Source organism: Microtus oregoni, unplaced genomic scaffold (assembly GCF_018167655.1).
Source record: "Microtus oregoni isolate MIOR12 unplaced genomic scaffold, Mior012 000115F_ref0000277, whole genome shotgun sequence".
NCBI classification, from domain to species: Eukaryota; Metazoa; Chordata; class Mammalia; order Rodentia; family Cricetidae; genus Microtus; species Microtus oregoni.
Window position 1 is genome coordinate 51,749 of NW_024544744.1, and position 288,358 is coordinate 340,106.

The window sequence follows — 288,358 nt, forward strand, 5'->3', positions numbered from 1 at the left end:
GGCTCAAGAGCTGCCAGGCCCATGGTTCAAATGTGATAGAGCTGTCACTGGGCCTGTGCATGCCCTAATCCTCATCTTGGTCTCATGAGACCTTGTCCAAGATGCCATAGGAAAGGACATTAGGCAGCCGATTGTCCTCATGCACATTGTGCCATGGAGATATCAAACCCAAAATATTCCCAAGTTGACCTTCTAGATCTGGTTATGGATGAGTGAGGCTGCCCAGGCTCCTTTGCTATGACCACAGGCATCATCTGTAACAGGTAGCCACAGGTAAACATCACGGTATCAGAAAGGCCCATCTTCTTTCTCTTGGACATTGGAACCACATACTCAGTACTGAGGGAATTCTGGGGGCTTACCTCTCCTAGTTCCCCTATTGTCGGGGTAGGGGGACAGCCTTATCTCCCTCAGCAGACCCCACCACTTAACTGTGATGTTAAAATGGTATTTACCTCACTCATTTATTTTTAGTCATGCTGACCTGCCTGGTACCTCTTATGTGACGAGATTCTTTTAGCAAAAGTAGGAGCTTCCATTTCGTTTGCTCCTTCCATTCACCTTACCTCAGACTTGTCAACAGTTCCTCTCCTTCTCCTTCTAGTCTCCCAACCTCCCAGCTCCAATGTGTCTTTTCCTCTACCCGCCTCTCAGGTGGACCCCCAAGTCTGGAACACCCAAAAACCTTCTGTTGCTAAACACCATTCCCCCATCATTATCCAATTACAAGATCCCAAGACCAAATATCATAGCTTCCCTTTCCCACTCACCAGGCCAGGGGCTCCCTTCTAGGAACTGACTAGCAGCTTGATTTTACTCATATGTCCACAGCCAAAAGAGTTAAATATTTCCTGGTTTTGGTGAACACCATGTCTGGATGGATTGAAGCATTTCCCACCACTAACAAGAAGGCCCAGACAGTTTCCCATGTTCTTCTCTGAGAAATTATCTCCTGGTTTGGAATCCCAACCTTCAGTAGGATAATGGCCCAGAGTTTACTTTTCAGATCTTGCAAACTTTATCTAAGGCTCTTAACATTCCCTAGAATTTTCATTTCTCATACCATCTTCAGTCTTCAGGGAAGGTAGAACAAACTAACCATTCCTTAAAAAATATTCTTGTTAAGATATCACAGGAGCTTCATCTTGACTAGGTAAAACTTTTACCTCTGACACTTCTTAGGTTTAGGACTCTCCTCCAAAGCCCCTTTTCATCTCACCTTTGAACTCATGTATGGGCAGCCAGTTTTTACCCCCAGCCTTTCACCCAAAGCCTCTTCCCTTCCTGATCACCTGCTTACTCCACTGATATCCCATCTTCACTCCCTATTATGGGATTTTTACCAACTACTTATTACTTCAACTATGTGCCAATTCATGCCCACCACTGATTAAAATAGGAGATAAGGTACTGTATTCTCCCCTAGACCAATGCCCCTCACCCCTTTCTCCTAAATGGCAGGGTCCCTTTAAAGTAATTCTTGTAACTCCCACAGCTGCCAAGCTTGAGAGACTCTTATTGGGTCCACCTGTTTCACCTTAAACCTTTTACTCTTCTAGCTCAAGATACCCCCTCGTATATGGTAACTCAAACAGGGGGGGCCCTGTTCTTTTAAGTTCCAGAGGACACAAAGATCAGTCACTTTTCCTCCAGTTCCAGAAAACAAGTTTTATTACCATATTGAACCCTCCTGTGCCAAAAATTCCATATACTCTCCCTCTTCCTCTGTCTCCTATCTGCTTTGCCAACTTCTCTATATCTCCAATGACATACTTAAACTTCCAGCTAACCACTCAGCTGTTATTACAGGGACCGTCATTAAACATAGAGCCAGAGGTACAAGGACAGTCAAAAGCCCAGGTGGTAAGAAACAATAATGAGCTTGGGAACATTCACAGCCCCAGACTCCTAAAACTCACAAAACAGACTTTAACATAACAGGTTTATCACTGACTGTAACAGTCTCTCCTGGATGTTAAGGTAATACCATGATGCTAAAAAGAACAAGTACCTTAATATTTGCTTTAGGTAAAACATTGAGGGGTCTAATAATTCCCCTTCCTTATAATCCCCCCTTCTTTTCCTTCTTCCTCCTCACCGTCTTCCATTCCAACACTATATCATCATAATCATAAGCTTTTAATATGTCTAAAATTTATTTATTTTCAAACTTTTTTTTCATAAGCTCCAAGGAGCCAATTGGATCTATCTAAATGGACTAGACTTGCCCAGAATTAGTATCATTTAATTCTTACCTTATTAGTCCTGGTCTCAGGAATCCCTGAGAAGTTCCCTCCTCCACCACCACCCCCCCCCAAAAAAAAAACCCTCTATCAACCATCTTGGGACTCTCCTTTAATCATCAGAATCTAAATTTTTTTTCAGACATAATTTTCTGCCTTTCCAGCATCTTTCGATGTCCAAGCTGCCAGCCAGCCAGTTCCACAGAGCCCCCCCCAAAAAAACCACAAAAGTAATCAGCCACCCCAGGACGTGGCCAAGCATCTTAGCTCTCTGACAAAAAGCAATCTCGAGAGACCTGATGACTCCCACAAAATCAGCAGGAAGAAGTCACGAGAGACCTTACGATGCCACATTTCCACCCATTTAAAACCCCCAAATCACCAAATTTTTGCCCCATTCCCACCATTAAAGAACCCAAACTCCCCATTTTTTTTTATTGAAAAAAAAATTTCCGCCTCCTCCTAGCCTCCCATTTCCCTCCCCCTCCTCCCACTCCTCTCCCCCTCCCTCTCCAGTCCAAAGAGCAGTAAGGGTTCCCTGCCCTGTGGAAAGTCCAAGGTCCTCTCCCCTCCATCCAGGTCTAGGAAGGTGAGCATCCAAACTGGCTAGGCTCCCACAAAGCCAGAACATGAAGTAGGATCAAAACCCAGTGCCATTGTCCTTGGCTTCTCATCAGCCCTCGCTGTGTGCCACGTTCAGAGAGTCTGGTTTGATCACATGTTCCATCAGTCCCAGTCCAGCTGGCTTTGATCTTCACCAACCCCGCAACAGACAAAGGTCTGATCTCCAAAATATATAAAGAACTCAAGAAACTAGACTGTAAAATGCTAATTAATCCAATTAAAAAATGGGGCACTGAACTGAACAGAGAATTCTCAACAGAAGAAATTCAAATGGCCAAAAGACACTTAAGGTCATGCTCAACCTCCTTAGCGATCAGGGAAATGCAAATCAAAACAACTTTGAGATATCATCTTATACCTGCCAGAATGGCTAAAATCAAAAACACCAAGGATAGCCTTTGCTGGAGAGGTTGTGGAGAAAGGGGTACACTCATCCATTGCTGGTGTAATTGCAAACTTGTGCAACCACTTTGGAAAGCAGTGTGGCGGTTTCTCAGGAAATTCAGGATCAACCTACCCCAGGACCCAGCAATATCACTCTTGGGAATATACCCAAGAGATGCCCTATCATATGACAAAAGCATTTGTTCAACTATGTTCATAGCAGCATTATTTATAATAGCCAGAACCTGGAAACAACCTAGATATCCTTCAATGGAAGAATGGATGAAGAAAGTGTGGAATATATACATATTAGAGTACTACTCAGCGGTAAAAAACAATGACATCTTGAATTTTTCATGCAAATGGATGGAAATAGAAAACACTATCCTGAGTGAGGTAAGCCAATTTTTTATAATAAACAAAAGGGTGGGATATAATGATTCAGCCACACAACATGGCTGGCTGACTCTTCTGGGTTCCAGGGCCATACATGTGTGAACAAACCATCAGGTAGAAGTTCCCACTGGCCCTGGGAATCTTAAAGGACCCCACCTGACCAAGTGCAGCATGGTTGCATCATCCACATATGAAGCAGCTTCATGACCCCTTGGGCACATATGTGAGCTTTGTCATCTGCATACGATGTAACCACGCCACCCCCGTGTGTGTATGTGCTAGGCAGCCCTTAAAAGCTGGAGGCACTATCTTCAGCTCTCTCTCTGCACACTGACTGACTTCCCCAGGCCGTACACGCCCCCTCTAGTAAACTCCTAAGCTGGTTCATTGCATGTTCCGTGCTTCCTCCTCACTCGCACCAGGTAATTTCAACAATGTTCTGGTGTTGATCTATGACATGTGCCAGGTGTGGGTACACACTGAGAGAATGGTGGCAGGACATGGAGGGAAGGAAAAAAAAATACTGATCTTTCAACCAGGAAGTAAGGAACTTTGTTTATAGATCCAAAGAACAGTGCTTTTTGCACTATGAGCCTGGTAATGGAGAACTTAAGTCGAGGAACTCACCACACTTAAAATTTCCATTTTCAAGAACTTTGGGTTCTGGGTTTATAATGCATGGATTTTCCCCATCCTTTTCTAAGCCCCCCTCATTTCCTTTTGAAGAACTTTCACATTTCTATGGCACAGCATATCCTAGTTTACAAAGTATCTGCACATGTGGGCTGTGTGCGTTTTCATCTTTCTGTCCCTCAGGTTGTTAAGTAAAGGGTTCGCCATGTTTTTTAATATTTATGAGACACTACGATGACAAGAAACATGAAGGATAGACAAGAGATATTGTGAAGACAGTGGTAACTGTCAGATGGCTTTTGATTGACCACGTTCAAGGCTCATGTTCATAAAGCTGGGGTGCTCCATTAGAGATATTTCCATCTTCTGTGCTGTCTCCTGTGACAGTCATCATGACCTTCAAAGATTAGTTCTAGTACTGTCATTTAGCAAAGACATAAGATTCAAAGAAGTAAAATGGCTTGTCAGCAGTCGGGAGTCCTAAGCACTCACATTGTGGAGGCCCAAAAATGTGAGTCTGTTTCCGCGTTGACCAAAAGTCAGAGAGTTGAAACTTTCTTCTAGTTTCTTCAAGGTTATTGTGCTTCTTCCTCACACAAAGGTCCCACCTACCTGCGGCTCAGAGAAAGCTCTGCTCTCTCACGGTTATCGTCAACAGGTGTGGCTAATAGCCAGCCCTTGTACTCTAGGAATAGAGAAGTAGGATGTCCCTACCTCAAACAAAAGTCTGATGATCCAACTAAGTTCCAGTTCCCTTAAGGAGATAATGCTGGATTCCACCCAGGGAGTGGATTGCCTACAAAATGTTTTGGTCTAAGATGTGAGTGTGATTTGTTGTCTTCTAGCAGCAGAATGTTTAACTGTCTGTGAAGCCTGTGACCTTCAATTGGTCTGTTCATTTCCTTGTATCCTGTTATTGCAGTCTTTTGTCTTACTCCTACCTTTTGGGTCAGGAGTATTTTAAGCAGTTGGAAATTAAATGGGAGCAAATTTTCAGTGCTCACTGGAATTCCCTCCTGATACTGTCCTATATGTTTCTCCATTTTATTATTTTCATTCATGTTTTCATGGTCTTTACTATATTTCTAAATCCCCATGCCTTTACCCTGGTGAGAGGCATTTTTGGTGAGGCTGGTCCCTGACAAATGGCAGCCCAATGTGGTGTGGTCAGCTGACATCACATCAGTGTGGCTTTTACTCCTTCATGTCCTATATGTGCAGACTACATTTTACTTCCGCTGCATTGAAATTCTGTCCCATCACAGGATGAAAATGTTGAATAAAAGCTGAGGGCGGTTAGGGCAGCAGCCTCTGACCAAGTTCTTTGCACACAGTGGGCTCCTGATATTTATTTATTTAAGGCACTGACCTAATTTTTCCAATGACTGGCCCTTTTCTAGCTCTCCAACTTTGCTCACCAAAATGAAAATGGAGCCAGAAAATAGAAGACTCAGTGCCATATCCATCCATAAAGTGCTCACAGCAGTGGCCATCTTTCAAAGGTTGTCATTTTGTTTGATGTACAGAATAGAATATCCACAAAGGTTCTAAAGAATTGCTTGATTTTTGGCTTCATTTCTTTCTTACCCCTCAGTAGTGCTTTGGTCCTATCTGAAATATCTTCGATTCTCTGCTATATAGCCTTTAGATGACCCTATATTCAAGGTTGCACCCTCAATACATAGTTAGGGTACTCCTTCAAGACCACTGAGGGCATATAAGATTTGTAGTTTTCATCCTGAAGTACCTACAATTTCTTATATTCATTTAATATAAAAAATGACTTTAATAACCCCAGCAGCCTACTCACTGGCAGTATCCATGGCCAGGATTTTATGAATATAATTTGTCTTTGTGGTCACAAAAATAATGGAAACCTTTTCAGTAACAAATATTGGAGCTCTTGAATGAAAAGAAATATTGGTCCCAAGACACTTAAGCAAACACTTTTCCTAGAAACTCATTTACAGCCCATCTGAGGCAGAGTTCAGAGGGACAGAAGCCCCTTCCCTATAATGTCAGAAATTTTCTCTCATCAACCATTGAGTGGCCCAGGTTGCTTCATATGTATATATGTAGAGTCTGTGGTTGAGAACTAGTCCCTTCCAAACCACAGAGACAGAGAGCTAGGGGGCTGGACTAGGGGAGGGAGTTAAGGTGAATGTATTTTTAGTGCTTTTAAATCCACTTAGACCTATTTGCTAAAACAAAACACCAAAAGCTTCCCAGGAAGTTTGTTCCATAACTCCTCATCCTCACATCTCCATCACTGCTGTGTTTCATGTACTACACTGTGCAGTCAGATTAAGAGAAGAAAAAAGGCTGTTCAGATCTCAAGGAAATGAAATATTTTCTCTCAGATGGGAACTGCCCCATGCCATACTTCAAACAGAGGAAGCACTATACAGAAGTCATGTTAAAAGTTCTCTTGGGGCTAAAGGGGCAAAGGAAAAGTGAAGGATATATCTCTGGTCCTTGTGCCTTCCTCGTGTTATCAAAACAGAGATGCAAGGAGTGTGAGACCCAAGTGTGAGAAACAGCCAGCGCAGCTGTGGTAGGGTCCTTGAGTTAGATAAAATACTGTAAGGTGCCAGAAGTCCTGATAGGCTGGTGCCCCTGGTTCTGCTCCTTCAGCCTGATCTCCTGTAACCTCACAGGAAGCCTCCTCCCCCTTGCAAAGAACAGCAGCTGTCTACAATTTCCGCAATGTTTAGAGAGGAACATTAAAAGACTTTTCTCCTCTGGATGTCTTCTGATCTCCCAAGAATATTTTCATTGGCAAGATGTAAAAAGAACCTGGCTGCCAAGGGATTCTGGAAAAAATATAGTTTGCAGACCCCTGCTCCAATAGAATGAAGCCCAGGACAGCAGATGGGGAGCTGAGTTGTGATGTGTAAAAAAGGAGCACCATGGTGCAAACAGATCATTGTAAAAAACAGTATAATGTGAGAGGATCATAGAAGCAGCTCATCTGACCCAGATGTGGCTAAGGAAAGAGCTTCCTAAGTCATTTCAGAAGAGACACATGCCAATCAGTTATTCATTCCTTACTTGTGTTTAGCAAGTATTCCATCAGACAAAGGGAGACGGCTAGGTGAAAAGAAGGACAAGAGGCAACTTGAGTGAGAGGTGGCGTTAATCACGTTACGGAAGTGCAAGATAAGATGTGGGACAGGTAAGAAGGGTTAAGTCATGTGTAGCCAGGAACGGTGGCTCACAACTATAATCTTCAAGCTCAAGAGGCTGAAACAAGTGCAAAGAGCAACTTGTGCTGCCATGGAGAATGTATTTTAGAGTGACCAACCCAAGCAGACTTCCTGTCCATGAAGAGACTACTAACCACATAGGTGTGATACAGACCTTTAAGACTTTGATTTTCCTGTATGAAGATACTGTTAGTTGGGGGATGACCATCATACCCATGAGTTGAACTTTACTTGGAGGGAGCTATTGATGTTGGGATTCCCCTCTGTGTGCTGTGAATATTATTGGTGAATAAAGAACTGCCTTGGCCTGTTGATAGGGCAGAACTTAGGTAAGCAGGGAAAACTACACTGAATGCTAGGAGAAAGGAGGCAGAGTCAGAGAGAAGCCATGTAGCCCCACCAGAGACAGATGCTAGACGGAACTTTACCAGGTAAGCCACAGCCATGTGGTGATACACAGATTAATGGAGATGGGTTAAATTAATATGTAAGAGCTAGCCAATAATAAGCTAGAGCTAATAGGCCAAGCAGTGATTTAATTAATACAGTTTCTGTGTGGTTATTTTGGGTCTGAGCTGCCAAGCAACTGGAACAACAAAGCGGTCTCCTTACAAGAAGCTCTGGCTCTTAAAAATTAAGGATGGACATCTCTGAGGAAGAAGAAAAAGGCAAACAATATAGTACAGGGGGAAAGTGACTGCAGCATGGGAAAGGCTAATGCAACAGATAGTGTATTACAGCAGTCTCCAAGTAACCAGGCAGTAAGAAAAAAGACCTTCAAAAATGCCTGGATCCAACACTGCCAGATGAAACAATAGGTATTGTGCATCTACTTCATTATAATGACATCCCTACGGATTAACCATGCAGAATTGAACATCCCTACATGCTTTGATGCCATGACACATCAAAACCCCATGGAATGAACAGAAAGAGGGCAAATTCCCCACCTTAGCTCTATATCACTCTGAGAATGCCTGCACTTATTCACTCACCACTTGATGGGGTATTTTGCTTTGTACTAAAAGCTCTATCTATCTTTGGGGGTGGGGTGTCCATAATGGTGGGGACAGCATCTAAGAGTTGAGAGCTCACATCTTGAAGTACAAGCATGAAATGAAAAGAGCAAGCTGGGAATGGTGTGTGGCTTTAAAACCTCGAAACCTGTTTCCAGTTACTTGCATACTCTGGCAAAGCCACACCTCCTAAACCTTTCCAAACAGTACTAGCAACTGTGAAACCAAGTACTCAAATACCTGAACCTATGGGGGTGTATTTTCACCATATCCACCAGAAGTACCTTATAGAGAGATCTCCATCATCCCACGCCACCCACTTTTCCTATATTAGCTTTTGAAGGTAGAGCTTTATAGTGTTATATCCTTACTACACCTTCTCAGCTAAAATGATATGTTCATTTTAAGAGTTTTAAAATATGTTGCCAAATCTTACCCTAGAGAACCTCCGAACCTGTAACCTAAATGAACTTCTTCACAAAGTACACAGGACTAAAGAGAGAAGGGAATCTTTCAGAACTGTTTTTGAATGTACACATCCAGAGATGAAGAAAGGTATTAGTAAAGATAATGGACAGAGAATTTCTTCAGTGCAGCTGGAGTCTGGGGAGCAGTGGATTGTTCTCTGGAGTAGAATCTGGTCCTTGCTTCGATTCAGACACCAATGGTCTATTGAGTAAAGAGGCATTAACAGTAAAACAGGAACCATTGCAAGCACCAGTGTAGGACTATTGGACACCTCTGCTGCTGTAGCCTGTTGGAACACAACTATTTGGCCACTGATAATGAGAGCATTTATCCAAGAGCTTTCTTGATGGCATGCTCATCCCTGAACATAGTTTTAATATCAGGGAGGTTCTCCCTATTCTGATGAGAATTTCTAACTTAAAAAAAAATAAGTGTACCAGTTTCCTAATACCACAGTTTACAACTCTCCTTCCTTAGCTCTGTATTTTCACTTATTGCTCCTTCTTGGCAGAACATCAATTTTTCACCTCATCATGATGTTATGTCTACTCTATGTGTCTGTGTGTCAGTTTGCCATCTCACTTGTAGCTAAGACTTAACCAAATGTGGCCTTTAATTTTTGGAAATGTCACAGAAATGTTAACAGCGTATAGTCCAAAAGGACATGAACAAAGGTTAAGACATGGTACCTGCTTCCCGTAAGTCCAGACATTTCTCTAAATAAATAGAACATATAGACAACGAAGGTCGGTCTTAGAAAAAAGAAAAGGGGGTGGGGAAGTTTGACTTCCTAGATGACAAATGATGGAAAATAGAAAAAGGTAATACATATGGAAACAGTCACAAACAACAAACGGGGGAAAAGCCCTATCTCAATAATACTTAGGGAAAAGTGATAGATTTACAAAAGCTGTTGGCAGGAGACGGCGAAGTAGATCTATGTCTTTACTGCAGGTTGGAGGTATAAGTTAGCCCAATTTTGGGAAGATAATTTAGCAATATTCATTAAATTTTAAATGTATACATGACCGCATCCCAGTAGTCCTCCTTGTAGATGTCTAGAGATTGACTTACACTATCTTGTGCATAAAGGTCTAACCAGAGGTGTTCATGATAGATGCTAACTAACAAAATCCTTAAAAGTCAGAGTTCATGGCCGGGCGGTGGTGGTGCACACCTTTAATCCCAGCACTCGGGAGGCAGAGGCAGGCGGATCTCTGGGAGTTCGAGACCAGCCTGGTCTAGAAGAGCTAGTTCCGGGACGGGCACCAAAGCAACACAGAGAAACCCTGTCTCGAAAAACAAAAAATAACAAAAAACAAAAAACAAACAAAAAAAAAGTCAGAGTTCATGCCACATAATTCTAAACAACTCAAGTGCTGAAATTATACATTATACAATGTAAATAAAACAAGTTATAAACCAGTGCACAGAATTAACATACAATAAAGCAAAGCAACACGTTCCTGAAACATACAAAAAGAGGAAAACTCACAGGTGTCTATGCAATTCTTGCAAACAAGATCCTTCATGGGAAGAGTCAACGGAAGGAGAACTGTACCCTGTCAAGATAATATTACTTTATAAGATCATATCCATAGGAGGACGATTTTAGAAAATACTATGACATTTTGAAAAACAGTATCAGCTGTAGAAACATTTCTTAGAATTATCAGTATCCTTCTCGAGGTTTTGTATCTTCTAATAAATAAATACTTATCTAATTCTTTCCTTAACTAAAAAATAAAACTGTCCTACACTTCTTGCAACCACTCAGTTCCAAGTTCATCCTGTTCTGGACACTATGTTCAGTGTCATTGGTCGGTGCTTTTCATAAAGACATCAAAGGCTCACATTCACACCAGCTCCGATGTTGATGTGTTTAGAGGCAACTTGACATTATAGTCTTAAGACAGTCAAGAACACCTTCAGAATGAAACCTCTAGAAATTCCCTCAGAGGATGTCATGTGGACACATTTGCTAGAACCCTGGGCTTGGGTTTGATGCACTGCTTTGTTATTTTTTGTTTGTCATTGTTTTGATTTTGTTTGTTTCTTAAGAAAGCAGCAAAGCCTGGATTGCTTTCTTTTGAAAGGAGTGGTTGGATTTTCTTGTGCTTGCTTTGGCAGTACATATACTGAAGTTGGAAAGAGACAGAGAGGACTAGCATGGTCCCAACACAAGGATGGCACACAAATTTTGGTCTTAGCATGTGGGAGGACTGGGACAACTTGTGATTGCTCTCTACCTTCCAACGCTTCATGGAAAGAACTTAAGGATGAGAGAGGAGGAATTCTCAGTCAGTTGCCATCATAACATGTCACATGCTTTTCTTACATTAAAACTGCTTCAAAGCTGAAAGCACGAGGTGATTACCATGTTCTCCAGTCGTATTCTAGCTCATTTTTAGAACCCATATACCATGCTCTACTGAATGCCAGGCATGCTTCTGCAGAAGCTGAGTTGTCCAGACAACAGCTCATCTTAAGTTCTAACAGCCAGCTGACATCAGCTATCAGATACGTGAGTGACCTGGGGATGGGCATGTCTGGGGTTCAAATTCAGGAGTTGAGGTTGATGTTCTCCCCCTGGAAGGAAAAAAATGAGCTCTGGGTGGAGCTGAGATGCCTGGAAAGGAGCAGTGACGCTGGGGTGGAAATGCTGATCACCTGGCCCAAACAAGGCAGACCTGGACACGATCATGGTTATCCCAGGACCTGAATTTCTCCCTACTGCTCCAAGCAAATGCTATGAGGGGGATAGAAGCAACATCACTAAACCTCTGTATATGACAGAGGCAAACACATGTCTTGATACAGGACTACTTTAATCATTGTTAGGTCTGACTGTCTCATGTTCAGTATATTTACACTGCTGTGCAACTGTCACCATCATCTAATTCCAGAACCTGTGCTCACACCAAACTCTGTCAATCGGCACTCCATGCTCCTCCTCAGCCACTGCTCCACCTCTGCTTTCTGTCTCTGTGAATTTGACTCCTTAAGATACATGTGGAAATGGAATCATACATGCTTTGTCCTTCAGTCTGTTGGACCTTCCTTATTTTACTTAGCATATACATAATGGAAAGTTCAACCATGTTGTGTCATGTTTCACAATTTTCTTCTTTTTAAAGCAAACTAATACACATGCATGTGTGTGCACACATACGCAATATATTTTGTTTAACCATTTATACCTTGATGGATATTAATTCGCTTTTGTGTTTGGGCTATTATGAACAATACTGCTGAGAACACCAGTGCACAAATATTTACTCAAGACTCTGCTTTAATCTGTTTGGAGTGCATACCCAGAAGTGGAATAGTTAGATCAGGAATAATCCTATTTTTTTATCAAATGCCATATTAATAGCATTATTTTATAGTTCCATGCCAATAAGTAAGCATTCCGTTTTTTTTCACATCTTTATCAATACTTATTATTTTTGAGAGGTTTTACCTGTATATTTTGTTTTATAATAGATTTCTATTGGTTATAATGTGTTATCTCTCTATGGCTTTAATTTTGATTTTAATAAGAAAGCATTCTAGTTTGGGATGATTAGAAGCACAGCAATAGATAACCTGAATACCAATTAATCATACTTCTCATGATTGCAGTCTGGAATAGATAGCTATATCTGAATAGGCATGATTGTTTCTCTGTGGCTATTCTGAAAGTCTATCTCTTTTAACTTTTCACATCACTAGAAGTTACTAGGTGCTCTTGACTCTGCTTCCAAAGGAATGCTCAAATACATTTTCTGTCTAAACTGTCTTATTTCCATTTCATCATGGATTTTAAATTCTTATTTATGTATTATCCCCATGTAGTAATACTTTTAAGATTTGATTGCAAAATTATGCTTATGAACCATCCCCATAAAAATATCAAAAAATGGGGGGAAGTACCACTATATTGTGATGCTGGGTGGATATTTTAAAAAAAATATAGAGATATTACTTTATTGAGGAAATCCCTTGGCATAAAGAGCAGGAAATCCTGTCATGGAATTGAAGGCAGAGGTCCACATCATCAGGAATGGAGCCTTGAGTGTGAAGAAGAAAATCACCATCTGGTCACAGATCTCTTGTGTCTAGTTACCTTTTGTTCATATGGTCTTGTCTGCTGCCAAGAATGCCAAATAAAACTGTAGCCACTAAGATAAATATAAAGTAACTCACAAACCTGGTTTATGGTAAGTGTTCCCCAATGACTCATGAGTTAAATGATGGCAAACCTTCTGTGCTATTGAAAGATGGGAGAACCTTCAGTAGGTGGGGATTACTGAAAGGAAGTGAGGTCCTTGTTGGTGAACTTTTAAAGGGGGTTTTGAGAACCTGACACCTCTTCTCTTTCTCTTTCCTTTCCTGTTGTAGCATAGCCTGAGGTCCTTGTGCCAGGATCTCCTGAGAAATCAGGAATGTTAACTGTACAGGGTTGCCTTTGCAATGTGAAAAACGAAAAAAAAATCTTTCATAGAGAAAACTGAGAATTGGAAGTGATTGATAGCCTGGTGATCTGAGCCATCTGTTGGACCAGGCCATATGAAGCTCCTACAATGAGGACTGGAGGTGGCTAATAATCTAAATGAACACTATAGCCATAGGCTGTCCCAAGCTCTCACAACCAGGACCACAGGTGGCTAATAGCCCAAATGACCTCTACACAATTTGTATGATGGAGTCCAGGTCAGACCCTTAGGCCCTTAAACTAGTACAGGCAGGACATCTCTAGAATTCATCTTCTTAGAAGAAATCACATTTATCCTGAATTGAATTTCAATATAATTATACTTCCTTGTGCACTGGGGGTTATATTATACAAGGAAACTTTTTTTCCCAAATTGTACTGGGCTTAAATACATTGGGAATAAACAACCTGTTACTAGACTCACCAAATCTGATCTAGTTAACAAAGTCAATTGGGTTTTCACTCTTTTCTTTTAAAACTATCTATTTTATTTTACATACCAATTACAGTTCCTTCTCCCTCCCTTCCTCCCGGTCCCCCCACCTTCCACCCACCCCACTCCTCATCCATTCCAAAGAGATGAGGAGGCCTCACATGGGAAGTCAATGGTTTCTGTCACATCATTTAAAGCAGTATCAAGGCCTTCCACCTTGTATCTAGGCTGAGCACGGTATTTCTCCATAGGGTAAGGACTCCAAAAAGCCAGTTTATATACTAGGGATAAATACCGGTTCCACAGTCAGTGGTCCCACAGACTGCCCAAGCCACACAGCTGTCACCCACTATGCAGGTTCCCCATCTGTCAGTCCAGAGTCAGTGAGCTTCCACTAGCTCAGGTCAGCTGTTTCTGTGGGTATCCACATCATGATCTCGACCCCTTTGCTCCTCACTATCTACACCTAGAATCCAGGAGCTCGGCCCAATGTTTAGCTGTGGATCTCTGCATCTGCTTCCATCACTTATGGGATGAAGGTTCTATGATGTCAATTAAGGTAGTCATCAGTCTCCTACAAGGGAAGGACAGTTAAAGCACCCTCTCCACTATTGCTTAGATTCTTAGCGGGAGTTATCCTTGTGGATTCCTGGGAATTTCCCTAGTGGCAGGTTTCTCACTAGTCCCATAATGGCTCCCTCTATCAAGGTATCTCTTTCCTTGCCCTCCCTCTCCTTTCTTCCCCTAACTTGACCTTCACAATCCCTCCTCTTCTCCTACCCCCTTCCCTTCTCCCCTTCCTACTCTCCTTCCACCCTGGCCTCCACATTCTCACTGCACTCAGGAGATCTTGTCATTTCCCCTCCCAGGGGATCCATGTATGTCTCTCTTAGGATCCTCCTTGTTTCCAGGCTTCTCTGGAGTGGTTGTCCTTTTCTTTATGTTCACCTTCCTGGTCCTGGATAGAAGTGGGAGGACCTTAGACTTCCCGCAGGGCAGGGAATCTGGACTGCTCTCCGTTCTCGAGAGGGAGGGGGAATGGAGTGGGGGAGAGGGGGGGAGGGGGAGGGGGCGATGTGTGCGAGGAGGGGGAGGGAAATGGGAAATGTTTTTTTGCAACAACTAAAATAAAATAAAAATAAAAAAAAGGAAGGGAAACAAGAGATAATGATGCTTTTCAAGTTGGGAGGATTTCAAAGACTGCCTCTTTCATTCATATGTGAGGCAGGCGTGTGTCAGTCTCTACAGGGCTCATTGGCTGAAGCCTGGGAACCTTTCAGTGGAGACGTGAGCTGTTATTAGATCCAGTGTTAAGTAAGTGGCTGTGTCTGCAGCTCTGCTGACCAGCGAAAAGACCAAACATGTAGACACAATGGAGCCAGAGAAAAGGGGCAACGTGAAGGGGAGCACTTTTCTAAGGTGCAAATTCCAGATAACCATGGCGTTTATAATGTAATTTTGACTATGAACAGCTGAAGGGAGGGGTTTTAACAGGGCCATGTGAGAAACCGGGAATGTGTATGGCTTTGGCCATTTGTCCGGGCTTCAGAAGGGCATGGAGGAAGCCGGTGGTGTTAAAAACTAGACATAGTAAAGTAGATTTGCACAGACTAGACAATGGATGGATTACCAGAATTCATATGATAACATTCATTACATGTATTGTTAACGTATAAAGTAAAAGCAGGCAAGGAAGGATTGTTCCAGATCACAGTCCATCATAGGGGAGACCTCCCAGGAAGGAGCTGCAGGCAGCTAGCTGTTCATCCTGCTTCCACAATCGGACTTAGTTTACTCCAGCTTTATAATAATTTATTACTATTATTATAGTTTTATAATACTGGGGGAAAGTTCACACACATTTTAAACACTGTTTTAATCTTATAGTTTATTCATTATTTTCTCTCACAAGTTTATTCTTACATATTAATTTTTCTTGCAAACTTTTTCTTTTATTGAAAACATTCTTAATTAATTTTTAGATTCACTTTAATTCATTTTCATCAGTAGTTCTTTGTGATTTCAAATGGAATTATATATGTAGATCATGTATGAAGGATGTGTACCATTAATTCACCAGAAACCAGCAATGATTCTCTGTTTCATCAATTATTCATGTATTTTTGTAAGTTGGTTTTTTCATTCACATTTACCGTTTTTTAACTTTTTTTATTTCCAGATTTTATTTTATTTTTTTCTACTATAAATTCTTTTTTTATGGTTTCTTATCACTTTTTTTAGTTGTTGAAAAAAATTTTCCGCCTCCTCCCCATTTCCCTCCCCCTCCTCCCACACATTGTCCCCTCCCCTCACTCCCCTCCCCTTCTCCCCCTCTCCCCCACTCCATTGCCCCTCCCTCTCGAGAATGAAGAACAGTCCAGATTCCCTGCTCTGCGGGAAGTCCAAGGTCCTCCCACTTCTATCCAGGGGTCCAGGAGGGGGAGCATCCAAACAGGCTAGGCTCCCACAAAGCCAGTTCATGTATTAGGATCGAAACTTAGTGCCATTGTCCTTGGCTTCTCATCAGCCTTCATCGTCCACCATGTTCAGAAAGTTCAGTTTCATCCCATGCTTATTCAGTCCCAGTCCCGCTATCCTTGGTGAGCTCCCAATAGATCAGTTCCACCGTCACAGTGGGTGGGTGCACCCCTCGTGGTCCTGACTTCCTTGCTCATGTTCTCCCTCCTTCTTCTCCTCATTTGGATCTTAAGAGCTCAGTCCGGTGCTCCTATTTGGGTCTCTGTTTGTATCTCGATCCACCGCCAGATGAAGGTTCTAAGGTGATATGCAAGATATGCATCAGTATGGCTATAGGATAGGGCCATTTCAGGTTCCCTCTCCTCAGTTGCCCAAGGTACTAGCTGGGGACATCTCCCTGGACACCTGCGAGCCCCTTTAGAGTCAAGTCTCTTGCCAACCCTAAGGTGGCTCCCTTAATTAGGATATATATTTCTTTTTTTTTATTTTAAATTTATTTATTTATTAAGGATTTCTGCCTTGTCCCCACAACCGCTTCCCATTTCCCTCCCCCTCCCCCGATCAAGTCCCCCCCCCTCATCTGCTCGAAGAGCAATCAGGGTTCCCTGACCTGTGGGAAGCCCAAGGACTGCCCACCTCTATCCAGGTCTCGTAAGGTGAGCATTCAAACTGCCTAGGCTCCCACAAAGCCAGTACGTGCAGTAGGATCAAAAACCCACTGCAATTGTTCTTGAATTCTCAGTATTCCTCATTGTCCGCTATGTTCAGCTAGTCCGGATTTATCCCATGCTTTTTCAGACCTAGGCCAGCTGGCCTTGGTGAGATCCCAATAGAACATCCCCATTGTCTTAGTGTGTGGGTGCACCCCTCGTGGTCCTGAGTTCCTTGCTCGTGCTCCGTCTCCTTCTGCTCCTGATTTGGACCTTGAGATTTCTGTCCGGTGCTCCCGTGTGGGTCTCTGTCTCTGTCTCCTTTCATCGCCTGATGAAGGTTAATATTCCTGAGGATGCCTATGTGTTTGTCTTTGGATTCACCTTATTTAGCTTCTCTAGGAACATGAATTATAAGCTCAATGTCCTTTATTTATGGCTAGAAACCAAATATGAGTGAGTACATCCCATGTTCCTCTTTTTGGGTCTGGCTTACCTCACTCAGGATAGTGTTTTCTATTTCCATCCATTTGTATGCAAAATTCAAGAAGTCCTTGTTTTTTACTGCTGAGTAATACTCTAATATGTATATATTCCATACTTTCTTCATCCATTCTTCCGTTGAAGGGCATCTAGGTTGTTTCCAGGTTCTGGCTATTACAAACAATGCTGCCATGAACATAGTTGAGCATATACTTTTGTTGTATGATAGGGCCTCTCTTGGGTATATTCCCAAGAGTGGTATTGCTGGATCCAGGGGTAGGTTGATCCCGAATTTCCTGAGAAACCGAAACACTGCTTTCCAGAGTGGTTGCACAAGTTTGCATTCCCACCAGCAATGGGTGAGTGTACCCCTTTCTCCACAACCTCTCCAGCAAAGGCTATCATTGGTGTTTTTTATTTTAGCCATTCTGACAGGTGTAAGGTGGTATCTTAAAGTTGTCTTGATTTGCATTTCCCTGATCGCTAAGGAAGTTGAGCATGACCTTAAGTGTCTTTTGGCCATTTGAAGTTCTTCTGTTGAGAATTCTCTGTTCAGATCAGTGCCCCATTTTATAATTGGGTTGATTAGCCTTTTACGGTCTATTTTCTTGAGTTCTTTATATATTTTGGAGATCAAACCTTTGTCAGTTGCAGGGTTGGTGAAGATCTTCTCCCAGTCAGTGGGTTATCTTTTTGTCTTAGTGACAGTGTCCTTTGCTTTACAGAAGCTTCTCAGCCTCAGGAAGTCCCATTTATTCAATGATGCCCTTAGTGTCTGTGCTGCTGGGGTTATACATAGGAAGTGGTCTCCTGTGCCCATGTGCTGTAGAGTACTTCCCACTTTCTCTTCTATCAGGTTCAGTGTGTTCGGACTGATATTGAGGTCTTTAATCCATTTGGATTTGAGTTTTGTGCATGGTGATAGATATGGATCTATTTTCATTCTTCTACAGATTGACATCCAGTTTTGCCAGCACCATTTGTTGAAGATGCTCTCTTTTTTCCATTGTATACTTTAAGCTCCTTTATCGAAGATCAGGTGTTCATAGGTTTGTGGGTTAATGTCAGGGTCTTCTATTCGATTCCATTGGTCGACTTCTCTGTTTTTATGCCAATACCAAGCTGTTTTCAATACTGTAGCTCTGTAATAGAGTTTGAAGTCAGGGATGGTAATGCCTCCAGAAGTTCCTTTATTGTATAAGACTGTTTTGGCTATCCTGGGTTTTTTGTTTTTCCATATAAAGTTGATTATTGTCTTCTCCAGATCTGTGAAGAATTTTGATGGGATTTTGATGGGGATTGCATTGAATCTATAGATTGCTTTTGGTAGAATTGCCATTTTTACTATGTTGATCCTCCCAATCCAAGAGCAAGGGAGGTCTTTCCATTTTCTGGTGTCTTCTTCAATTTCTTTCTTCAAAGACTTATAGTTCTTGTCAAGTATATCTTTCACTTCCTTGGTCAGGGTTGCCCCAAGGTATTTTATGCTATTTGTGGCTATCGTGAAAGGTGATGCTTCTCTGATTTCCCTCTCTGCTTCCTTATCCTTGGTGTATAGGAAGGCAACTGATTTTTTGGAGTTGATCTTGTATCCTGCCACGTTACTAAAGCTGTTTATCAGCTGTAGGAGTTCTTTGGTAGAATTTTTGGGGTCGCTTATGTACACTATCATATCATCTGCAAATAACGAAAGCTTAACTTCTTCCTTTCCAATACGAATCCCCTTGATCTCCTTATGTTGTCTTATTGCTATTGCTAGAATTTCAAGCACTATATTGAAGAGGTATGGAGAGAGTGGACATCCTTGTCGTGTTCCTGATTTTAGTGGGATGGCTTTGAGTTTTTCTCCGTTTAATTTAATGTTAGCTGTTGGCTTGCTGTAAATAGCTTTTATTATATTTAGGTAGGACCCTTGTATCCCTATTCTCTCCAAGACCTTTATCATAAAGGGGTGTTGAATTTTGTCGAATGCTTTTTCCGCATCTAGTGAAATGATCATATGGTTTTTTTCTTTCAGTTTATTTATATGGTGGATTACATTGATAGATTTGCGTATGTTGAACCAGCCCTGCATCTCTGGGATGAAGCCTACTTGATCATAATGGATAATTTTTCTTATGTGTTCTTGGATTCGGTTGGCCAGTATTTTATTGAAAATTTTTGCGTCGATGTTCATGAGTGAGATCGGTCTGTAATTCTCTTTCTTGGTTTGGTCTTTGTGTGGTTTTGGTATCAGGGTAACTGTAGCTTCATAAAAGGAATTTGGCAATGACTCTTCTGATTCTATATTGTGAAATACATTAAGGAGTATAGGTATTAGTTCTTCTTGGAAGTTCTGGTAGAATTCTGCATTGAAACCATCTGGTCCTGGGCTTTTTTTCGAAGGGAGATTTTTGATAACCATTTCTAATTCTTCGCGAGAAATCGGTCTATTTAGATCATTCACCTGGTCTTGGTTTAGCTTTGGTATATGATACTTATTTAAAAAATGTCCATTTCTTTTGTATTTTCCAGTTTTGTGGCATACAGGCTTTTGTAGTAAGATCTAATGATTCTCTGCATTTCCTCTGTGTCTGTGGTTATGTCCCCCTTTTCATTTCTGATCTTATTTATTTGCGTGTTCTCTCTCTGTCGTTTAATTAGTTTGGATAGGGGTTTGTCGATCTTGTTGATTTTCTCCAAGAACCAGCTTTTTGTTTCATTGATTCTTTGGACTGTTTTCTGTGTTTCTATTTTGTTGATTTCAGCCCTCAGTTTTATTATTTCCAGTCTTCTACTTCTCCTGGGCGCGTCTGCTTCTTTTTTTTCTAGAGCTTTCAGGTGTGTTTTTAAGTCCCCAATGTATGCATTCTCCGTTTTCTTTAAGTGGGCACTTAGTGCTATGAACTTTCCTCTTAGCACTGCTTTCATTGTGTCCCATAGGTTTGAGTATGTTGTCCCTTTATTTTCATTAAATTCAAGGAAGACTTTAATTTCTTTCTTGATTTCTTCCTTGACCCAGGTGTGGTTCAGTAGTTGACTGTTCAGTTTCCATGAGTTTGTCGGTTTTTTGGGGGCAGCGTGGTTGTTGCCTTCTAACTTTAATCCGTGATGATCTGATAAGACACAGGTGGACACTGATATATTTTTGTATCTGTGGAGGTTTCCTTTGTTTCCGAGTATGTGGTCAATTTTTGAGAAGGTTCCATGAGCTGCAGAGAAGAAGGTATATTCTTTCCTATTTGGGTGGAATGTTCTATAGATGTCTGTTAAGTCCATTTGCTTCATTACCTCCAATAATTCTCTTAATTCTCTATTAGGTTTCTGTCTGATTGGCCTGTCCCTTGGAGAGAGAGGTGTGTTGAAGTCTCCTACTACTAGTGTGTGTGGTTTGATGTCTGCCTTGAGTTCTAGTAATATTTCTTTTACATAAGTAGGTGCTTTTATATTGGGGGCGTATATATTCAGGATTGAGACGTCCTCCTGATGAATTGTTCCTGTTATGAGTATAAAGTGACCATCTCGGTCTCTTCTGATTGATTTTAGTTTGAAGTCAGTTTTGTTAGAAATTAGTATGGCCACACCTGCTTTTTTCTTAGGAACATTTGCTTGAAACACCTTTTCCCAACCCTTTACTCTGAGTAGGTGCCTGTCCTTGTGGTTGAGATGTGTTTCTTGCAAACAGCAGAATGTTGGATCCTGTTTTCGTATCCAATCTTTTAGCCTGTGCCTTTTTATAGGTGAATTGAGCCCATTAATATTAAGTGATATTAATGACCACTGGTTGTTTACTCCGGTTATTCTTATTGCTTTTGGTAGTAGAGATTGTGTGTCTCCTTTCTTTGAGATGTGCTCGTGAAGGGTCATTAGATGCCTGGGTTATTGTAGGCAGTGTTGGCAGTGTTGGATTCCTTGGGTTGTGATTTTCCTTCTATTACTTTCTGTAGGGCTGGATTTGTGGCTACGTATTGTTTAAATTTGTTCTTATCCTGGAATGTCTTGTTTTCTCCGTTGATAGTGAACGATAGCTTGGCTGGGTATAGTAGTTTGGGTTTGCATCCATGGTCTCTTAGCTTCTCCAGAACCTCTATCCAGGACCTTCTGGCTTTCATAGTTTCCATCGAGAAGTCAGGTGTAAGTCTGATCGGTTTACCTTTATAAGTTACTTGCCCTTTTTCTTTTGCAGCTCTTAATATTCTTTCTTTAACCTGTATATTTTGTGTTTTGATTATTATATGGCGAGGAGATGTTTTTCTTTGATCCAGTCTGTTTGGTGTTCTGTATGCTTCTTGAATATTTAAATGAATATCTTTCTTTAAGTTGGGAAAGTTTTCTTCCATAATTTTGTTGAAAATATTTTCTGGGCCTTTGAGCTGTGACTCTTCTCCTTCTTCTATTCCTATTATTCTTAGGTTTGGTTTTTTTATTGTGTCCCATAGTTCCTGAATGTTTTGTGTTGAGAATTTGTTGGCTTTGCTGTTTTCTTTGATCTGTTCATTTATTTTCTCTATGGTGTCCTCAGCATCTGAGAGTCTTTCTTCTAGCTCTTGTATTCTATTGATTATGCTTATTTCTGTAGACTCTGCTCGTTGGCCTAGATTTTCCATATCCAGCTGGTCTTCAGTTTGTATTTTCTTCTTTGCCTTCATTTCAGTTTTCAATTCTTGAACTGTTTCCATTACCTGTTTGATGTTTTTTTCTTGGTTTCCCAGGGTATCATGTACGTATTTACTCATTTCTTCAAACTTTTTGTTATACTTCTCATCCATTTCTATAAGGGCATTTTTTACATGTTGTTTAAGGGACTCTATTATCTTCATAAAGTCGATTTTTTCCACTTCTTCTGTGTTAGGTTGTTCAAATACTTCTGTTGTAAGATCATTGGGTTCTGATGTTTTCATGTTGTTTTTCGGATTATTGGGTGAGTTCTTGCCTTGGCGCCTGCCCATCTCCTCCTATTGATCCTATCCAATGGGTCCTTTAGAAACCGGATCAGGTTTCCCTGCTGGCCAAGGGCTCCACTTACAAAATGCCCTCACTCTCTTTCGTGGTTCCTGCTGCAGGCCAAGAACCCTCTCACCCCTCCGAAGGATCTTCAGGACAGGACCAGGCTCCCCTTGTGCCAGTGACCTGGCCAACCAAAGGCCTACCTCTTTGATTCAATTGTAGTAGGGCGATCTGCTCTCCTTATTGCACGCCTGTCCCTGCCTCTTGGGTTTGGCCGCCGCTCCACCTCTGTGCGTCTGGCGCCGCCGCCGCTCCGCCTCTGTGCCGGATATATATTTCTCTGCTCCCATGTCCACCCTTCCTTTATCTCAACCATCCCATTCCCCCAAGCTCCCCCAATCCTCCCCTTCTCATGTTTCCCACCCCAATTCCCCTTAGCCCCATGCCACCTCACCCCCAAGTTCCCAGTTTTTGCCTGGCAATCTTGTCTACTTCCCATATCCAGGCGTGTGACTATATGTTTTTCTTTGGGTTCACCTTCTTATTTAGCTTCTCTAGGATCACAAATTATATGCTCAATGTCCTTTATTTATGGCTAGAAACCAATTATGAGTGAGTACATCCCATGTTCATCTTTTTGGGTCTGGGATACCTCACTCAGGATAGTGTTTTCTATTTCCATCCATTTGCATGCAAAATTCGCGAAGTCATTTTTTTCTTTTTTGCCACTGAGTAGTACTCTAATAGTCTTATAATTTATATGTCTGAGTACTTCCTGTCTTCCTTGGAGCTGGTTGTGGAGGTTCGTGTTAACCATGTCCCTCAGCTATGTGGAGGTCTTTCTTCTTTCCTTTCTCTTCTTCAGGATCTTTTAAACAAAATCTCCATCTTCTTCTATAGCCTGTAATAGTCCAGTGAATCTGGTCCCTCTCCAGTCCTGACAGACTCTAGTCTACACCAGCCCTAACTCCTTGCGCTGCTCTCTGCTACCTCCAAACAGTTTTGTTGGTTGGTAGTGAGGTGTAGGGTGTTGTTGTTTTCCAGATTTAGTGATGAGCTAATCCGGTGACAGTGCATTTGTCACAGCAAGCATCATATTTTGGATGGTTGTTATTTCATTCAACTATTTGTGCTTTTTTGGATATGAATAGATGATATAATAAAGACTATGAAAACACAAAAGTTGAATTAAACAATGACAATCATTCAAAATATGGAAATACATCTTAATAAAGAGATAGAATCTCTGAAGAAGAGAAAAATGAAATAAAACTTAAAATTAAAAAGTTGCAGAATTCAAACAAAAAATTTCAGAGGAAAGCCTTGCCAATAGATTAAATGAAGGAGAAGAGAGAATATAAGGTCTTGAAGATGAGGTGGAGGAATTGGATCACTCAGTCAAAGAAAATATAAAATCTAAAAAGCCCCCTGAATGGAATGTGCAGAAACTCTGGGACTCTATAAAGGCCAAAACCAATGAATATAGGTATACAAAAAGAGACCCAGATCAAAGGCACATAAAATATTTTCAACAACATTATAGAAAAAAAAACCTTCTCTACTCTTAGGAAAGGAGAGTCCTATCAAGGTCCAAGAAGAATATAGAACACCAAATAGACATGGCTAGAAAATTAACTCCCATGTCATATAATAGTCAAATATAACAGTAAATATGCAGCGCAAAGAAAGGATAAAATGAAAAAATGGTCAAGTCAGAGACAAAGGGACAGTCATCAGAATGCCAGCATTATTCATTGGAGACCATGAACATATGAATAGATTCAACCAGTGTTCTAGAAGCTGTGAAAAATCTCAACACAGACTACTACAGCCAGTAAAACTGCCAATCATAATGAAGGGGAAAAGAAAACTTTCCATGATTAAAACAAACTAATGAGTACCAAGTCCATTTTATAGAAGATACTGGAAGGAATGCTTAGATCTGAAGAGACAACTCAACATGCCCAAGAAATTATAGAGACGAATGAGGAGTTCCAGAGCACTGAGTCAGAGGAGGCACTATTAGGACGCCACAACGTAACAATTGACAGGACCTGGCAATAAGAACTCTTCATAGTTTTTGTCTCAACTCCCCAATAAACAAAAATTAACAGATTAGATTGGAAAATAGGATCCATCTTGCTGCCTCCAAAAAATGAACCTGTGACAGATGATGAACACCACGTTGGTGAACGGATGAACAAATGATGGATAGAACAAATGAGACTAAGAAACAGGAGAGAGGACCTGACAAATCCACTTCAAACCAAACAGATCACACACATTAAAGGAAAGTACAACAGCAGAATATTAAAATCTAGAACACATGTGAACCAAACACAATTTTAGAAAAGAAAGGGAAAGAATACTATTTACAACCTCCTCAAAAGAAAAAAAATCTTGGATAAATCTAACCGAGAGAGTGAAGCTCATACAATGAAACCTTTAAGACAGTGAAAAAAGAAATGAAAGAAGAAGCTAGAAAATGGAATGACCTCTGAATTCCTGGATTGGTAAGACTAATATTGTAAAAATGTCTAGTCCACCTAAAGTTATCTATAGAGTTAATGCAATTACCACCAAAATTCTAATGCTATGCTAAGCAGATTTTTTAAAAAAAATCTTTAATTTAATATGGAATTACAGAAGACTCCTGATAGAATAAATAATCCTAAAGAACAAGAATCCTGCTGAAGTGTCATGTGCCCAGATCTCGTTTTATACTGCAACATAAAAGTATTATCATGTTGTGAACTCCAGCTAAGGACCCATTCCAAACCCTGCCCAGATGTTCATCTGGGAACTTGGTCCCATTTCTCCCACTCCAAACCCCTCCCTCAGAAAACCTGCTAGACGTGACTCCTCACCCACAACTGTTCAAGAGTACTTAAGCTCTGGTCCTTAGTGCTGCCTTGTGATTTCTTCCCCTCCAGTTTCCTGAGATCATCCGGGAATACTTTACTCATTAAACCTGGACTTTTAATTTGGCCTGATCTGACTTATTGCATTGGCAGAGAAATTCACTACTGGGGATTCCAAAATACTTATCATATAGTATTTATACTATAGTAATAAAGCCAGCATGGTACTGGCATAAAAAGGGACTCACTGGTCAATGGAATAGAATTCAGGACCCAAATGTGAGCTGACACTCCAGCAGCCACCTGATCAACAAAGAAGCCAATTATGCACATGAAAGGAAATACAGCATCTTCCGCAAATTGTGCTAGTCAAATTGCATAGCTACCTGATTTATTTACTAAAAGGCTAAAGACAAAACTCTTGCTTTCTAATTCAGTTTCTGCATTACTAAGAGTAAATCAATATTTATAAACCTTCATATTGACAGAAAATCAGGCATTGATTTTATTTTAGGGTATTGGATTTTGACCTTAGTAATTTTAATAATAACTAATTATAGTTAAACTTAGTTTAGATATCATGTGTTATCTTTCTTCACACTTTATTTGCCCAGAAGCTTATTACAATACTTGAACCTTCTAGCTTTGTTTGACTTTTTCCATTTTGCAAGAATCATTTACTCTGGACCAATTCTTCATACAACACCATTCATATTTCAAAGTATTTCTTTCTTAGCCAATTTTATTCAAAAAGCATTTTATATCTGCAACCTTTATTTCTGTTTTCCACTTTAATGCTGTCTCTTTGTTTTCTTATAAAAATTTGAACACTCTCTTTTTCAAGCAGCTATATTTTAAATGAAAACACATGAAAATGTATCAGAAACAGACACACACTACATATCTTGAAGAGCTGACAATCATAAACTTCTGAAAATATACTCAATTATTTGATGTAAGCATGCCCCCCAAATGTATCATCTTTCCTTCTTGAACTTTATGCTATGTAGTGTACATTTTAAACTGAGCATGCTCACAAATATGCCCATCCCGAATGTGCAAATGAATTTGCATGGATTCTTTGAATCAAATAATATCCATGTATCCTTTATTTGAGGACACTGTGTATGGAATAACCCAGTGGGTATTTGATATTTACCCGTTGCAAGTAATAAATCCTTTTCCATTATATTACATGCTTGCTTTTCTTACTGGCTTTGTATTGACCGTGAAAAGAGAACACATTGTATTTTGTTATAACTGTTTTTCACTCTACTGCATGTTTCCCTTAAAGGTTCATTGTAGGGAGCGGGTAAAGCATGGAGCAAGGGAAGTTCAGAGTACATGTGTATTGTTTGACATGAGCCATTCATGTTGAAGAATTAGACACATAGAATATTGGCAAAGTTTCCTCCTGAGTCAGACTCAGACAGATGGAAAACTCTTCCCCAGGGACATAGTGAGAATGTGGCAGTGTATGCAAAAACTAGCAACTGCAGCTCCTTTCTCCCAGATTTTACAGTCTTAGACAGATCAACTACAGAAACCTGCCAAGACTGGCTAGTGCTGTACATGCTAAACATGCAGAGAGGTTCCTGACTGTTGCATCAGCGATGCTGCTCTAGCAGAGTACATACAACCCATTGGACCTTTGCTTTTCTTCATGTGTGTCTGTCCTTTTCTCTCCCTGCCCCGTAAACTTTCTAGGACTAAGCCATATGAGACATGGTAGCTCCTGGACCTTTATCTGCTGCTGTTAGGAGAGGCGCAAACAAAAGATGAACTTCAGAACTGAACCTCCTGTACTTCCAGAAATGAATACTGAGCTGGAAGTTGTTGCTCTTTCTCAGGCCTCAACTCATAGCCTTACATGGTCTTGTGTTAATAGGGATTCACGGTGCTCAATTCAAGCCTTTGTTTTTAGCATTTCTTCAGACTGGTCAGTGATGCTGGTCCCTAGTGCTGGCTGAGAAAGTTCTGGTAACAGTGGAGAAGGACTAGATGAGTTAGGAAAGCATACAAGAGTCAGCCATAGGCTGGGCACTGGATCTCCATCCCCAAGGTCTTGGGATTTAAGAGATACCCTCTGTCCAGGCTGATGTCAGAGTTCTAGGAGATGAAAGAGTCTACCTGGATATAAAAAGTAATTCTCAAGTATTGAAAGAAATTGCTATCAAGTTACCCTGTTGAATGGTTCTTTCAGCTACTTCTTCCTATTGTTGGGCATTTCTGAGGTTGAGAACTAGACTTTAATCTATACATAGGCCATAGAACCTCTGCCAAAGCTACTGCACAATAGCAAATGATGTGGGAGTCCCCTCCATGTGCTGTGATTGCCATTAATGAATAAAGAAACTGCCCTGGCCTGTTGTAGGACAGAACTTAGGTAGGTGGGGAGGACTGGACTGAATGCTGGGAGAAAGAAGGGTGGAGTCGAAGAGACACCATAAAGCTGCCAGAGATAGCCACTGGGAACCTTAGCTGGTAAGCCACTGCCATGTGGTGATACACAGATTAATGAAGATGGGTTATATTAAGATTTAAGAGTTAGCAAATAAGAAGCTAGAGCTAATGGGCTAAGCAGAGATTTAATTAATATAGTTTCTGTGTAATTATTTCAGTTCTGCGTGGCCAGGATGAACAAGCGGTTCCTTGCAACAAGCCAACATCTCCAAATGAAGATCTGACAGAACATGCCATGCTCGCCACTTGCTGATTTTCTTCTTCCGAATTTTTTTGCCCTAACTGTATGGGAAAATTAGTTCACATACAGGTTTTCAATGGCAAGAGTCTAGGAAATACAGGGTGATTTTGTTGTTGTTTTATTTGTTTGTTTGTCTTTTAGGTCTCACGTTTCCATAGAACAAAAAGGAAATAGAAACTGCTAGAATCTGTGTTGTGTGGGCCAATCTGCAGTGCTTGCTATAATCTACCAGCCTAAATAACACCTGTTGACAGGGTTCTAAACAGTAATTAAACACATGTACAAAAAAAACCCTTAAAAATCCATATGGTATAGAAGATGTAAAAAATTAAAGCCTGCTAGACAACCCTCTTTCACTATCTCTTCTTGTATTAGTTACCTATTGCTGTGTAACAAATACCCCCACCCCCAAACAGGGATTTAACATGATAAGCATTTATGCTGTCACAGTTTCTGTGGAGCAGAAGTTCGGGCAACTGCTTGAGCTGATTGTCTCCGACTCTCTGTCTCCTTCAGACAAGCTGTTCTCTAACTTCAATCTCCCCTGAACACCCATCTGTGGGAGGATGTTCTCTCTTGTTAACACGATTTAGCTTCTCACAGACTCCCTGGATTCCTGGCCACATGGGCCTCTACAAAAGGCAACATACAATAAAGCAAATAACTTCCTTCTGTGTGAGCAGATGGAAGAGAAGGCGAGAGAAAACATCCAAGTAGGAAGCAGTAGTCCTCCAGAGCTGAGTCTTGGAGGGGGTACCCTTCACTTGTAGCGAGGCAGTCAGTGAGTCCAGCTGATGTAGCATGGGATTACATAAGGTGAGGATACCAGGATGTATGGTCACATCTTAGAGGCTGCAGGTCCCACCTCGTTGCCCTCCATACCCCTATCAATAGAAGCTACCATTGTTGTTACTTATTATTCTTTTCAAAGAGTAAAAAGGAAAGAATTATATTTAAATCAATTTCCTAAGATGTGGAGGCATTCCAACAGTTACTGTCAAAATATAAATGTCAACCATTCCTAAGTGGCAAAAATGTCCTCTTCTTAGCCAACTAGACCAGATGAGCATTGAAGCTCACAGCTTGTGTTCAAGTTAAAGAAAAAAAAAAAGGTAAACTGTAGAGCAATGGTAACACAGTGGCAGGCCCAAATGTGTGTTTACATTTCCACAAGTGAAAAAAAATTATACCATAGAACACATGGGCAGTTTCTCAGAAGGAGTTTCTGAACAAAATTGCTCAGAAAAACAAGAGCTGAGAGAGAATTGTGGTTGCTGTTGCATGATAGCAGTGTGCTGTCAGCCTGATGTGTAGTTGAAGCAGGCTCTCATTGTCCTGGGATGCATTGATTAGGCAAGGCTGATTTGGCAGAATGCTCTGAATATGTTCATCTCCACTATTTCTTTCCAGGCCCAGAATTAGATTGTACAGCACCATTTCCATCTTTTTACATAGGTTCTGGGGATAAAATGTATGTCCTCATGATTCTCTGATAAGCATTTTACTGACTAAATAATCACCCAAATCCCATGTCTTTATCAGTAAAATGAGTTTCCTATAAGTAAAATATATGTGAACATATTTTGTCTATCCAGTTAATTGTGTCATTTTTCCTTAATTCATTTGTTTGCTTTTTGACTAATAAATAAAAAGGCCAAGAAATAATTTGGAGTCTTACTTTTTAAAATGATTTACATTTTATACAGAAAACACAAACCATCAGAAGCACAAACTAAGACAATGAATTCAAGACATCAACATGACAGTCTCCTCAATGAGCAAAACAGTAAAGTGGAAATGAAAGGCTAAAGTAGGAAATAGCAGGATAACTTATACATTGAAAAATAACCAAACAGAAATACCAGAAATGATAAATCAAATAAAACCTACATCAGAAAACTCCAGAAGAAAAGCAGAATATGCCTAAGACAATGCAGGAAAATAAATTTCAGGTATGGGTGGGATGAGACAAGTACATACTCAGGCATATATAATGAAAAAATAATGAACATGCATAGTATTTCCAAGTTGTCCTTGTTGGCTTCTTTTATCAACTTGATAGAGCCCAGAGTTATCTGAAGGAGTCTCAAATGTGAGATGGATCTAAGCTGTATAGAAAGCTATCTAAGCAGGGAGATAGTGAGAACGCTAGTAAGCAATGTTCCTCCATGGGTTTTTGCTCAGGACCTGGCCTTGAGTTTCTGCTTCAATTTCCTTCAGATATGGTCTTTTATTCAGGAGTATAAGCCAATTAAACACTTTACTCCTCATGATGTTTGGGACATGGTATTTATTAGAGCAACAGAGAAGAACAGTAGAACACAAGAAATCTAGGGTGTATTCAAGAGGTCAAACCTTAGAAGTCACGCATTAGAATAAGCTAGGATAAAGTTGAAAGGAATAGACAGATAATTTATTTAAATAATACTAGAAAACTTCTAATACCTAGAGAAAGAAGCATGCATACAAACACAAGAAGGACTTAGAATTTCAAACAGGCATGGCTGGAGAAGAACCTTTCAATGACACTTCATTGACTAGATATCAAACATATAAAGCAAAGAAACACACACACAAAAACACAGACACACACACTAAAAGTGTTATGAGAAAAAGGCCAACTCACAAAGGCATGAATAGACGAATAACTTCACAGCATTCACAAACAAGACTGAAAGCCAGCAAAGCATGGCAGTACATGTCAAGCTCTGAAAGTATGCAACCGTCAACCAAGAATACTATAGCCAGCAGTGTTACCTTTCAAAATTGATTGAGATATAAGGATGTCGTAAGAGGGACACAAAGCAATTCATGGCAACCAAGTCGAAACTGCAGAAAAAAATTAACGCAATATTGTGTCACAAATCTTGTCGACAAATGCAGAAAAGGCATTTGACAAAGTTCCACATGCCTTCATGTAACTGCTCGAGATGTGGTGGGACATGGGAGAATGGAGCCGATAAATGAAGTGGACTCAAGTCTCACGCAATAGCCAACTTTATTCAGAGCCTCAGACAAGTTGTACTCTGAGGGTTAAGAAAAGTTACACGAGTCATGATCTCATGAATTCAAGCTGTATACAATCACAAGGACAAGCGGCACATGGAAAAATCATGTATTTTGGAGACGCGTACAAAGGGTAGTTTAAACTTTTAATTTAATAACAGCGGCAAGCAATAATGAGTTACCTGAAGTAAAATCATTCCTATCTGCCACACCTGGGAAGAACGCAAAACATTCCAAGAACAACTCCGCATTTTGACAAACCCAAGGTCACAAGACTAGTCTTTTCTTACAGTGTTCTCACGAGCACTCAGAACTCTGTTCCTGGACTATGTTCTGACACCTATGCTTTCTCCAGGATGAAAGTCCCTGAGACATTTGTAGTATATGGAACACGTTTCAAAATAATAAAGACCACATACAACAAACCTATAGTAAATGCTAAGCTAAAGGAGGGACAGATAATCTTCCCAAAATTAGGAATAAGGTTAAGTTGCCCCCTCCCACCTTATATTCAATATAGTACTCAAAGTCTTAGAGCAAAAAGACAATGGAAAGATATAAAAGGTATAAAAATGTAAGTCACACTTCCTAGTTGTAGATGACAATTTTATAGTTAAAAAGTCATGTAGACTCCACCAGAATACTCTAATAAGCACTTAAAATAATGTTACATAATATGAAAGCAATATACAAAATAAGTAGCTTTCAAATATGAAAACAATAAACTCACAGAGGAAGAAGTTAAGAATAATATCCTATCCATAACGCATCCCAAATAATGATATCTATAGGAATAAACCTAAGAAGAAAGTGAGAGACCTCCACAATAAAAACTTCAAGGACATGAAAAGGGAAATCAAAGAAAAAAAAACTGGACTATAGGAAGATATTCCACTAGCAGAATTAATATGAAAAGTGCTCCATTATCAAAAGTAGTTTACAGATTCAATGCAGCTGCCATCAAAGTTAAAATGTTACCTTTTACAGAACTAAAAAAAAAAAAACCTCAAAAATTCATATGGAAGCATAAAAGACCATAAATAGCCAACGAAATCCTAAGGAGAAATAACACAGCTGGAGATACCACAGTGTCTGACCTCAAAAGCCACTTGTCACTAGCATAGTGACAAAGACAGCCTGATACTATCATAAAAATAGACAGGTACACCAATGGAGCAACGCAAAAGATCCAAAAGAAAGCCGTAGCTATAGCTACCTGATTTTCAACAAAGGTGTCAGAAGCATGAAATGAAAGAAAACCTATTCAACTAATTGTACTGGCTAAACTATATATCAACTTGAAGAAGACTGAAACTAAATCATATCTTTCAGTCTTTTTTTTAAAAGATTTATTTATTTATTATGTATACAGTGTTCTGTCTTCATGTATTCCTAAGGGTCAGAAGAGGCCACCAGACCTCACTACTGGTGGTTGTGAGCCACCATATGGTTGCTGGCAATTGAACCCAGGACCTCTGGAAGAGCAGCCCGTGCTCTTAATTATATCTTTCACTCTTACGAAAACAATCCATAGTGGATTAATCTTAATTTAAAACCTGAAATAGGGGATTGAGAGATGTGTCAGCCGTTAATAGTGCGTGTTGGTTTTTGGGAGTTTCGCTGTCCAAATTCATGTTAGGCAGCACACAATCACTTAGAACTCCAGCTCTGGGGGTAGACACCCTCTTCTTTTGGCTTCCTCTAATAAACACCTGAATGAATACATGTGGCACAGAAACACACAAATGTGCATAACGAAACTACCAGTTACCAAAAGGATGGATGGAATTAATAAACTTTCTCAAAATAAGGAGTACAAATAGCCAATACATATTTTAACAAGTTTTCAACATCCCTGTTTTTTGGGGAAATGTAAATTAAAACTACTTTGGGATACCACCTCATCCCAGTCAAAATGGCTATCACTAAGAAATCTAAAAATAAATGCTGATAAAGATGTGTGAATTAGTGCCAACTATTACAACTATTGTGGAAATCAGTATGGAGGTCTGTAAATTAATTAAAAATAAGTGTTACCACATGACCCAGCTCTGCAATTCCTGGGCATTTACCCAAAAACTCTATTTCCTTCCGTAGAGATACCTGTGCATCCAGCCTCATTGTTGCTCTGTTACGGTTTCAAGGATTTGGAAATAGCGCATGTATACATTTTCATTATCCATATATATATATATATATGGATATATATATGGATAATGAAATATATATGGATATATATATGGATATATATATATGGATAATGAAAATGTATACAGCCATAATTAAATTTTATTAAGTCATAAAGAAAAAAATGAAATAAGCAGGAAAATGGATACATCTGGATAGGAAAATATCAAGTAAGGTATCCCAAACTCTAAAAAACAAAAACCATGTTTTCTTATGTTTCCCCTCATAAGTGTATCTTAGTTTGTAATGTATGCACATATTTGTATAATGCAATATAATGGAACCAATGACTAAGCACCTATAAGAGAGGCCAAGAGAGAACAAAAAGGGAGAAGTTGAGGCAGCGGAGACACCTTTGATATGAAAACAAAAAGAAGTGGAAACAGTGACTGGGGAGGAATCAGCTAAAACAAACCTTGCTCAGTAATGCTTGGTAATTACTCTTTTGTATGATGACAATGATGACAGAAACAAAAGTAAAAGGGCAAAGCAGCAAGAAAAAAGATGTCCGAGGAAAAGAAAGCAACTTCATTCCCAGAAGTTATAAAAATAAAGCATCTAGGAATAAATTTAAGGAAGCAATTGGGTAGGTTTTACAATTGGTGCTATAAAATATTGCTAAAGAAAGAGAGAGAGTCTGGAATGATAGATACCCTGTGCTTATGAACTGAAAGAATTACTATTGATAATATGATCATGCTACTCAAAGAGACATATAGACTCAATATCAGTTCCCATCACAGTCACTGGCAAACGACTGTTTTCAGAGAAACAGAAAAATTCCCCAAATCCCTATGGATCAATATTTTCCAATCTGTCTTTCACCTATTTCTGGCTGGCTGGCTGGCTGGCTGGCTTGGCTTGGCACTCAGTAGTCACTCCTCTGAACCACACTGGATCATGTATGTGCACAGTCATCTCCCTGTTCTCACATATGCTTTATTTTACCACTCAAATCACCAGTGATATTGAACTCGGTGTGCGCTTCCAACTTCCTTCCCCTACTATGGTTGATGAATATATCTTAGACCTATTGTATTCAGTAGAGTTCACTTGAACAAAGCAATATCAAAACAAATTAACAAGTAAAGCTATCCCCCAAACTCCAGGCAGCACTATATTTAAGCAGTATTCATACATACGTGTAAGTGAGACATAGATAACGATTTAATTGACTACTACTTAGTCAGCTGCTGCTTAGTTAACTGACTACATCTTAGTCACTTGTAACCTGTTAATTGGCTATATGTCCAGTCATTGGAATAGAATCGTATATAGGTTTCATCCACTGGGCTCAGTGCAGGAGTCTACTCCAAATAAGCAGTCTCTCACAACCATCTTAATGTTTGCACCTTCTGATCAGAGTGTCACCTGCATGTGTCTAGTAAACACTTGAGGGATCAGCACCACCTGTAGTTGCTATAATCCTCAGTTTTTGGTCCTAGCCTGCTAGCCATGAGGTAGAGTTCTCATGTTCTTGAACTTGGAGAAGAACTATTTAACCTTCAGCAGATGGCTGCACACTGCAGACACTGCCTTATGACTACGGGAAGGATAACACCAAGTGTTTGGAGCAAACTCCTCAGCCAGGCTCCCCATAATCAAACCAATTAGGAGTGAAGAATGAGGATGGGCCAGATGAGAGTCTGTCAACTTCGGTCAAATAGCTTGTTTATTAAGTCTTTGCAGCTGAGTCTACAATAACCTATGTACTTGTCCTTACGCAAAAGAGAAGTGTGAATAATCCTGTAGCCATCTTTTCCATCCCCTCATAAGCAATCTCACATTCTGAAGGAAGCAAACAGTTTGAAGACACTGTTGTGCTAAGACTGCTACTTAGCACACTGTGGACCAGCAATGCTTCCAGTTATATAGCTCAGCAGGAAGGACCTGACACCTCCAAATGTCACCTTTTAAAGTTTAAAACTTAATTTAAAATTTCTTTTTCTTTTTGAGATTATTCTATAATTACACAGGTACTCTTCCTAGTTCTATTTAAAATTCATTCCTTTTTTTCACTAATTGTTGTTACATGTGTGTGTATGTGTGTGGGGGGAGGGGTTAAACACATAAACTCGATGTGCTGTGCCTGTATAATTTTACTTACATGCATATATTCCAAGGGCAGACCGATAAGCATTGGATAACCAATAGATGTGCTTTTCTCTGGGGAATAAGGCAGTTGAACCTGTGTTTTTGAGACTATCACTGCTTGCTTTCTTGCTGCTTCAGGTCCTGGTGACTATTTCACAACAGTTAAAAGAAAAATTCCTTATGCTAAATACAGTCAGCATATTAATTAGAACAAAGAAAGCTGATTTGAGAATAAGGCATTCCCAGGACCAAAGCAGGCTCTACAGACTGCTCAGAAAGCCATACAAAAGAAAGGCATGGAAAAGCCACTGAACTGGCCACAGCCCAGTGAACCAACAGTCAATGGGTTACAGCCTGGTTCACTAACTGGCTTCAGGTCCTCCCTCCTGTTGAAACCAAAGCTCAGATATTGTGACTGAATTCCACATTTGATTGCTCACTGGTCCAAGTGCGGGAACTGAGTCGAAATTGTGGACTCTTCCAATTCTCAGTGCACACCATGCATTTGGCAATCCTTCTACCTCTCTGCTGCCCTTTCATAATTACTTTATGGATTTGGCTCCCACTAAGCTATTACACTCAGCTTGTCAAAGCCTGGATCTTTTTAGGCAACTGCATCCAAGATGGTTATTTTTAACTGCTAGCTAGAAGCTATATATGGCTATAGTTATAGCATTGACTCAGACATTTCCTTTGACCCCCAGATGCAGATATCCACATACCACTTTGTCCCAGAGGCATGCCAGATAACTCATGCCCCAGACCAAGGCTCAACACCTTCTACAAAACTCTGCCTTCTGTGCCTAGATGCTTCATCCATCTTACTGACCTTTTCCTCCTCCACCATGGGGTTTTTTATGTCCTGACTTAGCTTCAGGGGGTGTTCTTTCATTACTTTCCTCAGATAAACTCCAGACATTTTTACACATTAAGTGTTGTTCTCAGAGAGAGCACCTATGGCCTACAAACCTAGGTCAGTGTTCTATGTTACATTACTTTACGTTGAAGCAGCCACCTAAGTATGAATGTTGCATTTATTAACTAGTGTAATTATTTAACAAACCTAGGGGGCTTCTATTGTCCAGTCTATCTCAGATGATGTTTTCCCCACAAAAACTCATCTGTTGCTGATCTCATGGTTCTCCTGTGCTCAGATAGAACAGGCTATCACTTATACTTGTTAACTCATGAAACAGTCATAAACTAATTTAAGATTAGCATGTAGTGAAATACTGCTTACTCTCTCTACAAAATTTAAGTATTTCTAGGCCTCCTAGAAATACTTTGGATTTTGGATGCCAAAATCCATTGGTACTGACGTCCCTTATATACATTCATGCAGTATTTTACAGACCACCTGTGCATCCTACCCCTCTCTCATCTGTGATTTACTTTCTTATTTAGTTATTTGTTTGTTTATTCATGTCAACTTGTCATAGGTTGAGGTCATTTGAGAAGAAATAACCTCAAATTAGAGAATTCCTCTATCAGGTAGGTTTGTAAGCAAGTCTATGGGAGCATTTTCTTATTATTTAATGGGAGAACCCATTCAACGGAAAGGCAATGCGACCCCTGGGCACGTGGTCCTGAGTTATTTAACGAAGGCTGGATGAGCAAGTCATGGGGATCAAGTCAGGAAGCAATGTTCTTCTGTGGACTTTGCATCTAGGTCCCTGCCTTGGTTTCCTGGACTGAATTCTTCTGATGATGGACTGAAACCTGTAAGCTAAATAAACCCTTTCTTCTCCAAATTGCTTTTATGACAGTGACAGAAAGTGAGGTAGAACATTCCTTTATACTTCAAGCCATCTCTACATTATTTATAACACAGCAATCAATGTTAAGAGTTGTTAGAGAGTATTCTTTAGAGCATAAAATATGCATATGTTTAGTACAGGTTCATTCTGTGAGTATTTTCAATATTTTCTTGTTTGAATCTGTAGATTCTTTAGCTAGAGAGGGCAGATTGTAGGGTTAACTGTATTTTAGACATCTTTCTAATTGGAAGTGAAAATTGGTTTATCTTGATGTATGTAATGTGAGTCTTCAATTTCAGTGGCTTATAATATAGACAGACCCACCTGGGATCATCATAGCAGTTGAAAACAGGCACTGAAGGACAAATACTAGTAGATCACATTGAGAAGATTAAAAAAATCCTTAACAGGCGCTCTAGAGACCACCGTTGCCTTCCATCCTTGTCAATGTCCAGAGAGCAGAAAGCTGAGACTGAATAATTCCAGAATATGAAGGCAGGGAGGTTATTTGTAAAGATGCCAGTCTGTGTGAACTTGAGACTGCAGTGTTCCTGCCAGATAACCTTCCCACACTGCAGTGCTGGCTTTTCTAATGAGGAAGGCCTCCTGGGGTCCAGTAGAATGTTCTGAGTTTCAAAAATTAAACTGATTTTTTCCCCCAAAAAGTTCCTAGAGAATTCAGAAAGACTACAAAACAAGGACCCTTGCAATGGAAACCAGGGTTAAGAGACTGAAAAAGTGAAAATTCCACCCTGAAAAGAAAGAATAGCCAACCCGAATGACAAACAGGCCTGCAGTAAGTATTTCTGCAGTGCAGCACTAAGACCCAAGTTCTAACCTAAGCGAACGTCTACAAAGTCTTCTTGTTTTTAAAGATGAGGAAAGGAACAAAAAGGAGCTAAATAACAGCTCTGAGATCATCAGACATGTTGTGTACCTTGGACAGTTCCAACAGAGCAGTCAAATATGGAAAAAAAGCATGCTTTTCACAAGACAAATAAGTGATAGATTGTCAGAGGGTACCTGACAATAATGACAAAATTAAGGACGGGTCGTTGACTTAAAACTGGTGGATCCCCAGCTCAATGCTTACAAATCTGCCTTCTCTTAAGGTTTGCTTGCATCTTGTGTGCTTATTTTCCCCATTTATCCATCCATCCATCCACCCATCCATCCACTCATCCATCCACTCATCATCCATCCATTCATCCATCCATTCATTATGTCTTACCATTTTGCAGAATCTTTCTAATAGATATCTGCCTGTTAAATGCATAAAGAAAATATTCAAAAATTAGATTGATTAGAAGGATTGTTGTGGAACTGAAAAATTTTAGTAACATCACTATTATTATTAGTGTGAGTAAGCTCACACTAATCTATTATCCCATCCAATGTCCCCTATTTTCCTCTGTATGAGTTATTTTGTTGTTGAGCTGTAAGAATTTTCTTTGTATTATTATTTTATTAGATATACAATAAGCAAATACATCTCAGATTCACTACCTTTTAACTACACTGATAAAATTCTTTGCTGCACCAAGAATTTCAAATTTAATAAAACTAATTACTTTTCTTTGCTAAACCCAGCACCATGAAGCTCTCCACTTATATTTTCTTCCAAGTGCTTAACAGTTTTAGGTCTTATATCTTAAAATCTCTCATTCATTTTCATTTAACTTTTGTATGACTTATAGAGTAAGAGTCCAACCTACTTTACTTCCATGGGAGTCGCTAGTTTTGCCAGCACTATTTTTCTTTTCATGTTGAATGGCCCTTGGCTTTTTTTTTTTTGGTTAAAGATCAGTTGATCACACTGTCGAGTGTTTATTTTGGGACTCTTATTCTGTTCCATTGCTTTATACATATGTCTTTATTCAAGAACTCTAAGTAAGGTTTGAAAGTAGTCCTTTGATTTCAGAATAAAATAAAAGTGCAGCCAAATCAAGAGCTCTTCTTGGTAGTCTTTTGGGTTGTAGTGATATAAATATTCTGAAATTATTTTGTGGTTATTGTGGAGCTGAGAAAATGAGTAAAGTTAGTGAGATTATTTCACTCATGGATAATAGCTGACAGGATATTTAAATATTGAATAGGAAGGGCAGCAAGAAAATTATGTGGATTAGACCTAGAAATCTCAGTATAAATTTATTATTGAACACACTGACATATATATTTCATCGGCTTGGCAACCTCTAGGCAATAGCATTCAATAACAATAAACAGACTTAGAGCCCAGTTCTTAGATAAAAACATTATTCTACATCAGAAGAAATCAGGAACCTGTGAAGAATTCCGGGGTATGGGTAGGGGAAATGTAAGATGAGACTGAAGTATCTTGTTTTTCTAGAAAAAAAGGAAAAACTAAAAAGAAAAATGAGGATATGCATTTTTAAAATTTAAAAGTTATTTTCACTGTCAGATTTGGAATAATTTGAGCATCAAAGTAAACAAAAGTAATAGATTAAAAAATAAAAATCCAAAACTAAATGTGGATAATAAAGAAATACTATGTTAAATAAATGAAAAGGGGAAGCATTTTGTGGAGTAGGGCACTGCCTATCGATCTCACAGCATTAAAGAGCTTAGAAAATCACCCTAATGGTAAAAAGCGGGTATTGTGAGTACATTTTTCTTGCTTGAGTTGAGCAGGGAATTATAAGACAAGAAACAGGGTATTTTTATACTCTCAAAGAATATTTCTAAAGATTTCCTATAAGTGGGTAATCCTACATAGTAGAAAAGCTTTGGGGGTTTATTCTCTAATAATTCACACAGGGCAGGGACAAATAAACGGTCCATGTTCAAATGTGAAATGCCTGTGCTTTCCGAGTCCACCCAAGTCAGGTGCCTTCGGACACACCTCCATGTGGGTAGAAAGCATCAGAACATGGCATGGGAAAGAGACCGCAGATAGTATTTAGGAGAGGACTGTAAAGCACAGGCCTCTTAGTTGCTATGAGCACTACATCTTAGCTACACAGAGAAGGGGGAGTCCACGACTGCACTAGCCAGCAGCAGCTGCCACTAGTCAGCACTTTCAGCGGGGTCTGCAGCATATAGTTACCTGACGCGGACCTCAGAGCAACCATTACTACGTGACAAAGCTCCAGCATTTCGACTTTGTGGATCACAATTCTCTAGAACGTTTTTTACTTGCATTTTTAAAAAATGATTCTCACTGTTCTGCCTTTCCCTTTGGGAAATTTTGTGAGGGCTTTGAAGGATGAAAATGTATAAAATGACAGCCTTGTAACACAAAATAATTCTTCGGAAAAAATCCCCACTACCATGGAACCAAATAGCGTGATAACTCTGCCTACTCCCACACAAGTTAACATCAAGCTGCTAGAGAATTTAGATAAGTAACATATGCTTGATAAATAAGGCCTATTTGATAATCTAAAGTCTACTCAGTTTCCCGGTAGTATTTGTCTAGCTTCATCTTTGCTCATTTTTAAGATTTAGCAATTTGGATAAATTAAGCCATACAAGAAACTGCAATATTCTATAATGGAATGTTTGCTCCCCCACAAAATGTCCTTTTCCCGAAACCAGGTGTTTAGACAAAAGTCTCCATTCCCTCAGGAGCTTGAAGAAAGTTCCTACTTGCTGAAAAGGGAGTCATTGTGGCCCTTTCATTAACACAGGACTAGTGTCTATTAACTTGCTTCTGGATCCCATTGTTCCATTGTGGGCAGGGCTAGGTAAGGCTCCCTTTGGCACACCGCCCTATCCCTTCCCCTGCCTCTGCTCAGCACTCTCCTCCCCTCTCACTGGCTCACTGCTCTCTCGTGGACCTATTCTGAAATTCTATCTCAGACTCTTCTTGGGAGAACTTACCTGGCAACTGTCTCTTTCCAGAGCTGCTGGGTTTTTCCATTTAATTAAGAAGGACACTAAGGTCAAATGACACACTTCAAAAAAATATACTGTTTCAAAAGAAAACAACAGAGGAACACGGATTCTCCCCACTACTGGAAATTTTATTCTAGAAATCTCATACCAGTTTTTTGAATTGTGGGTAAATTTTCAGATCTGCTGTTTTGAGGAAAATACTTGGATGCTGTATATGGTTTTTTTGAGGTTGCCATATCAAAAGGCCGCGTACTGGGTGGGTTTGAAAAGAAAAGTTGGTTTTCTTACAGTTCTGTAGGGCAGGCCCACAACACTGACTTGCCAACAAGGATGGTGACATGCAGCCTCTGTGGTGACTGACGAGCCATAGAGTTCTTCAGGGAGCAGCCCCACACAAGTACTGACTTCTGTCATTATGCCTCCTTCTCCCCTTTGCCTATGCCCTCAGTGTGTGTCTGTCTACATGGCTTTTCTTATAGGAACATCAATCACACTGGTTGGAAGGCTATTTTCCTCTACCATGAACTCATTTAAATTTATATGTTATGTGTGTAAGGATGCTACTTGCAAATGATTTTGCCCTCCTAAGTAGTATGAGTAAAGACTTAATCATTCCTATTTAGGAAACATGAGTCTATCTAAGATAGTCCTCTAAAGGCCTTGGAAGTCTGAACTTAAAGGCTGAACATCAACAAAAGTGAGGAATATAAACAGGATGGATTCCTCTCTTGCCCACCCAATTCCACTGACTGCCTAGGTGCTAACACTAAGTGACAACAGGTCCTGGGTCTTCGAGAGAAGGGAGTGAAATAAGTGAACAATTGGGAGAAGCTGGTATGTAATATGGCCTGTGGAGCAGGAAGGGGTCTTCTAGAAGAAAAGAAAGCTTGTCCGTCTGATAGTAGTGATTAGATCTGGATCAGTAGAGACAAGGCCTCTTGATCTTTGCCTGAAGTGAGAGCTCAGAATGAGGGACATTGTGTTGAGGGATCCCATGATGGAAGGCAAGGCCTCTGCTATGCTACTGGCCACAGCTTCAAGAGCATCATGGGTGTCTTTGGAAGGGTCCTAGTGTTTGAAAAAAGGCATGGTTTGCAAAAGTCAGCAGGTTAGAGGGCAGCCATGAAGTCAAAGGTGGGTACATATCTGACTATATTTTTCTAAAAATACAGATATGGGTAAATTTAATCAAAAATAGTTTCCCAAATCAAAATCTTTGGCAACATGGATAGAGCTTGATTTACAAAGTTTTCACTTAATGAGTGAGTTTTGACTTAAAAATGGTGTGAAATATGCATTCGGTTCAGATTTAGAATTTGGATCTTTTCCCAGACTAATGATACATGGTATGCATCTCTCTGGAGATATGGGTATTGGCAGTGAGCTGGTTCCCCTTCAGCCTTTCTGAGGGGAAAGAACCGATCTTCTACCATTACTGTGGTACTAAGCTGTGGTGTTGGTAGGTTAGCTGTAGGAAATGCATTCTGACTAATGATGTACTTAAGATGGGTTTAGTAGGGTGTAATTCCAGCCTAAGTGGAGGAGCATCAGTGTATGGAAAAGTAAGTATTTTATTTTATTTTTATTTTTTTTTGTTTTTTTGTTTTTCGAGGCAGGGTTTCTCTGTGGTTTTGGAGCCTGTCCTGGAACTATCTCTTGTAGACCAGGCTGGCCTCGAACTCACAGAGATCCACCTGCCTCTGCCTCCCGAGTGCTGGGATTAAAGGTGTGTGCCACCACCGCCCGGCAAAAGTAAATATTTTAAAGATGTTTGAATGGATCACTGTTAAAAAGCCAAGACTTGCTCAAGCTGGAAAATGATTCCCTATAAAATAGTCAGCTATTAAAACAAGTAAGAAGGGGCTCTCTGTAGCACAAAAAAGCTGATTCCCACATTGTACATGGGATTTTGATAGCTTTTTTGTGGATAGAAAGTAGCAGAAAGTACTCCTAAGAGCTTATTTTCCCTCAGAAAGAGTTGCGGGTAATTAGCATTTTGACTTCATTTTACTCCCTGACCTCTCATTTGGCTTATAAGATATTAAGTGATGTTCAAGCAATTTGTCTGAGGTAAAGGAGTTTTTTTTGCATCTGCTTTGCATAAATACATCAAACACAGTATTGAGGTACATTAAAGTTATTAGGCAGTTTAATAGAGTGTTTCCTTTTGTGGCTAATGTCTATCTGTAAAATGCAAAGCTTGGCTCTTGTTTTGAACTTGTTCATAAGTGGTGAATTATCAATGTAGTTAAGAAGTGATTTTTGAGAGTTAGTAAAATTAGAAAAGGAAAAGTGATGCAGGCAAAATTTAGTTTGAGTACTAAGTGGGACTAAATTATATGCAGTTGGCCTAATTTGAAGACTAATATGACTCTTTGCTTGATCATTTATACCTGGAATGTGCAGAATAATCAACAAAAATATTTCTTGAGGACAACTTAAATTTATGTCATTATCATTTATTTATTTATTTATTTATTTTGATTTTTCGAGACAGGGTTTCTCCGTAGCTTTTGGTTCTTGTCCTGGAACTAGCTCTTGTAGACCAGGCTGGCCTCGAACTCACAGAGATCCGCCTGCCTCTGCCTCCCAAGTGCTGGGATTAAAGGCGTGCGCCACCACAGCCCGGCTGTCATTATCATTTAATATTTGTAACAGAGATTCGGTTTTATTTAATCTTTAAAACAAGGAGATAGTACAAGAGATCAGCATAACTTGAATGAGATCAGAACTCCTGTTATGGTTGTCTGGATAGAAAACCATTATAACTACTTACGAAAGGACACCAGGAACTCAGTAAACAGAAGTCACTAATCAAGTCACAGTTATATACAGCATTAGAACACCTATGTGTATTAACAAACAGCCAGATATATGTAAAGCACGTCTAGGTTTTCCCTTCGCTAAGGGCCTTGGTTATTGATGAAACACAAAAACAGGAGCAGACAAATGTCCATGCTATTAAAACATACGTGAAATGAGTTGTGGTAACTGTAATTCTGGGCCTATTTCAGAGTTATCAAAACCTATTGTAATCTACATTTTGAGTCATCAACTGTAGTAATAAGGGCAGCGGGGCTGCGTCCCCAGCACCCCAGCCGCCTGCTCGGCTAGCTTATGCCCCAAAATAATTACACAGACACTGTATTCTTTTAAGCACTGCTTGGCCCTTTATCTCTAGCACTTACAGGCTAATTCTCACATCCCGATCAACCCATCTCTAATAATCTGTGAGAACCGGTCTTACCGGAAAGAGTTCAGCATGTCTAACCTGGCGGCTTGCTTCATGGTGTGTGTCTGCCCGGGAGCGGGGCATGGCGTCTCTCCCAGGCGTCTGCTCCAGAGGAGAGCTGTCGAGACTCTGACCTCACTTCCTCTTCCTCCCAGCGTTCTGATCTGTTTACTCCACCTACCTATGTCCTAACCAATAAAATGGGCCAGGGCAGTTCCTTTATTAGCCAATGACCTTCCTCCATCATTTCCCCTTTTTCGGTTTAAACAAAAAAAAAGGCTTTAACATAGCAAAATTACATATAACAGTTATCAAGTAAAAGTTACAATAATCTTTATCATAACTACGGAAAACTATAACTATAACTAACTATTCTTAACTCCATCAAAGACTCCAGAAAGATATAATATTACCTAAGTAAACAAGAAGTCCAAAATTCTAGAAATGACAGAGACATCTCGCTGCCTGTACAGTCACCCAAAGTTCTTTTGTACCGTTGGGGCATCCATCTTCAGCCTTCAGGCCCATGGTATCCAGCAGACATTTCCATAAAGCAGGAAAATTCAAAGTCAGTTCAGTCACTATCTGTTGTGTCCTGCAGAATGTCTCGCAGACTCTTTCATGAATCAGGAACCCCGAAAGATCATCTCACCTTAGGCAAGTTCAGTAGTCCTCTCGCTGCGGGTTCTCTGTGTCCAGTTTATGCAATAGTCCACGCAAGAGCAGTTTCTTGCCCAAATGGCTGTCAAACCACATAAGGTGCCTCTTCGATGCCCATCTTCCTCTTGAAGTACATTGGTGCTGCCAGGAGCAGAGTGTTTCATTGTCATGAAAAGTCCTCAGCTATTAAAACATTTAAAATGCCATATTCTATAATCTTTGAAAAATATGAAGAATGCCTATCTAAAATATATCTACGCACATCTAGAAAATATTAACTAACATGACTACAAACTTGACTATTATTTATGATTATCCATCAACAACCTATATTTCCTAATTATACATTCCATTTTAATAATGAACTACACAATCACAATACCTTAATAAAGATCAGAAATACATATACATATAACAAAATTGACCTTAAATCTCTATCAATAAAGCAAAATCTATACTAATGAAAATTATTCATATCTATAATCAACCAATTTAGAAGGGAGATACATAAATCAAAAATAAAGATTGGTTATAGAATTTGTCTTCTATGGAGTTGAAGTTCTTATGTCTTTTGAAAACTTTGTATAAATATTAAAATCAACTGTGTAAGAAAATATATCCTGGCAAACATCAGAGATAGAGTCACACATGTCACTCTGGGGTAGAGTTTGTCCTGGGCTGGGGGTGGTGGAGGAAGCTCAGGCCTTGTTGCCTCTTGAACCTAGCAGGAGAGATGGACTCATACATGCTGCCCAGCGTAGTTTGCCATGGGCAGGTAAGAAGAAGCCACAAGATATGAAGAGTCAGGTGCCATTTTGGTGAACAAATTATGGAGGGAGTGTGAAAGAGAGGGAGGCAGGGAGGTTGGTATCCTGTGGAGAGAGGAGGATCTGAAGAGGCAAAGGTGGTGAGGAACAGGCTGGTATGTGAGGCTTGCTCGCTCTCTGGGGCCATAGTGACATTCAGTTCCGGGCTGCTGCCAAGGGCCATTATTGGGTCTGTGGCCCTGCTGCAGCCTTGATCTGTGTTGATTTATGTCCATGGTTCCAGTTACCACTGAAGGCGGTGAGGATGCCTGGGATTTGGGCCACCATATGTGGCCACATTGGTGCTTAAGGGTTATGCCAGTGCAGGACAATCCCAATGGGAGTGTCCTGGGCTGTTACCCAGGGCTATGGAGATGTCTGGGCTTGAGCTGCAGCCAAAGCCATGTCTGGGTCTATGGCCCTACCTCATCCTGGGTCTTTATTGATATCCAAGGCACTTGTTGCCCTTGAGGATTGGGTGGGTACCCAGGGTCTAGGTCCCCACCTAGGACTGTGTTGCTGTCTGAGGGCCATCCTGTAGCCAGGGTGATGCCTAACTGAGTGGCATGTGCTCCACCTGGGTCCATGGTGGCATCCAGACCAAGGTTGCTGCTGAGTGCCATGTCTAGGTCAGTGGTCCTACTGCAGCCAGGGTCTGTGTTGATGCACATGGTCCATTGATGGGAAATCTTTGCCAACCAATTATCTTTAAGAGGCGGGACAAAGTTAGGGTGGATTTCTGGGACCCGGAGAAAATGGTGCATGGCCCACCCGGAGAAAATGGTGCATGGCCCAGGTTCTCTCTCTCTCTCTCTCTCTCTCTCTCTCTCTCTCTCTCTCTCTGTGTGTGTGTGTGTGTGTGTGTGCGTGTGTGTGTCCCTCATAGCACAGCCGAGCTTGGACTTCTCGTTCCTATTTTGCGAGTTTTCCCCTTATAATAAATAATAATATAATTGTTTTATTTTTTAGCTAGCCTGGTTATTTCCTGAATTGAGCTAACTTTTACAGTTGGAGCCTGGAATCGTGGGGCTCCCGTCTCCAGCTGCTCTAGCCAGCCACCATCAGGCACTGATCATTTGGGTATAGAATTCCTGTGCAGTGGCCCTGAGTAGCTGCTAGCTGGGTTCTTCATATTTTCTCATTAAATGCCTCAGAGCCACTCCACGTCCTCAGGCACCTTGGCCACTTGTGACTTCATGGCTGGCTTCTGGGTCCAGTTTTTCCAGTGCTCACATATAAAGTTGGAGCAGGGTTCTGCTCCTGTCTTTACAGGAAAATACATATCTTCAAAAATTCAAGAGACCCTGGATGTTTGGATGCTGACAGAAGGAAAAGTAACTATCCAATAAGGATCTTCAAGAGAAAGGATTGTGACTTATGAGGACAGGTGATTAAAACATATACATATATATGTACACACACACACACAACACACACACAGATAGATGATACATAGATAAGATACATAGATACATAGATAGATGATAGATAGATAGATAGATAGATAGATAGATAGATAGATGATAGATAGATAGAAAGACCACTGAGGAGCAAGAAATCTATCAAAGCTCTGGTCCCACCGACAGGTACCTCCTGAAACAAGGGATGTCCAGAACATTCCCGAATTGTCCTGCCACAGACAGGACCATTAAGTCATCAGGGAGTGACAGAGGGGCAGGATCAGAGGCAAAGGTTTTTAGAGAGAATCTGGGAACAATTCAGGAATCTCAGGCTCAGGCTTCTTAAAGAGTGCCTCTGATCCCTGCCACCATGCCTGGCATAATAGATACTTGTGATCCAGTCTAGTGGGATTTCCAACACACCTGTGAAGTGCTAGCTAACATGCTTGATGAACATTCCAGAGTGCCTAGCATGAGCCCTGTGGCAACTTGCAAATAGGAACCCATTTACCTCTTCACTGGTAAACTGTGATAACTTTGCCCCTAACAACTACTTAACACGCCCAGCTGGAATTTCAGATGGAATTACCGAGGAAAGGCATGGCTCCTGTTACAGAACTAAAATTGGACACCTGAATAATAAGAAATGATAATCACTTGCAATGTTGTTTCAGGAGATGTATGCCGACTTCCAGTAATACGGTAGGACATAACTGCAAGAGAGACAAGGTGATTCTGTTGCAGATTGATAGCTTGGGGAAGAGGAAGTCTCCCAGTTAGAATGCTTCTTCCGTGTTTATATGGAGAGAACGTTGGTCATCTACATGAGGGAGTTGAAATTTACTTATTGCCAGAGCAGAGGGGGCCAGCCAGGCACCGCAAGAGTGACCAGGAGATGATAAACTTCAGTACATTCTGCTCTCCTCTGGCCTTTTTAAACTTGCATTCCCACAGTCAAAAGTTCAGGGCAGAGCTGAGGTTCCGAATCCCTCTCCCTCCACCAGAGAGAACTGACTGAAATTTCTAACTTCTGAGTTTTCTTCTTCACTGAGAGTTGACTGCTGAGGGCCACGGCTCAGCTTTCTTCTCGTTTCTGTAAGGTAAACTTCAGTGCATATGGGATGCTTGGAAGAGGTTGGCCAACCCATCTTGCTTTCCCCAACACCTCTCAGACTTAGCAATGAGAGTCTTGTGTCCTGGGAATTGATTTTTTTTTAAACCAGGAAAAGTGGACAGACAATCCAAGGGAAGATCTGTGGGAACAGATTAGTGATCCAAAGTGCCTACTATTTATGAAACAATGGTGTTTATTTGCCATTCTGTATCCCGGACTAGGATCCAGTGGGCAGATCTTCTGTAGAATTTGATAATGTGTCTGTGTGACCATATTCAGCCAAGAAGTTGATTGGATAATTGGGATATTTGTGGTTTCCTTTTCCAGTGCACTCAACCCCCTAGCCCTTCCCATGTGGTCCCTCCATAGTCATTGTTTTCATTTCATTTTAATAATGGGTTAGTTGAGTTCCCTCTTTGTCTGTAGTGAGTTCTGCAGTGTAGACCCTGTCTAGCTTTTCAAAACCAAGTCCTTCAACTGGCACACTGTCCTTATGCCACGTCTTATGCATTAAAGTGACAAAAGCATTGTTTCAAAATCAAGGCACTGGAACTATAACTCCCAGAAGAGTAACATTGGAGATTGGTTTGGGGGAGGGGACACCCATAGCTCCAGAGGAGGAGCAGGATACTCATGTGTTTGGTGCCTGCTCAGTCTCTGACTTGCAATTGTTTGATGCCATCTTTCTCTACTCAAACTCTAAACGAAGCCTGAAAATGAACAATTTGTCCTTTGTCAGAGTCTTCTGGAACTCCCTTTCTGCCTAGCTGTTGCTAAGCTCAATGAGGACTATATCTTCCTGTTAAGACTGTCAAAAATGACCATCTTAAATCCCACCACTCAGGAGAGAGAGGCAGGCAGATCTCTGTGAGTTCGAATCCAGCCTGGTCTATATAGCAAGTTCCAGGACAGTCAGTGTAATAAGCATAGTAAAAAAAAAATGCCTTTTAGGCATGTAAAAACAACTTAGACAGGAACCCCACTACACCCAAGGCACCTGCTAGCCAGAACCCAGTGACATCACTCACTCAGACACAGGCTTAGAAACCCATAATGTCCACAACCCCATGATGCCCACTGAACAATGTGGACAAAGACCAAGAGTATTGCTCTGCTTCGCATGTCTGGAGAGACACTGCCTTAATTTGCACTGGAGATTCTCCTCCAGGATCCTGACCCTCATATCAGAGACTTCTGTTAGAGACTGGACCTGACCTCCAGCAAAGATACCAAAGTCTATAGGTGAGCAGCCTTGGGGAGATAGGCTTAGGACCGCAGTTAGAAATTTGTAGAAATGTGAACCTTGTGTGATGGCCATCAGCATAATAAAATATAACTTTTGTTATACCAACTACGCATATCTACATTCTTGATCGTGCACACAGTTGGCATAGTAGGTACGATCACTGAGAGACCTTGTCTCAATAACAACACAACTGTCAGAAGGTTTTTAAGGAGGCCTCGACTGACCAGGAGATCCGGGAGATCCAACAGTCCTGTCTGCTCTCCTCACGGCACTATTTCTCGCGGAAACTGCTGTGCCAGTGTGTCTGCAGTGCAGAAATTTGAGAACTGGCAAGGCGCAGCACCTGTGTGTAGGTGCTTCTCCCCTGGGTTTCCCCACTCCCATATTCAAATTTAAGGAAATGTCACAGTGATCCCTCTATCCCTTCTGTCTTGCAAACTGTTCTGCAGCGACCTTCCAGTTAGTACCTTTGCAGATCACCCTTCCTACTTCCTCCTGTTCTTTAATTCGGAGACAGAATCAAGGTCATTTGACTATCCTTGATGCACACCTCTTATTAGTCGCCCCCCACCCCCAGCTATCCCCAGGCCCTGGGCCTACGGGAAGTCTTTCATTTTTCATCGCCTGTAGACCTCCTCCTCCATCACGGTGTTCGCTTGGCATTTTGGCTTCTTCCGTCTCTTTAAATGCACCTCACTCCTGGCTGTACCACCCCTAGTGGCCGCGCCTTCTCTCTCTTTAAGCCGGTCCCGCCGCCGCGCCCCTCCCTCACCCGTAGCCTCGGCTCTACACGCCTCTGCTCCTCCTCCTCCTGCTCCTCCTCCTTTTCCTGGGCTCCTCCGAGCCGCTGCCGGCCCGCTGCGCGCTCTGCTCCTCGAGCTTTGAGGACCGCAGCAGCCATGGCCGACATCAAGACCGGCATCTTCGCCAAGAACGTGCAGAAGCGGCTCAACCGCGCGCAGGAAAAGGTCAGCCGAGGGTGGCGGGCGGTGGGGCAGGTGGCGCGAGGCGGTGCTGGCGCCGATGGCGGTGCTGGCTTCTGGCAGGCTGCGCGCTGCAGGGCCGCTGGTCCAGGTGCGGCGAGCTGCGGAGCCCGGAAGGGAGTAGATGGAGGAGTCCCCTGTCTCTGCGCCCAGTGATTGCAGCCAGGCAGGATCCATTCAGGCAGCGTGGGCACGGCACGGCGGAGGGTACGCCAGGGACCCGCAGACTCCCGGTCTCCCGGTCACGGACTGCGCCAGACCACCGGAGCTCACTTAGGGTGGCCGCTCTCTTAGTCACGCCTCCGGGGACCAGAGGTGGCAGGTGCAGCTGCTCTCTGGCTGCACCCTGAGCTGCGTTCCCTGGCTCCTCATCTCTAGGCGCCTGGCGGCCGCACCTCCAGACCTCGGGCTCTCCCGCACGCAGCTCAGGCGTCCGTGGCCGCAGATCCTGGAGGGAGATTGTCGCATCCAGTTTTCCTGGGTGGGGGTGTTGTGCCTGTTTGAGTGAGGTCGAAACGAACGACTTAAGCAGAGAAGACACCCAGACGTGCATAGACCAATGGGACGGATAATAAACAATCAACACCTTCGTTCAGTGCTTAACTGGAGTTCGAGAGAATGCACACTTTCTCCCTCTGAATCCGTGTCCTTTTTGAATCCAGTGCCCTCTGGAAGGTCAAAAATAAATAACCCAAATCTTAGAGTTATTTTTTGCACATCTCTGCACAAAATGTTGGTTTCTCTGCTTAAGAAGAAGCAAAACAAACCCCACTCCTATCAGAGGGGCTAGGGTCGCAGTTGTTTCGCAAGCTCCGGAGTAAATTAGCCATTGTAAATTATGTCTCTTCCTTAGGGCTGTGCACAAACTCAACCCAGATCCATAGTAAGTCCATCTCTGGGCGCGCGAGGGGGGTATTTTACAAGGCACTGGGTCCCCAGCTTTCTGGATTGCTATATCTGACCCCTCTAATTATAGGTCTTCATTTGTCCTGAGCGAAGGGCGTTTTATATGGGAGCTTGAACATTGTATTTGAGCATGAACCTGGGCTAGTGATCCTGGGGTAAACCGAACTGCACTTATTTCATATGAGATTAATTTCTGTCCCTGGAATGAGGGTCTCTGGTGTTTTCCTGTCTTTCTGGAAATCAGATTTTCCTTGTTTCTCACTTATTCAGCACTTACCCAAGTTCAAGCTGCCCCCACTTTGGGTTGCTCCTAGAGCTTGGAAGCACTGACTGATCTCTGTCCTTCCCCCTGCCAAGGCTCAGTGGCTGCTTGTAGCCCCTCCCTCCCTGCACACATCCTGCACAAATGCATCCTCCCAGTGCTGTAAGAGGATTGCATTGCTTTTAATATCTACCCAAGCTCATCCTGAACTCCACGATCCTCCACTCCCCAAGAAGCTGAATTAGGCAGACTACTTGTCCCCTTCCATTCCCTGGGTGCTTGGCCAGGAAATAGCCAGATACCAGATGTTTGCCCACCTTGAGACTCGGACAGGACTTTGTCGTCATTTTTCCACATTTTATTTCGCCCACTTGTAGCTACCCCTCCCACTAAAATAATCACGTGAATCTTTCGTCTGAGGTTTTTCACTGAGTCGGCTTTCCATCTGTGAAGTAATTTTGTGATATGGTCTGCTTTTTTACATATTAATCTAGGTCACCAGCTGTTAATATGTTCCACATAAATGAAGGAGCCTGCAATGTTTTATGGCAGAGCATCCTAACCTGTACGAACTGTTGACAACTCTTTTCTTCATCTGCTTAAGGTTAAATGTCTGTTATTTTGGCAGTTGGTGGTGGTGCCCACTCTTTTATAACAGGGAGTTCAAGGGTCCTCCTACTTCACAGGGTTTCAGTTCTCTTGTTTTCTTCCCTGGGACTGTTGCTTATGTATTGTACTTGTTGTGCTAGTGTAGGGAATTCGGACATCCGGAGGCTGAGAGAAGGGGTTCTGTCCTGACTTTGAAATTGGGCAGGATTGGAGTATGGTTGGTGCAAGGGACTACAGCTGCTCAGAAAAGCCCAACTGGCAGCTGTGCTCGCTGGAATTTCCCAATTGGTCCCCTCTTTCTGCTTCTTTGGTCTCTTCCTCCCCAGTGTAGACTCTCTATTTCACCAAACGAATGCCACACATGTCCATCAGACCCTTTGCTCCTTGGTTGGTTAAAGCAGATTTTATTAATGAAGGTTGAATTTCTTTTCAGCTCCTCTTCTAATGGCTTGAGCACAGTTTGACTGCAAATGTCCTACTGAAATGACCCTTAGAGATGACTTACAACTTTCTAAAATTAAAAAAATAATGTTTCTTCCCTGAATGTCAGTTAAAGTCATTGAAGGAAAAATTAAATATACGTGTAAGTAGGAACTAAATCCAACAGAATCTTATAGTTCTGCCTCCTAGAGATTTTACTGTCTTCACTTCTCAGCCTTTTGGCTAAGATGGTATGCAGAGATTATACTATCACCTGATGTATAATCTACTAGACTTTCTACATACATGTACATACATTTATACAACTCAACAGGCCTTCACTGAACAATTGAGGAACCTATTTATCTCATTTAATAATGGTGAAATACCTCCTATTCATGTACATATTTTATATCAGCACATAAAATGACTAAATATAATATTGGGGCATACAGACTAATGAATTCTGCTTTTGGTTATTCATTTCTCAGTGTTTCTTTATATAAATACAAGCCAGTAATACTAGGAAGAATATTTACCCACAATCTTAATTATGACCTTAGGCCAATTTCTAAAAATAATTATGCATATTTTTATTATGGCTGAATTGCTTCCTGAGTATTTATATATACTTATTTTTCTTTCCAGCAGTCCATCAGACACTAGCCAAATCTGAGTAATAACATTTAGCTGTATCAAGGGGAAAAGTAGTTTATTATTAATGTCATTTGTTCATTCTTTGAAAACAGAACTGTTACATTCTCATTTATTTTCAATTTGTGAAACTTCCTGCTTTAGCTACAGAGTCTCCATCTTGTTATATTTAAGGGCAACAATGCCACTAATTTTAAAGCTTTTTTATTTACTTTAAAAGTACTGTTTTTATGGTAATGACAGTGTTTATGTTTATGAGAAGATGCATAAATCTATCAGTTGGGCAGGTAAGCTAGGATTCTGTTAACTATCAAAAAACTCAAACCAACTTAAAGAAAAGAGAAATTTAATAATGCATAATAAAACTAGATAATAACTTACCTTGCACATAGTGAAATGATTTTTACTATATTACATATATGTATTAAGTTACACACCTATGCATACTTGAATTGATATAAATGAATGCATATATATGTATTTTATACATACTAAATCACTTAATCAATTCAGGGGCCTTTACTAGTCCAATTTTGTAGATGAGGAACAAGTTGATGACACAATTAACTCATAGAAAATCAGATTTGCACCTGAGCAGTCCAGTGCTTGCCCATTGTGCTCCATGGTAATGCCTGTTTAAATTAGGACAAGACACACTTGAGGCCTACATGGAATCAGAGCTCAGCTGTCTTTCTACTTACTTCTCTTGGGGGCTCCAGGAAAGCACATGCTTTTTCTATATAATTCCCATATATATACATTTTATGGGAATTATATACATAAATATATAAATTTATTTAAATAAAAAGTTATATATAAATATATATATACATTTATGGGGATCATATACACAAATATTTATATATACATATATATTTATATACATATATTTATGTATATAATTTTTTTATTGAGAAAAGGAAAAAAAAACAAGTTTCCGCCTCCTCCCAGCCTCCCATTTCCCTCCCCCTCCTCCCACCCTTCTCCCCCTCCTCCCACCCTTCTCCCCCTCCTCCCACCCTTCTCCCCCTCCTCCCACCCTTCTCCCCCTCCCCCTACTCCTCTCCCCCTCCCTCTCCAGTCCAAAGAGCAGTCAGGGTTCCCTGCCCTGTGGTTATGTATATAATTTTATACATAAATAAATACACATATATATTTAGGGGCTGTAGTACTCACTGGCTTCAGTGGATCTTGTATCCATTTCTAAAAGTGAAAACTTCCTATTAACTTAAGGATCAAATCATAGTTGTATTGGGCCTGAATCATAAACCATCGCTAAAATAACTGGGGATTGAGAGGACCCTTGAACAAGGTGGATTCACAGTGAAAGGAGAACGAAGTTCAGAGCAGAAGAAAGTAGATACTGGTCTAGAGGAATAAAAGTTGGCACCAAGGGATCCTTAAGAGGCATTTTCCTTCCCAGGGTTATGTAAATAACCACAAATTTAATTATTCACCATTTAATATTTAAACATTCTTTTCTAATTAATGATTCTATTGCTTTAAAAAACAAATATTGCTGAGTTGTGGTGCATGCCTTTAATCCCAGCCCTGGGGAGGCATAAGCAGGCGGATTTCTGTGAGTTCGAGGCCTGCTTGGTCTACAGAGTGAGTTCCAGTAGAGGCTCTAAAACTACAGAGAAATCCTGTCTTGAAAAACATAATGAAACAAGATGAAACAAACCAACAAAAAAACCTCAAAAATATTAGTAAGAAGTACTTACCAGTGTCTGTCCTGCCTCCCTCAATCTCTAGCTTTGCTTCTTAGAGACAATTCATACTAACCACAAGATTTCTTAAAATTGTGTTTCCACAGCTCGGAAGGGGCTTAACCATCCATGCTTAGTGACAGATAAGGACTCAGGTCATTTGCACTCATCTCTTTATTTCCCCTTCCCCATCACGTGCTACAACAAAAACGGTGACAAATTCAGCTAGTGAGTGTCTCTGTATGGATATCTGCATGGTGCCTCTAGATCAAGTGACTGGGTTGTTTATGTCATTCTAACACTGATCTGTCCTCTTCTTTTTCTAGTCCTTTGTCTTTTTGTGTTCAAGCTTTTTAATTCCCTCGGTGTTGATTCTGTTAAGAGAGTTTATTCCTCAGTTGCCAATTACTTATTGGGTAATTTTGTTTATTTCCTTTAGGGACTTGTTTCTTGAAGTCTATTGCATGTCTTTCCTTTGCATGGTTTGTATTTTTCTTGTTTTATGGAAAATATTTGTATGTTGTCGTATTTTGTGATTATTTCTTCCCCATATATGCCACCATGCTAAGCAGTAAATACATCACTCTAAAGGAGACTCAGATATTAAGCTTGTTCTAATTTTTGTGAAATTATACTAAGGATTTTCCTGGTTGTTTTCTTTTCTCCCCGTGAAGCTATCATATAATCTATAATTTTTTTGTTTGTTTGTTTTTTGAGACAGGGTTTCTCTGTGGTTTTGGAGCCTGTCCTGGAACTAGCTCTGTAGACCAGGCTGGTCTCGAACTCCCAGAGATCCGCCTGCCTCTGCCTCCCGAGTGCTGGGATTAAAGGCGTGCGCCACCATCGCCCGGCTATAATCTATAATTTTTTGTGTCCCTTCCATGATTTAAATTTTATAATTACTAGGTTGAACTGTGTGGACTTTCCATGTTTATAAGTCGATCAGATATTGACAGACTTGTGTGGCTCTTCCCAATGCCAGTTGAATGAAATGAGAAGAAAAGGAATGTTGTCTCCTAGCATATGCCTAGACATGGGGCATGGGAGTTTCCTGGGAATTCTTCCTTTGCTGGTTGTGACATTTAGGTTTATTATTAGACATAGGATGGCTTTTACATGCATGTGTGCACATGTATGTGTGTATATGCTTGCCTAGAATATTCTTTCTGTGAGTCTTGCCTACAGAAGAATAGCTGGTATGGCTGGGACATACCATGGTTTCCCTTTAAAATTTTCCCCGAGGCTTTGTTGTTGCTTATTCCATGTGTTACAATTTTTTTTTTTACCTCCTTCTGAGAAGTGACTGCCCACCAAAAAGCATATATTGGAACTTAATCCTCAGATAACAGAATTGTAAAGAGGAGCCTGGGGAGGGGCTTAGGTCATGAGAAAGACGTGAGCCTTCGGGATGGATGAATGCTGACTCACTAGGGCTTGTGGCTGCTGTGTGATCGCTTGTTCTTTCTCGTACATCAGTCTCCTGCCATGAGATTATAGGGGATGAAGGCTCTGGTCATATGCTGGTTCCTGTGCCTTAGATATCCTAATATCTGGAACTGTGACAGATAAATCTCTGTTCATTATACATTATATATTTTCGGGTATTCTGTTATCAGACCAGGACATCTTCTCTTCAGACAACTTTCCCCACTCTGTTAGAATTAGGAATTGTGAAAATGAGAAATAATCGTTCATAGGATATTCTTGTTTGAGTGAGGTTTTCTTTGATTTTTTCCCCCACAAAGCCATATGCCCATGCATCTTCCTTTCTCCAGTATAAGAAGAGCTGAGAATTAGGATTACAGGAAGTTAGGTTTAAACAATAAGGAATGTGACTATTATGTTTGTAACATAACCTATTTGGGGAGCTGTGTATGTTTATATGAAAACAAGCATATATATGATTTTATATATCAATATATACATGCCATTAAGTTTTACATAAAATAATATTTTAAGGTACCTTGAAAAGGAGGAAATAGGTATGGGAACATATAATTTTAAATTTATGTATTTTTCTCACTTCTTAAAGTGGAAATTTCTATGCAATTATTCAGATGCAATTTAAAAATTTCTAGGCACTTATAACAGGAATCATTTGAGTAGAACTCTGAAGAAAGTAAGTGGGCTGAAAGGTTTCTGTGCAGGGAATGAAGATATAAAACTTCCTATGTCATAAGTACAGTTTTCTCAACATTCTTCATAATGTTTAACATCACAGGATGAAAATGCAGACATCACAAGGCTCAAGAAATCTACTTGTAAAAGATTATAATGGCTGTACATATAAAATATACCTATATGTGGTACCACGCAGAATTAGAGTGCTAATAATCACAACTTCTGGGAACACATTGGTGGGCTGCCTTTCAACAAGAAAATGCTTAACCTGCACTCTTATTGATTCACAGTCTAAATTTAAGTCTTCTCCTTAGCTGGAATTGTACTTCTTGAACACATTTGAGAAAAAGCTCTGATTTGGAAAGCCGTATGAAGCCATAGATAAGGCCTTAGTTTTGTGATAAAGCCGTATGAAGCCATAGATAAGGCCTTAGTTTTGTGATAATTAAAATGTTACTCCATAAGCATCTACCAGTCTTGGTTATCTCCACAGTACTTAGAATAGATGCGCAAATATCAGAAACCCACAATTTCAATCGTTTTCATCTTATTCTGATACAGTTATTTAGTTGAAAGCCTTTTTAATCAGTGAAGAAGCTTGAATATAAGAAAATGAGACATATGAATAAACATATATGTGTTTTTCCTATCTTAAAGTGTCTTTAATTTAATGAAATGCTCATAGTCCTTGCCTAAATGCACGTTGTGATGGCATCTAACCCCTGTCCTTACAGGATGCTAAGTTTATGCAATCAAATAGTTATTCTATTGTCAAGTCAATCAGGCGAAATTCTTTACCCAAGTCAAAGACATTTCTTAAGAATCTAATATGTGAAAGGCCCTTGCTGGAAGCAGACATATCTTATAATAATAACAATAATAATATTTATTGGTATTACATTAAATATTTGTGGTAACTAACAACTTCAAATGATTTTGTTGCCTTTTAATCAATAAATTTTGTTATGTATAGATATTAATTTTTATACATAATTATATACTGTGTGAACATAATTTTTGTATGCAGTAAGAAATGAAAATTTCATATCACTTGCCTTATTGTGACAATCATTTTGTTGTATAGTCTGCATCTGGACCTGAACTTTCTCTGAGTTATGTCTGTACTTGAAACAAAGCAGTCAACCAAATTGTCCTCCTCATCCATACAGAAGAGCAGGAGTTGGAAGAAAGCTAAATCTTTGTACATACAAGAAACTCCATAATTATTTTTAAAAATCTTACTAAAATTTCTGCATGGAAAAATAGGCTTTGTTTGCAGGGAAATAACTCTAGGAAAAGTGTTGGGAATCCTTGTATGAAGAAGGTTGATATTAAGCTAAGATCTTCTGAATGGACTGAAGGCTTTGGTCATGTAGAGTGTGGGTAGGAATGAGCTAAACATAGGATTCAGGAAATACTCCACGCCTGTCTTAGGATTTCTATTGCTATGAAGAGATACCATGACTATAGCAACTCCTATAAAGGAAAAATGTTTAGTTGAGCTGACGGCTTCCAGATGAGGGTTATGTCCATTACCATCATGCTGGGGAACATGACGGCATGCAGGCAGAAATGGTGTTGGAGAAGGAGCTGAGGGTCCTACATCTTACCTTGCAGGCAGCAGGGAGTGGGCTGAGACACTGGATTGTAGCTTGAGTATATATGAGACCTCAAAGTCTACCTCCACAGCAACACACTTCTCCCAACAAGGCCACACATGTGACAACAGAGCCACACCTGTTAATAGTGCCATTTCCTTTGGGGATCATTTTTCAAACCACCACAATGCTTCTTCCTCTTTGCATATATTCATTGAGCATAAATAAAAATCATAACATAGAACATAAAATCAACTGTAAATATTGGCCTTGTAATGACATCTCCCACCATTTAGATATTTAACTATGCAGAGGAGTTCCCAATTAACACGTTCCAATCTTAGTGACAGTTCCTCTTTAGTGAAACCAGATTTCAGCTCATATATTGAAGGGCTCTTCAGGAGTATACTAGGCCTTTTGGCACAAGTCAAGATACTGGATCAGAGCTGACTCATCCTCTGAATTAGTAGTCGTACAAAACTCCTTTGTACCAAGCAGTACATTCCAACTCAGCTAGCTTTCATGGATGTTTTTAGACTATGGGTTCTTATCTTAAACTATCAGAAGTACAAAATAAAAGTGAATCATAAATTTTCAAATGTCACACATATAAAGGATTATTTTGTCTCTAAAAGGTTTAACCACATTTGAAATCCTCACATTTAATTAGTTGCTTAGGTATGTATATATATGCATTTTTTGGGCACATTAATGTAAAAGAGAAAAAGAAGGAGGAGGGAGAGAGAAACATATCAAGGCTGGTGCCATCTTGTTTCTGGTGGGCATTTCCTTGCTTGTTTTGTAGGCAGTGGTCCTGGATCTATGAATAATCAGTATGAGATGATTTACTGGAGTGGGTTTTTTTGGACTGCCAGCCCCAGATAATGACATGGAGACTTATTAGTTTTGAATGCTTGGCCTTAGTTTAGGCTTGTTCCACTAGGTCTTATAATTTAATTTAACCTCTTTCTCTTCATCTACATTTTGCTGTGGGGATTTTTTTAAACCTTTCTTTCATTCTGTTAGCCTTCTTTCCTGCCTCTGTCTGTCTGGTGACTGCCTGGCTGGCTGGTCCCAGGACTCTCCCTCTCTTTCTCCCTTACCTTCTTCTCAGCTTAGATTCCTTCTCCTACTTATTCTTTCTGCCCACTAGGCACACCTATCCCTCTACTGCCTAGCTGTTGGCCATTCAGTTTTTTTTTATTAGACCAATCAGGTTCCTTAGGCAGGCAAGATGGAACAGAAACACATCTTTACATAGTTAAACAAATGCAGTGTAAACAAATGCCATACATCTTTACACAGTTAAACTATTATTCTGCAAAGCAAACAAACGCAACACAGCTTTACATAGTTAAGCAAAAATTCTACTTCACAACAATTTACAGCGAGAGAGGACAATCTCTAGATTCAGGTAGTCTTCTCTTCTTTACTGAATCATGGTAGCAAACTCGTAAGTAGCACAGATAGACCAAGCCTTAAATGCTCTCCAAACTCATGGTAGCATGGCCTAGAAGGCTGCAGAATATGGTTATGCCTTTACTCTAAAGCTCCTCAATATCTTAGTCATTTCTATAGACTGTGTTGGTTCTCTAACCTACAGATTTTATAGTACATGTTCTACTTCCTTCCTATTGTCTCTGTTCAATGAGCCCTTTTCTAAGTATCTCTAGGGAAAACTTTCTAGATTTACCCTTCATCCTTTTTTTTTTAACTTTCTTTTTGTTTTATTGAGAAAAAACAATTTCCGCCTCCTCCCAGCCTCCCACTCCTCCCCCCCACTCCTCTCCCCGTTTCCCCACTCCTCTCCCTCTCCCCCCACTCCTCTCCCCCTCCCTCTCAAGTCTGAAGAGCAGTCAGGGTTCCTTGCCCTGTGGAAAGTCCAAAGTCCTCCCCCGCCCATCCTGGTCTAGGAAGGTGAACATCCAAACTGGCTAGGCTCCCACACAGGCAGAACATGAAGTAGGATCAAAACCCAGTGCCATTGTCCTTGGCTTCTCAGCATCCCTCATTGTCCGCCATATTCAGAGAGTCCGGTTTTATCCCCTGCGTTTTCAGTCACAGTCCAGCTGGCCTTGGTGAGCTCCCAATAGATCAGCCCCACTGTCTCCGTGGGTGGGTGCACCCCTCTTGGTCCTGACTTCCTTGCTCGTCTTCTCCCTCCTTCTGTTCCTCATTGGGACTTTGGGAGCTCAGTCCAGTACTCCAGTGTGGGTCTCTGTCTCTATCTCCATCCATCGCCAGATGAAGGTTCTATGGTGATATGCAAAATATTCATCAGTATGGCTATAGGATAGGATCATTTCAGGTTCCCTATCTTCAGCTGCCCCAGGAACTAACTAGGGACCTCGCCTTGGGCACCTGGAGGCCCCTCTAGGCCCAAGTCTATTCCCAACCCTAAGATGGCTCCCTTAATTAAGATATGTGCTTCCCTGCTCCCCTATCCAACCTTCCTTTATCCCAATCATCCCGTTTCCTCAAGTTCTCCCCATCCTACCCTTCTTACTTTTCTCTCCCCATCTCCCCTTACCCCCTACCCCCCCCCCCCCTTAAGATCCCGATTTTTGTCTGGCAATCTTGTCTACTTCCCATACCCAAGAGGATAGCTATATGTTTTTCTTTGGGTTCACCTTCTTTTTTAGCTTCTTTAGGATATCCAATTATAGACTCACTGACCTTTATTTAAGGCTAGAAACCAATTATGAGTGAGAACATCCCATGTTCATCTTTTTGGGTCTGGGTTACCTCACTCAGGATAGTATTTTCTATTTCCATCCATTTGCATGCAGAATTTGAGAAGTCATTGTTTTTTTATCGCTGAGTAGTACTCTAATGTGTATATATTCCACACTTTCTTTATCCATTCTTCCATTGAAGGACATCTAGGTTGTTTTCAGGTTCTGGCTATTACAAATAATGCTGCTATGAACATAGTTGAACAAATGCCATTGTCAGATGATCGGGCATCTCTTGGGTATATTCCCAAGAGTGGTATTGCTGGGTCCAGGGGTAGGTTGATCCCGAATTTCCTGAGAAACAGAAACACTGCTTTCCAAAGTGGTTGCACAAGTTTGCATTCCCACCAGCAATGGATGAGGGAACCCCTTCCTCCACAACCTCTCCAGCATAGACTATCATTGGTGTTTTTGATTTTAGCCATTCTGACAGGTGTAAGATGATATCTCAAAGTTGTTTTGATTTGCATTTCCCTGATCGCTAAGGAGGTTGAGCATGACCTTAAGTGTCTTTTGGCCATTTGAACTTCTTTTGAGAATCCTCTGTTCAGATCAGTGCCCCATTTTTTAATTGGGTTAATTAGCATTTTAAAGTCTAGTTTCTTGAGTTCTTTATATATTTTGGAGATCAGACCTTTGTCTGTTGCGGGGTTGATGAAGATCTTCTCTCAGTCAGTGGGTTGCCTTTTTGTCCTAGTGACAGTGTCCTTTGCTTTACAGAAGCTTCTCAGTTTCAGTAGGTCCCATTTATTCAATGTTGCTCTTAATGTCTGTGCTTCTGGCGTTATACATAGGAAGCGATCGCCTGTGCCCATCTGTTGTAGGGTACCTCCCAATTTCTCTTCTATCAGGTTCAGTGTGCTTGGACTGATATTGAGGTCTTTGATCCATTTGGACTTGAGTTTTGTGCATGGAGATAGATATGGGTCAATTTTCATTCTTCTACAGGTTGACATCCAGTTGTGCCAGCACCATTTGTTGAAGATGCTTTCATTCTTCCATTGTATACTTTTAGCTCCTTTATCGAAAATGAGGTGTTCATAGGTTTGTGGGTTAAAATCTGGGTCTTCTATACGATTCCATTGGTCGACTTCTCTGTTTTTATACCAATACCAAGCTGTTTTCAATACTGTAGCTCTGTAGTAGAGTTTGAAGTCAGGGATGGTAATGCCTCCAGAAGTTCCTTTATTGTATAAGACTGTTTTGGCTATCCTGGGTTTTTTGTTTTTCCATATAAAGTTGATTATTGTCCTCTCAAGATCTGTGAAGAATTTTGATGGGATCTTGATGGGGATTGCATTGAATCTATAAATTGCCTTTGGTAGAATTGCCATTTTTACTATGTTGGTCCTCCCAATCCAAGAGCAAGGGAGGTCCTTCCATTTTCTGGTATACTCCTCAATTTCTTTCTTCAATGCCTTAAAGTTCTTGTCAAATAGATCTTTCATGATAGCCACAAATAGCATAAAATATCTTGGGGTAACTCTAACCCTTCATCCTTTACAAAATGTTTGTGTTCATTGAAATAGTGTTCTTGAACTGAGAGACGAAACCTATGACCTACATCTCAGGGCCTCTTGGGGATCCACATGGCCCATCATTACTCCTTAAAAATAAAAAAGAACCTGGAAATCAACTACTTCCAGGTGGTGTGGCCAGGTGTACTCACTGGGGAGTGTTAAAATGCAGCTTCCTAGACCCAGATACCAGTTTCCCAAATCAGAATCTCTTAAATAAGACTTGAGCATGTATATTTAAATAAGTTCCTTTGGTAGTTTTAGGGCATGATGAATATTGTAAAGTATAGTGCTTTTGGGTTGAGTTTTTTTGTTTTGTTTTTGAGGTAGGGTTTCTCTATAGCTTTGGAGCCTGTCCTGAAACTAGCTCTTGTAGACCAGGCTGGCCTTGAACTCACAGAGGTCTGTCTGCCTGCCTCTGCCTCCAAATTGCTGGACTTAAAGGTGTGCACTACCACTACCTGGATGAGTTTTTGTTTTTAACTTCTTGTTTGTGAGCATGTAGTGTTCTAATAGGGATAGTGAAAAAGCTTGCCTCCAATGTAGTACAGAGAAGTGGGGTAAACAGTGCCTTATAGGATGCTTTAGAACAACCTTATCTTCAAAAAGCCTACCTAAATGTCAAAGACATCATTCAGTTTTTTGGAAGCCAAATTGGAAGTGTGTCAAAGACCAAATGACTTTCTTGTTGAGAATGGAGTACATGGCATGGCTGCTTGTATAGCATTATGTATTATGTGTAATCTGATTCTACAAAGAACAGTATTTATAGCAGTGCTGGCTGATGCAGCAATCTCAGAAGACACAGGAAGAGGAAATATAAGCTAACAAACTGTTGCTTGTTTTTTTTTTTTTTGTAGGTAAGAGATAATGAGTGGATTTGAGGAATATTTAGACTTACTCTGCCCATGTCTGTTTTATTATGGTCTGAGAAGTAACTAAATTGCTTAAAATGATAGTAGGGAATGATCAAAACTCAGAGGAAGATTTGGGTCTACTAAGAAAGAGCTCCATTTTCCAGGAAACCTTTTTATTATTTTCTCGACGGCACATGTTACACTACTCATAACAGATACTGCTTTGTAGTTTCTTATGATGTCTTTGTTTGACTTTGGATCTAGGTAGTAAAGGCTGGAGAGAGTAGGGATGCATTCTCTCATCTTTCACATTTTTACAAGTGTTCAAAGGATTCGTGTTGATTTTATTTTACATATATTGGAAGAATTCACTAGTGATGCAATGTAGACCTGATATTTTTATTTGTAGGAAACTTTGATTACTATTAAAATTGTTTTACATGGATAAAGTCTATTCAGAATGTGTGTGACCTCTACTTTTTGTCTTTGTGAATTTTGTTTATTCTAGTTATTTTTAATATATGGAATCATATAGTACTATTTTTCTGACTAATAACTGACATCTCTCAGTGTAAGAATAATGCATAAGCCAGGCCTGGCAGTGTCTGCTGGTGATGCTAGAACAGAGAGAAAGAGGCAAAAGGCCAAGAAGTCAGACTCATTTTCATCTACAGAGCTTGTTAGATTCTGGGTTCCTAGTATCAAAAAATATTGATAAATTTTTTCATACAATTCCTTTAAAAGGTACTTGACTTACAAATACTGTCTTTCCATTTTCTTAGTGTCATTTGAAGCACCAATTTTTATATGTTAATATAGTGATTTTCTTTCATTTGTAGCTTGTGCCATTAGTGTCTTGTCTGAAAAGTCTTTGCCTAGTCTAAACGTCACAAAGCTATTCTTCATTATGACTTGTAGTTTTAGTCTTCATATTAGGTGTATGATAGACTATGGATTAAGTTTGGATCCTAGTAGGAAGGGTCTGATTATTTTTTGTGTGTGTGTGTTGCTTGTTGGTTAGATTTTGAGGCACATGTTTCCAATTTCCCCAGCATCATTTGTTGTAGAAATAATCAGTTCTCCCACATATTATATAAGCACCTTTATCAAAATTCAATGTATATATGTATATAGTCAGTTGAATTTTGCTAAAAGTGCTTGTACAGATACATACATACATATATATATATAATATTCATATGGTATGACATATATCTAGTAGTATAAATGACTAAACATTAGTCCAGTTCTGGTGTCCATCCTTTTCTTAAAGCAGTATCATGCTACCTAATGATGTAACAGTGAACTTTGAAACTACATAATTAGCTCCTTCAACCCTGTTGTTTTTCAACTGTATTGACTTTCTTAGGTGCTTTGCCTAGCTGACAGTTTTGGGAAAAAGTTGACAATTGCTTCAAAAAATCAGATGAGATTTTAAAATAAAGATTACTTTGAATATAAGAAATGACGATGAATTACTGCATTAACAGTATTTGGGCTTTCAATCTGTGAACAAACTCTTTCTTCATTTATTTACTTCTTTTATATTTCTCATGCCACTGCCATGACAACTGGAGCCATCTTCATATGTGTCAAGTTTCCCAGCCTGACTTCCAAGTGTTTCTGTCTTCCCCACACGTGTCTCATGAACAGCTTAGGGAAAATAAACTTCAGGTCTTCTTCGTCTGGTTACCTTAGGCAGCCACTGTTACATAGTTGTATCCTAGGTTGTTATTGGGACAATCCAAAAAGTTATCTTTCTGTAGGATTCAGTAGGACATAAGGGTATAACTCCCATCTAATCCTAGTGTTGTCCTCACTTCAAAGGGAGGAGAGGGAATAATTAGGACTTTCCCTCATCTCTGGTTTTTTTTTTTTTTTTTTTTTTTTTTTGTGCTTGGAGAGAAAGGCTCTCTTCTTCACTCCCCTATACTCTCCTCCAGCAGAGCTTGTCAGACTGTCATGGATGGGAGGAAAACTGCACAACACTCAAAGTGAAATAACTTTCTAGAAGGTAGGAGTTTAAGGTTTTGTTTTTCTTTATGGTCTTTGGTATACTCAAAAGGATGTGGAGAATTACAGAAATTGGCCTGTGAAGTATCTAAAATTGTGTTCCCTGGTTTGTTTACAAAAAAATTGGATGCTACTATCTTTTAGGCAGTACAATGAGTGATTTACATAATTCTCATAGACACCCTCTTATAGATGAAGTGTTGGGCACACAGATAGGAAAAAGTTAGGCAATTAGCTTGAGATTGTTTCCCTAGTTAACTATATAGTTGGAATTTGATCTTGAGGTCTTATTTCAGAGAAGTCAGGTTTTCTGAAATACTGTAGATTGAAATACAGGGTTGGCCTCATCATTTCTCATGATATTTTACTGAAGCAATTAAAGGCATTATGCCTTGGATTCTTATGGTCTCAAATGATAATTTAGAGGCAACAAAGGAATGTCTGAGGTAATTTCTTTGAGTGTCTTAGTTAGGGTTTCTAGTGTGATAAAACACCACAAACAAAAGCATCTTGCGGAGGAAAGGGTTTACTTTACCTTTCAACTCTCCAGTAGCAAGCACCCTCTCACTGAGGAAAGTCAGGACAGGAACTCAGCACAGTGACCCGGAAGCAGGAACTGAAGCAGAAGCCATGGAAGAAGAAAGGGCGCTTAGTGAACTGCTTTTCATGTCTTGCTCAGCCTGCTTTCTTATATAACTCAGGACCACCAAAACAAGAATGGTATCAACACCTGTGTGTTGATCTGTCCCCCAATAATCATTAATTAAAAGAATATACTTCAGACTTTCCTACAGAGCAATAGAAGCATTTTCTCAATATGGGTTCCTCTTCCCAGATAAATCTAACTTGTGTCAAGTTGAAAAACAAAATAATGAAAAACCAAATCATCAAACCAAACCAAACACTGAAAAATTCCAAGTGCTGAAAATGTTTCAGTTATTTCAGAATATCCCTTGTGGTGATATATTTTTTTCCTTGAATGCTGTGATTGCACTCAGGACCTTCACCATACTAGACTGATGATAAACTACACTTCTAACCTTCTAGGATGGGAATTTTGTCACAAGATTGTTGTTATTTAGTTCTGGGGTGGAACATGGCTAAAATCCTCTTGCGTCTACTCTGCATTTTGACAAAGTCATTCTCAGCTCAATTCCTTTATATGGCGATCGCTGGTCAGTGTGTACTCACATATATAAATGCTTGGGGCCTCACAGCCACATTTCTTTCACTTCAAAGAAGTTTTTTTTTTCCAATCCCCTGGATTTTTGTAAAGCAAGACAAACTGTTAGGACAATTTTGTTTGGTTTTGGTTGGATGAAAGGAGGTAGAGATGCTGTTCTACGCTGCATGATGGACACATACCATCTCATGCATTAATTATAACAAGACAGTGACATCACAGGAGTCTAGGTCTCCTGGCAACCTGGGCTGCTCAGCTGGCACAGTGATGTGAGAGAGGAAGAGACCTCTCTATAGAAGCTATTGGGCTCTTTTTAGTTTTTCTTTCTGAAGCTAAATATTTATCCCAAAGATTTAGTTTAAAGTATTCAAAATTGATAGATTTTAGTGTCCACAACATTTAAAACATCATCAATTTCATATAGCTCAAAATAAATATTCATATTTGTAATATTTGTATTCATAAATATTCTTATTTATTTATTTTTCATTGACTTTTACAACCTCCTGTCCAGTACTGTACTGTGGAAGTGGAGCGAGTGTTTCGAGAATGGAGCAAAAATGAATCAGGCACAGTGGAGAAATCCATATTTCTGAATAGGAGACAGAGGGAGACGATTAACCACTTAGAGTGGCTCCGTTGCTACAGAAAGAGCAGCCTTGGGAAAAGATAAGCTAAAGCTGTGGTGATGGCCTGAGAGAAAACTGCTACTGTCTGTAAGCAGTTTAGAGCCTTAGGAGAAGCTTCAGAACGTGAATCCCAACTTTCGCACTTTTCCTAGGGTGGTGATGGTCAAGATTTTCTAAACTTACATGTCTCCTATAAAATACAAAACATGATGATAATGCTAATGGTTTGATCCTGCAATTGGAACTAGAGCTAATCTTCCAAAAATTGACACCATTAGTAGTACCTCTACAGGATTAAATACTAGCTATTTTAATTTGTTTGGATGTCAGTGTCTTTATCAAGGTGATAACTTTATGCTATATTTATATACTTTCATCCTTTCTTTAGAAGAGATGGCAAGAGGAAGCTCTAAGTATATTCTGTACACATCTATTTGGGCCAAATGGGGAGGCACCTTGTTTGAACTGAGAATGCCTGACACACAAGACATATTTTACTTCAGTCACACTCCGGTGTGCTATGAGCTGCCCCAGACCTCCTGCGAAGGCAGCCACTTGACAGCATTTATAGCAGTGCTCTGCACCTTTATAGACAGGCATGTGGGCCTCTGTCTCTGCCATTGGGAAGAAAGCCTCTAAAAACTATGTATTTTTTGTCCTGGAACGATCCAGCCATAGGGAAGGCTAAAGTAGAAAGCCACCACCCTGTCGCCTTTCCCTGGAAGTTCTGTATATACGAGCACTTATGAGAAAAAACGTTGAGACTACATGGAAGAACTTGGGCCTGTGGATACACTTATAACATGTCAGCCCTCCCTTGTATTCAAGCTCTGAAGCCTCCCAGCAACTCTAGTGGCCTGTCTCACAGTGATGGTGTTAAATAAAACAAGAAGCAATCTTACTCGAGGATCATTGAGCTGCAGGTATTTGTATTCTGCAACTCTATTGATTGGAAAGTCACTTAGATTCCTGGAATGAGTGCTCACTTATAAATTTTAGAAAACACAACTTCAGAGAATGTTGGAAATGTTAGCATACAATGTAAGTCAAATGTCTAGTACATGCCAATAAGTTATAATAAGTACTCAGTATATTGAATCACATAATTCTAGCATATTATAATTTTCTTAGAATAGTATTTCAACGGAATTGTCCTGGTGTCTGTGTCTTTCCATGCCCTTGTCCTTCTGTGAGTCTCCAGATTTCTTTTCTATGATGTTCATTATTCTTTTCACTACAGTTGAATAGAGTAAGTTTTAGGAAATGCTTGTGGAATGGATGAATTGATGATTGTTGAGCTATTTTTGATGTGAACTAAAACTAAATTGTTATTTTTAGAAATGGATTTTTAAGAATATGAATGTAACCCACAATCATGATAAAAAGCGTCTGTGTTCTAACCCTGAAATGTGTGTGTATCCTAATTTTCTTAAAATAGATTTTTACATATTTTTTTTAAAGTTGAGATTAGCTTTAGACTCACAGCTTTTGTCTGGTGTCCTTTTTTGGTTCGGTATGCCAAGAGAACATAGGTTTGAGGGGTGTTTGAGGGTGGATCATTGTTGGAAGCAGATCCTTCATGCACTGTTCTCATAGAATTCTAGGGTTGCATCAGGTACCTCAGAGTGCTGCATGGACAACTGTCCAGTTTCCTAAGCTAGTTGCCACTGTGGCTGTTAGACCGACGGCTTTCTAGGTCAAGTAGAACGTCAAAGGAGGCCCAACACATGGCCCTATTCCAAGGAGCCTCAAGGGGCTTTTCCGGAAGTCTAGTAAAACAGAAATAAAGAATAGCACCATGGATGACAGAGGCCTTTTCCATGCCACATCAGCTGTGTGTGAATCCCTGTGTGTGCTTGTGTGCTGTATACATGTGTCTGCCTTTGATACTATTGACTAGTATTCAGAACCTTGAGATCAGAGAGTTGAGCTGATTTTAGCAACCTGTCCCTCTCTCAGCTTAGCAATGTAATGATGTCTTCTCATCAACATCTTTCCTAGCCAACAGGAGAGGGTCCACGAGCTCATTTGTCTTAAGCCTTAAGTCCTTCCTTTGTCTTTAAGTAACATACTTTGCTGCTATTGCCCAAGTAAAGCAGTTAATATAGTAATGAAACAAAACAAAAAAGCCCATCGTTCATCGAAATTGCTGGTTTGATGTCCTTTGTCACCTCTGTAGGAACATATAATTTTAAGTATCGATTTCACAGGGGGAAATGGACAAGTTGAAAGTTCCTCTTGTGGTTGTGGCCTGTATCCAATTGCTGATGCAGCCTGGTCATGTGGTTTAAAGGGATGAGCTGCCCAGTCATTTGTACTGTGTATGGGATGTTCTGTGTTACACGCAGGCAGTGACCAGACCCCTTTCCTCCTCCCTCTTTTTTATTGGAGCCCTCACTTCTGTTTCTTCTGTGGGCTGTCAGGATTGCTAAGTGGTCTCAGTAGTGGCAGTGAGAGTGATATCAGTCTGCTGGAGGATGGGAAGCACAGATGATGTCGTGGTTTGAATGAGAATGGTCCCTAAGGGCTCATATGGTTGAATGCTTGATCAACAGCTGGTAGAATTATTTGGGAATGATTGGGAGGCGTGGCCTTGTTGGAGGAGATGTGTCACTGGGGACAGGCTTTGAGATTTCAAAACACTTGTGTCATTTCCCGTGTGCTCTAATCTCCCTACTTATGGATCAATATGTAATTCCTCAGCTCCTGCTCTGGTTTCCTGCTTCCGTGCCCTCACCCTCTACCATCAAAGATGCTAACCTAACCCTGGGACTGTAAAGCCAATTAAACTCTTTCTTTTCTAAGTTTCCTTGGTTATGGTGTTCAACAATCACATCAGTAGAAAACTAATACATGCAGACAACCAAAATAATCATCCTGCCTTCTTTCAAAGTCTGGGAGATGAAGAAGGCAAGGGAGGAGGCTTTGCCAGGCAGTTGGTTATTTTCTCTTTATAACAGACAGGTGATATTGTTCTTGCTGCTGCTTCTTTTAGAGGACAACAGGCACAGGTAAAAAGAATGATGGGTAGTGAGAACAGCTGGGGTGATGGTGAGGCCATTGCTGGGACAGCTGTCCATCTAGACTCATACCGTACATGTGGGCACCCTCAGTAACTCCCACAAAGCACTTCAGAAGAGCTGCAAAACAGTCACATACAAACTTAGGTCACCTAAGTGGTCCCTGAGATCCACCAAGTAAGGAGAGAAAAATGTTCTATCTTATAACTACTTTTTTTTGAAAGCTTGATACATGGGAATTTGCAAATAGGTTTATAATACCAAAATTCACCTGGCAAAACCTGGGTGTTAGAAATCTTAGAATCTATTTTTATTGCCTTCAGTGATCTATGCAATTCTAAGAAAATCAATTACTAGGAAGGCTGTACAAAGTTCCTGATGTTCATTTCAACACTGTCTAGACTCTCTTTACTTTCATTTTATCATGTGCTCAGACAACAGAGTAGCTAGCAGATAGGAGGCTCCTCTCCAATAACAGAAACTCTCTCTGGTTTCTCTCCATCACCCACACCCTTCACCTTTCTGTAGCTCCACTGTGTTTCTGGAGGACTTCTCATTCTCCTCTAGCCATGGTAGCCTCTGTCATGGGAGCTGGACACCCCACATTTAAAAATTTTGTGCTCAAAATTTAGAATGTATCATTAGCATTTGCATATTCTGTTTTGGAAATTTAGTTAAAAGGTATTTAACAATGAAGAAATTGAGATACCCTTACCTGCTGGTGAAATGACTTAATATCGGGTACAGTATAAGTTTGGAGGATGGTATTGGCTACATTTCTGTTGCTGTGATAAAAAATACCTGACAAAAAGCTATGTAAAGAAAATAGGGCTTATTTGGCTTATGGTTTCAGAGGGCATAAAAGCCTTCATGATGTGGAAAGCTTGGCACAGGCAGGGAAGGTGTGGCAGCAGGAACAGAAAGTTGGCTGGTCACATTTTTATCTATACACAGAAAACAAGGAGAGAGAACAAAAAATAAAGCTAAGCTTCAAAGCGCAAGTTCAAATCCCTCCCTATCCCAACCCAGTGACAAAGCAAAGCTCCACATCCTAAAGGTCCCATAATCTTCCCTAACAGTGCCACCAACTAGAGACTAAGTGATTAAATACATGAGCCTGTGGGGACATTTCTCATTTAAACAACCATAGGGACTGTCAGAAATTGATTATGAAGTTGAAAAAGCATCATTTCTCTAATTTTGACCACATCCCAATTACTATCTCCATAAACATATGCTTTCTGGGCCTTTTTGGAATCCGGGAAAATTGATGGTTGTCACGGAAATCAGTTCCTTTGAAGAATTGGGAGTGCGTTGATTACTAGTGTGAGTAATTTTGAAGAAATCGAAAATAGGTATGTAACAAAAATTGTGCCCTTTCTACAGGTTCCACATCTGTAGGTCCAGCTAAGACTTCCACAGGCATGTCATTGCTTTCTAGACAGAAGCTTGTACATCAGTTACATTGCACAATTATAACTAATATAGACATGGCTTGAAGTACACAGGAGGGACATGTGTGTAGCTAGTATGTAGACACTGTGTTATTTTACAGAGGAGACTGTATTTCTACAGATTCTGATACTGATATTTTGGGATCCTGTTAGTATGCTCCATGTGTGTCAGGTTATAACTTTATTATAATGTTCACAAGAGTGTTGCTTATGATCCTTAAAAGTGGAAGTAGCCCAATGTCTAGACATTGGGAAAAGGGTAATTAGTGTGGTTATCATAAAATGAAATATGATAATTTGACCTTAAAAATAAGTGATACTGTGACAGTAACATGGATACACTGAGAATATTAGTGCTTAATGAAACCAGGAAGATCACGGTAAGGAAAGGCTCCAACATCAAGGCCATGCACTGTGTCATTCTACTTCTGGGAAATACAATAAATGGAAACGTCACAGAGAGAGATGGCAGATTAAGGGTTATTAAGGACTTGTGGGAGGCAAGGATGGAGATTTGCTTTCTGATGAATACAAGGCTCTTCTTGGGTAAGAAATGCCCTGCGTAGAAAGTGATAACGGTCACACAAGGGGAATGCACTGAGTGTCGTTAGGTTGTGCCTCAGAAGGGTAAATTTTATACTGAATTTCATTGCCATTCTAAGAAAAAGCAAAGTGAGACAATAAAACTAGAACCAAAACTTCTCCGAAGGCTGAGGCTGTAGCTTAGCTGATAAAGTGCTTGCCTTACATTTCTGAGGCCCTAGATTTCATAGAACTGCATAAGCTAGACCTGGTGGTGTGCCCCTGTAATGCCAGTAGTTAGAAATCAGAAACAGAAGAATCAGAAGTTCACAGTATACTTGGCCTTCTAGAGAGTTCAAGGCCAGCCTAGACTACATAAAACCCTGCCTAAAAAACAAAAACAGAAAGAAAAACCTCACCCATAAAGAAACCAAAACAATTTCTTTCAGACTCAAGATACAGAGGATATACAAAAAGAATTGTTGTCACTTTAAGGAATGCTGAGAAGGAAGAATAATCTTCCCCAGGGAAGAGAGAGAGCATGAAAGGGTATGGGAGGACCTAGTGGGAGTAAAGAAAATGGGAAAATGGTGCAATTTTATTATAATCTCAAAAATAAAGGAAATAATTTAAAAAAAAATAGAGGCTAGAGGAGAGTGACCCAGACTATAGTCTGCTTTCTTGTTTATTTGCTGTGCAAGCCTACACAAGTTACTTGATCTCCCTGAATTTTTCTTTTGTTGTTGTTGTTTTGTGAGTGTGTGTGTGAGGTTTGACACACTACCAACTTGTGAGGATTGAGATTGTGCCGTTACGGAATGGTGCTATACTTGTTTGATGACATTGGTCTTCTCTCAGTTTAGGCTGCGGGTACTTGGAATATTCTGAGCTTCTAAATGATCATCAGGGTAAGATTCCAAAAGGAGAAGAAATATTAAGCAGACTCTCTTTAAGTTCTCCTGGAGAGCCAAATGTGATCCACTATCGTAAACTTACAAAGTGGAGATAAATGAGATCAAAGGGGAAGTACTTTTGGATGATACAGAGAAGAATGTGCTATAGATGCTGTTTTTTTTTTTCTCTCATTCTTTATCCATTAGGCAGCTGGACCCCTCAGAAACGTTTCCTACCCAGACTTTACTCTGTGTTCCTCTTTGGTTTCTTCCACCAGCTTTTCTGCACTGAGCAGATCCCTGCTTTGCTCCGCACATCAGCTGGACCGTGGTTTAGAGTTCTATCTGAAGTAGTGCCAATTAGCCAGAGAGGTGTCCTCACCCCACCACACACCGGGAAGGGCAAGCTATCAGCTTTTCTCTGCCCCAGCAAATTTGTGTGTATGTAGTAAATATCCTTTAACAGCTTCAGGTGAAGCTTGCTGCTCCTTTGTCAGTTTTCAGAAAGATGGGAAATGCATAGCCAAGCTGGTTTGACTAATGATCTTTCTGCTTCACAAAGAAAAAGAAAGAGAAGACAGAGGCAGTGCTATTTCTATGGGCAGTGTGAGAAGAAGATGGAGAGGGAAAACTTTGAAGGGATCTCAGTGTCTTGAGTTAATGAAGTCTTTCTCCAAGACGTGCTGAGGGCAGGGTGAGGAGCGGTATTCAAGGGTCACTCACCACGGGCAGGATTCCCAGGGTTGAAAAGTCACATTCTTTTTTTTTTTTCAAGGGATTTTATTTTATTTTATTATTTTTTTTATTTTTATTTTTTAAATTTATTTATTTATTAAGGATTTCTGCCTCGTCCCCGCAACCGCTTCCCATTTCCCTCCCCCTCCCCCGATCAAGTCCCCCTCCCTCATCTGCTCGAAGAGCAATCAGGGTTCCCTGACCTGTGGGAAGCCCAAGGACTGCCCACCTCTATCCAGGTCTCGTAAGGTGAGCATCCAAACTGCCTAGGCTCCCACAAAGCCAGTACGTGCAGTAGGATCAAAAACCCACTGCAATTGTTCTTGAATTCTCAGTATTCCTCATTGTCCGCTATGTTCAGCTAGTCCGGATTTATCCCATGCTTTTTCAGACCTAGGCCAGCTGGCCTTGGTGAGTTCCCAATAGAACATCCCCATTGTCTTAGTGTGTGGGTGCACCCCTCGTGGTCCTGAGCTCCTTGCTCGTGCTCCATCTCCTTCTGCTCCTGATTTGGACCTTGAGATTTCTGTCTGGTGCTCCCATGTGGGTCTCTGTCTCTGTCTCCTTTACCCCTGGATCCAGCAATACCACTCTTGGGAATATACCCAAGAGAGGCCCTATCATACAACAAAAGTATATGCTCAATTATGTTCATGGCAGCATTGTTTGTAATAGCCAGAACCTGGAAACAACCTAGATGCCCTTCAACGGAAGAATGGATGAAGAAAGTATGGAATATATACATATTAGAGTATTACTTAGCAGTAAAAAACAAGGACTTCTTGAATTTTGCATACAAATGGATGGAAATAGAAAACACTATCCTGAGTGAGGTAAGCCAGACCCAAAAAGAGGAACATGGGATGTACTCACTCATATTTGGTTTCTAGCCATAAATAAAGGACATTGAGCTTATAATTCATGTTCCTAGAGAAGCTAAATAAGAAGGTGAATCCAAAGACAAACACATAGGCATCCTCATGAATATTAACCTTCATCAGGTGATGAAAGGAGACAGAGACAGAAAAGTCACATTCTATAGGTAGGATTCTCAAGAGCGATCCTTAGAAGGGAGGTCCTGAGGGAATTGGCTCTCCAGGAGGTGAGATTATTTGCTCAAATTCCAATGAGCCAGATTTGGCTGAGCTGGGATTCTAGGAACGTCCACTGGCTCGGAGCACGTGCTCAGTAGCTCTGCTCCAGGCAAGGGGAAGGGATAATCACTGTCTCTTCTGTCTCCTCCATACCTCCTTTCTCCACAAAAGAGATCACAAGCCCAACTCAGCCCACTGTCTCACTGAGGGTGTAGAATTTACACGAGGTTCATGGCTGCAGGACCAGAACTCACACTACCCTTTCCTTTATTCTTATTTTTGTCATAATATCTTTGTAAAAGATTGTACTTCTGTGTGTGAAGGAATGCTTGCTTACATATATATGTATTTATCGCATGTGTGCCTGGTGCCTGTGGGGGACAGAAGAGGTAGCTGGAGATTCTGCAACTCAAATTACAGATGGTTGTGACCGTGCATGTGGATGCTACAACTGGAAGAGTATTCTACGAAAGAGTAGCATGTGCTTTTACTCAACAAAGCATATCTCAAACCATGTCATAATTTCTGACTCATCATTTGATAGCTAAACTTTGTCCGCCTCCAAATCTGAGACTGTTCTTAGTCTTGTATATTGTATACATTTATTTATTTACTTACTTAGTTTATTTTAGGTGTGTTTGGAGGCATGTAAAATATCTCCTTTTTTATTCAGCAGGATTTTGTGCACAAGAGATGATTCCCAGTTATCCTCACTAGTAGTGCTCCCTGCATACGGCCATGTTGGGCCATCTCTGAATGACAGTCACACTTATTTGACCATTTTTTTGAAGCTTTCTGGTGACCTGAACCAGCAAGTCATTCTTTAGTGACACGATCCTGAGAGAGAAGACCAGGAGATAAGAAAATAAAGAGGATTGAAGATAAGAAAATTTGAGGCTGGAAGGTCTTTCACAAGCTATATCTTATGCCAAGCAAGCTTATTAAAAAATACAACACTTTATACATAATTTCCATGGAAGAAATGGGACAAAGTCTGTAGAAACTATCATGCAATGGGATTAAGTTAGCAGAAACCTAATCAAACAGTGTTGTACAAGGGGAACACAGGGTATCTTAAAAGCATTGCAGACCAAGTACACAGCAGCTTTGGGACTGATAACCACAACTCCTTCGCATGGGAATAGTTGGGTTTTCAGGATCTGAAGCCACAGCTGCCAAGGCCCTGGCCTCAGGCCTTTACCAGCTGTGCCAAGCCTATTCCTGTTTTATTTTATTTTATTTATTTTTAACCAAGAATTCATGTTTCTCTTCCATACATCAGGTACTCAGGAAGAGCCCCAGTTGATCGTCCAGCCCTCATGATTTTAGAAATTCCTTCAACATCTTTGTCAATACAGAAACAATTCTCCCACTTTTTCTTGCCAGATGATCAGAATCCTTTCTGCTCTGTCCTATCCCACTGAAGAAAGATGTTACTAGTTACACATGCCCGAATTTTGTTAGGTTGTCAAACCTGTATTTCTCCAGGTGTCATGTAAGTGTGAGGAGCATGGCTAGGGAGAGATGATGCTATGTAATGCCTAGCATCAATGGTGGTTTGACAAACCTTGTGGCATTCTGACTTCAGAACCTTGGTGGAAGTCTTGGCTTTCTGGTGATTACAGGCCACCCACGAGCACTGTATAGGACAGTATTAAAGTGTGTATTGCCCTTATAAAGCTGTAATTCATGTCTAGTTGACTATGTGTTCAGGCAGCAAGAATAAGCTATTCCAAATAAGGTTAGAAAAATAGAAAAGAATCTCAGAACTGCTTACAAGTACCTTTATTCTTTGCTTCAGAATTCTGTCTTTTAGTGTGATTTTTATGATGTATTTTCTGCCTTATGTTGTATGTACTTTTTGTTTTGTACTAATTTGGGGATTATTTAAAACGTCAAAAACTTTACATGATGTCATTATTTGTCTGTACAGTCAATTTAGGAACCACTATATCCTGTTAGCTTCTTTTTTTAATCAGGCAACTTCAGCCTTTTGGCTTAGGGTAGCAACATTCTTGAAAGCCAGTAATTTTCCTTAGCATCCCTCAGTTTGGCACACCTGTTTCCTTATGGTTCCATGGTTCAGAAGATGACTTGGGCAGGACCATGCCCTCAATGCATCCTGTCAAGGACTTGGAGACTGTGGGAAGCAGAAGCTGTCTCCTCAGCAGGGACATTATGGGTGCACACCATTGAGTTTAGCTTTATATGGGAAATGTGGGTTGAACTAGGGTTCTCAGCTTCTGAGGCAGGCATTTTACTGGATGAGTTGTCTTCTCAGCCATCACAAAGTTACAGATTTTTATATCGCTAATATTAAGAAGATGATGAAAATATGGCACCTATAATAATAATAATGAACTATAGACTTTAGTCAATTATGGTTATCATAAAATATTACATACGAGGGAACCATCACGTTAAGCAAGCAATACAATAAGAATATTGAGAGATGTAGAGAGATGTACTGTCCTCTCAGAGAAAACTGCCTGAATATTTTAAAGCACTTCCTAGTTCAATCTCAATTTTAAAAACCCTAGCAGAAGACTGATAATAATAAAAGGACATGCATTTCAGATACTTTGTGCTATCGGATAGCTTTTGTCCTTTTGTTGAATGAAGTAGAGGCACATAATTAAAACAATGGTGGGGTAGTCTAGGAATCCACTGTCAGTTTATATTTGAATATTAAATATGAGAAAAGAATAGATTCATTGCAAATTTATTTCTATGACAAAGGGAAACATAAAAAATTCTATCAACTGTCAGTCACAAGAAAAGCCTTTAATTGGGAGAAATAAGGAATTGTTTTAAGTCTATTTCATAAACAAGAATACCTTCCACTAGATTGAGCATTCAAGTGATATCAGGGGGACTTGAGGTCACAGTATTGGCTCCTCAGATAACCCATAGATAGCCCTGGATTCAGTCCCTAGTACTACATCGATGCACAAAGTCATTAGGTAAAACCCCCAAATGAAAAAGAAATCTATTGTTATGTTTATAACAGTGACCTCAATTAGCATAAAGACAGCAAAATAATGATCTAGTCTGTATCACCTAAAGCATTATATCAAGATTGTAGAGAGCTATTAAAAAATTAGCACTGTACATGTTTTGCCAGTATAAATGGCCAATTTCCCCATTACATTAAAAGGTCCTTATCTGACTAAAAAGTCAATGATGTCTTGGTGTTTTGGCAGGGAAGTGGATCAATGATAGTTCCTAAATGGCTTATATGTCTCTTAATAGAATACAAATTATTTATAAGACATGAAAATATTCGGATTGATTTGTATTGGAAGAAGTTAATTTAAATTGGGAGGTGTTTTTTGTTCATTAAAATATTGAAAAAAGGAGCACAAAGTAGCTTGTTACCTCTTGGGGAAGATATTGCCCTTCAAAATACTTGTAACTTTTAGCTCAATAATTTCATCCTTAATGAGATAATACAAGGAAATAAGGTCATTTTTAGATCACAAGGCTTTGGTTTCTCCATGGCCAGATGAAATTTGCATCAAGGCTCTTAGAATGCCAGACAAGCGCTCCACGACTGCACTCGGGGTTCAGCCTCCTGTTGCTTTTACTTTGAGACAGGATCTCACCAAGTCTGCAAGTCTGACCTTGAATCTGTAGGATAGGCATGCTGTGCAGTGGTGGTCCTCCTCTGCCTCAGCCTCCAGAGTAGCTGGTTCAATTTTATGATGCTTTTTTTTCCATGAAAGAAATTTATATTAATAGAATGTTGGAATAAATGCTGGTAAAATTAGGAATTCTTAATTTATTTATGTCGAATCTATTAATGATGCTACTATTAAGTATTAGTTACAAATTTAAAAGTTAAACCAATATTTAAAATATTTCAAATTCTTTTGATGCTAATACTAAGTATTATACAAGTACTTACTCTATAATTTTACACACATAAACATATCAATCATCAGATATAATACATAGATATATTCATATATTAACTAGATGATATGACTGGTTTATTTTGATATAAATTATAAGCCATGAGTGATTTATTTTATTCTATAAACTCAGAATATGTGCCTTTCCCAGTGTTTCAAGAATATTCACATGGATAATACTACATTAAGCTACAGTATTATATCACTACGTCTGTAAAAGCAGAAATCACACAGGTTGTATTCTCTCTACAGTTCACAGAATTAGAAACAGCTTACAAAGTGTACTACAACTCAACTCCTTAAAAACTTAGAAGGAATGCTATTAACGACTTTATTTAAAAAATAATAAATTCCAAAGCATGTAGCCATGGCATGGGAATGAACTCCAGCCACATCAAACAATGAACACTATGGAATCTGAATATACTATGTACAGAAGGGCAGCTGTCACTGTAAATGATTTTGTGCTTCTGGTGGATGGGCTAGGAAGCTAGGAAAGTATAACAGAATGACAAAGGAGAAAGGAATAATCAAGTTAAAAAGCACAAATCAAGGGATAAGACCAAATAGTACAATGAAGTTGAAGGAGTTCTTTGGAAAGACTCATTGAATAAATGTCATTGTGGTATGACAAGCAGAGAGCCATCTCTGGACCCCTCACCAAGGAAATAAGCAATGCGATGAGGATGATCAAAATATAAATTAAAACACAGACTTAATTTAACTGGATAATTTTGGTTAAAGAAAGTAAAGGCTGCCTTACCGTATGTCAAAACACTCCCAGCACCAAATCACAGCACACGAAATCTCAGGATAGGGATGGTGCTCTCATCTTGTCAGGTGTCAAAACATTACATACTTATAGACTCAGATCAGTGGAAAATTGTGGAAGAGGGAAGCGTAAAGTCAAAAGTGTGTTTGTTTAACAACCTATCATTTGGGAAAAATGGCAGCTTTGTGTTATGTACCATCAGCATCTAGAATGAAGATTAACATGTGGACAGCTGTGGGAACTGAGGGTCTGGGGATCTTTTGGAGCTACCTGCTAACGATGTTTAGCTCAAAAGATGGACAGTCGTCACTCCATAAATCCTAAAGGAGAATACATTTGCTGTAGACAAGGCTAAGGACAAGGATGCTTCCACATTGGGAGATGACTCAATCTGTGGCAGCCCTGGGTTCTATAGGGACTTGCTGGAGCAGCAGCCTGCCTCTGCCACCGAGGCAGTGAAGTTATCACCTGTCTGTCACCAGGTGCCGTTCCCCATCAGCTATGGGACGTATGTACCCCTTGAAAGTGCCTGCTAGGCACAGCTCGCTCTTTTGCTTCCCTTGTCTCTGTCTCTCTTGTTTCTTGCCTTTCTTGTCTCTGTTCTTTTCTGTCTTTCTGTTCTCTCTGTCTGTCTGCCTGCTTCTCTCATGTCCCCACTCGACATAGCCTTTTACTCCTCCACTCTCCCCACTCCCCTTCCCCAATAAACCTCTTGCATTAACTTTTGTGCACTCTTGTTTGTTCAGTAGCATACCTTGGCAGGGCCTGCCAAATGTATCCACTTTGCCTTTTTTTGTTTTTAATCCCTTCAGGGTGGGCATTTTTTTTTTTGTTTTGATTTTGGTCTTTTTGAGACAGGGTTTTGCTGTAGCTATCAAGTCTGTCCTGGACCTAGCTCTTGTAGATCAGGCTGGCCTCGAACTCAAAGTGTGTGTCACCACTACCCGGCTAGGTTGGGCTTTTTAAGGCTGCTTCATCTCATTGGAAATAATGTTCCTTTCTGTGCATATTCTTAGTATTTGGTAGGAGCAGTTTCTACATCTTCTCATGGTATGATAGAAATTGACTTTCATTGTGGAAAACAATTAAGAGAATTCACCTAAACATGACAAATATATCTAGTTCTGTTTAAGAAATCACAGCTAATGAGTTACAACAAAACATCTTTTGAATCAAAATATTCGTAGCTGCTTACATAAAAGCACTTGTGCTTTACCTTGCTTGTCTCGTGTTGAGCTGAGTCAGAGCCTCCTGGAGTGCACAACCTCCTGAAGCTAGGGATTCGGAAGAGCTTCGTTCCTTTTGTCTTCTGGGAGAAATATTTGATAGATGTTAATTATTTATGCTGAAACACTATTAAACGGAAATGTGATGACATAGCTACATGGATTTCTGTGGTGTGTGTGTGTGTGTTTGTGTGTGTGTGTATGTGTGCCATGATTATTTGTAATTCCACAAGGAAGCACTAAGATGACAGAAATGGAGGTTCTTTATTTTGGTGGTGGTGGTGTGATGTGTGTGTGTGTTCACCTATGTGTAGGGGCTAGAGGTCACCCTTGGGGTGTTTTCTCAGGAGCTCTCCACTTTGTTTTTTGAGACAGGGTCACACACTATGACCTGGGGCTCACTGCTTAGTCTTTATACTGGCTGGCAAGGGCAGCCCCATTGTCTGTCTCTCAGAACTGGGATTAAAACTCCATATCACCTCCTAGGTTTTTAAAAAATAAGCGCTAAGGATCAAATTCAAGTCTTCATGTTAATGTGTAGATATTTTACTGACTAAGCTATTTGCCTGGTCCCAGGGTCTGCAGCTCGTAGGGCATATTGTACTAAACTGGAGAGTAACGTCTTTTCCTTTGGAGCACCACTAATGGTCCTCTTATTCCTATTGGCTACCATTCCACCTGGTGTTTCTGATATTATAAGGACAAGCCAAAGTTTCAGCGTCTGCCAAGATGTCCCTGATACCAAGCTCCACGTCTTTGACTAGGAAGAGAAGGCAAGTTGATGGCCTGCCAGACAAGCATGAGGGATTCCCTTCTGAAACCCCAGCTTCTACCTGTATTCATGCCAGCAACTATATGGTAAAGACTTGTGGTAGAAATGGCTTTCATAGTCAAGTGAAGTCCAGGTCATGCGAATCCACAAGCTGTTGTCCTGGGCTAGCTTCAGAACAGGTACTGCCAGGTACTTTCGGGAATCCCCAGGGCACAGTAACTAGAGTTCACATGACCAAGCCATCATGCCCATCCACACCAAGCTGCATAATAAGGAACATGAGACTGAAGACCTATAAAGAGCCAAGTTTATGTTCCCTGACTGTTAGCAGAGTCACATCTCAAAGAAATGAAGCATCAAGTTTAATGTTCATGAATCTGCAGAGATGGTTTCTGAGGAGTGGTAGGCGTCCCTGATGGCTGTGGAGTCAAATATACCCTTAATCATGGCCCTGCGGATAAGTGCTTCCTATGCTGAGTTCTACACCCCTCCAAACCATGCTGAGAAATCATCCTTATATCCAGTCTGCTTAAAATAACAGCAGATGGCAAGGTGAACTGAATGCAGCTTTGCCCTCTTTTTCCATGGTTGGCAAGCGTTCTGCTTGGGCTCAGCTCAGACTTGATACTTTAAAAATCAAAGTAGAGTAAAATGAATAGAAATGAGCTAAATGATCTCTTGCGATTTTTGTTGTTGTTGTTGTTGCTGTTGTGGGCTGGGAAGCTCAGGGCTTTGGCCTGCAGTCAATGGAAACTGCTGAAGCCACACATTTGTGAGAAGCCCTGGGTGTCTGGGAACTGCTTTGTCTCTGGCCTAGGGAGTAAACTGGAGGCAGGAGCGGGACTCAGTCAGAGACGAATGTGTGCGTGGGTTGATTGGAGGGAGGTGGTATAGAGAGGAGGTGAGAATGCTGGCTGGGGGCAATGTTGAGTTTCAGGTTTGAAAACTGAATAAAAGAGGAGCCTGGGATCCAGGCTGCTTTTGGCCTCAGCAAGCAGTTTCAGGTGTCTTTGTTCATGCTCGATTGCATCACACGAATATGGCGTTCGAAGGCTGTAGCAGGAATAAACAATTCCAAGCCAGTGTGTGATGTTGGGTTCAAATATAAGATGTGACGCTTCTTATGGTTTGGATATAAAGGTCTCCTAAGAAGCCTCAGGTATTGAAAAATTGGTCCTTGCTGGAATCACTGTTGAGAGGTGACTGGATCATGAGGGGCTACTTTCAACAGTGGATAAACCCCACAGATGAGTCTGTAGTTGAATAGGCTGTTAGGAAGTGGGGAATAGTATCTGGAAATGCCACTGGGGAAGTCAACTTGCTAGTTTGTGACCAGCCTGGGATACATAGTAGGGTTTCATCTCAAAACCAGACCAATAGAGAAAGGGTGTTAAGGAGCTGGACCTATGGGGAAGCAGTGCCTCTGAAGACACACCTTAGGGTGTGTCTCTGAAGGATGTACTCAGCGCCAGATGCTTCTGGGTCAGTCCTTCCCTGCTTCCCGGTCACCAAGTGCTTAAGATTTGCCAACACCATGATGTTTCTGTGTTGTCCATAATCTAAAAGGAATGGAGCTCCCAGCATATAAATCTGTTAACAAATTTCCTTCCCCTCTTTAAATGATTTCTCAGTTATTTTGTAACATCAATAAAAGGCACTGCACTGCACTCGCATGGGCAATACCCTTTTCCCTCCTGTCGTGCCCTACCATCTCCAGGTAAGAGGGAGAATTCTTACCTCCTCCTGCCAGGCATCTCAACTGTGGCCCCTTTTCCTAAATGGCTTCGAGGCTTCTCTGAGTTCTTCAGTCCTAGTTAAAGGCTAGGTACCATATGACCCACTTGGACTTGGAACCTACCTATTGGGAAGGCTGAAGGGTTCTCCCGGATGCCTCCTGGAACCTGATTCTGTCCGTCTGTGGACTCATCTGTTCTCTCCCAAAAGGCGGTAAATCCCTCCTCCTCACTAGCTGATTTCAAGTCTTACACTGATTGATGTAGCTGCACTCACTCATGTACAAGCTAAAGTCGGTTTTCCTGGACACCCTGGTTATATCTGACCTAAATTCCTATATGGGAATTCTTGTTCTTATTTATTTTCTTAAGGCTTCCATTTTGTGTTTGAACTTCAGTGGTCCTCTTAAATTCCCTTCTGACCACAGGGAACTTTGTGTCTACAAGGACCAGGCTTGCCAGGGACTGTTGTATTGGCTGGAGTATCCTCCAGTGCAGGGAGACAAATAAGTGGTCTCTCTACTACCATCACCTAAGGTGATCATTTGAAAAAAAATTGCTCATAATAAAAAAACGATTAGAAAGAATCAAGAGAGTATCTGTCTTGCTACGATGGACTGCCCTTAAGGAACGTGTGAATGCAGTTGTGTTTGTTTGGCTCATACTCTATTTGCTTTTTTCCCCCTAATTATATGTTTAAATACTAGGAAGTTCATAGTCAGGATTTCTGATTTCTCTAGATCAATGTGTTGTGTGACTATAGTGGCCTGGCTTTCTCTCGGTGTATTATCAACCTCTACTGAGTCCCAAGCCACTTCTCTATAAAAAAACAGGATAATATTCAGTATTCCAAACGCTTCTAATGTGAGTGATGAGCCTTCAAAGTATCAAATACACTGATATGAGATGGACAGACAGTAATGGCGGGATGCTGTGCCCAAATGGCTGGTGTATAGAAAGAGAAGAGCTGGTGTGCTTGGGGAAAGTGATTTGGGGCTCTCAGATGGTGTTTGTCAGAACATTGGGATACACTGGGATCATGTACATTTTATTTCATCCTGGCAGAAACCTAGATATCTTAGATCCCTCTCTTTCTTACCCTGTATTTAGTCATCAATAAACCATCGAAGTTCTGCTTTCCACAGGCTGTCTGGAATTTACCGATCCTCACATGGCTATGTCAACACCATTACTACCTCTCTCTCTTGCTTACAGAAATAGTCCCCCAGTGTGCCCTCCTGCATCTGCCTTTGACCTCCTCCACACAACTACCACCATGAAAGATCCCAGCATGCCATGCCTCCTCTCAGATCACCCCAGTGGCTCTTCATATTTCTGGTGTAAGGCCACTGTTCTCACTATGTCCCATGCCCTTATCATCTTGACCCTCCTGCCCTCTCTGGCCTCATTTCTCACTACGATCTCATGTTCTTGGTGCTCTACTTGTGCTATCTCAGGTTCTCCTGCTCTACTTCTATCCTGTCTGGCTTCCCTGTGATGTTTCCAGGTTTACTACCAAACATTACACATTTACTTACTTGTCTTATTATTATATTCCTCCATAGCTGAATAATGCTCTTGGAAAGGATTCTTTTTATAACATAGTACTTTTAATTCTTTGCAAATCTAACACATAAATGTAATGTATTTTGGTTATGTTCACCTTCACTTAGCTATTCCCAGTTCTAAGCCCTCCCATCCTCTTCCAACTTCGTGTCCTTTTTTTTTTTTTTCATAACCCGCTGAGTCAATTTGTACTGCTTAAATAAACACGAGAATGAGACTAGCCACTGGCAGCATGATTGACCTTGTATGGAGCACATCTCTAAAGGAAGCCTAATAGCTGTTCTAGCAACCTGTCAGTAGCACCCGAGGTTGGGGATGGGATTTGGTTCTCTCCTTTATCTATGTTAAAAGGTTACTTGGTTTAGACTCATGTGAGTTGTATGGAAGCTGCTTTGAGTTCCTCAGAGACTTTGTCCTGTCATATGCAGAAGACACTACTTTGTCCCAGTCCTTCTTGACATCTGGCTTTCACTGTCTTTCTGTCTCCTCCTCTGGGATGTTCCCTGAGCCTTTAGGGAAGAGGTGTAGTATAGATGACTCACATGTGGGTGAGCATCCCACAGACACGTTTTCTCTGCATTTGACCAGTTCTGAGTATTCACAGTAGCCACCACCCATAACACAGAGAAATTTCTCTGAGAAGGACTAAGAACCGCACTCATGTAGTAGCATAGAGACATCAGAGGTCAGTTTGAGGCCGTGTCCATTGAGTAAAATAGAGTAGTATGTTCACCCCTAGGACCCAGGAGCTTCCCAACCATGAGTTCATAGTCAGATTTACAATACGAGGCATGCATTTCCTCTGTGGAGCAAGGCTGAAATCTAATTGAAAGAAATTGGTTAGCCTAAAACATTCATACTATAATTGCACCCGTGGGTGTATCTTGCCAGGCTGATCATTCTTATTAGAGGGTTTACAGCCAGATGAGACTATTGGTGACCTTTCTTCCCCAGCAGCCTGCATAATAGTACCTCTCAGCACTACAAAACAGTCAGGACTAGCTTGGATTCTCCATGTCCTGTGACAAAATGTGTCTGTCTGTCAGTCTGTCTGTCTCTGTATGTGTCTGCGTGTCAGCATTATCCTCAAAGGACTTCTCCTCCCAGAAGCCATAAACTACCAAATAAATTCAGTGCCAGGTGTTGAATACCTCGCTCAGAATGTGGGTCAAGGGTGTCCTGAAGACCCTGAAGAAAATACAGGAATTGCCATGGTTCAGAAGCAGAGAACGAGATCCTGTTGCTTCAATCACTGGACAAGGACTTTTGACTCTGTGCATCCTCAGAGCTCAGAGCAGCTTGCAGTTCTTCTGTGGGTGACCAGCCAGTGTTTGTAGATGCAGGAGTGGAAGCTAATTAAAGCATGCCACCAAGCAGGACTTCAGGTAGCCTTTTAGCCAAGTCAGAGCTGCGGAGTAAGGCAGCAAATTAACAGTTGCTATTTTTATAAGAGGCAGTTAGCTCCCATGCTGGAACTGAGAGCAGTCATGGGGAGTTACAGACTCTTTCATATTTTTATTTGATTAAATGTAAGAGCCATTCAGGACATGGCTTGTTATCCCTTGTTTCTCCGGGTGAAACTGTTCATTTAAATAGTGTTTATTTCCTTAAAACACATATTTGTTAGGGTGCACTGGGAGATCCTCCATATTTTGCTTCTCCTCCCTACCTCCTCTTTCCTTTGCTCCTTCTTTCTTTCTTTGGAAGAATGTAAAAACAAGAAGTGGAAATGTTCTTTTATTGAAATAATAATTTCCATTTTCTAGAATGAAGAAGATTTGCTTATATGTTTGCTTGTTTTGCTTTTGGAGAGTAGATCCCCAATGCAATCTTGCTGGTCTCAACTTTCATCCAGTTCCCTCAAATTCCCTCACTGTGGGATTATAGGGTACCACCACACCTGGCTAGACTTTTTTTTGAATAGGCACACGATTATTAATGTTTTTCTTTTTGCAGAGATAATTGACGATTTTATGGCTTGAGATGCTCTTCATTCGTGTCATTTACCCAATATATTTATTTTGTCCCCACTATCTGACAAATAATTTTAAAGACCCACATTGAAGCACTAAAATGAATTCCATGATTGGTCAAGCTCATAAGACCTGCAAGAGAAGATTTTTTTTCAGCACAATTATAAACAAATTAACAACAACAACTAAACAAAGCACAAGCATCAACTGCCACTAGTGTCTTAGGATGTGCCCGACGCTGTCCCCAGCTTGTCAGAGCTCTTGCCCTCACTTAGTGAGCTGTGAGGGAGGGAACACTGTCACTTCTTCATTGACCAGGGAATTGAAGTGTGGAGTCTCGGGTCAAGATCACGTAGGTGGGATGATACAGCCAAAATTAGATTTTTAATTGCAGTTATTAGGCTCCCAAGGTCATTATGTTCCAGATCATTTGATTCTACAGTCATTTCAAAGTCATTTCTCTTGCTACTCCAATGTGGGCACAGCAGTGCCATGGTAGCCACACCGAGGGCAAGATTCTACCTGTAGTGAGAGACTTCAGAGAAGGTCAATGGAAGTACAGGTTTGTCACTAGTTTGTGAATTTGGCTTTGCTATTAGTGAGGGCATGGTGAGATTTTGGGGGAAGATTCCAAGATCTCCCCACTTTGAGGTAGTTTTTCAACTTAGGTGAGCCAACTTTATAGAGTGGTGGTGGCATGGATTGCTGAGCGTGTTTATAAAAAGGACACACTGGCTCCTGAGCAGGTTTGCAAAAGAAGGCGCCAGATTTGTCAACTTTGGGAATTACTCTCTCTTTGTTGAGATAATTTTTACTTGAAAATTGCCTTAACTTTAGGAACTGACAAGCTTGGGGTGGGAACCAGAAGAAGTATAATGACATAGCCCAAGGCTAAGAAGTCCTGGACTTAGACCCCTATGAAATATGAATTCCAAGGCTAAGAAGTCCTGGGCTTAGACCCCTATGAAATATGAATTCCAAGGCTAAGAAGTCCTGGGCTTAGACCCCTATGAAATATGAATTACTATTGAAAGTGTCTTGGCATTTTTAAAGTGTTGAAATAGCTGGATGTCAACTTGCAATTTTAATGTATTAATTTATTAACATATATGTTAAATTTTTTCTATAGATCATATAGTACTTATCCTTCTACTTTATGAAACTAATAAAAAAACCCTTTTCGCATTGATCTTTGATCTTGATGTCATTCATTTTAGTAGAGTTCCCTTTGACGTTATCCAACCTGTTTCCCAGGGCATGTTAATACTCTCACCATTCCCAAAGTCCCTTCAGGCCTTGGATTCAGATCCCCAGAAACAAGAAGCTTCTAGTACAATTTGCAATTTCCTCTCTTGTTGATTGTGTGGGTTTATGATTTCCCCAGCAGAGTGGTTTGATGTGTTCTCCAAAATCTCTGCTGAGGAAATGTCCCACCTTTGTGATCATGTGTTCTAGTGCCTCTCTCAACACCAACACTGACTTTAGCTAACATTATGTGTGGTTTTGTGTCTACCAGAAAGTGACTTCTCCATTTTTAATTAATAATTGTCATATACTATATAGTATGAAGTATTATGTAAACAATCAAGTGCAGATCTGTGGTCTCCCACCCCACTTTTTTTTTTTAATGAGACAGGGTTTCTGTGTTAGCCTCAGTTGTCCTGGAACTCACTCTGTAGACCAGGCTGGTCTTGAACTCAGAGATCCACCTGCCTCTGCCTCCTGTGTGCTGGCATTATAAAGGTGTGCGTCACCACTGCCCAGCCAGATCTGTAGTCTTAAAGGAATGCTTTTATTTAAGCAAAATTTATCTTCAAGATGGTTCCAAGTAAGATCTTCAGTGATGAGGAGAATACATGACATTTGACAGGGCCACGCTGATTTGGAGAGAGCAATGATTATGGTGTAAGATGTCGACTTAGGCATATTCTGAAGACAAGCCACTGACATTCTGTTATTGAAAAATTTACTAAGTCCTGTGCGTAGCTGTGCAGCAGTCATTTCCAGTCACGTTATTTTAGGAACTTGGATGGACCTCGGTGTCTAGATAGGTAGCAGGTGTGGTCCTGTGTTTATGGCTCACATGTAAAATAAGTACAGGCTCCGGGCGGTGGTGGCGCTCACCTTTAATCCCAGCACTTGAGACAGCAGTGATTACACGTGAATCTTGTATGACTTGAATCTCATTTACCTTTAATGTTTTGTAGGAAAACTGTGCTGCTAATTAATATATTTATTCATTGAAATTAGAATTTTAATAATAGCAAATATTAAAATGCTTTCTATTCTAAAGAATGAGTATACTTATGGTCATTCTTATAATTGGTTATTAGGTTATTTCTTATTAATCTTATTTAATTGACTATTAAGCAGTAGGAGGGGTTGCAGAAAGGGATGTTTGAACTCCCAGTGCTCAAAACGAACAATTAGATTTGAACTATTTACTGCCACAATCCTTGCAAGGTATCTGTTAGTGTTAGTGTGCTAAAACACTTAATGAAAACACCACTTGCCTTCAAAGACCATGAACTTTTCCAGGCACTGCTACCAAACGGACAATATGCCTTGAGATAATGTAAGACTGTGTACTCTTCCTGCTGCCCTACTGTGCACTTAATTTAAGGTTAGTTTGCCTTTAAGAGAACAATGTAACCAACCTTACTGGCCCTGGATTTTTTCATGTACTCAGCATTTACAATCTAAACTAATGTGTGACTGTAATCCAAAATTAGGTACTCTTCCATGTCCCCTGAGACAGAGTTATGTTCGTGTATATGTATGTATATTGTAGGAATCATATGTTGGACCTCCCAACAGACTGAAAGCAACCTGAAGTAAGACAGATATCGACCATCAGCGTTGGGAGCAACATGTGGATATAGACTGGTAACATCTGTTTGAAGTTCTGAGTGCTATTTGGGGTCAATAAAGTAACTTCATCCCTGTAAAATTCCACTAAAGATCTTGACAAAGGATTCTCCATTTCTTTACCATCCTGTTTTCTGTATTGTTCAATAAATACAGAGCAAAGCCCTTTTTAGGGACTCGCACAGATACAGGACGGACACAGGCAAGAAGGACAGATAGATCAGAAGCACACAATAGACAGACAACCAATAGGCCAGTAGTCATAGACTACTGGTGGATGGAAGACATAGGGAGAAAAGTGGAAAATTCAAGGCTGACCTTGTTCTTGCTTAAACTAATCCAAGAGGAAGTTTCTGTCCTCATTGTTTAATGAAGTATTGACACATCTTGTTGCCCCATCGAGGTTTATCCCTAATGTGTTAACTCGTGTATGTTAGTATCACTGGAATCTTACAGTTATGATGGGAAGCAGGTTTTCTGAAGTCTCTTTTTTCCCATAATTATTTGGGGGCTCTCCTTGAAGCTATGTGTAAAAAAAATTACTCAGTCATCCTCCCTGTACACGAGGTCTGGGACACAGAACACAATCAAGGATCTGAGTGGGACACACTGTAAGGACAAAGTTTGCATCTTGACAAGTTGGCTTTGATGCATTGCTGCTAACATGTCTCTCAGAGTTGGCACTAAGAAAAATCATGGTCCCTTTTATTGACTTAGATCAGTTCATTCAGAGAGAAAATACCGAGGAATGAAAATGGGGTACATACATCTGGACCTCTTCAACTTTTTTATATATTAAATACATGTTTAAAAGATTCAAATTGATGAGCAAGCTCATAATTAAAGCTAGGGGTAGGAGAGGACTGTTTATTTTGTGGTTCATAGATTTAAATATGAGACTCTTAGATCATTATCTACCTATGGAGACCTAATTATTAAATGAGAGTTGTCGGACTGGGAGGAGGAGCCCCAGTGGCTGTCACAGTGACTGCAAAGGTTTTCCTTAAAAAGCTGTTCATACACATGGCAGATGCTTGGTTCACCAAAGCTGGGTCATCCGTAGAGGACTGTTTTGCACTATTTGAAGGTCTGTTTCATCATTTCAGGCATCTGCTAATTAAATATTTTCTTCTAAGAATCAAGTTCAGAGGACCCCGTTTTGCACTTCTCAGCCTCCAGAAGATATTTAAGGTTATAATGTAGGGCTTGCTTTCTCAGCTGTACGCTTTCATTAGTTAACTGTCAAAATCTCTCCAAATCCCCTGTCAGCTGATTTTAGCACAGTGTTATTTAAATATTAGAAGGTCTTTTCTTACCCAGACTTAAACACCACTGAAAATTCAGGAAATTTAGGCTGACAGTCTCCGAAGTACTTCTAGTTAGATGTCAAAAATTGTCGCTCTTGGTATTAGATGTGTCAGTGACTGAAGCTTCTGTCTCACCTGCCTTGGGAAACAGTGGAGCTCAAGGTTGGCTGGACCTGAAGTACAGGGTGTGGAGCTGGACATACAGACTGGCATGACATTAGCTATTTGCTCTGCCTGGAAAACCAGGATTTAGCCAGATAGCACACATCCATTTCATTACGTAAGAGAGTCAGTAGATGTGTGTGTGTGTGTGTGTGTGTGTGTGTGTGTGTGTGTGTATGTATGTGTGTGTGTGCTCTTTAGTCTGCATTACTTGGGGACCAAAGCTTGTCAAGGCGAGAATTTGGATTTTTCAGGCTGAGGACTTGGCTTCTCCCGTAGGTTCTTAGAAAGCCACTTAATCTTTCCAAGTCTCCCTTCTTCAGTTGACCTGAGAAGAACAAAAGGATTTGTCTTATTGACGATTATAGAGAAGATGTACAAATGCTAAGCACAGAATCTGACAGTGGGTCAGTGGAAAATAGGAAAAAATCCCAAACCAGGGCCTGTTATCTCTAGTCTCTGGTGTAGTAGGATTGGACTGTGTGCATCTATTTCTGTTCCTGGCTGGAGCCTACTGCTTCCCTTTTGTTCACTGCCTTAGCTTCAGATGCGTCCCCTCAGCTCCACTTTGTATTATCACAAAAACGTGGTTTCCGTAAGAGCGATGATTAGGGCTTGGTGCTTAGAGCCGCTTCCCTAGCAATTAGCATGTCCACATCCCAGTTTGTGGCGAGCACGAGCACTGTCTAGAGTAGCTTTGAAATGAAGCAGATGCTCGTGACGTGAGATTCTTTATGATGCAAGCATCCGAAAAATCATTGCCATTTCATATTCTGCTCTTAAAATACGAAATTTCAGACACCACTGAAATTCTAATGTGGCTCAGCTCAGAAAACGTCCTTCAAAGAGGCCAAGTCTGTGCTCTATTCCTGGCCTCCTGGAAGATGAGATATGTAATTTGCATGTTCAGGGTCAGCCTAGCCTACTTTGTCTAAAAAAATGAATATAGGTAGAAAAGTAATGATGCTGATGAGAATAAAATGAATGTGTGGCAGGAATGGTGAAAGGTTGGGAATCTGGGAGTCAGGAGTGAGTGTGTGTGGATGTACCACTGCTGTTTCTATTTATGTGAGCGCTGGAAAATTCCACATTTAAACAATTTGAACACGCTAACCACCTTTTAAAATATTTAGAAGTACCAAGCATGTTTTAACTCCAGCATAATTTCATGCAGCTATTGTTTGTGTGCCATTTAATGCATCATGTCATTATAGGTGATGTAATATTTTATGTAATCTATAATTTATATTATATATTATATGAAATAGTAAAAGAGATGAAACATGCATTCATGAGTCATGCAAGGAAACCGTCTCGTTGCAAGGACAAGATATGTGGGGAAAAATTCTCAGTAGAGCTGTAACTCACTGTCCTCTGGTCTAAGGATTATGTAAGTTGAATCATCTTGTCACCAAAGCTATGTGTACATTTATATTTAATGCTCCCACCAGGAGAAGTAATCAGGGCTGAAACATTACTGAGGGTTAGAAACCCCACAATATACCACACTTGAATGATGAAAGATGTTTCAAAAATAGACCTTGCTGCATTTAAATAGCCTATGAGGCAAGAAGATTCCACGGGCACAGAAGACTGTGGGGCTATCTAATAAACCCGTGCATTAAAAGCTTAGGCTAACTTTGGATCTGTGATGCGTAAAATAATTGCAGAACCCAGCATTAAAGAACTTTTGCTGCATTGTTTCCCGAAAGATCCATGTGTATGATATACTGAAGCTAGGAGCACGTCACCAGTGTCCTCTATACAGGTGACCTTGACATCACTGCACCTGAATCCTCCCACTTTGCAAGTGTCCGTCCATAGGAGGGTCTGGCTAGAGTTAACAAAACTGATGCATAAGCCCTCCTACCGACACTGAGAGCTAGTGGCCAGGTTAGATGCCCTTCCCTGTCTTATTCCACCTGCACAAAGGATTTGTGCTTGCTGTTTACTTGAAGTGAATGTTTTCTACCTGGGAGTCAGGTGGGCCTATGCATAAATTGTCTATTAATGTGATATGGAGCGCAGCTTTATGAACTCTCAGAATCCTCAGCATAAGAATAAGATTGTTGTCTTCCCCTAGAGTAGTTGTAAGGAGAGATGAAGCATGATTATCCATTGAACTGACACAGATAGATTAATAATTACTGTGGATTTTTATTCTTGTGGTTGCATATCATTGACCTTGAAGCCTGGGAATTTGGATGCTATCCCTTCAAGTTGGAAACTGCTGTTTTTCTTGGTTATTGTGGAGAATTCAGAAAAGGGCATTTTGTAATTCTCACTTTCAAGGGACCAGAAAACTCAGTCTAAAACCTGAAGGGCTTCGAGAAAACAGATCTGGTGGCTATTTGGCCACAACGTACAGATGCCCTTGCACATTGGAGTCACACCCGCATCTTTACATAATGGCTGCTTTATTTAGGTAGAAGTCGTGAGAAAGCAGCTCCATCTGCTCAGGCTTCTACTGAAGCAGTGATGGAATTGGGACGTATGCCCAAGAGAGTAGCACAGAGGGAGAGTGTCCAGAAAGACTGAGTGTTGATTTCTCAGTTCCCTCCCCAGAAACCAGCCTTCCAGACTAAAAGAGGACCTTTTCCTTTGTGGCCACATTCCCTGACTCAGGGTTACCTACAAGAATTATCCGCCAGAGAAGGAACAGTGTATCAGGATGGGAACTGAAGCTTCCCTGAGTAACTGACTCTGGAGACATTCTCATAGGGACAGTGTTGTTAAATGGAAGATTCCAGGAAATATGCTAAGTAGAAACGAATCACTAAGGGGTGGACAGAGAAACCCCATGACTATGGCCACATATAGAACGACTCCAGTCTATTAGAGACTCCAGAAGCAGTGATAACTGTACAGCAGTTCATTCCCTTCGAAAAGGAACCATTTCCTGCTAAAAATGTTTTAATATCTGAACTCCTCAGAGAAATAGCTTACTTCATGTGTAGGAGGAAAAGTGTAAGATAAGATTGACTGTCATGTTTTTCTTAAACAGGAAAGCTATCAAGACTACCTGGGGTCATCTAAAAAAGACACAGTTGTCAACTTAAAGGGACTACAGTCCTCTGAGAAGACAGTGACTTCAATGGATTCAAACCTACCAAATATGTAAAAACTAATGCTCTCTCAGTGACCTTATATTTTTAAAATGCAATACACTTATGAATAAACTTGTTGCAGTCTAGTATTTTCCATGAGTTGAGGCAGATGGGGTTGAAATTCTACATACCCAAACACATCATCTGTCTTCCCTCTTCTTGTTGTTACAGAGCAGGACTCAGCCTGAGAACACAAGAGCAAGGATGGTGGGCTGGAGGTCTTTAAGGGCAGCTCTCCTAGGTTGTTTCTCAGAAGACAACCAGACTTAATGGATGTTCCCATCTCTTCTACCTCCATGGTGCCCAGGAAGGACCCTTTAATTCCTCTGCACTGCAGCTTGATTTGGGGTGCTTGGCACTGCAGGGCAGAAGGGGACTCTCTTTTGTTCTTTCAGTATTCCTCTTGTCTGCTAATGCACCCAGCACATTGTAGCACTCAATAAAGGAGAACTGGATACGTGTCCAACCGTGTAGGAAAGGTTCCTGAGACGTGAAAGCATGAAGTCACTATGTGCATAGGGCCCCATAATTCCTTCATTGTGTCTCCTGCTTAATACGGGACTTTGTTGTTATCTTTAGTCAGAGTTTGTTTTATAATTCGGGCAACCCTAGTCCAAACTGACATTGAACTTGTAGCAATCCTCCAGCTCTAGTCTGATGTCCAGATGTCAGAACCACAGGTTTTTTTTTTTTTGGGGGGGGGGGAGGTAACTCTGTACAACTATGAATGTCTTAATATTAGAGTTTAACTTTTTAAATTTGTAAAATACTGAGAAAGTTAAAGTCTACCCTTTATGCAATATCTACCATTTTTCCTAAGCTTTATGTTTGTTTTTTGGAGGATATAACTTATTTTATTTCACGTGCATATCTTTGAAATCCTCATTTAAGAAACTAGAAAATTAATTCTCTAAAGTTTATTCAGCTAGAAAATGGTCAGGTCTAGGTCTTGCAAATTCCAAGGCTGTTGTTCTCTTCACTTTATTGGGATATAGAAATGCAATCTGGGGTTTACTAAATGTTTTGGGTAGAAGAACATTTGATGGATTATCATTCTTGACAATGAATAAATAAGACAATGTGATTCTTTTAGTTGGGACTTTTTTTTTAATTATAAAAATTCTCTATTCCCACCAGCAATAAAGCATGTAATTTTCAATACATTGTTTGCCTCTGTGTTTAGAGAATCCTTCTAGGCTAAATTTCCCTTTAGACAAAATTCTAGTGATAATAATAAGAATTTGAATCTGTCGATCCAATTGTGCTTGAGCATTAAGGTACATCTTAAAACCCAGCCCTGTGTCCATGGGAGCACAGCCTTTCAAACTCACAAGGTCACTGCAGGGAGCCTGCTTTTGCCTCAGCCCTTGTGTAATATCTATATATCCCTGCAAGAACGTGCTAACTCTTGGGTATACTGTGTCGTCTAAGTTCATAGTTGATATTGCTGTGATAAAACACCATGGCCAAAAGCAACTTGGAGAGGAAAGAGTTTATTTGACCTACAAAATATAGTCCATCATCAGGAAATTAGGGCAAAAATACATTGCAGGAACTGATGCAGAGACCATGAAGGAAATCTGCTTATTGGCTTTCTTGTATGGCTTGCTTGGCATGCTTTCTTACATGACCCAGGACCACCTGCTCAGAGCTGACACCGCCCATTGTGAGCTGCACACTCCCAACATAAATAACTAACCGAGAGAGAGAAAAATATGAATTAGGAAGGTGGGATGATCTGGGAGGAGTTGGAGTAGGGGCAAACATGCTTAAAAAAAACCATTGTATGCAAAGTTTAAACAAAAGAAATTAAGAAACAAATCAAGGAAAGAGGAAGAAAATGTTCCCATAGACTTGCTGACAGGCAATCTAACAGAGATGTCTTCTCACTAGAAGGTCCTCCTTTCAAATAGATGACCCTAACATATGTCAATTAGACAAAAACTAAATATCACAAGGTTTTCAAATATTTATTTATTTATTTTTTATTTTTTTTTTACCATTATATTTTTAAAAACAATGAATGTCTTAAAGAATTTTGGTCAATATTCATTATCTCCTAAGTTAGCTATCAAAACAGAAACATTTCACATATAAGAACCTGCAGACACATGTGCCTGTAGATGTAAGTACGGGTACCATCACATACCGTGGAATCCTGGAAAAGTGTACTGTACGCACCCCCAAGAAGAGGGTCGATAGCTTTGAAACTGTGAAATTATGCAAAGATGTTGTCTGTTCTTCAAGGGAACCTGAACCACACTTTGATAATTACACATGCTTATATGTTCACACACACACATGCTTGTGGATACAAATACACACATTTTTAGTTTTCCTTATTGTCTATTGATTTTGCCTACTTAGTTTTCTACCTGGCCATGTAGAATTACGTGAATGGCAGAATTTCACAGTATTAGTAGATGTCAGGGAAACATGAATGAAGTTGAAGAGAAAAATTACTCAGGGAGTTACCCAGTTTCTTCTTTCCCCGTGGTCTTTCGTTGTTCTTGTACGTTGGAATCTTCTAAGAAGGAGAGACAGAATATAGGATTTCCTAGACTTACAGAAATACAGAAGATTTTAGTCTTGTAGTATCTCACTATGGTAATTTGAGAATAGGAACCTTTACTATTTATATGTGCCAAATGTTGTAATCTTTTTTCCTAGCCTTCTACTCTAGAAAGGAGAGAGAGAGAAAAGAAGAGAAAGAGAGAGAGAGAGAGAGAGAGAGAGAGAGAGAGGAGTAGTAAAGTAGAACACCTTATATTACTAATCACTTTTTCTTTTTTTAAATTTATTTATTTATTAAGGATTTCTGCCTCGTTCCCACAACCGCTTCCCATTTCCCTCCCCCTCCCCCGATCAAGTCCCCCTCCCTCATCTGCTCGAAGAGCAATCAGGGTTCCCTGACCTGTGGGAAGCCCAAGGACTGCCCACCTCTATCCAGGTCTCGTAAGGTGAGCATTCAAACTGCCTAGGCTCCCACAAAGCCAGTACGTGCAGTAGGATCAAAAACCCACTGCAATTGTTCTTGAATTCTCAGTATTCCTCATTGTCCGCTATGTTCAGCTAGTCCGGATTTATCCCATGCTTTTTCAGACCTAGGCCAGCTGGCCTTGGTGAGATCCCAATAGAACATCCCCATTGTCTTAGTGTGTGGGTGCACCTCTCGTGGTCCTGAGTTCCTTGCTCGTGCTCCGTCTCCTTCTGCTCCTGATTTGGACCTTGAGATTTCTGTCCGGTGCTCCCGTGTGGGTCTCTGTCTCTGTCTCCTTTCATCGCCTGATGAAGGTTAATATTCCTGAGGATGCCTATGTGTTTGTCTTTGGATTCACCTTATTTAGCTTCTCTAGGAACATGAATTATAGGCTCAATGTCCTTTATTTATGGCTAGAAACCAAATATGAGTGAGTACATCCCATGTTCCTCTTTTTGTGTCTGGCTTACCTCACTCAGGATAGTGTTTTCTATTTCCATCCATTTGTATGCAAAGTTCAAGAAGTCCTTGTTTTTTACTGCTGAGTAATACTCTAATATGTATATATTCCATACTTTCTTCATCCATTCTTCCGTTGAAGGGCATCTAGGTTGTCTCTACTGGGAGAAGATCTTCACCAACCCTGCAACTGACAAAGGTTTGATCTCCAAAATATATAAAGAACTCAAGAAACTAGACCGTAAAAGGCTAATCAACCCAATTATAAAATGGGGCACTGATCTGAACAGAGAATTCTCAACAGAAGAACTTCAAATGGCCAAAAGACACTTAAGGTCATGCTCAACTTCCTTAGCGATCAGGGAAATGCAAATCAAGACAACTTTAAGATACCACCTTACACCTGTCAGAATGGCTAAAATAAAAAACACCAATGATAGCCTTTGCTGGAGAGGTTGTGGAGAAAGGGGTACACTCACCCATTGCTGGTGGGAATGCAAACTTGTGCAACCACTCTGGAAAGCAGTGTTTCGGTTTCTCAGGAAATTCGGGATCAACCTACCCCTGGATCCAGCAATACCACTCTTGGGAATATACCCAAGAGAGGCCCTATCATACAACAAAAGTATATGCTCAACTATGTTCATGGCAGCATTGTTTGTAATAGCCAGAACCTGGAAATAATCACTTTTTCTAAACATGGAAGAATGGGTCTTTCTGTGCTTGGAGTTGGAGCAATGCTGCCACGAGGCTCTAAAGGCACCAGAGCAACAGGAGTCAACCTGGCATTGTGGAGATTTTTACATAATTGTTTCTTCATAAGTGAGGGACTGATCTCACATTGCATCTGTTCTCTCCAAAAAAAGATTTGATGAGAGAGGAGCTCAGCTAGCAGGTCTAGAGCATGAGTCACTGCTTTGTTGGCCTCAGGTGAAAAGACTTCTTGTCCATTTTGATTATCCCCTTTTCACCTGGAGAACTGTGATGACTTACAATTAGTATTGTTTTTGTTAGCACCGTTCTTAACCATGCACTTCTCTTTAAGACATTTATCCTTTAGTCTCTTACATCTCAAGACAATCATCATCCTTTAAAAATTACTAATACCAACAAATTATTACCCAGAAGCCAGCATCGTACAGCCTGGTAATTTCAGTAGGAGACAATCTGCACGTCACAGAGCTCAAATTAGGATGCAACATAGGAACTGTGGAGTTAGTTGTATTTAAATTGAGAGACAAGCCATGTTTGTTGGGTCAGTCTCCGCCTCCTTTTTTTTTTTTTTTAAGATTTTTCAAGACATAGTTTCTCTGTGTAGCTTTGGGCCTAAATCGTACTCTGTAGGCCAGGCTAGCCTTGAACTCAGAGATCTGCCTGCCACTGCCTCCCTAGTGCTAGGATTAAATCTGTGTATCACCCAGAATCCATCTTCTAAGAGAAAGATATCGTGATGCAGCCCTGAGCTGTCTCTAAGTGTGGGTGCTTCTGTATTCCCACTGCTGTGTGTATTGCACCCTGTGATACATCACTACGATGGGTGATGCTGAATTGAAATGGTGGAAACTGTTAATAAGAATATATCTTTTCCATTGGTTAGGATGGGTGATGCTGGATTGAAATGATGGAAACTGTTAATAAGAATATATCTTTCCCATTGGTTAGGATGGGTGATGCTGGATTGAAATGGTGGAAACTGTTAATAAGAATATATCTTTTCCATTGGTTAGGATGGGTGATGCTGGATTGAAATGGTGGAAACTGATAATAAGAATATATCTTTCCCATTGGTTAGGATGGGTGATGCTGGATTGAAATGGTGGAAATTGTTAATAAGAATATATCTTTTCCATTGGTTAGGATGGGTGATGCTGGATTGAAATGGTGGAAACTGATAATAAGAATATATCTTTCCCATTGGTTAGGAGTTTTCTGATCATTTTCCTTGTCCGTAGATGTAGACTTACTGTTCTCCAATATGCTCCAGGAACTCATATTCTCCTTCACAGGCTTTGAGAGGGCAGTAAATGACAGTAGAATGTTAGTGAGCCCAAGACCCTTTCATAGGCTTTGAGAAGGAAACATACTGACGGTAGGATGTTAATCACTTTATCACACTCATCCTCCTTCTACAAGTGTACAGTGTGACTTTCCGTGGTCTGCACACAGATGTCTCAGCAGACTGAACACAGAAAGTAGACATTGCATCTGTCTTCTAAGAATCCAGGCAGCAAGGAGGTTTTAAACGTAAAAGCTCAAAGCCACAAAATTTGTATTATTTCTGTTGACATGTAGATGTTTTAATTTTAAAATTCTTTAATAAATATTTAAATGCATTCTCACCTAGAATCTAATAAATCTAGTAAATATTGAACTTACTTGAACTAAAATTCTTTGGAAGTTTTTTTCACATAAGTGCCCTACATATTGCATGAATTCATACTTGGTAAGCCTGACGGTCCTATCTGCTTATCCTCACATATACTTGAGTGCCTCTTTTAGGGAGAGGGTGGAGACATAAGCTCTCCTTGCTTTTTTGGCAGCCAGCTCAGCATGCTTTAATGACTAAGGGCAGCTTGGGTTATTCCTGCTCTTCTTCTGTCTTTGTGCCTGTTCTGTATGTTTCTCTCCTTGAAGGACTTAAGAACTACTTGAAACGCATCACCCGAGAGGGTGTAGGGCCTCTATACTTCAATGCAGCAGTGTCTGCAACTGGTCTTCATCCATCTATGCCATTAATTACCAAACACAGTGTAGTTGTGTCTGCTGTTACTCATAGAATAGTTGTGTTTCTCTTAAAAGTTATGAACTTGGCGTTTGTCAAGCAAAGATTAGAGGGCTGGTTCTCAAGAGGGTGCACTGTCATTATCTTTCATCCACCCACCCACCCATCCATCCATCCATCCTCCCTTCCCTCAGTTTCCCTTCCTTTCTTTTCTTGCTTTCCTTTTGTTACCCCACCTTTTCCATCCTCTTGCCCCCTTCCCTCATTTGTCCCACAATATTCATTGTGCTGCATAATATGTGAGCAATTGTGTTAAGCATGGGCTTTCAAATTTAGAAAGTGATGTTCTTGCCACAAGGGAGCTTAATATCCCAGAATTCTTTGTGGTTGAGTTATTCTAATTAAGTTTACAATAGAATGAAGCATAAAATTGGGAGGTAAATGTGTTACTTTGCCCATAGGGGATTATTATTTCCTGTGTATTTAATTTCTCAGCATCTCACATGGAGAAGAGTAGAGTGGTATGAAATCCTGGACCTGGCAAAGCAAAACCTGGGCAGGAGAGGGAAGCCTCAGAGAAAGATGATGTACTTACTATGTATATAGATTGCAAGTCTACAGACCAAGAGTTATGACATGCATGGCTTATTCTCCTTAGTTCTTTTGAGTTTGCAAAATTAGTTTTGGATGTTAGTTCATTAACAACATTTTATAAGACTTAATGTTGAAAGTAGAAACTTCCACCCATTTATTATACTACATATGTTATAAGTTTTCTTCCATTCTGTAGAATTGATCTGTAGTATACAGAAGAAGAGCTGTTCTGAGTTATACGAAATAAGGATGATGTAGGTGAACATGCTAAAGTAGTCCCACACTAGCTCAGAATTGAGTGTAATAAAGGGTTCTTTATTTAGAGGTAGATTCACAGATCAACAGTCCTCTGCATGAACAGAGAACAGAAACCAGATCCAGCAGCCGAAAGAGAGAGAGAGAGAGAGAGAGAGCAAGTGACTGTACAGCTTTATGTCTACATTTATAGTACAAGAAACCATGTCCAAATGGGCTGGTATCTTAAAAGCTATTGACGAAAGTAGGTCTCACAGCAGGATGAGATATAAGACTGGATTCCATATAAGTGCTCTTTTTTATTTTTAATTTTGGGGTATGTTCAGGAATTTCCTGGGAAAGGTTAGAAGCAACATTCCTGGGAGAAGGCATAAATTATTCATAAGAAATTTTCCATTAAACAAATATCCCTAAATTGTACAAATATTAAAAGTCACCAAAATATGCAACAGGTAGTGATGAAAAGTAAAGGTGGCATGGTGGCTATCATGTGACTCAGCTTCACTGGATCTTTGTCAAGAAGCTGTACCGGCTTTATGACTTTTGCTGTTCTCATCAGATATGGATGTGGCACAAAGGCATACAACAATTTCAGGGCAGAATCTAGATTTGTAACCCTATGTTCAGTACATATTCTTGTGTTAGATAAGGTAAAGAATAATGGGCCTGAGGGTCCTATTTTCTTAGGCTTTGTTTTAAAGAATTAAAATTGAAAAGAACAATTCACAACCCTCCTCATTCTCTTCTTTTGTTTTTATTACCCTGACTTCATCAACTTGATAAATTTGACAGATACAGTGGCTGTCTGACTGGGCATCTGATTTGCACTTCAGATGATTTCCTGGAAGGCCTCAGATGGTTTGTTCTAGCTATTCTCACGTGGATAAGTATGAAAACAGGAAAAAGTTACAAAGGCAGACGAACAAAACATTATAAGGAAAATTGCCATAATTCAATATCTGAGGATATTAAATCGAACATTTGAAGGGCTGTCATGTGAAGAAGGAATTAGTTCTTCTCTGGGGAGATGAATTAAAGGATCCAATAAAGAGAAATTACAGATATGAGTTACAGAGCTCAATATTAGGGAGTTTTATTGTTTGATGGTTGCTTGTTAATGATTTTTGTTAGGTTTTTCCTTCAGAATATTGGGTTTCTCTGGCACTAGATGGCCAATTGAAAGACTTGTTGTGAAGGCAGGTTTATAACTCTTAATTTGGTTCCCTAGCATCGCCATTCTTATACAACACCACCACTCTACAGTCCAGAAACTTGGGTAACAGTCTAGCTTAGACACTACATTACACGTTAAAAGGGAAAGTTAATTAGGAGGGGTAACCAAAGCCACAGCATTGGGTTGGAAGGGACCAAGGGATGTTCTTGACATGTAATTTGTGGAAATTGGCAGATCAACAACCTCCTCTGGTTATATTTCATGCAATGTGATTGCCTTTTGAAAACAGAGAAGTGGTGCAAATAGAGAACAGGCAAGATGAGCAGCGTTTGGTTGGCCTTAAGAAGACTGCCCTTCAAATCCTAACATTGGCATTGTATGTCCAGTCTCCATTTTGAACAATTGTATTCGTATTAAAACTCAATGTTTGGGCTACACAATTACCCAAGGCTATTTCTTTTCCATTTAAATAAAAAGTCAGACTTTACAGCTGAGACTAAACACCTCTCACTCCTTCAGTCTCAGTGGCCAATGGAGATTCTACCAGGAATGGAACTGAATGTGTTCACAGATAAAGGATGTGAGCAGGAAACTGGAATTTAAGATTTTAATCATGATTCTTACTTGTGTAATAACAAGTATCACATTTAGAAAGCACAGAAAAAGTAGAATAAAGAAGTTCACCCTGAGTCCTACAACATGAAAGTAGTCGTGGCACCCACTTGTATTAATTTCTTTTATCCTATGCATGCTTCTCAGTGGGGTTAGGTCATTGCTGTCGGTCTAGCTGATTTCGAATCCTAAGTGGCAAAGAATAAGTGAGCATCAGCTGCCATTGTGAATCACAGCTCATCTTCCTCAAGCTTGTAATGTGAGAAATCTTAATGAGAGCAGTTATATCGTGCTCTTGTGAATGTTCATTTGTGTTTGAGGGTCCTGTGCTTTAGCGGGGCCCAGGAGAGCCTAATTCTTGGGCTTCCATTCAGATGGCTCAGGCCCAAAGCCTCCTGATTCTGATTCACCGTCTCAGTTTTTGTGGTTGCTGTATCTGCAGTGTGTGATGGAGATATCACAGCTCTGCTTCATCTCTGTCATCTCACACCCATGAGACGCCAGCGAAAATAAGATGTGTAAGCAATAAAGGCCAAATCATTGACTCTAAGAAATAAAGCTGTTTCAGTAAGGTTGCTAAATAGTTTGTTCATGATTCATGAAAGAACACTTTGGCCTTTTGCATCAATTTACCATCAAAATCCAATCAGGTAAGGTTTGGGCTGTTTGAACACAAAGAATCTAAACACCAGATTAAAATGTCTGTTCTTGCACTTGCTGGTCCTGGGGTTTTGGTTGAGTTTATCAATCTTTGTCAGCTTTATTTTCTTTTGTATAAAATGGAGATGACTTTAGTGGCTGCTACCTTAGGATCCTTGTGACAGGTGAATGAGTTATTGTATTAGTCAACAGTAATTTCAGAGAGTACTGGTACAAAGCAAGTTCCTTATGGTTATTTGCTGTTAGTATTGTTCTTCCCTGAAGTATTTATTTTTTTAATTTATCTAAGCTATAAAATATTATGAATAAATATAAATGAATAAATAAATATAAATATTATGAACAAATATATTTATTTGATCTTCACAGTGGCAAACTTACCCTGTGTATGTAATCAGTGCAAGAATTCATAAAGGACTTACCAATTTGATTACATAAACATTAAAAGTCTATTTCATGTAAGTTCAAAAAGCAAAGTATAAGTATAATATTACAAACTAAATTAAAAACAATAAATAGCTGCACCCTATCTGACACGTGTAGAGTTATTAGACATTGAAGTAACTTTATATGATAGTAAAGCTCATGCATTGGATTTATGTTATTTTAGAGATGTTATTAGCCTCTGCTCCGAACGACACGTGTACACTACTACTTGTAGTGAATAAGTGTGTGTATCTATGTGTGAATTTCTTCTCTACATATTCCATGAACTAGTTAAGTCAGTTTGTGGTGATGCCAAGTACATACCAGCAAATATGAAAAGCAAAACAAAAGGAGGACATAGCTGAGATGTAGTCCAGCTGCGTCTGAGCATGGAATGTGGCAAGCCAGAGTGACTGCAGAATCCACTGACCAAAGCACCAATATTCCTCTATATAAGGAATGGCAAGTAGTTTCAGTGCTTGGAACAGAAGAAACTTTCTCTTCCAAGTCTCCAAAGAAACATATAATCTGGTAAACCTAATAGTATATCCTGTAAATCTAGCTGATCGGGAGACCAAAGCATGAGGATTGTAAAATCAAGACTAGCCGGAGCTACAGAGCAAGTTCACAGCTAGCTAAGGTGATGCAGTGAGACCTTGTCTGAAAATAAAAAGTGAAAAGGAGGAGATCTGAAAATATGCGGCTTCATGGTAGAGCAGTTCCCTAGTGCATGCAAGACCCTGGGTTCAGTGCCTACCACCATTCTCCACCAATGAGAGAGGAGTCCTTCTAATGGGGGACATTTTGATGCCACTTTGTATATGAAGCTAAGCATGATGCATTTCATTCTCTTGGTCTGGGTTGTTAGCATCCCACCAAAGCAGGTTACCAGGCAGTGAGTGAGTCCTAGAATAATGATAGGTGTTTGGTATTCACCCAGTGCCTACGTATCCTTAGTTACTGTCTTTTTCCTTCTCTGCACTGTATGTTGGATGGTGACCTAGGCTTTGCAGTTTTATATCTGAGATTATTTCAGTTGTCTTCAGCTGAGATTGGGAGCCTGAGGGGTGGGTGAAAGGGAGAAGAAACCAAGGTGCTTCTCTTTGGGTGGTTGCTTGCAGAGCTGTTTCCGATGTACTTCTTTCTTTTGGGTACCAACTTCTGCCAAGTGACCAGGGATCCCGACTTCCACTCCATTTAGTTATAGAGCAGCTTCCCCCTGCCCCATTTGTGAATCTTTGATACACCTCACTATTTTTTGTAGCTTCTATATCTCTCCAATACCTATGCCATGCACATTCAAAATGGTTCTGTTCCCCTCCCCTGATCCATCTGGATTTTGGTTGGCAATGTATCATCTTATAACTTAACAAAATGAGATGAAGCTGCCACATGAAAGCTGGCATGCCTTCAGATGGTAATGCAGGAGCCAGTACTTCAAAGTTGCAGTTTCTGTTGTATTCTTCACCAGAATATTGCATTGCAACTAAAAATGCACCTGGCTAAGGGCTTGGAGTCTCTGGCCTCCTATTTCCAGCATTCGCGATGAAAATTTCCAGGCTGTTTGCTTGAATGTCCCCTTGGGTTGAGCAGCAGATATAAATCTGTGCTGTCATGGAGAATTACCATTTAGATTGAAGAAACCTCATTCATTTGTTTCAGTAATTTATTTCCAAGAAACTTAGGACCTGACAAATTTGACATAATTGGAACATTTTGGGTTTCTTGTTCATGAAAATTGCTTCCCTCTCTGAATTAATAAACAGACAACATATAAATAATACGTTAAGAGGTCTAGCCATGTCGCTTCCCTGTTCCCACCCGTGCCTGATCAGCCTCCCTCAGAGTACTGCCCATAATCTCTCACCATGATTCCTCTGTCCTTCCCCATCTGACTGAGCCTTGAACTCAGGCTTTTGTTTTGTTTTGTTTATTGTTTGTATGTTTTTGTCTTTTCTTCTGATTTTAAACCTTTCACAAATACAGATTCTCAAATTTTCCATGTTTTTATAAGCTGTACCGCTTTGTTGACAAATGGAAGCAGCCACATTTGTCTGTATGCTACTGATTATTTTTTCCTGGACTGATGGCGAGAGATCTAGTATTAAGTGGTTTCATGCTTTATATAATGTGAAATGGCTTTTGATTTTCTTTAGTTATAAATGTATGATTGCATGGATATAGTGTGTATGGTACAGATAGATACAAGTACATAGCACTTTCATGGAGCATTAGCCACCACTGCTAGTTCCTGAAGAGTATGCAACTTAAATAGCTACATTATCTGTGTATGAATGAGGAGATATTCTTTATGCTTTAATTACCAGTTCATCCACTGTTACTTTGTTTTTTAGATTATTATCTTAGGTAGTATAATTATTTTCTAATGTTAATATTATGCAGGTTAAGTTGAAGGCAAAATAGATAAACCTTCAGTTTTTAAATGATGTTGAATGTTAAAAGTTGTATCTCTAAGTAGACTGGAGAGATGGCCCAGTGGTGAGGAGCACTTGCTGCTCTTACAGAGGAAGTTCCGTTCCCAGCATCCACATGAAGGTCCACAAATATCTGTTACAGGTACTCTGATGCCATCTTCTGGCCTCTTTTGCATAAGTGGTTCACACAAATTTGTGCAAGCTCGTATATACAATACAATTAACTAATTTATCAAAAAGAATGCTTAAACTTTGTATATCTGAATTTGAGGTTCATTATCTCTCTGCAGTGTAACCTTGGGACCCCCTAAGTAGGCATTTTGCATCGCTGCATGACAGCATCTTCAGCACCTACTGTCTAGAGCTGCATTTTCAGAATGGCAGCCACTAGCACAATGTGTCTGTTGAACACATGGAGTGTGGTTAGTTGAATCAAGATGTGCTGTAAATGCTAATAAACACTGGGCTTGGAAAACCGAGTATCTAAAAGTACGTTAATGTTTGATCAATCATAATTGTTCCTGTATTGAATATACATTAAATGATAGTATTTTAGAAATACAGCATTACTAATTTTAACTCAATGTAATATACCTACCAGAACACTTAAAAATACATATTTTAATCACATTCTTATTTAACAGTTAGTTTAGACAGTAAGATGAGATAACACCGTAAAGCACAGAGTGCACTGCCAAGCAAACACAAAAGCTTCATTTCCCCTACGGTTTGCAGCATGAATATTGACAGAAGGTAAGAAGGGTAGTGGTGGCAGTAACCTCAGAAGTCTGATAAAGACTCCAAGCACAGAAGGGAAGTAGGGGAGAAAGAACAGACTCCAGAGAGAAGAAGGGTGAATTAAAGACTTGCTTACAGAAGAAAGTAGATCCCAGCTTTGGGGTCCTGAAATCTGGGCTGAAGGGACAGTGTGAACTCAAGACTGCATTTCTTTCTTTATAAAGCACTCCAATTATTGCTAATTTTAGATATCAGTATAGTACAATGCACAGAGTATGTACAGATTTCCGGCAGTTGGCGTCTCTGTTAAGGTCACGTGTCTGAGAACCACTGTTTCTGTGGGAAAAGGTGCCCTTGGTGAACTTGAAGGCTTATGAATAACAATGCATTGCTATGATAATGCTATTTTTATATATTTTTAAAAAGTAATGAGCTTCAAGAAGGTTTGAGCCCCTTTCTAGCTGGAAAGCGTTTTTGTTTGTTTGTGCTTTTCACAACAGCATCAGAGTTTTTGTTTTGTTTGGATTAAATTTTTAAATGTAGTAAATGTAAAATTTTATTTTAGAACAAGAACATTCTACAAAAATCAGCAAGATCCAGAATCAAGTAAATAATCGAATAAGCAAGGAGTCTTCAGAGCTTAGGCAAGTAGTGACAACAGCAATATTCACAAAGCAAACAAGCTGACAGAAATGGGGAAAGTAGGAAGAGAGCTTAGAGAAATATGTTTTCTGTGAAAGGAGAGGGATCTCTGCTTATACTGATGAGCTCATTCGAAGCCTGGGACTCAAATGCCTCCATATAAGACTTTAAAATAGAAAGTGGTAGTTTCATGAATGTTGCTTTGACCTTTAGTTTCAGTGTTTTGGGCCTATTACCATTTTGTTTTGTAAATAAAACCTTTAAAAAAAACCCGGTAGAGATAGGTAAAGGAACACAGATAGTGGATTATTAGAAAGAAGAGATGTATTGTAGGAAAGAAGGACCCCAAACTCTCCACTCGCAGCTTCCTTTGGTTCTATCCTTATTTACACTACAGGCTAAATTTTGTCTCCAAAATTCATATACTGAATCCCTAGTCCCCAGTGCCTCAGAATGTAGCAAGATTTGTTACAAAAGTGGGGGAGTTAAAATATGGCTACTAGGATGAGTGTGGGTATAGATGCTGAAACTGGAAAGGAGACTGTTTTAGGGGAAAATATGTGAAGAGGACAAAGAGAGAGGAAGTTATAGGAAGAAAGTGGGAGGGGACAGAGTGGGTAGGGATCTGGGGAATCAGGGAGAAGGTGAGGAAGATCATCAACACAACCACATTTTATCTGAAAACAGTGCAGTTTGAAGGGGGTGACTTGGCATGCAGGCAACATGTAGTATTGGAAAGGAGACAATTTCCATGGAGAGGGAGGCTCAGGGTCAGCTTCTATTAGGAAACCCAGTGAGTGGAGTATCCAAATCCCCATTCTCACAGGGTCTATAAGGAGCTGCCAGCTTCGTGCTGTTCTCACTTCTTAGTGCTGGCACTGAGGTATGGCCAACCCCTCATCATTTTCAGCTCGGAAGCCCTGCAGTCGGTTTACCTACCCTTCTCACCTGGGGTCTCTTCCCATCAGTCCTCTGAGTTCATGTGACTTTACTTTTAGACACTCCAGGGCTTTATAGTTGCTGTTCTGTTGTAGCTTTGCGTTTCCTATTCTACAGATTGGAGCTCCCATACTCCAAAACTCTTAAATATTAAATGTTACATTCAAACATTTTTGAACTAATATGATACCAGAAGTGGAAAATTCTACAATATGTTTTGTTTTATGCACAAAATTATTAAAAATATTATACAAATCTCCTTTGTAGTGTGTACATCTATTACATATATAACATAAGTAAGTTTTATTGTCAAATTTGGTATTGGCCTTAAGACACCAGATTATGCCTATGCAAATACTTCATAATGGAAAAAGCAATTGAAATCAATTGCTGCCAAGAGTACTGGATGGTAGATACAGCAGCTCTTCTCCCGAGTGTTAGTCCACAGTCTGCATGGTTCCCCCAGGGATTATAGTGGTTCTGTATCTTAATCCCCAGTGACCTCCCAGTGATGTAGATGGTAGAGTAGGCCAAAGTCATGGTCTAGAAAACTTTTGAGCTCTGCTCAATGCTCCTGATTTCACACTTAATACTTGGGGAGATATTTTGCCTTCATTGTACACTGACTTTTAAATGCTGGGAATTTATTACAATACACAAAAGCTACAAAACAAATTGCTATAAGGAATATTCCTGGAGCATTCTTTTATCATGGTTAAAGTATTGGCAGCCACACCTAAGAATTTGTCAGCAGGGGAGTAGTAACATCACCTCGTTCTGGTGGGCAAGCAAGAACAATGGTAATAGTCTGTGTTGTTTTGGGATCTCTGGGGGCATCTGAGACAATATATAGAGGTATTAAATATTTTTCAAATAGTGAGCCAATTTAAAATATGTATGTCATTCAAATACTACATGAGAAAAAATGATTGAAATAAATGAATGAAAGTATTGATTTAGAAAGATAATATCCCTAAGCAGAGATTGGTTGGTTCATTTAGAGTATTGATGTGTGTTCCTGGTGACCCATGTACTCTAGTCATTGTTTCATCATCCACCGATCCATCCACCCATCCATCCATCCATCCACCCACCCACCCACCCACCCATCCATCCATCCACCCACCCATCCATCCATCCATCCATCCATCCACCCACCCGCCCATCCGCCCATCCGCCCATCCGCCCATCCGCCCATCCATCCATCCATCCATCCATCCACCCACCCACCCACCCACCCATCCATCCATCCACCCACCCATCCATCCACCCACCCACCCATCCATCCATCCATCTACCCTCCCACCCACCCACCCATCCATCCACCCACCCACCCATCCATCCATCTACCCATCCATCCATCCATCCATCCATCCATCCATCCATCCATCATTTTATTTTCAATGAGCACTTGTATATTGCTAGGTCTGCAAAACACCTTTTTAAAATTTCCTTCCTCAGAAAACATATTTAAATTTAGATGGGTAAACACAATGCATTTAACAGTTGTGTTCCCCATGGGTGTAAATGTAGTTTAATGTACACCTACTGAAATCAGGCTCATAGTTGTGCTTAGTTAAGGAAGTTCTGTTAAGGTGGAACTGAGACTAATGCTCCTAAATTCTGTTTCAGTCTAAGCTGTCTCCTTTAGAAGTTACGCAGACATGCTCCATTGCATTGATGGCTTCTTAGTTTATCCTTTAGCTGTAGCATCCTTGTAATTGGGCTTCATTACCACTGTCTGGGGGACCAGCCTCCTGCAGCACATGGCTTTGACAGGAAGCTGTGAGTCGGTGAGGCTAGACTTTTCTATCTGAGGGGGGTTAGGGAAAAAGGCACTCACAAACTCTCTTGATGGTTTTCGTCTTTATTTTTATCCTTCTTTTTCCTCTCTTTATTCTCTGTCCTCTATCTCATGTTGTTTTACAGCTTTTATACCCCAACAGAATCTTTCAGGCAGTACAAGAGTCGAAAGAGTTGCATTCCATTTTTCAAGTGAATGATTACAGGTAAAACATGTTTCTCATTTCCCTCACATGATCAAACATTTTATGCATCACAGGTGAAAAATAAGTTATCCCAAGCACCCACATACATTGAAACCTAAGCAACTTGTTATAGATTTACCATGTGGCAAGCAAGCAAGGAGTTCTTGTCTTTAACTGGCAGGCTTCATTTTGCAGTTACAAAGAAAGGGCCTATTTCTTTATTACTTATCTTGAAAGGTAATTTTATAAGGAATCTTAAAGAAATCACAAACATGAACTTTTATATATGCAAAAGAGTCGCTCAACTCTACTTTAAATCTTTAGGATACATATACATTCATTAATAAATTTTTATATCAGGAGATTGAGAACATAAATGGGTATAAAGAATTAATCATCACCTTCGGTCATCAACCAAATCTAGCAAGGCAAGTCCATCGGCCAGTAATAATTGGGCTGCTTTGTTCTTGTTGTCTGACCACAAAGAGTTCCACATTCAACTATGTCCCTTTCTAAAACGTTAGATTGTCTTCTTGGATTTTTCACCTCAGTTATTTAACAAAAACATCTTAGTCTAACTTGGTCTTTTTTATTTTCAAAGCTTCGTTTCAGCTGTGATGCACTCTGACACCTGTATACATCTCCTAACATTAAGGTTAAAAGAATTTAAACTAGCTGGGCTATTGGGGCACAATTGTTAGTCATTAACTTGAGCTACAATCCATGCAGCTCCTTATATGAGACTCACAGACCCTGGCTGTGAAACATATCCTTGTATTTATTTTTATTCATCAAGACTCTGTATAAGCTATCATTATTATTATCAAATTAGACAGTACAGCTTTGGAATAATTCACAGGTAAAAATGCCCAGTAGAATGGGATGTTTGCAAGAGATAAACACATATTACAGGCAGTTGCTCAACTCTACTTTAAATCTTTAGAATACATATACATTCATTAATAAATTTTTATATCAGGAGATCGAGAACATAAATGGGTATAAAGAATTAATCATCACCTTCGGTCATCAACCAAATCTAGCAAGGCGAGTCCATCGGCCAGTAATAATTGGGCTGCTTTGTTCTTGTTGCCTGACCACATCCCACCATATCCACTCACACCATGCTAGATTCCAGAGAAAGAGAGCCGCAGCAAACACGTAAAAGCACAGTAGAAGCAAAAGACATTCTGAGGTCTGTAGTTCCGTGGCCTCGCCTAAATGAGATTGACCCATCAGAGATTTCCCTTCTGGTGGGCTGACACCAGGAACTTCAATTGCAACTCGCTGCTCCTCTGGCATGGCCTATGGCACATTGTAGATGAGAGATGCTACTCCCTTTTCCCCCATCCACTTTCCTCTTCTTCTTCCTGTCTTCTAGTTACTCCAACATTGTCTCTGCAGTTCAGACTGAGTTTTAATCTCACCTCACTGTTTAGGAGTGCTTGCCTGTTGCCTTGCATCTACTAGTTTCATAGTGTTAGAGAAGCGTATGTCCTTCTCCCTGTCTATGCCCTGCCAGTAGATGATAAAGTTTATGGATGAACTCAGGGTTCCATCTTGCTGCTATTATATTATTATAAATGATGTCACCCCACTTTAAGGTCTGCTTTAAAATTAATTGCTTTAATAAGGAAGAGAAAGGAAACCACAGATCAATTAGTACAACCTCACTCATCAAGCAGTTGACTACACAGCCTGACAATCTGTAATGACTTTCTCTTTGAACACCAGGGCTTCTTGGAAAGGATGAAAATATCCCCCACATTTTCCTGTTTAAGAGGATTAAACAGGCGAACTGTTCTCTCTTGCTCAGAGGGATTGCTCCATACTTGTCTTTATGATTTCTTTCACTTTCCTACTCTACATCCACCTTTCTAGCCATGAGATGACCCTCCCTCCTTTCTTTTCCCACCCCAGCATCCACCTACCTCACTCACCTCTCTTATTTTCTACTGGCTTCTCAGCACAAGGCCTACCTCTTTGGGGAAACTTTCTGTCTTAGCTTGAACAGCTAGAAGGTGTGGATTGGACAACAAGTATATGTATCTCATGTATACAGGATAAGGCCAGGGTCTAGATCTGGTGTGGAGGTTTTTCCGGGTTTTCATTCAGCTGCCTCCTTGCTCCATCCTTACATGGCATAGGGTAAAAGCGCTACTGTTCTCCTATAGGGAGACAATTCTGTTGTAGAGTCTCCACCAGCAGGACTTCATCTAAACCTAGTTTCCTCTCCCTATCTCCTAACGCCATAGAACTGAGGATTTGGGTTCACCTTGGAATTTTGGAGGGACATAAACACCCAACGCTTAGTGCCCCCCTTCATCTGAGTCAGAAGGAAACATAGACTTCCTTTTTGTGACCCACATGGCAGTCACACAACTCTGTGGATTTGTCTTTCTATTTCTCTAAGCATGATGGAGTTTAAAAATCATAATCTCTCTCTTTCTAACTGCCCTGCTGCCGCCACCCATTTCTGATACTGGGGATTGACCATATAGCATGATGTGTGCTATGCAGGTGTTCAACCTCTGAGATACATTTCTATTTCTCTTTGCTTTTTATATAAAGCAGGAGCTCACTAAGTTGTCCAGGTTAGCCTTGAACTCACTGTGTAGCCCATGAATGCCTTGAATCTGTGATCCTCTTTTCCTAGGCACAAGAAGAGCTGTAATTTTGGACTTCTGCCTCCAGGCATGGCAGATTCTCATAAAGAGGACATACTAAGGAGGTGTGTGACTTGGGTTGAGGTGGACACATAGTCACTTCACACTACTGATAGCATTCAAGGGTGTCAGATAATACTCTCCTAAGTTCTGTGCCTAAATTAACATGTGGCACTGGAGTGACTTTGCTTCAAATGTCACATCATCCAGCAGACCCAGTGCAGGGGGTGGGGTTGGATTCTCAAGTTAAAAAAAACAACAACATATTTTTAAGTAAGGGCTTCTCAAATCTCTTTTTTCATGTCACTTCTTACGTGTTTCAAATGCAGCAAACCACAGGGTAAAAATTCAAACAAAAAGGATGTAGAAATAGTCTTCACTTCTAGGGAGGAACTGCACAGGCTCATGGACATAGAGAAAAGCAGTGTGTAGAATACTTAACTCAGGATATAGTTACTGGATGTTTCAAGTAGTGAAGAAGTAATTGCTCTGTTTTTTTTTTTGTATCATGATAAAGTAGTCTTTTGTCTTTTCTTTTTTTGGATTTGGGTATATAAAGCATATGGAAAATAAACATGGGTGAATTCAGTATTTACTGGGTTGCCCTCCTAAGAGAAAGAAAGAATGAAAGAAAGAAGAAAGAAAGGAAGAAAAGAAAGAAAGAAACAAAGAAAGAGAACGGTGTGTATACCCGACAAGAAAGATTTTTGTAGTCGTTTTTATTTTGTATTCACAAGATTCTAGCTAATGGAATTCTAGATGAATCAAAGCTGTCTCTGGTTGTACCCTTTGTCTTATTGTCCTTGTGTATCAAACAGACTCACAGTCACTTAGGCAGGACTGTTACCTTCCCCTAGCCAACATCCTGTGTTGCACGTGCCTTGGGTGTACCAGTAGTGACCTGGGTAATCTCAGCACCACAAAGAAGGAAGCTGCCAAGAGCATGGACATGGGTTTCTAGATATAGCTCTAATTTCTATTTACCAGCACCCATAAGCCTTTGCCTTCCTCATCTGTGAACTGGGTGTGGTGGTACCCAGCTTCCTAGTTGTCCACGTGACTTAAACAAATAATATTTTAAATTTCAAACTGGAGACCTTCCTTTGTTAGCAAAACATAGTGGGCTCCATGAGTTTTTATATGACACAATCCAGAACCTAGCTGGGCGTGTGTGCCTTTTGTCAGTGAGAGCCGACTGAGATCATTGCCTAGATCCCAGGTTCAACATTCTATTGGGGACAGAGTGTATCTGAAAGCCAAAGGCTGACTTTCTTTCAGAACATTCTGTAGAAGCCAGTATCTTGTTCTCTAACCTTAACATTAGATTTATTAGACTTACATCTTGGTTCTTTATCAATATTCACCTCATGTAAGTCGGTGGCAAGCCAGGCAGGAGCTGTTGTGTGCTCATCCCAATCAAGACATGAGCTGGAGAACTGTGATGGTATACCTCACTGTGATTTCATTAGGATGGATGTTTACTGAATCTGCCCACAGGGTGAATGGCAAAATGCTGACAGCTGGCCAAGTTCAACTATTGTGCCTGCAGAAATTCAAGAAGGAAGACACATGAATTTAACAACTTGAGCCCAGAAAGGACATGCCCTCTGTGACTTTAGTTCTTCACTAGATAGCTTTTCTTAAATTCAGAATTCTTCTGTCTCTGCTCCTTCTCAGGATAGAGGAAGGGAAAACAGGGCAGCAAGTGAGTGCAGGGCTGAGTCCAGAAACAGTGAGCACTTGCTTGCTTTCCAGCTGGCCCTTGGCTAGTGGTGACCTCCCTCAATCACCAAGTTCTCTTGACCTGTGGAATGTCACAAGACTGACTTTAGAAAACACAGTTTCTTTCATGATGAGAAAATAGTTACATATCTGATGATTGTATGACTCCCAGCCTACAGACCCTCACTTAAGAAAATCTCCATGTGTTCCTCAGTCAGGTGCCTGGTCATCACCCTCCTTTCCCCCACTGCTCTTCTCTCTCTGTTGCCCAGTAGATTGAAAGCAGCATTAACCTGAGAACTTTCACTGGTCCTTCATACTCAGCATGAGGAGAGTTTGGCTTTAGAGGAAACCCATTTGGTACAGAAAAGTTCCAGTCCGCTGCACAAGCCAAGTCACAAACATAAAACCAGGACCCTCGATGCAGAACTAAATTGTTAAAGGCCAGCCTCTCTCCTCAGAGTACCAGTCAACCCTTTCTGCCAGGTGTACCCCACCAGCATCTCTCATGTCTGGATCAGGCACAAGCAAGCATCGTATGGCATCCCCACACCCTCTCCTGTCATCACTCCCTGCCTGAGCTGTGCACTATGGAAGCCTCTCCAGGCCAGCACCATCTGTTGTGGGCCCTTGCTACATATGATTTTTCTGTGCGTGCCACAGATGCACTCTTTATCCCATCAGTGAGGTTAACTGTGAGGGTGCTGGAAATTACCAAGGAACTCTGTGGTCTCCTGCAGTTTCTCCTCCTAAACAGTATGTAGATGTTTCTATTTTCTCCTCTTATTTATTCATCTTCATAGCGCTTAACAGTACTTGAAATTACTTTCACTGTATCTCACAACACATCACTTCCACAAGGAAAAAGCCTTGGGAATATTCACAGATATGTTCCAGGATCTTAAAGCAGAGCTGAGCATACAAGTACAGCTACAGTCATGCCTGCTACAGCTGTATTTCTTTGCAGTATTGCAGGTGAGTTAAGCAGCTGTGGCATAAATGGATGCGCCTGTTTGTGCGTCTCCATTCAGCCCATCTTTCTCTCCCTCGCCTGCTGTGACCACAGCTATCTCAGCTTCCCTATCCTTCCTGTATCTCACTCCTCTTATACTGCTTTTCTGTGCTGTCCCCTCTCCTCAAGCGGTGTTCATTGTTTGAGTATTCTATTCTTAATCTATATCTTCTTGCCATCTCATCTGGTGACCTGCTGTGACGTGCACTCTGAAAATAGAAGTCTTCTGAGCTAATGCTTTTATCTCTTGTCTCTTTGTCTTTCATCCCTTTACAAAGTAAATATGTGAGCACTGATGGTTCCATAAGACAAGCTTGTCTAGTTCACTAAACTTCTAACGGAGTGAAGACAGTACTGGAGGAAACCACTGCTTCCATAATATTGTATCGACACAGAAGGGAATAGAGAATGAATATGGAGGTGGGGACAAGGTGCTTCTCCTTTACATAAAGCACTCATTTTCATCCCCTCTTCCTCTGAGTCACTCCTGTGCTTTCACCTAAAGTCTCTGACTCCTTCCTCAACTGCTAGCCAAGGCTGGGTGAGGTACTGCCCTATGCCTGGTGTGAGTCCATCAGTCAGAGGTGGGCTTTACACTCGCTGTGTTTGGAGATCCTTGTCCAAGCTGTGCATTCCTGAGACCAGGACTGGTTTGTATTCATCTGTAATTCTACCTTGGGGATTCTGGTGTCCAGCAGGTGTCTAACAACACTAAAAGTAAAAGCTATGCAAAGCTCACATCTGTGCTTCTGTTAGTGTTTACATTAGGGGAGCCAAACCATGCCAGGAATTACAGAATTACAGCAAATGTTTCCTTATAGTTCAGTATATTTTTTAAAGGTTAAGTTTTGTCTGATAACTTTTTTGCATAATTTCTAAAACATATGCACATTTTAGAGCATTTGGAAAACACTAAAATTATGAGAACAATGGGAAATCCTTTAATTCAATCCTGCTGCATAAAGTTTCTAGTAATATATTTCCTTTACAGCCCTCAGATCCAAAGATCAATTTATCAATTTATCTATCTATCTATCTATCTATCTATCTATCTATCTATCTATCCATCCATCTATCCTATCTATCTCATCATCTATATATACCTATCATCTATCCCAACCTTTTCTATAACTTTCTTACAATCATAACTTTTTCCTACGATGAAATACAAATAAATGCCTCCCCGTTTTAGATTACTGATATGTGTTTGCTAAGTCCAGGACCTGAGGCACCATCACTCAGCATTGCGTAAAATGAAGTGCTTGGCTTGAGTCCTGCCTGTTAACCACACAGATGGTAGGACTGTGCAATCACTTTACACACAGGGAAGTCAGGCTGTGTTTTCTACTTCTAGGAATGGGTTTCATTCTGTTTCCCCAGGAGCAAGGTCAAAAGAGACAATTATTTTTGTGCTTGTCTCCTACAAACAGATACTTCTTTTTTTTTTTACTATGGAAATACATTTACAACTTCATGAACATTAATGAATAATATTATAAACATTTTGATTAATAACACATCATATTAAATATAAATTGAAGTGTTTATATTGACAGAGTTTCATGCGTTTACCATGCTCTTGTTGCTCTTTTTTTTTTATTGAGAAAAGGAGAAAAAAAAACGTTTCCACCTCCTCCCAGCCTCCCATTTCCCTCCCCCTCCTCCCCCCCTACGCCCCCTCCTCCCACCCTTCTCCCCCTCCCCCCACTCCTTTCCCCCTCCCTCTCCAGTCCAAAGAGCAGTCAGGGTTTTCTGCCCTGTGGTAAGACCTAGGACCTCCCACCTCCGTCCATATCTAGGAAGGTGAACATCCAAACTGGCTGGGCTCCCACAAAGCCATCACATTACGTAGGATCAAACCCCCGTGCCATTGTCCTTTGCGTCTCATCAGCCCTCATAGTTCGCCATGTTCAGAGAGTCCAGTTTTATCCCATGCTTTTTCAGTCACAGTCCAGCTGGTCTTGGTGAGCTCCCAATAGATCAGCTCCACTGTCTCAGTGGGTGGGTTCACCCCTCATGGTCCCGACTTCTTTGCTCATGTTCTCCCTCCTTCTGCTCCTCATTGGGACTTTGGGAGCTCAGTCCAGTGCTCCAGTGTGGGTCTCTGTCTCTATCTCCATCCATCACCAGATGAAGGTTCTATGATGATATGCAAGATATTCGTCAGTATTGCTCAAGGATAGGGTCATTTCAGGTTCCCTATTCTCAACTGCCCAAGGAACTAACTGGGGACCTCAGCTTGGGCACCTGGGAGCCCCTCTACGGTCAGGTCTCTTGCCAACCCTAAAGTGGTTCCCTTAACTAAGAATTGTGGTTCCGTGCTCCCCTGTCCAACCTTCCTTTATCCCAATCCTCCTGCTTTCCCAAGGCCCGACCTCCTTCCCTTCTAACTTTTCTCTCCCCATCTCCCCTTACCCCCAACCCACCCCACCCCAAGATCCCAATTTTCTCCCCGGCAATTTTGTCTACTTCCCTTAGCCAAGAGGATAACTATATGTTTTTCCTTGGGTTCCCCTTCTTACTTAGCTTCTTTAGATTCACCTATTGTAGACTCCGTGACCCTTATTCTTATTGGCTAGAAACCAATTATGAGTGAGTACAACCCATGCTCATATTTTTGGGTCTGGGATACCTCACTCAGGATAGTGTTTTCTATTTCCATCCATTTGCATGCAAAATTCGAGAAGTCATTGTTTTTTACCGCTGAGTAGTACTCTAATGTGTAGATATTCCATACTTTCTTCATCCATTCTTCCATTGAAGGGCATCTAGGTTGTTTCCAGGTTCTGGCTATTACAAATAATACTGCTATGAACATAGTTGAACAAATGCTTTTGTCATATGATAGGGCATCTCTTGGGTATATTCCCAAGAGTGGTATTGCTGGGTCCAGGGGTAGGTTGATCCCGAATTTCCTAAGAAACCGAAACACTGACTTCCATAGTGGTCGCACAAGATTGCATTCCCACCAGCAATGGATGAGGGTACCGCTTCCTCCACAACCTCTCTAGCAAAGGTTATCGTTGGTGTTTTTGACTTTAGCCATTCTCACAGGTGTAAGATGATATCTCATAGTTGTTTTGATTTGCATTTCCCTGATTGCTAAGGAAGTTGAGCATGACCTTAAGTATCTTTTGGCCATTTGAACTTCTTCTGTTGAGAATTCTCTGTTCAGATCAGTGCCCCATTTTTTAATTGGGTTAATTAGCATTTTAAAGTCTAGTTTCTTGAGTTCTCTATATATTTTGGAGATCAGACCTTTGTCTGTTGCGGGGTTGGTGAAGATCTTCTCCCAGTCAGTAGGTTGCCTTTGTGTCTTAGTGACAGTGTCCTTTGCTTTGCAGAAGCTTCTCAGTTTTAGTAGGTCCCATTTATTCAATGTTGCTCTTAATGTCTGTGCTTCTGGGGTTATACATAGGAAGCGATCTCCTGTGCCCATCTGTTGTAGGGTACTTCCCACTTTCTCTTCTATCCTTTTCAGTGTGTTCGGGCTGATATTGAGGTCTTTAATCCATTTGGACTTGAGTTTTGTGCACGGTGAAAGATGTGGGTCTATTTTCATTCTTCTACAGGTTGACATCCAGTTGTGCCAGCACCATTTGTTGAAGATGCTTTCTTTCTTCCATTGTATACTTTTAGCTCCTTTATCGAAAATGAGGTGTTCATAGGTTTGTGGGTTAAAATCCGGGTCTTCTATACGATTCCATTGGTCGACTTCTCTGTTTTTATGCCGGTACCACATTGTTTTCATTACTGTAGCTCTGTAATAGAGTTTGAAGTCAGGGATGGTAATGCCTCCAGAAGATCCTTTATTGTATAGGATTGTTTTGGCTATCCTGGGTTTTTTGTTTTTCCATATAAAGTTGATTATTGTCCTCTCCAGATCTGTGAAGAATTTTGATGGTATCTTGATGGGGATTGCATTGAATCTATAAATTGCCTTAGGTAGAATTGCCATTTTTACTATGTTGATCCTCCCAATCCAAGAGCAAGGTAGATCCATCCATTTTTTGGTATCCTCTACAATTTCTTTCTTCAATGCCTTAAAGTTCTTGTCAAATAGATCTTTCACTTCCTTGGTTAGATTTACCCCAGGATATTTAATGCTGTTTGTGGCTATCGTGAATGGTGAAGCTTCTCTGATTTCCCTCTCTGCTTCCCTATCCTTTGTGTATAAGAGGGCGACTGATTTTTTGGAGTTGATCTTGTATCCTGCCACATTACTAAAGCTGTTTATCAGCTGTAAAAGTTCTTTGGTGGAGTTTTGGGGGTCGCTTAAGTACACTATCATATCATCTGCGAATAACGAAAGTTTAACTTCTTCCTTTCCAATTCGAATCCCCTTGATCCCATTATGTTGTCTTATTGCTATTGCTAGAACTTCAAGTACTATATTGAAGAGGTATGGAGAGAGTGGACATCCTTGTCGTGTTCCTGAGTTAAGCGGGATGGCTTTGAGTTTCTCTCCGTTTAATTTGATGTTAGCTGTCGGCTTGCTGTATATAGCTTTTATTATATTTAGGTATGACCCTTGTATCCCTAATCTCTCCAAGACTTTTAACATAAATGGATGTTGAATTTTGTCGAATGCTTTTTCAGCATCTAATGAGATGATCATATCGTTATTTTCCTTCAGTTTATTTATATGCTGGATTACATTGATAGATTTTCGTATGTTGAACCAGCCCTGCATCTCAGGAATGAAGCCTACTTGATCATAATGGATAATTTTCCTAATGTGTTCTTGGATTCGGTTTGCCAGTATTTTGTTGAGGATTTTTGCGTCAATGTTCATGAGTGAGATTGGCCTGTAATTCTCTTTCCTGGTTGAGTCTTTGTGTGGTTTTGGTATCAGAGTAACTGTAGCTTCATAAAAGGAATTAGGTAATGACCCTTCTGTTTCTATATTGTGGAATACATTAAGGAGTATGGGTATTAGCTCTTCTTGGAAGTTCTGGTAGAATTCCGCATTGAAACCATCTGGTCCTGGGCTTTTTTTGGTAGGGAGGTTTTTGATAACAGCTTCTAATTCTTCGCGACCAACAGGTCTGTTTAGATTGTTCACCTGGTCCTGGTGTAACTTTGGTATATGGTATTTATCTAAAAAAGTGTCCATTTCTTTTACATTTTCCAGTTTTGTGTTATATAGGCTTTTGTAATATGATCTGATGATTCTCTGAATTTCCTCTGTGTCTGTGGTTATGTCCCCCTTTTCATTTCTGATCTTATTAATTTGCGTATTCTCTCTCTGCCGTTTGATTAGTTTGGCTAGGGGTTTATCAATCTTGTTGATTTTCTCCAGGAACCAGCTTTTTGTTTCATTGATTCTTTGGATTGTTTTCTGTGTTTCTATTTTGTTGATTTCAGCCCTCAGTTTGATTATTTCCAATCTTCTACTCCTCCTAGGTGAGTCTGCTTCTTTTTTTTCTAGAGCTTTCAGGTGGGCTGTTAAGTCTTCAATATGTGCTTTCTCTGTTTTCTTTAAGTGGGCACTTAGTGCGATGAACTTTCCTCTTAGCACTGCTTTCATAGTGTCCCATAAGTTTGAGTATGTTGTTTCTTTATTTTCATTGAATTCAAGGAAGACTTTAATTTCTTTCTTTATTTCTTCCTTAATCCAGGTATGGTTCAGAAGTTGACTGTTCAGTTTCCATGAGTTTGTAGGCTTTCTGGGGGTAGCATTGTTGTTGAATTCTAACTTTAATCCATGGTGATCTGATAAGACACAGGTGGTTACTAATATTTTTTTGTAACTGTGTAAGTTAGCTTTGTTACCGAGTATGTGGTCAATTTTCGAGAAGGTTCCATGAGCTGCAGAGAAGAAGGTATATTCTTTCCTCTTCGGGTGGAATAATCTATAGATGTCTGTTAAGTCCATTTGCTTCATTACCTCCATTAATTCTCTAATTTCTCTGTTAGGTTTCTGTTTGATTGACCTGTCCATTGGTGAGAGAGGAGTGTTGAAGTCTCCTACTATTAGTGTGTGTGGTTTGATGGCTGCCTTGAGTTTTAGTAATGTTTCTTTTACATACGTGGGCGCTTTTATATTCGGGGCATAGATATTCAGGATTGAGACTTCATCCTGATGAATTGTTCCTGTTATGAGTATAAAATGTCCCTCTCCATCTCTTCTGATTGATTTAAGTTTGAAGTCAACTTTGTTAGAAATTAGTATGGCCACACCTGCTTGTTTCTTAGGACCATTTGCTTGATAAGCCTTTTCCCAGCCCTTTACTCTGAGTAGGTGCCTGTCTTTGTGGTTGAGGTGTGTTTCTTGTAGACAGCAGAACGTTGGATCCTGTTTTCGTATCCTATCCCTTAGCCTGTGCCTTTTTATAGGTGAGTTGAGCCCATTGACATTAAGTGATATTAATGACCAGTGGTTGTTAACTCCGGTCACTTTTTTAGTAGTAGGGTTTGTGTGTTTCCCTTCTTTGAGTTGCGCTGGTGAAAGGTCTCTAGATGACTGAGTTATTGTGGGCATTGTTGGACTGCATGGTTAGTGATTTTCCTTCTATAATTTTCTGTAAGGCTGGATTTGTGGCTACGTATTGTTTGAATTTGTTTTTGTCCTGGAAAATTTTGTTTTCTCCATTTATAGTGAACGAAAGCTTGGCTGGATATAGTAGTCTGGGCTTGCATCCATGATCTCTTAGTTTTTGCAGTACATCTATCCAGGACCTTCTGGCTTTCATGGTTTCCATAGAGAAGTCAGGTGTAAGTCTGATAGGTTTACCTTTATAAGTAACTTGGCCTTTTTCCTTTGCGGCTCTTAATATTCTTTCTTTATTCTGTGTATTTTGTGTTTTGATTATTATATGGCGAGGGGATTTTTTTTTTTTTGATCCAGCCTATTTGGTGTTCTGTATGCTTCTTGAACCTTCATAGGTACCTCTTTCTTCAGGTTGGGAAAGTTTTCTTCTATAATTTTATTAAGTATATTTTCTGTACCGTTGAGCTGCACTTCTTCTCCTTCTTCTACTCCAATTATTCTTAGGTTTGGTCTTTTTATTGTGTCCCAAATTTCCTGAATGTTTTGTGATGAGAATTTGTTGGTTTTGCTGTTTTCTTTGATCAGTGTGTTTATTTTTTCTATGGTATCTTCAGTGTCTGATATTCTCTCTTCTATCTCTTGTAATCTGTTGTTAGTACTTGTTTCTGTCATTCCTGTTCGTTTACCCAGATTTTCCATCTCCATTCTTCCCTCGGTTTGTGCTTTCTTCATTGCTTCCATTTCATTCTTCATGTCTTGAACCGCTTCCCTAACCTGTTTGATTTCTTTTTCTTGTTTCTCTTGGTTTTCTTGCGTGTCTTTGAGCGATTTATTCATTTCCTCTACCTTTTTGTTTGTAATCTCTAATTGTTTATGGCAGTTTTTCACCTCCTGTTTAAGGTCCTCTATTATTTTCATATACTTCACTTTTGTGTCGATTTCTTCTATTTCTTCAGGAGTAGGGTGTACAATTCTTCTTATTTCGGGATCCCTGGTTTCTGGTGGTGTCATGTTGCCTTTCAGATTGTTGGAGGAATTCTTGTATTGGCGCCTTCCCATCTCTTCCTTCAAATGGAGCCAGGAGAGGCCTGGTCTCTTGGTCCAGACTTTGCTGTGATTGACTCTCAGGGTATATCTCTTCAGTGTAGAAGCAGGAACCGTTCCCGTCCAGATGGGATTCCTCCGCAACCGTCCTGATGGGATTCCTCAGCAACTAAACAGGGCCGCTGGTAGCCCAATGATCCAGGGCCAACAGGATGAATGGAGCAAGTGTGTGTGTGGGGGGGGTGGTATCCAGGAGCGCGCAGGAAGCCTGGCGCCGGAGCTGGAGGTGCCCGGCTCCCTTACAGGGGACCCTGAGGCCTGCCCGGCTGGCAGGCACTCACCGCTCTGGGTGGGTCGCCTTAGTTTAGGAGCTTAAGACTGTAGTTGAGCACTGGTCCTAGCATACAGCGGGGCAGGGTTGGGCAAACAGATACTTCTTAATTCATCACGACTCTGAAAATGTAATTTTCTAGAGTGCCAGCCTTAGGTTAAGGTGGAGAAAAGAGGGTACAGGTGTACTGGGATGATCCCCAGCCTGGGTTAGCCTTATCTATGGTCAGCTCTTTCAAAACAGATTTCCAAACAGAGAAAGCTGTCCTCAGCTTAGAGATTCCCATACCATTCTCCTTGGCCTGTAATTCCCAACTTTCTTGCCAGCTCACTATAGATTGAAAGTAATGCTAAGTATATTTCTTTGAGATGTTGGGTGGAGGTGGTTTTTGATTTCTCCCTTACCATGAGTTAAATAGAAATATTAGCAATCCCCATTTGAGAATATTTAGTATCTAGGGTTTTGTTACCATAGATAAATTTTGAAAAGCATTCTTGTAAAGATGTCTTTGTTTAATTTCTGAGTGTGTTCAAAGGAATAAAACTGATGGGACAAAGAATGTAAACATTTTTAAAGCATTTTGAGAGCTGTTTCCAAATGTTAACCCCGACAGAATGACTCAAATTATGCACTCACATCAATGTCCACTTAATTTTTAATTTTCTATACACAGTGACTGTGAATTCTCCTGACCCTTGTACACAGAGACACAGGAAAGCCTAGGATGCCCTTGGAGCTACTGGAGTCTCAGGTTTATTCTGATATTTACGAACATTGGAGGACAGCAGAAGCCATTGTTGACACAAGTCCGAGGCTAAATGTGGTGAAAATGCTTGTCATGTGGTTTGTGCATCTCCTTCTCTTAGGAAGCCATTCCTATCCAGGTGTGTGAATTAAAGAGATAGATAACAGATTGTGAGGCATCAAACAAAGGGCTGAGGTTATATCTGAAGATTATTGAAGCCTCCAGCATGTTATAGAAACAGTTCTTTTGGAGGCCGAGGTCAGTGGTGCTTGATGAACAAAAGGGATCTGATTATCATCTTTTTGTAAGGCTCAATACTCTGAACAACTATGGTGCAGCTTCTAGATGCTGTTCAGTGTGTGGTACTGGAAGAAAAGTCTCCTGAGCATGTAGCTCACATTCCTCCCAGAGTGTCTTTCTGTAAACAGTCTCATATTTAAATCAGCTCAGGTTTGGGAATCCTATAGAAATCAAAGCCTGGAAGCACCAAAGACCTTCTGTAAGGCCAAGAGGACAGTTTGAGGAGCTTTAGTCTGAGCTGATATTTGTTGCCTTCCTGTGGCAAGCTTGCATTTCAACTGGAGCTTCAGAATTTGAAGTTATTAAAATATACACTCATAATGCCCATTATTCAGTGTGTGTTTGAGTGGCATGCTAGAACCCCTTTAACCTTCTCTGAAAAACCATATTCTTCAAATATATACAGATGTATTTTTTATACATTTTGAAATTGATAACACGTGTTCTACATTATAGTGTAGAACACATATTTGGGCTCACAATGGGGCACAGAAATGGGGACTGGGATAGTATAGTACTTTATCAGAGTAAAGGAGGATTCTCTAGACCGTTGTGAAGGGTTGAAGATGGCTGGATCATTCAGTTCCCTCCTGGCTCCACTGGCTTACCAGGAGCTAAAGCTAGGTCTCAGAAGGAAACACTGCATTGAATTGGACTCCAAGACATCCTGACAGGACAGAGGGGATTGGAGTCTGATAGAAGGGTAGGTTTTTTCCTTCCAAGCTCTCAGTGCACCCATTCTACTTATTGAGTTGTTTGGTTATCACCTTCATGGTAAAAAGATCAATGGAAGAGGTGAGGCAGAACTGGGCTCTGAAGCTTCTCTAAAGTTCTCACCCCCTTATTTGAATCTGGTTTAGCTGAATTATTCACATACAGAAGTTAGCGACGTGGATGTGTGCATCCTAGTTGTTTGACCTTCACCTTGAAGGGATTATAATTTAGGGAATAAAACGTAGGGCTTGGGAGCAGGTGAATATCAAGACCCTGTGTGAGATATGGATTGGTGAACAGATAAGGATAGCTTACTCACTGGACCTTCATGACCTACCCTGAGAGAGAAAAATAGTATCTGACCAAAGCAAGACATTCAGTTATTAGCTCACCTTTCTGGATATTGTTCAAACTTTTCATTTTAATTGAGACAGTGACTACTCGGGAATATATTCATGCCCATGTCCAACAAATGGGAGCAATCTTTGGCCTCATTGAGATGATCTGTAAGTATCTACTTACATCAAGGCTGCCTGCTGATCTTGGTAGGAGCCTGTCTGGAAGTTAGGGTTCAGAATTAAAAGATTCTCTGGGCCCAGGACTGAGTCTGTGGTACAGCAAGTCCTTCAAATGCGTTTACTAGTCATAAGTCTTCCAAGATGCTCTACAATAAGCCAAAACAACACATTCTGCATCTCATTGTTGAAGCTTCAAACCATGTTTACATATTAGGACTGTGTGAAGTCACCCAGTGACATAATTTAGATTCATGCTGAACTTTGTATTTTGTCTTTCCAACTAGTGATGTAGTTCTGTAGTTTGGTTCATAATACTAAGAAGAAGCTCATCCAGTCAATATTCACATACAAAACATATTTCACTTGCAGGCATGCACACACACAGCTACATACATAGTATGAAGCCATTTTACTCTTTTTCTTTCACATATTTGTTTCTCTGGTGGCTGATCTTGATTTCCAAACTGACACGATTTAGGATCACCATGGGAACAAACCTCTGGGCATTCCTGTGTTGGATCTCTAGATGATGTTTACTGAGGTAGGAGGACACAGTCTGGATGGGGATAGCATCCTTGACGTGGGGATCCTCCACTAAAGAAAAAGGAGAAAAGTAGCTGAGCAGCAGCATCCATTTCTCTTTGCTTCCTTACTGCAAATGCAATACAATCAGCTACTTTCCTACCATGATGCAATGTACCCTTGAATCATGAGCCAAAGTCAACCATTTCTTTTCTATGTTGACTTCATCAGGCATTTTCTCTTCATAATGAGAAGACTAATAGATACTTAACATTCTATTAGGTGCCTATTTCTCATATGTAGTCCTTTCTCTCTTTCATTTCATACCCACCAACTTCCCTAACCCCCATTCTCTCAGGACCACTTGGAGTTTTGTTTTTATGGGCAGAATGTAGAGATATTCCAGATTCTAGGCATTTCTAGAGGATGCTTCTGCCCTTTGTTTTTCCAAAGAGAGATTTCTACGAAATGAAACTGTTCCCTGCTCATTCTGGATATCTCTTAAAGCATAATACAACATCATTATTGTCTGTTTTAATGAAACTACATCTTATATGAAAATCCTAATAAAAAGTAAAGAAGGGAGGGAAAAAAGATGTGATGAAAATGCTACACTTCTTACAATTGTAGGTCAGAAGGAGCAATGATCACTCAATTTTTCACTCTCTCTGAACAGAGCAAACACAGCACCTTCTTCACGACTAAGATTTGTGTAGGTATTAGGCTGTTGACTGTTCCTTAATTTTCCAGTGTAGAAGAAAGGGTTGGTATCATGCTATTGGAAGAAAGCCCTAAGTTTTATTTTTGTGTAAAAATGCCTTCATTTAACATGCAGATTCTCCCTAATTTACAGCCGTGACTACCCAGTGCTGCAGTTGTCTTGTTTGCGCTCTGAGTTGCTTGAAACATTTGTTCTGACATCTAAGGCCAGGTGCAGCTCATCTGGTTTCCGTTGTTATTTCCACATGAAGGAGCCGAGTCTGTCAGCAAGGGATTTGAGCAAGCCAGAGATTATTTATCATTTTGGCTCCTGGCTAGGAACAACTTCATGGATGTTGCTGTTTCATTTATATGAATGCCACTAAACCTGAAATTTGAGGTTAGTTCATATATTCTGGATCAAAATGTAACTAACAGAATGATTCTCTTTCTCTTGAGAGGTTTGCAGAAACATCTTTCTCTAGAAATCTAAATTTAATGGTTTCATTAAAATGCAAATTAAACTACAAAAAAAAAAAAAGTAGAGCTGAGTCAACCATGCAGAACACTTAGCCATTTGGGAGCTGTCGGCCTTCTGCTTTAAGGGTACGAGGGAACAGAGAGCATGTGCTAATTTACGTATCCAACGCTCAGGGTACATTCTATGCCACTACAGCTTTGAGACCATCAGCTCATGATCCAGTTTTGCTTCTGCACTAAATGTCCAGAGTAATGACTTCAATTCTTTGATTTATTTAACGCTCCATATCACATTGAGTTTGTAATCAAGAGCAGACATCCCTAACTTCTGTGCCCATGCAATTTGCCTATGGATTTTCAGTTAAACTAAAATCCACTTGGGATGTAGGGTACTAGATTATTTATTTACAGTAAGCTGTCAAGAGAGGTAGATGCTGTGTGTTTGTGTGAGTGACTTTAGAGGAGTAAAGATAAAAAAGGATGAAGGGATTTGTCAAATAAAGAATGCAGTAACACATTCAGAAAGAAGACTAATTCATTCATGGAGAAACTGTATGTTGACAGAGGTTTCTGTCCCACCAGGTTCCACAGCCGTTTAGTCCCAAATAAACACACATGTATGTGATTTTCTTTGGGGCTTGCTGGCTATGGGGACCTGGGCAGGACATAAACCCCAACAAGCTGGCCCTCATGTTACATAGAATTCTACATTAACTATAAACTGGTTGGCCTATTAGCTCAGGCTTCTTATTAATTAATTTTTACATCTTAGCCCATAATTCTGTCTGTGTTAGCCACATAGCTTGGTACCTTTCATTAGCGAGGTATTCTCATCTGCGTCCTCTGCATCTGGGTGATGACTGCAGACTGAGCTTTTCTCTTCCCATAATTCTCTTGTTCTCATTGCCCTGCTTCTACTTCCTGTATGTCTACTGGCCAATCAGCATTTTATTTAAAATAATACAAGTGACAGGATAAAAGACCATTGTCCCACAGCAACTGTGTGTTAGTTTCTTTTCCTACCTCATGATAAAATGCATGCCAAAAGCAAGCTAAGGGGGAAAAGTTTGTGCTGGTTCACAGTTCAAGGGTACTCTCAGTCAAAGTGGAGAAGTCAGGTTGCAGGAACTTGAAGCATTTGAGCACATATGCCATGCACAATCAGAAGCAGAATGAATGCATGCCACACTGCTGTTTACCCCCTTCCCTCACTCAGTCTGGGATCCAGGCCAGACAAAGGTTCCACTTCAGTTAAGATGGATCTTCCCACATCAATGAACTTAATTGAGAGCTTCCCCCACAGGCAAATCCAGAGCTATTTACAAAGTGATTATGGATTTTGTCAGACTGACAGTAAAGCATCCTGTTAGGTGATAAATAAGATTTGAAAAGTTTGCTTCTTTGACTTCTCCTGGATGTTACATGAATTTCTGAAACTTCAATATTCTCAGTTTTCTGACTAATCATATTGTAAGTTATGTTTTTAACAGAAATACATGAATTGGGAGTAAAAGAACCAATACTTTATTTAACTAACAAGTTTATCTAAAGAAGTATTACTTTGTTATTTCATACCGTGAGGTGCAGAGTCAGTGTATTTGGTAACTCTGAGTCACCATCTCTTGAGAATACAGTCTGGAGAGGGGCTTTGTTCCAGAAATATGATCAAACCCTTAAGTTTTCTCTTTTGATTTCTATCATCTATCCTCTGTTCATAGCAATGATTCATATGTGCACTTTGATTTCCCCATGGACATAGAATAAGAGCAACAGAAATTTGTTCTTTGTTGTGATTTACTGTGCTTGGAACTTACAATGTGTTAAAAGTCAAAGGTTCTGAATAATGTCACTTTTCTGATAGGAGTAAGTCATCAATCACCTTTTATGATTTTTATTCTGTAAGCTTGACTTCAAGTGGCTTGGGAATAGGATGTAGCCAAAAAAAAAAAAATAGTTTTGAGTAGTCTGTATTTTTTAACCTTTCAACATCTATTTTTGAGTGTACTAACTTATTAGTTTTTTTACAAGAATGAGGTAGGATTATTGTTTTGATTGCCCTGAATTCCCAAGGAAGGGAAATGAACATCTGAACAATGTTGAGACTGTTGTGTAAACTGTGATGTAAGTTTTGAAAGCATCACAAGGGGGAAGCATCATCTGACCGAGAACATCACATCAAATTCTCTTTAATGAGAAGCATCTATTATCAACTTCAGAGTTTATAGTTCTGAAAAGTGTCTCAGCTGGCAGGGTTCATCGTGGGATTAGACTGCTCAGACTTGCTTACTGTGCACAATGTTTTCTGGCTTGATGGATTGTGCTGCCCTATTTTTAGATCTCATTTCTATGCTGTGACATAACAATGGTGCCTTTATTCTTAACTGAAGTATAATGTTTCTATATATTAGTGGAGTAATTCCATATGTGCTTATATTATATAATGATTAAATTTAGGGTAATTAATGTTTCCATCTCCTTAAGCCTTTTTCATGTATATGTGTTGGGAATGTTCGGACATTTCTAATTATTTAGAAATATGTAATTACTTGTTCATATATTCACAGTGCTGCAGAACACTATAACTACTTCTTCCTAGCTAATGTATTTGGGGCACCTTATCTGGCCGCTCCTTGACCCCTCTGCTCCTTTCTAGTCAGTGTGATTACTGTCCTACTCTCTAACATTTAGAAGTGTACTGAGCTCTTTTGACTCCTTTTCCTCAGAGTTGTCAGGTATAGTGTATACTCCTAGCTAGGACCATGAAGCTCAATTTCTATTCCAGAGTTTGCTGTGGATTCAGTGATTAAGGAAAATTAGTGAAGCATGCTGAAATTATCAACAATGCTGTATTCTTGGTCATGTATGTGGGGCAGAAATGTTCACAAAATAGGGAGGAAAAGAGATAGTTGGGGATGCTTGAAAAAAAAAAAACCTCGAGTCTTCAGGTGTAGTGTGAATTCTACTTGGTCTTAATAATAATAATAATAATAATAATAATAATAATAATAATAATGATAATAATAAACCCCAAGTTCAATATAGCAGTAAATGCTGAAAGATCAGGGAAGCAGAGCAGCCAGCCACTAGTGCTCTTACCTCTACCAAATCCTCAGACCAAAAGGACAATGCTGACTCTACAAATCCTGGGTTTCAGGGCTGGATATGTTCTCACTACCAGCAGCTTTGCCACAGAGAACATTGCTACAAGTTCAGCGGACATGAACCATCTCTGGGAATCAGCTAATGGTCCGTGGGAGAACTTCTTCCCTTAACTCCATAGCATGAAGACTAATTTAGGACCGCTGTGCTATGCTGTATAGGCTTGGCACATGGCAGTGCTGTGACTTTCAAGAGGGCTGCTAATCACGGAAGATGTGGTCCATCTCTCAGCCTCAGGAGGTGATTAGCAAACTTTCTCTGTAGACTGGTATACATTCCACACTGCCATTGATACTTGGACATATCAATAGTTTCATAGAAAAATGGTTCTAAAGGAAAAAAAAAATCAACCAAGCTGCAGTAGTTGGAATGGGATATGCCTCCATGGGCTTAGGTGTCTGAATTCCTGGTCCTGTCCATGGTTATTTTGGGGGGTTTAGGAGGTGAAAGGCTCTGGTGTCACTCTTGAAGCACAGAGACTCATTCCACTTCTAGTTTGTTTTCTGTGCTTCAAGCTTGTGGTTGAGGGTGTGACCTTTCAGCTTCCTGCTCCAGCCCCTGCTCCTGCCTGTGCCATGCCTCCCCACCAGGATGAACTCTTATCTGCCTGGCCCTGGAAGCTAAGACAAGTTCTTCCTTCTGAGTCAGTTTTGGTCATGGTGTTTTATTACAGCGACAGAAAAGGAGCTGAGACACAGGGAGAGGATAGGCTTAAAATTTTCAAGATCGATATCAAGCTATCCTTTTCCACTAACATATTTTCCTTTCCTCTGTTATGTCAGGGGACTAAGTGTTCCAACTGTAAAGGACTCAAGATAAAAGAGAGCAGAATTCTGAACTTGATACCTGTTTAGAAAGTCACGGTTAAGCCACACTGGCCAGTGCTTCCTCTGGCTGTATCTGATGTCTATGACTCCCAGTCATTTTCCTCTGTTTCCCTTTTAGGCCTCTGAGTTTCTCTCTTTTATATCTTCAATTTTCTTTTCCTTTGCCCTGTGAGTATTAGCCTACTCACATTAGACTTGTAAGTTCTATTACATTTTTTTTTTCCTCAGACATCCAAATCTGAGAGCTGCTAAAGTGAGACAGGAGGCTGAGAACATTCGTTGTCTTAACTGTCCCCAAAAGTGTCTCCTAGAATTATCAGGAAGGGTCATACCAGGTGGAGGAGTTTTGATGATGTGATGGCTAACACAGCATTGAACTCCACCAGAGAAAAGAAGGGATGCTGTAACTGTACAAAAATATTTTAGGACATATGGGGACATTCAAGGGCACATGAACCTACTAAAGATGTGTTTTAATGATCTTTTTTTTTAAAAAAAATCTTCTCTGGGTAAAGATCACAAGCATTGATTAAAATAATTGAAAGAAGTTGGAGGAATCATTGTTCTAAGGCTCCTGTCTAGATCCTAAAACACATCTAGACAGCGGTAAAAGGAACAGCACCCTCAACTTGGAAAACCATCACAGTATGTACCTAGTAGAAAGAGGTGGGAGAAGCAGTGAGGGTGCGCTTACCTTATTGACACTGTAGTATTTGAGTGAACACTTCCATGTTTTATAAGAGAGAGCAGAGTAATTAGTGAATCGTCTTCCTGTAGGGCAATGCAGGAAGACCAGTACTCCATGGCCTGTACTGAACAGTCTTTGGTCTTCTTATTAGTAGATAATGTTCACATAATACTGTGCTTTTTTTTGGCTAAGATATAAAGTGCAAAGAGAAGGTACCTCATTACTCACAGAAGACTAATTTAATTGTGCAGGTCTCCCATTGCCATGCAGAGTCTGATGAAAAGGAAGCGTGAATCACCATGTCTAGTCTTCACCTTCATCCACTGTGCCCATTTCTCTAAGATGCTCCAGGGGTCAATTCTTCCAGGTTCTTTGTAAGAACACATAGTTCTGGTCATCACATTAAGCCAGGCACAAACACATGTACTTGACATCCCCATGTGGCCTTCCTTTTGAACTTCTTTGCAATCCGCATCATTTGCCCTTATCAGCTTCTCTACTTGTGACTCACAAGACTGGTGTTGCTGCTTGGGGGTCAGACATCAGCATAGCTGAACTTTGCTTTGATCTTTTCCCTTAATTAACAGAAGCCATTTCCGTGGTATAAGGATTTTTTTTTTCTCTCTGGCTTCAAATGTCAAGTTTTTTTTCCTCTGAATGCTGCCAACTTACTGCCCTATTTCTAATTTAAAATATTAAACAGAGCTGCAATTCCCCAACCACAGCTGCAGTCAGTAGTGAATTTGTATTCCTCTTTGGGATCATAAAACTTGATTAGAATTTTGCTTTCACACCATGGAGAAAGTAATCTAACCAGAGCTCCAAATCCTTGGGTAATGTGCTTGGCCACTTTAGTCAGAAATAATTTTTCTAGGAAAGAATACAGGAACCCTGCCATTGGACTAGAGCTTGCAACTCAGTCCCTGGAGATCACTGCCAAAGAGCTCATGGAAAGCGAGCTCACCACAAAACACTCTAACTTGTCCTGTTCTTGCTCTCTCTCTCCATTTGACTTTTTATTTAGTCTTTTAAAATTGGAACTTCTGGGTTCAGGGAACATGGGAGAATGAGTGCAGACCTGGGAGAATGATGCAGAATCTCACTGAAAGAAAGTACATGCTGAATTTTGCATCTACAATTTGCCAAATGAAAAAAAAAAGCAAATTTAACAATTAAAACTCTATGTTCTCAAATAGTAAAGTGTCAATCTGGATGAAATTAAAGTCTAAATCCAAATGTTCTTATATAACAGGGACCAGCAGCTCAAGGAAGTATCAACCACAATGTGCTGGGCCCTTCTACATAAATCACTCATTAAGAAAATCCCTATAACAGACTTACTATAGACCAATGTTATGGGTACGTTTTCTCAATTAAAATTCTCTCTTCCCAAATATGTCTGGGTTTGTGTGAGGTTGACAAAAAACAATCAGAACAGACATAGGACTAACTGTAACTCAAACAGTATAATGAAAATTGTTTATTAATCCCTGTATTTTTTTGATTGTCTTAGTGACTCACTATCACTGAGTTGGTTGTGGAGAAGGTGGGCTATTAAGAAGGCCTGATCTTTGGAAGATAAGCCAGGCACACTATGAGAGTAAAATCCAATGGACAGACATGTGCAGAGCAAGGGTCAATAGGATGGGAGTTCTCTCTTAAATAAGAATGTACTCCTGCAATGACTGACTTTGTGTTTTCCCATTCATTAGTTCTCCTCACCTATAAATGTGGCAACACATGCTATAAAGTCATTATGAATAAATGAATTAACGTATTTAAATCTTTGGAAAGGAACCTGAAACACAGTAAAACTCACGCAAATGACTAGTTATTATGGAAATAACCAAAAGCCCATAAGTGCACTTTCGTTCCTATAGTAAATGGGAAGAAGTTAATGGTGGTAATCCCACTTGAACTGCGGAGGCTTCATGGAGGATTTAGGAAGCTTCATGATCATAAGATAGAAGAGAGAATTTTATAGGGTTAAGGAGGTACAAAGTGTCAATGTGGGAATGAAGTGTTGATTAAAGAAACTTTGGAGATATAAAATTACAGCTAGATCGTAAATTATAGATGGCACATGTTCTATCCCTAACCCAGACATTATCTTCAGTTGATAACTTACCTGCAGATGAAACTTTTGTTTCCTCCAATGGAGTCTCATGGAGGATAAAAACACCTACTTGTAAGGGTGGACAGTGTACCCAGCAGTAGATGGCCAACAGAAGATGAACTTAACAACATCTTTGAAGGCTCCTTGTCTCACAATGTTGTACCAGGGCTTTTAAATATATATATATATATATATATATATATATATATATATATATATATGCAATTTGTTTAGATATTAGGGCTTCCAGCTTTGTGTTTTCATGAGATTTCTGAGTGTGCAAATGAGTGGGGTCTCTGCACCTGTATCTGTTTCTCGTGCCTTTTCTGGGACTCTTACACTTCTGTATGTTTGTACTGTCCTATTCTGATGTATTAGTTATTTTATTTTATTAATTAGAAGACTGTTTTTTAATGACAAACAGAAAGGGGTTAGATCTGGATGGGAGGAGTAGACCCAGAAGAAACCTTCCTCTAGATATTTGAGAAAAAAAAATCATTTTCAGTAAATGGAAAAAATATAGATGGTCAATGTGTTTTGTTCATGCCTAAATAATAAATTTACTAACTGTTCTAAGGTTACAGGTGGATTGATCAGGTCTCAATGTTGTTAAAAGTCAGGATTTCTGAGGCACTACCACATGGCAGCTTGTAGAACAAACATTTCTTCTTCTGTACATAATGTCAGGGGCATTGCAACTTTGTCACCAATCATAAAAAACTCAGACTTGGTTCATGATGAATTAGGGAACCCATAGTGGGGTTCTACTGAGGGACTTTGATAGAAAGGCAAACTATTCAAGACCTGTCATGGAGACCACTTCTTTGGAGCACGTTAAGTCTGAAATCTAAACAAGTTTGGCACTGATATTCCAGGATTGGTATTCTAAGTCTCCATTTTACAGTGTCAGTGCCTTGGGGTGATACTATCTTTATGGTAAAGGCGTCTTAGGGAATGGGATATGGTACTTACAAAGGAAGTGATTTTGCACAGGTGTTCTTTTCTGTAAGTCTCAGCTTATTCATCAGCTCAAGGATGCGTAGGCTGTTTTCAGGGTCAGCGCACAGGGTTCCAGTGTGGCCACTAGAGTGAACATGTTCCTGGAAAAGGTTAGTTTCCCTGTCCCTCCTCCCGTTTTCGCTCTCTTCTGTGGATAATGCTACCTCATGTGGCCAGAACCAAGATCCGGGACCATTGCAACTGAGAGTTCTGTGTGTGTTGTCATTTGCAATGACGCTGTTAAGCTGAAAATGCTTTTTACATGGAGGAGCTGTTTCGTGGTTGTTTTCTAGCCTCGTCTCATTTATATCACATTATTCTTAAAACACGAGATATGAGGATCCACGATTTGAAATATCAGTGAAGAGCTTCAAGCAGGAGTCTGTCCATGATCTTCCCACTATTACAGTCATGTAGCTGGTAAGACACATGCTTCTCCCCTCTTCCCTCTGGGGATACTTTATTTTTTTATTTTATTACTTTAAAAATATCAATCAAAATTATAACTTCCTCCCCTCCTCCCACTCCCTCCACACACCCTCTCCCCGCTCCAATCTTAAGAGAGGACAAGGCATCCTGCCCTGTGGAAAGTCCAAGGCCCTCCTCACTATATCCAGGTTGAGCAAGGTATACATCCAAAGAGAATAGGATCCCCAAAAGCCAGTACATGCAGTAGAGACAAATCCCAGTGCCATTGTCATTGGCCCCTCAGTCTGCCCCAACTGTCAAACACATTCAGAGGGACTGGTTTAATCCCATGCTCATTTATTACCAGTCCAGTTGGAGTTGCTGAGCTCCCACTAGCTCAGGCACATTGTCTCAGTGGGTGAACCGCTCATGGTTTTGACTTCTAAGACCTTAAGCAATAGAGAGGGTGACTGAACTGGCTCTGCCCTGTAGTCAGAGTGATTTTTCTTAAATATTATAGAACCTTCGTCCACCAACAGATGGAAACAGAGACAGAGACCCACCTTGGAGCTCCCAAGGTCCAGTTGAAGAGTGGAAGGAGGGAGAGTATGAGCAAGACATGTGCTTCTTAAAGCCCAGTGGCCTTAATATATTTTATTCACAAAAGTAGGAATATTAGATTTGATATGTAGGTCTTTCCTGCTTTCCTTGAGAAGGAAAAGACCATACTGATGATGACAGAGACATTGCCCTGTAGAAAGGTGAGTTTCCTGAAAGTTTCCAAGAGGTAAGTTACTTATCTATGTGGTCCTAATCTTTCAGATGTCAAATGGGTAAAATAGGTGCCACACAAAATTGTCTTGAGGATGAGAGTAATGGTCAATTACCTCCGCAATTTCAGGTTCATAGAGGGTGTGCAATACATATTTAAGTGAGTGCCTGCTCACTGCTCTAGCAGGTTGTAGAGCTGATCATTTGGCAGCTCCTCTTGCTCAGAAGAGACCGGTAACATCCCTTGCCTGAATGCTGCTGTCAACAGATGAGGGGTTGACCCAACCAGTCCTGTGATACAGAGTGTCTGAAGAGGGTTGGGTTTGTGGACTTTGAGAACTAGGGGAACACTTCCCTCATCACCTTTAGGCTCGTGTGTGCCTGTACACATGTCTATGTGTGTGTCTATATTTGAGTAGCCATAGGTAATTTGGTAGATTTCTCTCTAAAACATTTTTTTTAAATGACGAGACAAAAGTTCAAACAACTGTAAAGTCAAAAATCATCTTAAAACATTGAGGTTTAGAAAACACAGAAGATGAGAACCCGAGACTCCCTTGGTTGTTCAAGTTTGCTTCTGTTGCAAGTGTGACTTCCATTGCTTTTCTTGATCTCTGAATCAATAATAATAACAAAAATATAAGACTCTGAATTCAAGCTAAGCTCCCTCCAGTCATCAATCCCACGTGTTTTGATGAATGTGGATCTTTGTATGGAGGTTTTAGTGAAGTTTGATGATACCATAGGATGTCACGAGGTAAATTTCTAGAGGACAGTGCTTATAGAGTTTCCATATTCTTGAAGAAGTCAGTGTTTAAAAATGAGATATAAGGACAATGATGACAAATAGTGAAGGCTACTGTGGCACTCATGCTCTCTCTGCTTCATCCTCATGGGACTTCCTGTGTCTTCAAGAAATCTTACCCTTGGCATGTTGTCCTTGTGTTCTAGACACAATCATTCTTCCTGTGAATTTGCTTAGACCCCTTTCATTGCCTGGAATGAATTCTGCCACATTCCTGTCAGTTGGAATTCCTCACAACAGACTAAAAACAATCTTCACAGAGTATTTTCTGAAGCCTTTGGCTCTACAGATATTGTTACAACACTCTATAACTTCCTTGTATTGCTTATAGTACATTAACTCTGCTTTGATTTTGTGAACATACCTTATATTCTACTAGACTGTCAGATGTTCCTGGGATAAATGCTGCAACCTGATTTATTTGTTTTATATTTCTGTGTATCCAATGATTAGCGTGGGGTTATAAAATAATTGTATACACATGGCCACTTTGACTGTTCATTGAATTAAGACTATATCAGAACAGGGGCAGGAAAATTGAATGCCATCACTAGAAGGCACACCAGTCATATAGCTTTGCTTCATTAATACATAGCTGGGCACCCACTGTACATCATGCATTTTGCTAGCTTCTGGGGACAAAATGACACATCGAGCTTAGCTTCAGTTTTACAGTTATGTATAGACTCCTAGAGGAATTCATATGTAAGCAAACAATTGCAATGCCACCTTGGTGCTTGCTCAAAATCACACAGTTCAAGTCTATTCAGCTCCAAAGCCACCAAGTACAACACCTCCACAGAAGAACAACTAGAGCGTTGAGGGTGGCTTCTGCTCAGACCCCTTAGAGAACAGCAGTAGTCTCTACTAAACAAGCTGCTTTAGAAACACTGTTAAATCAAATTATTTTGTTTGGGTCCCAAACTAGGTCCTCCAGAAGCTGGGAAAAGCGGATGAAACGAAAGACGAACAGTTCGAAGAATATGTTCAGAACTTCAAACGGCAAGAGGTGAGTCCAGCTCCTAAGTTTCTGCAGGAGGAAGAATCGTTTGTGTTTTCATGTTTGGTGTGCTTTGGATCATTCCCAAAGCTCCTGTGTTGGAAGTTAATCCCCACTGTGAAGTCTTAAGGTCTCAATTTAATCTACTATGGTGTTTAGAGGCAAGGCCTTTCAGAAGTGGTTAGGATTAGGAAAAGTCATTCCGGTGGATTTATAAGAAGATGGATAGAGACCAGAGATACATGCTTTCTGACTCTTGTCATGTGACTCTGAGCTGCCTCAGGTCTCTGCCAGTAAGCTTGTCATTACCCCATGTACCCAAGAAGTACAAGCTAAAGTAAATCTCAGGTCTTTATACTGTACTTAGTCTGTGATCCTGTGTTGCTGGCAATAGAAAGTGGACTAACATACCGTGAAGGTGTACTCGAGAGTTCTGTATTCTGTGGAAGACAAGAGGGAAGGCAGCAGTTATCGACAGCAAGTTTGGAGTATAGTTTCAGGATATTATATTTCGCTACTCTCAACCTTTTCAATAAGATGGCTAAGATAATGGAAAGATCGTGTTTTGGTCACTCCATTTTCCTCAGAGTCCTAGAAAGGCATTACACAGTCTATCAAACGATTTCAGTTAGTGTGTTCTTAAGACTATGCATTTTGGGGTTGGGGAAATGACTCCATCAGCAAAGTGCTTACCTAACAAGCAAGAGGAGGTGAGTTTAAATTTTATCACACATAGGAAAATGCAGGACATGATGGTGCACACATATAATCCCAGGGTGAGGGAGACAGAGACATGGGAATCCCTGGGTTTGTTTTTTTTTTTTTTTTTTTTTTTTTTTTTGTCTGCCAAGTCTACCCTAATAGGTGAGATTCAGGCCAAAGAGAGACCTGTCACAGAGAGAGGACTTGATAGTATTTCTGAGTATTTCTGAGTATTTAGGTTGTCCTTCTGCCTCCACACATACACATATGCAACCCCCCATGTGTATGTACATGTAGATATGGTAGATATGGGCCCATGGCATAAATTGTACCTATTGTCCCCCAGGACAGTAGATTCTATGTGTCAATATCTGTTTTTCCTCTGCACCATTCTCCCACATTTCCTGAACTTGAATAGCACTTCACAAGGAAACTTGTAGATCACTGTCCTCTTCCTTTTCCAGACAACTCTCAATGTTTGCCTTTGGAAACTAGATTTAAATTGAGGAAGTGACTCAGTCTTAGAGCTGTTTTCCCTTCTTGAGGATTTATGATCTAGTCTTCAAAACTCAATCTACTTGTCTAGTGAATCATTGTGGTTCCAATTAGCTTTTTGCATTGGATTTTCAGCCTATCACTTTTCTGGCATTTTTAAGTTTCCTAGAATTTTAGCTGAAAAACTGTCCTGGTCTATAATGTATTTATTTCTAGGTGGCATTGTGCATTTTCCAACTATAATTATAATTGTCCATTTCATGGACTTTTTTAAAAAAATTCTAAACCATGTCAGAACTTTTTTCTTGTCTAAGATACTAGAGAAAAGTATAGTTTGTTATATCATCAATTACATTAGATAAATGGTTTGTGCCTCTTGGAGAAAAATCTGGGGTAGCTTCACTTTGCTGTTCCACCTCCATTTTTTTTCAAGGCAGGGTTTCTCTGTGTAGCCCTGGCTGTCCTGGAACTCACACTGTAAGCCAGGCTAGCCTTGAACTCAGGGATCTGCCTGCGTCTACCTCCTGAGTGCTGGATTGAAGTTGTGTATCACCACTGCCCTGTTTCCCCTCAATTCTTGTTACTGCATAGACTTCTCAAATGTGATGAGGCAATGGGCTGATAATCATTCTTGAAAGCTTGTACATTGGCTCACTTGAGAATAATAACTGATTGAGGATCTGGGTATAACTCAGAAAGTTGGTAAAATGTAAAGAAGAATTTTACTTTATAATAATGATGTAGACTGGACAGGGGGCACGCAGTTTCCTGAGTCTTTGAGAATCACATTGGTTTCATTTTGAAAATATTTTTATGTTAAAGCGTCACATTTCTACGTGTTTTTCTTGATGTTTCCTATTGGATTCAGAAAGAGTTGGTTTACAGTCTTTTTCATGGAGTGGAGACAGATGATGCCTTGTTCTTCTCTGTGTATTAGAGGCAGAGAAGGAAGTAGAAGGAGAAGAGAGGGGAGTAAGGAGAGGGATTATTTTTTTTAATTTATTTTTATTTTATGTGCATCGGTGTTTTGCCTGCATGTTTATCTGTCTGAGAGTGTCAAATCTTGGAGTTACATTCAGTTGTGAGCTGACATGTGGGTGCTGGAATTGAACCCAGGTCCTTTGGAAAAGCAGCCAGTGCTCTCAACTGCTGAGCCATCTCTTCAGCCCGATAGTTATGTTCTTTTTTTTTTTCTTTTTTTTCCCGATAGTTATTTTCAATGGAAAAAAAAAAAAAACCCTCCACTTTGAGAACCATAGTTAGGCCCAAGGAATTTTTACTTTAACGAAAGCAAGATTTTACAGAGAACATGATCTTTTTTACTTTTAAAATATGTTGGTAATTGCAATGGTCATTCTTACTTGTCTACTTGATTGGATTGGTAAACACCTGGTTAGTAGAACAAACCTCTGTTTATGAGGCTATTTCTTAAGAGGAAGGAAGCCTTCTGAATGGAGTGAGGTCAGCAAATAGGAGGCCTAGAGGGACTAAAGGGAGAAGTAAGCCTTTATTTAATGTTTAGGCATTCTTCTTCATTTTCTGGTTTCCATGAAGTGAGCAACTTTGTTTCTCTGCCTGCTTCTGCATTGCCATTCTGCCTCACCATAACCTAGAAACATTAGAACCAGCTACCATGTTCTGAAACAGTTGGAACAATTAGCCTAAATCCTTACTTAATTTCTTTTCCCTCTCAAGTATTTGATCAGGGTGATTAAAGCCTGGTCTACAAGAGCTAGTTCCAGGACAGAAACCAAAAGCTATGGAGAAACCCTGTCTCGAAAAATCAAAAAAAAAAAAAAAAAAAAGAAAGAAAGAAAGAAAAAAAAGAAAAGAAAATCTGGCCAGGCCATGGTGTGGCACGTTTTTCATTCCGGCACACGGGACGCAGAGGCAGGCAGATCTCAGTGAGTTCGAGGCCAGCCTGATCTACAAGAGATAATGTCAGGACAGGCACCAAAGCTGTACAGGGAAATCTAGTCTTAAACATACAAACAGAAGGAAAATATGATTAACAGAATTTCTAATTCACATCTGTTGTGTGTGCTGGAAAAGGGTTGTTTGGTGTTCAGGAGCGAATGACCTACCAAGACTGCAGTCATCTCTACAAAGCCTAGTATTCTTAATGTTGTATCCTGGTGACTTAGTACACAAAGACAGACTCCCAGAGGCATTGTCTAACCTAGACAGCCTAGAGTTCATGTTCTTCCAACAAATATGTAGTTTTTAATCACCAATGGTGGATTGACAGTAGATTATGAATTGAATTTTTATTTATACACTGTGGTCATGTGACAATAAATGTTTTAAAATTCTTTTTTGTAACATAGACATCCTCACAATTGGTATGTCTCTACTAGTCTGTGTTGGAATAAACATAGTTGCTGGTGTGTCTCTATTGGTCTGTGTTGAAATAAAGGTTACACGAGATCTGTCCTGAGTCTCTGGTTTGGAGCTTAGATTTAATTTATTTCAGCCCCATTTTTTTTTAAATCTTGTCTCTTTTTCTAAAATATGGTTTGTTTGAGATGGACTGTATTGTATGAAAGGTGTGGTCCTACTGATCTGTTGGACTCCACTTGTAATTTTTGTGGCCCAGATTTCAAATTGCTTAATTAGGATTAAGAGGAAAAAGAAAGGAGGGTAGAACAGCAAACATAATCAGTGAACTTTCCTATGAAGTTTGGAATTTTCCATGATGAGAGCTAATCCAACAGGAAGCAACACAATCTGATGTTAATCCTCCCTCTCCAGAGGTCTTTTTTCCCTTTCCTGACGTTTTGCTTTTTTTAAGAGTTTCTAACAAGTAAAATTAATTGGTGTGGGCACCAATTATTTTCAGTGCACCTGGCTGCCTGCTGATAGACCCTTTACTAAGTGGAGGAGGGACCTTGACATTTCTTTTTCCTGCCTAATAAACTCATCCTTCCTGCTAATAAGCTCACCTCTGGGAAATCTGCTAGGATAACAAAAGAGCCAGAGGGTTGGTGGGACCCACGTTGGCAGCTGTCAGATCACATCATCTAGGTGATAGCAGGTGTGAACACAGTCCTCCAGGTCAGATTCAACAGCAGGGTTCCAAATGCTGGAAGAGAGAACCAGGTCTCATGTGTCTCCATTTTCTCTGTGAAGGGCCACGGTGGTGCAGGTGGTTCCTGCTTCCTTCGCAGCCACGCTCCAGGGTGTCTGCTTTGGTGCAATGCTTAGGACCAGGTGTGTTTCAGATCTTGGGGACTCATAAATTCAAAAATATTTGTATAGATTTTACTTGTTGAACATCATTTATCTGAAAATCCAAAATCTTTTAAATATTTTTGAATTCAGAACTTTAAAAAAGTTTCCATTTCATAGTCTTTCAGATTTTAGATGTTCTGAGTAAAGATGCTCAACCTGTACAATAAGAAGAATAAAAAATCCTGGGACCATGACATCATTTCAGCTGCAATTGCAGACTCTAGCTACTAGGCTCCCCTGGTAACTGCTGGCTTCCCTGAGCCACAGATCATGTTTTACCTTTTTAACCTCCACAGGGCTCTGAAGTTGAACACATTTGCTGATTCTTGACTATATTCCTTAGAGCTTATTTCCAGTTCTAAGATGAAAAAGATGTTTATTATATGTATCTATGAAGATACACTTATGACATATTTGAAGAAAAAATGTCATCATATGTAGTCAGGCAGTGGAGGTGAAAATCTTTAATTGCAGCACTTGGGAGGCAGAGGCAGCCAGATCTCTATGAGTTTGAGGCCAGCCTTGTCTACAGTTTTGGAACAGCCAGAGCTGTTTCACAGAGAAACCCTGTGTCAACCCCCTCCCCCTCCCCCCAAAAAAATTAGAAAATACATTTTTTAAAATTTATTTATTTATTAAAGATTTCTGTCTCTTCCCCGCCACCGCCTCCCATTTCCCTCCCCCTCCCCCAATAAAGTCCCCCTCCCTCGTCAGCCCAAAGAGCAATCAGGGTTCCCTGCCCTGTGGGAAGACCAAGGACCACCCACCTCCATCCAGGTCTAGTAGGGTGAGCATCCAAACTGCCTAGGCTCCCCCAAAGCCAGTATGTGCAGTAGGATCAAAAACCCGTTGCCATTGTTCTTGAGTTCTCAGTAGTCTTCATTGTTCGCTATGTTCAGAGAGTCCGGTTTTATCCCAGGCTTTTTCAGACTCAGGCCAGCTGGCCTTGGTGAGTTCCCGATAGAACATCCCCATTGTCTCAGTGTGTGGGTGTACCCCTCGCGGTCCTGAGTTCCTTGCTCGTGCTCTCTCTCCTTCTGCTCCTGATTTGGACCTTGAGATTTCTGTCCGATGCTCCAATGTGGGTCTCTGTCTCTGTCTCCTTTCATTGCCTGATGAAGGTTAATATTCAGGAGGATGCCTATATGTTTTTCTTTGGGTTCTCCTTCTTATTTAGCTTCTCTAGGATCACGAATTATAGGCTCGATGTCCTTTATTTATGGCTAGAAACCAAATATGAGTGAGTACATCCCATGTTCTTCTTTTTTGGTCTGGCTTACCTCACTCAGGATAGTGTTTTCTATTTCCATCCATTTGCATGCAAAATTCAAGAAGTCCTTGTTTTTTACTGCTGAGTAGTACTCTAATATGTATATATTCCATACTTTCTTCATCCATTCTTCCATTGAAGGGCATCTAGGTTGTTTCCAGGTTCTGGCTATTACAAACAATGCTGCTATGAACATAGTAGAGCATATACTTTTGTTGTATGATAAGGCCTCTCTTGGGTATATTCCCAAGAGTGGTATTGCTGGGTCCAGGGGTAGGTTGATCCCGAATTTCCTGAGAAACCACCACACTGCTTTCCAAAGTGGTTGCACAAGTTTGCATTCCCACCAGCAATGGAGGAGTGTACCCCTTTCTCCACAACCTTTTCAGCAAAGGCTATCATTGGTGTTTTTGATTTTAGCCATTCTGACAGGTGTAAGATGGTATCTTAAAGTTGTCTTGATTTGCATTTCCCTGATCGCTAAGGAAGTTGAGCATAACCTTAAGTGTCTTTTGGCCATTTGAACTTCTTCTGTTGAGAGTTCTCTGTTCAGCTCAGTGCCCCATTTTATAATTGGGTTGATTAGCCTTTTACGGTCTAGTTTCTTGAGTTCTTTATATATTTTGGAGATCAGACCTTTGTCAGTTGTGGGGTTGGTGAAGATCTTCTCCCAGTCAGTGGGTTGCTTTTCTGTCTTAGTGACAGTGTCCTTTGCTTTACAGAAGCTTCTCAGTCTCAGGAGGTCCCATTTATTCAATGAGGCCCTTAATGTCTGTGCTACTGGGGTTATATGTAGGAAGTGGTCTCCTGTGCCCATGTGTTGTAGAGTACTTCCCACTTTCTCTTCTATCAGTTTCAGTGTGTTGAAAATACATTTTTTAAAGGCACATAAATAGAAAGTATATTGCCCTGTGTGCTGACATACAAATTAAAACTTACCATTTTATTATGGTAAATTACATTTCTGTTCTGAAATGCTGGCAATTTGGTTAAATAGCTAGGCCTAGCGTATGTCTTTGGAGCATTTTTCTAAAAATAAGCCTTAATGTATACATGTTTCTGCATTCATTCACCTTTCATTAAATATGAACAATGACTTTTTTTCCTGAGCTAGCCTCTCCCATGATTAAACATGAGCCCATCTGGTCTGTATGGCATAACGATCTGGTTCTAAATCACAGCCTAGTGAATCTCATCAGACAACCAATCTTCCTTTCTGGTCATGAAACCTTCTAGAGTTGGATAAAGAACCTCATTTGTTGAGTTGAGAGCAATGTCGGTCAGAACTTGGCTCTTTTAGAATCTCCCGAAAGTCCTTAGCACAGCATAGTTCCCTGGGCTGAATCCCAGAGTCTGGATTTTCATAGGTCTGGGGACAGCCTTAAGAATGCATTTCTGACACACCCCTAAGTAATGTCAATGATCCTGGTCCAGGACGGTATATGGAGACCCTGTACATTGGCACAATCGATACATCGCTCATACAGAGTTTTCTGCTGCTTTCTCTGGTTAGTTCTCCGGCCTTCTAATACTATGGGCAGCCACTAGTTTTAGCACCTTGACATATGGAAGGGTTTTGTTGGTCATACTGTGGCTAATCTGGCACATACATGGGATCTAGCCAGTGGAAAGGACTTGTCTGTGATGCACATGGCACCAAGTGCTGAAATAGAGTGCCCAAGGCCTTCAGGTTGCCATGACAACAGAAGCTGCACATCCTGCTAAAGTAGGTTGCACATGTGCTTGCATTTTAGGAAGAAGAAATTGAATGAAGGTCTTTCTAGGTCCTATGGTTTACACAGGAAATTTTTAGTCAGCATTAGCACTCCAGAGTGAGGCTGTTGGAGTAGAATGAAGACGGTTTGTTCAGGAAATCTGATCCACTATAAGCCTTAAAAATGAAAGCATTTTCTCTGCAAGGAGACTTAGAAGATTAAATGCCTACTCTAGGAGCAAGAAACAATCTCAAATCATTAATCTCGTTCTTACCTCCAGAAATTAGAAGTACAAAATAAACCTGAACAAGCAAGACTAAGAACGTAAATCAATGATCCTGAAAATAAGAAAGCGGTGCAAGATATATGAAACAAAAAGTTGGCTCTTTGGAACAATCAATAGAATCGATAAATCTTTAGGCAAGAGGAACAACAACAACGAAAACAAATCACCAATCTGAGAAACAAAAAATTCTCATTTTAGACTCTGTAGTCAGTTAAAATATAGTAAGAGGATACTGCAGTCAACTTTGTATTTAAACATTTAACAACCAAAATGGGTCCATTCCTCCATAGCCACAAACTACTAAGATGGGATAAGCAATCGATAAAAAGCATTAGAAAAAGTAAATTTGCGATTTAAAGTTTGATTTAAAAAAATGTTCTAAGCCCATGTTGTCTGCTGGAGACCCAAGGTCCTTAAAGTAGAATTAATATCAATTTCATAAACTCCTGTAGAAAACATGAGGAAGCGCTGCAATTCAATCTGCAACTGTTAAACAAGCCAATACCTCTTGATAAATTTGAACCTTCTTCCCTCCCGTATTTGTACCTCCTTTGAGAGCAAGACACTTGTTACTCAGTAATCTCTATTCAAATATTTATTTATACAACTTTCTTTTTATATCAAATCTTCTAACACGAGTTGCATCCCTCCTTCCCCTGTGTGGCACTGGTGGAGAGTGGTATAGCATGACCTAACTGTAGCTGAATTATACCACTGTCCCTTCTCCTTCCTTCCACTCTGGAGGATTGCTGATTATGAACCCTACCTACTCAGCTCACCAGGTGAGAGTCCCTCTTGCCAGGTACGGTGTCTTCAGAGAGCTGGTTCTTTTCACTTCTGCTAATGTTGTCTTTTCAACAGGAAAATACCTTGGTTATTAATATCAACTAATTAAATTTTATAATGAAGATTGTTTAAAAGTGCCTATGGTACAGAGTTGACACATGGCTGCACTATATTAAACTTAAAAGCCCATATATATATATATATATATTAAATTGTAATTATTATTGTCTTAGAAAGTTAGTTAATCTAGTATGAACTGAGCATGAAGTCACTTCTTCACACATGTGTGGTATACTCTTAGGTGAACATCATGGATTTGGTAACATGACCTTTAACCACTGTGGTTGGAGTATTCTGCTTTTGTACTTTAAGAGTTAGATAATTAGCGAAAATACATGGTTTGTTTGTATTGATCCTGCAGTAGTTCTCACTCTTTCTAATGCTGTGACCCTTTAATATAGTTCCTCATGTTGTGGCAAGCCCCAACCATAACACTATTTTCATTGCTACTTCATAACTGTAGTTTTGCTACTATTATGAATTGTATTATAATTATTTTCTGGAGATAGAGGTTTTGCCAGAGAAGATCATGACCCACATGTTGAGAAGCAATGTCTAGCAAGATGAAATTTCTTGGTTTTTTTAGGAGTGAGATCCCTGCTTAAGATCACTTTTGTGCTACCTCATACTCTGTCTCTAAAGATCCCAGACCATTTTATTTGTAAGTAGTCATATTCTTTTATTTTGCATTGTTTTAGAAAATTCTCAAGAGAAGAGAAGCAGTAAATCCCACCGCATGCTGGAGTTGACTCTAATTACCCCTGTTCCATCTTGGCCAGTAGGAGAAGTCAGGGTAGCATCCTCAGTGCTGGGATGAGGGCCCACTCAAGTCAGGCAAGCTCTGGCACAAATTACAGGTTTTTTATTTATAGAACATACTTTTTTTTTCCTGTTGTCTACTTGGAGTACATTACCTCAGTAAGTATTATTCCAGGTCATGTTGAGAAAAAGAAATCGTTTGCTTATGTCCATGGAATGTAGAAAATAAATTAGCCAAGTTGTATGATTACTGTATAGCAGAACTTTGTCCAGTCAGCGCAGTCAATGTATTTGAAAGGTCATGCCACCAAATCCATGGTGTTTACTTAGCAGGAGGCTACGGGCATATGACAAAGGGACTGATGTCCAGGTTTCAACCTGTAGGTTGACAACCTTTAGCAACTCACAGGTTTACACTGGATTGGGCTGTGCCTATGATGCACCCTAGAAGGCTGTTTTAAGCAGAGGGAAAGGATGGCTGATTGCAAGATGAAGATCTACCATGGTTTCCAACGGTACCACTCACTGTGGTGACATTTCAGCAAAAAGCTTTTTCAGAATCGTATGGCCATGGGGCGTCTCCCACAGAGAACAAGTGGTCCATGATTCCAGAAAACAGTATGAAACTGTGTGGGGTGCGTGGCATTTCCTCTCACCTCAGGGCTAGTAGTAAAGGGTGACATGGAGTGTGGAGGGATGCGTTCTACTCTGCACTTTTCCAGAAACCTCTCCACCATAAATTTCTCTGTGTTCAGAAGTGTACCTCACTACATGTATGTATTTTTAAAATAGAAAATAGAGAACTTCTTGCATGTGCTGCTCCCCTGAGTTTTCCCCTGGCTGTCTATCTATGTAACTTAGAAGTTTTGAGGGAAAAGTGTTGAAGGTCATGGGGGAAGTTAGAAAGAAGGAATAAATGGCAGGTAGATATAATCATATTTCATTATATATTCATATATATATAATCCTCAAGATAAAATTATTAATGAAAGTATACTTGGTGTTTCAAAGAAAGCTCATTTGTTTCTGAAAGAAAAACACATTCTTACAAAGCATTTGTATGCTATTAATATCAGCAAATTACTTCTGAGAAAACTGTGAGAATCCTGTTGCCTGAATTTATACTTGATATCTATTAATATAAAAACTCAATTGTTGTGAGTTATTCTATAGCAGATTTGCATTTCTGAAAGGTTCCTGCAGGATCCTTCACTCTAGTTTTATCAGGAGCACTATAATATTGAGCATCACCTTAGTCCACAAAAGGTTACAACATTCAAGCCAATTCACTCTAGTGCCAAATGCCAAGGTCATTTGTCGGGTTTTGATGGGTGGTATTATGTGGAAGCATATTTAGAACAGAAATGAACAAATACTGAAGCCTTTATATGCCAGGAGCTGAGCTAGGCCATTAGGAAACTTCAAGAAAAGAACAGATAAAGTCACTGCTATTAAAGATCCTTACATTCCACACCAAATCAGAATGCAATCCATAGGTAAATTATATTGTCTTCTCAAAAAATTCAAGAGCGATGGAAATGCAGGTAACTGAGGAGCAAATCCGTCAATGTGTATGCACACGAGGACACTTGAAGAGCTCAGTTCTCAAGTTCTGCTCCTTAGCAGAGCTATAATCTGTAAGATAAGACTACAGTAGAGAAAGAAAGTAGAGCAAAGGAAACATTGTTTAAGACAACAAACATAGATGATAATGGAATCCTTTTATTTCCAAAGGAAAATGTGTTGATCTATCATAAGGCTGATCATCAGGTCTACATCCAGATAGGAGAAAGAGGGCTGGCATACACAAGTTGGATGATTGACTTGAGGAGGAGCTGGACAGCTCGTCTCAGGTAGTAGGTAGAGATTAAGTTCCCTATAGGTAAATGCCCATCAAAGGAATTCATATCTGAGAGCACATAAGCATTAAATCTTTAGGGCACTGGAGAAAAGGGGATGGGCCATCTGACATTACTCTTGCTTTGGGTAAGCTTTACTTTAGTTTACAGAAGTATTTCTTTTGACAGTTCAATCAATAATCAGAAGAAACAGTCTTTAAACAATGCTACTGCTTTCCAGCCTCATGATACAATTTTCTCTTATAGTTTCTTCAGTTTTGTGTATGAGTATACACTAACCACAATTAATATATTTAGAAAAGTAAGTGATTTCTGTGCCTCCTCTTGACAGCAGTAATTTCCAACTGGTCTCTCCAAGCTCAGTGAGAATATAGGAGATATTACTGAAAAGGACAAATAATATACTAAGTGCCATGAAATGTGCTGTAACTTTCTCTGAGTCTTTAATTGCTTGAGGTATATTCATTTCACAATAGTCATAGCAAAATAAGTTGCTCACTAAGTTCTGAGTGAAGACTGTCTCTGCAGGAGTGGATGGGTTTATTGGCTTGAGTTGGGCTCCTGGTCTTGAGGCTATGTGTTGGAAAGAGCCTGGAGAGGCAGATGGGGTGTGAGATTCCTAGGTAGGTCACAGTGGTCTGTTTTATAATGTGTATGTATGTATGTGTGTGTTATGTAATCTTGACAAAGTTCTTAAAAATTATAACCCATTAAGGTTGTCAACAACATTGGCTCCTATGAGAGGGAGCATAGAATGAATGTGTATGGGTATGGGTGGTGTCCATGCTGTCTATGGTGCCAGATCCAAAGAAGCTTGTCATATTTGTTAGATAACCTGACCATCTTACCTCCTTACTCATATGTGTCTACTCTATGACCTGCCCCCACCATTCTATCCTTTATAAATCAAAAGCTTGAAAATGAACTGAAATTTCAGTCAGTGAGACTAAAGACATTTCTAGCATCATTGCTGGTGCTGTTTCCTGTGGTGCCTGTTCCCAGGTGAAGAGACTGTTCCTGGAGGAGGACCTTCATGTTATTCTCTAAAGACTTCTTGTGATATATCATTGTCTGTTGCTTGTCTTTGATTATCTGTTACCCACGCATATCAATCATGACAACTGAAGAGGGTTTGGTTTTTCGTTCTTCAAAATCTACTGAGAGATTGACTATACATATCTCCACTTCCACCTGTTGTGGAAAATTATTTTAAAATGTGTTACTTTTGTTTATGCTGCATTTGTTTAACTTTGTGAATCTGTGATTACTTGCCTGTCTAAAACACCTGATGGTCTAATAAAGAGCTGATTGGCCAATAGTGAGGTAGGAGAAAGGATAGATTGGGCTGGAAGGCAGAGAGAATAATAGGAGAAATCTGGAAAGAAGAAGGAGCAAGCAAAGGAGGAGAGGAGGACACTAGGGGCCCAGTCACCCAGCCACCCAGCCACCCAGCCACCCAGCCACCCAGCCACCCAACCAGCCAGAAGTATGAGTGAAAGCAAGATATACAGAGAAAGTAAGAAGAGGGAAAGGTCCAGAAGCAAAGCAGGTGGGATAATTTAAGATAAGAAAAACTGGCTAGAAACAAGCCAAGTTAAGGTCTGGCATAAGTAAGTAAGACTAAGCCTCCATATGTAACTTATTTGGGAGCTGAGTGGTGGGTTCCTAAAGAGCAAAAGAGTTAAGAGTACAATAAACAAACACCACCACCCACTTGTGAGAAAAGTTAGGCAGCTTCTCTCTAAATGCCCCCAAGCATAGGACTGTGTCATGTTGGTACCACAGGCTGAGAATTAGGCTTCTGCAGGATGACCATCAGAGATGGTTGTATATCTGAGTAAATAAGCTGCGGTCGGTTTCAGGTTTGCAGCTATTCTATTGTTTCATCTGGATGGGAGTCACCCTGCAATCCCATTGTTGACCCTACCATTGGAGTGACAATCTAAACAAAAGATGCCTTATCAGAAATCTCTGTGGCAATTGTCTGAAACCTGGAGCCAGGATGCTAGTCAATGGATGTTCCCATAGCATAATGGATGCAATGGAGAGAGGACAAAGTTTCTGACAAGCATCGGGTGGGGATCTTTTAAAACTGCTGATCCCCTGCATTCTACTTTGGCTTCTGAACTGAGTCACACATTTGACTTGTGCCCCTGAAGAGTCATCCTGTGATGGAATCCTGGTCTGATTTTCCACAGAGACAGGAGATATGATAACTCCTTAATTGACTATGAATTTGACCATGAACGCATAGCTGATTACAAGTCTTTTAAGGCAGCTTGTGATTTTTAAGTTTCCAAGCCCTACTGGACTACCACAGACAAAAGATGAAGGTGTTTGTTTTTGAAATGGTCTTCAAGAAGAGCTTTGCCAATTATAGACAGTAAGTACAATATCAACTTGATTTACAGAGTGACCTATAATTATCATTTTGCTGTATATATGAGAAAATGAAAGATATGCTATGAAACTTTCATTTTGGGAATTAGGATAATTACTTTTCTGCTGTTAATATTCATACTTTCTAGTTCCCTCAGCCAGTAAATTTTCAGATCAGTTTAATGTCTCCCTTATCTATTGTTATATGTTTCCTGTACAACTGAATCAATTGCCCCTCTGTGCCCCTGGACTCTTTATTACTGCAATATTTAAAACCATAAAAAACTTTCTGAATAGCATGTCTGTGCATTTGATACTTAGAAGTACAAATGAAAAACAAAGATGCATTATAAATGCCAACGAAGGTCATTTGGGAACTTTGGTATGTTCCTTATGAAAAGATTCTGCATTATGGCATGGACCAGAATTTAGTTCATTTACTTATTAATTACGAAAGAGAGGTCCATGACTATAACATGGGTATGGCAGTCAGAGGACAACTTTTAAAATTTGGTTCTTGCCTTCCCCTTGTTGAGGCTGGGTCTCTTGCTAAGCTTTGAATGCAAGTTGCTAAGTTTTGGCCAGCAAGCTTCCAGGTGATTCTCTCGTCCCTCCCTTCATCTCAACATAAGAGTGCTGGGATTATAGATGTGTGCCACTCTGTTTTCTTAGATTCCAGAGGTCAAACTTAGCTTGGCAGGCTTGCTGGATCGGTACTTCTACCCACTGAGCCATCTTAATTCCATTAAGCATTGAGGAGACATTCACTCTTGGCGTAGTGATAGTGACATAGAGCACATACTGAACTCATGAAACATGCCAGGCACACTCTGCTAGGACTTCCATGAACCTCACTGCTTAGCCTTTGTTATTGCTCAAGGAAGTCCTGCAATCACCTTCATTTTGCAGAACAGAATTAAACAGGTTAAGTGAAATGCTCAAGGTTGTATGGCTAGAAGAAATTATATTTTATTTATTCATTTTACTTTAAAATGTTTGAGATTATAATATAATTACAGTATTTCTCCCTTCCCTTTCCTCCCTCGAAGCCCTCCAGTATACCCCTTTAATCTTTTTCAAGTTTGTGACCTTTTTTCAATTGTTATTGCATACATATATGTATATACACATGTATTCCTAGATATAGCCTGCTCAGTCTATATAATGTTACTTGTATGTTTGCTTTCAGGCCTGACCATTTGCTATTGGATAACCTATGGGAGTTCTCTTCCCTGGAGGGGATTATTTCTCCCACTCTCAGTGTTCCTTGGTTGCTATAATTCTTTGTGTAAAGTCAAGGCTTCATGAGCTTTTTCCCATCTACTTTGCATTTCCATTGTTATTGTGCTTGTTCAGCTCGCATTTAGGCAGTCATATTGGTGAGACTATATATGAAGCTTCTGACATTACTAGAAGGCACAATCTTACAGCAAACTCCCCAATCTTTTGTCTCTTATAATCTCACCTATCCCCCCACCTCCACACACTAATAATGTTCCCTTAGGTGTGAGATTGTTTTGTAGATATATCTATTGGGACAGAGCTCCATAATTTTGTGTTTTGATTAGTTGTGCCTTACTGTAGTTGTCTCTGTCTGTTGAGAAGTCTTGTTTTTGAGGGGTGTGGCCAGAGGAACAAATGTATAGATTGTTGTTGATCAGGATGCTGAGTTACCACTGAACTGAAACTGACCTCAATGTCTCCTCTGTGAGGACTAGCATTCCCAAAGACCCCATACAAACTTCCAAAGTAGGAGGCAGCCAACAGTCCCACCCAGCTAAGAAGCTATGAACCAGAGCTCACATGTCAAAGCCATGCAATGTGATCAAAGCACCTTGCCATGATGCTATACAAATGCATCATTTAAACTCCATGGACTCGTGAGCTTCTGAGCAAAGCAAATAATCAAGTGATAAACAAGTAATTTGGCATCTTCAGTTATAATTGAGGGCTGTATGAGAACACAAGGACCGCTGCCCTCAGTTCTGTTTTCCCCTTTGTCAACAACTGACTCTGCAGACATCCTTCATTGCCGTCTCCCCTTTCTTCACAGCCTGTAGCACAGAACTGAAGCAGAGCTATAGCTCAGTACTTGGGCACACATAGGGCTTAAATAGCCCAGACCCCCTAAAGTCAAACAATAAATTTCTGTCTACTAGATAGATGTTATTTGGGGCAAGTGTTCTGCTTCTATGTCCAGTTTCTCATTTCTAAAAGGGAAAAACTCCACTTCTAAGACTCTAAAATGCCATGGAGTTGTTGAGAAATAGCAGAGCCATGCCATTGGGTGAAGTTCCTGTAATAAAGGAACCATCCAGTAGTGTCAGACTTTGTAATTATATTCCCATATTAACGGCCTCTATTGAGGACACTGTTCAATCATGAACTTTGTTTTTGCCAAATCTATATGTGGGGTGCTAATCTTCAGGACCTAGGAATGTGCCTGTGTTTTGGGATAATATCGTTATAGTTGTAGATTAGATTAAATGATGTCATGTGGGTGAGTCCTAACCCAATATGGCAATGCAATTATGAGAGGAGGCCAGGAATGTAGGAATACATGTACACTGTGAGGATGCACTGAGCATGGCTCCTTCCTTCTAAGCCTAAGAGAAACAAAACTTGTAAAAGCTTGGGCTCCCTGCATCCATATCTGGAGATTCCATGCTATGTTTTTGGGGTTTTTTGTTGTTGTTGTTGTTGTTTTTGTTTTTTTGTTTTGTTTTGTTTTTTAAATAGGAACCTTGGGAAGATAGCTTACAGTTCGACTGTAACTGGCAGCTTTAGGAGCATTTTAGATGCTATGTTGTGACTGGAGGAATGACAGACAAGGCACATTCTTTTTCCTCGTTAATGCATTTCCTTACCTTGACACAACAGTTGTTTTGATAGAGCTTTCAAGACTATTCAGTTTAGGCATGAAAGAATGAGCTGTCATCCACATGAGCAGTAAAGGACATGGAACAAGAAGATTTGAGGAGAGCTATTTCCGGGGGGAGGCTCCTGTTGAGTTTCCTTGGATTTCACCTGCCCTCCCTTTATCTACTCAGTGTGCTCTAGGTATTAAAGAAGTGTTGAAAAGATATCTAAATCATTTCCTTACATCTTACAACTCAAGTCTCTCTTTTCTCCCCCAACAAATGTGTGTGCATACTAAATAAAGGGTCAGAAACTCATGAGATCATCTCTTCCAGCTGTTTCTCACTGGCAACTGTGATGACTTCATTGGTTAGCTTTTATGCAAGCTTTTAATGCACATGTTTATGAACTCAAGGTAATTTATCTAAGGGAAATTAATAGAGAAATCATACAAATGACTCTAAATTAGCTTTTTATGTTTTGCAATAGGTACAAAATATGTTTAATTTCATTTCTGATTTTATGTATTCTTTAAGTTAATGATGAAAATTGGGCCACAGATACTAGAGACAGTTGCAAAAACAAGTTATTATTATTATTATTATTATTTTGGTCTCTCTCTGTTCCACGTTCATCTGGCATCTCCGTAAATCCGGAACTATGATTTCAAATATTACTCACTCCTGATTCTTGGCAGTCTTAGATCTTCTGCATTAGTATTAGTGTTTGCCAAAAAAATCACCAAACAGTTAGAGAAACTAAGTTATGAAAATTGGGTTCATATTTTCAATATCTTATGTGAACTTTACACATGAGCATGGCATGTACATCGCTCCTGCCCCTCTCCTCACTCCTTGTGTGTCCTGGACCTTCCTCACAAATTCATCTCTTCCCTAATCATTGTTGTTTTCTGTAGAAGCATATGAGAATATATACCCAACACTGAGTCATTTTAACATTGCTCATGTGTATGTTGTATACAGGGATGACCACTGGAATTCAACAACATATCTGAGAGCATTTCCCTGAAGGACATTTATTCTCCCTCTGCAACAGTCATGACCACATGTAGGGTATAATTGTTACTATTTTATATTTAGTTTTGCCTTATGTGCATGAATGTTTTGCTTGTGTGAAAGGCACTGCCCCGGCCCATTTTATTGGTTAGAGGATAGGTGGGAGGAGTAAACAGAACAGAACGCTGGGAGGAAGAGGAAGTGAGCTCAGAGACTCCACAGCTCTCTTGGGAGCAGACGCCTGAGAGAGACGCCATGTCCCGCTCCCAGCATGAAGCTCCAACCCAGGATGGACATAGGCTAGAATCTCCCCGGTAAGCGCACCTTGGGGTGCTACATACAGATGATTAGAAATGGGCTAAATTAATATGTGAGAATTAGCCTAGAAGAGAATGGGCCAAGCAGTGATTAAAAGAATACAGTGTCTGTGTAATTATTTTGGGTAAAGCTAGCTGTAGGGGCGGCCGGGTGCTGGGGATGCAGCCCCGCTGTCCCTATTACTACATGTGGCGTTGTGTGCCTGATGTCTGCAGTGTCCAGAAGAGGGTGCCAGATCTCAGAGAATTGTGAACTGCAATTTAGGTGCTGGCAATTGAACCTGGCTCCTCTGAAAGAGCAGCTAGTACTCTTAACCACTGCATCATCGCTACACTCCCAGACTATGGATCTTAATGATGGCTTCTGTTGCCATATAGTGCTCAACGTGAGATAAGAGCAATCATCAGAGATGCACCACCTCTTTAGCCTTTGAAATACTGTTTCACAATTTAGCAGCACCCAAACTTGTCTTAGGGAGCACTCAATTTCTAGCTCCCTGTGAGTGCTTGTAGCATGCATTACTCTAAAGTACTTTATCATAAAGGGATCCAGATATCATTACTTGTTAACTTCCTAATGGTCACAGTACTGATTAAGCCCTCATTAAGTCTCAATTCTTTGATAATATAATTTCATGTAAATCTCAAAAGGGATAAGCACGTTTTATTAACATTGCCTTTATGATTGAGTTAACCTTCATGAACTCTTATAAATCATAACCAATTCTAATTTTGATGTATGACTTTAACCATTTTCAAGTGAGAAATGTCAGTAAAGGGCAAAAATAATGAGGTTAATGATGGGAGTTCATGTAGGCCTTTCCTCATGGATGGCCTGTATAATCTGAAATCACACTGAGAAGTTCTGTCTTCTGAGGTTCAGGTTTCATGTACCCATTATTACTGTAGGGTTCCCACAAAAGCCCTTTTCTAGATGCCAGGTCACAACTTCTTAATTAGAGAGGTGGTTTAATGTAAACTATTTTCAATGGGTGCAATATATACATATATATGTATACAGTACTATGGAGGACGCTTTATTTGTCTTTTCTTTACAACTGAAACTGGGAATTTGAAATGAACACACCTGCAATGAGCTTCTTGAACATGCCACAGGCCATTTTGACTTTGTGCTCCACAGTGTTCTGAGCCCTCTGTCTAAATGAAACTTTAGAGCTGGCTGGCTTCCAATTTCACACAGATACTCTTATTCATAATTTTGCTTACAATGACCAAGTCCTCAAGGATGGAAATGAGCATTGTAATCAAGCAGCTGCTTCAGGATGCTTTTGTTTTGATGTTTTCGTGGCTTTCTTGACTTGGATTATGTCGCTGCCAGCCTCGACCCGCAAGGATGACGCGCGACACAACGGAGCTCTTCTCACTGCAGTTTATTCCAGGACCTTTTACCATTCTCTCTCTTCCCCTCTTTCCTTCCCCCCTCTCTCTCTCCTTCTCTCTTTCCATCTCTCTCTGGGCAACCCTCTCCCAGCCCTTAAGTAGGCTTGGGCTGCCAATCCTGGATTGCCAGGTGGGCATTGTCCATAGGCCCACGCATATGCAAGCAGCTGATGATCATTGTGTGATAATAGCATAAGTCAGACTTTAGCCATAGGAGTTGATTATACATCTCCATCAGGTGTGGCTCTATGTTGCTCGCTACAGGTTTAGGCAGAAACCTCCTCTGAGTGATGAAGACTCCATGCTTCCCAATTCACACACTAGCTGACCTTGAACTTTCTCAAGTGATTTCTGCTGAAGGACTGGTACAAAAATTATGATAACTTTTCAACCACCACCAACTTCAGTTTCCTCAGTGAAGATGAGATTGAGTTTTTACAGCTGCACCTTGAGATCTGAGTCCATCTCTACCCTGAGCAGAGCCTGAGAGAGCCCCAACTCACACTTACTTATGCAGCTTCCTGAACTTCACAATCCTTATGCTTCAGCTGAACATGCCCTTGTTCTTATGTAGTATCTGCTTAGAAAGAGGGTTTTTTTTGTAGCAAAAGTTACCTGAAAAGATAAATCAGTTATTATATTGGTCATATTTACTAAGATAATTCAATAATTACTGTTTTTAAATAGATATTAAGCTCCTGTCACCTTAAGGTAATTTTCAGACCTGCATAACCTTATTAATAACATCTTTTGGATCTTATTTTCTAAGGTCAGTGAGGGATAAATGATTCATATCCCCAGACCTGGGTGTCATGCATAAGGTAGTCTATAAAAACATTTCCCAAATGATCTAGGACTAGCGGGTGCCCTATGCAGTCATTAAGTCTGCATACTTTTGTTCATAGCCACGTCAACTTAATACCTAAACTATGGCTTCTTTTTTTCTGAAAAGAAATAACTGAGATAAAACCAAGTTAATAAAGTCGTTCTTTATTCACTCTTGCAGCCTGGGGTATAAGTATTTACTATGCTTAATTCCACATATATTTTTAATTTTTCAATGTTACTTTTCAAATGATTTTTATTATACTTTAGTGGATACTTGGTTCTGAAGTCAAAGACCTAGAAGTTTGCCAAAGGGCGTGGCAGCTCCTACCGTCCTCTCACTTCATAGAAAGCCCACCTGTCACTACCAGAGTATATAATGATATTTAATTAGTAGCATTTTTTCTTAGATATTTTTCTTAGGTATTTCCTGGACAGTGGCAGCTGTCCAAGGTCCTGAAAACTCTTGTGAATGGAATTGTTTTGAAGCTTTATTTGTCTGGGTACCAGTCACTCCACACAATGCTGCACTCCCTGACAGATATGCAAATGATTAATTAGCTTTTGTTACTCTGGGCCAACATGGTGAAAATCAACTTGAAACACATTGGTTTAAGCATGAAAGGTGTCTTCCTTATACTAACGAAGATATTTGAAATAACCACTACTGACCTGCTTACTGCGGTGTTTCTCTCTTAGTATTGATGATATCTGCACACAGGAGAAAGAATCAGGATGTCACAGGACTCATCAAGACTTATTGAGTGAGGCATAGATTCTCAGACCTGTGCAGAAGTCTTTTAATCCATATGTACCTTATGTGTCTGCTAATTTTTGAAACCCCTGTGATGAAAACTTTGCATGTTGTCGATGAGATTTTCTGTCTTGTGAGAAGCAGGTTACTTGAGAGGGTGCCTTCTTCTTCCCCATGGGAAGAAGGAATGAGAGAACTTAATTTGGAAGAAAAAGTGGTAAAACTCCTTTAGGCTGTGTGTGGGAAAGTGCAACCTGGTAGGCCAGCTGGGCTTGAGAAATATTAGGCAGCTCCTGCCAAACTGAAAATGATTCAATTGAAAAACAAAACTTCTGATTCACATTGGAGCTATATGGAATACTACCATGTTTGGCAGGACAGGAGACTTTGTAGGTGGCAGATCCTTCCTGGGTCTTGTCCAAAGAAGAACATTGCTAAGAAATTCAGATGCCTTCATTGTAATAGATTCCTTTTCTCTACTGTTTATATGAGATCTGAAAGACTGTGATCGAGGTGAAAAAATAAGCTTAATACAATTTGTTAGAGAATTACATAAAAAATAGTCAAGAAAAGTAAAGTCATATAATACCACAGATGTGGGGATTTAAATGTAGTTTCTATACACAGAATAAATTCAAAATTCATGGTTGAGTTATTAAAGTAACAATTCTCAGGAATTTTGAATAGCTTCAGATTTAATGAAATCTGAGCAGTGGGGTGAGAGTTTTTTCAACTTAAATCAAAGAGAGCATGTGTTTGAGGTTTGGGATCTGTGAGGATGCAGGGGGAGCATGGGAGAAAGTGAAGGGATCATTAGAAATGAATGGAGAAAGCAAAGACATGAAAAACACAGTACATTGGAAGCAAACCAAAGGAAAGCATTTTCCAGAAGAGCAGCATGCCACCGCTGCGCTGCAAGGGTGTCCTTGTGTTACAGGGAAACCAGTATGCGGGAAAGGAGAGTGGTGAAGGACAGCCACTAGCTGGACTATTATAGAACGGGACTGAATTACAGGAGAGGGATATGGCTCTATGCTTTTCCACTTAAAAGCTGCCAAAAGCCAAGTCTTAGAAACATTAAACAATTCTGCTAGACCACACACCCTCAGAGATCCTGGCATATGTTATAGATAAATACAAAATGAGGGTGGATATATCTAGATGAAGAATCTAACAATTATAGTTATCTACTATTCACCCACAGTAATGAGGTAGAGAAATTTTAGCATGTACAAGAACCTACCCTATGAGATGCTGTAGGTGAAGAATCTTTCTACAAAGCCTTTTGCATTTTGGGATCTGGCAGAATTTTAGATGGAGCTCCATGTGGTTGTTACCAAAAGATTTACATGACCTTATAGGGAAAATTAAAGCTGTTAATAACTGAGAAAGAAGAAAGTCATTTAAATTACTCTGGGATTCTGCTTAAATTGAACTCATCTATTTAAGCTAGTATTGTACAGCCTGAACTTTTCCTCACTGTTACATTAAAAAATAATCTCTTCTGAGAATCTCACTTCATTAAAAAAAAAACATTGTTTCCTGTTGGCAAGATCAATGCAGTGTATGGAGAGGAGCATGAATCACTTAAATTTCTTTCTTGTTTTGAAAGAAAAGGCAGTGGCTTAATTGTGGTCCTCATCTGACATACTCTGTTCCATGAGTGTTTGGGAGATGAATGCTCTTTCCTGCTACTCATTTGCTATTTCCAGATACTCTGAACAATCCTGGTGACTCATAGCCACCATTTTCACAGGGGGTTCTGCATGCTGTTTGCATGAGAGGCTGAGAGTAAAGCATCTTTTATGGTTAGTAAGGCTTCCTTCATCTCTGTGGCCCTGGAGAACCACAAACAGTAGAGAGAGCATCTGAGATCCAGAGACGTCTGTGAAGTTCTGGCCTAATGACTGTGTGTGTCATTCTTCTCTATGAGTCCTGGAGAAGCCGCTGATGCAGCCCAGATTTTCCACTCACCTGGTTTGAGAAGCATGACATTGAGGAACTGAAATTCTCCTAACTGTACCTTTTAGAACTTTCAGCTTCACATTGCTTTGGATTCAAATCAGTTCAAGAAAATCAAATGTCTCAGTTCAGACTTGATTCCCTCTAACCTCCTAACCTCTGATGTGAAACCTGGCTTCTCTCAACCCTGTGCCGTCTCTTTCCATTGTTCAAGCTTCCGTTATCTTTTAACTATTTGCTTTGTCCTTAACATTTCCAGTTTGTTTTCTTTTCTGAATGTTTCTGCAAATTCCAGTAATGTTTCTCCACTCAGGAGCTCCATTGGATCTTTTGTTGCTGTATTTCTGCCTTCACTGCAGGTCAGCATTCTCAGTGCTCACTGACTCATTTAATTGGGCAGTTTGGTCTACATTCCAGCGAGGTCACGCCATCTCCCCGGCTCTCTGCCGAAAGGGTTCTCACTTTTGGAAATGTAAAAATGAGCTGTACCGTGAGTTTCTGCCACCCTGGGACCCAGGTCAAACAAACAGCCCCATCTGGAACACTGTGGGACACAAGGTGAAAGAAAGACGTGTCAAGGCTGTATGATGACTTCCAGCCTAGCAGTGCATGGCGCTTCTACTCACATTCCGTGGCCCAAGAGAAGTGCCATCGCCAATTCTGATGTTATTAAAGCTGAAATTACTACTGTTATTAAAAGAATTATGATATATCAGAAATAATAAAATCTCTCAAGTCTATATTTTGAATCTTTCAGTACTTTCTCCTCTTTTGAGAGGAATATAGACTAAATTTTCTGAAGCCATGAGTTATATCAAACCTGTATATATCATCTTTTCTCATTTATACACATTTGTAGTCTATATGCCTATAGATGAGGCTCAGAAGAAGATGAACAATGACTTATTATATCTCCTAAGATCATGTAACTTCTGCAAGCTGTTTTTCTTCTTTCTTGTCTTTAGAACCTTCATTTTCTTCGGCATATCTAATTCACCACAGTGAGTGCTCCCACACTTTGGAATTATATAAGATAAAGTTTATTGGAACGCAAGGGTGGTGATAAAATGGTGTGAAGCGTACACAGCATGGGTACCTTCATTTATATTTTTGTGAGGGAGAGATCTGGCCACAAATTAAAATGTGGGATTGTTTACGGAATTTTCCATTATGTGCTTTTGGACCAGGGTTGGCTATGGGTTATGGATTCTTTAAAAGTGAAGTTGTAATGGTCTCCTGTATGCAGATTTAGATTTTAGGGAGGAAAGTCCCTTTCTCAAGGTTTTGTCTTGGCATTCCTTCTGCTTCTCTGTCCTGTGGCTTCTTTGGGAGCTCATTACTCTCCACCTCATCTCCCATGTTTATCCTTATAGCTTCTCTGTGGAATGCTACTGCACTGTCTTGTTTTAGAATTTCACCCATTTTCCTCCCAGGTTTCTGCAGTTTGCCTTCACATTCTGGTTCTATTAGACTCATCCAGTCAAGGAACCCCGAGGATGTTTATTTGAACCATGTCAATACACTGAAACGGAGGTCCCTTATGTAGAACCTGACTAATTCCTTCTTCCATTCTGAATGGAACCACTCTGATTAAAATTCATTCACTCCAAGAAATGAGTAACTTTTTTTCTCTGATATTGACAGTATGCAGAGTTGCAAAAACTAGCCCGAAATTAACTCAAATACACACTTTCCCTGCACCTTACATAGATCAGCAAGAAACAATGCCACTCTTTACGTATTCCGTTGTTAGGCAGTAGGGTGCACCTTGAATCAAACATGGTCTTCAGGGAAATCTTTTTTTTTTCAGAGTGTGTTTGAATTAATTGCTGTCTATATTTAAAGATGATGGACATTTCATATCTCCAAGTACTTTGAATGCGTATTTAGTGCTAAATGCCATTTATGTGTGATATACATATTTTGCTTAGATATTTTAGGTTTGTATTAGATGATAATTTATAATCATATGCCTAATCATTTGATTGATTTGTTGAGAGAATATGACTGCCATAATTATTCCCATAAAACTTAAAGTGGAAAGGTTCTTTTTGCAAGTTTGTGACATGATCCTGACAAAAATGTGTATAGTGTGTACGTTCTCAGAAATTTTTGGTTGCTCAGTCACATGCCTCAGCATTCACCTTTTCACAGGATACTGGACTGACTTAACAACAGCCAGCTACCATTCTGAACAGAGGTGATAAAAATGGTTTTGCTATTTCCAGGTGTGAAAATTAAAAAAAGCAGATGTATATAGGAGTCTTTCTACTGGTGGTTCTTAAGAATGAAGGGTCTGTCTGCTATACCCCACTTTCTACTTAGCAAAATCTTCTTTGTCTTTTTTTTTTCTCTGAATAACACCTGTATAAATACTGAGACTAATGGGCATATTATCTTGTTCAGTCTGTGCTTACAAACATACATTTTTTTTTCAGTAACAAGGTTCTAGCAATGATAACCAAATCTTAACACTTCTTCATATTTGCATGAAAAATAGAGACAAGACGTTTAGCATCTCTGCACTTGTGTGTTTTTCAGGCAGAGGGTACCAGACTTCAGCGAGAACTCCGAGGATATTTAGCAGCAATCAAAGGTAATGTGTATGTGTGTTGTTTACCGCCTGTTTCCAAGCACAAGTTGTTCTTGGAATTTGTAAGAGACAGGAGTGAGTTTTAATGAGTTGAAAGCTCCACTTGGCTTCCTGGCAAGTAGCATATTAGAACACAGGTGTTTCATTCCACCCCCCTTCCAGTTTCCATTGAAATGATAATCAGAATAGTCAAGGACAAATCTACTTCTGCCCTTCTGCCACAAACTAAAAATAAATGCCACCCACATGCCAGGGGTTTCTAGGAAGGCTTGTTAGACAGAGTGAACAGAAGACTTTACTAAAGCAAATCTGCAGCTGGCATCCCTTCTGAGGGAGCTAGGTCCCAAGATACAATACTCACAGACTTAAGTAAGAGCTCTCTCACTATGAGGAGCAAAACGTTGCAGGAGAAGCAGGTGGTGGCTGGGTACCCGGGAACACAAGTCTGTGACTTGCAAAAAGAAAAAGGAAAACAAAGCCCAACTGTTTATAAAGTTGTGCCAGTGTGCAGTTTAGGGAACAGAGTGGTTTCTGACCTTTGCTGTGCAATCCAGGAGGCTAGTAGAAGGGGTAAGAGGAGTGAATGGGGGCTGCCAGGCTATTCTCCACTCATCACCAGGTGTCCCTCTCTGGGTCCAAGCCAAGAGCACCAACAGACTTGATGCTCCATAGAGCAGACCTCACGATGAGTGGAGAGACGATGAAGCATCTTACATAGAGTTATGGGAAAGCTCTCCAAACACTGAGAAAACATGGAATGCCCAATTCACACTTCATTACTTCCCAATTCAGATAAAGATTTAACATGCACATACAAAATGTTTCAATATGAGACTAAAACACAAAGTATTTAGTCCCCATTTTTGGGTGAATGGGATCTTTTCAAGATACCCCAAAAGACATAAACTAAGAACCAGAGATTTTTCCATGTAAACCTGTGTTTAAAATTACCAGAAATGATGACATTTTATTTAACGCAGTTGAACTAAGATATAAAGAACTAAGTAAGTAAACTAAGTGGCGAATGGTTTATTTTTAGAAATGAACAAAATGTTTGGAGAGAAATTTAGCTAGAGAAGAATTAAACGGGGGAGGTGAGGCAGGAAGATCAAAAGAGCATAAGAAATATCAAACCTACCCTAATGAACACTGAGCAACTTAGTGAAACTGTCTCAAAATAAACTTGTAAAAGGGGTTAAGGACAGATGACATAGTTTGGTGGTGGAATACTTACTTGCTTAGTTAAGGTGAAACCTTAGGTTCAGGCTCCAGCACTGCAAAACTAAAACAAACAAAAAAAAATCAAAAACCAAAACAAAAGAAAAAAGAACTTCTGATGGACATGACATGAAAAATCTTCATCTTCAGGACTCATCAAAGAATGATTAAGAAAATGACACAGGAGATGCCATCCCTGCAATTCTGGTTATTCAAGGACACAAGAAAATTTTTTTTCTGTTAAGATTGCTTTCTTGGAAAGCAATTTGGCAGAGGCTTTTAAATGAGTGTTCCTTCAGTTTTTACACGTACCTTTTGACACAGTCCTTCACTTCTAAGAAGGTATTCTTGTAGTTCATAGTGAGTGTGTAAAACTGATTATAAAGATTTTGATAAATGATAAAGTACTGAGAATGTTATTAATAAAAAACTAGCCATAATGATAATGATCAATAAAATTTATTTTTAAGTAGAAAGATATATAAGCTTTTTACTTGCCAGGAATGCACTTTCAATCTTCATGACATCACTGTGTGGCAGATACCTCTATTGTCTGTATCTTAAAAATACTTTCTTCATCTTTTAATTATGTGTTTGCCTACATATCTATATGGGGGTATATGCATGAGTGTGGGTGCTTGAGGTGAGGGCCATTATTTACATTCAATTGTCAGGGAGATGGGGAACACATAGGCTTATATGTCAAATTGTATCTGTGTGGATTTCACGCATTCTTCTGCAATACAGACTATCAACTCAGACCTCTTTAATTTTGTCCTTTTGTACTCCTTGGCGAACCCCAGACTGATTACTATCTGTCCGGATATCCTGTGGCTTTTATCAATTTACACATGGTTCCAATCCTTGCTTCACAGCATTAAGTTTTCTCTGCTTCCCTTTTTAACTCCTGACTGATAATAGCTTAGACACCAACTTGGCCATGCAGGGTCTTCCAGCAACTGCTTGCCTAATGTTCTGGTGTCATTCATGGGTCGCCTTCATGTGAACCCAGCCTTTGCACTTTATCCTCTGTGCTTTGCTGGTTCCGGGAATGTCAGGAGGACATAAAGGGGTGGTGACTGCAAAGCCCTGGAGCTGCTTTATACCCCTGCTGTCATACTCACTTCCTATTGTTACTATTATTAATAAGTGAGTGTTTGCAGCCTCCTGATGTGTAAAGAAAGCTTAGACCTCATTAAGTCAAAGCTTTCTGAAAGGTTTTATTATTGATATTGAGAAAATACATTTTTACTTGTCTTTTGAAAACCTAAGCTCCACTTGAATCATAGCCACTTTCAATAGTTTTACTGTTTACATCAAGTAACCACTTTCAACTTATACATACTGAAGTCCTATTTATACTGTTTCTACTTGCTTTGAATGTACTTTTTTTTATACAGTGATTCAGGATTAATTTTGCTCTTAGAATTTTGCAGCATTGTTTATTATCTCGGTGTTCTAGATATTTGTTGTTAGATTCCCTTTATTAAGTGACTAGAGCACATTGTTGTTGTAGTTCTTAGACTATGATAGTGTTGACTTCCAAGATCCAGGGTTTTGCTACCACCGTGTAAGTAACTGAAAATGTGTACTGTAAGAAAGGACAAAGCCTCGGAGCCTCTCAAGGAAGGATGTAGGTGTGCTCTCACAGTTGGTTCTGTCAGTTATCAAAGCAAGGGAGAAGAGAGCCATTCCATGTAACAAGAACTGTTTTTCTCTGATGCTAGGCATGCAGGAGGCCTCAATGAAGCTCACCGAGTCACTTCATGAAGTCTACGAGCCCGATTGGTACGGAAGGGAAGATGTGAAGATGGTTGGTGAGGTGAGAGCCAGGTTGTGACTCATAGAATGGCTTCCAGAAGACTTCCACTGATCAGCCTACTTACCCCCTTCCCAATTCAGGGCAAAGTAAGACTAGATACTCAGAAGGCAGCCTGAGGTCTACTGCCTAAGTCATCCTGCACTTGCAGTGTGAGGGGAACTCGATTCCAAAAGCAGTTCCAGAACATTTGAGAAGGGTTGGGTTCAAGGTTGCTTTTCTTCAAAATAACAATAGCTCTTTTCTGCTAGATGACATAGGTGGTGACAGATATTTTTGGCATAGCCTTTTTTGGTGTTGTTTTTATGCAGGAGTTCTCCCTTTTATTCTCACTTCCCTTTTAGTCAACCCTGTAGCACAGTTAGCCCATTCACTAAAATCAACTGAACTCCATGGCATCTTGGGACTTAGAAATACCCTCACACCTGAGCTGAAGACTGGAGCTGGGGGTCAGCTGACCTGCAGGAAGTAAGACAATGGCTGTCACTGCTTTGTGGAAAGCAGCATGGAACAGACAGCAAGAATGACTGTGTGACCTCAGGCAGTTCCTTTATTTTCTGGGGACTCATTCCCATGTACAAGATGGGAATAACTATTGTACTGACTGGAAACACGTTTGAAGCCTTTGTGTTCAGGTCCCCTAGTCAGTTTTCAGAGCATGTTGTGGTCAACGAGGGGAGCTTCTAGGAGAGCAACTGTTTGTCATGTCATTCCTTCAGGTGAGTCAATGCAGTGCATCTAGGAAGAGAAGGTCTGAGTTAGATGACACAGCTGAAGCCCAGGGCAAGGCTAATTCGATAAGCTGCACTTGTCTACAGCCTTGGAAAGTCTCTGACTGCTGCCTGACAGTGCCGACACCCTGATGCTGATCTTTGTGATCCCATTAGAACTGAAACAAGAATGAATTTATGTATGAGAAAAGCTCTTGTTGGATATAATCCATTTCTAAAATCTTTTAGGATGTGGATTTGGCTAAAATGTTCCACACACCATTTTCTAATGCACTAATTGAGTGTTTTTATCATCTTACTTTTTTCAGTATAAAAACACCATATTTCAGTTGCATGTTGTTAAATGCTTATCTCATTTTGTACATTCCTGACTAATAATGCATTCTCAAAACCCATGACAAATAATGAAAATTTAAAGAATAATGGAAAGGTGTATTATTATCCTTAGAACATGTCATGATTCCATTTTTTCCACGGCAATATCACTATTGACACTGTTTCTTTAATGAAATGGCTGTTGTACTACAGTGGTCCCTGTGGATTCCCAAACATTTGGACCCTGAGTTTCAGGTGCAAACATCATCCTTCAGATAACAGAACTACAGATCATTACATGTTCAGAGTCTACTCACCATGAGTGATGAACCATTTTCATTAAGTAGGTTTAAGTTACTTTATTTGCATAATATTCTTAAATTGGGCATTATAATAACTAGGACTAGTTTTTGAAGTACTAAAAAGGAAAAAATACAAATCAAACTTGGATTTGTTTTGGAAATGATCTTATGTTGCCTAAACTGGACTCAAACTTGTGTAGCTAAGGCTGGCCTTGATCTTCTCACCTTTATTTTCCTCGTTTGGAGATTTTAAGTGTGGGGCATTATATCCAGTTTTAAACTTGTTTTTTGTTTGTTTGTTTGTTTTTGTTTTTTAAACAAGATTAAGAATTACCACTCACTGAGAGCAAGAGAAAGATGCTCTCCTCCTCTCCACTTGCCCCTGAGACTGTGGTGGGTGAGGGAGCTGACCCTTCCCCTTACCAGCTGCAGCACTCAGGAAAGTGGGTACTGCACCTTGCCTGGGCAGCACAGCAGAGCTGACCCTGTTGACAGGGATATAGATGAACTGCCCTGAAAACATGAGCATGGGAGATCTGGCCCTGGCCCTCATCTGCCATGATGTCATAAAAGTTGGAGAGCTTTTCCTGCCCCTCACACGCTCTAGCACTTGGCCCCTGCACCTCACCTGGGCAGTACAGTTGAGCTGGTCCTGATGGTCCAGGTGTGTGAGAGCTTACCCTGAAGGTGAGAAAGCAGGAGAACTGTCCTTGTCCCTTGCTCGTGGCTATAAGGGGTGAACTAGCCATAGCAATGCTAGAGAGGGCACCCTGGTGGTGAGGACAGGGGAGAGCTGATGGGCTGACCAACCCTGCAACTGCCTAGTCCCAGAACCAGGGTTATGAGTTGGCCCACCCCAACATCCATCCCATTTATGTTCTACAGAAGCATATGAAGAGGCCGATTTGGTCCTGTAGAAGCTTCAGGATCTCCATGACACAGGGCAACAATAGGATACCTAAGAAGAGGAGTCCCAGCGAGGGTCTGGCATTGTTAGTGTAGCAGACACTGGAAGCCTTGAACCAGTGACTCTTTGCAATGAATGCTTTCAAGTAAAGATATATGGATTAAAGGGTTTACTGCATGACTCACTGATGAGATTTCTTTTTTAAATTTTATTTTATTTGGGGAGGTTGCAAGGGCAGAGTGCAGATGTGAAGGGACAAAGAAATGAATGGGATTGAGGTGGATGATGTGAAAGACACAAAGAATAAATAAAGTTTTTTTTTTAAAAGAACAATGAGGGCTGATGAGAAGCCAAGGACAATGGCACGGGGTTTTGATCCTACTTAATGTGCTGGCTTTGTGGGAGCCTAGCCAGTTTGGATGTTCACCTTCCTAGATATGGACGAAGTGGGGAGGACCTTGGACTTACCACAGGGCAGGGAACCCTGACTGCTCTTTGGACTGGAGAGGGAGGAGGAGAGGAGTAGGGGGAGGGGGAGAAGGGTGGGAGGAGGGGGAGGGAAATGGGAGGCTGGGAGGAGGCGGAAACTTGTTTTTTTCATTTTCTCAATAAAAAAAAAGAAAGAAAGAAAGATTTACTACTCACATAAATTTGGAAGTGACAGCCCAGACATGGCATGGTAGACGGACAATACCAGATACCTTTTCCCCCCAATCCTCTGGATACCTCATAACTGGTAATATGACAGACTTTCATTCTACAAATGAGGTTTCAGCCACATTTTGTTTCTGTTTCTGTCTGGCTTGGCTCAGTTCCTTCAATTGCGGCAGAGAAATTAACTGTCTCGCGGGAGTTCTTTTCAATCTTTTAGCTCCAGTGTCTGTCTGTCTACTGGGACTTGGGAACCTGTTAAGACATCCACATTCCTTAGTAATTCAGAATCAGAGATGAACTTTAAGCAAGCCACCCTCTTAGCTTGGTTGTCAGCTACAACAGACTGCCTTACTGTTTGCTTTCTAATTAGTCATTATTCTATCTTCTCATATCTTGGGGAGTATTGCTTGCCAAGTTGTATTGTTTTGTATATGTTAGAAATTTAGTGAGATGTGTCTGAGATTATGGAGTCATTGTCTCTTATTTTCCCCCTAGAAATGTGATGTTCTATGGGAAGACTTCCATCAAAAACTAGTGGACGGGTCCTTGCTGACACTGGACACCTACTTGGGCCAATTTCCTGACATAAAGGTATTTCACTCTCTGTGTGTGAGGGAAATAATTGAATGGTCCCATGTGGTTACTGAAACCAGGGCAACAGAAAAGAATTGAAAGTTCTCAAGCTTAAATGAAAGACATTTGTAACTTTTCATTTGTTAAGCATGGGTTTCATTCTATTCCTATTGTCGTGAAATAAAATCCAGCTACAGAAATCAAAGCGTCTCTCTTAGTGAACACTTCAATGTTTCTTTCTTTGCCAGAGTCTTTTCAAGCCTATAGATACAAAATCAGAAATCAAATCTTCATTGTATTCAAACCTCGTGGGGATGATTTTCATTAGAATAAATGGTCACAGAGAATGGAGGAAGCTAACTGTAAACGAGAGGAGAAGTCTGATATGTTTGCTATTTTCTCTTATTTTTACATGTGGTCACAGCATATCTGGGCATCTTTTCTGTCCTTGAAATTTTCAGATTAAAATCGAAATATAAGCCCTTAAGGTGTATTTGTATTAGGATATAACTGCATTGTGTTTAAAACAGTTGGTTTAGTTCTTAATTCCTCTGTTAGGGTAAACAAAGAAGTGAATGGTTGAATGTTGTAGATTTGGAACTGACTTTGAGGGTAATGACGGGTTGAAACAAACATCTGTATGCAACAGATAGGTAGCATTAGACCGTGTGCTCCTGTGTTCAAGATGGACTCAGGGTACGTTGACCCTCTAGCAGGGTAAGGAGGCTATGAATCAGCACCTGTGGGCATCTGAAGCATTTCTTTGTAAAATCCACTGTGACCTGGATTTCTCGGAAGTTGTGACAAATACCAGGAAATTTCCTGCAGGAAATGCTCTGGCAGTGGCTGCACAGTGACATGAAGCATCTTCACTAAAACAGCACACAGGGCGAGGACTAGCTTTTCTGCTCCCACAGGGTATGAATAAGGAGCACTGGCCAATACGGAAGGAACAGCTGTGGCTTCCTGGAGTACTGGGCAGCATATTCCTCTTGGTGGCTACATGTCAAGGAAATAAACCTGAATGATGGATTCCCAATGTTAACACATCCAGCAGCTATTTCTTCCCCGAGCTTTCATTTGTTTTGAGTGTCTGTGCTGGAGTCTGCGCACTAGACAAAATAGTCACCTGTCAGCAGATACTGGAATCTAGAAGGCAGCGACTAGAGTTTACTAGGTTCTTAGGTTTTAGAACAAGGAATTTGATGAGGGACACATGGATAGTGATAGAAACAGAATGCTTATTGGTAAACAGGTTCTCCAGGTTCAAAAGTGGCCAGAGATCTGGGAAAGATTAGAAGCTCAGTGGTGTTGCTCGCGGGCATGCTAAGAATGGTACTGTGCACACTAGTGTGGTTCCGGAAGGTTTCTTATCTCCACTCCATCTTTGGTTTCCGATGTGCTCATCTGGTTGTCTCCTCTTGGCCAGACCCACAGAGGCATCCTGATCAGATATTGAGAAACCTGTCTGTCTTTCTGTAGTACAGCCCACTTCCTGTTCTTTTTAAAATAAACATTACAAAACCCAATGCAAATAAATAAAAATACTAGATACCAAAACTAGCCAGAGTCAGAGTCTATACAACTTAATAAACTTACGTGCATTTAAAGCTGGCATTTGAAATGGAAGCTGTGAAGCTTCACTTTAGATTTCACAATTTCAATATTGAATATATTTTATGGACTTATACACCACCAAATCCATCTGCTCTTCAAAATCTCCAATTATCCAGAGAGAGTTGGGCCCATCAGTGCTGAGATCAAAGCCAGTTCCATAGGTCGTCTCTCTAAAAGTGGGACCATTACACACTTGTCAAGCTTTTTCTTTCTGAAGGAGTCTGAACCTTTAAAAAGCTTTGTTTGCTCAACTCAGAAAAACAGCGATGATGACTAATTCTGTAGTAGATTCAAGTGTCATCCAAGATTGAACTGACTCGGTCCAGTCTAGCAATACCATGCCAAGGCTCATGTTGTCGCATAAAGGGTCTGAGAGTCTCTACTCAGGTAAGAGATGGGAGTCAAGCATAGCAGCCACATATCCTGGGCTGTGTCAAGCAATGGAACTCTTGCAAGTGGCCACACACTGTTGAGTGTCTTTCAATCAAAGCTTTTCTTTGCACTTGCTGCGCAGCTAGTAGCCTTTCAACTCATTTCTGTTTTCCACGTGAGAATTGATTTGTTGTTTGAATCAGTGTCTCCAGGGGAGAAACAGAAACCAGGTTTTATTCCTCTATATTCTGATATTACCTCTATGGCCTGATAAAATCAGGATCTGAAAGTTAGAAGAGGACAAAGAAAACAGTATTCACCTTCCTGAAAACTTAAATCAGCTTGCAGCTTGTCTGATTCTGTTGTGTTTTCATAGTGTGACTTAATTAAGTAAGTTAGGGTTTACCAGATAAGTACACAACCTAAAGGCGCCTGAATTTCAGAAGGAAAACATTACTGCCTCAGTATTACCCAGAGGCAGTTATTTTATTGCCTGTGTTTCCTAAAAGTATATAATCACAAAGCAAACATGCACAGAATCACAGGGTTGAAACAGAATCATAATCAATCATACTGGTTGCTCATTTTAGTTTATTTGAAATCCACACGATATAACACTCACTGAAACTTTTACCTAAGCAGCCTCTTTCTTATCGAGGCACATCAGTGAATTCACACACCCAAGTGTGATCGAGGCACATCAGTGAATTCACACACCCAAGTGTGATCGAGGCACATCAGTGAATTCACACACCCAAGTGTGATATGTCAGTGGCAGCACATCTAGGGATGAGGGAATGACACAATCAAGGGCTTCGTCGTGCTACTCCGAAGGCAAACGCATGGCTTTACGCATGTCATGTAAAGAGGCCAGATCAGACTCTTCTCCTCCGTTAACTTTAACCTTCATGCTCCATTGGCAAAATCATCAGCCGAGAGAGAGGATTGGAACACTGTGTAGCATGGCAGATAATTAAGGGATTTTGTGGATATCTCAGGAAAGAGACAATTTGGACAGTGGACAATAGCTGTATTTAATTATTGTGTGTGTGTGTGTGTGTGTGTGTGTGTGTATGTGTGTGTGTGTGTAAACAGATTTAAATTTTACATGTGCTCCACGGGTGCACTTTAGAAATAGGAGTGGTCTTCCTAAGGTCGTAAAATGATGGTTGGTGAGCGTGTACCGAAGGGGTTGTTGATGGAAAGGAGCTCTGTGAATAAGATAACTAAAGCATAGAACAAAAGTGACTTCCCCAACTCCTATTAACATCACAGGCCACATGCATTTCAAACCACACACAAATTCTCAAGCATTGACTGTAGCCTATCACAGAGGGCTGTGAAGTACCATTCATGAGGATGATGTTTGACTGGCAGGGCACCCTGTGTTATGGTTCTCAGTGTGTACCTCTGACATCTAAAACTCAATATTATAATAAAAACCCACATGTCACCAACCCAAACAGCCTTGCAGCTGCAAGCAGTTATTATTAAATGCAGTTTAGATTCTAAGTTGGCAGCCCACGCATGAGCAACTAAGCATGTATTTACTTCAATGTGCCAAAACGAATTCGAAATTGGGGCTGTTAGAAAATTTTTAAAAGTGTAACAATTGTTTTCTAGACTACAGAAATCTAGGGCAGTAAGGGAGTTCAAGAAATTTTAATTAAATTTATTATTGCTTAACATTTATTACTATTACTTAAATTGACCTATTTAATTAAGTTTACTATTGGGTACTTAATTAAATTGTGTTATATGAAAAAGTTAATCTGAGTTAATTCTGTTCTTATGAAGCTTCTATCTATCATCTATCTATCTATCTATCTATCTATCTATCTATCTATCTATCATCTATTCAAACTCCCGAAAGTGTCACACAGGAAAAAAAATAAGGTTGATTTTTTGTTCCAGCACACAACTATACGTGCCTAGTGAATGACATGTCTTCAAATATTCACCTCTGCCCTTGTGAGAACCCCGTCAGTTACACAGGGAAATGTCTCACTTGATTCTCTTCACTTATCTTTTGGACAAAACCAAATTACCAGTGCACTCTTCCCCCTCATTCTGAAGCATGGGAGTAACTGAATTTCAGCTCTTTTCAAAGACCAATTCAATCTTCAATAGCTCAAGATTTGCGATTTGGAGAATATTAAAGATGTCCCTAGGCAGAGGCACATCTGTATAGAACTCTGGGGACACTGAGCGATGCGCAAGCTTCTGCCCCATAGAAGTACACAGTCAGGTGCTTGTTAAAAACAATGAGCTTTATCACCTTGTTGGCACAAGAGGTTCACCAGCCTTGTTGAAGGGATTCACTCTCCCCGCACCCAGACTAGCTCAGTGCCTACCATAAGGCCACTCTGGCTGTGTCTTAAAGCATTTCATTGCTATTTGGAAGTAGTAGTAACAGAAAAATATCATTGAAATGCAAATTAAGATCCGAAGCTGCTCAGTTTGAATAACCTTCTGAACCTACCTGTCACCATGTCTGCGGGCTGTGGAGAAGTTGTGCTGAGTGGCAAGAAATTAGCAGAGTCTGTGGAGGCACTGGGAGGGGCATTAGCAGAGTCCCAGGAATGGGATAGGGCTGACAGAAGGCAGGCTGGAGAGAGCTCAGAAGATGCTAATTGGAAGAAGGCCCTGCTCACCTTGTAGTCACACACCCATGAGTCAGCTGCTCTCTTGAGTACCCTTTTCTCTGGCTTCATCTACTCCTGGTGTCGATCTGTGGAGCGGATTTCTGATTTAATTCCTGCCAAGATCAGGCATGGTGGATAGTTCTAGGTAAATTACAGGTTAATCTCATGCAACTCAATTCCCCGTGAGTTAAATAGGAGTAATCCTTACCGTATCCATACGGTACACTGCTGTGCAGACTCTTCGGTGGTTACTGTGTTATGGAAAACCATAAATATATTATTAATATTGTTTTTCCTTGTGTTAGTATATCCAATTGAAAAGGTTTTCAAATGTCATCTCACAAAATGGTGTCTATTTTTAGACCAACTGGGCACAACTAGACGGCTGTCAAATCTTCTCTCAAGCTATTTGAGTAATCTAAGCCTGGATCTCAGAATTTAGTGTGTCTTGCCCTATTTGTTTATTGGTTCCACTTCTCTAAACATTTTAGTGATCACTATGCATTTATAAATATGCATTTCAACTGTCATATTTAACTTCACACAGTTATAGCATTTGATACATCATCTGCGAAGCCATGTACTCTAGTCCTCCTCCCATTTGTGCTATGATTTATTCATATTTCCCTCTACATGTGTTATGAGCTCCATGATACATTCCTTCTGTTTTGCTGTTGTTGTTTCAGCTAGGTAATAATGTTTACATGGAATTAAAAATGAAGGCAGTTGTTTTTGTTTGCCTTGGTTTTTGTCATTTATATTACTGCATCATGGAGTTCCATTTATGATATTAAAAACAATATGCTCAGAATGAATTCCCTATTTTGTTTGTCTGAAATTAATTTTCTTTCACCTTCATTTCTGGAAGTTATTTTTACTGGCTATAGTCTGCCTTGATAGATTTTTTTAAATCTTATTTTTTAAATATTTTACAGCAAGTCCATTGCTTTATGACTTGTATGTTATCTAAAGCTTAGTTTGCTGTAGTTCTTATGGTTGTACTATACTTTCAGTTTTAAATTACTTTTTATCTTAGCTTACAGAAGGATGAGTTCTATTCTCATTGTCATCCATACATATTATTGTGTCTTGTTCAGTCACTTTCCTTCTCTTCTGTTTTTCATTGTCATTGGTTTTGAAGAGTGACTAGGACAGGCCTGGGTGTCCACAGGTCAGCATTTGTCCCTTCTAGTTTTCTCAGGTGTATACTTCTGTTACTGAGCACTTAAGTTCACAAACCGGATGCCGCCTTTCCCTGGATTTTAAAACAAACAATGGAGCCAGAACTGATAAAATAAAATGGATTCACATACAGTTTGGCCATCACTGTAAATCGAAGGCAATTTTGGTCTTTCCTGAGGCGATGGTAAAAAAAAAAAAAAAAAAAAAACTTGTGATGTGAAAAACCAGAAAGTATTGCATAAGTTAATTTAACTTTGGGGGAAGATGCTGGAACTGTGAAATCTCCTCCCATAAAGCCAGTTCCTCTTTTGGCTGGTGCTAGCTATAGGTGTGTCTCCCCATGCATGGCATTTGGGAGGAATATAATTAATATTAATTATATTCTTTGGAGTTCATTATCTCAATAGTTTGACTACTGAAAGGGAGGGGCACAGATTCTGTTTTAGGGTATCACTTTCCCTGCCAGAGCTTCAGCATAGAATCATAGTTACAGTTCAGTTCTCTCTCTCTCTCTCTCTCTCTCTCTCTCTCTCTCTCTCTCTCTCTTTCTCTTTGTCTCTGCCTTCCTCTCTGTCTCTCTGTCTGTCTGTGTCTCCCCCTTCTCTCTCTGTCACTCTCTCATTCTGCCCCACATTCATTCTGGAAAGAAAGACATAGGTGGAATGAATACAAATTAAGAGCTAAAGTTAGAGCCAGGTGCAGGTGGCATACACCTCTAATCTCAGCTTTCAGGAGGCAGAGGCAAAGGCAGAAAGATCTCTGAGGCCAACCTAGTCTACAAAGAGAGTTGTCGGACAGCCGAGGCTACACGGAGAAACCATGTCTTGAAAAACCAAAACAAAGAAACAAACAAAAAAGGAGCCAAAGTTAGAGGACATTCAGTTAATGTAATATTAATGTAAATTTAATTCATAGGAGCCATTAATTTGCCATAACCGGATTCACTAGCTTTTAGAAGGGCTGGAAAGACTCCATTCTATTACTGGGTTTCAGACAGGACATCCCTAGCAAGCTAGACCTCCCTCACACTTGTGAGCCTCCTGCTCCACCTTCTAACAGCTTTAATGCAGTCATGCACCACTGTGCCCAGTGTGACCATGTAAACTGTGACAAGTTCCTCCTGTGTCTCTAAATGACATTCTCTGCAGGTGTCCCTGACAAGCCATCTTGAAGCTCAGTTTTTAATTGCCTCTATTGCTGGAATGTAGCTTTTTCTTCACGATCTGATCTCATGATGGAGAAGTAGCAGGCAGGACATAGCACCAAATTTAAGTAATAAGAGGTCTAGGAAGAAAATTCTCAGGCTAGATCTACTGTTGCATCTCAGGAGGACAGAGTGCCTATTGGTTTTGCTCTTGATGGGAGCTTGTTTTTCCAGGATATGTATGCTTTTGCTCTCGGGTTTTGGGTGGAATGCTTTTCTGTATCCTTCTTTCTTAGAAGTTCATGTTTATGATAGCCATCCTGTGGTTCCTGTTAAGTGCACAGACTTCCTAAATGAAAGAAGTGAGATTGTTTGCTTCCCTCCTGCAGGAGAATATCAACAGAGGGTTTCTGAAGAGAGGAATCTGAAGCCCATGTAGCAGAAGTAGGAGTCTCTTCTTAAACATCTCTGAGGATGGGTGTGGCTTCCCAAATTAAGCTATGGGTGCTAGAAATGCCTAGCTCTTTTTCAATTTTCCTCTTTATTTTCCACATGGATAACTTATTATAGTGGGCTATCTATTATAATAGCAAGCAATGACTAAATTCATTCATTAGTCTAGAATAGGGAGAATAGTTCATAGAGCACACAGTGAGAGGGTGATGGACTAGGTACTCGGCAGAGCATCACTTGAAGTCCAGGGGCCTTGAGCTGTGGGGGACTCCATCTTGGAGAAGCTCTTTTTCTGGTTAAGGTGAGTTTCCTTATGGGCATCCTCATACAAAGTAACTTGTTCCATATGAGGGAGAACAGGCCATCTTGGCTACTATACAGCTCTAGGAGTTTAATGTGAGTAACTGTGCATATAATTTATAACTATATGATTCCTAAGCAAGGAGGAGTCATACAGATGACAAATGAAGATGGTCCTGGTGGAGCAATGTTCATGGTCATGGGACTGGAGTTGTGTTTTCTAGGTACAGCACTCCATAGCTAGTGGTTCAGGATTTCTGGATTAAAGTTGTGAAATTTTCTTAATGGGGTGGCTACAGGAATGAGCTAGCACATGAGTAGTGTCCCTGTGTACTGGACACCAGCATTTCCAAAGCGATATATTAGCTCTAGTTTCTAAAACTTCAAGGACAATGACATACTGAAAAAAGATTTCTTAGAGAGTAAAGCTGTCTTAGGGAACTGCAGTTAGTATGCTATTATAATCATCAAACAAAACCTTATGTAGCTTTCTCCTATCTTCAGACTGGAGACATATTAAGAGTGAGCATAGACGCTAATAGAGAGTCCAGGTTTGTCTGATACTCCAAACATTCTGGGATTTCCTGCTCTTTGATGGCAACGTGTAACTTTAACTGCTCATGATCAGCCTCATTATCTTCAGAAGGGACATTGTTTACAGCACAAAGGTCTAGAAGCTTTGTTCTGATTTCTAGCTGTCTTTTTTCCTATTCATATTGCTGCTCACCTCTATCTTCTGTTAAAATCCTCACCTTCCATGCCAGTGAGATGGCTCAGCAGGTGGGGGTGCTTGCCACCATGCCTGATGACCCACCTGAGTTCAATCCCAGAAAGTCACGTGGTAGAAGGAGAGCCCAGACGCCTGTAGATTGTTCTTTAACTATACTCACACAGGCAGAAACACATGTAAATGCAATGACTCTTGTAAAGTCTTCAGCTGCTTTTGACTCAGAAAGCATTTGACCTTTGACTTTTGGCAGTCAGAGACTCTGACCACCTCCCCTTCAGGTCATGTGTTGTCTATGTTTGCAGAATCGCATCGCTAAGCGTAGCAGGAAGCTCGTGGACTATGACAGCGCTCGCCATCACTTGGAGGCTCTGCAGAGTTCCAAAAGGAAGGATGAGAGTCGGATCTCCAAGGTAAGGGTGCACCCAGTGAGTGACTTCACTCTCCAAATCTTGAGACTTGTAGCAGCCTTGTTTTTAAAAATTGGACATTTCCCCGTTTTAACGGAAGACTGCAATCAGGATAGAATTCAAACTAAATCACAGTTTTCTAAGCCATTTTAATTAAAATAAGGTTTTTTTTCATGTTATTATAAGTGAGATCCATGACTGACACATTTTGATCAGAATAAATTTGAGCCCTTTGCAGTGCTTCAAGCTCAAAGAAACCCAAGAGAGTTTCTGCACTTCTTTATGGTCCATGAACATTGCCAAAATATAGATTCAGGTGGGAGGCCAACCTTGACATTCTTAGACAAAACTCCCCACTGAAAATAAGGCAGAAGCTACATTTGCATAACATCAGTTTCTTGGAGAAGATTCATTTCTGCAGCTCTTATCGTTGTAATAGTTTACTTTTTTAATGCTGTGATAAAACACCATGCCTAGGCAACTTGTAGAAGAAAGGCTTATTTAGGGCTTTGGGTATTGGACAGGTATGTATCCATCACCACCACAGTGGGGAAATATGACAACAGGCAGGCATAGCAATTGGAGCAGAAATCAGGGAGGTCACACTTTATATCACAAGCAGGAAACAGAGAGATCAAAGTCAAACTCTGCAAGTCTTTAAATTTCCAAAACCACCCCCCCACACACACCAGTGGCATATTTCCTCCATCAAGGTTAAACCTCCCAAGCCTCTTAAACCTCATTACTGATTGAGGACCAGTTATTCAAATGCTGGAGGCTATGGGGATCATCTCATTCACGACATCACAATCTTGTCCACATTGCAGGTGCCGGCTAAATGATCAGCTGTCCACTCTTCCCTTGGATTCCAGTCTTGGTTTGTCTTCTCTACCATACACCATTGCAAAATCATCTTCCAACATGGCATCTCTAGATCAGGTTCCCGACTGCCTACCTCTCTTAATGCTCCCTATTAGGAAAAAAAAAAATCTCAATCTCTTAGTATGACAAGCAAGATCTTCAGTTTGGATACAAATTACGTGTCCACCTTTAACTTCCAAGTTTTTCCTTCTCTCCTTTCCTTCTTCTGTACACCCACCCTGAGCAGATCCTGCACGAAATACCCATCACTTCCCAAGCACATGTGATAGCAGCTGCCCTTCATGCAAAGCCTCAGAGAGGCCAGGCTCTGTAGAGCACTTCATCTATGTTGCCTTTCTTTCCCCTGTATCCAAGTCAAGGCAGTACAAAAGGTAAATCTGTCGAGGTTGTACCATGGAATTCCAGCCTGTAGGTCATTGCTTTTTTTAGATGGTGAAGGGATGTTTTTCTCTGTAGTGTGTTCTACAGGAAATTATAAGTCTATCTTGAAAATATACCTGGTAATGACTTAGACGTTCCATGGGGCTTTGCCTTTTCTGCAAGAGCATTTATGAGTAGTATCCACAGCAGAGATTGGTAGAAGCAGTATAGCATTTTGTAGAGTTAACAAATCAGAACAAGCCTGGAAGAATAGTCACTGGCTTTCCTGTGAATCTTACCATTTCATATTTAATAGCAAGATGGAATGGTTTTCAACAAATATTTCCTCTCAAAGCCTTCTCAGAGTACCATAAGACAATTCTTGTTTAATACAAAATGATCTTTTCTGCATAGGAATGACCCCTCTGTGTGCCAACATGCTGTGTGTCTTTTCTAGGCAGAAGAGGAGTTCCAGAAAGCTCAGAAAGTGTTTGAAGAGTTCAACGTTGACTTACAAGAAGAATTACCATCGTTATGGTCAAGGTAAATATGCTTCTGCTCCAATTTTCACATCCCACCTTTAGCAGTCCAAAAGAAGTGACTTCCCCCGTTGTCACCTTCCTTGTCTATAATCCCTCTGTGCTGGCTGGGAGAAGTTCTGCACCTGTGATTTCCAATATGGAAACCACTAGTCACGTATACCTAATGAATACTCAAGATGTGGTTGGGGAGACTGAGGAATAAAATTTTATATTTATTTTGTTGTATCTCATTTTAATTAAATAGCCATATGTGCTGGGTGAATATTTAGACCCTGATAGATTTCTCAGTGAATACTCAAATTCTAACTAGGAAAATTTTACGTAATCTTAGACTTACAGTAAGATCACTCCAGCTCTTGGTTGGATTTCCCTTATCCTTAGACCTCATCTGGTCTCTGACCTTGTTCTTTGGACTATTAACCTGGGCTCTAATCCTGTACCAAATGCTGTTCTTATTCACAGGCACTCCACAGTTCTCATGGTATCAAGAGAGATTTATGTGACTTAATCCATTTTAATCACTCAGTGGTAAGACCAGGAAGTTGCTGGAAGTAGTGATGCCTTAAGTTCCTTAGTTCTCATCAACAGTTCCATGCCACCAGCCCTTCAAACAACTCTGCCCGCCATTCTGTATTACTGTTAATCTCTTCCCCTACCTTCTAAATTGCTGGTGGCCCTGAAGAAAGTAACCACATATGCGAGCTTAATTTCCCTCTGCTTTTATCTGCAGCGCTCTTTAACTGAAATTGCACACAGTCCTGATTTTTCACAAGCACATAGTTCTTTTGCTATTGACATTGCTCAAGCCTGAAAATGAAGTCAGCAGTTTTAATCTTCAATGTCTCCTATGAGGAAATGCACAGGATAGGCCATATAGCAGTGAACATGTACTTAGTGATAAATGCTTGAATTTCTGCATCAAACGCATGTTTGACATTCAGAAATTATTCACTGTGTCTCGTGCTGTGGTGTTCATTGGGTCCTCAATTCTCTGTTTTCTGCCTAATTATTCTATTTATTACTGAAGCTGAGTTATCGACATTAACTATTTTCAGGCCCAGTTTTTCTCTTCTGTTCTGTCAGCTTTTACTTTACTCCTTTTTCAGATATACATATTACTAAGGATATTATCCTTATAAAATGTTTTATGTTTTTGTTTGCTTGCTTTGAGACCAGGTCTCATGTAGCCCAGGCTGGCTTTTAACTTGATTTATAGCAAAGGATACCTTAAATTCCTGATCTTCTTGTATTATTTGGCCCTCACCCAAATAATCACACAGAAACTATATTAATTACAACATTTTTATTTTATTTTATTTATTTATTTATTTTTAAATACTTATTTATTTATTATGCATACAATATTTTTTCTGTGTGTACATCTGCAGTCCAGAAGAGGGCACCAGACCTCATTACAGATGGTTGTGAGCCACCATGTGGTTGCCGGGAATTGAACTCAGGACCTCTGGAAGAGCAGACACTGCTCTTAACCACTGAGCCATCTCTCCAGCCCCTAATTACAACATTTTTGACCAATGGTTCAGGCATATTCCTAACTAGCTCTTACATCTTTAATTAACCCATGTCTATTAGTCTGTGTATTGCCTTGAGGCTGTGGCTTACCAGTAAGGTACTGGCGTCTTTCTCCTTTCACAGCTAAATGACTTCTCCCTGACTTCACCTTCTTTCCTCACCTATCTCTGCTTGGATTTCCTGCCTTTCTATATTCTGCCCTGCCATAGGCTAAAGTAGCTTCTTAACGGTGATAAAAAAATATTCACAAGATACAGTAAGGAATCCTACGTCACTCTTGGCTTTACCTCCAAATGCTGGGATTACAGGTGTACACCACCGCATGGAACTATATAGTATCATCTTTTATCTTTCTTAATAAATGTTTGTCTGATACCTACTCCAAGTCTCTGTTGCTCACTCCTTACATGGTACCTTTCTCATCTCCCTTTTCTATTCTTTTTCTTTCACTCTGTTTGCATCTTTGAATCTAAAAGGTGGATGGTATTAAGCTTGATGCTTGTCTTTAGTTTGCTCTTTGTTTCTTTTGTTCTTTTAATTTCCATTGCTTCACTGCAAAGAAAATTGTTTCAAAAGTTTGGATATATAAAGAAGAGAAGTAAGGTCCAGGAAGATGGCTCAGTCTATGAAGTGCTCCCCATGCAAGCATGAGAACTTGATGTCAGATTCCTATTGCCAAATAGAGCTGGGTGTAGTGGCATGCATTTGTACCAGCCTGAGGGCCAGAGGTATGGCTTGCTGAAGTTTATCAACCATCAATCGGTCAATTGGTGAGCTACAGTTTCAGTGAGAGACCTTAGTATTGTTTCAAAATATGAGGTGAACGGTCTACTTCCAGTCACCATATGCACACGCACAAATGTACACACACATATACGTTGAAAGAAATAATCTACTACGTAGAGGAAGATATAGATTGCAAAAGATTGTATTATTTATTTTAAATAAAAGTTTCTGTCACATCTGGTCCTGAAACTGTTTAGTCCCAAATACATACACAAAGGCTTATATTAATTACAAACTATTTGGCTTGTTAGCTCAGCCTTATTATTAGCTAGCTCTTATAAATTAAATTAGCCCACAATTCTTGTCTATGTTTAGCCACATTGCTTGATACCTTTTCTCATTCAAGGCATTCTTATCTTGCTCCCTCTGCATCTGGCTGGTGACTGTCTCTGCCTTTCCTTTTCCCAGAATTCTCTTAGTCTGGTTATTCCACCTGTACTTCCTTCCTAGCTACTGACCAATCAGTGTTTTATTAAACTGATACGAGTGACAAATCTTTTCATGGGGGAATTGTTGGAGGTTGAGCTTAGAGTCTCACTCACACTACACAGCTATTCTCCCTCCTACCTATATTTATATTTCCACAAACTTGTGGTTCAAAGGACATGGCTATAAAGCATTGCTATAAGGAAGGAGGATGCTGTACGGGATGCTTTATCTGAAGTTTTTGAAGTCAGTATTTGGTGAACAAATATTCCAAGCTGAAGAGGGCACACTTAAAGGCATAGATTTTAGATTCTTAGAACTGCTTTTAATTTTAAGGGCTTTTTATGTGTATGGATACACATGTATTTCTAAGTACAATATGTGTCTGGTAGCCATGAAAGTCAGACAAAGGTGTCAGGTCCCCTAGAACTGGGAAGTTAAGGATGGTTGTGAGCTACCATGCAAGTGCTGGGAACTAAACTCAGGTCCTCCGGAAGAGCAGTCAGTGCTCTTAACTGCTAAGGCATCTCTCCAGCTCCAGTTTTTTGAAGTTTAACGTAAAGTATCATGAGGTTGATTGCAAAGCAAATGCTAAGGAGGGAATTATGGGGAGAGAGCAGAACTAAGATAAGGTGAGATTCACTTATTTATCAGAGTTATTAACCACCACTGTGTATCTCTCTTCTTTAAGGTGTTATAGATCTTACACTGAAAGTTTTTTTTTTCTTACAGCCTACTGTGAAGGGTAAATAGAAACAAAAAGTAAAATATCAGACAAACTAGCATAATGGTGACTGACATTGCTGATTGGCCAGTGTAACTTCAGAGATGAGGAAAGCTTCCCTCAAAGATTTAGTACATGCTGACAATGAAGGTTTAGGGATGCACTGAGCCCCATCTTATGTGTGCTGTGTTTGAAGAATCTTTAGGAAGTCTGTTAAGGAAAGAGCAGCTGGATCTCAGAAAGGAAGATAGGAAACACTAAGTATGAGTGAAGTAGATGCCCGGATGCCTGAGTGGCTGTGTGAAACTGTGTGCAGTATCAGGAATCCCTGAAGGAAACCATAAGAGGAAATAATCAGAGCTCTAGCAGGGCCCTGAAGGGAAGTAGGACCTCAAGAAGCTGTGAACGGAGAACAGACTAGTGATGAACATGTTCCATGAGTGCCAGTTACAATAGGAAGATCAAGTGCAGGAGAAATAATGACATTTCACCTTTACTAAACTTCCAAAGAAGGTTCAGTGACTGGAGGGATCAGAGGCTCCATGGCAAGCACTGATAACTCCGTCAGACGTGAGGAAACAGCACAGTGGATATCTGGTTTGAAAGTCTTGATTTTAGGATGGGCATGAGGAATCATGTAGCAAATATAGAGACTTGATAGAACAAGTTAATCTTTGAAAATCAACTTTTGTCACTTTGAGAAGATGGCAGTGCCAGTGGCATTAGAGGGATAGTGTCCTGAGAATGTGTGGGATAAGTAGTGGATTGGAACTGTATGAGGGTGTTGATAGACTAGTCAGACAGGGCTGGGGGGTATTTTACATGATTCTGGCTTGAAAAGGACCAGACCCCCATGGACTCTGTTGCCTGAAATAAATAGTGGCCTCATTCTCAGGGTGAGAGACTCTGGTGCATCCAGTCATAAATAAGATGTCTTCATCAAGGTCTTCCTCCCCTTAAGGCTCATTGATATATGTAGAAGCGGCATACAGACTGTAAAAGTCAGAGGTGATGGATGGTTCCTAGGAAGCAGCATCTTCTAGACACAATAGGATTGATGCACATATGAACTCACACAGACTGTGGCAGCGTGTACAGGGCCTACACAGGCTCAAGTCAGACCCAAGCCCCAGCACTGAGAAGGGGAAGTGATCACAGGCTCCCACCCCTAACCAAGAAGCTATCTGCAACTGGTACCTGCTGACAAAAAATGAAAAGCTAGTTTTCTCCAATGGAGTTTTATTGGGTACACCTTACACTTAAAGGTTGGCCTTGGGCCCAGAAGCAGTTGGGAAACAAAACAAACCCGATGGTATTTTTGTAGACTTTTATTTGTCTTGTTTGGACATTTTTTTTTTGTCTTTTTGGGTTTTTGCTTGTTTCATTTTGTTTTCTGTTTTTATGGTTTTGTGGAGGTTTTAAATTTGTGTGTTTTGCTTTTATTTGTTTTAGAGAGAGTGAGAAATAACCTAAGGGAGAAAACATGATCAAAATATGTTGTTTGAAAAAATTTTGAATAAAAAGGTTTACAAAAAGCCAGAAAGAGGTAGTAATTATACACAAGTTTTAAAAATAGAGTCACAGATACTTGCAAATGCAATAAAAGATTTTTGCCTGGGAATGATTAGATGTGAGACCCTGGGTTGCCCCAATTCACAGATGGAGCAATGAGAATGATGTGGCATAGATCTGGCATAGATGTGGAAGAACAAGCATAATTAAGATGTCTGGGCCATTCTATGTGTACCTGCTCTTATGGTAGATAGTAGCCTGGGTGTAGAGTTCTGTTGGGTTAGTGTCATGAATGAGTGAAAAAGAGTGAACCCATGAGACTTGGCCTATGCAGAGTGGTTGGGATGGGTTTGCAGCTTAGATGTGAAAAGGTTAAATATTTAGCAGCCGAAGTGTGATTGGGTTCAGCATCTGGAGAAAAGTTGCGAGAAGACTCCCCTTTCTGTACCCATCTCCATGGCAGGAAATGTGGTAGAAACATAGGGGAAGCCACGTCCTCCTCCACCTGATGTGCAGAATTCGCTTGGTGCATCCTGGAGGGAATGGTGTATAGGTTTGCATATGCCATCTGCTCTGTTTCCAAATATTTCCTTCATTTATGAGAACAAAATACTTCTTTGGTGCCAACATGGTGATGGTGATTTAAAAACAATATTTTGACAACTAATCAGAAACATCATGGTGATGCCATAAACCAGACCTTTTGGGAGAACTGGTAAAGACTCAAGATCCATTATTATGTAGAACTTGTGAAATGAGCCTTCCAAGAAAATATAGGCACTCAGAGCATGACATCCTGTAAATGTGTACTTCACTGCTGTTCTCGCTAGCATTTCATAAGTCAAGGCAGTCAGAATGCACCCCTCCAATGGCTTTTTCATTTGTCTGTTCATTCGTTCATTTATTTGTTCATTCATTCATTGCTGACTCACTCAAAATATTTACTACGTGCATTCTGGGCCCTAGGTGCCATGTCAGGGGCCAAGACTGCAATTGTGAACAAGTCCATGGCCCCTGTTGAAAACAGTCTCTGTTTTCGTACATTGGAGAAAGCTTATATATGTTAAGTTGTATCATCACCACTATGACCATATTTTCTAAATTAACACATGCTACTTAATTTCTAAATTCTAAAATCAAACACAATATTATAAAAGTTTACATGCTTGTTTAATTATTTAAAATACAGTATTTCTTTCTGGTACTATACCAATTGTTTCTCTCAGAGAAATAAAAATTCAACATGAAAATGTAGTGTCTTCGTTCCTGTTACTGTAATAAAATACTGGGACAGCAACAACTTAAGGGTAAATGGTTTGTCTCCAGACCCAAGTTATGGTCCATTGTGGCAGTGCTGGAGGGAGGAGGTCACATTATATCCACAGCCTAGAGAAGACAACAATAACTGAATACATGTCAGTATTCAGCTAATTCTGGCCACTCTTAAACAGTTCACAATTCCCTACTTAGGGAATAGTGTCACTCACAATGGGCAGATCTTCTCACATCATTTAACAGAATCAAGATAATACCCACAGTAATATCCAGAGGCTTGTCTCCCAACTGCTTCTAAAGTCTGTCAAGTTGAAAATTTCAGACCAAGTATCACAAGTACATATTAGTTTTTCTTTTTGGATAACTTTATTAGTGATTTAATACAGTAAATGTAACAGCCTTTATCAATGGATAGTAAAAGTACACGAAAATATGTCCAAAATATGCATAGGTGATAACAACGAGGGAGAAAATACTTGAACAAAAATGTTGTGTTTAACTAATCAAAAATTCATACTTGAAATATGCAGGTTTTCAGTAGCAAACTTATGGACATTACATCAAACAATATTCAAAGGTAAGAAGGAAAATGGCTCAGCCGATAGAAACTGTTTGACAAGGACATCAAAGCTTCCTTATCCAAACTTCTCACTAGAATTTGCAAATGTGAAACATATTATAAGGAAATATTGAGCCAGGCATAAAATTTCATTCATTGCTCTTCTCTGTAATTTTATCATAAAAGAAACTCTATACAATATTCACCATCATGGTTTGAATGAAAATTATCCCCTGTGGTGTTCAGCATTTGAGCACTTGGTCCCTGCTGGTGGTGCTGTTTGTGGAGGTTTAAGTGGTGAGGCCTTGCTAGAGGAAGTGTGTCACCAGGGATGGTGTACGTGAGGTTAAGTCCTCACCTTACAGTCGGTGTGTCTGCTTCATGATAGCTGTTAAAGATGTGGTCTCAGATCCCTGCTACTGCTGTCAATGCTCTTCCCACCCTATGGATTCTCACTGCTCTGGGACTATAAGCCCAAATGAACTGATATTGTCCTGGCCATGGTGTTTTATCAAAGCAGAAGACTCTTTAGCTGTTTGTGCCCACATCCGTCATTATTTTATGTTTATTCACATATAAACTACTGTGGCATCTTGCCATTCCCATGTGGTTTTATATTTTGTTTTTATAATTTAAATATAATTGGTATAAATGCTCAATAGTTAAGCTGCTTGGTACCACTTGAGCCCGCCATGATGGGTGTACCCAGAGGTAGGTTGGTTTTGGTGAGTAATTAGACAAAGAAAAGATTGATTAGAGTCTAAGAAAGGGATTATACATTTCAGTTTGCTCCTCCAGAAACATTTCTCTAAAAACACCACAGCAAGTGGTTTCCTCTGTATGGCATTATCAGAGAGTCCACACTGTCTCTCCTTTCCCATATAGCTATGTCTGACCTTGTCTCTTCGAATTCAAGCTCAAAATATGTCCTCTCTCCTATCTCAAAGCATGGCTACATACTTCCTCTGATCTGTAAATAAATGTGACTTACAGGCCACCATTGAGAACCATCTGCTTCCCAGCTCTTGGTCTCTGATCTGAGTCTTAACTGTTTCCCAAACACACTATGCCAGGGTTTTCATTACTATAGTCTATATGCCTAAGTATGTGTATGTGTGCAAATATATATATATTTGTCTTCTGTATCTGTGGAGAATTGGTTCCCAGAATCCCCAGGGGAAGCAAAACTCCATGGCTGCTGAAGCCTGTTACATAAAAAACGATGTGGTATTGGTGCGTGACCTTCTCTCACATCCTCCTGTGCACTTGCAATCAGCTCTAGATTGCTTAGAAGACTTAATACCATGACAACATGGTGCAAAGAGCTGTTGTGAATGGTTCAGAAAATAAGATGGAGAAAATAGTCTCTGTTCAGTTCAGATGCCATCTGTTTTCTGATGGTTTTGATCCATGCATGGTTGAACCATAATAGAAAGAATACAGATATGGATATATATCCGTGTGTGTGTGTGTGTGTGTGTGTGTGTGTGTGTGTGATTTAGAGGTCCATCAGCATGTGTGTATATGTGAAATATGGGATTTAAAGTCAGTTACAATAAAAATATGTGAAATCAGGGTCACGTGGTGACTGTGGGTATAGGAAATGAAGGTAGTGTGGCAGGGATTTAAGGTACAAGATAAAGCACAGGAAAATAATGCCTTATTGATGGGGCAGACTTACCACTTAATTACTGCTTCATTTCAGAGTTTTTAATTTTTAAATCTGGCTCCAAAGTTTTTGTTTTAGTTAAAATTCAAAAGCACCTAATTTAAGCAGAATTTGCTGATACTGAAATAACAAAAGTCGTTGTTTTAAAAATTTCTTGTAAAGTATTCTATGATTTTCTATTACCTTTTCCTCTTTGGGGGTTTTGATACTGGTTTTCTCTTCCCATGAATTGCCTGACACTGGACAGTTAATCCCCATTTACTTTTTCTAGTAAATGAGGCTAGCAGTCCCAGGGGATTGGCATGAGAAGCAAGGGAAGGAACAAATAAAAGCACCTTGATCAACCCTCATGGTTTCTCCATTTCTTCTCCCTGGAATCCTATGCACTTTAAGGGCTCTGCTTAAGCAAGAGAAGATCACTGAGTGTCCTTTTGTCTGAGTCTTTACTTAGTTTTTTTTTTTTAATTGAGAGTTCAGATCTAATTTAAAAATCAGGACACTAGTTATTTTTGAGAATGTCATTGAAACAATAAAATGAATTAAAGTTGTCACTCAGATAAGTTAAAAAAAAAGAATTAAGTAAAATAGAGTCCAGATACTTTTTATTTGGAATTTATTTAGGAACCACAGATGAAGACAGATGGGATTTGCCTCATGTCCCAGCACCATTCCCATAACTTTCCCTTTACAAATGTGTCTGAGATGTTGCCAATCGGAAGCTTGTGTGCTCGACAGCTAAGAAAAGTTAGGCTTGCTCTAAGATGTTATTAAATCCAATGTTGTTCAAAATCACATATAGAAAACAGTCTTAATATGTTTAATTGCCATTAAAATCCATTTTTTGCTAACTAATCTCTCTTATATTTGTGTTTCCCCATGGTAGACGAGTTGGCTTTTATGTCAATACTTTCAAAAATGTCTCCAGCCTTGAGGCCAAATTTCACAAGGAAATTGCGGTGGTGAGTGATGGTAGCTGTTTACCTTACCAAGGGCAGTGCAAAGGGAGCAGAGGGCATGGCTTACTGACTAATGCACCCTCTTACAAGGCTCCTGGAGCTGCAGTTTGTTAATACTCTCTGCACATGCTTTCTGTTAGTTGTCAACACACAGCTCCCTACACCCTCCAAGGGTCTTGTCAAAGCCTCACTTTCTTGTTTTTCTCTTCTGTGGGTTAAAGTCAGAATGTCAAGTGATGTTCTAAACTAATGAAAAATTGATCTCAAGATATTCAGAAAAGCATCAGCCATGTTGCTAACTATTGCTTTTGTCGTTCCTCAGGGCAGCCTGAGGATTACTTCTAATAGAGTTAAAATGAACAATCTGTTTTTCTCTTCTGCTTGATATTAGAGTGAATACATAATTGATTGACTCAGCATTTGGTTTATTTCAGCTTGGCTGTAGACTTTAAATTTGGTATATGGGATTTCAAGTGCCCTGAGACCAATCTACTTCTTAGAACAATTATAGCTTCTCATTAAACAGTTTCTTTCTAAGGGAGAATGGCATGGGTGGGCACTAGAATGTCCTGTGGCTAATAGGCCTCTGTCCCCTTAGCTTTGCCACAAGCTCTATGAAGTGATGACAAAACTGGGTGATCAGCATGCTGACAAGGCCTTCAGTATCCAAGGAGCTCCCAGGTAGGCCACTGCTCCTCAGAGCTCACCCTGTTCCGTGTGCCAGTGATGTGCTGTGTGCTGAGTTATCTGGAGTCTGGAGACCACATCTTTCTGTTTTATTCACCTTGAAAAGGTCCAAAAGGAGCCTTCCTACCTGGGGAGTCATCCTAACCACAGATTTAGGGCTTTTACATTTCCTTTTGGCCTTCAGTTGCCTCAATATGCTACTGGTCACAGTAGACCTAAGTAACTGCCTCTGATTTACATGGGGCCCCAGAGCCATAGTATGGGATAGGGATCATTTCTACCTCTTACTTTATCTGAATAGGAAAAAAAAATCAAAACTCCAAAGTTTTGTGCTGATTATTATCTGCTGAAGGAAGGAAAGAAGTGGAAGAGAACTCTCCACCCTCTGCCTCTGCTTTGGCATTTATTGCACAACATGGCTCTGTTATGACTCTACTGTAGGATGCTGTTACTGTGCCAATCACGGGCGAAGGGCCCAGTGGCACATCTTAGCTGTTTTCCTTGGTTTGATTGCCCACTTTCTCTTATGATTTTGAAGTCTCTTTTACCCACCGATGCTTAGCAAACCTTGAACTAGCAGTCAGAAGCCCTTTAGGTTCTAGTCATATGCCTCTGTGGTTAATTTGTTTTGTTTTTCTTGTTGAAGCCCAACAACCTCTGCAGTTAAAAAAGCATATTTAAAAAAATATCTATAGAAAAAGTGGGCTGCTGTGGAATGAAATGGTTTCTAAGGTGATGTTCAGTTCTAAGATTCTATACTTGTTGTTTTTTTTAATTGAATTTATTGAGCTCTACATTTTTCATTTATATTTTTATGCCAGTCATTGTAAACACTCATAGGAATATATTTATAGAATCATTCATAGCCACATGCAGTCCCAACCTCTGCATATGTCAGTGTGCGACGGCTGCTGTTTTGACCACTTATTACTTCTTAGGGTGGCCATAAATGTACCCCTGCTATGGCTGCCAAAGGAGCAAGTGTGTCTTCTCTCTCCAAAGGAAGGACATGATCTAAAAGAAGCCAAGAAGGGGCTCTAACATTTTTTTTTTATTATTAAGCTAGAAACAAGAGAAGAGTAAGAATATCAAAATGACTTTTTGGATCTTATAAAAGTAAAGTATGTTAAGAAACTGAGTGGCTTCCTCACATGGAAATAAAAGCCAGCGATGCTTTTGAAAATACCAATTTCAAAATTGTCTAAAGCAAGAAGTAGGGTCATGGCCACTTAACAAATGTCTCTTCCTCTTTTTGTCCTTCTTTTTTCTTATTCTTACTCTTTCTTTTTATTTATTTATTTTTTTTATTCCTCTGCAGAGCAAGGTGGTGAGTGAGCTCTGTGGGCAATTTCTAGACTAGAGCCTAGACTGGGGCTGTTCCAGTTATGTAGAGCAGCGGTTCTCAACCTGTGAGTTGTGATCTCTTTGGGCGGTCACATAACAGATATCTTGCATCTGAGCTATTTACATTATGATTCACGACAGCAGCAAAATGACAGTTTATAAAGTAGCAATGAAACAAAATTTATGTGGAGTCACCACAACATGAGTATTGATGGGTGACAGACTTAGGAAGGTTGAGAACCACTGGTATAGTGTCTCCTCTCTGAAGAACCCGGCTCCCTTAGCTCTTGAATGTGTAGACCATGCTGCTCTGTTTGTACTCTTATGTAGGTCACAGACTCTGTTCCCTCTGGCTGCTGTCGTTAGACATTCTTAGAGAGTAGGCTGTGTCCCGGTTGCCATCTGAGTCATCGTGTAAAGCTGTTCCCAAGCACCTGGCAAGGTGCCTAGAACATGGTGGCTTCTCGGCAAGTTGTGGAATCTCACCTGTCATGTGGTCTGCTGGCACATTGCAAGGTGTCCGAGTTAGTCATTGTTTCATAAAGCATCAAAACAAGTAATTGGTGCCTCCTCAAATGGAATCAGAAAGCACTCCCATGCAAGATTTATTAACACTCTCCTCAGATGCCTTGGAAAATGAAAGTGACAGTTTGCTGCGTAATTGTCTATAGATTGCAGCATGATTCGATTCTTCTGTGTATCAAAGGTGAAGCTGGTTTTACTACTACTGCCTATGTCAGGAAATGTTTGAAGCTTGTTTGGCATGTGGAGAGAACAAGACATTTGTACTACGCTCTAAATGCAAATATAGTAAAACTCTAAGTATCTTTCTTTTTTTTTAACACTCTGCCTTTTGCATATCTAAAGTGGGATCAATATTGCAAGGCTGCTCCGAAGAAAGAGACAATGCCTGGCTGGGTTCTGGTTCATAGGGAACAACAAGTGGGGCCAGTTATCAGTATCCATTACTATTGCTAATAATTAGAATTAGTCTGGAAGTGGGGAATATGAAAACTGATGTTAAGCTTCAGGGTTTCTCTGGGATAAAGCATCTTGGGTTGCAGAAGTCCTGCTTCTCAGAAGGCCTCTTGCTCAATTCTCTGTGTTTATCAAGTGATTCAGGTCCTCTTCGCATTGCAAAGACACCATCACCCCCAGAGGAGCCTTCGCCTTTGCCCAGTCCAACAGCCAGTCCCAACCACACACTAGCGCCTGCCTCTCCTGCCCCAGTGCGACCCAGGTCACCTTCACAGGTAGGACATGTGTACCGGTGTCATGGTAGAACTCATGGGGAAGTGATTTTCTCTGGGATCATCCTGTGGTGACCAGGCATTAGAAAATGCTTCTGTGGGAAGACTAAAGTGTGAAACAGTAGACATTACTAGCACTATGGAATGAGTCTGGTTTTCTATTTGATTTTTACCTTTTCTTCTATACTCAGTGTTTGAGTCCTTTGGACTTTCTTGCCCATCCCCAGCTTCTTGGACCAGAATGTATTCATCTCTACATTCTCTTAGAATCCCACCTTTCAGAGACTGGGGATCTGTTCAGTGATGGAGAACTCGCCTGGCTTGCCCCATGCTCTGAGTTCAGTTACCAGGCTTAAAAACAAAAATCGCCCTGGGGTCAAGGCCGGCCCAGGACTGCAGTAAGGTTTAGTATTCCATCACCCATATTGTGTTACATGTGAGTTGTGGTCCCTCAGCAAAAACCTGGCACAAGTTAAAAGAAACTGTGAGGACCAGGCAAGGGGAACTGGAGAGAGGGAAAAAAAATACTTTTGATTTCCCTACATTGAGCAAAAATAATATTTCTGTAGGGACATTTAACATTCAAGGTCCAGTATAAGCTTTCATAAACATCGTTGGAGCTAGAAAGTTGGAAGAAGGTATGTGTAATAGAGTCTAAAGTTCTCATTTCAAAATCCTGGAGTACAAAGTGAAGTGGAAGCTGCTTCTGGTTTGTCTCATTGATTCAACTGGAGAAAACAAACAAACAAAAAACCAACTGGCTTAATTTTTGTTTTAAAATTCCTGTTTTCTGCTGACAAGAGAAATCATTTGTAGTTGAACTGAGAATGTATGGCTTCCATGTGGGATCAGAGTTCCTGCAGCCCTGGGCAGTGCTCAAACTGAGGTGTATGGACTCTTCTCTCATGACATGACTTCTCCTGATTAGACCATTGCTTGTCAGTGTTCAGAAGCCACCCACATGAATCAAGTAGGCTTACACCTATGTACACCTCAGTTCATTCAGAAGTCGGTCTTCTCACTTCGCTGTGCTCATGTGACCCTTTCTCAAAGATGTTACAAACAACGCCTTTGGCTACCATGTTTATGTTTGATGCTTCCTAGACAAGGAAAGGGCCTCCTGTCCCACCTCTGCCTAAAGTGACCCCAACGAAAGAACTGAAGCAAGAGAACATCATCAACTTCTTTGAGGACAACTTTGTTCCAGAAATCAATGTGACGACACCTTCGCAGGTGAGTGCCCAGGGAAGCTGGGACGTCTATGAAAGGACCGTGGTGGGAGGGATTTTTAAGTCAGCTTCAGTGAAAGTAGCAGCTATTTGTGCTGCTAGTAAAAATTTGTCACTTGGGCTTGCTTTATTACTTTGTGTAAACAAAGGATTATTATATACACAATGTATAGAATTTGAATATTCTAACATTTATTGAGTAGAATATTACTTATTACAGTATATATTGAAAAGTATAAAATGAAGAAAAGTTGCTGTCATCTTACCGTTGCGACATAACCACACTTACACTCTGGCATGTTTTCTTTCTATCTGACTTCCCTCCCTTGAGGATTTATCAGTTTCACATTTGAAAAATTAGGCTGTGTTGTTAGGAAGTCCTGACATTGCAACTTCAGTTTACTGGGCATTTTATGTCATACAGTATTGTCTTTACAGAAGCATTGAACCTTACTATCCTATCAGCTGGAAGTTCCAACTTCTGACTCTTAGTTACACATTAATTTCTAGGTTACATCAGCCCACCCATTTGCAACTAGCTAGAGACACGTTCTTTCTTTTTTTCTACACTAACAATTGCACTGAACATATTTTAGGGTGGTTTGTCCTTGCTCAGTTGAGTTTACCACCCATAGCATCCTCTCAATTCCATCACAAGTAGGGACGTTAGTCTGCTAGAAGCCTGTGTACTTAGCCAAGGACATCCTGTCTAGGAGATGAGGCTACTTAAATGGCAAGAAGGTGTCACACAGAGTAGGTCGGAAGTAAAGACGAGGCTCAGAAGTGTTCTTTCCTTTTAAGTGTTTTTATTTGAAGATTTTTCTGGCTCCCTTACAAGGACCCTCATGGCGGGGAGAGGAGGAATCAAGGTACTTTTGAAAATTGCAGATGCCAGGAGAGTCCTTAAGTACTTCTGGAAGCATCAACTCTTGCTAGTATTGTTGAGTGAAGGAGATGGGAAACAGGGTTAGTTAGGGGATGGAAGCGTTAGATGATTTTGAAATTACTACCCACCAGAGACATATAGAAGTTTGTTGGGGGTGAGGGACATCATTTGACCTGTTTTCTTTTAATTTAAGAAAAAGAGAGAAAAGGGATTCTGGTTTTTGCTTTTGTTTTGTTTGATCTGAGAAGCACCCTAGCTCCAGTTGCTGGATCAGAGAGTGTGATATCCAATGTTTCCATCCACCAAATGACCCCTGGTTCCACATTAAGATGTGCAGAGATGGGAAATGGGATTTATATTTTGGTTTGTAATCATGGGTTATTAAGTGAAAAAAAATCTAGCCTTATTTCAAATGGAAACCGCCTTTTCTGCAGTGTTTTAACAGTTTCCTCGGTTGCTTGTCCTTCTGTGCCTGAAAGCAGTACTGTGTCATTTTATCACATCCAGCAGCCACTAGTCTTGAGACCTCGCTCTGAGAGATGCTGTTTTGATCAGTTGTAAGTCTACATGGTCTAAATCAGCGATGCTGAGCCGATGGTCCAAGCTGGTGTTGCTGAGCTGACTATTACATTCAATTAACAGATTCTGTTCACGGAACTGTTCAGCCAAGCCAAGACATGATAACTGCCCCCACTTAAAGCCATCTGACTGTTTTAATGTTTCTTGTAGGATTTTTGAACACATACATGTTATGTGCTTGTAATATTAGATGCATTGAAAGGTCTGTATATCAGGGAATATATTATAAACCAATATATTGTATAATCTGGGTAATAATGTTTTGGGCAGTTCACAGACAAATGAACAATAGATGAAAGATATCAATTCTTGTTGAAAAATGAAGTACTGAAAACTAGAAAACTGAAAGTTATCTGAGATTATTTCCCCCTATATTAATGTAAAATGAGTCTTCTCTGTGTTGTCTGTATTTTTTTTTCCCTAAATGAGTCATCCTGCATTTAGAAGATCATTTATGGCTGCAGATGGCTATTTTTATCATGCACTTAATGGGAAAGAAAAACACTTGTGTTCATCCTGGCCAGATGCTGCGAATGTAAGAAGCAAATCTATCCTGTCTGATAGAAAAAAAAAAAAAATTCGGCTCAGCAGCAACACTTTCCCAACTGTGTCCTTGGGACTGAGAACAGAAATCCACCGAGCCTGCAGAGCCCTCTAATGGCCCAAACCTTAAGTATGGCTCAGAATTTCCCATGGGAAATGCTTTCTTCCTACTCAGAGGACACTATGGAGTCGTAGACCAAATTGCTTTTCTGATTTTCTAATTTTTTTGTCCTCAAAAATAAACTGTTGTAGGACAGTTTGTCCTTTCCTCATCTTCCCTCCCAAGAACTTAAACAGTAAAAAGCAATCCTGTACATGAATCCTTATTATGTTTTAGATTTTATTAATTATTTGAGAATTTAATATTGTATATTTTGGTAATAATTCACCCCTTCTATAATTCCTCCAGAAGATCCACTGGAGAGGTGAGTGTCTTCCTGACCGGCTGGCGGATGCCCCGGAAAGGGAGCACATTCCCACAGAGTTCTGGGTTTAATAGACAGTGGCAGGCATTTCCCTGCTTTACTGATCCATCATAACAATTCAGAGCTGCTTTCCACATGCTGTCTAGCTCTCCCATTATCCTGGTTTCAAGATTTGATAAAGAAATTATTTTTAGTGGAAGCACAGAGCTTGTTTTTGTGTTACCTCTTTCTTCTAGTAATCTGTTTGCTATGTGGGAAACATGATACTTTTGTAGGCAAATACTTGGCAAAATTCTGTATTGGACATTATTAGATATAAATATATATTATTTATTCCTCTTCACATATTTATATAATCTATTTTGATGACAGCCGTCTCCAACAGTCCTTCTTCCACTCCTTCCAGACCCCTCCTACCATTTCTCCCTTCCAACTACATGTTCCATCTTTCCGAAAAACATGGGAATCACTTTTAATATTTAAATTACTGACAAATAAAATGTTTTTGAAAGAACAATGTCTATGAAATTTTAAAAGTATATAAGGAATAATCATGCTGGAAAAATGGAAAGCTAAAAACTAATATTGGAGCGTATATATGATATATATGAGAGAGTTTTGGGCATAAATATTTATATAATATGAAAAGAAGCAATAGGGGCATATATAATATATTATGTAAATATATATTATATGACATAAAAGAAGAAGCAAAATTGTCTAGGAAAAGAAAGAGGCATGTAGCACAAATAATAAAAACCCAGAGACAGATATTGGGGTTCAACCTGAAGATCAGAAAAACGAAGCAGTCAGCCACTGACTCTGACCTCTACCTCAAACTGAAATGGTGATCCTGCCTCCGCAAATCCTTAGTATGACACTGAGCTTGAGAGCTGTCTCTTCCCGTTATATTCCTCTCTAGTGCTGGGATTAAAGGCGTGCACCACCAGCGCCCAGTCTATGGCTAGCTAGTGTGGCTGCTGCGAATAAAGGTGTGTGCCACCACTGCGGGGCCTGCATGGCTGACGAGTGTGGCTGTTTTTCATTGACATTCAGGCAAGCTTTGTTTATTAAAACCCTGATAATATACTATTTGGAGACTAGGAGGGGTGGGAGAAAGAGTAAGGCATATGGGGTGAAAAAGATCAAACTACACTTAATTCAAAAGATGTTTATGAAAGCCTTCACTCCATACAATGAATAGACATCACTAGAAACATAACAGAAGGGACACATAACTGAAGTAAAAAAAAATGTTTTGAGTTTGATTAAACTGAAAATTCCTACATTTTAAAATAATGTACAAGAATGATAAAAATCTATCCCTAAGTACTAAAAATAACTTAGTAAATGTAGTTTTTTTTAAATTTATTTATTTATTAAAGATTTCTGTCTCTTCCCCGGTAAATGTAGTTTTAACCTAGATAATAAGAATGCATTATTAATTTAAAAGGGAGCCCACACAGTAACACACAAGCAGCTTTTCTAAACAACAAATGTAGGATGTTAAAGTATTACCGTTACACCCTCCCAGCTGTTCGTGTATTTCTGTATTCGGAAGTTTGTTTCTTTGATCAGTAATGAAAACAATTCCCATCTTCAAAACCTTTCTGCAGCCACTTCAACTTTATGTTGCATGTTCCTCCACTGATGTGATCTTTCAATTTCTATACAACAAAATGTTCAAAAATGAAACATACCAAATATCAAAAACATGTTACTTGACTCTGTGAAAGTGCCCCCAATTCCTCCCACTGTGGTATAGTATATGGAGACCTGGTCTCAGTTTTGCTCTTTTCTATGTAGCTTGAGCCCAGGTTTACCTAACTTCAAGTCCATGCTGTTTTCCTGTGTACCACTGCCACAGGTGAATAGATACTAATGCTTAATATAGTCTTACAATTCTTACCACACACACACACACACACACACACACACACACACGAACACATACAATGATAGGATAGATCATATGATAACTAAATCAGGAAATGGAGTATTAATTCCTGATGAGAAGCAACTGAAGTCAAGGGTACATTTCAACTCACTGTTTGAGAGACAATGTATCATGATATAGAGGGGATAGTAGCAAGAATACAAGATGGATGGTCACATTGAGTCCACAGTTATGAAGGAAAGGGAGGATAGGAAGGGGGCAGGCTATAAAACCTAGAACCTCCTTCTAACACTTCCATATAAAGTTTCCATATTCCCAAAAATGTGCCATCAGGTGGAGACCAAGGGTTCATACACTGAACATCTAGGGCACATTTCATATTTAGCACACAAATGAGAATCACCAGGAGGATGGGAAAGGTGAATTCAGTAGAATTCATTGGTTCCTTCCTATCTGTGTTTTAGAATCATAGAGGTATACCACAGCAGTGGGTTGTGCTAATGGGCTCAATGCTCACTACATCTTATTATTTTTATATTCATCTGTGTTTTTTATCTGTGCATTTTCTGATATCCATTGTTTGAGATAACCAAAAAAGATATTTCTTTTACCTGTGTGGCATTCCGATTCCTCCCCTTGATGGAAAATCTGACCTGGAATGTGATCTGGGGAGTGGGTTATGTGTGGTTAGACTTTATCACTGCATTGGATGAAGCCCTGACGTGACTAGGGGCATATCGGTGAGACATCCTGCCTAGCTCATTCCATTAGTTCCTATCCATCTGTCTTAACAGAATGAAGTCCTAGAGGTGAAGAAGGAGGAGACTTTGCTGGATCTGGACTTTGACCCTTTCAAGCCTGATTTGACTCCTGCAGGTTCTGCTACAGCAGCCCACTCCCCCATGTCTCAGGTATAAAGTGAGTGTGGGAAGTTTAGGGATGAGAAGCCTTCATTATGCCTGGCGCTCACTGTGCCTTCCAATTGAGGGTTATCTATTTTTTCGTTTTGGTTGAAAATTATTTCCTACTCATAAGGTATAGAAATAACACTTTATTAGTACCAAATATTTTCTATTTCTCCATGCCATTAGCCTTCTCCTGCCAGCCCAGATGTTTGCCTCGGAATTGGGTCTCACAGGGTCGTTCTCTCAAAGGCGTGTGGGCTCTAATACTATGCCTCGTGCCTTCCCTAAACGAAGCTCTTTTGGTGTCCTTTTTGCACTACTTCCTTTCTCATACTTTGCAAGGCACGGTTTATTTGAATAACCATCAGACCCTCCTCCATCGAAATGTGTTTGCAGCCTAGATAGTTGCGAACTTGAAGTTGCCCTTGTGTTCATTGTGAAGAACCCTGCTCTGGTTCCTGACCATGGATGTGGAGTACCTTGGCTCTTGTGCTTGCTCTTGCTCATCACTTCCTTACTCTGTAGTTCCAACTACTTCCTGTAGCCTTTGTAATAAGATTCTCTGTCAGAGGGATCCTTGCATTGGGTGCTTTATAATGAAATCATCAGTAGTGAGTGCACATCAGGCATGCATTAACATGTTTTAATGGGTACCTACTACAATAAGCGTGACTGCCAATTAATCTGTATGTTCTGTATCCCAGTTATATTGGAGCATATTTAAGGATCTGTTTGCCATCAAACTGGTCATAAGATATATTCTTGAGATAGTAGGAAGAGGCAAGCACATCGGTTAAGTATTAAAGTCTCGAAATCTGCATTTCCTCAATGATATGCTAACCCCTAGTGTTGGAAAGCATTTTTTGTTGTAATGATGTGTGTATAGTGAAGTACCATACTTACTGTAAATCACTGTCAGTACCAAGCAAGCTAGTCTAAAGAGCAAAGGCAGACGGCTTAGATCCCTGCTGTTCTCGTGGTATCTACATGTGGCTCAAACTAAGTGAAGTTATATAAAATTTAAAGTTTGCTTCATTTAGACTAGCACATTTCAAGTTCTTGATAGCCACATGTGAAGTGTGTCCACCAAAATAGGTAATGGAATTAGAGTGTTTCTGTTATCAAAAATGGGCCTAGGAAAGAGTGCTGTTCTAAATGTCACATGTGTGTGACATTGCAACTCTCCCTGGCATCTTTATTTTATTACTAACTATGGACTTTTACTCATAATGTTTTTCTTTGTTTTCTTTTAGACGTTGCCCTGGGACTTATGGACGGTAAGGCATTGAGAAGTAATTTCACATATTCTGATCAAAAAAAAAAAATTGGAAACCTCAATATATGCTTTTATTTATGAGAAGAAGAAAGCCCATACATGTAATGATAATGTATTACCATAGAAAAATACCTGAAAGTTGTGAGCTTTTCCCAAATCCAAAAAAGCCTAGTAGAGAAATGTGTGTCAGTGGTCTACATTGCTGAACTGGTAGGGATCAAGACAATGGCATTGTGCTCTTTGTGTCTTCCTGTGGGAGATGATGACCAAAAGTGCTGTCGTAATGGAAGGCTCTTAGGTGTGTGGTACTCTTAGATAGAATCATAACACAGTGTGGATGAGAAAATCAGAGGTGATAACAATTTTTTCATCATTATATTCAATTAAGTTTGGTTAAAACATTTGGAAAATTTGAGCTAGACAGCTGTGGATTTGTGTTCAGACACTAATTCTTATAATCTTGTAAGTGTGATAAATTTCTATAATTCTATAAGTATCATCTTTTCTCATCTATAAAATAAAGATAATGATCCCTACCTCAGAGTGCTGTGAGAAGCTTAAGAAGTGTATAGTATTTAGCTCAGTATGTGATATGGATCAACAAAAGGTAGCTATAATTATAGTGTTGTTTTATAAAGCTAACCTGATGTGCAAGGTTGAATATTTTTAGAATTTAGACTAGGGAGAAAGAGGGGGTGGGGAGGGAAAGAAGTGACCAGAACTTTGTGGTGTTCATTGGCATTGCAAATTTAGGAGACTGGTGACCCCATGTGAAGCCTGACATTCCTTAAGGCAAAGTCTTAGCCTTTAAAAAACTCTGATTGTGAATTCTTCAGAATTATACCGGAGTTTAGTAAACTGCAGCAGACACATTCAATAGATATAACTATTATTTGTGGACACAGTCTTCAGAAGTGGTATTTCTTCTTGCTTCCTAAAAATAAAAAGGATGGTCATCCTCCTCCCTAGAGTTTATATTCTATTTTTTAGGATCCTTGAAAGAGATCAAGATCACAGCTAACAGTGTTGGTTGAAGGCATGCATGACCACCAAGTCAATATGTTTAACATGGATTTAGTGTTACTTGTATACTTTCTAAAGGGGGGATGGGGTGATATTCAGGGTACTAGAGTTCTAACTTCAACTGTGTGTTACTTTTATTGTTAATTATGGGAATAATACTAATCTTGGTAATCCCAAAATTTCATAATTTTAATTAGAATTATGACACATTTTCTTCCCTCTCTAAAAGGAATGCAGAGAGAGCAGAGGTACCTCTATAAAAAGCTTTTCTCTGCTTCAGAGGACAGACCTGCTAGGAATAGTAGTCATAATAAAAATGGATGAAATCGTGGCTTTCTGACATACTGCTGTCATTCATAGTTCTGTCTACTCTAAAGGGTATTTTTTATGTGGGTTGAAAATGGCTTCTAGGTTGAAGGAAGACTATCAAGAGAATCCTCAAGGTAGTCATGTGGTTAATAAGAATTTATTCTCCATTCAACACAAGCCTCAAAGATAGACCCTAGTGAAGAATGAGTTTGACATTTTGCTCCTATGGAGCCTATGATATGGAATACTTTCTTGATATCTGTGCATTCTGGTGGTCTCAGACTTGCATGTTCATTTGGATAATCATTTTCATTTCATGGTCTCCTGAGGTTGAAATTGTGAACTAGCCACAAAACATCCTCCCTGATGCTAGAGATCAGCACAGGCTCTTTGTGCTTCATTTGTGCCTCTTCCACAATTGTCTTGAAGAAATTTTAGGACAAAAATCATTTTTATAACAAGTGGTAAAATTTAATTCCCGTACAGTAAAAGCTACAGCATTCATAAGAATGTTGTGCCTGGACAGAATGAGGCATTGACCAGTGAAATGTTTCTCCTTTTTTACTTTTTTCTCTCCCCTCTTTCAGACAACCACTGATTTGGTACAACCGGTAAGTTGATTTTTATAAGATTCTAGATTTTAAAGATACCTAACATTTATACATATGTAATTTTTTTGGTAGACTGACTTCTCTCCGTGGCATTGCTAGTTCTAGATTGACCTTAAGTCAATTAACTCTAGTGTTTTTTTATTTTTATATTTATTTATTTGTTTATATTTGTTTTTGAGACAGGGTTTCTCTGCCAAGCATTTTTTAATTTTATTTAATTTTATTTTTTGTTTTGTTTAACTGGTACTACACTACTGAAGAGCTGTAGGTTTTTCATCAAATATTTCATGGTCTGTTTCATCTTTCTCTCCCCCCTTTGCTTTTCTACATACTTTAAAGACTGACTCTTCCAAAAGTCTTTCTATGTGTAACCTCATCAGAGACGAAACTCCTGACAGTGGTTTGGCTGAAGAGCTTCAAAGACCTGAAACTATAGGTGCATTTACTTGGGGCCCTCATGCTAGAACAGACAGTGTCAGCCAGGAGATGACCCCAAGTGGGTCTCAAGAAGACATAGTCTGTCCCTCTGGAGTAAAGCAGGCCATGAGATTATCCACCGAAATGCTTTCTTCTACCGACCATTCTAATATAGCTGAACAGGTTGAGGATGCCCTAGGACCAGCCCCTCCAACTAGAAATGAACAGCTGTCCTCAGAGCCTGTGCCTGGGGCTGGAGTTTCTATTACTGCGTACATGGAGATGAACCAGCCATATGCAGCATGTGACTCAGAGAAGCCGGTTGTGGGAACAACTGACCTGCTCAAAAAAGGTGACGAAGAAGCTAAAGTATCAGATGAAGAAATAAAGCAGAAACAGAAAGTAGAAGATCCTATGTGGAAATATGTGGACACAAATCAAAAGGTAGACACTGAAGCTATTGATACCAAGGCACTAGAAGATACTGAGGGATATGAGGAGAAAATTTGTGATTGTCTAGGAAATAGAACACATCATCTCGAAACACCAGCAGAACAAGGTCAGGAGACCTTCAAAAGGCATGAAGTGGGAAGTAGGAAAGATCTAAGGGTGGAAAGTGAGGAAAGACTAAAAATCTATGAAAATTATTTTGAGGAAGCTGATGTACTCGAAAGAGACAAGGAAAGAGTATATGTGGCAGATAAATTTAGTGACAGAATCCAGGGATTGTCCGATGAGATTCAAGTAAAAAACAGTCATCACAAAAATGTAGAAGGCTCTGAATCTACACCTGCCCATCATACAGAGATCTGTAATCTGCCTCTCCAGACAGACCCTGTGTCTATTATTAAAGATTTGAGCATTGAAGAATGGGATTTAACTAGAAAAGAGATAGAGAAACATTCATCAGGCCCGCACACCCATGCCACAAAGCATTATCCAGCACAGGGAAGTTCAGGTGTAGAAGAAATTCAGTGTGGCATTGTAGTCAGTGCTCAAGGAGCTGAGGGGCTTAAGAATCAGGATGTTGTTTTATCATCCAAATATGCAATGGTAGATGAGTCTGGAACTGACCCTTACTCTTCTCTGGGAACTCTTGCAAGTGGAAAAGGGCAGTGCTCATATAAGAGGAAAGATTCATCAGCAGGGAGCTTTGCAAGTACAGGGCCTGGAAACCCTCGTCATGCCATTCAATTGCCAAGAACTACAAAGACAGATTCTTGGGGAACAGATGCAGGTCAAATCTGGCAGCCAGACTTGAATTCAGGAGCAAATATTGTGAATCTAGTGGGAGTCTCTGGTATTCCAGATGGCCAAGCAAGTAGGCTTGCCAATTGGCAGGAATCTAATAGCCACTGGTCCATCAGAGATATAGAAGGTCTACATAATTGCTGGGGACATTTAGCAGAAAGTCAGAAAGGACTGGAGGTGGACTTACCAGCAGATGTATGCAGGAAACATGTCAGGGCTAGTGACTTGGATCAAAGCCAGGAGACTACTAGACCAATGGCTCAGGGGACCTCCTGGAACACTAGCATGGAGAGCCCTGGTAGTCCCCAAGACAATGACATCAACAACTCAGATTTATCTGAAGATGAAATTGCTAACCAGAGATATGGATTGTTGTACCAAGAAATAGAGGCTGATAAAGATGAGGTACTTACTCTCAAATGTAGTGTAGAGTAGCCAGACTTCCTTAGGTTCTGTTTTCCTTATGTCTCTCACCAACTTCACTCTCCATCATTGATCTCCTTGACACATGTACCTCTTGAAACCTATGTAAACCAAACACAAACAGGTTGACAAAAAAAAAAACCAGCAAAAACAAACAACAAAAATACTACATAATGATTATGCTAGGAATTAATGGAGTCTTTCTTACTATTCCACTTTCTGAGTTATTTTTGCTACTTTCTTTTCCTTTATTCCCCCCCCTTCTTTCTTTCTTTCTTTTTTTGTTTGAACACTAAAATGTGCTAATCCATAAGCAACACAGATTTATTTACTGGTGCTAATCTGACTCCATTAATGAAACATGAACTGTTTCTACCCAAGCTCATTAAAACTGTAGAATCTTAGTTGATGTTCATTAAGTTGACGGATACAAATGACTTAAAAGAGATACTAACACCCATGGTTCTGGCCTAGAATCATTTTCCCATTATTGAGAACGTCAGTGTTGGCAAACATTGACCCATATGTAAGCAACAATTGTAAAGCAGATCTTCCACTTTTTTTGTCAGCCTATTTATAATAATACAGCATGGCTTTTTGTAGTTCCTAAGTGTTTTCAAGCAAAGCAAGCTGTTGTATTATTTTTAAATTTGTGTGTTGTAGTCGTTAGTCTCCAACTTGCCTAGTAGATATTCATTCATCCTATGGAAATGTTGGTAAAAAAAAAAATCACACCCGTTTTCCCATTTTCCATTTCCTTTAGGCTTCTGGAGGTTCATTTAATGGCTTTACCCAGGTAAGGTGAATCTGGTTCCTTACAAGAGCCACCTGCTAGAATGTTTGAGTCTTTCCTGCGGGAGTTTTGTATCATCACTGCAGCAAAATGATTAAGAATGTCCGTACAAAATTTGATCTCACTACTTACAACTAACTTGAGGAATGGAGATAGCATTGTGGCGTTGTTGTGATGAAATGAGCTGTTCTTGCTATGAGCTGAACCCAGTGACCCAGCACTTGCTAAGTGCTTTATAATGCTATGCCAACTTTTCTGCTAGTCATTAGAAGTAATTCCAGTATGAAAGATTTTCTTGACTTGGCTACTGGAAGAGGAGATAAGATTATTTTTACTAAGATGATGGATATTAGAGATGATGGTTTTTAGAGATCCTTCTAAAATGTCATAGTGAGCCACACCATGTACAGCCATACCTTTAGTAATTTTCCAGATAAGAGCCATCTGAAGATAAGGAACCACACTCCAGCTCTTTCCAAGACATCAGTGGTTCCTGGACATGTTCTGCTAGCACAGATTAATGTTTAGAATAACTCATGTTAACACTAATTTGGTATTTTTTAAACGATTTAAAGGGGGACATTCAAAAACACCAACTGATACAACTGATGGCTTCTAGTTTAAATAGTATAAGCAGAGACTGCACTTTCATTTCCCGGCTGCCCAGACCCAATTAATCACACAGAAACTATATTAATTACAACACTGTTTGGCCTATTAGATCAAGCTACTTATTAAATAACTCTCACATCTTAAATTAACCTATTTTATTATTTTTTTATTTTACTGTGAGGGTTGTGGTTTGTTACCTCTTGCTTCTTGGGCAGCTACATGGTGTCTACCTGACTCTGCCTTCTTTCTCCCTGCATTCAGTTTAGTTTTCCCACCTATCGCTCTTCTGCCCTGCCATAGGCCAAAGCAACTTCTTTATTAAGCAATGGTAATAAAATTTTTTTATAACATACAGAAGAGAATCCCACATCATCTCCCCTTTTCTGTCTAAATAGAAAAGAAAGTTTTAACTTTAGCATAGTAAAATTACATATAACAAAACAGATATCAAACAAGAATTACAGTTACGATGTTTCTTTATATGGCTAAAGTTTTATATCTAATTTATCTTTTATCATAACTAAGGAAAACTATAACTATCTGACTTCAGCTCCATCAAATACCCCAGAAGGATATGTTACCTAAGTAAAGAGGAAATTCATTGTAAGCAACTTCCAAAACTCTAGAATTCACAGAGACATCTCACTTCCTGGATAGTCATCCAAAGTCCTTCTTGCCCATAGTATCTGGTAGCCTTTTTTATGAAGCAGGAAATTTGAAAGACTGTTTTGTCTATAATGACAGTTTGTCAGTTGCTTTCTTCTGTGTCCTGCATAATGTCTGGTTAATGAAGTAAGTCACAAAACAATCCCACACCAGTTTGGAATTATGATTAATATAAGGGTTATTTATTTAAAGGGAAAAAACATACAGATCACGATCCTAGACAACAGCCTCCTGCATGACCAGGAATAGTGTCTGATAGCCAGAAGTGGAATCTGAAGCAAGAGAGTGAGTGGAAGGCTACTGCTGCTTTTTTTTTTTAAAGCAAAAGATACCACACCCCAGTGGGCTGGTATCTCAAAGGCTATTGGCTGAAGGAGCAAAAGTAGCTCCGCAGCACCTGGCAGTTTCTTCTGTGAAGCAGGAACCTGAAAGACCATCCCATCTTTTAGAAAGTTCATCAGCCATTTTTCTGTGGGTCCTGCATGACCAGTTCATACAGTACACCATCAAGCAGTCAAGCAATGGCAATTTCCTGCCCAAATGACTAGCCTTGTCACACTGAAGGCAAATTCCATAACAAGTTCCTTCAATGTCCATCAACCTCTCTGAAGTAACTGGTGCTGCCAGAAGCAGACATGCCTCACTGTCAAGAAAAGTCTAAGTTTGTAAAATCTTTTAAATGCCATATTCTATAGGTTTTGGAAGTATTGAGATTATTTAGCTAACTGAAATATATCTCTGTATATCTAGAAAATCTAACATAATTAAAGTTTGATTATTATAGATAACTATCTATTAATCTATGTTTCATAACTATATATTACATTTTTAAATGAGCTGCACAAACACAATACTTTAAACAAGAGCAGAAATACATATATACAGTGTAACAAAACTGACTTTAAATTTGTATCAATAGAACAATATTTATACCAATGCAAGTATTCATCTCTATATCATTTCCCCCTTAATTTTTTAGAAATTGAACTGTGACCATTAACTACTTATAACCAACCCCTTTAAAATGAAAATAAACATTTATAAACAATCATTTTGGGAATTTAGGTGCAGTTTTCTCCAAACTGCTTCCTGCTGTTTGTTAGGCAAAGTATTTTTAGGATTCACTGAAAACTTTTTTTGGGGGGTGGGGGTGGGGGAATTCTATCACATTAGCCTGGAAAGAATCCTGTGGAAACGAAAACAGAACCTCTTTTTGCAAAGTAACATATCTTTAGACTAAAGTTTTGAAGTCAAGATACCTTTAAAATATATATGTTGGTTTAGCTTACCAATTCTAAGAATCAAATGTTAACTCATTAATAGTCAAAAAATTCAAAGAAAAAACAAAAAATATACATAATCCGGACTCTCTGTGTATATTCCCTCTTTGCATGGCTTATTTGTTTATTCTATTACTTTTTAGTATTTGTTAACTTTATTCCTTTAATCTGTGGCTGTCTATACTCTTTCTTCTCTCTCTCCTAAGATGTACATTTATCCAACACTGTGACCCATTTAGAGGTCCTTTTGTCTGAATTTGTCTTTACTGTGTATCTGTAATGCTTTTTTGACCAAGAGTTCTTTTTAAAAATGTGAGGAGAATGGCTAGGACTAACACTTTGGCTATTCTTTTTGGCTTCGCCACATCCCACATGGCAGAATTGTTTGCCTCCAGCTCTGTGAGCCATGCTCATTGTACCAGCTCCAGGGATGCAGCAGGTCTGTGTCACCACTAAGCAATTTGTAGCACTCTGCTCACAAATTCCACTTAATTCTCTGTAGCAGGACCTCTCAAAAGAGCCAGAACTGTTTATGCCACCAGTATGAACCAGGAAGCCATATCTTAAAGAAGCCGCACCTCTGCTTGAGCCAGTGAGCAGAGCCTATCTAAAAAAAATGTGGTTACCAAGAAGCTCCAATTCACTCCCACTTTTGTGGGTCTAGAAACCTTTCTTAAGCTTTCTTAGGCTTTATGTGAATGTATGTTGCCAAACACTGGGTACCAATAGTGAGCATAGACTGTGCTTTCATTTCCCAGCTGCCCAGACCCAAACAATCACACTTAAACTATATTAATTACAACACTGTTTAGCCTATTTGGTCAGGCTTCTTATTAACTAACTCTTTTATCTTAAATTAACCCAGTCTATTATTTTATATTTTACTGTGGGGCTCATGGTTTGTTACCTCTTGCTTCTTGGGCAGTTACCTGGTGTATGACTGACTCTGCCTTCTTTCTCCCTGCATTCAGTTAGTTTTCCCACCTATCTCTCTTCTGCCCTGCCATAGGTCAAAGAATCTTCTTTATTAACTAATAGTAATAAAACATATTCATAGCATACAGACGGGTATCCCACATTGAGATAGCTTTTTAAAGCTTTCTCCCTCTTTTCAGCCCCAGGAAACTTCATTATTCACCATGCAGGCAGATCAGAATATGGTAGGTGGCTTGGTAAGTTGATGTGAATGTATTTGGGGACAGTTGATAGTTATCATGGGATATTTGAAAGTTAGTTGGTCATACTAGCTCCTTTGGAGTGTTAATTTTACAGAAAATGATTTCTACAGCTCCCTCTTTGCAGAAAGCAAAAAGAAAACCACCTGTAAAATCAGACTTTAACCTTGTTTACCACTGACACAGTGTCACAAGCAGAAACCAGCTTCCTGTGATACTTACGGTCCTCAGTGGAACACAATGAATCCATCAAAGTCACAGGTCACTATGTGACTATAACTTAAGGTATAGGATTGAAAATGAGTTTGTCTTAAGAATTTATGGATCAACTAATAGATCATTGCCTTTTCCTTTCTTGATTTGCATACTGGAATGATCCCTTCATTTTTAGTGTAAAATATACTTATACACTGAAAGATCACAGAACTGTGTGTCCTATAGGTTATTCTTGACTCCTACCTGGCAAAGTTGGACTTTCAAGAGATATTCTCTGTGTCACTATGTCTCTGTTTCTGTGTCTTTTTTCGTGTCTCTCTTTCTGTCTGTCTGTCTCTATCTCTGTCTTTGTGTCTTTCTTTCTCTCTCTTCCTCTCCCTCTCCACACAACAGAAGAATCATTTCAGGTTCTCTTACATTTACCATAGAGACACGAAGGTAAACTTTTACAGATAAATGCAGTGGTAGGTGTTTGCCCGACTTTAAAGGAAACCATTCTGGAGGCTGTTCTAAAGAAGCTGAACACAATTCCACTCTGTGATTCCTTAGTTCTGCAAGGGCCTATGACTCCAGATGAGAGAATTTATTTCTCTAGAATGGATTTAATAAAGCTGGCTGCCTGCTCTGAATGATGATGAGATTCTGGATTCTCCAGTATGCTGCAGTGGTGCCTGCTCACATGTCGAATCTCTTTTTTTCCTTCTTACCCACAAATAACTTCAGGCTGAAACTGAACAGGCGCTATCCATGGAGCCCCAAGCTGAGGAGCCTCCTGCCACTGCTGCTGCGCCTGCTGCCGGGCTGGACCTTGGACTGGAGATGGAGGAGCCAAAGGAGGAGGCAGTGGTGAGCCCATGCCCTGCCCCCTCCATCCACTATGCTGCTTCTTTCCACCTTCTCCCATGATCCTTTGTTCCACTTCCTGTCCTGGCTTCAGCTAGGATAAAGGACTCCTTTGTCTGCCATGGTTCCCAGGATAAAAGAGCTTTCTCTTTTTTTTACTTTCATAGTAAAAACTCAATTCCCTGACATCATCATCATGATAAATATATAATAGGATAATTATTATTATTATTATTATTGAGATTATACCAAAGAACTGATCTTATGGATTAGGGAAACTTCCATGTAGCCATAGATGTGGCTCTCCAAAACCTGCCTCTATGTTTATGTGTGTGAGTGTGTGTGTGTGGTTGCATGTGTCCATGTATGTGTGGAGAATTCAGACATCAGATATTTTCTATAGCTTTCCATTTTGGCTTTTGATACATGAGCATTTACTGACCATTGTGCTCACTGACTGGCTAGACTCTCCATCCATCCATCCATCCATCCATCCATCCATCCATCCCTGGAACCTGCCTGGGAAAAATACAACTGAATTCTTGACCACTGCATGTATCCACACAGACACTCGCACACTTCAACACAGAGGGGAAAATGCAACTCAATTATTGACCATTGCATGCATCCACACATACATTTGCTCACATAAACACAGGACGAGGAAAAGTACAACTGAATTCTGGATCACTGTTAAAGAAAACATTTGTTTTGAGATGAATGTGACCAATACCAGGAAGGTAGAACGATGATGATTTAGATTTTGAAGAAATCATTTGATTCTGAAAAGTGCTCATCAAATTCCCACTTTGAATGTCAGATGGCTTCTTCTCCATCTGTGCCTTTGTACTTCATTGGTCTCAGGTTCCAGAACAAAGCTTAATTCCACAAAGCCCATGACATTGAACTGTGGGGTGGAAACATGAAGGAGAGAAGCCAACACCCTAAGCCCAAGCACTGATGCAGGTTCTCTGTAATCCCCTCTCAGGTTATCGAGATCACCCACTCTCTCACTCATCCAAATTTTATACTTCTGCAAGCAGGTTTTTAATACATTTTGATTAAAATATAATTACATCACTTAGCCTTTTCCCTTTCCTTCCTTCAGTCCTTCCCATGTCCCCTTCCTCCAGACATTTCCATGTCGCCCCTCAAATGGGTAGCCTCTTTTCTTTAATTATAATTTACATAAACATATACACAATTACATAAATACAACACACTGAGTCCACTTTTGCTTGTGTGTATATGATTTCAAGTCTGACCACTTTATATCAGGAAACCAAAGGAATCATCCCAGCGAGAGGTATTTTCTCTTTCTCTCAGCTGTCGCCAGTTCTTTGTCTATGAATGAGACTCCTTGGTATTTTTTTCCTTCTACTTGTGTTTTTATATGATAGCCTCCATCCTTTTTTAATGAATAGCTTCAATGAAGAACATTGGGGTTCCAGATAGGCTTAAATCTCTGATAATATCAGGACTTTCCACAATTAGTTCTTAGACTTAAGAGATGTCCCTGGGGAGTAGCTGAAAAATCAGAACGAAACAGCAGCTCTTGTTCAGCCTCAATCTTGAGCTTCCCAAAGGCAGTGTTTTCATCCATTCTTCTGGCTGTAAAGCAGTTGTCCAAGGGGGATGTGGCAGCAATGCCCTAAGATGGGAATGCATGGAATGAGCTCTTTAGCTATAAAAAGCTGGTGATGAGGAAATCACTTTACCCTCTGCATCTGTTTCTCATTTCCCCCCCAATGAGCTTTAAAATGTAGAAACTTTCAAATCCCTGCAGTGTGGTGAAAAAAATCTTGTTTACAGCTGTTTTCCACCTGCGTTTAGTAGGCAAGTGAGGTGGGATATGGGCATGGGGTAGTTCACTCCGTGATGCCACTGCTGTTCCAAAGCCATGAGGTCAGTGGGCTGCCAGTGGGTCTTCTCAGTGTGATGCTGTGCTGCTTTCTCCTCCAGTTTCAGGTCACACACTGCCATCTGTCAAGCCTCAGGCTACTCTAAGACATGTACATGGTCAGGGCTGGGATATTTGCCCATAGAACATGAAAATATTCAAGTGATATCCAGCCCAGTCTTCATTTAGTCTCAGGCAGTGCCTGGCACCTTTCCTTCAATTCTGTCATACTGATCCACGGCCCACACAAGAGGCTTGCTGCTGCTCTCCTTTTGTTGACAATGTTTAGAGTCAGAATCTTAGTGTGGAGGTTGGCTTGTCACTTACTTATGTAGCCCAAGCTGTCCTCCTGCCTCAGCCCTCTAAATGTTGGGATTGCAGGCACTTGCCTGACTTGCAAAGACATCTTTTTAAAAACCTTCTCCGGGCTCCAGTGCTTTTTCCCTCTCCCATGACTGAAGTTCAGGATTCAAAACCAAACACTGATAAATAAAATTAGGTAAAAGTCTCTTACAGACTTTGCAAGCCCCATGGAAGAAGCCTGTTATGATTGCTTTCCAACCACTGCTTGCTCATGCTCACATTTCTGAGCAAGCACAGTGTACAATATTTACCTTGGCTTTAAAAGCTACACCTTTTTCTAGTCATTTTGCAAATAGACCACTAATTGAAACTTTTAATGCCGAAGGGTATCATTATGAGATACTGTGTCCTGTGCTTAAAGCCAAATTAACAGCAACAAAAATTCATTAACTTTGGCATCTCTGCTGAAGATGATTTTCAAAGAAGATGTGAAGCTAATTTTAATAACTGTTTCCCATGGCAACAGTGATACATTTGGTTGAGTTGGACTATAAAGCCAGCTGCTTAGGGCTTCCGATGGGACTGCAGGAAAGATTAGAGTAGCAGCCTGAAAGCTGAGTGAGATGGAAATGGGGGAGGAAGAATCTTATTACTTTTTGGAAGAAAATACATGAGGAATATGTGAGCCAAATTTGCAGTACCAGGCACCACTTGGAAAGAAATGGCCATAGAGTGTGGGATTCCAAGCACAGCACTCTCCTGTAGTCTTGTTGGAGGGGAGCTGCAGTGAGCAGTGTTTTAAGCACCTTTTGTGTGAAGAAGCGTACCAACTGCCACCCTATTTCAAAGTACCAGAACCTTCTCTGTGGGGCTATAATGATCTCTTGTAGATCTGCCTCTTGACTTTCTCTTTAAAATAGAACCTGAAGAAAATATTTAGTACTTAATTTTAACCTTTTAAATTTAGATAAGTTTAGAAATTTATAAAAATGAAAGCATTTCCAGCATTATCAAGAGCTCTGGTTGGAGCCTCGTTTAGGGACAGTTAAGAAAAGGCAGTGATGGTCTGTGGTTGGGACTTCCACTGCTTCTGCCCCTTTACTACTTCCCTCTGTGATATTGCACAGCCAGCTACAAGAGGGAAGTAATGGTTCACCCCAGCCCTCTCTCCTTTCACTCCATCTCATTCCTTCATTTAGACAATGAGAACACATACCTTCCACCTTTTGGATGGCATTAATTCTTAGCTGGTGAATATACCTGTGACTAGGGCCCTATTCCTAAATGCTGTCTTTACTGCAATGGAGAAATCCAGGCAAAGATCAATAGGCCTTTTGCACTTTCTCACTCTGTACATAATTTTCTAAACAGTGAAACCTAGAAGATAATTGTTAAAAACAATGTAGAAAAGTTCTACACAACTGTTCTAGTTTTATTCTATTGCTGTGATAAATACCATAACATAAACAACTTTAGGAAGAAAAGGATTTATTTGACTCAGATTTCCATGTCACAGTTTATCATTGAGGGAAGTGAGAATAGGAACTAAAGGCAGAAACCATGAAGCAACACTACTTGCTGGCCTGCTTGTTCAGCCTTATGCTTAGCTGGCTTTGTTTTACAGTCTATGAGCCCCTGTTTAGAGAATGGCGCTGCCCACAGTAGGCTCATCCCTTGGACAATCAAGACAGTGTCTCTACAGCCATGTCAACAGACCAATCTGATCTAGGCTATTCCTCGATTATGGTTGCCATCTAAGTGGTGTCAAGTTGACAAATTAAAACTAACTCTGACGCCAACTAGCCTCTTCTTGATTTCTGTTTGTTACAAAATTTGCTGTTGATTAGAAGACACTTTGTGCCATGTCTTTGCTTGTTCCCAAATAGCACAGGCAGCAGGAAAAGGTCATTTAAAGAATGGCATTCCAAGAGCATAAGGATACACATCAACTGCTTGGAAGGGAGCATACTTAGAGTCCTCTTCCAGTATGGCTGCTTTGAGAGCTAGCACCACAGTTTCTGTAGTTGGTGCTCCAGTTCTCAGGACTGCTACAAAACTGCCTACTTTAGATGTTTATATTCTCCGGTACAGATTAGTATGACACAAACACAGAATTTCGTCAGATCATTCCAAACTTTGTTTACTGGTTGAGCAGGTTACTTTTGCTCTTTAGATCTTAGTTAACTTCTAGGAATAATGGGGAAAAGCTATAATAGAGATGTTAAGAGAATAATATGCAATAATCATAAACTTCTGTGATGGTACGCAGAGACTTTTGGATTCACAGTAATGCAAGTTTCTTACCCAAGATGGACATATAAAAATAAATTGACAGGAGAAGCCCATCTGTGCATCAGAATTATTATTCTATAGAATCAGGATAAACTGGAAAGCCTAGAGCTCAATGGTCTTCTAGCCAATTGTCTTTATAAAGCAATATGCAAACATATTGTCATATTCTGACTCCAGTAAAAAAATGCCCTGCAATTATCAAAATGTGCCATTTATCCAAAATATGTAATATATACTTTTTATAGTCTTCACTTATCATTTATGCCAGAAATAATATACATAAAATAACTGCATAAGTTAAGAAGGAATGAGAAAACTGAAAACACTAAAAAGTTACAAAAAATAAAATTAACTTTTTATCAGTTCTTCTCTTGTAGTCTTCCACATTAATGCTAAAAGAGAATTTTAACAAAAAGTATCAAAGTTTCTATAGTGCTATATTCTAGAAATGTCAGTTCTAGATAGGAGGCTTTTCTTTAAGCGAAAGTATAGAGGTAATAGAAGTCAAAGCCAAGCCTACAAGGCAGTTGATGAATGTATATGGTAGTGCCTTTCAACCTTAGCAGTGTGCCATGGGATCATGCTTGCACACCTTTGACACACATTTGGGTGATTTAAAGTAGGTGATTGTACACTACATCTTGATAAATCACTAATTTGATAATTCACTACTGCTGTGATATACACCACAACAAAAAACAACCTGGGGAGGAAAGGGTTCTTCATTTGGATTAAGCATCCCAATCACAGTTGATCATTGAGGGAAGCCAAGGCAGAAACTCAATGAGGACAGGAACATGGAGGCAGGAACTAAAACAGAGAGCATAGAGAAATGCTGTTACTGACTTGCTTCTTCCCATTCCTTGCTCAGCCTGATTTCTTATATAACCTAGAACCACCACGTAGAGTGGGCTAGGCACTCTTACATCTGTCATTAATCAAGAAAATGCCTCACAGGCTTGCCTGTGGACCAATCTGATGGAAACATTTTCCCAATTGAAGTGGCTTCTTTCTAGATAAGCCCGGATTGTGTCAAGTTGACAAAATAAAAATCTGAACAAGATAATCTCTCCTGGCTGTTCACCTCAAAGGGGCATCTGAATGTCCCTAGATGGGATGAAAAGTGGAACAAAGGAAATGTTTCTAACATACAGGAACTGCTGAGACATCACCTAATTTAAAGTTACTAAACACAATAGAAATAGTTTGAAAGCAGCAGAGGGCACATAAACCATGCAAAAGAATGAATGGATTGCTTATTAGATAAAACCTCATTTTATCTGGCTGCAAAAATATTAATCAAAATATGGAGAGAAAATTTTTAACTGTCTTCTCTAAGTGAAATCCAAGAAGGCATTGATGAGAGAAAAAAGAGTCAAGGCAAGCCAAAGGAAAGGGAAAAGAAAATGCCATACTAGAGCTAAGATTTGAGTAATAACTGAGAAAGACTAGGGACAACTGTGTAATGGGACCAAGGATCTCCCAGCACAGAGGAAAAACACAGCAAAGGTGAGAAGATTGGATTGGAAAATCAAAAGGAAAAGTCCCAGTTCCTGGACCGTTGCTGATACTCAATGCTGGACAGAGATTTACAGACTTAGGGAGAAACTTGTTATGTTGGATTGAAATTTTCTAATTGAAAGAATCCTTGGGGGTAGATCACAAGAAATCAACCAGGAAGAGAGAGACTACATTTTCTCTTGTGTGTGTGTGTGTGTGTGTGTGTGTGTGTGTGTGTGTAATAATTTGTGCTATAGATATAGTCATTTGTATGTGTGTTCATTTCTGCAACAAATACAGTCATTTATAGATATACAATAAAAAATGAGGCTACTTGGGAAAAGAAAGTGGAATAAAGGAGATGGAGGAGACTAGGAAGCAAATATACAAATATTGTCCAAGTAATATTATACCTGAATGGAAATGCCTATGAAACCCATCACTATGCACAATAAATGTATACTAAGAAAACATCACACATGGACAAGCTAATGACAAGACCATCTAAATTTGTTAAATCTTTAATTCAAAGCTTAAAAAGCTCTGCAAGCAAATACCAGGGAGACCTGCTTTAGACTTACCCTTCGCAAAACAAGGTCAGAAGTTACTAGAACAGCACAGAGCTTCCACAGACATTGTAGCATCTGCTCCAAGCCAGAAACTGACCATTATGAAGAGGGCAAAAGACATTGTCAAAAACATAGCAAAATGAAATCTCCACAGTTACCCTGAAAAAATTATGAAGATATGTTGCAATTGACTCTCAACATGGATTATACAAGCGTGAATAAATGGGTCATTCTGAATGTCTTTATCCTCAGGAGTGAAATTGCTAGCTCCCTTAGCACCTTTACCCAGCATTGTTCATTCCAGTGCTTGAGTGACATTGTTTGCCACCTTTTTATCAGCCCTCTCCTACTTGTTAAGTTCCCTTCATGTGGCAGAGATGAAATGAATCTCTGAGTTCCTGAAGCTGGGGTCCTTACTTCTGAGGATCAGGCAACACACAACAGTTCCTGGTCTCCCCCTGCTGGTAGCTCTTGTCACAGCAGTGGTTGCAGTCAGAACAAGTAGATTCCGTCAACCATGCCTGCTCAAATTACTTAGCCAAAAAAACGCTATGGTATGTTTATCTTGTGGCAGTAAAATAAGATACAGCCACAGACAGACACACAGAAAACAATCACTTTTATAAGCTTATGATTCTGTTTGCATCAAGTGTGTTTTAAAATTACCTTTGGTGTTGCTGGAGAGAGGGCTAAGTGGTTAAGAGTGCTTGCTGTTTCTCCAGGGGACTCATTTCAGTTTCTATCACCTTCTTGGGTTCCTCATGTTCACCTGTAATTCCAGCTCCGGGAAACCTGATGCCCTTTTCTGGCCTCCACAGAAACCTGAATGTATGTGCACATAAAGACACAGTCACACATACACATAAGTAAATAAAATAAAATAAACCTTAAAAAAACCCACAAGTTTACCCTTGGTAATATCATCAATATGCCATAGAAAGTAACATATTTTCTTCTAAGGAAGCAACATTAATTAATTCACTTAAGACAGTACCAGTTACAAACAATATGTGCTGCTCAGAACATACATACATAGAAAAATTTACATAAGAGGAGGTACATGTTATAAAATAGCAAAGTATTCACCTATAGTGTGTGTGTGTGCGTGTGCGTGTGTTTGTGTGTGTAGGCTGGTTTGTCATTCTGCCTGAATGTAGATAGAGCCCATCTTGTTCAAAGCTATTGAAATCATGTTGTTCATAGGTGTGACTTTTGTCCAGATACATGGAAAGCAAAAATAATGAAAAAATAACTAAATAGTTTGCCTTCTGCACTTGAGCCTCTGTGCCACCGTATTCATGTTCTTTGTATCCATAGTTCTCAGTATGGAAGAAAACTTGTTGGGCCTTTAGTACCCCCAGTGAAAATCTATCCCTTCCCTCCCTGTCTCCCTTTCTATCTTTCCCCCTTCCTCCATCCCATCCTTCTTTTTCTTTTCTTTTTCTTACAATACCTGGAGTTGAAACGAAAGCCTCAGCTGGAAGCACTGTACCACCGAGCTCTATCCCAACCTAAAACTGTTTATTTCATGAACAAAAAAAAAAATCATTGAACAATTGCTTGTTATTCTTCTTGGAATTAAGACACCTTCATAAGTTATTGCTAATTATACTTCTTTTGACAACAGTGACAATAACATTTATAAAAAGATCATTGTTTGCTTAAAATGAGAGATGCAATTCTCTCACATTTTAATTTATTTTTGTTGGAATTTTCAGTCCTTCACCAAAACACAAATCTTCATATAACTTTGAACTCATTTCAATATTTACCAGCATTTAAAATTCATTTCAATTAAGTATCAGCTACGGTTCACACAATAGGGCCAATTTTTTGAATCCATGTACTTTAATGACGGAGTAAAAATAAAAGAATTAAGGACAAGTGCTGTGTTTGCACCATTATCCATTTTCTGTGAAGAACCAAATTCTCATAATAGGAGATTCTCATATGAGACATAAATTTCTATGAATGTGTGTCAAATGATAAGCTGTCTTTTATGCCCAAAGTAAAATTATGATATTTAGAAAAAGTCTTTCATAGAAGATTATTTTACGTAATATGGTAGGTATGACTTTGGGGCTGAAGTGAGTTCTTGGAGAATGTCATGTTGAGTGCCTGTGTGAGGTCACATTCCCATACCCCATTTGTGATGCCCGCTGTGAGCTGTTCTCCATCACCCACTTCAGAAGTCGTGTTGGAGAGCTAATGCTTGCAAGAGTATGGCTTCGCTAACAATACTGAGAACAACGCAGAACTAATCCAGTAAGGGAGAGCACTAGCTGATGCTGACCCATCAGAGAGCAACATCAGTGTTTGGAAAATGTGTCCTGGGTATACTGTATAGAATCAGTCGGAAAGTTCTTTCTTGATAGTCTTTTTTATTCTACCTTGTCAAATCAGTCTGCCGTACTGATTATTAGAACCCTCTTAAAGGGTTAGATACTAAACCTATTTGTCCAAATTTAAAACCTGTGGTGGTACTTCTTTTATTTCATCATCTCATATTTTACATACTACTGAAAACTTTTTTGGATTTAGTAAAGACCCCAAATCTGATTGTTACATTTTTTTAGTCAGCAGATGGTTCCATGGATATTTGTACAATGCTGATGCATATTGGATTTCAAAACTTTCCCATTATCCTCTTAATATTCTTTTGGAGGAAACCCCACTGCCACTCCTTTTCCCTGAACATGATTAAGCCTTGAAGCCTTCTCCACACATATGTAGAGGGCAGCCATTCTGATTCTCAGTGTATGATGGGACACCATCCTGCTCTGGTCCTCCTCCATGTGCCAGGTCTCAGAGAAACCCAGGTCCCTTCAGTGTTATAACACAGGGGTTCCCTAAAGCTTAATCCACTGATGTCTGCTTTTATTCAAACAAAAAAGAATAGCCTGTTGAGCGAGATCCATCCCGTTTGCTACCAGTCTCTAAAGAATGGCAAATGTCACCTCTTCCAATGCCATCCATTATACCTGATTGAGGGTGAAGCCAAGGGATGCAGAATCCGTATCATTGGATCCTCTGCGAAAAGTGAGCTCTGATCACATAAGCTTCTGCTGCCCCTGACTCCTGGGATCCTGTCCATGCAAGCAGCTCAATGCTGATGGCCTTAATAGGGGAAGCACACTGGAGTGGTGCTGAAGCCTTGTGGAGACTCTGGAGACACAGGTATAGTAACTTCTCTCTATTTTATATAGATTGCTCCGGGAACTGATGCCGACGAGACTGTGGGAACTACAGTGCCCACTGATGGGGTCCCAGTGGAGGAAGCCAAGGCAGAGAAGGCAGCACTCCCTGCTGCAGAAGGAGAAAGTCTTGACGGAACCAAAGTCGATGCTGAGAGCACTGAGGTTACAAGCAGCGAGAGCCCTCCACCAGCAGAGACTGAGGTGGCTGCTCCCCAGGTAAGGTTTCCTGAAGGACTTCTGAGGAGAGGGATGTTTAGTGGGTGCTTGTCTGTTGGCCTGGGTGATAGCTCTCTCTGTGTGGAATGGACTTCTGCTCCTGATGACTGAAGCCCGGAAGGGGGGAAGGGAAGCTGCAGTCACAATAGAGGGGAGAAATGAGGTGCAGCTGATGAGGAAACTCAGCGGAGAGAGGAAGAAAGAGGGCGATGAAATGGTGAAGCTGTGAGGGTAAGGAAGACCCCGAAGGCTTAGCTCTGTGCCAGCCTGGGTAGGGACTCAGTATGACTTACAATTACCAGTGCTTCGTGTTTACTATTAGTAGAGTATCTCAGAATCCCCACCAGTCTTCTTCCACCAAAGCCAACCCACTTTTTAAGGACATAGTCAGTTGAGCACACACATCAGATTAAAGTTGGCCCTAGCTCTTCCTGTCCCCCTGCAGCTATCAAAGACAACAAATCCCCAGTCCCATGACTTGGAATTACGGACAGTCATGGCAAAGTGTGAGAGTTGTGGAGTGCTCCCTCGTATTTTCCTCAGGGCAGACCCTCTCCCCTTTCGGCCTCCCGCCACTCTGGATCACTCATAGAAACTCCCTTCCCCCATTTTCCAAGCAGTGTGACTGCTCAAGGATCTATATAGGCTTCCCATTAAAGCTTTAGTACTCAGGAGAGACCGTGAGAAAGTCAGGACAAATGTCTGCAGACTTAATGCTTGGAACTGTGGGTTAGGGTTAGTGGGATAGAGAAAGAGTAGATGGTTGGGGAAAGATACTAAGCAAACACACCGGTTGTCTCCCAGGGTGTGACAATATCCACATTCTCTGTCCACCAGGAGAAGGTCATCCCTTCTGTTGTCATCGAGCCAGCCTCCAACCATGAAGGGGAAGGAGAACACCATGAAACCAACGTGGGTGCCACCGAGGATGTGGCTCCGCAGGGCCAGGCTGGTGAGGCGCAGGAACTGGTTACAGAGGCCACACCTTTGGATTCTCAGGCAGCTACAGCTGCACCAGGAGGTGCTGGGGATTCCTCCATGTCTGCAGAGGATGCTGCTCAGGACATGCCTCCTGGCTTTCTCTACAAGGTCTTTATATTGTCACATCAGGGTCATTGTCGTTGTTTCATTGAGTTCCCTTTGCACCACTTTGTAGTTTGTCAGTATGCTATTTGCATTGTGTATTCTTTCTCAAATCTGCTTTCCTTTCACCCTGACATCCCCTGGGAAAATGGCAGCATGTCCATGCTTTGGGCAAGCATGTGCTATGACCTCCCCTGGGAAAGGAAAATGCAGCATGTCCTTGTTTTGGGCAAGCATGCCATACATTAATACCCTTCGTATTTCAAAATAGAATAGTTAAAAGGTGCATGACCTACCCCAAGGTTGTGGGTGGACTAATGCCTTCGAGGCTTCCTTTGGAGCTGAGTATGTCCAAATGGCTCAGACCAGGCCTTTGAAGTCAACTGTGCTCCGGTATGTTCCTGAAGAGTTGCAGGCAGGAAATAGTCATCCAATCCCAGTGCAGATCAAGGGGTGGTAATCAGAGGCTGCTTTTTTGTTTCCTGGCCACCCAGACCTGAATAATCACACAAAACTTTTTTAATTACAACACTGTTTGGCCAATGGCTCGGGCATATTTGTAGCTAGATCTTACATCTTAAATTAACCCATTTCTATACATCTGTGTATTGCCACAAGGCTGTGGCTTACCGCTAAGGTTCTGGCATCTTTCTCCTTTGGCACCTACATGGCATCTGCCTGACTCTGCCTTCTTTCTCCCTGCATTCAGTTTAGTTTTCTTCCTTGCCATAAGCCAAAGTGGCTTCTTTATTAACCAATGGTAATAAAACATATTTATAGCGTACAGAAGGGAATCCCACATCAAGGGGCCAACCAATAGTCCAAAAACAAGTACCTAAAGACACTAAGGGTTTTATGTAAAAAGGACAAAACAAACAAGCCTTCTTTCCTGGGAAGAAAGCTTTTAAAGTCAGAGGCCATCATAAACTACCTCCTTACTAGTCAAGCAAAACAACACAACCGTGATTACCTAGAAACCCCACTTACAACTTACAGTATTGGTGGTAGATAATTACCCAAGAAAAATTTGATTAGAAATTGTATAATTTAATACTGTATTTCAAAATGCAGCCTTTGTTTTTGCTTGTTTTTTTGTTTGGCTTGGTTTTGATTTTGGTACTGAGAGGAAACTCAGAACTTAGGGCATGCTAAGCAAGCACTCAGCTACTTGCTATATACCTTTGTACTTTTTCATTTTGATATGAGGTCTTGCTAAATTGTATAGGTAGGCCTTAACTTTGTAATCATCTGCTTTAGCCTCCCAGATATATGGGTGATAGGTAAAGACCACCATGCCTGGATACATATTTTTCATATATATATATATATATATATATATATATATATATATATATATCTCCATCCCATATAGTTGTGTACATAAGAATGGAATTGAATATCGCTATCCATTCTCTCTCTCCTTTTTTTAGAAGGAAACTACCACCTTGCCAATGTAAGTGGGTGCAGGTATAATAGATTTATGAATAGATTAATTTAGAGTAAAATATTTGAGCATATGTGTTAAAGTTAGGGCTAGAAGCATGTTTATTTGTTTAGCTATACATGTGAAGGAAGGAAATTTGTGCCAGGTAAGGCTGGAGCATCGGGGACCCATCTTTAGCGTGACCCATCACTACAGTGTGACCTAAGGTGCACACCACAGTCCTGCTCTACAGCAGTTCTCACTGCAGATATTAACTTTGGATGACTCAGTTCTAGCTCTAATAATTTGTATTCTACACATGAAATACATATTTTAAAAGCAAGCTGTTTCGTCTTGAGTGTTCAGGTGTTTGCAAGGAACCAATATGGAAGACATAAAACTGGCCAGGACTGTATAATCCTTCAAGTGAGGGAGGAATGTGTATTCAATGTGTTAGTCTTTTTGCTTTTTTCCATAATGTAAATTTTCAAAAGGTTTTCAAAAGTGCAAAGGAAAAACAGACTGCTGTGGCATAAAGTGTTAGGACAGAAAAGAGTGAAAATTTATTTTTAAACGCCATTTGTTTAATTAAAGAGTAATTCTTAGATAACATTCAAGTGGAAGTTTGCCTGTCTTTTTGTCTTTTTGTTACTTTAAAAGACAATTCTTTAGCTTGACATATTCAGCTCAATTTAAACAACCCTCAGTTATAATATATCTAACTGATGATTAAATATCTTACAAAATATAACAAATCTAGCACAATTAAATATATAAAATATCTAACAAAATTAACTAATTAAAACTTAATATAGTACTTTCAGTTATTACATAGTGCACTGAATTAATAAGTAGACATGAATGGCCTCGTGTGAGTCATTAAGAAGCAAGGGTACTGAGGAAATAGACACAGGAAACTGGAGCAGGGAAAATCTCACACTCTCATAATCTTGCAGAATAACCAGGATTTTTTGAGAGCTCTACTATTTCCCTTGAGAACATCTCCCTGGTGATGTTCTACTATATTCCTTATCTTATTGTTTCCCATGCCGCTCACCACCCCTCTGGCAACCAAGCCTCTCTCTCTCTCTCTCTCTCTCTCTCTCTCTCTCTCTCTCTCTCACACACACACACACACACACACACACACACACACAAATAAAGCTCTGCTGCAGATCATATCCCATCTATAGCAGAATTGCAATACGTATCTTCATCCTTTATGTACTTAGAGAACACTTCTAGCCGTGTCTGTGTAATTATATTAGGAAATATGACATTCCCCTTCCCTTACTTCCTTTTCTTTTACTCTTTCTCTTTATTTTGAGACATGGTCTCACTGTGTACCCCATGCTCTTCCTGGTCCAGAGCTCACTAGTTAGCCCCAAATGGCTTTGAAGTCATGGCTACAGTCTGCCTCAGACTCCTGGGTGCTGGGGTTATAGGTAGAGCAACCACACGCAGCTTCTTTCCAAAATTAACCAATCCTTTAAATGTTTTGCAGGTGGAAACCCTGCATGATTTTGAGGCAGCTAATTCTGATGAACTTAACCTGCAGAGGGGTGATGTGGTGCTCGTGGTCCCCTCAGACTCAGAAGCTGACCAGGTAATGTGTAAGACTGGAAGGTGTGTCAGGCCATATTGGTCTTTTGAGGGCCAGTTGGACAAGTGACTTCTTGCAGCATCCCTGTTTCTAAGATGCTGCGAACCCACTCTGAAAAGTCCCTAAGAATTTGCTCACTCGGCATTCCATCAGCTGGTTTTCAGGATCCCCCCCCCCTTTTTTTTTAATGAAGCCATTGACTGTTCCTTTCTGTACAATTAGATGAGATGGGCTTTTCTTGTCTCAAGATTTCTTGCTAGGGATGCTGTACTTGTAGCATCAGGTTTCAGGAAATGCTGAACATCCCTCTCAGAAATGGCTGCCTTGTATGGTGTGGTAACCCATGGAAACAGCCTGGGGAAACATTATAGAGAATCCGAACTGTTTCGGATCTCGATGAGGTGATGCCTATATAGGCTTTTTATACCTTATTGAACTTACAACTATGCCACTGTACAGCACAACATTTAAATTATACCTCAATTGATAAACATATCTCTGACCCAAATGATTGGGTCATAAGATACAGGAACTCCAAGGTTGTTCATAGTCACAATTTGGGGACTCCTGAAATGGTATGCAAAGCATGTATAAACAAGCCTGGGAGCATGTATTTTTACAGAGAAGACCTATGACTCCCATGCTAATTTAAAAAATTCTTTAAAGAAATGTATGTATGAGTCTTCTCCCTAAAATAAAGTTCAAAAATCAAAGCTTTTTAAGTTAACATTTATATGGCAACCTTTTGTTCTTTCTTTTGATAATAGATTTAGCAATATAAATCAGTGGGTATCTAAACACCTAGATTCTCTGCCTCTGTAAGAGTTAGAAATAAAAAAAATAAACCTCCAAATATTAGAAAAATTAAAAACTGATTTTTTTTCGGTTTTTTGAGACAGGGTTTCTCTGTAGTTTTGGAGCCTGTCTTGGAACTAGCTCTTGTAGACCAGGCTGGCCTGGAACTCACAGCGATCCACCTGTCTCTGCCTCCTGAGTGCTAGGATTAAAAGCATGCGCCAGCACCGCCCAGCTGGAAAACTGATTTCCAAAAATTAAATTTATCAAATAACATTTTAAGTGAGAAATATTTTATTCTCTGGCTGGAGAGATGGCTGAATAGTTAAGAGCATTGGTGTTTCTTCCAGAGAACTCAAACTTGATTCCTAGAACATATGGTGGCTCACAACTGTCTGTATCTCCAGTTTCTGGGAATCTAGCACCCTCTTCCAGGCTGTGCAGGCATTGTACACATATGGCACATAGGCATGCAAGCAGGCAAAGCACCCATAATCTAACAATAAATTATATATATATATATATGTGTGTGTGTGTGTGTGTGTGTGTGTGTGTGTAAAATGAAAATAAGAAAACGATAAAAAATAAGTTCACAAATAATGCAGCCAATAGCACTCAATAACCAGATGTAGTGGCCCATGCCTATATCTCAGTACTCAGGAGGCAGAGGCAGATAGGGAGGTTCACCAGTTAGAGACTATTCTAAGCTACATAGTAAAATCCATTCTCAGCACACACACACACACACACACACACACACACACACACACTTAGAAACAATAACCCAGAAAACAGAAAAGTACAAAACAAAGAAAACCTTACAATTAACCATCACTAATCTTAAATTATTTCCTTGAAAGGATTAATAAAATTGTTATCTAATTTTTATTAGGCTATTCATCAGAAAAACTGATAAACAGTGGAGGCAGAAGCAGCAACTTGAGGAGAAGAAACTCAAACAAGAGGGCCTTACTTGGGCTCATTGCTTAAGGGAATATAGTCCATCACTGGGAGCTGCAGTTCATCCTCGAGGGCAGGAAAGCGCTGACAGCAGGTGGCCACATGGTTAGGAAGGTGCATGTGGACCTCCTCACATATGGGCAGATGAAGAGCAAAGGAAGGGGCACAGCACTACGTAGCTGCATTTCTCAGTTTTCATTTTTACTGATTTCAATTGCAACCCATGGGGCAGTGCTTTGCACGTCTGGGACAGGTTTTCTCCCTTCAGTTAGCCCTCCCTCGGAGAGCACTCACAGAAAAGTCCTGAGGCATGTCTTATGAAGTGCACTAGGCATTTGTTCATTTAATCAAGCTGACAATGGAAAATAACCATAGCAAGCGTATCTGTTGTCAACTTGATAAACAAATACTTTATTCCAAAAGATAACATTGCACTTGTGACACCTTTACCTCATTATACAAAAATGCCTTTAGTTTGTCTCCAACATTCCCAAAGTCTTAACATTCTAACATTGTTCAAACGTCTAAGTTCAGTGTTTCAACTGAGACTTTGACAGTTTCTTGACAGTGAGGCCTGTAAGATCAAAAACAAAGAAAGGAAGGAAGACCACCATATTGCATACTTCCAGTATATAACAGCACAGTGTAAACATCCCCAGAAGGAAGGAATAGAAGATCAAAGAAATACTGGGCCACAGTCAGGCAGAATCCCAGCCGACTCAACACCAAATGCCCGGATGTGGCACCTGGGCCTGTGATATTCTCTTCTGTGTTCCACTAGCCTTGGCTGTTCCCACAAGCACTTTCTTCAATGCTGCGTCCTCACTCTTGACTATGTTTTACTAAGTGAATGAAACTTTTGTTGGCAGACAACACTGGCCTTTCCAATCTCTCAGGGGGTATTGCAACTTGGTCTTCACCTTCCAAGCTTTGTGCATTGCCCTCTTAGAGATCCATGTAGAAAATCTGACTCCACCACACACTGCTAGACTCAGCTGCTTCTTGGAATGTTGGCATGAACCTCCAGGACCCTGTAGAGTCTGTACAATGTATGTTTGAAGATAATGAATACCCTGCAGGAAAAGCAAGACTCTGCTGCCAGTGCAAGGTGTAGTCTGACTTCCTTAGGCCCCAGTCACAGTAGCTTCTCTTTCCCTTGAAGGCTGAACCTGGGGAACGACTGCAGTGTGTGGTACTACTCAACCAGGATGCCGTGGATGCGGTCTTCACCCAATTATTCTAGTTCAAATGAAAAATTTCAAATAAGTTTGCATTTTTTGCAATTCAGAGTCTTTGGTGGCTAGAGTTGTATGGCTTTCCTACTTTCTCAGTACAAAGTTCTGATTTTTACATTAATCATGCAAATATTTTTTAACAACTATAGTTCTTTGGCCCTTATCAGTTATTTTTATAACCATAACTGATTTAAGCTCTTTGCCTTAAACTACACATTTTCTATATCTCTCTGTTCTGTTAAACTGTAAATCTAAGTCAACGCATTAACCTTGGGTTTTACCAGACCGCAGCCTGGATGTTATGCTGTTCTGAAATGTCCTCTGCCAAACAGCTTAGCCCATTAATTTTCAATGTTTAGTTCAATGTCACTCATACTGCAGGACACAGGCAAAACATAGCCTTGTTCTTTGGCAGAATAAAACATGAGTGGTCTCTGGTAAGCAGAGTCCTTCCTCACTGCAACCTTGTGGGCACAGTCTCTTTTCACCTTCTGCATTCTGTCAGCATCCTAATTTCCCACAGTCCCATCAGAATAGTCCATTAGGCTGTTCATACAGCATTTGAGCTCTCTTCTTGCCCATGGGTCCCGAGCTATTCCACAAAACAGTTCCAAATGTCTACAAACCACATGACCAGGTAGCCACAGCCACAAGCCCACCCCACAGCACTAATCTCCTATATTATTTTCCTCATCTCTGTGACCAAGTATCAGACAACAAGCAACTTAAGGGAGGAATTGACTTATTTGGGGTCATGGCTTGAGGAGGTAACATTCGCTGCGGCAGAGAATGCACAGCAACAGGCATCTCCATTTTGGTGGGAATATGGAGCTGGGCTTTCTCAACCTCCTTGTATCCCATCAGAACAAGAAGCAGAATGAAATGAAGAGAATCCCATTGGTGATCCAGTTTCTCTCTCTCTCTCTCTCTCTCTCTCTCTCTCTCTCTCTCTTTTTTTACTCTGGGAGTCCAGTCCGTGGGATTGCTCCCCTCACAACGTGCTTACTCTCCATTAAGTCTTTTCTCTTTAGGAAAAACAGTTCTCATGAGCACAACAAATAATGTGTCATATTAATAACTTGAGCACTAATCCCATCAAGTTGACAATTGAAATTATCCATCACACAATAATATATATACATATATAATTATATATATTTAGTTATTTTTGCACTAACTGTAATTTATCTTCTTAAAGAAGCAAGAGTCTCAGTATATTTTCTATTTCTGTAAGTGTGAGTATCCTCATTTCTTCCTGGCTAGTTTCCTTTTCGTTAGCAGTTCTTGTAACGCTGACCTGATGACAGCAAATCCTTTTCACCTGTCTTCATTTCTATTCAGTTTAAAAGCTTTCTCACTAGGGAGAGAACTTGGAGCTGACCTTTTTTTTTTTGTCTCAGCTCTCCAACATGTTGCTTTGTGGTCTTCATTGTTAATAATTAGAACTCGGCTGTTGTTTGGTTAGTATGACTTATCTATAAACAGTGTAACAGAAAATTTTTTGGTATTCATGGTCAAACTGATGAGTTTGACTATCAGATGTGTGTGCGTGCACGTGTGTTTTCATACTTGGAATTCAGATTGCTTCTTTGACTCATGGCATTTTATTTTCTATTATATGGGAAACTATCAGGCACTATTTCTTTAATTTTCCCTACCCCCTTCTTTTTCTTCTCTATTTCTCAATTCCTAATTATAGTATGTTCAAGGCTGATACCTAAGAGTCTGTTCTCTTCTAGTCAGTCTACATTCCTCCATGGTAATCAGATTGGGGGCTCTATAAGAATATCTTTTGCTGCTCTGTGTTTGTGAAGTTTATGCAGTGACTATCCCAATTCCAGCATCACATTACATAGTTCTGTGATTTCTTCCTGGTCCTTTAATTTAGTTTCCATTTCCTTGTTGAGATTTCCCACATACTGTCTCAAAATCACTGTCTTCCAACTTAGATACTTAAACAAATTTATAATTTATTTGCATTTCTAACTGATAATTCAAAAATTGTATGCCACCAGAACATATATCTACCCATTGCCTTTATCTGTGGGGCATGTTTTTCTGATTTTGACCTTGTATCTGGTAACATTTTTATTGACATTAGACACATTAAGAGTATAGTGCATTCTAGAGAGCTGGGTTTTGTTTTCTATACCTGCAGGCTATTTTTTTTTGTTTCAGTAGTCACTTTAATTACTAACTTATTAACCTAAATTGTTGAAGAGAGTTTCGTATTTTCTTAGAGTGTGTAACGATAGGCTTTTTATAAATTCTTAGCCCTAAGACAATATTCCTACCTCTTAACCTAAGGTATTTTTAGGGTAGCTATCTATAGGAAGCTCTAGTGTAGTATTTTATCCGTTCTCATGACTTGGTAAGCATTATTTCTTGACTTATTTTTGTTGTAAACTTTATGTGTGCACATGTGACTGTGTGCGGATCTGTGCACATGAGGAAGGTGCTTAGGTAGGCTGGGTGTTAGATGCCCTACACTGGAGTTATAGGTGATTCTCAGCTATCCAATGTGGGTGCTAAGAACCAATTCAGGTGCTTGGAACTGAACTCTGGGGCATGCAAGTGTTCACACTCTTAACCACTGAGCCAACTCTCCAGCCTTACTCAGGATATTCTATAACCCTGCAGTATGCAGAAAGAGGCCAGTTCTTGGGGAGAGCTGTATTAGCCTGTCTTCACCCACAATGATTCCCTACGTCCAGGGGTTAAATGATTTCCATTCTCTGCTTGCTATTTGTCACTCTTGGTGCCGTCTGCTATTTCTGCATGATTTATACCCAATTCTCTCTATATAAGCCTCTTATATTTCATAATTATATTTTACAATAAGCATTTGGCTATGTATAGATTCATATAGGCACACACCATATGCATATGCACCTGAATGCTTACTCTATGCAAAAGCATTTATCCAATACAAGCCGTTCCACCATAGACAAAACTGGAAATTCTTCTTTACCATATATTTTCTGTAGTTAAAATTTAATTTTCCTCAGCTAAAGATTTATACTGCCTAATACCCTTTATGTTTACGGTTGTAGTTGTATTTCTGAATGATGTGTTAGAATACATCTTCATTACAGGTTTGTGGGTGTCGTTTATCTTTTTGTTCTCTAGTGAAACAATTTAAAAATGCCCAGCTCTATTTGGCCTCATTAGGTTCCCACTCAATGTAAATAAAATTCAATGTAGAAGTGTGGGAGGGGACCTGACCTTTCATACGCATACTGAGGCTTGGGAAATGCTTAGTTATCATCTCTTACGTTAGATATAACTTTATCCTTCACATATGTGGCATCATAATTTTGAAGAGGGCACCGTTCCTTATCAATGAGAGTATTAGCAGTCAGTTTATTGGGACATTTTTTTTCCTCTGTTATTTTTGTGGGTTTATTTTCTCTCTTCAAAAATTGGTCTGTCTAAGTGCTTATATTTCTCGTCTATCTGGAAGCATCATTTTATCGTCTCAGATGATATCAAAGGGAATATATCCAGTGGTCTATTTAATTTTTGAGACCTCTTTTTATCAGATGTTCTTGCACTTCGTGGAGGATGACTTCGGATTAAATCTGGCCATCCCTCATTGTAAGTGGGCTCTCTTTCCTGCCTTGGTTAACATAATAAAGATAGCCGCTTCCTACTCCTGTCCACATAGTACGTATCCTTCGCTGTCCCTTTTTCTCTGGAGGCCAAGGGCAGAGAGCAGCTTGCAATTCCCAGTTAGTGCAATTGTCTCTCCTTCTGTCACTGGACGTCTAAGCATGAATTCTGCAACTTTCCTATGGCCAGTTGTCTTTATTTGCATGATGGCACCGATCAGAGAAACAGAGTTCATTTAGAAAGAACGCGTGTCTCCAGCAAGTATACCACAACATCAAATTTCCCTGTAACTCCTGTGGATGTGAAACAACATCAGGCAGCAGCAGCAGCACTGGTACAGCATCCAATAGCTATGAGTCCTGTATATGAGGCTTTGTTGGGGCTACGTGGTATGAGCCATGGGACAATTCTTTCCTGTAAGAAAGTGGCTCAGGATGCAACACCAGACATTTGGTGGCTGCGTCAGCATTATATTCTAACCTAACAACTTTAAAATGTTTGACCCTGCTTGGCACCAAGGGTTGCTTCCTCAATCCTCGTCCACTGTGAAGCACAAGACAATTGGTTGTGTTCCTTGAATACCATGTTTTCATATGAAATCCCTTTTCCTTAACAACTTCTAACTCAGTGAACGTTAGCCAAGTATCCCCTATAAGAAATTAGAATGTTAAAATTAACCTTAATTTAACTATGCACAATAATATATAACAAATTATTTTTTCATTATTTTTATCGACTTCTAGATTCTACAATGTTTTATGGAAGTGTTGCGTCCTGAGGTGGCAGTACAAGCTGAATGGGCTATTATGAAAGTTCTTGGCACTGTGACTATGCCCCGGAATTTTCTGTGCTCTGAAACCCTGTTCTTGTCTTGCAGGATGCAGGCTGGTTGGTGGGGGTGAAGGAGTCAGACTGGCTTCAATACAGAGACCTGGCCACTTACAAAGGCCTCTTTCCAGAGAACTTCACCCGGCGTCTGGAGTAGGGCTGCAGATGTTTCAAGAGTCACATGACTAGGTTGTTAAACCTTCATGAAATGCGGAGGAGTTCACTCTTGCTACTACCCTCATAGAGATTGACAGTCTGGTGCCAGATGAGGCTTGGGAAGACAGATCCATAGAGCATGTATGCAAAAACCTTAAGAAGAGGGGAAAATAGCAAACTAAGGAACAAGTTCTTACTTTGTTCCCTGTGTTCAATAGAGGTCTGTGTGTGCTTCGTCTAACTGTGGACACTGGTAACTTGATTCCCTTCCTCCAAGTCTAAAGTAGCTTTTTCCAGACCAGACTCCGACTTCTTTGCATCAAGTGTGTGATGTCGAGTGGCTGCCCTGCAGATGTAATGAGTTATCCTGTAGTGAGACACCATCGTACTCCCTTGCCCAGTGTGAGCACAGGCTCTCTTTCCCTTTCAAGTTTACTGCGTTTAAAACTCAACAGGCTGCAAACGTTCTCCACAGTCTTTTCCGATCACCTCTATATACATACGTATGGACAGACAGTCCCACAAGCTAATTCCCATGCCTGCTGGACCTATGTGTATGCAGATGGCTACATATGCATAGCTGATTCCTTCCCCTCCCACCGTAGCACTTCTCCTCTAAGTGTCATTGATACGTGCATTGCTCTTATTCCGTCTGGCATTACAGCTGCGGTTTTGCCTCAGGGCAAAACCACTCATCCCATTGCCAAAACAGTTGACAGTGTCTGTGTGTGTGCCGTTTTCAGGGTGATATGCCAGATAGCATGCCCATGCTGCTGCCCCCTTTGGAGAGAGCAGGGTGTGGTGGTGTAGCTGCTCAGCTGCTGGGGCCTGATAAAAATCAGATCTGGGCCAGCAACGACGCAGTCTTCACTTCTGCCTTTATGCAATTGGATGGATGAAGGGGCAAAAGAACCTATTTACAAAAGCTCCTATATAACTTCCACGTTATCTTTATGCAACTCATCTTCACAGAGCATTCTCAAGTGAAAGAGGTGATATGTGCTGTATCACAAACCATCTGTAACCGTTTTGTTTCTCAGTGCTGTGTCATTCCAAATAAACCTTTGGCAATCTCCAAGTTACACTGATTCTTTTTCATGAGTGTTTTTTCCCCCTTTTTGAAATCTTGTTCCAGTTGGACATGCTACTTGAAACAGTTTAGACTGGAGTTGTTATTTGTGCAGACGTGCGCTTGTTCCACCTCTGGGTTGTGCTCCATGGCCCTGCCTTACTTCACCATCTCTCCATCGCAGTCATTGCTGGTCACTCGGTGCATCCTGGGAACCGGCAATTACTAGAGCGCAAATAACAGCTGTGGGGAGGCCGCCCTTGTGTTGCTGGCTGTGGACACTCGGTCTGTGACTCACTGACAACCGTATGGCTCATAATCAGCCTCACAACAGCTTCATTTTTGCTCACTTTTCTTTCTGGCATTTTTATGTGTGTAAGTACATAAAAAAGTAGATCGAATGGAATAGAAAAGTCAATTCATGGAGCCATTGTAGCTGGAAGAGAATTCATCATACAAGCATGTTCCATTTTGAGAAATTTCTACTAATAGAGCTCTGTATACAGCACACACTGATCAAGAATATGCATGAATGTATTTCTTTTTTATGCTTCCAATTCTCCTGATAGATTACTGGGTTTTATGTTCTTTTAAGTGTTAACAGGGAAATTTCTATTGACCCATTATTTTCCCAAGAGTTGACTTAGTCATTTTGAATGTTAGACTAGTGCAAGAAAATAAAACGTAAAATGCCATTGTCCAGCAGCTTGCCAGGGAATTAGTCAAGCCAAGTGCAGCAAGGTGAGCCCTATGGAGGAAATTACCCCGCCATGAGAGACTCTGGGGTGCTGAAAAGTGACTGAGCAAACAGGGGCTTGATTTCTTTGCTTTAGTTTTGTTATTGTTTGTTGTGCTTGGTATTAAACTCTGACCCTTGCAAATGCTAGGCAATTTATCTGCATCTCCAGCCCTCCAAATGGTTTTAATAAATAACAAGCAAAGCCAGTTGTCACATCCCTTGGAGGAGCAGTTACTCTGAAATTCCACTGTGGTCCTCCCCTAGTGGCTGACATGGAACAAAACATGCCAGGACGTGGCTGAGATAAATTTTGCCCTAAACTTCCTGGATGAATGTACCTAGGTGAGCCTACTAAGTTTATCCAAAACAATGTGCTTTAAATTGTTTAATCCATATTTAAATAATATTTTGGTTTTGAAATATTAAATACAAGTAATCAGATTGTTCCAGAAACTGCAAGATCCAAGATTTCCTAACATCCTGAGAAGGGATGAGAGGGAAATAGCGCACTAGTCCCGTGCTACAGAACCCACTCTTACATACAGTGGACATTGTTTCTAGTGGGCTTGCTAATGGGGTGGGAGTGGCTTCAGAAACTTCCATGCCTACCACTGCGATGAACCCGTCCCATGTATGTCATTAGGTTGTATATCGGTGAATTTGTATGTATATCTTATCCCACATGGCCTGGATCCAAGAAGCTGTGTCTGAGCCACTTAATTTTTTACCCCCTTGTTCAAAACCAATGGCATACAGATTTTCAAATCTTTAAGAATCGAAGAAAGCCTGTGGTTATCAAGAAGTGGACACTGGCCTGGCCCCATGCTAGAACTTCACTCCATTACCTTACGTGGTATGGATAGCTACAGCATCCTTTGCTGTGTTAAACATTCAATGACATCTCAGGGTGGACTGTCTCCCTGAACAGGAAAAGTTCCCTGCTCTATGCTGCTGTAGCACCATCAAGACTCTTTTTGTCAATGCTAGGGAAGCTTTCGAGTCAACAAGAAAACTATGATGATGACCTCTATTGGGTAGACTGTGAAGACTCATTGCACTGAATGCTCTTTGAAAACACATAGAAGCCGTGGATTGGGTCATTAGTAAAATCTCATAATTCCACATCCGATTCTGATGACTCCTTAAAGAAAACTCCTTAAAGAAAACTCCAAACCTATAAGAAATGAATTTGATAACGACTAAGACTCAGCCTTCTATTCTACACAGACTACATGACTGAGCATCTTGAAGCTTTAGAGAAACACCAATCATCAGAGTGACCATCCCTAGGACTTTACTAGTGTTTTTTTGAGAAGATCAACTAAATTCTGCTTTCTAATTTACTTAGAGCTGAGAAAAAATCTTTATAAACACTGTGGGCCAGGCCTTGATGGAAGGCACATCAGGTTGGGTCTCCTGTGGTTGTCTGTCGTAGTGTAGCTTCCCAAAATGTTACCTCTTATTGGTCCTCAAGTATATAGACAATTCATAGCTTCATGAAAAAGACATTGACAGTCTCTTGACAAAGACAGCTGAGAGCCATGAAGTTCCATTCTTTTTCCAGACTCAGCATTGATTTGAGATTTTCTTAACCTTCAACATTAGGCTGAGATTGATCAGGCTGAGAGCAACTCTCTGTATCCTAGCACACAGCACGGGACTGAGCAAGCTCAAAAGCCCCAAACATTCAAATGCATGAGAAGATGAGTAGTCTACCCAAACATTTACAGCCATTGGTTAGACTTTTACAAGATCACTTAATGACTTTTACGGTTTAAAAAATAATTGTGACACAACTCTTAAATCTATGCAAACAGAGAGAAGGACCCTAAAGCTTTTTTCAAAGGAAATGTAAACTTTGTATTGGTTTCCTAAAATCTGAATTGCCCCAGACCCATACAATCTCAGGTCAAACACTCAGGTGTCGATGCTTGAAGATCAAGTGGAGCTGTAAGCTTATATTTGCCTCCCTGCAGCACCTATGGGTGTGTCTGTATTTAGCTCTTGAGAAAGCCATCCTTGTCCGTCATGAAGTTATAGAAGTTCAGTTGAGTGTGGGAGCACCTTGTTTGTAAGTACTTTGCCATACGGATGGCACCCGTGTACCCTCTCCCCATCAATAAACACTATAGACTTTCACGTTGCTGTATCTTCCCCATTTCTGACCACCATGTGGTTTCTGTGGCATCTGATACCATCAAACGTTTCCACACTCTCTCTAAGATTCCGGTGTACAAATTCCACTTGTCCTACCTCTCTGATTTCTCCTTCTGGTTTTCTGTGCTTGTTTCCCTTCTTTCTGAGGGGGTTGGGAGTGGGGCCCTAAGTAGGGAGATGACAATAACCTTCAGTTTGTATCCCTGCTGTCTCAGGACTGATCCTCGAGAAGGCCTTCTTCTTGCTTCTAACTCCACATATTTTCATGATCATTAAACAGTTGTCAAGCTCCTTCCTAACCTGAGTTGTTAGCTATAACCCTCCATGACGTCATGCCATCCTGTACTTTACTGTCTATTACCTGGTCCTGGAGGCATGCATGTCCCCACAGCCAGAGGTGATTTGGCACCCCCTGCCTTCCCAGTTTTTTCCCTCTCCTCAATACATTTTATAAGCACAACTCTAATCCCAGTGTATTAACAGTTCCCCCCTTAACATTGTTTCTCCTACCCATATGACAGCGAGGAGTATCTTCTGGATACTGTGTATCATTGGTATCCAAGTGGGCCTTCAAAAGACGCCCCATCTTCACCAGTATTTCCCCTCTGCTTCCCTCCTATGAGTCTTCTCACTGCCCTACCCTGTACCCCTAAACCAGCACATGCTATTCCTCTGCAAGCCCTTCTGGAATGTCCCCTTCTCTACTTGCCCAAACTTCTCCCTGCCACCCCAGAACACAGCCTATGTCTCACTCTCCTCCTGCTCAATCCTGTGCTTTCTCCCACTCAGATTTCTCCGTGTGTGCTGAGTGTGCATGAGTGCCTTCAGCCCTTGGTTTCCTATGCTGTTTACCCCAGCTTCAAATTCTCCATCCACCCAGGCATTCATATGTAAGTGTGCTGTGTGGATAAACAAGAGGCTTAGCACCAATCAATTTGTTCAGAAAACTACAGAAGCCTCCCAAGAGCAGCATTACAGGATGTCTGAAATTAAATATAAAAGAAATAGAAAAAGTGATCCTGTCACACTGGAGGGCAATATTAAATAAAACTCCAAAGCCTACCAAGTGCGTGGCCAAAAATAAATGAAAAGGTTTGACTAGAAAGCTTCGTTTAATGAATAGATACAGATGGCAAGCAGTTTAATATACTTGTTACATCTGACACTCACAAAGGCTTAACAGGTAACACACAAAACTACTCATCCGAGAAGGGGTTTCAAAAATTACCCTTACAATAATTTATATCTAATTTATATCTATATCCACTGGCTTCTTGATTCTATTTGTTTGTGTGTGTATTTTTGATCCACTGACGTGAGTAGTGACTTACATATAGTTTTGCCAGGCTCTCTTAAGTGTTCTGTTTGAAATCACTTGATCTTCACAAAACTATGATGTAATCACTAATATTCTATTACAAACAAAGAAAAAGAGCAAGGTCACATAGTGATTTGCAGTACCAGTATATGTGAAACCTCAGAACCCTGCCTCCATCTCTAACCCTGTGCTAGGGCACTTCCTCTTTGCTAAGTGTAAAGGACATGAATAGCCAGGATTTTGAAGGAGGCTGGACAGAATACATGCCGGTTTCCTAATGATCGGTTTAGCATCTGGTAACTGATGAGATCTTGCTCAGTATGTACTGGAAAAAATTAAAAATTTCTACCACCACCCACTGGCAGTACTCTTTGAAAGTGTGTGTGTGTGTGTGTGTGTGTGTGTGTGTGTGTGTGTGTGTGCGCACGCGCACATGTGTGTGTGTCCCCTGACCAAGCGCCCTAGGACTGATTTTGGAGAAAGGAGGCCCACGAAGGTTACAGCACAGCATGGGCAGTGACAGCAAAGCCCCTAACCCTGGGAAGCTACGTGAATGCCAACTGTGGAGCAAGGGAATCAGACGGGAGCTCCAAACCAGGAGTGCAACTCAGGAGGGAAGAGCATTTGGCTCAAGCAGGTAAAACACATTATTCACAAAGTGCTACTAGGCCATTCACACGGATTAACAGAGGCTCCAAGGACATGCAGCAAATGTATTGGATTGAGAGCACAGGGAGAGATAGGGATGGAGAGAAAACAAGTGGACCAGTTGCCATGATGCTGGCATGGATTAGGAATGAGAGCGTGACACCATATGTAAGAATATAAGAAAAACAGGGCATCTAAATTCTAAAACAGCACCAGCAACTCCACAAGATATGTCACTAATTCCTGGATAACACACCCAAAAACCCATATGTGAACATTTTCATTGTTTTTCAGTAATGGGAATTGAACTCAGTACTGCTAGGCAGGTACCCTACCACTGAGATACATCCCAGTCACATTTTAAATTACCTTTATTTTGAGAGAATCTTGAGTTGCCCCTGATAGGCTTAAACTTGGTGTAGAGGCCAGGCAGGCCTAGGACTTACCACTCTCATGCCTCAGCCTCCCAAATAGCTGGGCCTACAGGTTTGCCCCACCATGCCTGGTCATCAGCCTTGAGACTTAGATAACCCATAATCCTCAGCCACAGAGAGTGGTTTCAGCGCATAAATTAAAACCAGGGTAAAGTGAATTGTTTATTGTCTTCTGTGGTTGTAGAAAATGTGAGTTTCCTCCCTTTTCTCTGGGGAAATCTGCCGTCTATTAGCTGCCAGGGTCATTTAAGTGCCTCTGGCCACTGTCACTCACCTTGGAGGTCTGTCACACCTCCTTTTTTCTGAGATGATTGAAGCAACCTAGGGTGAGGACAGTGAAGGACTGGATTTGGGAACTGATCAGTCTTTAGTAGCTCATTCAGATGAACATGAACGAGAAGATAGGAGCTTGTTTTTAGCATCCAAATCCTAGCCGGCCATCACGCCCTCCAGTTACAGGTTGCAGCGAGTCACAGTTGACAGGCTTGCTGGTTCTTAGAATTCAATCATTAAAATATTTAAAGATATTTTTAAAAGGTTGAATCCTACTGAGATGATGCCAACAGATGGCCCCGTCTGAATATTCCAAGCCAGTCCCACCAATTCACTGAGGGCTCTTCCTTTTCAGTTTCTCCACAGGCTAGAACCAAATGCTAGCAAGATTCAGCACAACTCAGCTTCTCCTGTGTGCTCTCTGTTGTCTACATGTGTAGTGTGTGGGTCCGAGTGTGTGTGCACAAGCCTGGGAGTTACCTCTTCCTGTGGGTTTCAGGTGTCTACGTGTGCGGTGTGTGGTGCCAAGTGTGTGTACACAAGCCTGTGAGTTACCTCTTCCTGTGTGCGTCAGTTGTCTACGTGTGTGGTGTGTGGCGCCAAGTGTTTGTGCACAAGCCCGTGAGTTACCTCTGCAAAGTTCTGGTTTCCCATGCTTCCCCAAGGAGAATCTGAGCATTGACAACCTGTCAGCCTAAAACAAGTCTGCTGGGGTTTTGACCTGGTTAGATGGCTAAACCACCAGACACTCAGACATTATGTACCCTATGTGGTTTTCTTGTTTTAATTTTGTAATTGTATTACATACATTTATATGTCCTGCCCAAAGCCAAAGTTCTTAGACTTTTCTCAAGCCAAGGACTCATCACCTTTTTGTCCTCATGTTTCTTCATGACGGCGGGGCCGGGGCCACCTTTGTCACCTTGGCCTTCTTCCCTTTGGATATTGTGCTCAGCTGGAGGAAAGAGAAAGCCCAAGAGGTTTTCTCCGACTCAGTGTCTAGTAAAGAGGATAAAAGCAACGTACGTGGTTGTTGAATCAAAATTAAAATGATAAGCTCTTTCCTGTTGCGTCTTAATCATATCTGCTAATTCAGTGAACGGACCAACTATTCAAGCCAGAGTCACAATACATGATGCTGGAAGAGAAACCCATAAGCCACTTCTCCCAGTTTTGAAGTTCAGAAAGCAGAGACCACGCAAAGGAGGTTGTCTTAACTAAGCCCCAGGTGTGCCCTACCAGAGCTGAGAATGCTCTTAGCTTGCCCTTTACTGAAACCTCAGTAGAGAAACTCAGTGTGATGCTATTCCTACTATGGCCGGGAGAGGGCGCCAGAAATTAGTGTAAATAAATCCATCAAACCCTTTTAAGCAGCAGGAAGCACACACATTTGACAACTTAAAAGTAGATCATCATCTTGCTTTCTCATTTTGAAAATGCAGCAAAGGTAATTCTGAATCATAAACATCTAACTAGTTTCCGGAGAAAGCAGGCACAGTAGATAGAGTGGCTCCTTCAAATTCTTACTCATTTTTAACTTTTTGTTTTGTTTTGGGGTGTATGTTATATGTATGTGTGTGGGGGTGTGTATGTGAATGTATGTGTGAATGTGTGTGTGATGTGTTATGTGTGTGTGTGTGTGTGTATTTGTGCATACTTATGTGGGGGGGGTACGTATGTGAAATGTTTTTATGTGTGTGTGTTTGTGTGTGTGCATGTAGACACATATATGCCACAGTGTATAAAGAGTCAGCTATCTTGGGTGTTGATTTTTCCACTTTGCTAGAAACAAAATTCCTTTGCCGTTCACCTCTGCATATGCCAAGCTGGCTCACCTCTGAGTGTCTGGAGAGTCTACCTCCGCCTCCATCTTGCTGTGCTAGCACTGGGGTTACAGATGGAATATGTGTTCCACCTGGTGCCACCGGGGGTGGGAGTGGGGGTGGGCTGGGATTCAAACTCAGGTCCTCACACGTGTAAGGCAAGCGCTTTAGTAGCGATCGCTCCATCTCCCCTCTCAGTTTCTTTATGTGCTCCTGGAGAGCTGCCTGACATCAGGGAGCTGGCTCCTGGAACTCTCTGTGCCTGAGCTTTATCAGGAGAACCGCAACAGGTACCACCAGCTTTACTCTTGCTGGGAATGGGGAAATATGTCCTAAAGAGTGTTGTTATCACTTAATGGATCAAGAGTTAGTTCTTCAAAGAGTGCCATTAATTATTGAAATGTTGGGGGAAATGTCTACCGCTTTTTTGGGCCCCCATAATTGTCTACATGATTTGAGGAGACCTTGTGTTCTTTACTGACATTTTTTTTTTAGTTTTTGAAAATGTCTTTCCATCACTCCCTCACACTGTCTAGTTTAGGACAGAAGTTCTGTCTGTACCAAATTCTTTATATGTTAAATGGCAGTGGCTTCTGCTTGGGAACTTGCTACGCTTGTATTTAGTCCAAGCCTCCTTGTGTCTTAAATGACCTTGGGCAGGTAAAGCTTCTTAAATTCCAATTTTCCTACCTGTCAAATGCAGTTTTTATCTCTCTTGAATGATTGTTATAAGGATTGAAAGGTTATAAAATTTTAAATGGTCCCTAAAACTAACCTATTTACTTCAGCACCAGTAAGTTGACACGGTTCCCAGGACATCATGTGCCGAGGGGAGGAGTTATGACTGCCCGCAATGGGGACTTTCCCAAGGACACACTCTTCTTAGTGGCAGCACTTGGACTCAACTGGTCACTTTGCCTTTTCAAACCAATCCTGTCCAATGAGATTTAGATTCTCAGTCAAGCTCTCTAAAACGTCCTTCCAAAAGTCCCATTCTGAGACGTCCCTGGCCCCAGGGCACCGTGTGCGGATCACACACTTGGCTGCCCTTTTCCAGTGAGCCCCACAGCCTGACTGCCTCGCAGCCATGTAGCCTGAGGCAGTGTTTGATCAGAGCTATTGGCTCCCTGACGTCCTTGTGCACGTCTAGACACAGTGACCGGGAAGTGGAGCTTTGGCTAAAGCACTCAGCTTCCCTGGGCGCGGTGTCTGGTCTAGACTGCCCACCCTTGCAGGAGATGCTACTGCAGCCCGAGAACCAGCAGGCACTGAGAGCTGCACGAGCAAGCAGACGTGAGCTAGGATCCCTCTGTCTGCCTCCTCTCCTGTCTCTTCCACTCTCAACTCCTGATTCAGTCTCCTAGGCCAGTAATGGTTTGTTAGTCACTGCTCCTGCCCAGGACTCAGCCCAGGCCGGCAATATGACTGTTAGTGACCGTTTTTCAAATCTTCTGTGGAGATGACACACAATTTAACTTCATTGATCCCTTATCTCTTGAAAGCTATATTATATGATGACTCCCCCTGTACATACATACTTAATGTCTGTGATGTTTCAGACGTTGTAATGAGTGCTCTTAGTCACTACAGACATTAATGATCTACCTCACTGTGCCCAAAATATAATGCAGGGAGATCACACACCTATTTACAGGCCATGAAACCATGGGAAATGCTATAATTATAATAATTCCTGGTAAATAAACTAATTTCTATTTCATTGCTAGGTAGAGTCTCATAGGGGCTGAAACAGAAATAGAAGATTAATGTGTTTACTAGAATCTGCTCCTCAAGACAGTGTTTATTTTTACACTTCTATCACGCTAGTGATTCAGCTCTGCTGAAATGTGACCTGTACAATTACGAGGAAAAGCAGAAGTGTATCTAGTTAGCAAATTTGGACCTATCGGGAGGAACTGGCCAGACTCACAGTCTCCAGTTCACAGGCAAGAGGGGAAAGAGAGGGGAGAAAAGTTAACAAAGAGAAAGAGGACAGTTCGGGGGGCACAAGTGAGAACGGAAACAGCAGTGCAAAGAGACTGGAAGAGGCACAGGGGACTGAAAGACAGGAGAGACCAATGGAGACTGTGACATATGTGGAGAAACTATAATGTAGAGGGACACCACGACAGTAAGACTGAGAGGTTAAAAGAGAGCTTGATAAAAAGATGCAGAAAAGGCATGATAGTGTAAGAACAGGAAAAAGACTTGGAGAGGGAAGAAAGGAAATAGACTTGGAGGGCAGACAGGGAAAGACTGCGAAAGGAGTGGGATTGGGGCACATGATGTGAAATTCCCAAAGAATCAATAAAATTATGCTAATAGAAAAAGAAAATAAAGAATGTCATATACTAGGAAAAAATATTTATTGATTTTGTGTTTGTGTGTGTGTGAGAGAGTGTATGTATGTGCAGCCCATGTGTACAAGAGCCTGCACTAAAGTCCCTGTAACTGGAGTTAGATAGTTGTGAGCTATCACGTAGGCACTGGAAACTGAACCCAGTTCTTCTGCAAGAATAGGAAGGGCTCTTAACCGCTGACCCATTTCCCCAGCTGCACAGGCTCTGTCACTGAGATATATCCCTAACGGTCCTTTCATGGTTTATTTTGAGACAGTATCTTGGTAGGTTTCCTAAGCTGACCTTGAATTTACTATGTAGCCAAAGCTGGTTCCTAATTGCAGACACCTGGATCAGCCTTCTTGGAAGTAGGATTACACTCATACCCATCATACCCAGCATGAAGGTTTTGTGCACACATGCTCACATGCTTACACACACACACGCGCGCGCACACACACACACACACAGACCTTTGGGCTTGGGAAGGTGTGAGAACCAAAGTTACATTTTAAGTTTTAGTTACTACGCATAAGAGATCTATGAAACAAAAATGCCTCTGATCTGCCAGCCCCTTGCCCTAGGACAGATGGTTACTGAAATGCTGGTGGTTGTTGTTCATGGGAGATAACAAGCTGCCTGCTTTTCACTCCTCTTAACAAGTTCATTTGATTCATCTGCCCAGAATATGCTTGATCCCATGTGGGCGGGAGGTATGAAGGCAGGAAACTGGATACATGCTTGTCCCTAATTAGACCTGATGGGAAATAAAATGAATTAGTAATTTTATGTCTTAAGCCTTTGCCATACTTGATTCTGGGCCATTTCCTGAAAACCTGGGCATGGACCTGGCCAGGGCCCATCTATCTGGTCAGTATTTAGTTAAAGCTTGCTTCAAATTCGGCTTTAAACTGTGGTAGTAGTCTTACTCTCAATCAGTGGGATTAGCAAAGGGTCAAATGTAGCCATCATTGAAGAGATTCTGGCAGGCCTTGTCCTTCCCCCGTTCCCTCTGCCTTGCTTCAAACCATTAAACTATATTCTTAAGATAGCTACAGTAGCCTATTACCTTATTTGGCCACCTCCTCCTCCTGAGGCAGACTACCAAGGTCCAGCTCTAAAAGTATTAAAGTTCAACAATCAAAAGCCCCCTTTTGACTGCCTGAATTAACATGTCCAATCAAAAGTAAACACCTCATCCTAATATGGGATTTCTCTTTTTCCCTTTATAAACAGCCTTTTGTCTGTGGGCCATGTCTGTTTCTTCTCTATCCAGAGGTCGTCCTCCAGGACAAATATCCCTTCCCCTTTCCCCTCTCCCTGTTCCTTTCCCCTTCTCCCTCTTCCTCTATCTCCTGCCTTTGTTTCCTATTCCCTGCTTTTTGTCTGTCCGAGGCAAATACATTATGTTGAGAGTTGGTCTTGGCGTTTCTTGCGCCAATGCTGGCTCTTTCAAGGAGGATTGATTCTAGTTACTTTTAATATACTAGATTCAACCTTATCAGATTTGCTGATGGTGGTTGCTTCAAAGTCCACTCACATGTGTTACAAAGATGACTTTTCTCAAGACAAGATCACAGCAACATTCATCTATGATATGGGGGGTCTGAGTTGCAGGTACTTTCCAGAGTGGGGCAGGCAATTTCATCCAGAAATCTGTCTCCAAATGCATCTGTACTGAACCTGCTGCAGTTCTTTCCTCTCCATGTTACTTCTTTGAACAGTCCCTGCTCTCAGCCACCTCAAGAGGGTGCTAAATGACCACACAGAAGCAGAGAGGCATGGCTGCTCCCAGACACCCACCTCTTCTAGTTGGACAGCTGGTTGATTCTAAGGAAGCTCTTCAATCGAGTCTCGCTGCCTGTGACGCCTGTGACTCATTCAGCAAGACCAGTTTTGAATCACAGTTCTAGAGATTCGTGTCTAGGAGCGGTGTTTTTTGCACCTAGGCTTTTCCAACTCACAGAGCAGAAGGCATGCTGGGGGTCCTGGCTCTACTTTTAGCTTTCTTGCCTGCTGGTAAGTATATGGCATAGATGCTCATGAGATTTCATGTGTTTTTAAATGGGAAGTCATGCTGATGAATTCCTATTCTGCTATTCTTGCTCTGTTGCTGTTACCGCTGTAGGCAGACAAACATCCCCCAACTTGGAAGAAAGATTAATGTCAATCACCAGGACAGTAGGCTCCTCTGTAAGAATCACTTGTGATATTCGCACAACATACAGTTATATCCATTGGTACCGATTCCAGGAGGGGAGAACCCCACAGTACCTTCTCTCCTATAACATCATCAGTTCCACAACTGTGGTGGATTCTGGACTCAGTTCAGAGAAGTACCATGTTTATGAAGGCACAGACAAGACTTACAAATTTGTACTTCGGAATGTGGAGGAATCCGATGCTGGCCTGTATCACTGTGCAAGCTGGACTGGCACAATGATTCAGCCTTGCCCTTATCTGTACTGAAACATTAGCCTGCAGCTGTCACTAGGGCACAAACAGACCAGCTCCTCTCTCCCCTCTTACCGCTCACCTCCTCTGTTCAGAAAAGGACATTCTGTATGCCATGCCTTATCATCACCTTGTAGTCATCCATCTGGCCAGCTCGACCCTGGTCTCTAACAGAACCACTAGACATTCCTACAGACCAAATTCCCATCTCTAATCCTTGCTCAAGAACCCTTGGCTGAAAATATGTTTTCAACAGCTCTCTTAGGGACTGTTGGAGGCCCAGCCAGTTAGCAGTCTAGGATAGAGAAGTTTGCTTAGGAATGATATTTGCCACAGCATATTTATTTAGTAGAGCATTTTTGGGAAGGCTAGTTAAGTTGACCCAAATATGTGATCATGATACAGAGAAAATGGCAAGAACAACAATTTTTCATTACCTAGACTGAGAAATGGTAGAGTAAGATCTTTGGACTTTCTGATGTACTTTATGCTATTGTACATCATTATCTTATGAACAAACAGATTTTTCCATCACCATAACAGCCATAATTTTGTTTGTGGTAATGATAGTATAGGAAAGTATATGTAAATATGCCAACTATTGTGTCTACTTGAAGAACACAACTTTAACACACCACGTTTCAAAGATATCATTGGATTCTTTTAGGGGCTCAGGACAAAGGTTTCCAAGCTACCAAACAAATGGGAGCACTGCTGGAGACAACAGAGATGTCAGCATTTGCATAGCAGACTGAGCCTAACAGGAGACAGCATAGTTCATGGAGAAGATTGTCAGCATCTGATGTCTGTTGTTGCCTGGGTTAAAGTAGAGGATCTTGGTTACTGTGCCACCTCAATAGGACTGTTCTCTCTTGAATTTCCTTGCTGTTGTTATCTTCAGGAATTGGAAAACTGGCTTATTTCTTTGACTACTAGTTGTCTCTGTTCCTGGAAAAGTAAACAATTTGGGTTTGGTTTGGAGACACAGAACCTTCAACCGACAGCTACATTTCAGTTTATCACGTTGGTCCAATGGAATCAGAACTGAATCTCTACCAATGGCCTCCCATAAACTTTATTTGACACACAAACTGAAATTCATCCCAGAGACAGATCTGCTGTAGAGAGCTGTGTGGAGCCACACCTGATAATCAGCTCTTAATATTGGCAAAGGCCTGATCACGCAATGATTGTCAGCTGCTTGCATATGCGTGGACCTATGGGCAGTGCCCACCTGGCAATTTGGGGTTGGCGGCCCGTGCCTTTTTAAGGGCTGGGAGAGGTTTGCCTGGAGAGAGAGAGAGAAAGAGAACAAGGTCCTGAATAAACTGCTAGTGAGAAGAGCTCTGGTGTCGTGTCATCCTTGTGGGTCGAGGTGGGCGTGACAATCTGCTTTGTTTTAAATAAATAAATCCAAGTGCTCTACCATTGAGCTATACAGCAGTAAATGCATGGTAGAATACCTAACTCTTGATCACGAGAACAGGCCTGCTGCATTTATCTGCTGTTGCCTTAGCTGACCTCTCTCCTTTAGTTTTAATTCACCTCCTGGATGTTTTTGACTCACTCTTTTCACTGCTTCATTTGCATACCAATCATTACTATTCTACTCAAGTTTCATTGATTTCAGCTTTTACCATAGAAAAGTTGCAATTGCCAGAAATCCATACTTTCACCCTGAAAAGGGATGTATCAAAATTTGCATCCTGTAGGGTTAACTTGGTTTTTATTATATATGTTACTTAACCAAAACAAATTTAAAATATAGGAATATTTATACTGCAGCCTGGAAAATTATTCAATGTCCACAAAATTGAATGAAGAGTGTTCTTTTAGGAGAATAAGTTCTGTAGGGGAGGAAAGAATAAAAAAAAATCTTCACGTAAAACTGCAGTGATAACAGCTGCTGTCTTCTGATAACTGGGTGTTAGCCATGGCTCCAATGGCTCTGTCTTTTAATCCTAATTAAAATATCTCTAAAAATAAAAGATATCCATTATTGTTCTCACTGTCTCAATTTATAGATGTATTGGAGATAATAACTTGGTGTGGGAGGTCCGTCTGTCTATGTGTTGCTTTTATTGGTTAATGAATAAAGAAACTGCTTTGAGCCGATGGCAGGGAAGAACAGAACGAGGTGGGGAAAGCTAGGCTGTATTCTGGGAAGAACTGGGGTGGAGGCAGAGAGAAGCGATGGAGCCGCTGGAGACAGACGCTGGGAACTTTAGCTGGTAAGCCAGTATCACGTGGCAATACACAGATTAATAGAAATGGGTTAAATTAAGATGAAAAATTAGCCAATAAGAAGCTAGAGCTAATGGGCCAAGAAGCTTTTTAATGAATACAATTTCTCTGTGGTTATTTTGGTTCTGAGCAGCCAGGATGAACAAGTGGCTCCTTGCAACAATAACTTGAGACTTTCATGCTTCTTTGTTACCGATACTTGAGGCCAGTTTAAACTGAAAACTTTATTTCTTTGATTGTAGAGTCCTGAGCAAATGTGAACGAATAAACTAACCCCCAAATTCTTTAATACTGCATCACTTTGAGGTGAAATAGAGTATGTTTTTTACCCATTATATGGATAGGGTATACTTTCCTGAGTCACCTGACATCATGCAAATGAACTTGAATTCAGTGCCTACTTAAAAATGATATGAAGAAACATTTATTAGGCATTCAGTTTTCCTGAACTTCAGTGTTTAAGATCTCTCTGAAAGAATGAAGAACACAGTGAGAGCATTGGTTTTTATCGCAGAAGAGCAAAAGAGTGAATCACTAAGATATGTCCTAGAGCCCCATCTTGGCTGGGGCTCTTTCACTATCATTCTTCTGGGTAGATGGAAACATTATTGAAGGCACATGCAAATCGGGCTCAGAGTTTAACAAAACTACGGCCTTACCTGCAATGACCACCCATGCAAACTTTGCACATAGCCATGCAAGGAGGACCTGTCATGTGTTAAGGCCAAGTGGGCATCAGATGTTGTAACTTACATGTCTCTTCTTACATATATAAAATCATATTCTTAGCTGGGTGGTGGTGGTGCATGCCTTTAATTACAGCACTCAGGAGACAGAGGCAGGCAGATTTCCGTGAGTTTGAGACCAACCTGGTCTACAAGAGCTAGTTCCAGGACAGGCTCCAAAATTACAGAGAAATGCTGTCTCGAAAAAATAACAAAAAAAAATATTGTTTTGTGTGTGCATTTGCATCTTTATATGTGTGTAGGAGTTTACAAACACATGTGTGCTCATTCGTGTCCAATAGCATTGACGAAACTGTAAAGAAGATTACTTAAGTAGATTTTCTGTCAAATTCTCAAATACCCAAGTGATATGTATTAGAAAAATGATATTTTATGTTTTCCAATCTTATTTGTGTATCTTTTATTTTTAAATAGAATTTTGTGTTAATTTTTCCAAGCGTCTTCCAGGATTGAGGACTCCATAGTTCTCTTCTCATTCAGGATGCTATCAATAACACTTGAGCCAAAAAATTACAGTCACACAAGAGCATACCACAAATCTACCTCAGGCATCCCCTGAGCTGTAGCTCTTCAAGAAGAGGCATAGGAGAGAAGAAAGAAGCAAATGATGTGGAGGTCGAGAGTTCTGCGTACCCTGCTTTTCTCCTTCCTTAAACAGAGGTGGGGGCAGGAAGTTTTATTTAGTTTTCATAGCTGAGGGTCAGGCAGGACCTGAGACGCAAGACACCGGTGCTTCATGCTCCCTTCTGGACACCATGGACTCGGATTAAAGAAGCAGGACTGAGCTTCAGCATCACCCTTCACTAGTTCATTTCCTCTGGGATTATCTCTCAGCTTGAAAGTATCATCACTCAGATGAAATAAACCAATGTACAGTAAATGTTTGGGAAACTGTAAACAATCAAACAAGGAATTTCAGTTTTATTTTAACATTTTTATTCATTATTCCAATGTGGTCCACAAAAAGAATCATCCATGATTTATATATAAATGTGGAGAACTTGAAAGAAAGAATTAAAATTCGGTTTGATTCCACAGAAACACTTAAGCATCTCTAAAATAGCCCAATACAGCTGAAGGTAAGGTAAGGATGTGGAAGTAATAGGGAAACAGCTGGTCCACAAGCATCAGTGTTAAACGCTGAGTGGCAGTTATTGTGCAAGCTCCTGTAAAAGAAAGAGGTGGTCAAAATATTAAAGGATGCTCAGGGTGAGAGGGAAATTTTACATGCTGGTTGTTCATTCAGGGGTCTCATTTTGTCCCCATCTCAGCTAAGGCCTCATGACAATCATGTTAGCATGTGCCTCTTCCTAAACATGTGGCTAAAACAATGATTCTCAGCTGAAGGCCATCTCCTCTAGGAGACACTGGCAATGTTTGTAGACATTTTAAGTTGTCACAAAAGGGTGGAGTCTTACTGTCCTCCACTGGGTAGAGACTACAACTCAGCTAAACATTCTATAGTTCATAGCACAGCTCTCTCCTCATACCTCAGGACCAATGACCACAACCAAGAAGTTAACAGCACCAGGCCAAGAACTCTGGACTATTCACATGTCCCAAAGGCTTGGTAATGTTGATGAAGACCAACAGGGTACAGAACTTGGTAACATTTCTCTCAATAAGTGGGATAAACATTTTGGTGTCATGCAGAACTGAGCAAAGCTGACCAGTTAGTGATCTCGGGTCTGGCTGACCTGGGTGTGTCTATTTTCTCCCTAAACACTAGAGGATCCAACTCTTACTCTGTCATCCTGGTTTGACACCTTCTGCTTCAGGAACCTGAAACATGACTCCCCATGTTTCTCCTTAGGGAGTTTAAGTCAAAGGCTTAGACACAGAGCCCAGGCAGGCTTTTCAATCCATGAGTGTATTCCTCTATTCCTTAGATTGGTTGAGGGAGACTTTTAAATGATGTTGGGTGGTTTTGTAATTTTATGGTTCTCATCAAATGTATTCCACTACAGAAAAGAGGCATACATTTTCTCTGGAGTTATCCACATGCAGCTTTTCATGTTTACTCAGTTATGGAACAACACCAAATGAAAATTTTTTTGAGGAGCTGATATTTACTTCAGAAGTAGAAACACGTTCCAAGGGCTGTTAAAGGTAACATGCAACACATGTGAAGTATGTAAAACCCTCCCTCCCTTCCTTGGTCATTCATCCACATTTCCTGGGGAAACAAGACATGATGGCATGCTGAGTCCTGGATGAGAATCATAGTAATGAGCACATACACCCTCAGCATGTCTGTAACCACTTCCTTCCTAACGTAGCGCAAGTCAATCCAGTCCTGGGCCCTGCTCACCCTCAGCCCTCACCTGCAGCTCGTCTATCAGGGGAAACCAGAAAGTGAGTCTGATGGCTATCGACTGTGTCAGGAACTGTGCCCATCTTTCTGGGTCAGCATCATTTCCTGTTGACTTCGTTTAGACATTAAGTGTATTAAGATTGTCTTACTCTCTCAGTGAGAAAGCAAGGTCCAGGGTTTCAGTTGCCATGGGCTTCCAATAATGTTGGCTCCTGGGAGAGGTGCTGAGAAGGAACACCGAGCAATGCATATATTTTCAGCTCCCTCTGCTCTCACAGTATACAATACATAAATTGTGTGTTTAGAATCTAACTCAGTCAGCAGATCGATATAGTCAGGCTGTCTACAAAGGCGTAACTACTTTCGATCAGTTGTACCACTAAAGAAATTAAAGTTTAGATAATTGAAGCCTAATAAATAAGTAAAGATAAGAAGCCCTGTTTCCCAAACTAAACCACAAGGCTACTCTAAGAAGTGTAAGGATTGCAGTTCTGAAAGTGAGCGCTAGGATATCTCCAGTACATTCAGATGGAAGAAGGATCATTTACTGGGAGATGGGGCAAAGAAAAATTTCAGGATGCTGTCATCAAAAACCAACTGGGGCCACTTTGGCCATTAGATGAGCCCACAGCGTTGTATGCTTGTGAAGGACAGGTGAGAGCTGGTGAGGCTCTGTTAATCCCGTGTGTGAGTTCTCTATGGGTGCTCTCAGTCCTTTGCATGTATTAGTTCCTTTAAGTCACGCCACCTAAAATATCTATTTTTCTTTTTTCACTAACAGTATCAAATCAGAAAATAGGTGAACATTCCGTGATCCAGGCATTTATTCAGGCAAGGGTCCATGATAGATCAGGGTAGAGACTCAGTTAACATGGAACCTTTGGGCTGTTACTAAGATACTTCATCTCAGGGGGGCATAAAAGAATCAATTAATTATTGCCACTCCATAGAGGAGGCAAATTATAATGCAATTTTAATTGATGCAAATTATTACTGTATGTTGAAACAATCCTCAGGACTTGAGTAATTACATTGTTTTGTAGAATAAGTAATATGCCAATAATTTCCCAGTTAGTTTTTTTCAAATAAAACCTTGTATTTTTTTTGTTTTTAACAATAACACTTATAGTAGTCTTCTAGAAAAAATTCTTCTAAAAAGAAGGTACAGAAAACATCTGTATCTACTTTTCAACCTAACTATTCTTCAAAATTACATCAGCATGTTCATTCCTAATGTTCTCTGTGTCAAGGATCCATGATCTGTTGGTGAATTTGAGGAGTAGAGAGGGTTTGCAAGGTAGGCAAACACAGAAGGTAGAATAGATAAATGATTCATCCATTTCCCCCCCATCTCTAGTTAGGGGGGGATTCTTTGATTCCAATCTAGATCTACATGCAAGGAATATTATTTAGCCATTGGAATTAATGCCTTGTGCATTTATTAGTAAAATTTTAAAATACAATGGAATATAATGAAATTTTCATAAAGCAATAATCTCTGAATAATACAAAATTTTTCTTGACATATTAGAAAAGGAAATACATTTTCTCCACTTATTAAAGAGCAATTATTTCCAAAGAAATAGGTGTTTTAAATCGTACATTTATTAGTTTTACTTGTTCTTAAATGAGATATTGTGGTTTGTAAAAATGTTTAGGAATTTTATTTTTTACTGTTTGATAATAGTTAATGACATCAAAGAAGACTTCTGAGCAGGACATGCATATCTGAGCATTTAGTTCGGTGCCTTTGTGTAGCACAACATTATCAATTTCCTAACATTTCAAAAAGCATATGTGTAGGCAATGCACACATGTAGAAATCAAAGCCCAGAATGCTTAATTACCTCAGCTAGTTTCCTGCAAGATTGTGTACTGTAGAGGTCATTTAATTGTCATTGGTTCTTAAAAATAAAGTTCACATAAATATAAAGACCAGAACTATTACAGTATGAAAAAATCAGGAGGGAATTTAAAGTCAGCTGTGCACATCCATTTAAAGTTATATGCATACATATGTAAATGTAAATGATACTCAGCAGAATTATTTCCAATAATGAATACAAAATAAGTACAGAACATTCAAACTATTTCAATAATTTTATTTGTCAGAGATGCTCATAACATTGCAAAGCTACTGAGAAGCTGAATTCAATAAGAATACAGGTTGAACAGAGTCTGACAAGAACCAAGTCTTCCCTGAGTGTTAGATACTAAATTAAAGCTAAAGCTCTCATTACATATTGAACTTTAACTGATTTAAAAGTTTTACTGTACCTGACATCTGTTCATGAAAAGCTCCATTAACCAGAAAGTACAAATACTAATTTCCACAGCTGGTCTGTGATCCCCCAGTAACTGTCATGTGATTAATTCTTAAATGGACCAAGAGTATTAATATGAAGTGATTTCTCTTGCTCACAATTTGTTTAGGGAAATCCAATTGAATAAAAAGAACTTAGAAAGTACTCAGAGTTTAGGTATTTGGCATGTTAATTAAAGTCAACAAAACATTTCAAAGGCTTGTTTGTTGTTGGACAATTAAGGTCAGATTTTTTGTTTTCCCTCCAGGCCTGAACATATAGCAAATCACAGATAGGTAAACATGGTTATAGCAAGTATGTCTTCATAGCTTCTGCATAACATCTTGGCAGTAAGCAATGGAAAGGGGAACAGATGAGAAGGTTGCACCCACACTGCCCCACCCCTAGAAGAACAGTTACAATTTACGTGCTAATCTGACCAGCTTGTGTGGGCCAGGAAACCCAGAGCCATTCATAACTACAGCAGACCATGAAGAAATTTGGCTCACACGTCCTCTTTCCTTTACATCTTCCCTGGGAAGCCGGCCTGAGAGATCCACTCCTGAACATGGTCATTCTCTCAAGCCTCTTGACTTGTGAGTCACCACTGTCCTTCCCCTGGGACGCAGAGACTAAAGTATGCCTGTATTGCTGTTTCTTTGCCTGCCGGTTAATCACAGGAATTTTTTCTGCTTTGCTTGCAGTTGGACTTGGGAAGGTGGAACAACCTGAAATATCAGTTACAAGAACAACGGATGAGACTGCCCAAATATCCTGTAAGGTCTCCATCAACAGCTTTAAAAGTGTAGCCATACACTGGTACCGGCAAAAACCAAATCAAGGTTTACAGTTTCTATTACATGTCATGGCAACTCCCACCCATATTCTCTTAGATGAGACCAAGAAAATGGAAGCAAGTAAAAATCCTAGTGCTTCCACATCGACATTGACAATATATTCCTTGAAGGAAGAAGACGAAGCTATCTATTACTGTTCCTACGGCTAAAGCACAGCATTTGAGCTTCCGGAATAGCCTACACAAGAACCATCCCCCAGCCATGTGTTCCAACCCACATCCTTCCCAGAATGAGCAGCCACCAGCTGTTCAGCTGGGGGTACCTCCCAATCTTTCCCTCCTTACAGCACTTCTGCAGCTTCCCCTGCAACAATGTGGGTCTCCCACCCAAGTGCAGCCCCAGGGACTATGTTGCAGTTGAAGCCTGGCTTGACACCATTCCTACTAAACGAGAATATCTGGGAATAGTTCAATACGGGATGGCAAGCCTGCTGACTACATGATTTGGTTCTTTTATAACCGTACAGAAGAAGTGGACAAAGGGGTGGAATCAAGCTTCTGGTAATTTATGAGTTAAGTCCTTGTCACTTGATTCTCAAAAGAACAGTGGAAAGTCTCACAGCTTCAACTTTTGAATAGATGGATGGAAACTTTATGGATGCTCAAGCCATGTAGAGGAGAGAAAGTGGCACCTTATCTGTGGGTCTAAAGTGACAAACAACATAGAACCACTAAATACATTCTTTGAAGAATTGTTAATAAAGTGGAAAACATTCACTACATTTAGTGGCGAAGGAAGGGACCTGGACCTGAGATGGTTAAAAGAAAGGAAAACAGGGAGCAACCACTTGGGCTAGTCAGTGTTGTGTGTGTGTGTGTGTGTACATGTAGGCTAGCCTCATGTGAAAGGGCAGACTGATCACATCTCTCCTTCAGCCCCTTATTTCTGCCTCTATCCTCATTCTGGCCACTACTTCCTAGCACTTTAAAACACACGGGCAGAATGTCTATTACCATATATAGGAGACAAAGATGCTAAAAATTCATAAAAGTCTTAACCTTGTGACATCAGCGGCCTCTAGCTTTTGTCTGGAGGTCTACAAGTGCTTGTTAGCATTGGAGTCTTGTGCTTTTAATTAAAAAGCCTGCGACATATTCACTAGGACTATCTTGGATGTAGAGATGATTTTATAGTAAAGCTTTGAGATAAAGGATCATATTTATTGATAAAAATGATTAAACAGAAAGGAAATTTCCCAAATTTAAAAAAAAAATGATTGTAAAAAAAATAGTGATTTAAAAACACTTCTGGTGCTAGCATACTTTCCACATGTCAACAGAAAGCTTCTGTTACATAAACTATCATGTATTTATAATAGATCTAATTGACAAATATGTTTGATGATAAACTATTTATACAATATAATCATATGCATCATACACTTGAAGCCTTTTTCTCTTATTATGTTTTCACACTCATTCCTGTTACTACTCTTTAGTTCTAAGGACAAGACCAAAACAGAATAACATGACATGAACATTACAATGGTGACAGTCAGTCACTGAACTGTAGAAAACCCATAGATTGTGTCGCGCCCACAAAGGTTGATGGAGATACAGCTTCCAATTACTCACAAGGTAAAGATGAAGTTTCAGTGAGCAGCCGATGCTAGTGGTAGTAACCAATGCTCACACAAGCTAAGGTAGTTATTACTTGGCTATTTCAAAAATATATTTGTTCCAGCTGAGTCTATAGCTCATTTAGTAGAGTGTTTGCCTGGTGCAATGGCCTGAATTCCCTCTCCGGCACTACATAAACCAGGTATGATGGCATCCATTCTTATAATCCCAGTATTTAGGATGCACCAAGCCTGTCTAGAAATAAACAAGTAAATAAATACAATAGATTTGTCCTTTGCTACAGTAAGTGATAACAGATGTATAACACATATTATAATGGTATATTATTTGTCTTTTAATAAATAAATCTTGCCTGAAGACCAGAGGCAAAGCTAAAGCCACTAGAGTTCAAGTAATGGTGATACACACCTTTAATTCCAGGATTTGGGAGACAGAGGCAGATAGCTCTCTATGAGTTCAAGGCTACCCTGGGCTACACAAGGTCAATGCAGAAGCAAATCCAAGTGGTAGTGGCCTAACCTTTTAATCCCAGTACTAGGGAGTCATGCCTTTAACCCCAGCACTAGAGGGAATATAAAATGGGAAAAGAGAGAGGCTTAATCTGCTTAGTCTATGGTCTCTCAGCCTTGGTAGAGGTAAAACTTCTCTAATAGTTTGGCTACCTTGCTTTTCTGGTTTTTGGGTTGAATCCCAATTTCTGTCTCTGAGTTTTTATTAATCATGCTACAATTATGATGTTATTTTAATTTATGTTTCTGTTTGTCATCATTCACTTAATGATTGTTTGTTATACTTCCAACCTTCCAATATTAGTTGGTCAACTTTGGTTAAATTACTTCACCTATCTTTGACCCATTCTCTTAACTTCAAATGGATAACATCATAAAGTTAACTTGAACTAACTTTTGCAAGTATTATCTTAAATAATGCACAAAATTTTTACAAGTATGTAGACCTGAGTGTACTTAATGTTTACTAATGGGAGCTGATCACATTGGTGATATTGCATATCAAAAAATGCAATTTCTATCATTTTGGTTCATATCCTGAGCCCTGGGCATCTGCAGCATGTGATTCTAAGAACTGTGTTAGGCATGAAAAAAAAATCAAGTCTCCATCTGGATGACTGAGTCTGAATCTCATTTCCCAAGAATCAGGATTTCTCTGGGATACTAACAATCTGAGTCACAGAAGTCTAGATGCCAAGCTGTTCAAGGGGTGAACCCACAGCTCAGGACAATTAGAATCTCATCCACCATCCATCAGCTGGTCTGGTATCTTCTTTGATTCCTTGATAGAAATAGTGCATTGTTACTTGGTTTTTCTATAGCAACTTTCCAACCAATGCACGTACAATGTAGCTTGTAACTCACATATATGTAGAAAATATGTAACTCACATATATGTAGAAAACATGTAACTCACATATATGTAGAAAACATGTAAATTACATAGATGTAGAAAAATATGTAACTCACATATATGTAGAAAATATGAAACTCACATGTAGAAAATATGTAACTCACATATATGTAGAAAATATGTAACTAACATATATGTAGCAAATTTTCAGTAACTACTTTATGACCCAGAAACAAGATTAATTTTTGCTTTCAACACAAAATGCTTGTCCTCTTATCATTAACTTCATAGTGCTAATGAAAAATCAGCAGGGATGGGGAAAGGAGAGTAGAAGTGACAACAGTTCCATTGTCACCACCTCCTTGCACCCCAAGTTTCCTAGGAGAAGACTCAGGACACAACTACACTCCCTGACAAGGCAGGTTTCTAACATTTCCAGAGAGAGAGATTGTGTTGCAGCCAGTTCAGGTCTATTGCTTGGGTTTTCTATTTTTTTCCAAGGATTGTTGGGATTAGGTGATTTTACGTGGAGGCCTCTGGGTTTGTGTATATGAACCTGACCGTGGTGCTGTGCTCCCCAGCACCACCACTCACACCACGAAGCTGAGTGCTTTGTCTTCTCCTTCTGTGCTTTTTAATGATCCCTATCAAACATGCATGCATTTGTAATGGGGAATAATGACCCTTCTTAAAGGTTGTATTTAGTCTAGGGAGCCAGCAGCTTTAACATGCCTATTTAATTGAAACACTCAAAAGTACAATTAGAAAGGCATTTCTTGATCACCTAACAGACCTGTACTCAAGACTGCCAGGTGCAGGGTGATATAAAAACAGCTCCTCATGATCCACACTGGAAGGAGATTTCGCTTCTCTCTCCCCTCCTCTCCTCTCCTTTCTTCTCCACCTCCTTTTTCTTTTCTCTGTTTCTATGCCTCTTTTTCCCCTTCTTCCTTTCTTCTCTTTCCTCTTTGTCTTCCTCTTACTCGTCACTAAATCTGTCTGTATTTTAGGAGTAACCTAACAAAGAATGTTAATCTTTCAACAAGACAATCAGTTTTGACCAAAAAAAAAAACTAAAAGTTCTCTCTCATACATGCAAGTTAAAAGTGTCAACCTGAAACTGAAATCATGACTCACAGGGCTTGAGAAGGGTGGAGAACAAACACTACACATGTGTAATCTTCCATACTCCATTGATATGTACAATTGAGGCATGCTAAGGGGACAAGAAATTGTGTCTCTAAATTGATCGTTTGATAAACATCTTCCATAAGCACAATAGAGAAATCCGCTAATAAGTGAGTTAGGTAAACCAATTGCCACAAGCAATCTTGATAAAACACCATGTCCGCCCCGTCAGTCCCCAGAATGCCACTTCCTCTTCCTGCACTAGTCTCTTTTATTCTGGGCCTGTGTAGCCTTGGTGTTCAGTTTCCCTCAGGACAAAGGCCACAGAATGTGGCTTCTGCTGTCAATCTTCACGCTGGCCTCTCTCAGGATTTGTGAGTAAGGTGTTCTTCACTCTCGGGATACAGAAAACAGGGACAGTCAGGTCACACCACATTCCCAAGCAGTACACTCACACAGCTGTTCAAATTGAACTGATAAATTCCACTATGATTCTGAATCCCTCAAGGCACATGAGGGGTGGGGGACCCACAAAACCCAGACACTGACTGGAATTGGACTTGGACACCAAATTTGTATTATCTTAACGGAATTCAAAATTCACAATTTTGGATTTTTTAAAGTTTTAGCTTTTGTTATCTTTCAGATACAGGAGGAAGCACTCCCAATTCACATCTAATGTCATATATCACCAAGAGAAAAGGAGATACAGCGTTTCTCGAATGTCAATTTAAAATCATTTTGAAGCATGATACATATATACACTGGTACTGGCAGAAGCCAGGCCAGCCTCCAAAAAGAATGCTGTGTCTTAATTCAAGAGGCAATATTATCTATGAAAAAGGTTTTAGTAAAGAAAGATATGAGGCAAAGCAATGGCAGAATGATTTGTCTTCAAATCTCAGAATATACCGAGTGACAGAAGAGGACACAGGGATATATTACTGTGCGTACTGGGCTCCACTCTATTAAAATGCTGCTCTGTTAACAAACAAAAACCTTCCACAGGAGGCTCGCCTACACAGACACACACTAAACCCTCCACAGGAAGCTCACCTGCACAGACACACACTAAACCCTCCATAGGAAGCTCATCTGCACAGACACACACTAAACCCTCCACAGGAAGCTCATCTGCACAGACACACACTACACCCTCCACAGGAAGCTCATCTGCACAGACACACACTAAACCCTCCACAGGAAGCTCACCTGCACAGACACACACTAAACCCTCCACAGGAAGCTCATCTGCACAGACACACACTAAACCCTCCACAGGAAGCTCACCTGCACAGACACACACTAAACCCTCCACAGGAAGCTCATCTGCACAGACACACACTAAACCCTCCACAGGAAGCTCACCTGCACAGACACACACTAAACCCTCCATAGGAAGCTCACCTGCACACACACACACACACACACCTCCCCCGACACTGCGCAGGATGCTCATGTGCACAGACACACACATGAAACCCTCCACAGGAAGCTCACCTGCACACACACACATACACACACACACACACACACACACACACACACACACCTCCCCCTACACTGCACAGGATGCTCACCTACACAGACACACACATGAAACCCTCCACAAGAGGTTCACGTGCACACACACACACATGAAACCCTCCACAGGAAGCTCACGTGCACAGACACACACGCCTCCTCCTACACTCCACAGGGACTAGACCACTGTCACTCATCAGAAGCCTTCCATGCTGATCTCACCTGGGTGCTGAATTACCTCCTCCTCACCACTCCCCAGAGAGTTAGGACCAAGATTGCTGAGCATTCTGATGCTGTATTTTTGCCCCAAGTTTGACCCACCAGATGCCCGAGTGCAGTGTCTCCTTCCTCAGAACCCCATCATGTCTTCCCATCCCATCCCCGGACACCTTTCACCAGTGTCCAGGGTGGTTTCTGCTTCCCTTCATGTGGAAAGCTTCCTGGAAAGGAGATAGAAGTACAGTGCTCAAGAAAGCTTGAGGACTTTGTGATGAGCGAGATAGAACTGAACGCCCTTTCCAATTCAGTCACTCACTGAGGAAAGTAAGCAGAGCTTCTCAGCTCAAAGCCACTGTGGTAAGAAGAGCACAGGACGCTCAGGACTTCCTGGTGTCTCATCTGAAAGTTTCATGTGTGTCTGTGCATGTGAGCATCCTGTGCAGTGTAGGGGGAGGTGTGTGTGTGTGTGTGTGTGTGTGTGTGTGTGTGTGTGTGTAGGTGAGCTTCCTGTGGAGGGTTTCATGTGTGTCTGTGCATGTGAGCCTCTTGTGGAGGATTTCATGTGTGTGTCTGTGCTGTGATCATCCAGCCTCTGTCTTTCCATATCACAGCACAGCATGTCACAGAGCTCTCTCGGCTCAAGTGAAAATACTCCCAACCTCAGCAAAGAACATCTTTCTTGTTTTCCCATCAAAATTAAGCAGAGCTGTAATTCTGAAAGTCTAATTATGAATGGGTCAAAGAAATGATGTTTGTTTCTTAACAGGAATAAAAGGTTGTTGTTTGCTGTCTTTCATTACACTGTTAAAGTTTTCAAGTCAAGCGGACTACTAGTGTATCAACTGTGCATACACCTAAGACTGGAGGATCTCGCTCACTACGATTCTTTCATGTGCCCAAGATGATTCATAGTTACACTCAGTAGTTAACAAAACAAAAAAAAAAAAAGAAAAGAAAAGAAAAAAAAAGAAAAGAAAAAGGAAAACAATTTAAAATCTAGTGAGTAATAAAAGATGTCAAGGAGAGGTGTACTGGAATAATACTTAAGCTTGACAGGGGTAGGGTTTTGGGAGAATGGCTCCCAATGAGAAAGCTAATATTGTTGTTGTAATAGGTGTTTTGATGACATTGTCTGGTACCTGATAGATCCTTTGCACCAGGAACACGATAAAATGACACAGCTCACTGGGCAGGACCTTCATAAGCTCAGAAACTAGTATTGCCCTCCTCCCCCATCCCTTTTCCACAGAGCTGGGGCTGTGTCTTAATCTGCTGCTGCTCAGGCCCCAGTCACTGTCTCTGGTGTCCATTCCAGCTGCGACTGGAAATGCCAAACCCGTGGATTTTCCTTCTGTTTTTCTCTTCAGTTTGTAAGTTGATGTTGTTCCTTTCCCCCTTTCATTATTTTTTGTATACTGAGCCAAGTGAGAATAATAATGATTTGGAAATCTCTGATTTCTCTCCCTCATTTTTCAGATGGAGACTACTGGATATCTCAGGATCAGCTGTCTTTTACACGAAGACCAAACAAGACGGTGCACATAAGCTGCAAGCTGTCTGGGGTCCCCCTTCAGAATACCATTGTGCACTGGTACCAACTGAGAGAAGGGGAGCCCATAAAACGAATCTTCTATGGCTCAGCCAAGACCCAAAAGCAAGACAAACTCAACTCCCGCTTGGAAACAGATGAGAAGAGCGACGGTACCTTTTACCTGATAATCAACAATGTTATCAGAGCAGACGAAGCCACATACTACTGTGCTTGCTGGGATCTCACGGTGTCTCATCATCTGGGGGAACCTGTAAGAAAACCTTCTTCTCCCTGCTCCTCAGCTGCACTCATGGTGGCTGAACCACCGAGGACCCTCAGTGTTCTCCTTCACAGGTTCACAGGTGCTGGGACTGGCTGGGTCCTTAGGACTCAATTTGGTCAGAGCTGTCACTCCAAGTGAGGAAGCTAGAGCCCAGAAAAGGTGAGTGGCTCGTCCCAAGCCACTGATGCTGTAAGGCAGCAACAGCCCTGTTTCTAGTCCCTTTGCCTGTTTCTCTTATGAGCACTACTAAGATAAACTTCTTTTAGCAAGATGGCATTTCATTCAAAGGGATGTGGTGACAAGTATGCCTGGCAGACCTATGCCATTAGACCCCCAGAGTAGGCTGGGTGCTATAAGCTAGTTATGACATTATCACACAACTGAAAGGGAGAGGGATGCATTTGGCAAGTGTGCTCCATGCTCCTCATCCCCGTGCTATTTCTCCATATCTACCTGGCCATTTTCGTTCCTGTAGCTTTCTCTTGTTTCTGGTCTCAATACTTGGAAGGGCTTCTGGGGCATAAATAAGGTGCAAGGAGCACAGCAACAATCTTCTTCATGAATATATTGGTAAAGCCTTTGCCAGTTCTGGCATGACTGTTTGGCACAGGCGTCTATTTCTTACTCTACACAGTGAAACCATGGACCTCTCGTTGCTGAGTCCATAAGTTTGACTCAGATTTGGTAGCCCTGGCCTGATACCTGTCTTGTCACAGAGATGCAGACTGTGTCCAACATCCCATAGCTCTTACCTGGAGAATAAGAACAGCAGCAACAAAATCTAGGCAAACGCTTCTCTGCAGAAGTCTCAGTAGCAGCCAAATAAAGTCATTCCAACTCCAGCCTGACTCCAGTGTCCAAAGTATTGGTTATTTCTTTTCAAACTTGTTTCCATGTCCTCCATGGCAAAGATATGGACGTGTTATGAAGAGGAAAACATGATTTTGTTTAGGGATTTGGTTTTTTTTATTTTTTAGCTTACACATACTATCCCTCCTCTGGTGAAAGATAAAAAAACCAAGGAGATTCAATTCTGCTTTTTAAATATTTATTTAATTTTTATGCATGTGTATTTGCTTGTGTGTGTGTCTATGTTTTGAGTATTTGTGTATGGATATATGCATATGAGGCCTGTGGAGGCCAGAGAGGTTGTCTAATTTCCGAGAGCTGGAGTTACATGTAGTCATAAACAGCCCAACTGGGTACTGGGAACTAAATTCAGAGTCTTTGTAAGACTAGTTAGGGCTCCTAACCACTGAGGCATCTCTCCAGTCCTGAGCAAGCCCCTCTGAACTTTCCTATAATGAGGGACATGAAAGGGGACAGGACCCTGAGAACTGTGGTTTCATGTGTTAGAAATTCAAGCATAGCTGGACCAAAGTCTGACATTCCTGAGACAGTGGTGGCACTCAGAATAGAGTCATGACTGAAACTGTGGGGCCAGTGAGACAACAGCAAGTCCCTTGTAATTGTGGCCTCTTTCTGTCTATACTGCCTGGTAATAGGCAGCCATGACAGGGACAACTACACAATCATTATCCAGACTGTAGAGAAGAAATGTCTTCATGGCTGCTGCAGTCTTCTTGTACAGCTGAAAACCATAGGAAATCAAGTAACATGCTATGTGCGAGGATTCCAGTCAATCTAGACTCAGTTCTTGTAGATAATATGAGTGCCAGACCCCAGGGAAAGTTCATATGGCACACTACCCGCTATTCTAAGTCTCAGTAATTGCATAAATTTCCTATTCTACAGAGAGCTATCAGAACTATAAGTAGAAATTAAATTATAGAATAATTTTTAGAAGAAACACATAGACTATCTTTCACATTAAGTACTGACTTCATAAATTTTAAAGAGCTTACAGAAAATTTTTCTCAAACAAAAAACCCAGGATAGCCAATACAAACCTGTACAATTAAGGAACGTCTGGAGGGATCACCATCCCTGACATCAAGCTCCATTATAGAACTACAGTACTGAAAATAGCTTGGTATTAGTATAAAAAACAGAGAAGTTGATCAGTGGAATTGAATCGAAGACCTGGATACTAATCCACACACCTATGAATACCTGATTTTTGACAAAGAAGCTAAAATTATACAATGGAAAGCATCTTCAACAAATGGTGCTGGCATAACTGGATGTCAACAGGTAGAAGAATGAAAATAGATCCATATCTATTCCCATGCACAAAACTCAAGTCCAAATGGATTAAAGGCCTCAATATAAATCTGACCACAATGAATCTAATAGAGGAGAAAGTGGGAAGTAGCCTTCAATGAGTGGGCACAGGAGACCACTTCCTAAATAAAACTCCAGTAGCATAGACATTGAGAACAACAACAAATAGATGGGACCTTCTGATACTGAGCTACTTCTGTAAAATAATGGACATAGTCAATAAGACAAAAAGGCAACTGAATAGGATTCATAGGAAAACATCTTCACCAACCTCACATCAGAGGACTGATCTCCAAAACATAGAAAAAAATCAAGAAATTAGACATCAAAATTCCAAATAACCCAATTAAAAAAGGGGGTACAGAACTAAACAGAGAATTCTCAACAGAAGAATCTCAAATGGCCAAAAGACACTTAAGGAAATGTTGAACTTCCTTAGCAATCAGGGAAATGCAAATCAAAACAACTCTGAAATATCATCTTACATCAGTCAGAATGGCTGAGATAAAAAACACCAATGAAAGCTTATGCTGGAGAAAATGTGGAGTAAGGGGAACACTCCTCCACTGCTGGTAGGAATGCAAACTTGTACAACCACTAAGGAAATCAGTATGGTGGTTTCTCAGAAAATTGGAAATCAACCTATCTCAGACCCGGCAATACCACTCTTGGGCATATACCCAAAACATAGTCAATCATACTACAAGGACATTTGTTCAACTATGTTCATAGCAGCATTATTTGTAATAGCCAAAACCTGGAAACAACAAGATGCCCCTCAACTGAAGAATGAATAAAGAAAAAGTGGCATATTGACACATTAGAGTACTACTCAGCAGTAAAAAACAATGCCATCCTGAAATTTGCATGCAAATAGATGGAACCAGAAAACATGATTCTGAGTGAGGTAACTCTCATCCAGAAAGATGAATATGGTATGTACTCACACATAAGTGGATACTAGCTATGAATAAAAGATATTGAGCCTATAGTTCATGATTCTAGAGAAGATAAGTAACACGGTGTACCCTAAGAAAAACATATATAGATCCACCTGGAAAGTTGAAATAGACAAGATAGCCAGACAAAATTGGGAGCACAGAGGTGGGGGGAGAAAGGAGAGTAGACAGGGAAAAGGAGGGAAGAAGGGGAGGGGTGAGGAGAATTTGAGGGAATGGGATAGTCAAGATAGAGGAAGAACAGAGATGAGTGCAAAGAAAGAGATATCTTGATTGAGGGAGCCATTATGAAGTTAGCAAGAAACCTGGCACTAGAGAAATTCCCAAGAATCCACAAGGATGACCCCAGCTAAGACCCTAAAGAATAGAGGAGAGGATGCCTGAACTGGCCTTGCCCTGTAGTAGACTGATGAATATCTTAAATAGCACCATAGAACCTTCATCCAGTAACTGATGGAAACAGAGGCAGAGACCTGCATTGGAGCACTGGACTGAGCTCCCATGGTCCAATTGAAGGGTGGGAGGAATGAGAATATGAGCAAAGAGATCAAGACCATAATGGGTACACCCAATGAAACAGTTTGCCTGAGCTAATGGGAGCTCACCAACTCCAGCAGGACAGGGAAGAAACCAGCATAGTAACAAACTAGTCTCTCTGAATGTGGGTGACAATTAAATTGCTGGGGCAGACTGAGGGGCCACTGACAGTGGCACCGGGATTTATCCCAACTGCTTTTACAGGCTTTTTGGGAACCTATTCTTTTTGGATGAATACCTTGCTCAGCCTAGATATGAGAGGGAGGGCCTTGAACCTTCCCTAAAGCAATGTGCCTTACCCTCTCTGAGGAATGAATGGGGAGGTAAGTAGGGGGAATGGGAGGAGGGAAGGGTGTGGGAACTGGGGTTGGTATGTAAAATGAAAAGAAGATAGTTTGTTTTTTTTTTAATTTTTTTTAAATTTATTTATTTATTAAGGATTTCTGCCTCGTCCCCACAACCGCTTCCCATTTCCCTCCCCCTCCCCCGATCAAGTCCCCCCCCCCTCATCTGCTCGAAGAGCAATCAGGGTTCCCTGACAGTTGTGCCGGGCAGTGATGGCGCACGCCTTTAATCCCAGCACTAGGGAGGCAGAGGCAGGCAGATCTCTATGAGTTCGAGGCCAGCCTGGACTACAAGAGCTAGTTCCAGGACAGGAATCAAAAAGCTACGGAGAAACCCTGTCTCGAAAAATCAAAAAAAAAATAATAAAAAAATAAAGTTGTCATTTTCCAACTTGAAAATGCAATACAAAACTTTGCATGTCAATGTTGAAACTTGAGTTTTATGATGCTTCATTTGCACATCATTTACATATTTATTTATTCAATCTTTGCTTTGAATTAGGATTTAAGTTGTCTTCACTAGCCATCCTCAAGACTGTTCCATAATGGCTCCTTATTACCACCCCTGCAATAATTCTTGAAGTTGTTGACTCTTTTCTTGATGGAAGTCATTCTCACTAGAAGGGGATGCAATTTTTATTTCTGCTTCACCAGTGGCTAAGGATTTTGAGAGCATTTCAACTACTTATTGGTCATTTAGACTTTATTATTTAAGAAAAGTCTGCAATTCATTGACCGCTACTGATTGAACTGGGGAGTGTGTGTTTCTGTTATTCAGCTTTTGAATTTTTTATGTATCTTAGATACTAATCCTTTGTCAGATTAATTTTTGGCAGAGACTTTCTCCCATTCAGTAGGCCATCTCTTTACTCTAAGTAAGCCTTTTATTTTGATCCAATTCCATTAATCAAAACTTGATTTTGTTCCCTGAGCTATTTAGAGTTTTATTTTCGAGACAGAGTTTCTCCGTAGCTTTTTTTTTTTTTTTTTTTGGTTCCTGTCCTGGAACTAGCTCTTGTAGAGCAGGCTGGCCTCACCTGCTTCTGCCTCCCGAGTGCTGGGATTAAAGGCGTGCGCCAACACCACCGGGCTCAGGAAGCTATTTTCTATGTGCAGAGGGGAAGTGTTTGTGAGAACCCATGGTCCTCACCTTTAGTAAGAAGACTGGAGACTGGAGCGTGGAAGATGAAGCACTTTCATTTACTATGCTGCAAAGCTAGGTATCAGGCTGGGATGGCAGGCTGCTCATTTAGTGCAGGGAAGAATAGATAAAAACTGGACCTGTAACTCTTTCCCTCCCTTTGAGATAATCAGGAAGATATACTTTTATATATCATCTAGATCTTAAGTTTTCTCAACAAAAAACCATGTGTGAGGGCATCTCTATATTTTACATAGTTTATTTTAAACTTAACATAGACATGACCTTGCACCGGTACTTTTCTGCTCTGAACTACTTTGGGTATGGGAAAGGATTTTAGTGGACAACTACTATAACTTGATGCTGCTTTTTTAAAAATTTATTTACTTATTAAAGATTTCTGTCTCTTCCCCACCACCGCCTCCCATTTCCCTCCCCCTCCCCCAATTAAGTCCCCCCCCCCGTCAGCCCGAAAAGCAATCAGGGTTCCCTGTCCTGTAGGAAGTCCAAGGAACCCCCACCTCCATCCAGGTCTAGTAAGGTGAGCATCCAAACTGCCTAGGCTCCCACAAAGCCAGTGCGTGCAGTAGGATCAGAAACCCATTGCCATTGTTCTTGAGTTCTCAGTAGTCCTCATTGTCCGCTATGTTCAGAGTCCGGTTTTATCCCAGGCTATTACAGACTCAGGCCAGCTGGTCTTGGTGAGTTCCCAGTAGAACATCCCCATTGTCTCAGTGTGTGGGTGCACCCCTCATGGTCCTGAGTTCCTTGCTCGTGCTCTCTCTCCTTCTGCTCCTGATTTGGACCTTGAGATTTCAGTCCTGTGCTCCAATGTGGGTCTCTGTCTCCTTTCATCGCCTGCTGAAGGTTAATATTCAGGAGGATGCCTATATGTTTTTCTTTGGGTTCTCCTTATTTAGCTTCTCTAGGATCACTAATTATAGGCTCAATGTCCTTGGTTTATGGCTAGAAACCAAATATGAGTGAGTACAACCCATGTTCCTCTTTTTGGGTCTGGCTTACCTCACTCAGGATAGTGTTTTCTATTTCCATCCATTTGCATTCAAAGTTCAAGAAGCCCTTGTTTTTTACTGCTGAGTAGTACTCTAATATGTATATATTCCATACTTTCTTCATCCATTCTTCTATTGAAGGGCATCTAGGTTGTTTCCAGTTTCTGGCTATCACAAACAATGCTGCTATGAACATCGTAGAGCATATACTTTTGTTGTATGATAAGGCCTCTCTTGGGTATATTTCCAAGAGTGGTATTGCTGGGTCCAGGGGTAAGTTGATCCCAAATTTCCTGAGAAACCGCCACACTGCTTTCCAAAGTGGTTGCACAAGTTTGCATTCCCACCAGCAATGGATGAGTGTACCCCTTTCTCCACAACCTCTCCAACAAAGGCTATCATTGGTGTTTTTTATTTTAGCCATTCTGACAGGTGTAAGATGGTATCTTAAAGTTGTCTTGATTTGCATTTCCCTGATCGCTAAGGAAGTTGAGCATGACCTTAAGTGATGCTGCTTTTTTATATAGTCCTTATATTTTATGCTTTCTTTTTTATTTACTTTTGAAATTTTAATTTAATTACATTTTCCCTTTCCTTTCCAACCTCCAAACCCTTTCATATATTCTTTTCTCTTTTCTGCTCTCCTTCATGTTCATGGCCTCTTTTTCATTAACTGCTATATTTCTAAATATAACCTTCCAGTCCATATAATGTTACTTTATGCATCTTTCCACAATTGATTGTTTGGCACTGGACAACCAACTGATGTGCTCCTCTGGGGAGGACCACCCCTTCCACTCCCAGCCTTACTCAGTTTCCTGTAGTTCTCTGTGTAGGGTTGAGACCTTGTGGACTTCTCCACTTCCAGTTTAGTTTGTTCGTTGGTTGTCATCTTTGCTCTGCTCACACTTGGCCAGTTCATATATGAACAAAACTTCTGATGTTACTAGGAGATACAATCTTACAGCAAATACACTGATCCTCTGGCTCCTACAATATTTCTGGCCGCTCTTCCATAATGTACCTTAAGCCATAGGTGTGGGAGATGTATCCTTGTAGATGTATCCACTGGGATTTTGTCCCATAACTCTATATGTTGACTGGCTGTGATTTTCTCCATCTGTTACAAAGAGAAATTTCCTTAATGAGGGGTGATGACTACACTTATCTGTGGTTGTAAGGACTAATGTTTATAGATTGTTGTTAGTGATTATTTTGGTTTAGCAAATTAGTAGTTAGAGATGCTCTCCCAGTAACCATTAAATAGCTAGCTAGGTTTCTAGTACTAGGCATAGTACACTTTTTGTGGAGAGGTGTTTAAATCCCATTAGAGGCATGTGTACCACTATTTTTTACAAATGCAATGAAACATTTTATAACTCATTAATTTTTACAATTATTTTACAGTAAGGCTTTAAAGATTACATTTTTTCATTGATAAAGCTACAATAACAGTTCTTGATTAATGGCAACTAATAATGGCAGCTTTTTAAAATATAGAAGTTGGGTCGCATTTTTTATATGTGTTGGCACATTTTATTTTAAATTACTAAAGAGCTTCCTCTTTTCAGAAATATTTCCCCTCTTCCTAAGAAGAAGCATTGGTGCTTGTGAGAACCAAAACGCATTCTTTTGATGTAATCACTGAGTAGTTTCAACACAACGGAACTCCTGGAATTAAAAGCAAAACAATTCTTAGAATAATTTTCCTAGTTACTTGAAAAAAAATGCAGTTGATGGACAAGTTAGCCCAGCTCTCTTCTTCTCCAATTGTACCTCTTCTATTTTCTTTATCACCACCTCACAGTTGGTGGACCAGTTAACCCACCTCTCTTCTTCTCCCACTGTACCCCCTCTATTTTCCATCATCACTTCCTCCAGGGAAAACAATGTATGACGTTAGTTTCTGAAAAAACTTTCAAGTAACCAGATGTCACACAATTTATAGTCAATGGATTTCTAAGGAGACCACACCAGTGTATCATGACATGCCTGTCATGTCAAGAAAGTTTGGAGAAGGTTCAGATTTTTGTAGAAGCTGTGAGCACTGTGATAGCTCGGGCTGGAGCAAGGTATTTGCAGAAGGAACGAAGCTCATAGTAATCCCTCCTGGTAAGTAACTTTTTCCTGCTTCATTCCAGTGATGAAAAGTATATGTATGTATGTATGTATATATATATATATATATATTTGTAGAGAAAGACCAGAAACCATGATGAGCTACTGTACCTGACTACAATGTTCTTAGCCTGAGTCATTTTCAGGATAGATTATTGAATATGACAGCAAAAACTACTTTATAAAAGGTTTCTTCTTTCCACCCGTAAGACATTGAAATTATATTTAGAATAGTAGCACATACAAAGAGTAAGTGGAAGTCATTCCAAGGATCATGTGCATAGACGATTGGGGTAAATTATTGCTTCGGGATAGTGTTGTCTTTTAGCTGAATCCTCAGAATGAAGGTTTGTTGATGGCTTGTCTGTGAAGTCTGGAATACAACTAGTGCTCCATTCTCCAGACAAACTGGAGATCATTATTACTGATTTTGATCATAATTCACAGCAAATTACTATAGGACATGAATAAATCCCCTTCTTATTTGTCTGACTTCATGTTGGGTCACAATTTATGTCACTCTGCTTCTTGAAATATTACTTGGAGCTTTCTGTAAGAATTTGTAGTTTGTGCAAACTGTTTCTGCCTGGTGTTTATGTAAATGGCCTTTCACGGTTTTACATCTTTATGTGACCATTATTTCCCTCAAGGAAGCTTAGGATAGTTTTATAGTCCAATTTTTTTCCTGTGTCTTTACTTTTTGATAAGAACACATTTGTTGTCTAATTATTAGTAGTTCTGCCCAAGCACATGATTATTGCTTTTATTTTTTTTTTGAAAATTTCTCTCTGAAAAAAAAAAAGTCTCAATTAACTTGAAATTGCATTCTAGACTGAGAACTGATTTATAAATGACAAACCTTTAAGGGAGAAACAGCTGGAAAATCTTGTAAAAAATAAAATAAAACTTATGGGAATAAGACACAAGCTGCAAGGCAGAGTTAGATTCCTGGTTGGATATGGGTTGAATCACTTTGGAGTTCCTTCATGTTCGGTAGGAGAATGAAATGTGTTGTCACAGGTAGATTTGGAATGAATATGTTTTCAAAGTAATTGAAGGAAGGCAAGGCATGGCCATAGTGAAGTGGAGGTGATGATGTTTAGAGAGAAGAGGGCTGTGAGCAGGATTTCCTGAAGCACTTTCCAGGATATTGCAATTACAAATGTTGATATGAAGAACACTTGTGCAAACATCTTGTATAATGCTTGCAGATATTCAGACTTCCATAAAACATTCATATATCATGACAAAAGTCATTATTAAAGCATTTGACACTGGTGTGGGGTTTATTGTTACAAACAAGTCTATGATAGACTCAATGGACAGTAGCCTTCATGTTTCTCCAGGTCTAGTGTACTGTGAACAAGTCTAGGCTTTGAACTCAGTTATGGAGCTATAACCTCTCCACTTGTTCCTTGTGATTTTTCACTTAGTGTTAGTTGTCGATACTCATACTCGGCTTTTTCATCCTCCTCCCTATTTAATCCCATTCTAGTTTTCTCTTTATCCCTTAATAGCATTATATTCTACTTTTCCTTCCTTGGAAGATCCCTTCTCTCCATGGCCCCTTACTAGGTAGTTATCCACTGAAGCACCTACATTCAACACACTAGGAATAATTTGGAGGCACAGCTACAGCTAAATGCTCAACTCCAAAACTAGGAGTGGTTCTCATGTGAGGCTGGGATGCTTCCTAAAAGTAGAGAGCAATTAGGAGATCCCTGAGAACTTCAAACTGAGAAAGTGATCCGCAACCTCAGCTAGCAGATCTATTCAATTGATTGCAATTACACATGGAAGGATATTTCCATTACATAAGGGACCTCATACAGCTACAATGAAAAATTGAAAGCTACCTCCTGACATATATTCCACTGAGCTCTAAGGAAAGCAGGACACATAAATGGACAGTGGATTGCACTAAATTGCCAGAGAACAAGGTCACAAAGGATGGGGAAGGGAAGCATGTTAGGAATGACAAGAAACCTTCATCTGTATAATGATGTCTCCTCACCCTACCATCCATCCTCCCAGATGAATGGCTATTTCACCACACCACGAGAAAACAGGTAGTGTAAAGACAGAAGTTGTTCCTAACCATTCAATATTGTGTTTATAATGATATGTAATAATTATTTTGAGTGACTGGATTTAGTGGTGCACTAGCACTTGGGAGGCAGAGGCAGGAGGACCAGGATCAGAAGGAGGCCATCCATGGGTACATAGCAAGTCGGATGATACAATGGGCTACCTGAGATTCTGTCTCAGAAATAATAACTACTATTCTCATGATTATTATTTTTATTGATTTTCCATTTTATCTTACAGACAAAAGGTTTGATACAGACATTTCCCCCAAGCCTACCATTTTCCTTCCTTCCGTTGCTGAAACGAATCTCCATAAGGCTGGGACATACCTTTGTCTCCTTGAGAAATTCTTCCCTGATGTTATAAGGGTATACTGGAAAGAAAAGGATGGCGATAAGATCCTGGAATCCCAGGAAGGGAATACACTGAAAACCAATGACACATACATGAAGTTTAGCTGGCTTACCGTGACTGCAGAGTCAATGCATAAAGAGCACAGATGCATTGTCAAACATGAGAACAATAAGAAAGGAGTTGATCAAGAGATTTCCTTTCCTCCAATAGAGAAAGGTATGTGCACATATCCTTTGAAATATAGCTTTCTAGAAAATGTGTTTGAAAATATCCAGGTTTTTTATCATGTATTAATAAAAATCAACATAAGACATTTAACAGGGCCACTGCATGCATTTTATCATGTACTTTACCAAAAATACTAAGATGGCAGAGGCTTTGGCTTAGGTTTTTCTAAATCTATCATTATTATCCAAAATATCCATATTTGATTCTTTCTTTCTTTTTTCCTTTCATCCTTCCTTCTTTCCTTTCTTTTTCCTTCCTACCTTTCTTTTCTTTCTTTTTTCTTTCTTTCTAGAAATTGTCAATTTTATTTTTTAAAAATGACACAATAAGCAATTAAGTACATGATAAATGCTAAAATGGAGGCTCCGCTTTTGATGACTTAATTAAGAATATTCTGCCAAGCAAACAAAATCATTTACTTTAATCTTATTGTGTACAAAGTTCAGGTCTCCAACACTGATGCTTAGAAACTGGTGCCTTAGTTAACGACATATTCAAATGAAAGAGTTAAAGCTTATTACAAAAAAAGAAGTGAACTTAGCAGCCTTGAAATCTTCAGATTTTGGTTGCTGATGTATGTATAACTGTCATATAGGATATCATAATTAAAAATCGAGTAAGGATAGTGGTTGCACGCATGCTTCATAACCAATGCTTCTCCTGACATTTCAATGCATTTCAGAAAGCCCACATAGGCCTGAACAGGGATGTGGATGGGGAGACCAGGATTAGCATGTCAGTGTCCCAACATGGAGGGGGCTGTACAGTGATGAATGCATACTCTTTCCAACTTACTCAGAATAAATCAGATGCAAGGTCCCAAAGGATCCCTTAATTCAGTGGGTACAAAGCTGCACGTCCAGGCAGAGGATTGAATGTACAAAGGGCCTAGAGCTGGTCTTGCAATTAATGTCACAACTGCTGGCATTGAATAATAGTCTCAAGCCCCAAGGACCTTCTGAACTTACGAGGAATGAGAAATGAGAACATTTAGAACCTGTGAGCCTCTTCCTGGTCACTGTCTAGGTTTCTCCTCAGGGATTCCTTAGTCACTAAAATGATCAATGAACTTTGAGCAGTTGTTTTGGGAAGGTACTTGATTTGGAAGGTCATGGCTGTTTTTTTCTGAAGACTGTTTTAGACAGCTTGATATGATTTTAGGGCAAAAAGGGAAAAATATTCTTTTTGAATTTCTGCTTCTCTGTATACAGAAACAAGCCAAGTGAAAGACGTGTACTGAGTAATATATAATGAGACTCATTTCTATACTGTATTTATATACAATTATATGACTATGGAGCTCATATTTTAGTACACTTTCGTCTATGTGAGGACATCTATGTATTCATTGACATGTAGATATATACATATTCACAAACACAGAGAGAACTGTCAAATAATGTGCATATTAATTAACAAATTCTTACTGTTATTTCTTGTAGTTGCCGTGAGTGCTGAGCCTACACCTTGCTGGCATGAAAATGGTAGGTTTTTAGTATGCTTAGCTAACATTACAGCACTCTTCCTTTTGAATATAACAATATTCGAACTGCCTTGGATTAATTTAGAACTATCTAAATGTCTGGGTGTTACAGAATAGACAGTGATGTTTACAGCTACTGTGTCACTACGCACATCACAGCCACACAGTGAACAACTAATTCAAGTAAAGTGTAATTTAATGACGGGTACAGTGAGGTACCCTAACTTATTTTAACAAAGGAATTCACTTACTCATATGTCTATTATTTTTAACCACCAAAGATAGCAGGATAAAAGTTAAGTCCAAGTCTAAGTCATCTCGTTACTCATTAGTTACCGGCATTGATGGGTTCAGATTAACTGACTTCCAAGTTCAAGGGCCCTCTTAGTGGTTCTTTTTGAGAACAGTGAGTGTTGTTTTAGGTTTGAGTGAGGAGAGCTGTTAACTCCATGTAGGTCCCCAGCAATCAGTACCCACTACTCCCTCCTCAGTTACCTGTACTACGCTGTCTAACAAGCAGGTGGGACTAATAGAAAACCTCTTTTAGCTGTGCTGCAGCTTCAGCTCACGAGCACCTCTGCCTACTACACCTACCTTCTCCTCCTCCTCAAGAGTGCGATCCACCTGGCCATGGTCAGCTTCTCTCTGGCTAGAAGAACAGCTACCTGTGGCAATGAGAAGAGATCCTAAGGAAGTGAACGGTGGCACAACCAGTCAGCTCCTGTTCATTCTCCCTGTGAAATTGTGCCTTACGGGGCCCAGCTGGATTTTCTTGCTAACTTTGACCTCTGTAAAATCACATGCATTTCATTCTGTAATCACTCAAAAGTTTTCAGACTTTCATAAGCAATTCAAGCAACTTCTCTCTCTAACCAAGGATAGCTCCCTTCTGATTCTATCCTCTTCAGTAGTTCAGTGGTTCCCCGAGAGCCTGAAGCATCACAGCTCCAGTACACATAGCTTGCAGCTTCTACCCGCAGTACTTGTTGCCCTTGAGCCAGCTAACTCCCTGAAAGCCTCCATGCTAGACACCCTAAAGAGCCTTCTTTACTGCTTGAATTCTTGTACTTCATATTAGAGACAATAAATTCTTTTGAAAATCAGAAGTCTGCTTTTGTCAGTCTTTACTTTCATTTAATAACCACGAAAGACGCAGTATGACAACAGAACCATGGCATTCAGTGACGGTTGCTAACAAGAGTCCAAAATCACGTTTCTAATGTTGGTCTACAGTCTGTGGTTATGGCGTTTCTTGTGACAGCGGGTGTAGGCGGAACCACAGGCCATTGAATGAGCCATGAAATTGCTCTTAAAGGCCATCACATTTTGGGTATTTGGTTTTAGGCTTTCTCCTGACCATGAGCAGATATCTAATGTGACTCAAACTGGGCATGCTCAGCTCTGTGCCTGTTTTCATAGCAGCATGTTTGCTGACCCTCGAGCTGCTCCCTGGAAGCTACCAGAACTCCAGAGAGGAAAAGGGATGAAGGAGAGTGATCGCAGACACCAAACTCCAGTACCACAGCTTCCCTCTTTGAAATGAAGTCAGAATATTCTATCAGCTAGGGTTTTACACGTTAAATGAATTAGTAATAGCAACTACAAGCAAACTCTTGAGAGCTCTAATATAGGCCCTTGACCTTACCTTAGAGAGTGGATACCACACTCACACAAAAAAGCACCAAAATTATTTCAAATTTTCTCCATGGGGAGGGTGACAGAGTGCAATAGGATCATGTCTTGTACTACACAACAAGCAACCCCTGATCCTCTAACAGTCGTTTGAAATAGATACAATCATGGACCACAGTTTAGAGATTCCAGAACTAATCTCACTACTGAAGGTCACTGTTTTTAATCAGTACTTGTAACTTAAAGCCAGATTTCTCTGGTCTCGTGTGTGTGTGTGTGTGTGTGTGTGTGTGTGTGTGAGAGAGAGAGAGAGAGAGAGAGAGAGAGGAGTAGAGAGAGAGAACATCATTGTACTACATATCCTATATTTTTCAGTAATATTAAATCAAGACAACCTACAAATTATAAAAACATGCATTGTTTCCTTAGTAAAGTTAGTGATAATTTCCTTAAGGACTTGTGAGTTCATCTCTTTATTCCTCATGATCACTCCAGGTTACTGGTTTGTCGTTCTTTCTCACTCATCCTTCCTCTAGCTAGAAGCGCAATCTGCTCTAGAACTGTCATAATTGTGCCCCTTTCTGTAAGCTGGAGCAGCTATTCTGCTTTCCATTGAGCATTTGTCTTCGGTTTGAAACTGCTCTTCTAGGCAGAGCACTACTATAGTGGACTGTGAGCCTCAGGCACGGTAGATCCCTTAATGCTCTTATGTGGATATGAACAGCATCCTGAGACTCAGATTCATCCACAGACAGAACCATTTGTAGAAGGTTCTGGGAATCTAGGTAGTTTCTGATGCAGGAATGAGGTTATGCAACTTCCTTGGTCCATGACTATTATCACAACACAACAGCCTCAAGCAGGTAAGTACGTGATTGATTTTGTGGGAAGGACCCACATTTCAGATAGAATACTGGCTACTTTGCCTGGCTGTTCTTAGCTTTATCAACTTCTTTTCTGAGTGATAAAATCCGTGCCTATTTATGGAATCCTATGTAATGTTGAGTCCATACACATATTGAGTATTCTTTAAATCAAGGTCAGCACAGCTTTTTCCTAACCCATCCATTCATCATTTTTATGCCATGAGAATATTTGAACGTTTTTTCTTTGCTTTTTGAGATATACATCATATTATTATTTTCTAATGCCTTAGTCCCACACTAAAATTTATGTATCCTTAGAACAATGCTTAAATTTAAGTAATTTCAGATTTGCATGCAAAGTTACAAACCATGTAGATTACAACTGAATGAATTAATGTGGGAATCACAGATGTTGTGGTATTTTCCAGGCAGTGGACTAAGTATGTACCAGCTCAAGCAAGCAAACACACAGTAAGATAGACAGAGTGTCAGTGTTTCACACAGGGAAGCAATGGCAGGGAGGACTGTGGGGTCTCCTAAAGCTCCACACACAATGGCAGGTCTTGGACCTCACGAGGTTGGTGTGAGCGGTTCTGTTCTTATCCAGCACAGCATTTCTTTGTAGGAAGGAAGCTAATCTTCAAGAAAACCTTCTTTTGCTTTTAGTCTCAGAGTGGATGAAGGGAATCACCTCCTTATCTACACACATGTCCTCAAATTAGAGCTTATATTTTTTTTATTTATTTATTTACTTATTTATTTAGTATACAATATTCTGTCTGTGTGCATGTCTGCAGGCCAGAAGAGGGCACCAGACCTCTTTACAGATGGTTGTGAGCCACCATGTGGTTGCCGGGAATTGAACTCAGGACCTTTGGAAGAGCAGGCAATGCTCTTAACCACTGAGCCATCTCTCCAGCCCCCTAGAGCTTATATTTTTAACTTAAAATGAAAAGGCTTCAGGATTTGTCCAATCAACTTCAGTGTCTGTAAAACCAAGCAGAGGTTCCCACGGAGAAGGCGGGGAGACAAGAAGAGTCGGGCCTTTTAAGAAGATGAAATCTAATTTAGGCTTCCTCCCCAGTGTTCCTGAACTGACTAGACTTCTTTAGATCCAGCATCTAGCCTCTAAACAGAGACACTGTGTCTGCACAAGGAAACAGATGTCATGACCGGAAACTGACAATTAGCAACAGCCTTGTGGACCTGACATCACTGGCCAATAGCACCAGGCCTGTCTCATGTGGTGTTAACCCCCTTACCCCCTCCTGCTGGAGTCCACCTGGGCAGCCCTGAGCCTCAGCAGTGTGCAGAGAGAATGCTGGGGCAGGGGGATGGTGAGAGCATGTCCTGTGGCTAATAGCAGTTTTACTTTCTCAAGCTTCTTTTGTTTACCTACTCTGTCAATGTGGTTGCTTCCTGGAAAATGTTTAAACACAAACCACCAATGTTTGGGGCAGCACAAGGTGTGGCTAAGGTGTTAGAAGACAAAATAGCAGCAGTTAAACCACAGCTAGCTCTACTTGCTTTCAAAAGACCACAGCTATTGGAGAGAAAACCTCCAACTCCACATACCGGAAGTGGACCGGAAACTCAGTCTCTGTGCTGATGGATGCTGGGCTTGTGCTTGGTGCTCACAGAGCTCAGTTGCAGTGGGGATTGGAATCTGTTCCCAGAACTGAGTAGACACTTTATCCAGCAGAAACAGAGGAGAGATGTAGCCCCAAGATAGTTTTAGCGTTCCATCAAGGGTCTGTTCTTTTGATTTAAGATCCCAAGGAGTTTTTTGCTTCATTTTCTTAGTGGAAGAAAAGGAATAAGGCTGTGTCCTGATCCAAGTAGCATAGGAAAATGAAGACACGGCAAGAACAATGTACTCTAGGAAGTCACAGAAGGCCCTGAGCTCAGTGGTGTTAAAGTCATCCACTGCATAGTAGTTCCACCTCGGGAGAGAAGCGTTATCAGAGTCACCTGAGAAAGGCTTAGTTGAAGATATTAGCGTGAGTATTAGATAAACGAGAGAGTAGACTCAGATGCTCAGAAATATGAACACAGAAAGAAAACATCTCCAACCCTGGCCGCACAGGCTGGACACAGAGTGGGCAGCAGGTACTTGGCCTCATTTGTCCAGTCCCAGGAAAGCCTAAGTATAGATGGAACATCCGAGGCTAGCTTTAACAGTCTGATGTCATGGAACACTTGAATCAGATACTGCCATAATCTTGTGTGTAATCAGAGGCACTTTTTAAACCAGGCTGGGTGCCCCCTAGGAGGATTAGCTTCATCTATTGGCTCTGCACAGCTGTCTAGGGAGCAAGCACTCATCTCAGCTTAAGCTGATAAAATGGATGATGTCTTGCTTAGCCATAGCTGTGGGCTTTGAGTATGTGCAGCTCTATTACTGAGACAGGAAATTGTCATGGAGCCTAAGTTTCTGTACCAAGACAAACACTGGGGAGTTCCCTCCACTCTTTTCACTATGAGTAGCCCTTGCCTGCACTCCAGCCTCCCAGTGGGACTGCTGATGTGGGCTCACACACAGAACAGCAAAGACTCAGGACGGAATCTCCACCCACACCTGCATCATCTCTGCTCTTCAGTTCTCCTTTCTAGAAAGACAAAGCTAATGGTGGAGACTCACAGGCTGCTTCTCTGGGAGGCAAAGGGTGAATTGCACATTTGGAAAAATAGTTCATGATGTATATTAGTTCCCCTTTTAATCAAATGAGTTTGACAGTCAGAAAACTGACAGTGCTTTTCTGGGACTCTTTTTTTCCCAAATAACAGGACTTGGAAAACTACAGGACACATCATAAGGTTTTACATTAAAAATAATATGTTAACATTTTACATTATTCTCAATCTCTCTTCGTCCCCATTTCATATTTCTTTTTTATTTTTGCATTTAGTATTTCTATTGTTTTTCTTGTGCTATACATTTTTTATCTGCTCTCCTTCCTTCCTCCCCTCTTCTTTTCTACCCTCTTCTGTGACCCACATGCTCCTAATTTACTTAGGAATTCTTGTCTTTTTTCCCCTTCCTATTTAGATCCATGTATGCCTTTCTTGGGGTCTTTTTTGTTGTCTAGGTTCTCTGGGGTTGTGAATTTTAGGTTGGTTTTTCTTTGCTTTATGTCTAAAAGCCACTTATGAGTGAATACATATGATATTTGTCTTTTTGGGTCTGAATTTACCTCACTCAATATGTTTTCTAGATCCATTCATTTGCCTGAAAATTTTAAGATGTCATTATTTTTACCTCCAAGTAGTACTGCATTGTGTAAATGTACCACATTTTCTTTATCCATTCTTTTTTTAAGGGGTATCTAGGTTGTTTCCAGCTTCTGGCTATTGCATATAATGCTGCTATGAACAAAGATGAGCACATGTCCTTGTGGTATGAATGAGCTTCCTTTGGGTATATACCCAAAATTGGTATTGCTGGGTCTTGAGATAGAATGTTTCCTAATATTCTGAGAAATTGCCAAAATGATTTCCAAAGCCACTGTATAAGTTTGCACTCCCCCCCAGCAATGGAGGAGTTGTCCCCTTTTCCCACATCCTCTCCAGCACAAGCTGTCATCTGTATTTTTGCTCTTGGCCATTCTTACAGGTATAAGATGGAATTTCAGAGCTGGTTTGATTTGCAATTTTCTGATGACTAAGGATGTTGAGCATTTTTTTTTAGGTGTCTTTCAGCCGTTTGAGATTTGTCTGTTGAGAGTTCCCTGTTTAGGTCTGTACCTCATTTTTTCTATTGGATTATTTGTTGTTTTGATATCTAGTTTCTTGAGTTATTTATATAGTTTGGAGATCAGTCCTCTATCCATTGTGGGGTTGGTGAAGATATTTTCCTATTCTGTAAGCTACGATTTTGTCTTGTCGGTTATGTCCTTTGCTTTACAGAAGCTTCTCGATTTTAGAAAGGTCCCATTTATTAATTGTTGTTCTCGTAGTCCGTGCTACTGAGACTATATATAGGAAGTATCCTCCTTTGCCAATGTGTTCAAGTGTACTCCAAATATCTTTTCTATGAGGTTCAGTATGGTTGGTTTTATGTTGAGGTCTTTGATTCATTTGTACTTGGGTTTTGTGCATGGTGATAGATGGATCTATTTGCATTCTTCTACATGTTGATATCTAGTTATGCCAACACTGGATGTTGAAGATACGATAGAAGAAATAGACTCATTCATTGGTCAAAGAAAATGTTAAATCTAAAAAAGCTTAATACAAAATATCTGGGACACCATAAAAAGACCAAACCTAAGAATAATAGGGATAGAAGAAGAAGTCCAACTCAAGGCACAGAATATGTACTCAACAAAACCATTGAAGAAAACTTTCCCAACATAAAGAAGGGCATGCCTATAAAAATACAAGAGGCTTACAGAACACCAAATAGATGGGACCAAAAAAAGTTCCCTTGCCACATTATAATCAAAACACTAAGCATACAGAATAAAGAAAAAATATTAAGATCTGCAAAGGAAAAGGCCAAATAACATATAAAGGCAGACCTAGCAGAATTACACCTGACTTCTCAATTGAAACAATGAAAGCCAGAAGGTCATGGTCAAACGTTTTGAAGACTTTAAGAGACCATGGATGCCTACCCATTTCATATTTCTAATACTTTGTGCCAAATGAATTATACTAAGAGAAATACAGCTATCATTTAATATGTTGAACTTATCACATTATAAAATTATGCAAAGTGCATGAGCATTAGTTTTAAGAAAAGGGTTATAGAGGGTTTTAAAAGAAATACTGGAGAAATTGAGGCTGAAAACCAAATAATTGATCCTTTAAAAGGGCATTTCACTTACATAAAAGTGGAATTTCAATACATTAAGAAATCTTCCGATTCCAAGGAAATATAAGATTATCAGGTACTCATTACCAGGTCAGTCTGAGTTTCACCAAACAGTTAAAATGAAAGAAAACATGGCATGATCTGACGACCACAGTAGGAACTGAGTGTTAGTGGAGGTGAGGCAAATGTCCATGGAGTATTATCATGAAGAAATTCATTAACTCACCAACAAAATCATCAATGAACAAGTGTCACCATTTTATTGGTCATTGGAAGACCCCATTCCTATCAGCAGTCTTGTTCCCTTTATTTTAACCCATAAAACCTAAAAAGTACCCCCAAAACTATTATTATATAACCGTATTCAGATACTGACAGACTCAAAACACATATTCCAAGGGGCGGCAGATTTTTCTGACTCAGCACATTTCCTGTTCTTAATGAAGCAAGCAAAAGAATCAAAATCTTTACTTATGTGTATAGTCAAATACGCAGAATATTCTGTCAAGGGTGAAGATCATTGTAAATGGTTTAATGAGTTTAGTAATGATGCTCTTGTTTCTTAGGTAAGGCTTCTGTGGCAGATCAATGTTAATCTGTCATTTAATCTATTAACCAATAGCATCTCAATTTTATAATGAAAAGTTTTAGACTTTGACAAATGGAGTGACTTTATATGTAGGATTTGAGCTAAGTTCTGTTTGATTATGGCCCACATTCACTTGATCCCTAAGTTATTGTTAGAAAAAATGGTTCCTAAATGAAGATGTTTGGAGGGGCAATAGGAAATTTAGCTAATCCATTTTATGATTGACTTTCTAAATTCTGCACTAATAGGTTCTACTACTCAGGATATAGAAGTATTTTTCCTCTTCATATTTAGGTTCTAAAGACTTCCTCAAAAAAAATAGAAATATTGACAACAAAAACTGTATTAAGCAACAAAAAGATGTTCAAATGAGACAGTAAAACAGGATTCTGACTGTGACTTTTGGCTCTGTCTGTCCTAAGTCTATAACCTGGGACCATGGAAATATTATCCAAAGTTTATGTAGAAGATAGACAAGCTGAAGTAGATGGCCATGCTCTTTTCTCCTTTCTGTGCTTCCACAGAGAGAGCATCTAACTTGGGTTAAGGCCAACCTTAAGTTGACTGATGTGGATATTATCACCCCTTCAAAACATTTGGAACTGAGAACTCAAGAACTCTGAAGCATAAAGATCGTATAGATATTACTTGTATCAGTAGAGTGTATTAAGCCCAAGTGTGATCATCAGTAAAATAAAATTTGCCTATATCACACTGACCTAGACAGAAACAGAATAAAGGACAAAGAAGTGAAGACAAAATTAGTCTTCTCTGTATCTTCATGAAGATTCTGAGCATGTTTCTACAAAGATGCTCAAGTAGGAACTATGGCCGCTTAATGAAAAGAGTGTAGCAGAGACAGCTGTAACTGATCATATGAGGCAATGAAGCAAATGAAGAATGAGGCATTCAGGCAGCCTGAATACAGGGGTATCTGCAGAACCAGCATCCTGCCACTGGCTATGTACTCAAGGGAATAAAAAGCAAACCCAGTGTTCCTAGATCTCATGATGTCTACAAGTATCCTAAATGAAAAGCAGGAATAGTAACATAGAAGCAAAGGCAGCTTCTCTCCAACATTTCCTCCTTTTGACTAAACACCTGGTAGAGTCTAAGATAAACCCTCAGCCACTTTGCCCTGCCTCTGGCTCTCTCTGGAAGATCAGCTCTGCCTTAACTTGGCAGGGATTATACTCTTTGAGTTGAAAGGATTTTCTGCTTAATTGCTGCTCTCTTTCCTTCTGCGGTCCAGGAACAGAAGGCATGCTGTGGGCTCTGACCCAATTTCCATCTATTCTGTAATATTTTGTTTATGTTTTAACAAGTAAAACTTGCATGAAGATCAGAATGCAGAGCTAAGCCACTGAGAGCAGGAGACAGAGGCAGAGGGAGCTCTGTTAGTTCAAGGCCATCCTGGGTTATACAAGATTGAAGCTGTCTCAAAGAGAAACAGAACTCCCAACACCTGGGATCACAAGCTTTTAATGTCAGCACTAGGGAGGTGGAGACAGGAGTGATATGGCTGGGTGGAGAGAGGAATTTAAGGATGAAGGAGACAGGAGTTCAGAGCAGTCTGAGATTTGGTGGTGACAGATGGAGTCCGGAGATGCAGTCTGAGGACAGCCATTTAAGTGTTTCATGGCAGGACCTCTTAAAAGAGCTGCAAAGTTTTGCAGCTAAAGCTGAGTCAGGAAGCCTCTCTTAGATGTACTTGCCTCTAGCAAAGAGAGCAAATCTGAGAAATTGCTGCCAACATGAAACCATGCTTAACACTGTTACTTTGTGTCTAGGATTACTTCCCAAAGTCTCTCAGGTTTTAAGTGGATTTATCTGTCTATGTTGGCACCATTTGTTGACTGAGATTTTTGTTCCACCTGGTCCCACAGTCAAGTCCCAAAGAAATACACAGAGGTCTACATTAATTATAAACTGATTGGCCTATTAGCTCAGGCTTCTTATTAACTCTTATAACTTATATTAACCCATAATTCTTGTCTGTGCTAGCCATGTTGCTTGGTACCTTTTTTTGGCAAGGTAGTCACATCTTGCTTGCTCTGTGTCTGGCTTCCTCTGTGTCTGGGTTACAAATGCAGACTGACTGTTTCCTCGTCCATAATTCTCATTGCCCCATCTCTGCTTCCTGCCTGGCTACTGGCCAATCAGCATTTATTTAAAATACAAGTGACAGGGTACAAACCATTGTCCCACAGCACTCTGTCTTCTCTCTTCCACTTGAAACAGCTTCAACACAGAGAAATTTTTTGAATTGGGTATATATTTTTTATCTTATTTTAGTTTCTTGATTTTAAGGATGTCTATATAATTTCTAGATTAAAAAGAATCTTTATCTTTCATATTCTAGTAAATTCTGTCTGTGATGGAGCTTCATGTTCAAAGTTCTGGAAATGCCACACTTTTTCCCCTGTGTAGAGGGGCGACAGTCCCAAACCTTGAAACAAAGACCAATAAGGATGAATTCTATTTTCTTCTGTCCAAGAGTAAGAAGAAAATTAGTTAGATATTTTGATAAATAGCCAAAGTCTAATGTGAACTGACATTATTAGCAAAGAAAGCAGAGAAGCTGACCCAAGTTCCAGATGCTCCAAGTCCATATGGCTACAGTTGGTGGTAGAACAGAGTCAGAATATCACTGAGCAGAGCCAAGTTACCTTGGGCTGTTTTTAGTTCCTTTGAAGGTCATTCATTACCTTTTTACTACTATGTCGGGCATAACATCTTTGTGACTATCGAAAACCCCTTTAGAATGTATTCTTAGCAGGCCATTAGCTCCCACCAATACAAAAGCTAGGAATGTCACCATGTAGACTATGAGAATAATACCAGAGATGTCCCTGCTTTGCTGCAACCCACCTGTCTGTTGTTTTCACCAAGTTTCACAAATGTTTACCTTTATTTGTTACTGTAACAACTTCTGAAGATGTTCGCACACTAGAGATAGACTTTGAGGTATTCTGAATCCATGTCCCCATATTTAGTTCCAGAATAAACTGTTGCTTATTTCCTTTGAGGTGAGTGAAATGCTTTTGCGTTGACATAACATCTTACTTTAAACCAGGCAGTCATGGTGTGCGCCTTTAATCCCAGGACACAGGAGGCAGAGGCACGAGGATCTCTGTGAGTTTGAGGCCAGCCTGGTCTACAAGAGCTAGTTCCAGGACAGCTCGGGTTGTTACATAGAAAAACAAAAACAAAACCCAAATAAAAATAAAAACAAACAAAACAAAAAACCAATAAACATTTCCCTTTTAGAATTGTGATGCTAGGGTTGTTTGTTTGCTTGATTTGCTCTTTTGGAGGTATACCCTGTATGAGTCAAAAACTGGAGGGAAAAGGCTGCTAATAATTATTTCAACAAGACTGTGTGTGACAAAAAGTGGTCTTTCTCATCTTAACCAGCAATAACTTTAAGAGAATCTTGTGCTCCATAAAACCTTCTCAATGATCCATTAATTTCTGCAGTTTGGAGAGATTTACATTCATCATAAAATCAAAGAATACTGTAACTTTATTTCCTGAATGGCAGAGTGATGTTCTTATCACTATTTCCTCAAATATGCAATTGATTGTTTAATTTTGTTTCTTCAAATAAGTTAGGATTTTGTATTTTGAAGCTTTATGTTGGACATGTTTGCAGAAATGACTTTTGTGCATCTTCACAGGCATCCACAGAAGCCTCTGCCCCTCTGTCTCCTGTTCTATGTTCTAAATGGTTTCTGGGTCAGTGATGGGGAAATGGTTAAATTTAAGTGATAGTCATAATTGTTTTAAGTAATCTTGGATGCTGCAGAATCTCTATGAATCTTCAGGGGTACAAAGTTCATTGTGTGCCACTTACTTGTAACTTAGCCCGTGCTCTGGGTGCTCCAGGCAATTACTGAAGAAGCAGAGCTGAACAGAGCCATCTGGCAAGGCTCCATCCAGGCAAAAACTCTCCTTTCCATCAACCTTAGATACTATTTCTCTGTCCCTAACAAGATGAAAGTTGGACCACACTTTGTCAAAGGCGATAAACAAGGGGCTTATTTGTAGTGTTAAAATGGAACCTTGATTGATAATTTGAGCTAAAATTAAATTTGGAATGACTTTTTATAAGATTTTCTTCATATGTTAGTGTTCCCTCCACAAACAGTAATAGCATCACTAGCAAAGATATGATGATGATGTGTGTGTATGGCGTGTGTGTGTGTGTGTGTGTGTGTGTGTGTGAAGAAAAGAGGAAGAAGAAAAAATGTGTTTATTATAGATATAAAGGTAGTATATTAGTTTTATGTTAACTTGTCACAAGCTAGAGTCCTTTGGAAAGAGGGACTCTAAGTTGAGAAAAAGGCTCCATGATATTGGCCTAAAGGCAACTCTGTGGAACATTTTTGGGGGAATATTGGTTGATATGGGAGGGCCCAGCTCACTATGGGCGGTGCCATCCCTGGGTTGGTGGTCCTGGGGCCTAGAAAAATCAGGCTGAGTGAACTGTGTGGAGAAAACCAGGAAGCAGATTTCCTCTGTAGCCTCTACATCAGTCTCTGCTTCCAAGCCTATCACTTCCTCTAACAAATCCCAGAGCTGCCCCTTCAAAATTAGGCATAATTTCTAGATCACTAGTTTTTTTTTTTTGTATGTTTTTCTTTCTAACCCAGATCTCTGTAAGGGCACTTTGAAAAACTGCTCTTCAAAATCTACCCTTGAAGAGTTGTTTTTGGTTATCACCTCACTGACTCTGAACAGTCGCTTACCATCCTTGGCTTTAATTATCTTTGAGCGGAGGGAGGAGAGATCCTAAAGTATTTCAAGACGGTTCTCTCTGGAGCTCCCAGTGAACATATGAGGCTGCCCACAGACCGCTGTAAGTTAAACACAGGGCCTCAGGTAACACAACGTGGGGTGTGTCTTCCTCTAAATCCACAGCCTGTCCCTGATGTCTGCCTTGCCCACCGCAGAGTGTCCGCTCATTCACTCCTCCACTATCTCACACTTTGGTTCCTGGAGATCCCATCCAGGGCATTTTTCACTGCCTCCTGCTTCCCACGCTGAGAGTCAGACCCTCCAACCTTGGTCCTCTACCAGCTCCCTCCGCCTGTGACAGATTTCGTCTGCTCACATCTGCTTTCGAATTCTCCTGTTAAGAGCCTGAAGTCAAGTTTCCAGAACCCTGGCACTCTGTAGGGCATCC

The 288,358-nt window shown here is 40.3% G+C and overlaps 1 protein-coding gene, 1 pseudogene and 1 gene segment (V, D, J or C); all 3 read left to right on the forward strand.

Moving 5' to 3' along the window:
- Positions 1 to 11,084: 11,084 nt before the first annotated feature.
- On the forward strand, positions 11,085 to 11,185 carry LOC121443983 (annotated as a pseudogene).
- A 38,957-nt stretch (positions 11,186 to 50,142) lies between these two features.
- Amph (amphiphysin) lies at positions 50,143 to 239,096 on the forward strand. Of its 3 annotated transcripts, none has more exons than XM_041645689.1 (21): positions 50,143 to 50,310; positions 139,228 to 139,308; positions 164,517 to 164,571; positions 167,514 to 167,608; positions 171,010 to 171,105; positions 179,833 to 179,940; positions 181,637 to 181,722; positions 191,089 to 191,164; positions 191,760 to 191,842; positions 194,307 to 194,445; positions 195,547 to 195,675; positions 200,796 to 200,912; positions 202,160 to 202,183; positions 204,102 to 204,125; positions 206,980 to 207,012; positions 210,683 to 210,739; positions 211,682 to 211,804; positions 221,572 to 221,778; positions 222,616 to 222,867; positions 225,789 to 225,890; positions 233,367 to 239,096. In XM_041645689.1, exons 1-21 carry the CDS (start codon positions 50,242 to 50,244, stop codon positions 233,472 to 233,474), a joined length of 2,064 nt encoding a protein of 687 aa, XP_041501623.1. In that variant the 5' UTR covers positions 50,143 to 50,241; the 3' UTR covers positions 233,475 to 239,096. The 3 variants fall into 3 exon arrangements, with proteins under 3 accessions (XP_041501623.1, XP_041501624.1, XP_041501625.1); XM_041645690.1 differs by having other exon boundaries at positions 210,683 to 210,727; XM_041645691.1 differs by lacking the exon at positions 210,683 to 210,739 and having other exon boundaries at positions 50,145 to 50,310.
- A 15,728-nt stretch (positions 239,097 to 254,824) lies between these two features.
- On the forward strand, positions 254,825 to 276,339 carry LOC121443970. The segment is given in 6 exon segments: positions 254,825 to 254,930; positions 255,039 to 255,338; positions 271,049 to 271,108; positions 273,443 to 273,772; positions 275,227 to 275,268; positions 275,815 to 276,339. Coding segments are annotated over 6 exon segments (981 nt in total).
- The last annotated feature ends 12,019 nt before the right edge of the window (positions 276,340 to 288,358 follow it).

Coding starts and splice junctions, on each gene's coding strand:
- Amph (XM_041645689.1), top strand. CDS start 50,242: ATGGCCGACATCAAGACCGGCATCTTCGCCAAGAACGTGCAGAAGCGG. Junction 195,676..200,795: donor ATGTGACGACACCTTCGCAG/GTGAGTGCCCAG, acceptor CTGTCTTAACAG/AATGAAGTCCTAGAGGTGAA. Junction 221,779..222,615: donor CTGAGGTGGCTGCTCCCCAG/GTAAGGTTTCCT, acceptor TCTGTCCACCAG/GAGAAGGTCATCCCTTCTGT.